Genomic DNA, 265,788 nt, shown 5'->3' with positions numbered 1-265,788 from the left:
TTAGGTCTCGAGAGATTTTCATTGGCAGTAGACGGGGGTCAGAATGGCCACTGTTTTGAAAAGCAGCAGCCAAAGTGCATGAGCATGCTTAACTGTAGGTGGTGTTTGCAAGAAAAGGTATTTAGGACACTTAAAAGAAGGTCCAACCAAGAAATCTAACCTCAGTTAAAAATGTAAAAAGATCTGTTTTAGCTCCCAAAAAGCAGATCAGGGATCTCTTTTTTTGGGCTTTTTTGTGCCTTTAATGGAGAGACAGTGGATAGAGTCGGGAATCAGGGAGAGAGAGAGAGTGGGGAATGACATGCGGGAAAGGAACCACAGGCTGGATTCGAACCTGGGCCGCCCGCTTGGAGGACTACAGCCTCCATACATGGAGGCACACCAAACCACTGCGCCACCAGCGCCCCGATCAGGGATCTCTTAAGCTTCAACCCCAATCCTTAAAAAGCTCAGACGCTTTAAAACGTAGATTGTCTTGTCATGGCATCTACAGCTCAGGGGATGAAACAGTTTTTGAAGAGATAGGAGCTGTTGAGAATTACGTCTTAATGGCTGCTGCACGGTTGCGTTCACCAACGGAGTGTCCTCAACTACACATGAAGACCACCTCTTCAAGCGAACTCGGGCAACAGTACCCGAGTACTGTAAATTTGTGTTCACACTGATCAAATGAACTGGACTTTGGGGTCAAGTGTACTCGGATCCGGACCTGGGTCCCTATTGTGAAACCAGAACGACCACTGAACACAGCTGGTTTTATGGGCCCGTACTGGGATTAGTGATCTAGTGATGCGTTCCTGACTGGTGTTGGATCTTGGAGCTTGGGCACTAAGTGCTGCAGACGAGATGTTGTTATTGGTTGGATCATGACATGAATGTTTCTATAATTTTAAAAAGTCATGGCATAATGAGTGCTAGGGGGAGGTTTCCTAACTACAAGTTCATTGGTTTCTTTCGTAGTAAGAGACCACATTGGGAGACAGGAGGATTTTGTTGGAAGATTTATTATTATAGAAATGTTTCAGAGACAGTTTTGGTGAGTTATGGTATGTTCACTGACCCTTATCCTCTTCTGTGCTTGTATTCCCTCCTCATTATAAAACTACATCGTGCTTCATAATCACAAACATGGCATGTTTACAACTTTTGCATGTGAGTGAACCCGTGAATTGAGCACAGGATGGTCCCTGCAAACCGTAAATGAAAAGCTGATTGTAAAATATGAAGATCAGATCTCCTGATGATTAACTCATAACAATCATTCATTACTGAACCGATACTGATATACACTCGACCACCTGTCAATGCAAACGGTGCCTTAAAAAGAATCTACCTCTACAGCACTGGAAATGGAACAAGTCACTTTAAGTTAATCCTATAAGTGTTTGGCTCATCATATAACAAACAACCAACTAACCTTCATAAACAGCCCCTTGTTTTTCCAACAATCACAACCTAACTGCGTTCCATCAGCGCCCTGCCCCATTGGCTCTGTTTTTCTGGAGCTTGCAGCTGTACTCACATCACAGGAGAACTACAAGATCCCGCGGGAGTAAGAGAAAAAAAAAACGGGCAAACAACATGTTGCTTTGTGTTTCTGAGGATGATTTGTTGTTCATTCGGTGCCTTTATTGACATAATGTTGATACAATTATGGAAATACGATCATGAGTACGTATATTGTGTTTTATTTTGAAATTGACCGGAGACTTTTTCATCGAACATTTGGTATGGCTCCACTGGTTCTGACGACGGATAGCGTCCCTACGCTTACTTTTCATTTCCTATGGAGAGTCGGAGAGGCAGTCCCGCAATGCATTATGGGATTGTCTCGGCGAGTTCCGAGAGGGGCTCGCCAGACAAGAATAGGCCAGAGCTCTATTCTATGCAAAAGGGTAAAGCAACCGCCGGACTAGCCGCACGTTTATCCAATCAGGTGCATTCATTTAAACTACTTCACCTATTGCGTAACCTACAGCAAAAAGGAGGGAAAACAATAAAATAATATGCCAACCGCCATAAAACATCATGTATTCGCTCATCAAGTGGCGAGTTGAGTGCTACAGTGCGATCCCTAGATTCCTCGCCTTAAGCAGTGGAGCTGTACCTATAGATTCAGAACGACAGCATTGTGCCCGGTACTGATGAGCGCATACAGAGTATGTGGAAATTGGGAGTCAGCATGTGCATCCATGTGCTTAGAATGTGGAGCCCCAGAGGAGGAGCTGAGAGAACCCAATTTTATAGGCAAACGATACGTTAAGGATATACGAAAACGCACGCCTTCTGATTTAGTGTCCAGCCAGCATCCGTCTGAGGTATCAATCAAGGACAGACAAACTTTCTAGTTTATGGTCGGGCTCACAGGAGGCTGTTCACCTCAGGCTTAAAAATAGATTGAATGAAATTAGATAACTCTGAGTAATCTCTTTTTTCCCATCTTTTACACTCCCCATGATTCTTCAGCACACATTAAAGGTGCTCTATTTAGAAGCACTCACATAGATATTTCTGAAGTCTGCACATTTCTCATCAGACACTGGCCCCAGGTTATTCAAGAATCTACCTCTACAGCACTAAAAATCTAAGAAGTCACTTTAAGCTTTCCTATATTACAATTTATAAAATGATTCACACTCTCTGTCGGTGTATATGATCCTGTCCCTTTAATATTTTAAAGGGATACTTCACCCGTTGAAACATGAATCTGTATTGACATTGGGTCATACAGTGGCTTGCAAAAGTATTCATACCCCTTGAACTTTTCCACATTTTGTTACGTTACAACAACAAACATAAATGTATTTCATTGGGATTTTATGTGATAGAGCAACACAAAGTGGCGCATAATTGTGAAGTGGAAGGAAAATGATACGTGATTTTCAATTTGTTTTCAAAATAAAAAACTGAAAAGTGTGGCGTGCAAAAGTATTCAGCCCCCCTATACTCTGATACCTCTAAATAAAATCCAGTGCAACCAATTGTATTCAGAAGTCAAGTAATAAGTAAAGTTGATGCCTTCTTGACCGAGAAAAGGCAGAAAGTGTATCTTTGGCTCATGTGGATGAAAGACAACAACTCCCAGAATGCACAGCACCGCAGGCCACTCCCACTAAGGTGCTCTATTTACAGACATTTACTACATCACATACGGCAGTTTCCCCAACTGATTCCAAGATTTCTTCCAGAAGGAATTGGCATCTTGGAAATTCCTGGCAGAAAACAGACTTTATGTGTGTGTTCATAGGCAAACAGTTTGAGCACCGACACCGACAGGCAGGTCTTATAATGCGGCTCGCAGAGATAGCCACAGACATCCGATTTGAGCACAAGACCTTCAAAATCCCCCTCATCCATATCAGTTTGAAGTTGAAACATAGCATAGCATAGCTTCCTAGCAAGATGGCGGACGTTGGGTTTCGATTCTGAGATTGAGGTCCCACCCACTGATCTGTAATAGATATGTAGTTTCAGTGGCCGCCCCTATGGGCAGGTTGAAAACATGAGGAACTAGCGTTGTAGTTTCACCTCTAACCAAAGCAGCCTCCGATGACGTTTCTTGCGTCAAGTATTTTCAAAAAAGAAATACAGAGCTTTCCCATCTCAGAGGAAAATGAGGGCGGGATGCACGACCATTCAAAAATTTACATATTTAAAGGTACAGACACAGAAACAGCCTGTTCTGAGCAGGGCTGAAATAGAGGGGTTTATAGACATGATCAAATACAGGATCAGAGTGGATTTAGAACAAGAAACTTCACAGACATGTTTTGAGGAGCTCTGATACTTATTTACACTGAAGAAGAGGAGAAGCATATGTGACCTTTACAAACAGGGCAATGCGACTCATCTCATGATGTGTTATTCTATCATTAAGCAAGTTAAAGTGTTTAATCTGCTCCAAACTGTCGCTTTGAGGTGGAATTGAGGGCCAGCAGTTAAAGACAGGGGTCAAAATGTGATCGTGTTCAAATAGGACCATGATGCTTTAGCACAGTCCTCCTCCTGTCGAGCTTGGAAAAAGAGTGCCTGACAGAGAAGGTAAAACCCTGCAACGTTTTCACCTCTGTATGTTGATCCAATCACAAAGGTGAGGAAATAGGTGTGATTGTCAAATCTAGAATGTAGTGCAAATTCTGTGATACAGCGCTTTAACAAGCCCAGCGTGACAGAAATGGTTGTTACAGTTATAACTTTCTCTCATATAACATCACCAGATCAAGATCACAGTATTAAACATCAGATCTCCTCCAGACAATGAGTGACATGACTGTCTCTAAACAAGTCCATTGTCCCAATGGAAGTTCAAGCCAGGACATCAACAAATCTCTGTAGAGCCCCTGAATTAGCCTCAGCTGTTCACACTGCTCTGATTGTTCAATCATTGTTTGAGGTTCAAATTAGTTCAATATTTAAAGGTCCAACCAGTAAGATGTGTATGTATGTGAATGAAATGATAAAGGTATCTTACTATATGATCATTAAGGAAACATGCTATGTTGAAGTGCTGGCTTCTCTGACAACAATGCAGCAGCCAGTATGTCCTCCTTCTAACTTTAGATTCTGCTCCTAAATGATCTGGATTTGTTTGGACCAGATAAGGTAGGCGCTTTTAAGACACCCCACACACGGCCGTTTTGGACGCCCCTCGGTTTGCCAGATATGAGACCAATTATCAGGTCAAAGCGGGCAAGAGAAGTTGTTCAGATAGAAGTGATTGTACCCGACCTAAAAAGCCTCTGCATGGAATTTCACGTTGACTCAGTTATGATGAACATTCATAACAAACAACTCCATCAGAAAAGAAGAACAGGAAACAGATCATTGGTTCAGGGACAGATATGGAAAACTAAAAGACAACATTTAAACTCTTGCTTGTTGATTTTATGGTTATGACAAGCATGATACTTGGCTACACTCTGGACCCCAGCCAGCAGCGTAATCTCCCAGCGGCCCATGAACTACTCACTCTGGACTGTGCACATGCCTTCCTTTAAGAAAACTGAACACGACTGCAGCATTTGAAAAAACTGGGAATGTGAGGAATGCACGTTTTTGGGTGGACGGACTGCACATTGTTGTGTTGAAAGTTGAAGGTTTTCACGATATTTCAAATGAAAGCCTGTGCATCTATCAACATGTGGGCGGAAACGTTTTTGTTGCCAAGAAAGGAACTATTATGACAAAGAAAAAAATGATAGAGACTGAAAACTGAAGGTTCTACCTCTGTTACGTTTTGATGTTTTTTATAACTCCATCTCTTGTGAGAGCTACATGGACTTTCTCCTTTAAGCACAGAACTGTGGAACTGTTTTTGTGCATAAGAATCTTTATGAATGGAAACACAACATATGGTTTGCAGCCTCAGGTCTTATTTCTGTAGAACTGTGTCTTTATCTCCTCGTGTCTGTACGTTCAAAGCCTGTTGTTCATAATTAGCATAGGTCACCTCCCACTAATGCCCATAAAAGGGCATAAGTGGGAGTGTAGTTCTCCTGTGATGTGTGTACAGCTCATTCACCTTCCAGAAATGGACCCAGTGGGGCAGGGCGCCGTCCTACTGTGGCGCTGACGGAACACAGTGCAAATGGAAGTGTTGTAGTACTCGAAATGCAAGACCCGTCTGGAGACCACTATTTGAAGGTCTTAGTCTCGTCTCTACAACACTACAATTCACTTAGCAGATGCTTTTATCCAAAGCGACATACATCAGAGAGTAAGTACAACACTAATCCATTCATACACCGCCACTGAAGCAGCGGGAGCAATGGTCTTGGAGCACTCTGGTGTCGGGTATGTCTTGGTCTCGGTTTAGCGCACAGATATGTATAAATCAGCAGTTCGAGAAAAGCGTAGCATATTCAAAAAACGTTGCACTTTCAAAAGCTGATGCAAACATCCAAAGTAAATGCAACGCGCTGCAAAAGAAACAAGCGTGCTGCAGCTGGATTAACACCTCCTGGCCACCGTACACATGTAATGAAGTGCTAATCTTTATTGTGTTTTTGTGCCATCGTTACTGCGCTGTGGTGTAACTTAAATGTGCTCCTGCTTTGTGACCTCGTCAGCGTGTGCAGCATCGTCACAGTAACCGATCTGAGCCTTGAGTCGAGCATGTTTTTTTTATCCTGTTGGGTAACTGAGCTCATTGTTTGTATATTTACATCCATTCTAATGTCGCTGATGACGTCCAAGTTTAGCGGCTTACACGTGCTCTCTTCAAGGCGTTGTGAATTGACATTGTATAATTGAAGCATGCCAGCTCAGGTTGCCTGGACACAGGATGTTTGGTACGCAGTGGGCTGTCATCTTCTCATTTCTTTGTGATTGATTTGAATGTATTAAAAGAAAGACTGCTCCAGATGTCAGTGTTGTTTCTGATGACCCCTCAGGAGAATAAAAACAGATGAGACAGACCACCCTGCAATGAAAAACCTTTACTCAGTGTGTTGTTGTTGTTGTTGTTCTGTAATGCTGTCATTTTGTTTATGTACTGATCAGCTGTATTAAAGGTTGTATTTATGATTAACATCTTCTGAGGCTCTCAATCATTTTTTGGGATTTTAGACACTTTTATGACGACTTAAACTCATGCCCTCTCGTCTCATGCCCTCTCGTCTCATGCCCTCTCGTCTCATGACCTCTCCTCTCATGCCCTCTCCTCTCATGCCCTCTCGTCTCATGCCCTCTCCTCTCATGCCCTCTCGTCTCATGCCCTCTCCTCTCATGCCCTCTCGTCTCATGCCCTCTCCTCTCATGCCCTCTCCTCTCATGACCTCTCTTCTCATGCCCTCTCCTCTCATGCCCTCTCGTCTCATGACCTCTCTTCTCATGCCCTCTCCTCTCATGCCCTCTCCTCTCATGCCCTCTCGTCTCATGACCTCTCCTCTCATGCCCTCTCCTCTCATGACCTCTCATCTCATGCCCTCTCACCTCATGCCCTCTCATGTCGTGCCCTCTCGTCTCGTGCCCTCTTGTCTCATGACCTCTCGTCTCATGCCCTCTCACCTCATGCCCTCTCACCTCATGCCCTTTCCTCTCACTCCCTCTCTTGTCAAGCCCTCTTGTTTCCTCTCATGTCATGTCCTCTCGCCTCATGCCCTCTTATCTCATGCCCTCTGGTGTCATGCCGTCTCGTCTCATGGCCTCACACACTGTAAAAACAAAAAGTCATGATAACATAAAATTCTAAATTAGTTTTACTTCAAGTCCATGTAAATGTGTTAACTCAATATTATAGTTTTCCAACTTTGGAAATTGATTCATATTAACTTAAAAATGGCGAACTCGATTGAGAGGAGTATTTCTCTTACCTCGGTGCAGCAGGGGGGTTTCAGGGATGTGGATGGAGATGGAGGGAAACTAACAACATACAAGAGGAAGGGGGAGGGGCTGCTATGGGTGAACCATAACTAGTCACCTCCAATTATTTCTGGGGAGTTGTAAATGCTTAATATGGATGAAAATAAATTGTGAAAAATGATGGTTCATCGGAGTTAGGGTCAAAGAGATGACCTATTGTTCATGAATTATTGTTGATTGATATGTTTATGATAATGAATGAGATGAATAACATCCTTCTGGGTCTGTGATTGTGGTGACACTGAGTTTTTTTATTAAAATACATACTCCCCTGTGTGTGTGAGTGCAGGTGGGCATGGTTATCTTTACAGGCAGCCCAGGTGCAGACAATCTACCCCTCATCATCATCAAGCAATATATTTACTCCATGCCTGTTTGCCTGATCGTACACCTGCCTGCTCGTTCACCGGTCTGCTGGTGCACTCATCGTCTCTCCAAGAGGATTTGGACCCTCCTTCCCCTTGCCCCCCCTTGCACTATTAGGTTTTAAATACTATCGAAAAACTGTTTAATTGTGCTTCTGTGTTTGGAGTATTGCTTTTGGGTCCTTACTTTTGTGCCGAGTCGTAACATGACTTCAACACAGTCTTAGAGCCATCAATAAACAGATCAAATATCTCAAGTAATAAACGCATCTGGCAGTCCACTGAAACAATAAAACCAGTTCATGAGTGATTTTGGTCTTGGCGATAGTTGGCGTCTGCAGCACCTGACCACAAAAGAATATTCATTTTTTTCACCAGTCCATCACTCATATTCATGCATTGCCTTCTTTATCACCAGCAAGTTAATCATTACAAACATTGCAGACAACATGATCCACTCCATCAACATTAGTGACCATGCTCCAGGCTTTTTCACCCAGTTTACAGAAACCCATCACTATATGGCACAGAAAAAGCTTTCCATAGAGTAAACAGGTCTTTTCTAAGAAACACACTACACAGATCTGTCTTTGGGGAATCATTGATTAACTGGGTCAGTACACTCAGAACTCTGCACTCTGCATGACCCTCAGTCCTCACTTCAAGAAACAATTAAAATTATTGAATCATTCTCCACTATCTCTGATCACTCTGTTAACTGGAACAAATCCCTCCATTGAATAGTAACAGCTTGGATGTGGCATCCAACACAATCCCTTTATGCACAAGACACATCTAATATTTAGGTATTAAGGGGTCACTCAGGCTTTCAGCTGATCAGTCTTATTTTCAGTCCACTACTGAAAACAATAAATTATGATCTCTACAGCTGGAAGAACCTCCCACTACCCATCCTAGGCAGAACAGTAGCCATTAAAATGACAATTCTTCCAAAAATTGACCACCTATCCACAATGATTCCGACACATACATGTGTATGTGTCTTTCTCTCTCTCTCTCTCTCTCTCTCTTTCTCTCTCTCTCTCTCTCTCTCTCTTTCTCTGCCATAAAAAGCCATAAAAAGAGCAGAAAGGAAAGCAGTAAAACAGGAAAAAACAAAAGCAAGAATTGATGATTGTATTGCAGATTTTGACCACAAAGGTGTCCAGATGGTACATAAAAAGACTAATGCAATCAAATCAACTTTGTTGCTAGTCTTTCACATATCCAAGACTGTAATCACAATTCAACTAACAACCTAGCATTCAAAAGGCTACAATCCTAAAAATAATTGAATGTTTGGGGGTTAGTTGTGCAACCGTCCTAATTCAATATAACTTATCGCATCCCCACAGTGGCGCTTATGACATTAGCGCTAAATGCCACTTGGTCACATGAACTCAACTTTTTACAGTTTCTTTCTGTTTGTTTTTAACAGTCCATTTGCTTTATAATGTTAAACATTACACCATGAGTACTGTAATGTTAGAAGTAGTTATGAATATCTCGTATCTCATCATGAGTTCACCTGTAACATCACAAAAGTTGATATTTGATCTACTATATATTTCAGCCCTTGTTTTCTTGCTGTGAATTTTCAGATATTTGTTTGAATCTTATGCACTTGTATGTCCTAAAATGGGTTTTTCATGAAAGACACACCTTCTCAAAGACTGAAAGTGAAAGTCTACCACTAAGATTCCTAAGCACTCACACACTTACCAGGACAGTGCGCCTTTAAAGTGCATGAGGACTCTGAAGAGGCCTTTTCAATGCCAAATTACGCACTTCTCTTGACTTCTCATATGTAGAGACTTTTCTGTGAGAGTTACCCAGAAGACATGAACAGGCCTTGTGTCTTGCTTGTGAAGCGGTTTTGGGGTCTGTTGGGGTCCTAACACATTGCACATTCTGATCCACTGGCCAGGGGCCCCAAGCAGCACCCCTGGTTATAGAGCTGCAGCTCCTGGACCGGCCTAAAATAATCCACCAAATCCTGTCATGCTCTGGGGATTTCATGAACACACTCTTCTTCTTCACCGCTCGTCAGGGCTTTCTATTGAATAGTGGACAGATAGCCTCCATTGTGCATCCAAAAGTTCCTGACTATCGTTTCCGTCAACTAGAAATTTATGCCAACTATTTGCACATATACACGCTCATCCCCACTCTGCACTCCCTGACCCGAGGCCAGCACAGCCTCTCTTGACAGCTTGAATGTATTATGCTGATTTATGTATCTGGAGAGCTTGAGGCAAACCTCCTTCTTTGGTGGACGATATAGATTAATGCAATTCTTTCCTATGTGCTTAATTATCTGTAATGAGACAGTTGTTTGCATAACTGTCTCATTACAGAGACCTGCAGAGTCATTAGGATGTTCGGTAACGCTAAGAAACAGAAACACTAATTAGGCTGCGTAACATGAACTTCTGGGAAGAATGCACAGCAGGCCTTCTGCTGGGAAAACACTCTCAGCTGTCCGAATACTGATCATAAATAAATCCAAAGAGGGGAAACACACCGTCAAGTCGTAACGATGAAATGTTTTAATGGGGAGGAATTTTTTTTTTTTTCCTGCTGCATAAAGGAGAGCCATTCATCCCCGCTGGCTGCTTTTCATTCCATTTCTCTTCTCACAGCCAGACCACCGATGGATATTTCTATCTGTAAATGCAGACTTTAAAAACATTAGAATAAGGACGATTGTGCTACTTTTTGATCCAGTAGATGTCGCCCCTTGAGCTCCAGCATTAAACCAAAACAAACTGCTGTTTGACCACACCTCCTCCATACTGAAGCCTACACTCTCCTCCAGAGACACACCTCAGACACCCCTCCACTCAGTTATGAATTACAACACACCATAAGTAAGAAGCATTAAGCGCAAGCGGTGAGCTGCAATCACCTGTGTCCTGCATTGTTGTGTTAGCATGCTAATGTTAGCGCTCTTTAGTTAGCTCCTAGCTTCACATTTCATGTAAACTGACACAGAATGAGCGTGATCTAAAAACTCTTACTAACATCCAAATAATCAGTGAGTATGTTCTTCTTCTTCTCTCTAGTTCTTGACTAAAACAGCTTTTATACACAAGGGGAGGAGCCGGCCGTCCCGTCCATGTAAACACGGCTCTGACAGCAACACAGCCAGCAGGACTCGAGCTTCTCACTCATTGTAGACAGTCATGACTCAGAGACACATTTACACAGGATAGACTGGATTTATGAGATATTTATGTGGAACATGTTGCATATTCTTCCTTTAACTTTATAAAAAGTGAGGCCGTTATGCAGTAGATTTGCGTCACATGCTTTACATTTCTGACTCCACTGTAAAATTCAAATTAAAATAATTTTTGATGTCAGTAGTGATATCGTAAGATGATGGGCTGATGGTCTGTCCGTGTTGAACATGTTTTCCAATCATGCCTCAGTGGTTTCAGTTCAGTGATCTGCAGAAGTCTTTTTTTGGCTGCTGCTACCACAGCTTGTTGTGAAGGAAGCAGAAGCCTGAAGTCTTGTTTATATTATTAATTCCAGTTGTTCTTGAACATGGAGGTGGTTTGGAAAACATTTCCAGTGTCCAAGCTGAAGAGGCCTTTTTTTAAAACCACTAAAAGATGGTGCTGGTTTCACTAAAAGAACTTTAACTGGTAACAATAATTTCCATTACAGATTGTGTTCAGTGAACAGGTTGTCACTTTGAGTCTTGGGTGACGTGCACACAACCGGAGTGGATAAACTGGAGAACCAGGAAATTCCCAGTGGGTCAGGCTGGACCGTGACAGTGAATAGATTGTACAGGCTGCCCCTGCTAGAGATGAGTGAGTATACTTATTATTCCAGTAGCGTTTCACAAACTTCTGCCCTCCATCAGCCAAACAATAGACTCGGCCTGGAGGTCAGTGTCTGAGTGGAAACAAAAGCTTAAAGGTCACATATTTATGTATGAATCCACTTCACCATGTTTTTCTAACACCAATATGTGTCCCTAGTCTGTCTACAAACCCCCCAATGATGAGAAAAGTCCATCCTCTCTGTCTTTTACCTCAGGGGTGCAAACTCATCAGGGATGAAAAAGGTGACATGGATTTTTGAATATCAGCTTTAAAATGTGAATTTACGAAGATTTCAGCATCCAGACCGACTAAAGAAGCAGTGCAAACAATAAGAAAAACACAATTGCTTGTTGATATCTATGTTCTGTTCTAACTTTTTGATAAAGCTTCAGTGAAACATGAAAAACCTGTGCTCCCAACCTTCAGTCCCTTTTTATAAATGAATTTGCAGGACAGGGCTTACCATGTTCTACTAAGGGCTGATATGAAGGGCAGTCACTATGCAAGTAGCTCTCAGGGCAAGAGTCTGAGAGAGCTTGAGGCAAACCTCCTCCTTTAGTGGACGATATAGATTAATGCAATTCTCCCTATGTGCTTAATTATCTGTAATGAGACAGTTGTTTGAATAACTGTCTCATTACAGAGACCTGCAGAGTCATTAGGATGTTCGGTAACGCTAAGAAACAGAAACACTAATTAGGCTGCGTAACATGAACTTCTGAGGAAGAATGCACAGCAGGCCTTCTGCTGGGAAAACACTTTCAGCTGTCTGAATACATATATTGCGCAATCCGGCACGAGGAGGGTCTGTGGAGGGTCTGACCGTGCTCGCCAGCTGCAATAAGCATGAATAAGGTTTTAGATCTGCGACAGCTCGTGTCGCAGATTTAGGCTTTCATGACATCATAAAGGGCAGTAACCCCTCCCCCAGGTGGGTGACACTCCCACAGCTAGGTGTTTGTTCTGCCCTCTGAGTCTGCCTTCTCACCGTAAACCGTATAGGACATGGAGCGAGAAAGACCGTGTACACCCAAGCCCTTCCAGAGAGGGGGCGTGGTCAGACACAGCTCATTTACATATTTAAAGGTACAGACACAGAAACAGCATGTTCTGAGCAGGGCTGAAATAGAGGGGTTTATAGACATGATCAAATACAGGATCAGAGTGGATTTAGAACAAGAAACTTCACACACGTTTTGAGGAGCTCTGAAACTTATTTAAACTGAAGAAGAGGAGGAGGATATGTGACCTTTAAACATCTAGATGCGATGGCCGGTAAAAAAAAAAGGCTGAAAATGTGTGTGCATGACAATTTGTAATGATTAGCCAATCACAGACACTGGGACTATACGTTTGGAAGCATCCCCAGTGTGTGTGTGTGTGTGTGTGTGTGTGCGCGTGTCTGTTACATCATAATTAAAACACGTTTGATCGCCCAGAACAACAGAAAGAGTGAGAGGCTCTGAATAGTGAAGAACACATTTATTGTGAATGTTTTTGCTTGATGACAGCCGCACTGTGAAGTGATCGTGGTCATGTTCAGACAGGAAACAGATTTATTAGTGGTCTGTATCTCAACAATAAAAACAGGAAACAAGTATTGTTCTGTGGATAATGGATTTGTCCTTAACGGAGACACGAGAAAAGACACAATTCAGTTTAGGATTCAAACTCAGAACTAATCCAACATTACGTTGTGATAATAAAGATTTCGTACAGTGAAGAAAAAATTTAATTATAACTCCAAGTTTCTTCCCTTTTCTACAAAGGAGAATTAAAGACACATTAAGGGGAACAAATCTGAGATCTCGTGATTAAAGTTGTGAATTCACGAGAATAAAGTCGTACATTTCCAAGAATAAAGTTGTACATTTCCAAGAATAAAGTTGTACATTTAGGAGAATAAAGTTGTAAATTTACAATAATAAAATCGTACATTTATGAGAATAAAGTTGTGAATATAAAGTAATAAACATACAACCTAATTTTACGGGGTTAAATCTTAAATTGAAGGTCGTACATTTACGAGGATAGTCTTAACTTTTGTAAATTTGAAAAGATTTACTAAATTTAAAAGTGTAAATTTCAGATTTTATTTTCATAAATTATCAACTTTAATCTCATAAATTTATGACTTTACACTCGTATGTGTAAAGTACGACTTTACTGTAAATTAACGACTTTGATCGCTAAATTTTAAATTGTTTTTTTCTAACGTGGCCTTAATTTTCCATTGTTCTTTTCTAAGAACGTGTGGGCGTCTCACAGCTGGATGTTGAGTTGATGGTTTTGAGTCCACAAGCTTTGAGTCAGTTAATTAATCTTCTTTCAGTTCCAAAACAGGACGTCAAAGATCGTCAGTTATATTGTTTTCTTTTCTAAATTGAATTAAGTAAAATAAATAAATAAATCAAACCAACAAGGCAAAAGAACACAGATTCTATCTCCTCCTGTGCCCCCTAAACCCCCCCTCCCCTCAGGAGTTCCACTAATCCTCGCCCCTCTTACTTTCAGACCGGCGTGCTTTAATTAAGTTTCCCCTTTAAGGAAGTCCTGACTCTTTTGTTTCAGGTTTCCCCACAGGATACGCTGCTTTCAATGGATGGCAGATAAGCTGTCGACATGTTTTTAATCACACTAAAATGTTTTGGCAGCAGAAAAATCAGATTCCAAATAAAACGAGACATAAAGGTGTGACAGTAACAATAATCTACTTTGACAAATTCAGGTTCGGTAAGAGACCGAGCTCCATCAAACATTTTATTAGAAAACGAAGAACATTAAAGCCAACATCAGGCAGGAGTGTTTTGATGCAGAATCCTCTGATGGACCTGAAAACAGCACGAAGACCTCGTATCAGACGTCGACTCAGACACGTTTAACTCGCTTTTTGGAAAACAGCGTGCTGTTTTGAATTTGGTATCAAACCGTTTACTGAAACAGCTCTCTGGATCACTTTGTACATACTTAGTTTATTTCTAAGTGGAGTGTTTTACCTTCCTTGTTGAATCAAATGTTTTTACAGTCACTATTATAGGGGTAGATGGTTGTTATGGTTACAGGCTTCAATTTCTTGATTTCAGGATTTTGTGAAATGTCGATGGAGGATTTGAACGAGGTAAATTTACTTCCGGGATCAGAGCTGCCAAAAAATTAAATTGGGCGGTCGCTGTTGAGCTTTATTGAGATTGTAAACGTGGATATTTCAGCGTTTAGGTTCTTTGTGTTTGGTGACTTCTCTGATTTCCATGAAGCGTTCTCTCATGATTTTCTTACTTTTCATCTGACCCTGAACTCAAATATTAATAAGGCAAAAAGGTCTCCGCTGGGAGAACACATTGGAGTTGGAAGGTGCCAAAAATAAGGGTGTAAACCCCCCCCCCCCCCCCCCCGGGTTGTAACAGTCATACTTCTCAGAAGGTGCGGCTCAAACACACAAGTTGAACTATAATTTAAGAAGGTACACAGGAATATCTGGTAAAAGATGTGTATGTGAACCCCACACACAGAATCAGTCACATAGACCACGTCAGTATCACAGATCTAGACTCAGGTCGGGATGTGTGGGGGACTTTGTTTTGGTGACCCCGGGACACAAAGTCAGTCATTTGAAGCTCTCGTTCTACCCCATTCCACCACCGAGGAGTCTGGATTCAGAGCTGCCCTCCGTTCTGGATCCGACAGGCCACAGCTGTGATCAGAGCCGCTCCCTTCCCGCTCCCGTCCTCCGACTTGTGGAAAGTCACCTGACACTGCGGGGCCAGTTCTTGTAGAGTCTCCTGCATGATGCTGGAGAAGCTGAACAGACAAGAGAAGCAGGAGATTAAAACATGTCAGTGTTGATCTTTTCAGATTTGATCCACAAAGTCATGATGTCAGGATGGATGTGAGGTTCATCAAATGTTCCCAACGTTTCAGGCTTCTTGTCAGTGTGTGGAAAACCGATGATACCCAAGTGTCAGCTGTGTTCTGATGCTTGCTAACGGGCCATCAAATGTTTGTATTTTTTAAAGATTTATTTTTGGCCTTTTTGTGCCTTTAAGAGATAGGACAGTGGATAGAGTCAGACATCAGGGGGAGAGAGAGAGTAGGGAATGACATGCGGGAAAGTAGCCACAGGTTGGACTCGAACCTGGGACGCCCGCTTGGAAGACCACAGCCTCCATACATGGGGCGCACGTACTAAACACTGCGCCACCAACACCCCCATCAAATGCGTTTTTAAGCTTAAAATGAGAGTGCAGATTCACATTGTGCAACACAGAGAGGAGCACAACAAGCATGGCAGGTGAAGACACACAGGAGGGGCTCCACATGCACACACACACATTACACATTGTCGGCACGTTCCCCCATCACGCCTTGGTCTCGACCTCCGATGGAGGATCAGGGGCGGAACGCCATGAATATATATTGCACATTGGAGGCATAACTGGTGTTAATATTCAGCATGTGACCATGTGTTATCAATATTATGTTATGTAACCGCCATTTGTCATTGTCTTAAGTGATTAATGACCTGCAACCTGAAACACAGCAGTATGGTACGTAGGGCTGCGGTGATCCAGGGTGGCTCGATCACTCGTTATCCGGTATTTATCAACCAATTAGGAGTCTGAAGTGACTCTCGTTCTTTGGGTTTAAGTTAATCGGCCTTTCAGCGAGACGTTTTCATATCACCAATAGGTCATGTACCAGTGTGAGAATCACTAATAAAAGTATGTTGAATGTACAATATGACATTTTATTGTTGTCTTTCATGGTGGCTGCCACAACATGTTTATCATTACCATGGAAACACCGGATGTTACGTCAAAGGCCGCTGAATGAGGAAGTGTGAGCTGCTGCTGAAAGCTGCCGTGCTGTTCCTGTATGTGCTGCTGTGATAAAAATCATCATGTAGATTATAGATTAGCTCGTCTGTAAACATATTCTCTTCCTCAGGTCGGTTTCACCCGGTTGTCATGACTACGGTCAATGCAGAGTTTGGCTGTGTCCGAAATCACTCCCTATCCACTATATAGTGGACATGCCATTTTGTAGTGCTGTCCAAATTCTGAGTGAGCATGGTCATACCCTATATAGTCCACTCAATGTATCCCACAATGCATTTTAAAAAGTAGTGTATGAGCGATGGTCACTATGCGAGCAATATATACCATCATGCATTGCGGTTCAAAAGATTTTTACGAGCGGAGAGAGGAGCGACCAACATGAACACAGAAAGTCATTAAAGTTCATATTCAGAGCGTTTTACTGAAATCTATGATCGGTTTTAATAAAGAGTAAAAGATCATCAACTTTATTGATGTTAGTTTGTCCCAATGATGATGACAGACGAGAAACCAGAGTCTGTGAGCATAAATAATTTAGGTCTGAAAATATGTCTCATTCTGTAAAATTCAATATTTTATAAGTATTTATTATTTGTAAATGCTTCATGAAAACACATTCAGTATAATATGAGTTATCACGGAAATTCATGTTGTTATTTACCATTATTATTGATCCTCGGCCGTTGCTAAGCTGCACGTTCCAGTTGCACGATGACGTCACTGTCAGCGGCTGCCGAGTGAGCGAGTAGTGTCCGAAATGTTTTTTCATTTTGCTGAGTGAGTGCACTATATAGTCCACTGCACTAAACTCACTATATAGTGAATAGGGAGTAGGGAATGAGTGAGTGATTTCGGACACAGCCTTTGTTTTTAATCAAGGATTGTGGGGGGGGTGGGGGGGGAATCACTCCCATGATTCCCCTCCAGCCTGGACAACGTCATGTTTTGTTAATATTTTGATTGAGAGCCCCCTGGTGGTGGAGTTTACAAACTGTGCCTTTAAAGAATGTAGGAATCTCGATAACGTCTCCGTACTCTTGATATGGATTTGATCCCTCGTATGGTCCTGAAACGGACTCATCCATGACGATGATGAGAAACTGAAAAAACAAACTAACAAAAACATGATGTGTCCTTACTGAGGGTGGGTTTTGTAGAGGGTGCCATCTACTCCCACGGTGACAGAGAGCTGATTCAGGTTGCGGTTTTCCCTTATCTTGTCGACCACGGCAGCCAAACCGGCACCACAGAGCTGAGCTGCGCGGTGGGCGACCACGCTGCACACCTCCTTCACCAGCACGCTGTCGTCACACGTGGAGCTGGTGAGGCCCAGGTGCTGCAGGATGGAGCGCACCTGTCGCATCGCCAGGCGGTCCCTTTGAGATCAGAGAGGAGGAGAAAATTTACAGCAACAAGCGCTCACCACAGGCTGTGAACGGGTGAACTGCTGCATTACACAGAGTATGATGAGAGTGAATTATCTACATAGCTCCTCAGTCATTGGACGTTTCCTTCCTGTTCTCTCTTCAGGGTTACTTCACACCATTTCTCCTGAGCTGTGTGTCGACACCTCTCAGGTGTCACTGATTGATTTGATGGAGGCAATCAACAGAGAGTTGGCCGTCTCTCCTCCATACAGGACTGTGTGATAGTTTGAATCCTGTTGTCTGTTTATCTGTTGTTGAGTTTCATGTTTTTTTTAATGCATCTAAGGACGACTGGCAAACTATAAATAATAAGGTCGGGGGGTCCTGCATCTCCGATGTGTTCTTGGGCATGACACTAAATCTCAAGTTGCTCCCGCTCCTGGCCTGAATGTGTAAGCAGCCTCTACTCCTGTTGTAGTACTCAAAGTCAGGAAACACCTTTTTGAAGGTCTTCTAAAGCATTTTTACTTGGTCTTGTCTCGGTCTCAGCCTGGGCGGACTCCGGATTTTAAATTGAGACCAGTCAAGACCACCACTGACAGGCCACACCATTACTGTGACTAGAAGGAAAACGCCTCTTTCTACATGAACAAATAACTTCAAGTCATTCAGAATTAGTTTTTTCCCCCCCGGTTACGGCCGCAACCTTCCCAGTGCGTGATCATGTCTCAGTCTCGCCCTGCCTTGGTCTTGACTCGGTCTTGATCCCTGACTGTAAATGGTAAATGGACTTGAGCTTGTATATTTATTTACTAGTCTTCTGACTCTTCAAAGCTCTTTTACACTACAGGTCACACCTACACATTCACACAGTGATGGTAGAGGCTGCTGAGTAAAGAGTCCATCAGTATTAACTCATCCATTCATACACACTTGATGGTAGAGGCTGCTGTGTAAAGAGTCCATCAGTATTAACTCATCCATTCATACGCATTCACACACTGATGGTAGAGGCTGCTGTGTAAAGAGTCCATCAGTATTAACTCATCCATTCATACACATTCACACACTGATGGTAGAGGCTGCTGAGTAAAGAGTCCATCAGTATTAACTCATCCATTCATACACATTCACACACTGATGGTAGAGGCTGCTGAGTAAAGAGTCCATCAGTATTAACTCATCCATTCATACACATTCAGACACTGATGGTAGAGGCTGCTGAGTAAAGAGTCCATCAGTATTAACTCATCCATTCATACACATTCACACACTGCCGATGAAGCAGTGGGAGCAGCTTGGTGTCTTGCCCATGGACACATCGGACATGTGGCTGCAGGAGCTGGGGATCGAACCCAGACCTTCCGGTTGAGAGGCGACTGAATCTACCACTGATCCACAGCCGCCCCTTGTCTTGGTCTTGATCTCTAAATGTCTCGGTCTTCTCTCGGTCTCGGGGCTCTCTGGTATCGGGTATGTCCTGGTCTCAGTTACTGAGGTCTTGACTACAACACAAGCCTCTACCATCAGTGTGTGAATGTGTCTTAAACAGTTAAGCCAAACCTTATCAGACGAGTGACATTAAAGACTAACAGCTGTGAAAAGAAACAAACGCTAAGACTCTTTATTGAGTTATTAAAATACATACAACTCAAACATTTAGTTCTCGATGATGAGATGGGTCTGGATGTGCGGACACTTTGGTGTAAATTCAACTATAAAGATGTGAAATATTGTGTTATGTGTGTGCACACGTCTGCACACTTGTGGTAGGGAGGCCGAGATATTTACTTGTGTTGTGTATTTCCTAGTGGGGCGCCTGGATCCACAGACAGCGCCCCACAACCATCAGTTACGAGAGCTAACTTGTGCTTCCCTCTGTAATGTCCGTTAGGTGTGTGGCTGTTTTGAGCGACTGAAGCTGTGTGGTGAGGTTCCCTGAAACTAAAAGAAGTGCGTCACTCACCTCTCGATCTGAGACAGGAACTTTGTCTCAAAGATTCCCCGCGTCTCGAGCCGCTTGGACAGTTTGCCTCTGAACAGCAAGCCCTTGGCGGTGTAATCTATGAGCACGTTCCTCACGATCTCGCCCAGGTACATGCCGCTGATCATCTTCTCATACCTGAAAAAAACACACAAAACAAACTGACCACACAGAAACTCAGCAGTAACATTTACAATACTGACACAGATAAAAACAATGAAGTGTCCTTCTTTAACATCACTGAGACTACAGGGAGACACTGAGGAGGACTCTCTACGGGGAGCCTGAATGGATATCGATCACCATCAACTCGTTAAAGCTGACCGCCCGGGTACCAATAAATAAAACTCAGCTGCAGGAGGTCAGGTAACGTCTGTGTAGCACGCTCAGAGGAATCGAACAGCCGACTGTGTTTTGATTGAAAGCCCCATGTGGCTGATAGTCGAAGCCGTGCAGCCTCGTTGCTGTGGGGACGATGGCAGTAAGTCCACCAGTGAAACAGCAGACTCCTCTTCAATATGAGCCGGACGGCGTCGGCGAGTTTCTCTCCCCTCTCTGTGTTTACACTTGGAGCATGTGTCCACTGTCTTGTTCTGCACACACTGTCAATGTTCTCTACCGTAATACCTCGACTCATTGTTTTGATGTATGATAATAAACTCTCATTTTTTTTATGTTGCTTTAAAGAAGCTCTTATGATGTCAATGCCACTCAAACTGAAACTCGAGGTACCTGAAGAGATAAACTGACTCAAGAGGTCAGACATACAGAGACAGACAACCAGCCACACTCGCAATCTGACACTTGTTTGACCCCTAAAGTCCAGTTTGTTTGACTAGTGAGTGCTCCGTACACTTCCTCAGCCCTGGCACGCTTGGAAGAGGTGTGTTTCAGTAAGTTACAGTTCATGATGAGCACACAGGTAAACAACATGGACAGCCTTCATTATGGAGAATTCCCAGTGTTCTGTGTGTATCTGACTAACATGACTCAAAATAAGCCTCAAAGTCAGTAAACTATCTGTCATGTTCTCTGTGCTGTTCTCCAAAGTGCGGACGCAGACTCAATCGTTCGTCCCTTTTTTTATTTTTGAGTCTGCCTGTCTTGTAAACTAAGAACGCTTCATGATCACATAAAGCCATTCATGTGATGTATAAAAACATTATGAACAAGAGGTAACCGTGCTCCAGGCCCGGTTAGTCCTGGAGCAGTGTGAGTGCAGACCAGAGGGGTAATGGGGAGGGGGGGGGCAATTGTGCTTAAGCACGGTACAGGAAACTAGGCCTAGTGTGATTGCTTTTTTTCTCAGAGTTACACTGAATTTAATAAATTCTTCCTTTTCTGTGATTCTGTTGCCATGACTACAGATTATGATATGACGAGAGGTTTTAACCTCATCAGCTCTCAAACACATCTCTCTGAATAGGCGGCCTTCGATATGAACGCTCCTTTAACCTTTGACCCTTCATTATAAATGATGTGAAGGGTGAGGCTCCTATTTACCTTCACCTTGGTGACCTTTAGCCTCTCCCGGTTTGTACTGAATGTTTGTGTGATGCTTTTAAAAGTGATTTTTTTTTTTTTAGACGACCAGATTTCACACGTCACAGAACAACTATGCCACACCTCTGTTTCCCGGGGTTGTTAGAGCTCTCGTCGACGATGCGGTCAAACTCGGTGCAAAAGTCATCAAGCTCGCCTTTTTCACCGAACGCTCCCCACTCCATGTTGACGCACATTCGACCGTCATCACCCTCCACCACTTCGACGTTCCTCATTTCCTCCATGTAGCAGGCGTTGGTCCCCGTGCCTTGGATCAACACGGGTGGGGAAGGTGTTACAAAGACATGCATGGGCAAAGACTGGCTCGCAGAGGAGCGTAAGATGAAGGGCGAGCAGACTTACCTACGATGAGTCCCACCTCACACTGGGGGTCCTCATAGCTGCAGGTCATCATCGTCCCCACCGTGTCGTTTACCACCGCCACAAAGTTCAGGTCAAACTCCTGGAAGCAGCGACAACAAACTTATATTTCCAATTAAAACCTTTACATATGAGGCAATTCTTGGTCTGCTCCCACACTTTCTAAAGCTGTTTTCACATCTGCACTCCTGAAAATATAATAATTCACACAATTCACACATGGCTGCTCACAGCTGGAGACTATTGTCACAGAGTGTGTGTGACTGTGTGTGTGTGTGTGTGTGTGTGTGTGTGTGTGTGCTAATACTGAATACAAATTAACCCAAAAGGGTTAATTTTATCTAGAAAAAAAATGAAATTAACATCTTCAATTGTGTATGTGTGAAGGTATCATCAAACCTAGATGGTCTACTTGATCTCTGGATTGACCCCCTTCACGCTGTTTGTATTATTTCACGTTGATTAATTGATGTTTAAATGAAGCATCTTTTTCTTCTTAACCCTCATGCATCACTATGGATATTTTTGTCCATTTGGTCAAATTTTACCTCTTCATTTGGCCATCATTTTGTCTGTGTTAGTGCATATGGCACCATTTTTAAAAATAGATCAATAGAACACTGGGAAACAAATCTACTACCCTCTTAAGTCACAAAGGACAAAAATGTCCACTTCCAAAAAACTGCTATAAAAATAAAACAGATTGATATTTTTTTCTACTTTTTTTTGCATAAATCTCTTAAACAACTTCAGCCCTGCTCGAAAATATCAAATATTGAATAATTATCAGGAATTTAACCCTTTAAATGCCAGAATCATGTAATCAAACTGGCATTTAAAGGGTTAAATTCCTAAAATTATTGAATGTTTGGTAGTTTTGAGCAGGGCTGAAGTTGTTTAAGAGATAAATGCAGAAAAAAGTAGAAAAAAATATCAATCTGTTTTATTTTTTTATCAGTTTTTTGTCATGGACATTTTTGTCCTTAGTGACTTAAGAGGGTAGTAAATCAAACTGATGCCTGAGGGTTAAAGTCAACAGAAGCTTCTTCATGAAATCCTCAGCGTGTGTTTTGTAGTCTTTGTGTATGTCCTATTTATTTATTAATATTAAAACCCTAAAAAAATCTATCTTCAAACAGCTGTTAGAAGACTTACAACACCTGACAACACAATCACTCACAGGCAGTGATTCTGACTTGTACTGACCTGTCGGCGGCGGACGGCGTCTTTCAGTAATACAATGACATCCTGGCCCTCACAGCCGCTGGCCTTGAAGCCCTTTGTCCACTTGAGGAGAATGCCCTGGGAGAGAATGGACATCGGTGATTATGTGATTCAGCGTGAGTACCAAACATACCAGCGTTTGACAGAGGTGAAGGTTGGAGCAGAAGCTTCCCGTGAAGAGTAATCACTTTATTTTCTATCTAAATGTTGTTCATCATATCATTGTGGAAGAGAACACTTTGCCACAGTTATACACAAAGAGTCGTTGTGCTCTTCTGGTGAACATGAGTCAGTGATTGTTCGCTTTGCAGACGTGATCAACAACACATTTCACAAATGTACATGTCCACTCCACTTTCAGTCCGAGTAAAGAAACACAAAGTAGGTATTTTAATGTTGTAATCTAACAGAAGACTGAGTTATTAACCAACAGGGTAAATTTTGAGGGAAAACATTTAGTAAAGAAACCCCTCAAAAAAAGTTTGGAAATGTTATTTTGCCCCTTTAAATAATATTATTTTTGACACATTTTTTTTGGTGGCTACCCACACGTTTAGCTGTGTTGCTCATTCCATAAATGCATGATGCTTAAAAGTTATACCTCGTTGTAAAGGGGACTAATCAGGCTTTCCAACAATATATAACAGAACACCAATAAATATTATTAAACGGGCAAAATGAGGAGTACAGAAACAGAAACAGCCTGTTCTGAGCAGGGCTGAAATAGAGGGGTTTATAGACATGATCAAATACAGGATCAGAGTGGATTTAGAACAAGAAACTTCACACACATGTTTTGAGGAGCTCTGAGACTTATTTAAACTGGATGAAGATGAGGATATGTGACCTTTAATATCATCCACACCGGGTAGATTAAATGTGATATCTTATGTTTGAAAGCTGATCTTGACCTCTGAGTGATAATGAAACAAACGTTACCTGATCCAGTTTGCTTTGATGACAAGGGAAGGAGAATGTAAATCCCAGAGGGAGGGATGCCCCTTTCATGCCCATGTACTCCAAAAAGTCTGCGATGCAGCTCACAATGTGGTCGAAAAGCTGAGTGAGGGAAAAAGCACAAAATGCACATCAGGATTAAAAACAACGTAATGTCTCTTAATGAGTCATGTTATTAGAAAAGGTATGCTAAGTAACATATGTGAGGTACTTCAGTGAGAGATTGAATATATGTCACGATATGAAGACAGTAATGTGAATATTCTACAGACAAACACTTTGCACATGTCAAGTTAAAACAGTTTATATTTTTGTAAACTGTGAGCAGTGCATTGTGGGTTGAATTTGGTTGTCTGTAAACGATGTCATATAGGGTTTGCAGAGCGTGACTAACGTTAGCATTGCTAACAGCACCAGCCTTCAGTCATCCTTACAGGCTAACATGCTGATGTGTGGTTACACATCGCTCCGCTCGATATGCCAGTCTAACCCGACGCAGCCGGCAAATGACTTTATCTCCATTTTTTAAATCAAAACTGCACCGCGCTAAAGGATGCCATTCTTCCACTCTCTTTATTTTTTGTTTCAGGTCATGCTGCAGAATTTGAGCCATTTTTTTAAATTCAACTTTGAACAAATGTAGAATATAAAACCTTATGTTCAAACACATTCGAACCCCCTTCCCCTCCCCCACGCTGAAGACACAAAACATTTTACTTAACTTTAGCGTTGCAATAATGAGCCTCAAACCAAACAGCCTGTCGACAATCTAAGAGGACGGATTTATTTTTTTATATTCTTCCCCAGAGACATGAGACTATTAACTTGTTTGGGATCAAGTGCAGCTCTGTATTTATTCACAATACCACCTGCTGAAGAGAACGACCGTTCAGAGCGTACAGAGGTTCGTGGTACACTCAGATATTTGGAGCCAGCTTGGAGAGTTGCCGGTTTGTAGCGATCCCGTGTCTCTCCACCAAAACAATGAGCTGCTGTCTGCAGAAAGACGAGTCTCCCTCGTGTAAGCGTGCACTTCCTGAATCGCGGGCCCGTTGCTTTTTGCCTCAACATTACAGTCGTCATTTACTGAGGTCAAGAGTTCATGCAATGGTCAAGTTACACTGAGGGCGCCCTCTGCTGAATCAAACTGTAAACTACTTTGGACAGCCTGGTGCGCCGATTGACTCAGTCGGGTATGGCTGCATCCTGTCGCTCTCTCGTCTCATGTGCTCTGGAGCCCCCGCTCTTCCAGAAATTTACAACGGCAAGAAGCAGTTTATGAACTTGCGCATTACTTAATATTTACATTCTATGATTAATTCAAACATTACCACCGCGCTAATGGATGGAGCCACGCGCCCAAGGTTTACAAGATGCCCAAATGAATGTATGAATGAAAAGACGTTCAAATGAGTCACGCAGAGGGGAGAGTTAGAGCACCGTTTTTTTTCAACAGCTGAACCGACGCTGCTGATTGAGCTGTGTGTTTATATATAACTCAAAAAGCACATATACATGTAGAATGGAGAAATTGCTTATTTTGTACTTAGTCTTGAATGTATAAGCACCTAGTATGTTTGCAATATATCACGTACACTACAGATATTTTTATTTCCAGAGCTTTATGTTGAAAATTAGAAGCTCAGGAGGATCGGCTGCAGGCATCCAGACGAGAGCACACAGACGAGAGAGCACCAGGATGCAGCCATATAGTCTTGGAGTGACTGTATATTTTTAATTTGAAAGTTTCATTACAGTTTGAATGTGAACTTTCTCACCAAGGCTCGAATGAATGTTAGAACTTCAAATAAAAAATGACGACCCTCGAACCAGATGGCAGCAGCCACAACATTTGACAAGCTTTGAATCCTACCGAGTCCACCGTGCATCATATGTGGAAGACACCTTAATTTCAGATTTGGTAAATTCTTGTGGTGTTCTTGAACCCTGATAGATATTTCACCTCTTCCCCGGTGCTCTGCATGGTCTCCTGGGGGATGCTGTAGATCTTTTGCTGCATGTCCACAGTGTGTTTTTTTCCACTTTTCAAATGCACCAGCAACACCCGAAAGCTGGATCCACCAAGATCCAACGCCAAGAAGTCGCCGTGCTCTAAGGGGGGGCAAAAAAAACAACAACTAGAATCCTGAACACATTCAAGAAACACGTACAGAATATATAACACATATTTCATCAACGAGCAAGTGGAAGGTGTGAGTCTCCTGAGGCTACCTGTTCCATCGGGTGTGGATCTCACATAGGTGGGAAGCATCTTAAGACTAGTCTGGTCACGCGTTTGCTTCGACAGACCTCGCACCATCTCTGCACTCAGTCGCTTCTTCACCTCCAGGAGCTGCTCGTGGCTCAAACGCAGGGTGTCAAGTATGCTCTGACGCTCGCCGTTTTGAGCAGCAAGACGATAGGCCACCGCCGTAACCATGGCGGCACCTTTCCCACTGCCGCACTGAGATGTCAAGAAACGCACGTCACAGTCCGGCACGAGTCGCCGCACCATCTTGTGGAGCCTCCGGGAAAACCTGAAATAGAAGGATGGTGCATTGAGTCATAGCGGGGTGGTTTGTTTTGTGTTAAAATAATTTAAAGTATGATCAATGTCTGATTGCGGACCTCCCGTGGCTGCTCGTCGTCTCACGACTGGACTCCATCAGTGACAATTTCTGCAGCCATGGGTCTAAAAAGACTTTTAAAAATGTGGCCTTCAACACTCAGCTGAGAGCACAATCTGACATAAGTGACGCTGCAGTGGTTGTCTCAGCTGTGTATTGAGCTCTCACACACATTTACACCGTTGAGTTTGTGAGTCACACAAAGACATGACAAAGAGGTCAGGAGCACTTACTCTGCATGGTTTTTGTAAACGGAGCCATCCACTCCAATTGTGGCGCGCAGCTTCTCTGCCGCTTTGTTATCGCGGATCTGCCGCAGCACTGCCACGAGAGACGCCGCACACAAGTGTGCAGCCCGTGTGGATACTATCTGACACACCCTCTGTGTGGCGATGCAGTCCTCGACCGACGGGTCCAGGCCCAGGCCTCGAAGCACCTCTTCGGCACTCAAAAGACCCTCTTCATCCCTGCAGAGAGAGTGGAAAGTGATCCTTCAGTAACAGTGACTTTCAGGTGAATAATGAGCATGTTGCTGTTTTGGCTAATAATGACTGGTTTACATATAGAATTGAAGTTTCTACTGTTAAGTGTCTATTCAATAAAGAAGAAACAATAACCCTTTCTGATCACTTAAATGTCACATATTATTAAAAATCCACTTCACCATGTTTCTCTAACACTAATATGTGTCTGTAGTCCGTCTACAAACCCCCCAATGATGAGAAAAGTCCATCCTCTCCGCCTTTTGCCTGCTCCACTTTTCAGAAAATGTGTGCTCAAACAGACCATTTGGAGGTTTTCCCTTCATGACATCACAAAGAGCAGTAGCCCCTCCCCCAGGTGGGTGACACTCCCACAGCTAGGTGTTTGTTCTTCACTCTGAGTCTGCCTTCTCATTGTAAACAATAGGACATGGAGCGAGAAAGACCGAGTACACCCAAGCCCTTCCGGAGAGGGGGCGTGGTCAGACAAAGCTCATTTACATATTTAAAGGTACAGACACAGAAACCGCCTGTTCTGAGTAGGGCTGAAATAGAGGGGTTTATAGAGATGATCAAATACAGGATCAGAGTGGATTTAGAACAAGACACTTCACACACATGTTTTGAGGAGCTCTGAGACTTATTTACACTGGTTGAAGAGGAGGAGGATATGTGACCTTTAAGTCTCACCCTCTCAGGGATGTTAATGGAGAAAGAAAACATGCATTAAAACACATTATCTGCACAATCATCTGAAAATGAATGTATTCGAGCTGGTTCAGCAGATTAGTGTGTAAACAGTGCAACATGACTCTCAGTACAAGCAGGAACAGCAAGAATCCACTGATGAACCAGATAAGACAGTTTTAGGTGCAATGCCGTCTTTGCGTAGCAGACAGAGCGATGTTAGGGAGCATGCTCTGAGCGTTCGTGCGGTAATGTGGTCTCAATGATCCTAGGCACACGATGACAGGTCAAAGTGAAATCTTGTTATACTGTATGGAGGTCTTTAAAGCCTTACATAGATCTGTTTGAAGAGGACACTCTCTGTCTTCAGCCCACAATACCACCACTGTCACTTAAACTGAGGGCTCGTCCACACAGGCAGGTATTTTTTTAAACTTTCTCTGTGAGTGCACCACTCACTAGGTTCTAGAACACATCTTCATCAAACACGACAACACACTGTTACAGCTGCTCTCACTTTCTCGACTCTCCACTTGACATCATAGTGGGAGAGTTACTGTATGGTACTGTTACTGTATGTGTTAGCATGTAAAAAATCCAGTTAGCATCGTTAGCACTAGCGCTAGTTTGGCTACATCCGCAATCGCACTAGAGATGTACTGAGAGTCATGTTGCATTGTTTACACACTAACCTGCTGAACCAGCTCATGTAAACAAAAGTGACAGCGTTATAAAATGACGTCAAACGGAGGAGAAACCGGTCTACATGATTTTGCAGATTATTGTACTGTTTTACTAATCCAGATATTGTGCAAGTGGTCTTACTGTGCGCATTGTTGATGTACGTGCGTGTTGAAAATGCCTCAATAAATAATACACAAAAAACGGAGGAGAAACTGGCACACAGCATGACGTTACAAGAACAAAACTCTGTTTTCTCCGTCTACACAGAAACACCTTATACTGAGTTTCTGAAAATATTCATCCTGGAAGGAGATTTCAAAACGCACAGAGATATGTTATCAAAAATACCCGTCTACATGTGGACGGTGCCTGAGTTCCCCAAACACACTCTTATACACACGTACTTGTCGGTGTCGATGGTGTAAATGTAGCTGGTTTTGAAGCGCCCGGTTGTGAGGAGCTGTGCTGTCGTCTTTCCTTGAAACAGCAGCTTCTCTTTGGTCATCCTCACCAGGATGATACGAACCATTTCCCCCATGTACATGCCGCTGATCATCTTCTCAAACCTGCTTGCAGAGATGAAAGAAAAAAGACGGATCAAATCCTTCATCACAGACACATACATCCACTCCTGACATTTCATCAGAATCAATCCACACAGGAGAACTCAAAGGGCACAGAGCCGTTCTTTTCCTTTAATGATCATTTCTCTGATGACGCATAGACCCGACACTCACAGAGAGTGAGTCCAAACTCCGCACTGGAAAATGTTATCAATACATGTTTCCCTTTGGATTGATCCTGAACACATGTGGTCATCTTTACTGTTTGAATATCAATAACAGCATTACAGTTCTTCACAGTGATTCAATCTCACTGTGCACGGCCTGTTGTCGCATGAACACTCCTGAAAATATCAGGAAGTCTGCCCCTGAAATCCTCCTGACCTGGTTGTCCACACATGCACCTCACAGTGGGAGACTCACTATCCCTGTCAGACACGAGGGGGGGGGGGGGTCCCCTATACGACACTATAATGAGAATATTTGTTTTTCAATGCTACATGTAGTTGAAGAGAATGTCAATGTGAACTAAAGTGGAGTGGAGAAGAACATACTGGAGAACAGGAAACATGCAGCAGCAGGTTCATTAGAGCACAGAGATGATAGAGGTGGTGTGCAGACAGTCTATGGTCGTGCAGCGATCACAGGTGAATAAACGTCACCACCACCTCCCACTGGCTCCAGGTGAATTCTCCTGATTATATCCTGCTGCGTTCTCACATCAGCTCTCTCTGACTTTCTGCAGAATAAATACGAGGAGGCTGGAGGAGAAACTCTGGGATAAAGTGTGAGTGAAAAATGTGTCTGTTTGTGTTCACACATGCAGCTCCTACAAAAAAATATCAGGAGTTTGTGCGGGACGGCTGGCTCCTCCCCTTGTGTATAAAAGCTGTTTTAGTCAAGAACTAGAGAGAAGAAGAAGAACATACTCACTGATTATTTGGATGTTAGTAAGTGTTTTTAGATCAAGGTCATTCTGTGTCAGTTTACATGAGATGTGAAGCTACGAGCTAACTTAAGAGCGCTAGCATTAGCATGCTAACACAACAATGCAGGACACAGGCAGCAGCAGCTCGAGCGAAGGACAATTATGTCCGCTGCTTGAACTTAATTATGGTGAGTTCTAATTTCTAACTCCTTCATGTGAACGCGAGTGGAGAGGGGTTGGAAGTGTGTCTCTGGAGGAGAGCGGAGGCTTCAGTATGGAGGAGGTGTGGCCAAACAGAAGTTTGTATTGGTTTCATGCTGCGTGCTTAAGGGCGACATCTCCCTTTAAATACCAGATACGTTGTAATTAATCTGGGAGATTTTGTGCTTTCTAAAGAGAAAGCTTGCACGTAGAGTGTATGAAGGCATGGTGGAAGTAAGTCTTAATGACGGTTTAGTTAGATACTGTACATCATAAACTAGAAGAGAGCTGCAGGGAGGAGAAGAGAGGTGAGAAAGCACACGATGACAGGAGAGAGAGAGAGAGATAGAGAGAGAGCGAGTCAAGTAAGTGACATAATGACTGTGAAAAATGTCTTGACTGAACATTAAGTACTTCAATTGTGAGTGGATGGATTTTTAAATAGAATCTGGACTCAGAATGCTTCGTCCTCATCTTTTGTAGAACGAAACGGATGTTCAAGTCGTGTTTCGTAAAGGTGCGCTCTTGAATTCCGACATGAAACAAACTTAACATTCACAGGATACAGGAGCCGGATATTATCTAAATGTTTACAGGAGTGCAGAGTACAGATCGATACGGGCCTGTAAAAAGCTTTGACTGAAGGACGCTATATGACAGATGATCTCAGTCACTTACAGCTGCTTTCCAGGGTTCAAAGAGCCAGCGTCTATTTCACGGTCAATATCAGTGCGCAGGTCCTCCAAGGCGCCGTCATCTCCAAACGCCCCCCACTCCGTGTTTACACACATCCGCCCCTCGTCACCGTCCAGCAGCTCAAGATTTCTCATCTGCTCCATGTAACAGGCGTTGGTCCCGGTTCCTTTGGGGAAGAATTTAAAGCACAATAATTAATGAATACTCAGCCAGATTTACACACAATTTCCTCATAGTTCATGCACGCCACGTTTCATTCGACGCCGCACAAACTCTAGTCAATGCTCCTGTTTCCACAGCGCCACTACGCTCTGCTCAGTTTAAAAAATGTGTAAGTCTGTTTTCGATACAGAGTACGCTGCAAGCACTCGTGAAGCTGGACAGAGAAGATCGAGCTGGACAGGAAGTCAGACAGACCGCATGGTCAATTTCAAAATAAAAGACTCACCACCTTCATCAACACTGACGTCAAAAACAGGCACCAAATGAACAAACAAATCGTCCTCAGAAAGACAAAGCAACATGTTATTTGCACGTTTTTCTCTTAATTCATGTGTGATCTTGTAGTTCTCATGTGATTTTGTAGTTCTCCTGTTATTTGAGTACAGCTGATCATGGCTGTGTACTTTGGAAACATACCCAGTGGGGCAGGGCCTGCGCCTTTGAACGGAGCATAACCATGGTGCTGACAGAACGTGGCCGACCGTACTATGTGGAAATTGTGAGTTTCTGTAGCATCAATTGGTGATATTTTAAGATGTCAAGCTGTCACCCTCTCTGTTGATGGCATCTCATGGGACAGGATGACTCACCAACAAACCTCCTTTAGTTTAAGCACCAATATATGAGTGGTGGTTCAAGAGAGGAAACAGGTAATAAAACAATAATAACTTAACCCTCTTCAGAGAGAAAAGGAGCACACTGTGCTTCCTAGGGAGTCTTTGAGTGTAAGTAGCAGACTACAGTCTATCAGTCTATCAGTCTCCAATAAGCTCTAACCCACTGCTCTTAGAGGCTTAGAGCTGTTATGAAGGTCAGATGTGACCTGTGAATCTGGTTTGTATGGTAGTGATGTAGTTAAGACCACACTAACCCAGACCAAGACATACCTGAGACAAGAGTGCTCTTGACAAGACCAAGACCTTTAGGGATCGAGACCGAGTCAAGACCAAGATCTTTAGGGATCGAGACCGAATCAAGACCAAGACCAAGACCTTTAGGGATCAAGAACGAGTCAAGACCAAGACCTTTAGGGATCGAGACCTAGTCAAGACCAAGACCAAAACCTTTAGGGATCGAGACCTAGTCAAGACCAAGACTTTTAGGGATCGAGACCGAGTCAAGACCAAGACTAAGACCCTTAGGGATCGAGACCAAGTCAAGACCAAGACCTTTAGGGATTGAGACCGAGTCAAGACCAAGACTAAGACCTTTGAGGATCGAGACCGAGTCAAGACCAAGAGTAAAACCTTTAGGGATCGAGACCTAGTCAAGACCAAGACCAAGACCTTTAGGGATCGAGACCGAGTCAAGACCAAGACTAAGACCCTTAGGGATCGAGACCAAGTCAAGACCAAGACCTTTAGGGATTGAGACCAAGTCAAGACCAAGACTAAGACCTTTGAGGATCAAGACCGATTCAAGACCAAGACCAACACCTCTTAGGGATCAAGACCGAGTCAAGACCAAGAGTAAGACCTTTAGGGATCGAGACCGAATCAAGACCAAGACTAAGACCTTTAGGGATCGAGACCGAATCAAGACCAAGACTAAGACCTTTAGGGATCGAGACCAAGTCAAGACCAAGACCAAGACCAAGACCTTTAGGGATCGAGACCGAGTCAAGACCAAGACCTTTAGGGATTGAGACAGAGTCAAGACCAAGGCTAAGACCTTTTAAGAATCGAGACCGAGTCAAGACCAAGACCAAGACCTTTAGGGATCGAGACCGAGTCAAGACCAAGACCAACACCTTTAGGGATCGAGACCTAATCAAGACCAAGACCCAGACCTTTAGGGATCAAGACCGAGTCAAGACCAAGACCAACACCTTTAGGGTTCAAGATAGAGTCAAGACCAAGACTAAGTAACTGTAACACCGGGAAGGTTGCTGCCGTAACCGGGGGATAAAAATCAAACTACAAATGAATTGAAGTTATTTGTTCTTTTAGAAAGAGGCGTAAAAATAGCCGATCAATGGTGGTCTTGACCGGTCTTGACAGCACACAAATCCCTAAAGGACTGACGTTGAGATGCACTGGGTCTTCCTTAGAGTCAAAACTTCTTCTTTTTACTCTGACGAAGGCGGGTCCTTGGTTCCTGTCCGAGAGAAGGAGTCCACTGAGTTATGTTGAACTCAGGCTTCCATTTGTTGAGTGGATGAAGCGAAAGAGTTTCCTTTAATCTTGCTGGTTTTGGAAAAGACTGGGATCGTTACGGAGTCTCGATAAGGGTTTAAATTCTGGACAGATGTCTTCCATATCTAAAATATGAGATAAAAACTATAGACCAACACCCTATTGCTTTGTTTGACATTGCTGGTGGGGATGACCAACACCTGACATCTGCGTAGCACCGTGTGGTTGCCTTTGTTCTGCTCTTGGCTAGACGTTTAATCTTGCTTAAGTGGTAGGATGCTGCCTCGTCTACTCTTGGCCAATGGCTTCGGGATGTAAAGCCCTGTTTCCAACTGGAGATACTGTCAGTGGCTCTGAGAAAAGTTTTTTTTAAGACCTGGGAACCCTTGTTGTCCTACTTCCATGATACCCAAAGCTTGAAGTGTCTTTTGATTCGGCCCCTGACAAATCCTAGTCTTTGTGCCTCCGTAATTATCCAGAAACGTCTGTGAGATGATGGGTGGGGGGCGGGGTGGATGGTAGGGAAGGGCTATTGTACTACATGAGCTATTACTGCCACAGGATTCTGTTTATTTGTATTGCTCTGTGCCTTACTGTTTCCTGCCTGCCCAACGTCTCTTTTTATTTTCTTATTTTTTTATTGTTTGTTAAAGAAATATCTTTACAAAAATTAGCGACCTCCATCCCTCGCTGTCACTGCTGCCCTGTGCCTTCTTTTAGTTCCTGGGTAGGATCCATAAAAAAGCACTAAAAGCAGAACACATGACAGCTCCTTGATGAACAGCCTGGCTGCAGGAAAGGTCCCACAGGAGGTGTCCTTGGTGTTGACAGATGGGAGAGAGCAACAGAATCCAGTGTGTAGAACTGCGAATGTGCAGGGACTTCAGATAGCTTTGAACTAAAGGAGGTAAATCTGTGATTTTGGTCGATGAGATACTGAAAAAGGTTAAACAGTATGTCTGACTGCTAGTGCTTCAAGTTCTTCTTTTGGTTGAGTTAAAATAAACCGTTATTCTTGATTTGCCATTTTTGCTAGTCAAAACAAGGAGAGTAGTCCTCCTTCTTCTTTGGGAAGGAAGTGGTAAAGTCGTAAGGCCCGCCTATTGATTGATGTGATTGGTTGCCAGTGGCAAGAGTGACATTGACAAGCTGTGCGACTCTGTGCGACTCGGGCTGAAAAGCTGAGAGTATTTTTACTGTTACTGTATCTAAGAAACGCTAGAAAAACTGTGGCAAACATGTTCCCTCAGTCTTGGCAGACGAGGCTTACTGTGCTGGACTGCCTCTGAGTAGGTAGTGATTTCCAAAGAGTGAAGACCGGACTCACCCACAATGAGTCCAATTTCACAGAGAGGATCATCGAAGCCACAGGTCATCATGGTTCCCACCGTGTCATTGATCACAGCTAAAATGTCAATATTTAAGTCCTGCAAAGAGATAATAATGTATATATTAACACCATCACAGATATTAAAAAGGAGGATCGGGGACACACATTTGACGCCTGTTTTACAGCTATCATACATTGTTTCACCTGCACCTTAAAGGTCACATATTCTCCTCCTCTTCATCCAGTTTAAATAAGTCTCAGAGCTCCTCAAAACATGTCTGAAGTTTCTTGTTCTAAATCCACTCTGATCCTGTATTTGATCATGTCTATAAACCCCTCTATTTCAGCCCTGCAGGCTGTTTCTGTGTCTGTACCTTTAAATATGTAAATGAGCTGTGTCTGCCCACGCCCCCCTCTCTGGAAGGGCTTGGGTGTCTCTGTCTTTCTCGCTCCATGTCCTATTGTTTACAGTGAGAAGGCAGACTCAGAGGGCAGAACAAACACCTAGCTGTGGGAGTGTCACCCACCTGGGGGAGGGGTTACTGCCCTTTGTGATATCATGAAGGGAAAATCTCCAAACGGCCTGTTTGAGCACACATTTTCTGAAAAGTGGAGCAGGCACAAGACGGCGAGGATGGACTTTTCTCATCATTGGGGGGTTTGTAGACAGACTAGAGACACATTAGTGTTAGAGAAACATGGTGAAGTGGATTTTAGATAATATGGGATCTTTAAAGTTTTTCCATGTCTCTACTACAAACATGTACGCATGCTAAAACGAGGGAGATACACAATCTAGACTAACTTTGACCTTTACATTTGTCTCAACTAGGGGTGCCGAAATGCAAGGTTTTCTCTAATCGATTACTCTTCCCATTGTTAAAGCGAGTACTAGTAATCGTTTTGTAGTTCTTTTTTTTTCTGTGATTCTTTTCCCCCACGGGAGGCCCCGCCCCTAACTATGACGTGATGCCGACTGTTTCTATTGATTAATTTGAATCTTCGGGATTTTAATAATTGTTAGTAATAGGCCTTTGTATTAACGTTCAAATATGAAATATCGTACTTCAACAGACAGCAAATCTCAAATGAAAATTCACACAGGCGTATCTTATGACCGTTTTAACACTTATAATTAGAGCAGTGTGGCGAGCGGACGCGCAGACATAAATGCGCACTCATCGTATGTTGAAGCTGTTTTGACAGCAACATTGTGTTAACAAAGACTACAGTCTGCAGTGTAGAGCACACTTTACTCTGGTAAATCACAATAGAACAGGTGAACTGTTTCATCTTTCTCCTCTGTGCGTAATGACACACTCGCTCAATCTCACTCGTCCGTCCGCTATGAGCTCTGTCTCCCTATAAGGTTGTTCCATTTTGTAGTTATTAAAAGAATAATCATCTAAAATTCCAAAATATAGGAAAACATCTAGTTATGCTGCTCTGTCCTGGATGATCAAATGTTGTTTGCCGGAGTAAAGCGGTAATCGCGAAGTGAAAGTCCTTCTTTTTCTGTGGACTAAAAAGACAATTTGAACTGAACTTTCGTAGCTCATATTGCATATTTCATTTGTTTGGGACTTTTTGTTCATTGTGAATTCATGAAGGGGTAAATTAAAGGGATATTTTTGTTAGGGTAGCAGCGTACTGATCAACAACGGACGCGTTTCAGCACAGAGCCTTTATCAGCGATTTGTTTGTCATCTATTTTCTTTTTGCGCTCGTGCACCTGAAGTTTTATTTCTGTTTGAGTGTGCTCCTTTTTTTCTGTTTTGAATTAGGCCTATCCTAGAAGCCACAATGCAACAAGAAACATTTACAAAAATGTGGACTACAAAACGATTATCGATTAAATATTTTATGTAACCGATTATTATTTAATGAACGAGTACTCGTTTGCACCCCTAGTCTCAACACAAGCTGCAAAGCTTGCACTGGGTGAGGCTGAATCTCTTGTTTAATAGCGAGTTATTAGTTGAGGATTGTTGTTGTTGAGGATTTGAGCTCTATAATCCTGTTCAGACTGAATCCTTCTGAGTCACTTCTGTCCACCAACAGTGGCCAGCAAAATGCAAATAGGATGTCAGCCTCATCCATTGCTGTGTGAGCAGAGACAAAGGTGTTTGGATGCAAATGCATTTCCAAGAATGCAGCCTGTAGGCAGAGGGGGCCAATGTGATCCACAGAGAGTTACCCGATGTGGGCTGTAAACATTCAGCACTCGTCACAGTTCTCTGGATGCATGTTTGCTTTGGTAGGGGACTTTTGGAGAGGCGACGCAAATATATTTATGGGGCCATCACTTTCGAGGACTTTAGCCTCTTTACATTGGTCTCAGGACTCCATAAGTCCATTGGTGCTGCTCCGTGCTGCGCTCTGTAAACACAGCCTGTGGGTGTTTACAGACGAGGGAGAACGGAGCTGACACGCCATGCGTAGGAATCTAGTGGAAGTTCTGGGGAAATGTTTTATTCTAAGTTTGCTTTCTAATACACAACATTTTAGCTAACCTTTAATATATTCTATAAGGAGCTTTTAGGAAGAAGAAGATATACTTTATTAATCCCGCGAGAGGAAATTAAATTTTACACTCTGTTGTTGAACATGCAACACACAGAGGCTGAGATACACACACATGCACAAACAGGATCCTGTGGACATGCACTAATGGAGCGATATGAGTGAGGGGGATGCTCACAGCGAGCGGCCCTGAGCTGATTGGGTGGGTGCCTTGCTCAAGGACACCTCGGCAGTGCTCATGAAGTGAACTGGCACCTCTCCAGCTACCAGACCCATTTCCAGACTTGGTCCGCAGGGAGAGTTGAACCAGCGACTCTCTGGTTCCCAACCCTCGCGCCTACAGACTGAGCTACTGCTACTAGTCCGAGTCAGTACGATTCATTTTACTTTGTTGATTTTGAATTCAATCATAATTGTAATGCGGCGTCATATTCATTATGAAGCGTACGCAGGTTAAAGTTGTAAGTGATTTTTAAAAACCTTTGTAAATATTCTGCTGTGCTTTTACTTCATAACTTAAAGATATATCCACTGTGTTTATAAGCTTAGAAACCCCAAACATACATAACGTACCCCCACACTGTACGTTGGACACTTACCCCTCGTTTTTTGATGGATCTCCTCAGAAGGCCGACCACATCTTTTCCCTCGACTCCGCCCGCCTTGAAAGCTTTGGTCCAAGACAGCAAAACGCTCTACAGGAAGCACGATAGAAACACAACAGACATTATTGACCTAAGAGACTTCCCAAATGTACACTCCTGAAAATATCTAGATCATTTCAGACCAACTAACAGATCCTTCACCCTCCTGACAAACAAAGCTGCATGTGTAAACCATGCGTGACTTTAACCGAAGCTTCTCCTGCCAGCCCTCCGGGTATTCCTTCTGCAGCGAGTCGGCGTGAGCTGATCTGAGAACGCAGCAGGGTATAATCAGGAGAATTCACCTCGAAGCGGTCCAGCAGGTTTTTGAGAAGCAGAAATAGGTTAAAGAGTATGGAGCTTATCAGAGGATGAAACAGCAAGCTGACAGATCTCTCTGATGAATGTTCAGAGGTCGTTGGGACAAGTGGTCCTTTTTACACAATATATTTGTTGTACACAGATGTATGGAATCTGTCTCATATCTACAATCTTTAGAATTTCAGGTTCCTGGAGCAAGGCAGGCCCAAAGCCCCTTGTGTTCTTTAATGCATGTAGCAAATGAATAAGTATATCTTTGGGAGCCATCGTGTTGCAAGTCTTTGTGCATCATATCTAGTGCCAGGTATCCAGGCAGAGTCAACGAGGGACGGTTTAATACGTTCTTGAGAATTGCAGTATTCACAGGTTTTGCACACAGCTATCTTCAATTCAAAAACTGTCTCTCTGAATCGGCTCTGTTTGTGTGTACCTTTAAATCCACACTCCGAGTTAATATCCAATCTCTGAGATACAGTTGGGGGAAGCTGACAACACTGGTGTCAGATTACAGATGTGAGGAGAGGCAGCAGTATGAAGAAGCACTGCCATCTTTCAAATCAGTGCTGATGTGGAAGTTTCAGCGTTGAGCATAAAGATAAGGAAGAGAAACATGTCGCCTATTCAAATGTAAATCCTTGTCCATGCGCTGACGAAACTGTCAGTACTGTAATGTCTTCCTATCCGTCTTCATGGCACTAATTGGACACTAAAACATCAGGTAATGTGTAGAAATGGTATGTACTGAATTGTGGGTGTAGTGGTCAATCCTTAGAGTCAGCAAACCGTGTGACAGTTCTTACAGCTGCAAAGCACTTAAAAGGGACATGAAGTGGTGAGAAGACCTGGAAAGCACTAAATAGGTTCAAGTACAGTTAAGGCCACTGACAGATCAGTGGTTGCCGTCGCTGGCTGACAGATTGCATTTCAACAGTCTCCCAGGTCCTCGCCATAAGGCTCTAATTGCTAATTGGTGCACCCAGTGCAGGAGAATGAGATACTCATCAATTTTCACAGTGCCTTAAAGGGTTTCTAAGCCCCGGAGTTTCTGCTACCGTGACATTTCAATAAAAGGCCTTTGGAACATCAATGTATCACCATGGACGGGAGAGGGCGGGTTAAAGACACACCCACTCAGTCAGCTGCAACATCAAACAGCCTATGCGACACACACAAACGTGCACACATCAGCTGATTACGTTTAAGTTTTTTTTTATTTTTTTTATTTAACCTTTATTTAACCAGGAAAAAGTCTCATTGAGATTAAAAATCTCTTTTACAACAGCGTCCTGGACAAGACAGGCAGCAGCACAATTACAGGGTTTGCAGATGTGGTTTGCAGTGGCCGACTTATCTCCTCCAGAGTCTCCTGTACGCAACGACCACGGCTGTGAGGTGCATGTGTGAACAGCCAGATCAGGAGGATTTCAGGAGCAGTCCTGCTGCAATGATCTAGATAGTTTCAGGAATGCAGATGTGAAAATGGCTTAAGAAAGGTGAAGGCACCAGTTGTATTGTTTGCCTGTTACTCTTTTTTTCATCGTTTGGACGAGGCTATAAAAAAATAACCTTTCCATTATCTCTCCCCCCCACACACACTGTTTTGCCAATATGGATTTATAAGATAATGACATAACTGACTTCTGGTTAAAAAGTTTACTCACCTCATCCAACTTGGTCTGCTGACAGGGGAAAGAGAAGGTGAAGCCCAGAGGAAGCTTTTTGTCCTTTATGCCCAGTTTCTCCATGAAATCAGCCAGACAATCAGCGATGTGATCGAATAACTCCAGGAGAGACACAAGGGCGATTTATATAATACATCATATGTATGTGCATGCTGGGCGTCCTCTCCTTCTAAGGTCACAAAGTCCCTCAGCGGAGAGTGGCCACATTTTAAAGGTTCTGACACACCAAGCAGACATCACAGAAGTAGAGACGACAAAGGCCAACTGTGGCATCGCCTCACAACGCCTTTTTTCTTGGCCAAAAAGTCACACTTAAACACACCGCAAAGACAGCTGAAGGCCAATCACGTACGTTCTGCTCATGCGAGAGGAAATAACTCTCCATGCCAGCAGGGGGTGGTAGTCCGTTGTTATGATACGAGAAGACCATTGTCACCACTCATATTATAGGTAGTCTACTAATGGAGAATAATGTCTGATAAAAAGTGTAAGTCGTTTTCTCCCTCTAGTCACTTCTGTTTTTCTTCTCGTGATTCGCTTAGCTGAACAGCCAATCAGAATGATTTCTCTCACCAACCGGCAATTCAACTTGTTGGATCGGCTGAAAAAAGGCAGACCAACGGCTGACGATCTCCTTGGTGTGTCAGGGCCTTAAGACGGGGAAACGCCTCTTACCTCAGACCCATTGCCTCTCATGAGGTTTTCAGGAATAGCATAAATCTGATTTTCCATCTCCACTTCTTGCTTGTCGTTTGCACTGACTTTGACCAGCAGCACTCGGAAGTTAGATCCGCCGAGGTCAAGGGCCAGAAATTCACCTTGTTCTTAGAAGAAACAAAAAACACACACACACAACATACAATTTGACATATTAGTCATTCAGAAGAACTCAAAGTGAAACCAGAGTCAAACAATCAAATGATTCACATACAGGAAGTTAAGCTAGCAGTCTGTTGTTGATCTATATGTGCAACATACAAATACATTTGATAAATCTGTGAATTATTTTCTCAATTAATTGATTTAATGGAAAGGTGCAAAATGGGGTACTGCAGTCCAAATTCTAAACATTGTAGAGAACTGTCTCCCCCCGCCCCTCCTCCTCCCTATAGTCGATGCTCACACAGGTCACCATGTGGTGGACACTGAAGCTTCAGTGTTTAGTCAGCTCTGCATGGGTCTGTAAACCTTTCTGCGTTCTAAATCCAGAGCATTCAGGAGCAGAATCTAAAGTTAGAAGGAGGACATACTGGCTGCTGCATTGTTGTCAGAGAAGCCAGCACTTCACCATAGCATGTTTCATTAATGTTTGATCATATAGTAAGATACCTTTATCGTTTCACTCACTACACATCTCACTGATTGGACCTTTAAGAAATGCTTAGAATTTGTAAGTGTCCAGTGAAAAGTCATCAAATGTCCTCCATCTTTCTCTTTGCTTTAAGGGATTATTTTTGCTGCGCTCATTACCGGCCCTATTTGGTTTGAATGTGTTTGTTTTCCTGATTGTTGTACCCTAAACGTACAGAAAGTTACCTGTTCCGTCAGGAGTTGAGAGCACAAATGTGGGCAGCATCTTCACAGCGGCTGCAGGGTTGGTGTCTCTGCACAGGCCTTTGTCCATCTCCCGTCGAAATCTCACAGACACATCCATGATTGTCTGATCCGACAGCTGAAGATGGGGCAGGTATCTGTCAACCTAAATTATTTGAAGAGAGGAGAAACAATAGCTATTGGGCCGAGGAAGGTTCAGCTGTATATTTACATAAAACATGGCCTGCAGACCGTCATTCTTTTGAAGGGTTTTTGATTTCTAGTGTTTATTGTCCCACCTAGATTGCACACCGTCTGTGAAGAGTAGTATGTTAATGGAAACAAACATGTGAAAGGTGTTGTGCGACCTGAAATGCACACAAAACAACAACTTTTTTTGTTTGCTTGAAAGCAGCTTTGTTTGTATTGCTGGCTGAAGATATTCTTAGTTTGAACAAAGCTGAATGTCGGGCTGCACTGAAGTCTGTTGTGTTAAAAGGCTGAGCATAAGAAAATAACCCAAATCTCCCAAACGAAGATCTTATTATCAACATAATGAAGCTCCACTGTCACACGAAGGTTAACATTTCACACTGAAATAAATAGAGCCACTGTATTGGTGTCCTAGTGTGTGAAACAGTGTTACAGGATCTGAAGCAAAAGAGTCCTAATGTTGAAACAAACTGCATAAACTTCACATATACACACACAAACAGTTGTCACATACATGACTGATTTTTACACAGTCTTTGTTTCGTTTCTGCTAGCCTCTTTTACAACGTAAACTGGCCTACCATTTGTCCTCCATTCAATTAAAAAAACGTTAATGTCTCCAGGGGGCAATTCAAAGGCACATATAGCAACAAGAGAGTGCAGAGAAGAATACATTTAAATACTTTATACCTTAAACACAGATGAGGAGGAGAAACAAGAGGCACATCAGTCATATCGTAAACAGGCTGTATTTAAGGGTCCAATGATTTCCTTGTGCTCAGCCTATATTTTTAGGTTGAATTGTGGGGCTAATAGCGGAGCCTGGGTCTGTTGAAGTTGACAATGCTGTTTGGGCTGTGATGGCATTGTGGTAGGGTAGGCAACATATAGAAGTTCAATCAATCATTATTTGTAAAGCACCAATTCATAACAATTGTTCCTGGGCTTCTTACCCACTGACACAGTGAATGAGTGGGTGTGGTAGGCGGTGAGAGCCGGCATGGAGGGGGTTGTCTCTTGGACTCTGGAGCTCACTGTCCAGCCTTACAGAGTTGTCATGGGACTAATCAGATGAAACACTGGTGAAGGGAGGTTCCCACTTGACTACCCCGGTGATGTCCTGGTTCCAGCTGCCCTTTGGCCAACACGGTTAAGTTGTGGGGGGCCAAGAGGGGCCATATGGTAGGGTAGGTAGTATCTGTGTTGTCACTACAGTCAACACAGCCAACAGGTCTGTTGAAGGTTTTAATGTTGTTATGGTTGCCATGGCAACTTAGGGCCATAGGGTAGATAATGTAACTTATCAGTATTACATAGAGGCATGACTGGGATGAGGGATGTATTCACTGAGCACTTATCCTTTCATTCGGGCACTTGTACCTCATGTTTATCTCAAATACACAACCACTCACCACAGCACCTAAGTGGCAAATTTTCTCCGTCCCCAGCTGTTGTGTTTTCTCTATATGCAACGCTATCAGACCTGAACGGGCTTTCATAACTACCCTAATTACAGTAAATACGATATTTCCAAGAAGCACATGGCGGCAGCATGTGTTACAGGTGTCACCTTTAATCCAACAGTGTGGGAAGGGTTTCAATGCAACACATTGCACACATTGTCTTTGACTCTTTACACTAAATAACAAAAGGTTGAGGACCAGAGGCACACACTCAACTGTACGACAATCTGTACCGATGGATGGTAACATGCTGTGAGTGGATCCAAGCCGGAAATCTCTCAGTAAAGATGCTGAGGAGCCTCTGCAGGTCAAGACAAAGAAACACAGAGGGCTGACCCAATATTCACATACTCCTTGCGCACCAGGTTTGTCTGCAATACGCCGCCGTTTGCTCCCCCTCTAGTCAATGATTGTTTCCATAGCAAGCGCCATGGTTTATCTCTGGACTGTGCCAGCAGCGCCACTACGCTCTGCTTCATTTCAAATATACGCTATTTTCGACGGAGCTCACTGCAAGCGAGCATCAAGCTGAACAGAATAGAACGACCCAGGCAGGAAGTCAGAAAACGAAATGCAGAGAGCGTCTGGGCAACTTCAAACGGAGCAAAACCGCCATGCTAACAAACTGCGGCGGGGAACGGAGGATGTGGAAATTAGGAGTTAGCAATGCCCAATCAATGACTGAAATGTTTTGTATAAAACAGGAAGTAGGCAAAGGAGTAGAGTGAGTGAAGGAAACAAAATACAGGCTTGGCGATAACCAAAGGAACATGGGCAAAAGACTTCATGTACATTTTTTGTAGAGAAAAGCCAGCATTTCTTTATCACCCATGTAAGGGGCACAGCTATCTGTAGCACAGGTATGCTGAAAAAACATTAAGATGGACGGCCTTATGTTTTGAAAGACAGAATTCTGATAACATCATGTATGGGCGAGAATGTCGAGGGAGAAAACGAAAATCCATAATTCCTACAACCCCCGATAAAAAAGAAAGACAGAGAGGAACGAAAAGCTCCTGCAGATACAAACAGAGAGACACACATGTTTAAGAGCTCCTTTCAACAATTATTCAAAACACAACCAACAGGAAAGTGTAGAACCACAGAGCATGATACGATCCCTCAGTGCAAATCAGAGGATTTACATAATGAGATGCACAAAAATCCCAACTAAAAACGAAGCAAAGAGAGAATGTAGCCATGGCATTGTGACACTGAGAGCATTTCAATCACCAATGTATATATTATTAATGCACCACTATCTCCTCCTTATAAAACAAACTAACAAGCTCTGTTTCTGCAGGAAAAGCTACTGCCTTAAGACAGAGAGGAAAATAGATGCAGGACGTCTGGATTAAAACGCCATGTCTCACTGCTCGTGTCGCGTGCTGTTAGGACAGAATCGTCGTCGTTGAGACAAATGAGAAAATTGACAAAAATCTCCTTTAAGTCCTTATGAGCTCATTGGTGGCATAAGCTTGAAAGGAGACACAAATAATGTATTTTTGGGCCTGCAGGACATGAGAAAAATATGCAATGTGCGATACTAAATGGGGATGCAAAAATAGGAGTTGCGATTAAAATACAAAAATAAAGAGTGCATTTTAGCATCACCGTTTCTGTCTGTCTGCTGTTCTTTATGTTTTATAGAACACAGTCCATGTTTGTAACATGGCCCTACTAAATCCAAAATAATTCCAAAAAACTGTGTTTTTCTCCACTAAATTGGCACTTATTAGTCTGAGAGTAGCTGATAGCTGCTTTAGGGCGCACTCACACTAGGCAATCCGTACCACTCTTCACCCCTAAAGTCCAGTTTGTTTGACTAGTGCGAGTGCTGCATACCCTGCTCCTTGGCCCTGGCACGCTTGGAGGAGATGCCAGGGCCGTTTTTCAACACAGACGTTGCCGCTTGCTTTTTTTTTTAAAAGGGACATATTATAGAAAATCCACTTTTACAGTGTTTTTGAACATATATTTGGGTAGTGTCTAGTGGAGTGTCTACTGACCCCAAAAATGTAAAATAAACCATTCCAGTCTTTTGTTTGTGGTCTGCATAAGTCTTACAAAACAAAAAAGTCTTACAACACAAAAATGCTCTGTTTCTAATGTTCTCTCCTTGTGATGTCACAGTGGGATTCTGGTTAAAAAAAATCCCCTCCCCTCCCCTGGTATCTCCACCCATGGACTCCACCCCCAGGCTAGAACAAATCTTTTGAGCAGGTCTGCCATTTTTATTCTCTCTCCAGAGGATTGATGTCTATGGGGAAAACTCAGGGGGGTCATTACATTTAAAGAAACACACACACCAAAACAGAGCGTTCTGAGAGAGCTGGTTTATACAGGGTCACAAACCTCGTCTGGTGCTTGATTCATGTTATATTTTGACCAAACCACAGATGTTTCATTTAGACCACAGGAGACTGTTTGAAAAGGGGGAGGAGGGGGATAAGATGTCCTCTTTAAGAAAGCTCATATCTAGATAATTGCCAGGCCCTAAATCTTGTCCTACTTGTTACTTTGCTCTGAGCAGTACTCCTCCTCCTCCTCCTCCTCCTCCTCCTCAAAACAGGCTTTACACATGCAGACACTGAATGAGACGCTGGCCCATTCATGATCATACCTAAGAGCACAAACCACACAGGTTACATTATTAATGACAGTAAACCATAGACTGTAAACATGACAGTAAACAGAGACATAATGACGTCACGGCGCTGTAACATGCTAGGTAGGAGTGGTGCTACGTGCCTGACCCCTATTTCCCCTTTCTTATAAGTTCATTGAGAAACACACACAAATGTCCCGTCTGAAAACGTCCCCATACAAGTTTGAGGCATCACTTTTTAAACTCTGATACTCACTTTAAGCGCCTCCTCGTCGTGCTGCTCCGCGCAGTAGTTAGCCATTAAACTCGACGCTAACATCTTAAAGTTAGTGATGACGTCCTGTTCGTACTAACTCAACGTTTCACTACAGTAACAACTTATCACAATAATGAAACCACCACAATTCAAACACCGCGACGTTTGAGCTCCTAAACACTTAAGAAAGTAAACTAAGAAGTTAAAAACAAAGTCGCACCACCAAGTCACTTCCAGCTTCCGGGAGTTGGTTGTTCTGTGACGTCAATCTGAACTGACAGCGCTGATTGGCTTCAGAGAAGGCGCGGTAACATGATAGAGGCCATGCATGTCATACAAAATAAAAAGGACGAAGCCTTCACCTGGAGGAGTTTTTATTTAATGATCATCTTAAACACAACAGACTCTATTGTAACTGGTTTCATGATCACATTAATTTATTTTATCGTACATGTGAAGGTTCATACTACAGAGTAGCTGCTCTGTGGTTACCATGGACATCAACAGGAGAATAGAATGTTTTGGTTGCCTAGCAACAGTCTAGTTTCAGTTAAGCTGAGAAACTAGTTGAGTTGGTGGAGTTAAAAACTAACCTGTCATTGATATTTACTTTATAGCCTATCACTATTTTCTGCTTGTTGTATTAAAGTAATTCAAGTAAATAAAGTAGTATTGTAAATTTCCCCATTGTGGGATAAATAAAGGATTATCTTATCTTATATGACACTGGAGGTGGAGATGTTGCTCTGGATATCAGATCTGCTGTCATTATCTTCAGACCCAATCACAGCAGTTCTGATATTCAGGATACAATCTCCTAGGGTGGCTGCCTTTCTGGTTGGAGAGGTGTGCCATGTCAGAGGGCAGAGCTCTGCATAATCAAGGGCACAAGGCAGACAGCAGACATGAGGAGAGGAGCTGAGATGAAGCCTGCAGTATAGCAGCTGAATACATTATAGGCTGCTGAATGTCAACTACTCCCTATGTGGTCTTAACATTCACCCCGCGACGCCCTCCCCTGGCTTGCTGCTTCCCTAGACGTCATCGTTTTTGACCCCACTTGACTATCCCCAACTTGGCCATAGTTGATCACCAGAATGCAGTGGTGTGATTTTGTTGTGTTGGCACAGGAGGAATATCTTTTTTTGAAGAGAATATAGGCCTACATATGTTCAGAAATGAAAAGAGCAATCAGAGAAAAAGCAGACTTTTTATTTTTCTACACATGCATGCCACGATACCTGACCTTGAGAAATGAGAAATGAATGGAAGAAGTGGCTCTATGTGACCTTTATGAGCCCACCACAACATTGGAGAGTTATTGTTGTTATGACACTTCTCATTACTGAAGTTATAGTTGTGCTCTCTGCTGCTCAAACAAAATAAATAATTCTGAAGGTGTGTGTGTGTGCTAAGTATGTCTCCCTTTCCCAAGATCTGCCTCTGTCTCGTTATTGTTTTTAATCATTATATTAATGTGTAAATCACATCCTTAGCATCGTCCTGCAGATGTTAAAGGATCTCAGCCTCCTCAGGAAGTAGAGCCCTTCTTGAAGACAGCCTCCTTGTTCTTAGACCAGTCCAGTTTATAAGTACACTCCCAGGTACTTATATTCCTCCACACTGTCCACATCAGCCTCCTGGATCCACTACCAGTTCCTTGGTCATTCAGCCTCCTCACCCTTGCTGCTACACAGAGGCACTGCCTGTCAACCATAGACTGTAAAAGTGTCAACAGGCAAGGCATGCAACTGCTCGAGGCCCCAGGCCACTAGGGGGCCCCCAAGGCCAGATAAAGTTTAGAGCATGTTTGCAATGACAGTAGGATACCTCCCTAAGGGGGCCTCATCTGACAGCACTTACTCATGTAATAGTAAATAGTAAATAATGCTCATTTAGGCCTAAAATATGAGGGAGAGACATTTAAATTACATAGCTTCCACTAAAAATAATGTGTTGGTGTCAGATTATTTTTAACATAATGGGGACGAACGCTGTTTTGGGGCCCCGGGCGTGTTATTGCCAACTCCAGAATCGCCACTGCTGATACAGTCAACTACAGCGGAGTTGTCAGAAAACTTCTGAAGATGGCAGGACTCGGTGTTGTAGTTGAACTCCGTGGTGTAGAGGGTGAAGAGGAAGGGAGACAGGACCGTCCCCTGTGGGACCCCAGTGTTGCTGACCACTCTGTCTGACTCACAGTGTTGTAAGTGCAAATACTGAAGTCTGCCAGTCAAGTAGTCCACAATCCAGTTGAAAGTGCTGGAAACATGAGCCTCACAGTGCTGTCCAGTGTGTCCAGGGCCCTTTCCGAATAGCCACAGTTCAGTATGCAGTACGTACTATTCAGTATGGAGTTTCAGTGTACTGAACTTTCATGGTCATTCAGTATGCATTTTTTGGGTCCGCGCAGTATACTGAACATTTCAGTATACTGAACATTTCACTATGGATACTAACTTCTAACTACCGATACTAACTACCGATGGGTTAGGGTATGGATCGGATGCGTGCTTTCAGGAAATGAATTGTATTTTACCACCCACAATGCTGTGCGAAATTAAACGTAAATCGGCAGGTCACGTGCGCCTCCAAATCAAAACAAACGAGCGTGGATTCATTTAATCAATTTTTAATCTAGAGTTAAAGTCCCGTCTGAAATCGCTACTTTAAATTAACAACAGAAAATATAACAAATGTCTGCATTATTATAAACCTTTCCCCCTCTATTTGAATAATGATTTAACTATTTAAATGCGTCTTTATTGGTTTATTTTATATTCTGTATATTACTGTCTTTCATTTGTACTTTTCTTTATGTACTGTATGTGATTTAGTTATTCAATCTGTCTTTTACTTGATTTACATTGTGATATTGTTTTGTTTACCTGACTGTATATGTGCATTACTCTTCTTGAATAAAGCTAATCAAAAAAAAAACGGGTGGATGCGGCCGGTCCGGGAAACGTAAATTAACGTCACTTCCATACTGAATGAATCAGAAGAAGTAGGAACAAATATCTGCCTACTGTGCGTGCATACTGAATAGTAGGTACTAACAGTACTGCCTACTGAAAGATTGAGTATGTACTTGGCAATTCGGATACGGCCCAGGTGTGAGTAGCCTCAGCTCAGCAGAAAGGTGCTGGCATCCTTGACTCCAAGTCGAGGCTGGTAGGTGAACTGGAGAGGATCCAAGAGGGGCATGACCATTGGTCGGAGCTGATCCAGGACGAGTCCCTCAAAGGTTTTCATGATGTTCAACGTCATTAGGGTGCCACCGGTCTGTAGTCCTTGGGGCGCGGCGTCTTCGGCATAGGAACAAAGGCAGGACGTCCACAGCACAGGGACCCTCAGAAAACTCAAGCTGAAGACATGGTGAAGTACTCCACAGAGCTGGGGGGAAAGGCTTAGGGCTGACGCCGTCAGGGCCCATCAGAGTCTCATCTTAACATGGTCAGCTATGAAGGGGCATGGTGGAGATGACAGGAGGGGTGGGAGTGGAGTTGTTCGCTAAGAGAGGGCACTCAGCCTTGGAGCCAGAGGAGGTGGGGTAAGAAGGACCCTCACCTGACCATCGTTGGCACTTTATTTTTCCCTCTCAGATCATATTGGACACAATATCTTCTGATTCATTTGTCAGGAAGTGGTTCATGTAGGTTCAGGCTCAAGAGGGCCAAGGCCTGCGTCATCGATGCTTCATGTCCTTATTAGAAGATACACGCTGTTCTCCTGTTTTTCAAAGTTTTGCAAAGCACTTTGTCCAGCGGAGATAAAAAACTTTACTGTAAAGCAGAGACCCACTGAGCAGATCAATCATAAATATAAGGAAGCTTAGAAAAGACCGGCATATATTTCAGAATGTGTTTGTTTATTAAACAGCAAAGGTCTAACACATAAAGAGAAAACAAATATACCATTTGATGGGATGTACAGCAGGATGCTGTTTGGTGTGTGAGTAAAGGGGGGATGGGACGTGGACAGGTGGCGGGGTGGCTGAATTGATGATCCAGAGTCTGGTGAGCTTAAAGGCCCTGACACACCAAGCAGACGGCATAAATAAACTGTTGTTATGATACAAGAAGACCATTTTCACACCACTGTCGGTCACCACTCGTATTAGAGGTAGTCTACTAATAGAGAATAATGTCTGATAAAAAGTTGAAAATGGAGCTGGTGTTGTCAGTCCTTGGTCTTTTAGTGGAAAAAGAAAAGAAGAGGAGGAGGAGACAATAAGGAGAAACCACACTAATGGGTGAAAGCATGGATACTACAGAGACATGCTCAAGGGGCTTTCCTGAACCTGACAGGAGAGCTGGAGTAATTGCGTTCCAGTTGCAATTTGGAAAGGGACATGGAAAACATGGACGCCTCCAGGAATACCTTTGCTCACTGACAGCCTTGGTGTCAGGGCCTGAAGGGGGCATGTTGGTGATCCTGAGCAGGAAGAGAAACAGAATAGTACACTGTCTGGACATGAGGAAATAATCTTTATTAAAGGATTTATATGCAATTTTTTGATCCAGCTGATGTCACCCTTGAGCACCAGTATGAAACCAAAACAACTCGCGCTGCATTGTTGTGTTAGCGTGCTAAAGCCCAATTCACACATACTCCGTGCGCACCGCGGTCCGTCAGCGCCGTGCACTACGTTGTACTTAGCTGTCACTCTAGTGAATCATTGTGTTCACACAGTCTCCAGAGCGTGCCACCGACGGCACTGCGCTCTGCTCCGTTTCAAATACGCAGCGAGTCTGTTTTCGCCGGAGTACGCTGCAGGCACACTTAAAGCTGGACAGAATATGACAATTTCAAAATGAAACACAATATACGGACTCACGATCGTATTTTTCATCATTTTATCAACATTACATCAAAACAGGAACCAAATTAACAACAATGCATCCTCAGAAAGATAAAGCAACATGTTGTTTGCATGTTTTTCTCTTTATTCCCTCTTGTAGTTCTCCTCTGATGTGTCATGGGTGTGCTCCACTGCGCTGACGTCCCAGAAACGGATCCAGTGTGAATGGGCGCGAGAGTCCGACGGAGCAAAACCGTGGCGCTGACGGACCGCGGCGCGCACAGAGTATGTGTGAATTGCAGGTAATGCTATCGATCTTTATTATGCTCGTATCTTCACACTGCGTGTAAATTTACCTGAAATGAGCGTGATCTAGAAACACAGTTAAGCAGTGAGTACAGTATGTTATTCTTCTTTTCTCTAGTCCCTCAATTAAACAACTTTTATACACGAGGGGAGGAGTCAGCCGGCCATCCTGGCGATGTAAACAAAGTGAAGATAGGACTCTGAAAACTCTGAAAACATCACAGACAGTGGGACTCGGGTGTTACACCCATTGTAGACAGTCATGACTCACAGAGTTATTTTCAGAGGATATACTTGATTTCTATTATATTTAAAGGTGAAAAATCACATATTCTGCCTTTAAAGCACAAGAAATACAAGCTGGCCTTAACGCTGTACCGCAGAAGTAGACCGAATGACCTTAATAATGATAATGATGAATAATAATAATAGCTTGGATTCATAAAGAGCCTTTCAAGAAACTCAAGGACACTTAACAATAGCACAAAACGGGGGGCCGTAATAGGAGACAACAAGAGAGAAAATAGCACAAAACAAACAAATGAAGGAAAAAGAAGTGGGTGTTGGGGGGGAGTGTTAACTGAGGCCGAATGCTTTGAGGGGTAGGTGGTGTTTGAGGAGATTTTTGAAGATGTCCAGAGATGCAGCAGTGCAGAGAACTGGGGGTATACATGCACTGCAGGCTGAAGACTTGACGAGCAGTAACTGGGAACCAGTGGAGGGAGATGAACAGCGGAGTGACATGTTCTCTTTTAGGAAGGTTGAAGACGAGTCGTGCTGCTGCGTTCTGGATCGTCTGCTGGGGTTTGATAGTGCATTTAGGAAGAGCTGCCAGTAAGGTGTTAAAATAGTCCATGTGATATCATAAGAACCTGTACCAGGAGCAGTGTATCATGCTCTGACAGATCACTGAAAACAAACCGTCAACCATCAGAGAGAAGATAAAATATGATCCAAAAATAACCTTAAATGTCAACTGTAATGCTGTTATCTGCTCTGAGCACATTCAGTGTTATCAAGCTCTGAAGTCCTCGTTCCACAGAGTCTTATCTCCCTGACGGACACAGACTCACCTGCTGGTCTCGCCTAAGCAAAATGGATTCTGAAAAAGGGGTGATGGTTCAAGGATGAAATCTGAAAGAAATGGGTGAAGCGGAGAAGCAGCGATAGCAGTGATAGCAGAAAAGAAGAGTGATTGCATAAGACTGTCATGCTAGTTTCTAATCTGAACATCATCATGACAAACAGAACCTCCATCCCTCTAACAAATTATGGATGAGCAAATCAAAAGAATCAGGTAAAGTAAGTAAAGAAGAAACCTTAAAAACAGAAACATGACGTGTGGTTTCTGTTTAAAGACGTGCAGAGCCAAAAATCATAAATGTTAAGAGTTGAATAATTCACACATGATTACAGTCAGGGTTACACTTCTTCTGGTTTGTCTTTTGGAGTAGTATGCTCTCTTGGGTGATTTCAGGTTGTCATCATCGGATTTAAACTACATACTGGAGTTTCTCCGATCACACCAACTGCTGCTGCGGTGCAAAGATGACCTGCCCTCTTGAATCATTCAAAGTGATGGAATCAGCCTGAAGAAGAACGTGTTTACAAGTTAAAGGAGATCTCTTCTGCTCATCCATATCTAAATAAAAACACATCATTTTAAGATGTTGGACAAGATGCTGGTGTAACCCTCAGACGTGGTTTCCTGGTTACGAGAACTTTGTGAGACTTGCACCAAACCAGACGTCAGGTTCTACCGACATATTTTTGCCAATTTCCACATTTGTACACACTGTGGTCCATCAGCGCCGCTCCATTCAATGCTCCTGTTTCCTCCTCTCACTCTCCTCTTCTCTCTCTCCTTTTTTCTCCTCCTTCTCCTCCTCTCAATCCTACTTTCACTCTCCCTTCTCTCTCCCTTTTCCTCCTCTTCCTCTTTCCTCCTGTCTCTCCTCCTTCACATCCTTTCTCCTGTTTCCTCCTCTCACTCTCCTCTTCTCTCTCTCCTTTTTTCTCCTCCTTCTCCTCCTCTCAATCCTCCTTTCACTCTCCTTTCTCTCTCCCTTTTCCTCCTTTCCTTTCTCCTCCTGTCTCTCCTCCTTCACATCCTCTCTCTCATTGTTTCATTCTTGTCATCCTCCTTTCCTTTCTCCTCCTGTCTCTCTCCTCCTTCACCTCCTTTCTCCCTTTTCCTCCTCTCCACTCTCCTCCTCCTTTCACTCTCCCCTTCCTCTCTCCTGTAATAGATTCATGTCAGTTTGTTCCACATACTTGATTTCTGACAAGTGACAACATGTTCGCCTTTCACCTTTTTCCTTCCATTTCATTCTAAAATCACACATCTGCCAAGAGCCACAAAAAATGTTTATAAAAAATCATGTGTACCAAATGCAATAACATTATTAAATTCATAATTGAACCATGCTGACTGTGGTGTTGTCGAGGACTACAGGCGCTCTCCTGGTTTCCTGCTGTGCTTGAATATTGTCTTGTTTGTCATCATGTTTCTTCTGTCTAGTTCTTGAAGCCAAAGACAGTGTTCCACTTTGTGGACAAGTAAAGTTCTATCCTATTCTATCTGTTTTATTGTTTCTTTTATTTTAAAATGGTTAAAACAGCTTCCACTACCAGGCCATTCTTTCCAGGACTGATGGCTAATAAGGCAGAGATTGATGAGATGACTCCGGATAGGCTGATGGTGTGTGTGTGTGTGTGTGTGTGTGTGTGTGTGTGTGTGTGTGTGTGTGTGTGTGTGACACCTGAACGCACCTCGGGGTCAGGCTCCTAATGAGACACACTCGGCACAGGTGTGTGTGTGTGTGTGTGTGTGTGTGTGTGTGTGTGTGTGTGTGTGTGTGTGTGTGTGTTCGCTCCGCGGTCCTCTTTTTGTGTACATGACGACATGCCCTGTGTAGGCTTCAGATAAACATGTAACTTATATGTGTGTAAGGCTTCACTCGTTAAAGAAATGAAGGTACCGGAGGAGGAACTCATGAGCGACATTTTGAAGCGGCTGACAGGTGAGTCTGCTCTACCTGTGTACAGCAACATCGAGAAGTTCAAACGAGGGAAGGACGGCTGCTACTTTGTCGCCGAAGACTTTCATGAAACCGTGAAAAAGCGAGAATTGGTCAACGCCAAGGAGAGACTAAGAGTGAGTGTGTGTTGGAAACGACTTTTTTTTTATCCACTAATGGTTCAGTTCTGTTTAATGCTTTGCTAACATCTGTTGTAGGCTTATTGGTCCCTTTTAGTGCATGTCATAACTGTAGCTGTGAATGCCAGTGGACTACAGAGACTAAAAACATGTTTGTAAGGAAGGGTTGTCCATCAGTCCTGTTAGAAATAAAGGATTTTTATTTTTAATTTAACCAGGAAACTCGGTGAGATTAGAAAATATATATTTTTCAAGAGGGTCCTGGTCCAGACAGTTAGCATTAGAAATTTTTAAGATTTATTTGTGTGCTTTCTGGACCGTTAATGTAGATAAGGATTAGAGAGAGAGTGGGAAAGGTCGGATTCGAACCTGGGTAGGACCACAACCTCCATACAGGAGAAGAGCAAACCAACCAATAGGCCACCGATGCCCCAGGGCAGCAGCACAATTTCTGAAGTTTCAGAGAAACAACGAGCAGCAAATACAAATACAATAAAATACATGATTAGACATGAAAATACAAAAATAATAAATCTAAACTGAAAATATTTTGTCAAGATCATCCACAAACACATCTGGGAGAACATCTACAGCCAGATGTGTCTGCCTCCAAGTCATTTAACATCCTCCAATGAGAGTGCAGATGAGCCGGCCCTAAACCCCTTAGTGCCCCCCAGGCAAGATCTTAGCTGGAGCCCTTCATATTGCAAAGAAGCAACAACCTCCGGGGTTGAAAAATGAAGCCGGTGTGGAAGTGTAAAATCCTGCAGTTCATCGAGTGTCCACTAGAGAGGCTGGCTCCAGGAACACAGGAAGTCACAGACACACACCAGGGGAAAAAAGCCTGTTTTTAAATAAACATGTTTACAGCCTGGTTCAAAAAAACAAATAGGCCTGATTAGTTATTTTCATCACTGGCATACACTGTACAGTTAAACGGCTTCATTTTTGATTTTATAAACGATAAGTGTTATCCAAAGTTAGTCGCGTAGCTGACCTGATTGACAGGTGGGCGGGGTGTAACGGTTTGTCAGGAGGTTTAAAACCCGCTCCAGCTCTCAGCCTGTTGTTAGGTTGACTGAAAGTTAGGGTGCGTTCCAATTGTCATTTTTGCTTAGGAAGGTTCCTAACTGAGTGAAATGACCTGGAAGCATTTAAGTGGCGGCCATGATAAGAGCCGTTCGAATTCTCTAAAAGCTAAGGAAAGGTGGGTCAATGCTTCCTTTATAACCTCCTTTAGCATAGGATACACTGGACCATCCTTTACCAAAAGAGATGAGATATGCTGCCCCACAATTCCTTGCAGCCGCAACATTTAAAGGTCCCATATTCTGCTTTTTCTGGTTTTATATGCTCTTTAGTGTGTTTTCCAAGTGTCCTGTGCATGTTTAGGTACATCTATTTGCAAAAATTCAAAGTCTGCAGAAACGCGGCTTCTCCTACCTCCTCCTGTTAGCTGTAGCATTAGCCACATGTAACGCTCGGTTCTAGCCCCCCTCGATACAAATTGTCAGTCTGACGTCATTGTCAGTGAGATCACTGATCTAAGCCCATTGGCTCGTTGTGGCAAGCCCTGCAGCTCATGTTGAAAATCCGAGAAGCGTGCTGAGAAACTGACCAATAACGACAGAGTGGATCGGCAGACCAATCAGAGCAGACTTGGCCCACGTGGGGTCTAACAGTGTGGGCTCAACAGAGTGTAGCTGACGGACTCAGAGCGTAGAGGGAGCAAGGAGGAGCAGTACATGAAAACAGACACTTCTTTTCAGGCTTTAGCTATTGTGAACATACAAAAGTAGTTACATAGATTAAATATACGAACCCCAAAAAGGGCAGAATATGGGATCTTTAAAGGTCCCATATCATGCTTTTTCTGGTTTAATATACTCTTTAGTGTGTTTTCCATGTATCCTGTGCATGTTTAGGTACATCTATGTGCAAAAATTCAAAGTCCGCAGAAACGCGACTTCTCCTACGTCCTCCTGTTAGCTGTAGCATTAGCCACATGTAACGCTCGGTTCTAGCCCCCCTCGATAAAAATGTGTCAGTCCGACGTCATTGTCAGTGTGAGATCACTGATCTAAGCCCATTGGCTCGTTGTGGTAAGCCCAGCAGCTCATGTTGCACGCTCGTTAACTTCTGTAGCACGCCCACGATATGCTGTAGCCTGCGGTAGCACAGTAGTGCTAAGGTGCTAATGTTTATGCTCCCCTCGGACGGAGCCTGTGGCTGCATTCCCAATATGGTAAAAGAGGCGGGACATTTCCGAGAACCGTGCTGAGCGACTGACCAATTACGGCAGAGCCGTCAGGCTGACCAATCAGATCAGACTTGGCCCACGTGGGGACTCTGAACGTGGGCACTTCAGAGCCTTAGGGAGAGAGTCAGAAGCGAGCCGGTGCATGGAGCGGCAGGACATGAAAACAGACACTTTTTTAGAACTTTAGTTATTGTGAACATACTTTAGTAGGTACATGGATTAAATATATGAACCCCAAAAAGGGCATAATATGACCTCTTTAAAGCGAGTCACGCATGAACGATGAACGTAAAATGTTACATCGTAAAAATGTTGATTTCTGATTGGACAGGAAGCTGATGGTTTCACTTTTGTTACTTGTAGCCTGGTGGTCTATATTTCTTTTATTTCAATCCCAACCTTGTGGTAATTAAGGTTATTTTATTTCACCGGCAAGAAGGCACAGGGGAAAGTTTTTTAGATGATCTTTTAGTAGTCCATTTTCTGAACATTGTAGTTTCAACACGGCAGACCCACGTCATTAACCTCCGCCGGCCCGTCGCATTTAATGACGTCTCCTAGTGGAAAATGTGGTTGGATTGTCAGAGCAACGAGATCGCCTTTCCCTAAGTCAGATTAGATTTTGATTTAGATTTGCTGCTTCTTTCATGCCCTGATGTTTTATATATACATGCATCTTCTCAGTGCTTAAAATCTTTGGATATTGTAAATCATGGTGTGCTGATGTTCATAACAAATCTTAGCACCCTGACTCATCGCTGTACTCTGTATGATCCAGTCAGCTGGCCTGCACTGTCTATGCATAGACAAACGTATTGGCATGTCCTTTATGTTTATGAATCTACTTGTGTGACTGTTTTCATGTTAAAAGGCGCTGGAAGCTTCAGTCTTCAGCTCTGCAACCCAGTCACAAAATGTATCGCTGTTATCTTGTTCCCAAAGTGTGTCTTGAAATGGGGAAGATGAGTTTGAGGAACGCTGTTCCTGCAGGATGATCTGTGTCTGAGCTGCTCTCTTGAAACCTTCTGAAAAGTAGTTTGAAGGTGTTGGAGGAAGATGCTTCAGGTTGTAGATGCTTTGAATAATGACTTCTCTGCTCTGAGACTCAGGACATGTTGATCTGGTTTTATGTCTGTCACTAGTTTATTGTGCTGCTTCCTGTCTCAGTACTCTCTTTAAATTATATTCTTTGACCTTTCTTACACACTGAAAACTCTCCTTACCAAAATAGCGCTCTCACTATGGTGACAGGAAGAGGCGCCTGAATGGACAACTTCGTAAAACAAAATGGTCGTTGCAGAGGAATTGGCGAGATCTTATTAGCATGTCATTTTTGACTTTGCAAACTCATGACGGCCGTAACTCGTTCATGTGGACGAAGATGTTTTTGAGAACTGAGCGTGTGTGGACAAGAGGAGGAGAAAAAAACTCAGTTTAAAAGAATACGAGGCGCTGGTGGCGCGTGCACCATAGGCTGTAGTCCTCCAATCGGGTGGCCCAGGTTCGAATCCAGCCTGTGGCTCCTTTCCTGCATGTCATTCCCCTCTCTCCCCCTCTCTCTCTCTCTCCCTGATTTCTAGCTCTATCCACTGTCCTGTCTCTCAATTAAAGGCACAAAAAGCCGGAAAATAAATCTTAAAAAAAAAAGTCCGCCTACGTGTGGACCAGGCTTCTATCTCGATGTTTAAAAAAAAAATATATATATATATATATATATATATGTGTATATATATCACTTGCTTGGCTTGAATCATGTTTATGTAACTTCTGAATGTCTCATGATGCATTCTTTTTTTTCTGTGCAGATCAGGAACTTGAACACGATGTTCTCCCGCTTGAAGCGCATGGTCCCGCTGATGCGCCCAGACCGCAAGCCGAGTAAAGTGGACACACTCAAAGCAGCCACTGAATACATCCGATTGCTTGTTGCAGTTCTGCAGGACACTGACAGAGTAAGTGCCACGTTCACCACCACTCCTGTTAAAGAAAATATAAAAATATCCAGTCTCCCAAGATGAGCACGGCCACTTACCTGTACCCTGCACTCTGAAATGTTGATTCTTGTCATTTTCTTTTTTCTTAGGATGAAAGCAGTGGGACTGATTTCTTAAAGAATGCAATCAGTTATGGCCAGAGTGAAGGCTTGGGAGGTGACCTTTGGAGAGTCGATGATGTGAGTGTTTTCCACCATGAAGCTATGACTAACCTTCCTATCGGAGGTCGTAGCGCTTTGACTCCTAACCATGCACCCGCCTATTTGATCAAGAGACATTAATAATAATAATAACTTTATTTATATAGCACCTTTTAAAAACACAGGTTTAAAAAGTGTTTTGACAAACAGCAAAAACAAGAACAAACTAAACCAAACACAGAAGAACATAAACAACAGCAAGAACATAACAAATGCAAAATACCAAAAATAATTAAATACAATTCAACAGAAAAGAACCCATAGTGCACGATACCCAACAGACATATATAACCCGACCATCACAAGAACCATCATAAGAACCATCATAAGAACCATCATAAGAACCATCACAAGAACCATCACAAGAACCATCATAAGAACCATCACAAGAACCATCATAAGAACCATCATAAGAACCCAGGAAACACAAGAACCCAACAACACGAGCTGAGACCAAGAGGACCAAAGATGTAAAAAGATGTAAGAAACTAAAAGAGCTAAAAGCAAATCAAAAGATAACAGCAATAATAAGGTAAGAGCAGTAAAAGAAATAGAAACAAGTGGTTAAAGGATCAAGAAACTAAAACAATTATATTAATAATAATAAAAAGTAAATATAAAACATAAATAGACAACGTAAGTAAGATAAGAAATTAACAAGTTAAAACACGAGGAGTTAAGATAAGAGCATAAATAAAGAGCATAAATAACAGGACAGTAAGAAGTAAAAGAAGATAAAAATAGTAAAACCAGTAAGAAAAGACATTAAGAAGACGACATCACATAAAAGCAAGTCTGTAAAAGTATGTTTTAAGAAGGCATTTAAAAGAATTGAGTGAATCTGCGAGGCTTATCTCCTCAGGGAGGTCGTTCCAAAGTCGAGGGGCCCTGACTGAAAAGGCCTGGTCACCTTTAGTTTTAAGTCTTGACTTTGGAACGACCAGGAGGCCCCCACCTGAGGATCTAAGACTGCGGGCTCATATGGTGTCAGTAGCTCTGTTATATAGCTTGGAGCCAGCCCCGTCCGTGCTTTAAAAGTAATGAGTAAAATCTTAAAATCGATTCTAAAACTTACAGGAAGCTAAAACTGGAGTGATGTGATGAAGAACTGAACATTTAGTTTAATGGTGTTTATTTCTGTTTAGGCTGAACATTGTAACAATGACCATCTGTTTGGAGCTTTTGAAGCTAAGAACCAAAAACTAAAGCCACATTTAACCTTTACTTACTGTTCGGGTCCGCCTTGACCCGTTTTGACATTTGACGGCAGTAAAAACATCCTAAATGTCATTTTGTTTCAACCTGGAAGTTCTTTAAATTTTCCTGGATTTTCATATTTTTCTAGAGGGGCTACAAACTTCTCTGGTGCCAACAAGCGATCATGGGTGACCAAGTTTAACCGTTAAGTCAGCTTGCAGCGCGCTCACATTAAATAATCACATTAATAATTCTTTGCTCTGTGAATTTCAGCCTCCCCTTGGAAACAATATGACATCTAGTGCTTTTATTTTGAAGGTGGACAAACTGAAGTGTTGTGCTTTGTATTGACGAGCTGCTGACTCAAACCGAAACACTCAAAAGCTTGTTGATATGAATTCAATTTACGTTCCTATATTTGAGTATAAACAGCAGCTCTTAAAGGAGCAGTATGTAACTCTGACCCCTAGTGTTTAAAATAGGTACTGCAGTTCAAATTCTAAATTGAACTGCTGTGCCCCGCCCCCCCCCCCCCTCCTCTCTAGAGTGGATGCTCACACAGGTCACCATGTGGTGGACACTGAAGCTTCAGTGTTTATCCAGCTCTGCATGGGTCTGTAAACCTTGTTTCTGCTCGTGGAGCTTATAGTTTTATACATGCAGAGGCTTTTTAGGTCGGGTACAATCACTTCTATCTGAACCACTTCTCTTGACCGCTTCCATCACTGCAACACCTGTTGGTTTGATCTGATAACTGCTCTCATATCTGACAAACAGAGGGGCGTCCAAAACGGCCGTGTGGGGGTGCCTTAAAACCACCTACCTTCTCTGGTCCAAACAAATCCAGAGCATTCAGGAGCAGAATCTAAAGTTAGAAGGAGGACATACTGGCTGCTGCATTGTTGTCAGAGAAGCCAGCACTTCAACATAGCATGTTTCCTTAATGTCTGATCAGACAGTAAGATACCTTTATCATTTCACTCTCTACACATCTTACTGACTGGACCTTTAAATAAAGCTGTCATGGATTCTCTTTCTTCATGACTGAATCAGGTGTGTATTCTGATATCAGGCTCTGTTTTTTAATTCTATGCTTTTTTTCCTGACAGTTGCTGGACATGTCGGAGGAGCACATGGAAGACGGATTCACTTTGGCCCCGGAACCGGTAACGGAGGACGGCGACATGAGCAGACTGGTGCTGCAACACTGCGTGATGCCTTCATACCAGTTCATCATCCAAGTAGCTCCCGATCAAAGCTCGGTAACTCATTGCACTCATGTTGTGTTGAATTTCATGTTCTCTGATCCTGATCCTTGGAGCTGGAGTGTAGTGGAGCGATAATTGAGATGTCAGACGTGCAGCGGGGAAAAACCTGAATCCTGACTCAGACAGAGATGAAGCTAATTCTCACTCTGATAAGTTTGACATAGCGGCGGTTACACCATGATTACTGCCTGCTTCTATCACGTCAACCACTTGTTGCAAATTTACATTTCAATAAAGAGATGTTAGAATTTCAATCATAACATCCGAGGCTCCTTCCAGGCATCTCTCCTAGTTAAAGTCTGACGTCAATTCATTAAGTGCGGGCAGAAACGTGTTTTATACAGAACGCCTCGGGGGGGGGGGGGGGATCTCTTTTCTTCTCCTCTCCTCTCCTCTCTTCTCTTTTCTTCTCCCCTCCTCTCTTCTCTTTTCTTCTCCTCTCCTCTCCCCTCTTCTTCTCTCTTTTCTTCTCCTCTCCTCTCCCCTCTTCTTCTCTCTTTTCTTCTCCTCTCCTCTCCTCTCCTCTCTTCTCTTTTCTTCTCATCTCTCCTCTCCTCTCTTCTTCTCCTCTCCCCTCCCCTCCCCTCTTCTCCTCTCCTCTCCTCTCCTCTCCTCTCCTCTCCTCTCTTTTCTTTTCTTCTCCTCTCCTCTCCTCTCCTCTCTTTTCTTTTCTTTTCTTCTCCTCTCCTCTCCTCTCCCCTCCTCTCTTCTCTTCTCTTCTCTTTTCTTCTCCTCTCCTCTCCTCTCTTCTCTTTTCTTTTCTTCTCTTTTCTTTTCTTCTCATCTCCTCTCCTCTCCTCTTTTCTTCTCCTCTCCTCTCTTCTCTTTTCCTCTCCTCTCCTCTCCTCTCCTCTCCTCTCCTCTCTTTTCTTTTCTTCTCCCCTCCTCTCATCTCCTCTCCTCTCCTCTTTTCTTCTCCTCTCCTCTCTTCTCTTTTCCTCTCCTCTCCCCTCATCTCCTCTCCTCTTCTCTCCTTTTCTCTTCTCCTCTCGGCTCCTCTCTGAGCGAGGCCCTTCAACGGAGGCAATCAGGAGAATCCGGTGTACATCTCTGAAATGAACTGCCAGGAATATAATCACATCTGCAATCAGCGTTAAATGTTTGATTGTGGCTTTAAAAATCGCCCTCACACAAGAGACCCTTTTCCTCTGATTGTCTAATTCACGGTGACGAGGATGAGAGCGATACGAGACCTTATAGTTCCAACACGTGTGTCGTCATGTCTTTTCACTCTTATCTGTACGACCAGCTGTTGACATTTTAATTTCTCCTCAAGCAGTAGTTCAAGGTTCAAACGACCCCGATAAGAAAATAAAATGTACTTTAATAATCCTGCCAGGGGAAATTAAATTGGACACTCTGTTGTTGAACATGCTACACACACACACACACACACACACACACACACACACACACACACAGAAACTCCTGTGGACAAACTGATGGAGAGATGTCAGAGTGAGGGGGGGGGCTGCACACAGAGAGCACTCCTGAGCTGGTGGGGGTTCGATGCCTTGCTCAAGGGCACCTCAACAGTGCTCAGGAAGTGAACTGGCACCTCCCCAGCTGCCAGACCAACTTCCAGATTTGGTCCACACCAGGACTTGAACTGGTTCTAGACTCAAGTCCCTACAGACTGATCCACTGTCATGAACATAAGCACATGCGATGTAAAATAAAACTTGTGTCCTTTCTTTTGTACCGTCAGAAAAAGAAACATAACCTGTCCTCCTCTCCGCAGATGTCTCAACCTTTCTGATCGGGGGACGAGCAGAATGCTTGGATCGATATTGAAGATCTGACAGGTAGTGGCATCCTGTTTCCTAACTTAAAAAACTGTACAGCCTGTCCTGCCTTTCTGCTGAAGCACATGAAGGACACTACACCCCCCGCCTTCCTCTGTTGTCCTCCTCTTCACCCATAAAACCCACCACAGTTCAAGATTCAGGACTCCATGTAATTGTCTTTTTTCTCATGTCTGCAGATTTCAAAAGAAAAAAGACAAAATGTTGTTGAACCTGGTGACTTCCTTTTCAACTTTTACCTTTGATGTTTCACTCAGGAGTGTGACAGAAAGAAACACATGTAGCACAAAGACTCATGTGGATTTAAAGTGAGTGCAGCACATGCCCCTCTGATACGGAGTGTGACAGAGGAGGGGGAGGGGGGCAGTTTGTTAATGATCCTGACAGCCTGTGGAAGGAAACTGTTGGGCATGCTGCTCGATGTAGCAGAAATGCTCCGGTACTTTCTGCCTGACGAGAGGCGGTCAAACAGTTTGTGAGACGGGTGGTTGGAGCCCCAGGCCTTAAGAGCACAGCGCTGATTGTGAGGCTCAGTTACACTTTTCACCCCTTACCCCCACCACTTAGCCCTACCCCTCGTTTTGGAGTGCCACTTTACCCCTTTGAACAGACTAGTGGTGAAATCTTTCCCCTATAAGACAACCCTTTAAGAGCCTGATCCGTCATTAATGTTCATCGGCTGAAATGACATAAAAGGAAAGAATATTGTCTTCATGCCTTTTCTGAAGAAACGGGGCACAGTTCATTGGAACATCATCAAACTAAGTTAATGTTAATGTTGTCGTCATTTTCAGATCTCATTTGTCATTTTTGCCGGTGATGCGCAGTGCATTCTGGGAGATGACTCTGTTTTAGAGGGCAAAGTAGCCCAAACACTTCAACCCTACCCCTACATGTGAACGTGCTAAGTGGTGGGGGTAAGGGGTGAAATGGGACTGAGCCTTAAGTTTCCTGCAGGAATGGGAGAGGGGCGCCAGTAAAAAAAAAAAAAAAAAAAAATCAATTAAAGAAAAACCTTATTTGTAATTCAAACAATTATTATAATTATTATTAATTTTTTCAACTCAAAAAAACTTCCGCTGGCTGTCTTCACTATCCTGTTAAACTGCTGTTGTTCAAACAAAGAAAATATCAACACAATGATGTCATCGTAGCTGTAGTTTAGTGTCTTATTATATATTAGTGAGTAGTGAGGAAGGAGGATTTGAAGTCATGGTGGTTGAAGCTGACTGAAGTTTGTGGGTCTGTTGAGTATACAAATGCTGCCCCCGTGTGGTCAGAAAGGATATAGTTATTTATTTTATTTTTAAATGGGGACAGTGCACATTAAGGAACATAAATATGGTAACTATGTCACACTTCCATCTGTAGTCCCCTGGAAAGGTTGATGGTTCACATGTAAACACATTTACATAACGACAAGTAATGACCAAACAACAACATGAACTGTACTTTAGTTGACAGAGACACATTTAAAGTGGATAGAGTGACCTTCAGAGTGTGGCTGCTCGTCTCTCAGCTACATGTCACTTAACCCCCGACCTTCCAGTCAAGATATGACCGACTCCACCACTGAGCCACAGCCGCCCATGAGCCACAGTATGTCGTGATAAAACTTCTAGAGGCTTTTTACAATCACAGACCAGCACTGGGAAATATTGTTAAACTTTGCCGAAACATTGTCAGCGTTGACTTGAATGATCTTGGCCACTCAGAAGACAAAGAACATCTTGGAAGACCCTCAGCCCCCTCTGCATGCAGAGTTTAGTTTAGAGTTCAGGTCAGGGAGGACTTTGCAGGTGATTATGAGGAGTTTAGAGTGGATACGCTGGAAGATAGGGAGCCAGCTGAGGTTATGAAAGACGGGGGTGATGAGGTCACGGGTGTAGACGGGAGTGTGTGGCAAGGCAAGCAGCAGAATTCTGGATATATTGTCGTTTCTTGAGTTTTTTGAACGATGAAGCGTAGATGAGACTGTTGCAGCAGTCCAGTGTGGAAGTGATGATATTGTGTCCCTTTCATCACCACACTGACTCCAAACGTAAAGACACACTGACACAGATGTTTCCACTACATCAGACTCCTTCATGCTTTATTTTCAACAGCACAGGAGCTGATATGATACACGTTGTTACAGCGCCCTCTGCTGGTTCATCACTGTATGTGGAGTCGTGCGTGCGTGTGTGCGTGCGTGCGTGCGTGTAGTTAACACACTCGCAGCAGAGTCGTTCAGTGTTGGTGAAGTGGTTAATAACTCGATGAATCGTGTTCTTTCTATTAAAGCTGTTTATGTTTCACTTTTAGGGGCCTGTTGCTTTGAAGAAACGGATTTATCCATGAAGAAAATGAAGAAAAATGCAATTTTATTTAATTTTATTTTCACTTTTCACCTTTATAATTTATAAGCCGATATGCATGTGCTTTTATTTTCATTTACATAAAACTGTAACCTTGACAGCCCTGAAATAAATCCTTCAAATCTGCTTTAGTTTGTTTTCTTGGATTTTCTAACTCACTATTTCATCATTTCACTGTTCAAAAGATGCTCAGACAACTTCTTTTTTTTTTTTTTAGCTTTCCTTATTTAATACTGTGAATTAATTCATATATTTGACTGTTGTTGATGAATATTTCAGAGTGGCAGAGAACACCGAACAAAGGAGCACAGATACAGAGCTCCAGTTCAATCCTTTATTTTCTATAGTTCCAACTGGTTTATCTGACAACAAAGGGAAAAAAGGGTTTAATGTCAAGGGATTCATGGTGGTGCAGTGGTTAGCTCTGTATCCTCACAGCGAGGACGTTCCTGGTTTGAATCCCAGTCTGACAGAAGCCTCAGTGTGTAGTCACAATTCAGAAGTGGCACCATTGAAACATATGCAAATTAAACAAAACACAGTAAATAAAACATGAACTAAATAAATGCTTAAACAAAGGAAACTTAAATTTTTCAGAACACAGTCAAAACTATTTTCCACACACAGAGCCAGATAGAGGACTGGCTTCTCTGACAACAATGCAGCAGCCAGTATGTCCTCCTTCTAACTTCAGATTCTGCTCCTGAATGCTCTGGATTTGTTTGGACCAGAGAAGGTAGGTGGTTTTAAGACACACCCTACACGGCCGTTTTGAACGGCCCTCTGTTTGTCAGATATGAGAGCAGTTATCAGGTCAACAGGTGTTGCAGCGATGGAAGCGGTCAAGAGAAGTGGTTCAGATAGAAGTGATTGTACCCGACCTAAAAAGCCTCTGCATGTTTCTAATAAGCTCCACGAGCAGAAACGTGCTCAAACTAGGATCAATATTGGAGATGCTTTTGAAAAATGGAGAGAGGTTAGAACACAGAAAGGTTTACAGACCCATGCAGAGCTGGATAAACACTGAAGCTTCAGAGTCCACCACATGGTGACCTGTGAGAGCATCGACTCTAGAGGAGGGGGGGCAGACAGCAAAATTTAGAATTTAGACTGCAGTACCTATTTTAAACACTAGGTGTCAGAGTTACATATTTTTCCTTTAACTGTTTGTTTTCAAATGTTTAGTCAGGTCTTAATCATGTTCAATCAAATCAAGGCGTCAAAACTAGAAGCAACAATCATGCTGAATGGACCTCTGACAGCATCTCATTCTACAACTTGATTATAATAATAATGTTGCATTAACATTTAATCAGCAGGGTATCTGAGCCTGTCTGTGAGCTGTGACTCGACACAGACGGTGCAAACTGTGAGCCTGAATCCTCAGGTAGACGTTCTGAGGTGGATCTTTGAACAGAATCCATTTCTATCCATTTTGACACAGGTTCAGGAAAGCCCCTTGAGCATGCTGCTGTAGTATCCATGTCAGCGACTTCAGAGCCGATTACTTAGCAATAGCAATTGTTCACTTTTATTGACAGACCTTCAAACACAGACAGAGCAAACTGTGAGCCCAAATCCTCAGGAAGTGGGTATTTGGATCAGGTAAAACCAGCAGGTGTCCGTCGGTAAGATTAGACTCTGTGACACTGACAGACACTCAGAGCGGATAACATCATTCCAGTCAAAATTAGTTTATTCTTATATTTAGAATTTTCATTTCTTATTTGTGCTTAATGTCAGATTTCTGTATTTCTTTGACATATCTTCATATTTATTCATCTCTGTGATTGTCAAAGGTTGGATTATTTTCTTCTTTTATTGTATCTATTCCTCTTTGTCATGATGCTTTTAATGTCTTTGTGTGAAGCACATTGTAGGTGAGATGTGCTGCAGCCTACACATTTGCCTTACATTTTATTGTTAACATGCTGTTCACCATTCGACCAGCAAGGTGGCGCCTGCTTGATGCGTTGCAGTTAACAGTCCGACTTGAACTGGGCCTAGAAAAAAAAACATTTAAGGACAAACCGGAATCCACACAAGCTGCGCGTGTTCCTCACAAACTCAAAAACCCCACGTGCTACCTAAGATTGAATCCTATATTGCCACGAGCGGGGGCCTTTTTGGGGAGGGGGGGGTGTGTGTGTGTCAGACCGTGGACAGGCAGGCGTGGCAGTGGGCTGGTCCAGGGCGCACAGAGGGGATGAAACACATCAGGATCCATTGACTTGGTATCAGCTGAGGCCCTGAAACATCCGACAAAGGAAACGTGGTGTTGGGGAGCACAGCTTTGATTTTTTTTACCACAGCTGCTGATTCTGAGGGCGCTTCGTGGGCAGTGGGTGTGCCGCACCCACGCAGAGGACACCGTCCTGAGGATGCACTGAGGTGAGGAGCCTACAATGCATCCTGATATTTGTGTCTCAGAGTGGAACAAGCGGTCTTGGAGAAATTGCTGGGCGTAGCATGATGTCTGTGTCTGATGTTTACAGTCATGTCGTTGTTCATACGGGGCATCACGGCTTTCTGCGCAAAGGATTTAGTCTGTGATTCTATTAAAAATATTAAACTCGTTTTAGTTGTTCGTTGCACAGCAGCCTCTCAAAATCGCTTTATTGTGCCTCTGAGGTCCCGTATGAGCAGACTGTGTTGTGTGTTCAGAGCCTGGTGTGTGCTAAAGCCATGATGGGTCTAATCTCGCTTAATAACAATCCAGTGATGGCTTTTCGTTTATTTAACAGGAGCTCATTCTAGCTGGTGCAGCCTACCGATGTGTTATGGTTTTTTGTTTTTTTTTACAAAGAGGAAAGTCGCGCAGTGATATGTCGTCGCTGCTGTCCTCTGCATGTTGCTGGGTGGCCATTAGCGGATCCTCGCGCTGCTGGTGCTGAGGCTGTGTTGCTAGGCAGCCATGCAGAGCCGCGAGCCGCCAGAGGATGCTAACAAAAGAAACAACAACAACCTTAAAAAACTGCATTGTGCTTTCACATTGAAATGTGGCGCTGCAGAATACACAAGCTGCACATACATGACTGTGATCAATAATCAAGCTTGTGTCTCTCCCTCCTCCCCCCATGTGGCACAGGGTGTTTAGGGAGTCGAGGAAGATTTGATTCCCCCACAGCAGCACAATGGCAGGCAGAGAGCCAATCATGGAGTCCCTCTGAGTCTCAGCTGTTGGGTTAGGATAGACGATGATGTGAAAGTCAAGGCCCGGGAAATAGGCCCGCAGGGACCCGTTACTATAGTTGTAGTGCTGCCTGAAGACACACTCTCCTCTTCAGTTCACCTAACAAATGAACCTTTTATATTTGCACATTAACACTCAACTCCCTCTGCTTGACTTAAGGGAGGGGAGGATTGTTATGAAACTAACATTAACCCCAAAGAGGAGCAGATTCTGTAAGATTCCAACAGACTGGGAAAACAACATAATGATTCATTTTGAGTAAACTATTCCTTATTAAGAGTGTTGTAGTCAAAACCACACTAACCGGGACCAGAGTGCTCCGAGACCGAGTCAAGACCAAGAGCATAAATATCACAGAAAAATCATCATCTTGTGTGCAGTGGGCGTGTCACTCACATTATGAATGACTAGAAGTTATTTATTCTTTTTAGAAAGAGGGCGTTTTCCTTCTAGTCACAGTAATGACGTGGAATAATAGCCTCTCAGTGGTGGTCTTGACCGGTCTAGATTTAAAGGGGACATATTCTCCCCCTCCTCCACCTTTTCCAACAGTCCCCTGTGGTCTAAATGAAACATCTGTGCTGTGCTTTGGTCAAAATATAACATGAATCAAGCACCAGAAGAGGTTTGTGACCCTGTATAAACCAGCTCTCTCAGAACGCTCCGTTTTGGTGTGTGTGTCTCTTTAAATGTAATGACCCCCGCCCCTGAGTTTTCCCAGTAGACATCACTCCTCTGTAGTGAGAATAAAAATGGCGGACCTGCTCAAAAGTTTTGTTCTAGTCTGGGGGTGGAGTCCATGGGTGGAGATATCAGGAGAGGGGAGGGGCTTTTTTATTTTATTTTTACCAGAATTCCACTGTGACATCACAAGGAGAGCACATTTGAAACAGAGCATTTTTCTCTGTGTTGTAAGACTTATGCAGACCACAAACAAAGGACTGGATGGGTTTATTTCACATGTTGTGGATCAGTAGACACTCAGGTTACACAAACATATGTTCAATAACACTGAAGAAGAGGATTTTTCATGATATGTCCCCTTTAAAATCCGGAGAAAAAGAGGATGGCTGCTTCTCATAATAGTTTTGTAGAAAGACTAGAGACACATATCATCGTTAGAAAAACATGGTCAAGTGGATTTAGCAGATATGTGACCTTTTAAGATTTAAATGAAGCTCAGTTCTCCGGGGTGCAGCTGGTGTGGTGAGTGAAATATAACTTTGCACAGTCAACAAAATGTATTCTAGCTCTACATCATTTATGCATTAATGCATTTCCTCCTGTGCATGCAGCATTTCTGCAAAGCACTCAGCTCAATCCGTGTTAAGAGGAAACGTGTTCACTTCTACTGTACAGCGTCTGAAACAGCTTGACCTCCCTCGTGTGATATCTACATGTCATCACGGCTTCCTCTTCTGTGGGTGAACCTAAGGCTGGACTACTGATTACTTTGAAAGCCTTTCTCCCAGCTACATGACAGACATTTAAGTACCTTATGAGCCGACTCGTACGTTGAGATCCCAGAGGCAGAGGTCTTCTGATATAGAAACCAAAGCGGGGCAGAGCATTCGCTGTAAAAACTCCAAAACCGTGGAACAACCTTACCCGAGGAGATCAAGTCAGCTGAGTCAGTCATCTCTGTTACATCACTTCTTAAGACACACTTTTACCCACGAGCATTTCCTGGTTTTAGTTCAATTTTACATTTAAAATTAATTTACAATAATTTTATAAATGTTTTTGATTTCTTAATCTTTGCCTTGTTTATTATTCCATGACCTGCCTGTGTTTACATTGGCTTTATTATTGCTGTCCTCTGAAAGTCCTTTGTAGGTTAATTTTGGAAAGTGCTCTATAAATAAAGGTCGTTATTATTATTAAAAAGATGATGTTATCATCGTAGATCAGGATCCATCGCTGATGAATGAGCTGCTATTTGACGATAACGGCTCCAAGATAAGGTGGACATATTTTCAAACCTCCATATCGGGACACTTTAATTTGACCACTAACCCACATATATGGATCCACAGATCAGTGTCCTGCACTGATCACACGATGTGGTAGGTAAAGGTTTCCTCCTGAGCAGCTCCTTTAAGTTGGTTGTCAGCGATGTTTTCTTCCTGAAGTTGATCGTATCAGAGCAACCTCCGGCCTCCACCAATTGGTTTGTCCTTATTTTAATCTGGTGCTGTATGTCAGCGTTTCCATTGCAGGTCAATGAAATTGGAAACTTGCAATGTGTGCAAAACGCAGGATATTCATTGGCTGGTTCTTTTGGAAGGAAGCTGTAGCTCTCCTGGAGCTCTTTGGAGAACGCTGACTTCTTTTTCAGTATGACAGCTCACCTACGTGTCATTACACAGCAGGTCCTGTTAGCATGATAAGCTAGGCTACCTGTCGTTACTCAGCAGGTCCTGTTAGCATGATAAGATAGGCTACCTGTTGTTACGTAGCAGGTCCTGTTAGCATGATAAGCTAGGCTACCTGTTGTTATGTAGCAGGTCCTGTTAGCATGATAAGCTAGGCTACCTGTCATTACGTAGATGGTCCTGTTAGCATGATAAGCTAGCCTACCTGTCGTTACTCAGCAGGTCTTGTTAGCATGACAAGCTAGCCTACCTGTGGTTATGCAGCAGGTCCTGTTAGCATGATAAACCCTGAGATTGATTGACACTTGAACAGACCAATCAGTGTTGAACTTTGACCTGGGGTGCATCAGTGATGTTTTTCTATCGGTAAAAACAGCAACGGCCTTATACAGACAAATCAGTGTTGTTAGCATGCTGTATGGACAGGGACTGTTCAAAACCGGATCATACTAGTGTTTAATAGATATTTTTGGGGACTCGGGACCAAGAGGCAAAATCTGGTCTTGAAAAATGAAGCCAATGTGGGAGTGCAAAATCCTGTAGTTTGTGTACACATACACACTCATTCAAAAAGCTGTTTTTACAGTGAAGTATCTTCAAATGTACTCTTAAACCAAAAGAAGGCCGAGCGTTTGATGCTTGAGCTCCTCGGCTTTAAAACGACCTGAGGATCTCAGACGAACTCCATCAGTCGTCGTCTTTAAATCTCTTTTGAGGACTTATTTTAACATTAGCCAACTTGTTTGAGTAGTTTCTGTTTAATTCTCTCTGTCTTCTTGTTTTATAGCTACATTCTTGTTTTTAGTCTCAGGGTTTAATGTTCTGTAAAGTACTTTGTAACCTTTGTTTAGATAAGTGCTTTTTAAATAAACTTTATTATTAGTATAATTTTAAATGTTCACTGTTGTCCCGTGTTGGAAACCTGCGTGTAGAGAGACTTGATCGTCCTGGAGCTGTCTCATCATCTGAATGTGATCCACTAACGGGCCGTAATGACATCAAGCTCATGAAAGGGAAGACGAGGGAAATCAATCAGGAGCTACTCAGGTCATTACTCAAACCCATCTGCCTCTCAGCTGGATGTGAGTGCTCAGACCTGCAGAGACCACCGAGAGAGAGGGGGGGGGGGGGGGGGGAGTTGTTTACAGAAGAGGGAAAACGTGAGGGACTGATGTGCATCAAACAAATTCATGCTCACAAGGGACGTAACGATTCACTCAATTCACTATACGATTCTCTCACGATTTATTTTACAAAATGAGACTGAAGACAGATGAAGACACCTTCTCGTTGTGGTGTGGATTAAATGCTGCATCATGTTGGTTGTGCTATTTGTGTAGTTCTCTGTCCACACCTCCGATTTAATAGACGTTGGTGCGTCCTCAATTTCTAAATCTTGCTCTACAGCTTCCATGATAACGACGGCTAAAAGATAGCGCCCTCTGCTAATTAAAAAACAGTATTGTGATTAATTTTTCAGAGTACTGATGTGAACCTTGACATCTCTCTTTTTTTATCCAAAGATCTCGGTGCAAAGCTGAGCATCAGATCGGTCAATCCTTGTGTTCTTCTGAAGGATCCAACTCCAGAAAAATATTTGTTGAACGGCTTTAGCGTTACTGAATTTCTGATTGAGCACTTCTGGTTCAAACCCAGCTCCAATAGACGAGGAGAGTTTTAGTAAAATGATGATGCAGCATGCTCTGCCTTTATCACAGTGTGATGGAGGATTGAGTGGAAGCCCCCATCTATACCCCCACAGAGAGAGAGAGAGAGAGAGAGATAGAGAGAGAGAGGGGGAGAGAGACAGAGAAGTAGAGGGAGAGAGAGCGAGCGAGAGAGAGGGCGAGACAGAGACAGAGAGATAGAGGGAGAGAGAGAGACAGAGAGATAGAGGGAGAGAGAGCGAGCGAGGGAGAGAGGGAGGGTGAGAGAGAAAGAGGGGGAGAGAGAGAGAGCCAGAGAGATCGAGGGAGAGAGGGAGGGTGAGAGAGAGGGGGAGAGAGAGAGAGACAGAGAGAGAGAGGAGAGATAGAGGGAGAGAGCGAGAGAGGGAGAGAGAGAGAGACAGAGAGATAGAGGGAGAGAGAGCGAGCGAGGGAGAGAGGAAGAGAGAGAGAGAGAGAGAGAGAGAGTGAGAGAGAGAGAGAAATAAAATCAAACACCTGAAGCTGAGGGAAACATCTTTGTGTGTTTTCTGTATTGTATAGTAGTCCGTATAGTGTTGAATGTGTTTAAATATGTGATGAGATGTGAGACCCGGGGGCTTCTGACCTCTGGATATGGTGCACTTTATCCAGAAGGTCCATTAAAGGTTTAGTCATCTGTCAGCTCGTCTCATTCCAGAGGATGTGATGGCACTTTATTTTCTGCTGCTGGAGTGATCCTCTTAAATGTTTGAGGCTGAAATCAGTCAAGGGAGACAGTAACACCAGACAGGAAACACTGGGGAAAGAACTACAAAATAAAACAGGAAACACTGGGGAAAGAACTACAAAATAAAACAGGAGACACTGGGGAAAGAACTACAAAATAAGTCAGGAAACACAGGGGAAAGAACTACAGACTAAAACAGGAAAAACTGGGGAAAGAACGACAAACTAAAACAGGAGACACTGGGGAAAGAACTACAAAATAAGTCAGGAAACACTGGGGAAAGAACTACAGACTAAAACAGGAAACACTGGGGAAAGAACTACAAACTAAAACAGGAAACACTGGGGAAAGAACTACAAAATGAAACTTAAATGGTGTATTCTAATCAGTATAGAAACCATCTTATAAGTCGCCGTTATCAAACAAAAACCATCGTCATTACCATCATCATTATCATCATAAAGAGTTGGGTCTTTAGCTTTTTCATAAAGATGCAGACTCCCCACAGAGAGGCTCCTGTCAGACTCCCCGTCTGACAGGAGTTCAGACCAGAAACTGCGCTAACAACTGCATCACCATGCAGCCCTGAAGGAATACCAGATAAATAACAATCCAAAAATAAACAATATAGTTAACATCAGAGGTTGTGGAAAAATGTATACAGTATAGTATCGTGATATTTTGCATGCCGATATTAAACCGTCTAATGGCCGCCAAGTATCAGTATCAGTATAAGTATAAGTAGCAAACAGCTTTTTTAATTTGTAATTGCTGAAGGGGATGCATGGTTCATTTTGAACAAGTTGCATTGTTTCCTGCAGTTGTCCAGTCATCCGTACATGTTTGTGTTCAGTTCAGTTCATTAAGAGTGAGATACCATCAGATCAGATTGTGAGGAGCATGCAGCCTTTACAGGGTTTTACTTTCATCACAGTGTTGGTCCGTCTGTGGGCTTGACTCTCACTGTGTAGAAATAAAAAGACTGAAGTGAGATGAATAGACTGAGACTGAACAGGTCTTGGTTTTGTTTAATTTTGTGGACATAATATGCAGCTTAAAAAGTTTCAAATCGCATTGATATTGAATTGTGACTCAAGTATCGTGGGGCCTCAGGTGACTCCCAACCCCTCTTAAAATGATCTCTTAGATATTAATTTATCAAACTTTATAGAGAAATATTGAACGATGTTACCTCATGTTGCATATTTTTTATGTTCATTTTTAAGTTTTTATTAAAAATTATTATTATTCAAAGTAACATGAACACTGGTTTACAGCTGGGGCCCGTTCTGCTGCACAAAAGATCACATCAGACGACAGAGGAACGTCAACACAGACACTCAGGAGGGAGAAAGGGGCGGGGCATAAAAATTAACAGATACAAGTGAAATCAGTGATTAAAGTTTGTCCATCCCTCGGCCTCAGGTGGTGTTTACCTACCTGCTCTAAACCTATAACTGAGTTTGTTGTCCTGATGTGAAGTGAGCCATGTTGGAGTCATTGAGACGATGTAGAACAGGAGAGAGGGTGTGGTGTGTGTGGGACCTTATCTGCCCCCTGCAGCAGTGTGTGTGTGTGTGTGTGTGTGTGTGTGTGTGTGTGTGTGTGTGTGTGTGTGTGTGTGTGTGTATGCATGTGGAGTTGAGGAGGTTGGTTCGGGGTGGGGCCATCTCTTTTCAGAAACATCTTTTACGGTAACTCTTGACTCTTTCTCCAATTACCGAGCTGTATCCCGAGCTGACTTCCTGTCTGTGGTTGTGACGCCGCCGGCTGCACGGGAGCTCTTACTGCTAATGCTCCATTTGCTTTAACTCTGCATTTCCACCAGCCGCTGCCCTGAGGGATACGGCCTCCTTAATGTGAGGGTAGGTTATTTCATCTTAATGCTGCCGTTTGAATAGAAACAGAACTCCCGGCTCAATGTGTAGTCCGACATGATGTTTATTTTTGTACCTGCAGGAGGAGACTCGGCTTTCATGTTAATGCACGATACAAAAGGATTTGTTGGAGTTGATTTCTACACGACTGAGCTTATTGATTAAACTGACAGCTGGTATTTGATCCATCGTCTGTGCTGGTTAGCTCCATAGATGCTGACAACCTCTGGGCCACTTTGCAGAACTCTTGTGAGCACAGGCTCAGAAAGAACCATAAATATTCTGCTTCCTGCACTTCTGTTCATTGGGATAAGCCTCGTCTTTATTTAATCCTCGCAGGATTCATTCTGTTATTTCTGTCCATCTTACCCGACCCATTACTGAGACACTTTACATTTAACCTCCTTTGCATGCTCACTTGATGCCGTACCTGGTTAAGATTTTCGTTTCAAAATAAGTCTGGGATGAAAAAAAGGGATCACCATGGCAAAAGAGAGATCAGTGATTTGTTAGTGGCTTGTTGTGTTCTGTGAAAGCATGGTCGGTTGATTTGTTGGACAACATCAGGCATCTAGACTCTGGAGTCTGTCATTTCTCAACCGATGGACTCTTTACTCAGCAGTCTCTACCATCAGTGTGTGAATGTGTATGAATGGATGAGTTAATACTGATGGACTCTTTACTCAGCAGCCTCTACCATCAGTGTGTGAATGTGTATGAATGGATGAGTTAATACTGATGGACTCTTTACTCAGCAGCCTCTACCATCAGCGTGTGAATGTGTAGATGTGACCTGCAGTGTTAGTGTTAGTCTTCTGACTTTCATTAGTCAGAAGACCACAAGGTCAGAAGAAAGAGTGAGTCCAGTTAACAATCGTTTCATGTGTTTTGGGCCTGTGTGCGGTTTATTATGCTCTGTGAAGGTACTAGTCCTCAGGCCAAAACGTGTCATGGTACAGAACCACACTTAAAAGTTTAAGATGTTTTTTTTTTTTAATCCTCCCTCATAGCTGTTTCCTCCCTGACTCCAGTTGTTGTGCTAAGCTAAGCTAACCAACTGCTGGTTGTGGCTTCATAATTTACACACACTTTAAAATAAGAGGACAATAATTATATTGATGGTTTAGGTCATGGCTGGATGGATGGATGAAGTAATGGATGGATAGATTATTGATGGATGGATGCATGGATGGATGATGGATGGATGAAGTAATGGATGGATGGATTATTAATGGATGGATGCATGGATAGATGATGGATGGATGGATGATGGATGGATGGATGATGGATGAAGTAATGGATGGATGGATGGATGGATGATGGATGGATGGATGAAGTAATGGATGGATGGATGGATGGATGAAGTAATGGATGGATGGATGGATGGATGATGGATAGATGAAGTAATGAATGGATGGATGATGGATGGATGGATGGATGATGGATGGATGATGGATGATGGGTGGATGGATGGATGGATGGATGGATGATGGATGGATGATGGGTGGATGGATGGGTGGATGGATGGATGATGGATGGATGATGGATGGATGATGGATGGATGGGTGGATGGACCGCTTGTTAGAAACAGTGATTTAGATGGAAGAGGGTCACAAACAATCCATGCTGGATCAGCAAAATGACGGAGCAGAGAGGAAAACAAACTGAGAGTTTGTCAGCAGCAGGATGATTGGTTGAAAGTGGTCGTGGTGAAATGTGGTTGGTTTAATACTTGAGAGTAAATGCCCTGAATCAGCTGATCCCCATGTGGGAAGAGACAGAGGAAGAGAGATCAGTAGAGATGGAGCGATATGAATGAGCATGAGTCACTTTGATTTGATTGTGATGGCAGAATAAAGTGCTCTCTCAGCAGCATTGCTAACATGCCTACTTCTTTCTTCACAGCTTTCCCCCGCTGCTTCTTGGTTGTAAGTCCCCAAAAGAGTAGAAGATGAGCAAGTCTCCCACCCCGAAAAGCACCCCGGTGCAGCGCAGCCCCAGCGATGGGTTCCCCGAGAGCCTCCCGTCTCCTCAGCACTCCACGCCCGGCTCCGGACCCCAGCACAAGAAACGCATCTCCAGCCTCCTGCAGAGTCCGGTGAGATGTCTGCTAGTCTCTGTGTGAATGATTTATCGTCTCCCGCTCCTTCCCTCTAGACGTGGTAACCTCCTCACATTATCCTTCCTTCCCTATCCTTTATCCGTTCTCAAATGACAGCATGACTGTGTGTTTCTCTGCATATGGGAGAGGGCTCCAGTGAGGATACATTATGCTGAGGAAGTAGTGTGTGAAGTGGACAAGGTGACCATGAAGTGAAAGGAGAGTAGAGAGTGTCTGACTCTTGTGAGCGTGTGTAGTGTATGTGTTTGTGTTGATACTATAAAACGTATACTGTGTTTGTGTGTGTTTTTTTTGCACAGTCATTCAGGGAGGAGCTGGATGTGCTGATCCAGGAGCAGATGAAGAAGGGCGGCAGCTCGTCCAACCTCTGGGCGCTGAGACAGCTGGCTGATTTCATGGCCTCGCATGGCTCTCCGGCCGCCCTGCCCGTCTCCCCATCCAGTACGTACACACGTCCGTCCCTGCGCCTCATCGCTTCTATACATCAATCAATCAATCAATCAATCAATCAATCAATCAATCAATCAATCAATCAATCAATCAATCAATCAATCAATCAATCAATCAAACTTTATTTGTTCAGCACTTTTCATACAACAAATGCATCACAAAGTGCTTTACATCAACATTTAATCAAACAGCAACAACATGACTCCCCCACCCCTATCCCACAATCCAAAAACTAAGGTCTAAATAACTAAATAAGAAACGTAATGAGGAAACGCTATCATTTATTCTAAATGAGGAAACACAGGAGGTTCAAAATGTAATAAAACTATAAAATGAGATTTAGTTAAAAGCTCTACTAAAAAGGTAGGTCTTGAGTTTGCTTTTAAAAATGTTTACATTGTGTTCTACATACATGCAGTAATTGGGATCATAAAGGAGGTTGAACCATTGTGTGTGTGTGTGTGCGTTACTGCAAAGCATCCCTTCACCTCTGTAATCCACTTTGCATGTCTGAACTCACCTGGAGAAAGGCGACCTCATCTGTTGTATGGATGGTTGGCCTAGATAATCCACTATGGCGCAGCACTGCAAAAACGACTTCTTAGCAAGTGTAGTTATCTAATTTTTAGTATAAATATCTTAATTGGGGGCGCCGGGAAGCCTAGTGGTTGGTACGGAGGCTGTTGTCCTCCAGGCAGGCGGCCCGGGTCTTAAATCTGATCTGTGGCTCCTTTCCCGCAGGTCACCCCCCACTCTCTCTCTCCCACTTTCTGACTCTATCCCTTGTCCTGTCTTTCTAATAAAGGCGTAAAAAAGCCCCAAAATGAACCTTTAAAAGCATATTTCTTTGCTTTAAATGAGCCACCTTTACCTGGCAAGTCGAGATAAACGATAAAATATTTTGAGATTTTACAAGCCAACAAAAAGGCCTGAAATGTTGTATTAAGTAAATATGTGTCAATGTGCATGAAAAATTATTAGAAGTAAAACTTTGCTTGTCCTATTAGCAGATTCTTCACTCATTCAAAGCAATCTAGGCCTTTATTTCCCCCCTCGTTATAACTTAAAAAAAGGATTTGATTGGATTTGTCAAGTGTGGCTTGTAATTCGTACAATGAGAAGCTTTGACGAGAAAGACGACACATGTATTAACTAAGATTTCGATTGTTTGCAGTAATAGGGTTCGACTGATATGGGATTTTTGGGGGCGGATATCAATATTGATATTCTGGGGAGAGAAAAAGCCGAAACCGATATACCGGCCGATATCTTCCATAGATCTATGTTCGATCTGTAGAGATAAATAGATATAGATATACACGTATATTGTGTTGATCTCTCAGATGCAGTTATTAAACACTTGGACAAGATGGTCACTCAACTGGAAAGTAACTGAACTGATCATTTACAGTATGTGCATCACCACTCGACACTCTGGAGAGTGATCATGTTTGTTGTAATCTATACAGCGCCCTCTGCTGGTGACAGAGAACTGCTCGTGTTATACAATGAAACTCAAATGAAATGCTTTTTGACTGGTGAATAAATCTCTATTACGCCGCATATCAGAGATAAAATTAGCCGATACTGATAGTCACTTGATATGCAAATATCGGCCGGTATTATCGGCTTAACGATTAATCGGTCGAGCTCTAGTGTCTAACCATCTTCTTCACTGTGATCTAAAGAGATGCAATACGTTTACCTACAGTATGTCCATGTATCCATAGCAATCTTTCTGCCCATTTAAGGAGAGGGGCTGGTTTGTAGAGATATGATACAATGGTGTAGAGGAAAAGTTGATCATAAATCAGTTCACACACCGTCCTCCTCGCTGCACTCACTCTGAGCTTGTCTTCTTGTTTCTCTTGCTAACACAGACATGATGATGGTGACGCCCATCAACGACCTGCACGGCTGGGAGCCTGGCAGCATGGTGAAGGGAGAGAGGCTGATGCGCTGCAAGCTGGCCAGCACCCACCGCCTGTTCGACCTCTTCGGCTGGGTGCAGATCAGCCACACATGCCTGACTGTTAGTTTCACTTTCAAATTAAACTCCTCCATAAATCCTTTTTTGATTCTTACTTTCTGAGGCAGGACACATCCTGACTGAACAGACCACATCAGTGCATTGGCTGATGGTCATCAGAGCGATTCATAAAATCAGCGTCAGTCATCAAATGATGATCTTAACCGATGTCCTTCCTCCTCCCTGACAGCTGCGTGTTAGCAAAGAGCAGGAACACTTCCTGGTGCTTCCAGACGGGCTGGCCTACAGCGAGGTGTCCGGATCCAGTCTGGTGAGTAAATAAATCAAAGGAGAGAGAGAACTGGGCCGCATGTGACACAGTTCAAATGTGATAATATAAGATTAGGTATCTTAGTTTTCAATTGGTGTTCAATCCAGGTTGGAAAGCTGCTTTAAATTCCCCATAATCAAATCAACAAAAATGTTCCCCATTAACACCTATCATTCCTAACATACATTGGATGGGATCTGGCAGGCAGCCATAATGGATGGATGTGCAATAGTAGTGAGCGAATGCAACAAAGTACACCGCAAGTAAAAAAAAGCTGAAGAGAGCCAAATTATCTACATGAACATAAAACACGCTGCAAAGTCAAGAACACCCAAACACAGAAAACAATTGCAAAAGAAGAAAAAAAAAAAAGGCTGCAGATTTCCCTCAGCGTTTCTTCAGGCCTTGAGCACTTCCATCGAGATGGCTGAATTTTGGCATTTTGGTATTGTTGTTTTCTTGTATACATTTTTTTTTTGATTTCACACCCTTTATGTATTTGCAGAACATTTGATGTTATAGTAATGTAGTCAATGCAGCCATTTGCAGGTCACTTCCCACTCACACACACAGATCATGAATGTTTCTGTGCGGCTGTGGTTCAGTTGTTAGCGTCGTCGTCTCTCAACAGGAAGGTGGGCTTTGAGGTGGGAGGGTTCGATCCCCGGCTCCTGCAGCAACATGTCCAATGTGTCCCTGGGCGGTATAAATGTGTATGAATGGGGTTAGTTACTTCTGATGGTCTCACTACTTGTAAGCAGTCTGTGAATGGATAAGTAGAGCTTTGAGTAGTCAGGAGACTAGAAAAGAAATATACAAGCTCAAGTCCATTTACCATTTAACCATTTGTGCTCACAGGAAAACACAGAGCAGGCACTCAGACATTGGAATCTCTCAAAACACAGCAGCATTTTTTTTTCTTTTACTGTGTTTAGGAGTTGTTGTCCTGACCTTGTTTGTTTGTTTTTTTGTGCCTCATTTGTTATGTATATGTCACCAGTTTGTCACTCTGTTGCACCCAATAACAAATTAATAAATAAAAAACACAGCAGACCACCTTCACCTGTAGACAGATGTAGCTTTATTAAAGGCCACCCACACCTGTGATAAGTTAGTCATGTTGAAAACTGCATGTAAAAGCTGCAGACGAGGCTAAGATTTCAAACTAAACAGAAGTCGACAATGTTTCCAAAAAGTTCACTCTTGGCTCTCTCTTAAAAACCAGGAGCTTTGTGAACACTCGGGGGTTAAAAGTGGCATAAGAACAGTTTAAAAAGTCCTGTTTGGTTTCCAGGTGAAGGTGAACATCCTGGGGGAAGTGGTGGAGAAAGGCAGCACCAACCTCGGCGTGGACACGGAGAAGTTCAGCCTACACTCAGCCATCTACTCGGCCCGGCCCGATGTCCGCTGTCTGCTTCACCTCCACACACCGGCCACAGCTGCGGTGAGTCGGCGCGGGGCCACGAGGCCGGCGGAGAGAGGTTGGCGTTAGCCAGTGAAATCCAGTTACATTTGGAAGAACGAGGGATTCAATCCACACTTTGTAACCCCTTATCATACAAGAAATCTAAAATATGGAAGATAAACAATAACGTAATTACTGACTGGTAACTGTCTCCAGGTGTCTGCGATGAAGTGCGGCCTCCTGCCTCTCTCCCATGAGGCTCTGCTGGTTGGTGATGTAGCTTACTACGACTACAACGGAGTCATGGAGGAGGAGGAGGACAGAGTGGAGCTGCAGAAGAGCCTTGGGCCGACCTGTAAGGTGAGCACACTGCAGAGGGAACAAAAGACTTCACAAACCTAAAGCTCCGATATCATCACCCCGAGTCAGCAGTTAGTAGCTCCTGTGCCTCCCTTGAGGGTGGAGAGTGGATATAGGTAAAGGCATGAGGGGACGAGATCTTGCTCTAAGTTAATTATTGGAGCTCCTGCTGCTAAATGGCTGAACTTTGGGGGGCGGGTCTTATTGTGCCCTCTCCTTTATAAAGATGAAAGTTTATAAAGATGTTTTTGTGTCCATGTTAATGTTGGTTTCATGATGTGTAGGTTCTGGTGCTGAGGAATCACGGCATTGTGGCTCTGGGGGAGTCTGTTGAAGAGGCCTTCTACACCATCTATCACATCCAGGCTGCCTGCCAGATCCAGGTACAACACACACACACACACACACACTAAAACACATACAGTCTCTAGGGACCAACAGCTGAGGTACTGGAGACAAAGTGCTACCCCTGCATGTGACTGTAGGAGAGTGCGAGTGGGACATAGTGTAGATACACCTGGGCAGTCGCCCTTCTCTTGCAGCCCTGTCACTGTAACACAGCCAGCAGCTCTGCACTGCAGTACATCACCATACAGACGAGTGGCATGCCAAGAGACACTGCAGTAATCCTTCAGGACCAACTCAGGCCCGTGGGGAAGGTCATCGATCCTTTACACCACAGTCTGTTAGGTCAAGGTTCACTTGGCTGGTTATAACCTCAAAGCAGCTTTATTTAAAGGTCCAATCAGTGAGATGTGTAGAGAGTGAAATGATAAAGGTATCTTACTATCTGATCAGACATTAAGGAAACATGCTATGTTGAAGTGCTGACTTCTCTGACAACAATGCAGCAGCCAGTATGTCCTCCTTCTAACTTTAGATTCTGCTCCTGAATGCTCTGGATTTGTTTGGACCAGAGAAGGTAGGCGCTTTTAAGACACACCCACACGGCCGTTTTGGACGCCCCTCAGTTTTCCAGATATGAGAGCAGTTATCAGGTCAACAGGTGTTGCAGCGATGGAAGCGGTCAAGAGAAGTGGTTCAGATAGAAGTGATTGTACCCGACCTAAAAAGCCTCTGCATGTTTCTAATAAGCTCCACGAGCAGAAACGTGCTCAAACTAGGATCAATATTGGAGATGCTTTTGAAAAATGGAGAGAGGTTAGACAACAGAAAGGTTTACAGACCCATGCAGAGCTGGATAAACACTGAAGCTTCAGTGTCCACCACATGACAATCTGCATGAGCATCAACACTAGAGAGGAGGGGGGGAGACAGCTCTCTACAATGTTTAGAATTTAGACTGCAGTACCTATTTTAACCACTAGGTGTCAGAGTTACATACGGCTCCTTTAACTTGAATCAAGTGAAGCTGAGGTTCTAAATCTGGTTTATCTTGTCTGCAGACGACGGCTTTGTGCAGTGCCGGCGGTGAGAATAACCTGATCCTGTTGGACCGGACCATCCATAAACCCAACATAGCCGGCACCGTGGGCTGGGCCGGCTCCACCTTTGGACCGCTGCACAAGAGCCGCATTGGGGAGCATGAGTTCGAAGCCCTCATGAGAACTCTGGATAACTTGGTACGTCTTAGTGTTACTAAACACAGATATGAATACAGTGATAATTGAGTTTAATTCACTTGACACAGATTAGTGTAAACACAGTTACAGTATGTCATGGTTGCTCATAAGCTTTCTTGAGTCCTTTAAGGGCGCACTCACACTAGGCCTAGTCTCCTGTCTCATGCTTTATTGAGTCATTTTAGTTAGACTGGACTTTGGGGGTCAAGCTTGCTAAGGCATGGTGCGGATTGCCTAGTGTGAGTTTTTCCTAAAATGACTATGGATGCACTGATGTACCGGTTGAACATCCTTACGGTCCAATATTGACCCTGCTGACAAACGTCGGCCCATCAGCTAATAATGTGTCACGCACCGTTGCCATTAGCTGATGTGTATTTGTTGTCTCACATCAATTTAATGCTGGCAAGCTAATACTAGGTAAATGGAAAAGATATTTGACACTGCAGGTCACACATTCACACACTGATGGTAGAGGCTGCTGTGTAAAGAGTCCATCAGTATTAACTCATCCATTCATACACATTCACACACTGATGGTAGAGGCTGCTGAGTAAAGAGTCCATCAGTATTAACTCATCCATTCATACACATTCACACACTGATGGTAGAGGCTGCTGAGTAAAGAGTCCATCAGTATTAACTCATCCATTCATACACATTCACACACTGATGGTAGAGGCTGCTGAGTAAAGAGTCCATCAGTATTACCTCATCCATTCATACACATTCACACACTGATGGTAGAGGCTGAGCCACAGCTGCCCCATCTAACTGCTGATACATAGAAGAGGTTTTTTTTTATTGGGCAGAAGAGGTCACGTTGGACCATATTGTGGTCTTGGTGCTGTCTCGACTTGGTCTCAGTCCCTAAATGTCTCGGTCTTGCCCTGCCTTGGTCTTGGTCTTGTCTGGGTCTCGGAGCCCTCTGGTCTCTGTTATCCTGGTCTCGGTTAGTGTGGTCTTGACTACAACACTACTACTAGGGGTATAAACGGTGATGTCTCAGCCTCACCCTGACTTCATAAAACACGATTTAATGAATGTGTCAGTGAGATAATGAGATTTTCTTAAATTCTAAGTGCGTCAGTCTAAAATGTTTTTAACTCCCCCTTGATGTGTGTGGGAGATTTGCTGATTCTCACAAACTGCAGGAGGTGTGTGAGCTGCTCCTCTTCATCCAACCCGCTCACTGTGGAAGCTGCGTCTGTTACCACTCCTCCTCCACTTTATTAAAGAAACTCACCTACCACCCATAATGTCAATATCTCACTGAGTAGATCAACTTTCTATGAAGATATATGGAGGGTATAAAATGGTGTAATGATGCATTAACCTGGTTTCATGTTTAATTCAATTGCAAATGAGAGAGAACATGAACTCTCCTTTAACTGCGGAGGACTATCTACGGTGAGCCTAAAGGGACAAATTACCAAGAGATGAATCGTGATTAACTAGTTATTATTGACAGCCCTAGTTTAAACTCCTTTAAAACACAGCAGTTGATAAAAACAGGTCTTGTTATATTTTTCAGGGTGGTTATTGAAGACGGAGCGAGGTGATGTGTGAATCCTAAAATGTCTTTCTCCTCGTGTATTTCAGGGCTATCGTACAGGCTACGCCTACCGTTTCCCTGTGCTGCTCGAGCGGTCGCGGACGAGGAGGGAGGTCGAAGTGCCCGCAACCGCCACGGCTTTTCACCAGTTTGATGACGACGGGGTCCACCCAGCTCTGAGGCAGCACCCGTTTGCTCAACGCCAGCAGCAGGAGAGGACCCGATGGCTCAACACCCCGAACACCTACCAAAAAGTCAACCAGGAGCAGGCCAGCCCGGGACACCGCACCACTGTGAGCCTCCGGGTGCCTTCACTTTAGATTTACCTAACAGATTGAGTCAAGGAGAAAGAAGGTTACAGAGCAGTCCTGACGTCCATTGTTCCCTCTGATGTAGCAGATAATGTGACATGGAAGTTGTGACCTAGATGATTCTTGCTACAAGAGGTAGCAGAAGGTAGTCTACCGATTAATAAATCATACATCCAGTGTCTCCTGTGTAAATGTGTCTCTGAGTCATGACTGTCTACAATGAGGGAGAAGCTCGAGTCCCACTGGCTGTGTTGTTGTCAGAGCCGTGTTTACATGGACGGGACGGCCGGCTCCTCCCCTTGTGTATAAAAGCTGTTTTAGTCAAGAACTAGAGAGAAGAAGAAGAACATACTCACTGATTATTTGGATGTTAGTAAGAGTTTTTAGATCACGATCATTCTGTGTCAGTTTACATGTAATGTGAAGCTACAAGCTAACTAAAGAGTGCTAACATGAGCATGCTAACACAACAATGCAGGACACAGGTGAGCCAAGGGCAATTTTGTGCAGTTGTGCTTGACTCATTCGTGTGAACGGGAGTGGAGAAGGGTTTGAGGTGTGTCTCTGTAGGAGAGCGGAGGCTTCAGTGTGGAGGAGGTGTGGTCAAACAGCAGTTTGTTTTGGTTTCATGCTGGTGCTCAAGGGTGACATCTACTGGATCAAAAAGTTGCTCAGTCCTTTAAAGGATATTTAAAGAAGCTGGAGAGCAGAGGGCTAAAAACTAGCAGGAGAGATTAATGAGCTATGAGGAGGAAAAAGGCTTAACTCATCCAAATGTGTGGAGCTATTTTAAGAATTATGACCTGTGCGTGGAGGAGACTTGGTGACAGAGTAATTAACTCGCCGTCTCTCTGATGTTTTACACAGAAATCTGTTTCATTTAATGTAGAATCCACCAGAGCTTTTTGATTTGTGCAGAGGTTGATGTACAGAGTGTTTGTTTTGTGCTCTTTGGAGAAAGGATGAAGCAGAGCTGCAGCGATGAGTCCTCATGGAGACAAAAACAACATGAGCCTGGTTGCCTTACATCAGTGGGAGGAGCTTAACTCGCCCCCTCAGTCCCTCCCACCCTCCTCTCTCTCCTCTTCTCTGCATTGCAGGGGAAAGCCCACTGCTCTATTTTATGACTGCTGCAGTGCAGAGTCTGCCCTCTGGTGGACAAATGACATGTCAAGGCTGCATGAAGAAAAAGACAACGAATAGTTTTTTAATCGAGCAAGTAACTTCAATTCTGCAAAACCCAGACATAATCCTCCGTACTCATGGCCTTGATAAACATTTAAAAAGGTAGTTTCTAATATTAAAAATGGATATTGACATGTTGTTTTGTCCTTTGTTTTCTCGTGTTAGTGGTTGAAAGCAGAAGAGGTGACCCAGGCCGGCAGTACATCCATCAAGATCGAGACCCCAAACCAGTTTGTGCCTCTTTTCACCAACCCTCAAGAGGTCATCGAGGCACGGAACAAGGTGTGGCCTCTGCTTCTGTACCCCACAGTCCCTTTCTGTGCCGTGTGTGTGTACTTTAACATGCATCAGAGATGTTACCAAATACTTTGTTCCTCTTCATAGATCCGACAGCAAAATCGTCAGGACATGAAGACAGCCGGACCACAGTCCCAAGTCCTCGCTAGCGTAATAACAGTGGACAGTCCTCCGGTAAACTGCAGCCTCACTCTCCTTTATTTCCCTCCTCTCCATCCCTTCTCTTTGGCTGAAGAGTCAATGCCGTGATTTTGTGTCTCTTCTTGTCGTACAGTCTCCAGTCAGCCCGCCGAAACTTCCTCCGGAGCCTGAACCTCCAAACCCCTTCAACCAGCTGACAGACCATGAGCTGGAGGAGTATCGCAAGGAGGTGCAGAGGAAGCAGGATGGAGGGACCGACGGTATGACCTTCAGATACACTCAGCTGACTTTATTAACTCCATGAGTTGTATTTGTTCACAGCAGATTTCTGTTTATTCTTGAACAGGAGTTATCCTCAAAGCAGAATTAGAGTAAAGTTGCATTCAGATGAATCATTTGGTTACCAAATATGTCATTCACAGAGTGACCATACGTCCCGAGCTCCGTATCTCGAGTCCCCACAAATATCTATAAAGCACTAATACGTCCCGGTTGTAATCAGTCCCTGTCCCGGTTTAACCAACCACAACACATCATGCTAACAACACTGAACTGTCTGTATGTCAATCAATGTCGTTGGTAAGGCTGCTGCTATCTAAACCAATAGAGAAACATCACTAAAAAAGCTCAACACTGATTGGTCTGATCATGTGTTAATCAATCCCATGGTTGTGGCCGTTGCTTAGCTAGCCTAGCTTATCATGCTAACAGGACCTGCTGTGTATCGACAGGTAGCCGAGCTGCCATGCTAAACGGGAAGTCAGCGTTCTCCAAAGAGCTCCAGGAGAGTTCCGTGTCTACCTAGCTTCTTTTTTTTTTTTTTTTAATTAAGTGGCAGCGTCAATTGTTTTAAGTGAGTAGAGAGCTGTCGCTGCAGTTAACAGCCACCTGGAGAAAAAGCGCAGTGCCCAACGTCTTTTATTCCAAGTGCTCCACCATTTTTTGAGCAACTGTACCGAGCGCTCAAGTTGAAAATCTTTCAACTTTTCAGAAAGGCACTGATGACGTCACCAGTGCTCTTTTCTAAATGTATGATATTCCCCTAAAATAAAAAACATGCAGTAAAAAGTAACGGAGCAGTGTCGGTCATACAGCGGTCGTTGTCAACAGACTGTTGTCATAGAGACAAGAGGGACGCGCAGTGCTTTTCTTCTGAGCGCAGAAACGCTTCATGCAAACACTCCCGAGCGCACAGCCAGCGCTTTTCTTGACGGTCATGCAGCAGATCCTGTGAATGACTGCTGGAGCTGAGGCGGGTTTTAAACCTCCTGACAAACCGTTACACGGCGCCCGCCTGTCAATCAGGTCAGCTACAAGCCTTATTTTGAAGCTAAGCAATAACCGAAACATCAAGATTGATTGTGTTGTTAGCATGGTGTGTTGTTTTGGTTGGTTAAAACTGGGACATTTCATAGCTATTTGTGGGGACTCAGAACACGGAGCAGGACAGTCCCGGTCACCCTGGCCATGCAGACTTATTGTCATCTGCACTTTTTGGCAGATAGCCATAAATGACCTGAGGTTAAGGAGGAACTTCAAAGCTTAAAAGACTTGTTTGAGATGTTGCTCACTAAAACATCTGTTTTTTCATAATCCATTCATGTCTTGACTGTCGTTTTTCAATGTTGTTATATAAGGCTCTCTGCAAACTTTTGGACATATAGTGTATCACTTGATGACTCACTTTCACTGATAATGCCTACTTTCTTCTGACCTTCCTGAAGGAAGCTGTGTGAAGCATTTAAATCCCGATGATTGCCGCCTTTTCAAAATAAACTTACTCCACGTTAATTTTTATTACATGGTCAAAAAGAGATTAAGATGCAAAAACAGACTTCAAAATCAGAGCTGTCAGCATTAACTAGTTAATCACAATTAATCTCAGGTTATTTTGTCCCTTCAGGCTCACCGTAGATATTCCTCCTCAGTGTCTCTCTGTAGTCTCAGTGATGTAAAAGAAGGACCCTGCTGCATCTTTGAATGTCTCATTTCACTTTAATAAACTCTCAGACAGCTCAGCTGACGAGTCCAAAGTAATATCCACCTTATGACATCACACATTGACCTTATGACATCACACATTGACCTTATGACATCACACATTGACCTTATGACATCACACATTGACCTTTGTTACCGTTCCTTTAAGCTGTTTGACCTCAGTTTGGGATCCCTAACCACTTCCAGTTTCTGTGCTTAACTTCATGTCCTAACCTTCCATCTACAGGAAGGGCCTTACTTTATTTCAAAATAAAAGCACACAGCAAGTAAAGTACTCACTGCTTGAGACAGTACAAAAATTATATTCAAATTCTGATCTGTGACTGTAAGTAAACAACAAAGAGAGCAGTCTAGTCCTGTTTTTTTTGTAAATTAAGATAAGATTTGTTTTGATTTGGGCGATGTAAGAATAATAAATAATAATAATAATAAATGTGATTGGATTGATTAAAAACATACTGATGGTCATTCTGAGGCTCTAAATGCGACACACAGCCTCCTTCTGGAAAAAAAAAATGTCACCCACGACTGTCTGTTCACTTCTTTGTGTGTCACTAACCTAACTTCTTGCACAGCCGAGCCCTCACTGTGTCTGTGTGTCTGTGTTTGTACAAGTAGGGGAGGAGGTGGCTAGTGACAAGGAGTCTCCCCCTGCTACCTCCCCCACAAAGGGCCCTCCCCTCTCAGGTGAGGCTTTGCAGAGCGGCGCTGACTGTCTGCCCTGCTCGCCTCGCACGCAGCGCTCATACCAGCATGTGTTACACCTCCTCTTGTGTTACACCTCCTCATGTGTTACACCTCCTCATGTGTTACACCTCCTCTTGTGTTACACCTCCTCATGTGTTACACCTCCTCTTGTGTTACACCTCCTCATGTGTTATACCTCCTCTTGTGTTACACCTCCTCATGTGTTACACCTCCTCATGTGTTATACCTCCTCTTGTGTTACACCTCCTCATGTGTTATACCTCCTCTTGTGTTACACCTCCTCATGTGTTACACCTCCTCTTGTGTTACACCTCCTCATGTGTTACACCTCCTCATGTGTTACACCTCCTCCTCATGTGTTACACCTCCTCATGTGTTACACCTCCTCTTGTGTTATACCTCCTCATGTGTTACACCTCCTCATGTGTTACACCTCCTCATGTGTTACACCTCCTCTTGTGTTATACCTCCTCATGTGTTACACCTCCTCATGTGTTACACCTCCTCTTGTATTACACCTCCTCATGTGTTATACCTCCTCATGTGTTATACCTCCTCTTCTTACACCTCCTCATGTGTTACACCTCCTCCTCATGTGTTACACCTCCTCTTGTATTACACCTCTTCATGTGTTACACCTCCTCTTGTGTTACACCTCCTCATGTGTTACACCTCCTCATGTGTTACACCTCCTCTTGTATTACACCTCCTCATGTGTTATACCTCCTCATGTGTTACACCTCCTCCTCATGTGTTACACCTCATCTTGTGTTATACCTCCTCTTGTATTACACCTCTTCATGTGTTACACCTCCTCATGTGTTACACCTCCTCTTGTATTACACCTCTTCATGTGTTATACCTCCTCATGTGTTACACCTCCTCCTCATGTGTTACACCTCCTCTTGTATTACACCTCCTCATGTGTTATACCTCCTCATGTGTTACACCTCCTCCTCATGTGTTACACCTCATCTTGTGTTATACCTCCTCTTGTATTACACCTCTTCATGTGTTACACCTCCTCATGTGTTACACCTCCTCTTGTATTACACCTCTTCATGTGTTACACCTCCTCACGTGTTACACCTCCTCTTGTATTACACCTCCTCATGTTGTTTTTATAAAATGGAACACACTTGATGAAGGTTCAGAGGGACCGAAACATTGGGATATTATTTTTTAATACACTGGTAGTGAGTAGTGTGCAAGATTTTTTTCTTTTCAAGTTTTATAAAACCTAAAAACGTTTCTGAAAAATGAAAATTTGTCACAAGCTTTGTAAAAGTTTGTCCCACTTGGTATATTGGGTGTTCACTTCAAGTTATTATGTAGCTAGTTCCAGGATTTTACTCCTTTTACAGAAAAAGTTGTTTGAGCAAAAGTTTTTTTTGCAAAATTAAACTTTCCAAGCTGCCCTGCTGGATCTGCTGCAGCACTGAAGTCTTAGGAGCGAGTTTAAACATTTTCTAATCCATTAGCCCGAGAGCCGATGGTTTCTCCCTCCATTAATACACCATAAGTAGATCATTTGTGAGTCTCTCTGCATAAGAGATGAGAGGTGGTATTTTAACCACGAGGCCCAAACGATCCTCCCAGCTGCTTTCAGGTTTTGTCTGCATGTGTGATGTTGATATCTGTGTCATAAAGCATCATTTGACTGACGCAGATTCAGCTAATGGCACTAACAACCTCTAATGTTCAAGAAGCTTTGCTAGCAAGACACATGACCCCGAATAGAGCAAGAAGATAAATGCATGCACAGATTTCATGATGAGCCAGAATGTCTTTACGAGCCTTTTGTCTCAGTCACTGTTTTTCAACCCTCTGAAGTGAAATCCATCTGTCATTATTCACGCTGTTTCTGTTCTCAGTTTCTGTATCTGTTCTGTTTCTGTTCTCTGTTTCTGTTCTCTGTTCTCTGTTTCTGTTTTCTGTTCTCTGTTCTCTGTATCTGTTCTCTGTATCTGTTCTCTGTATCTGTTCTCTGTTTCTGTTCTCTGTTTCTGTTCTCTGTATCTGTATCTGTTCTCTGTTTCTGTTCTCTGTATCTGTTCTCTGTTTCTGTTTCTGTTCTCTGTTTCTGTTCTCTGTATCTGTTCTCTGTATCTGTTCTCTGTATCTGTTCTCTGTTTCTGTTCTCTGTTTCTGTTCTCTGTATCTGTATCTGTTCTCTGTTTCTGTTCTCTGTATCTGTTCTCTGTTTCTGTTCTGTGTATCTGTATCTGTGCTCTGTATTTGTTCTCTGTATCTGTTTCTGTTCTCTGTATCTGTTCTCTGTTTCTGTTCTCTGTTCTCTGTTTCTGTTCTCTGCATCTGTTCTCTGTTTCTGTTCTCTGTATCTGTTCTCTGTATCTGTTCTCTGTATCTGTTCTCTGTTTCTGTTCTCTGTTTCTGTTCTCTGCATCTGTTCTCTGTTTCTGTTCTCTGTTTCTGTTCTCTGTATTTGTTCTCTGTTTCTGTTCTCTGTATCTGTTCTCTGTATCTGTTCTCTGTTTCTGTTCTCTGTATCTGTTCTCTGTTTTTGTTCTCTGTTTCTGTTCTCTGTATCTGTTCTGACACTCCTTCATATAGGGCACACTTCAAGTGTTTTTGTCTTGTCTCAATAGTGAGTACAAAGAAACAGTTTGGCAACCCGCTTATCATAAAGCATCATGTTCATCTGCTCTGACATTCCTTGCATGTAGTGTCGCAGCTCCAGCTGATGTTTTTTTTTCCACTAAATATCTGTTCTTCTTTTTTTCCTGCTTTAGCAGAAGAGGCAAAACCCGACTCTCCAGCCATACAGAACGGAGGCGAGGAGGAGAAGCAGACGACGGAAGAGCTGGAGAAAGGGATGAAGGCCCTCTCGACCAACGACACGTCCTCCACGCCGGCAGCTCCGCCCGCTAAACTGCAAGGCGGCACGCCTGAGGGCTCTCCCTCCAAGTCCCCGTCCAAGAAGAAGAAGAAGTTCAAGCCTCCGTCGTTCCTGAAAAAGAGCAAAAAGCAGAAGGAGAAAGCGGAGACCTGAGGGGGCGCGGTCGACACAGACCTCGGTGAAATAAACCTCCTGTGAAACATTTGTTAGTGTGTGACGGATGAGTTCACCACATCAGATGCATTCAAACACCGTCGTTCACACGCACGCGGCGTTCTAAAAACATTTGACTGTAACATCAGTGGTTACATCTCTGCAGGTTACAAACACTAATCATCTCTTTCACAGATTCTTTCACTGAGGTCTGATGCTTCGTTTCGACACTCCACGTCTCGTCACACAAACAAAACACGGTGTCCCTGAACTACTCACGTCTTATTTTCACCTGCTGTGCTATCAAACTACCATTACCTAACTTCAACGTGTAGACGGTCACACACGTTGCTTTTCTCTTAACACTCGGGTTACACTCGTTTCATACCGTTTTATTTTTTATCCACAAGTCACAGTCAGAACATCTCGTTAAATGATGCACCCTTCTACCATGTATAGGCACTTAACCACATGTATATTTACATTTTAGTACATTGCATTTGTTGATCATCATAGACATCCTTCCTCTGTAGTCACGACTTGGTTCTAGGTGTTGCAGGTGTTGCCTACTATGTGCGAGCACAGTTTGTGTAGAGATAAACTCATAGCTCCTCTGAATGCTGGTTCGGTGTTAAACTATCAGCCTATTGAAATTACTACAGCAGGGATGAACAATGAAAAAATGAGAGCAGGGGAATATACTGGCTAGCCATAAAAACAAAACAATTCGCTCTGAAAGCCACTAAAAAAAAACGAAGATGCATAACAAATCTCTTGCTTGCCGATGCAGTTTCTCCCCGTAAACGAAGGTATGACGGTACTAAACATTCCACTTTTTTCTCGTTTTCTTTGAAATGTACGTGTGTATGCAAAATACCTCTTAACAGTTGTAATATTTATTTTCTGTTTTAAGTAGCTGTTAGCAAAAAAAAATGCTGATGTGCGATGTTTTGCTCATGGTTTTGAATTTATTTATTTGACATTAGGATGTATTATGTGAGTGTTTCAAGGTTCCCATGTATCAGTCATTAAAGATCAACTTTGATTTAAAACCAGCTCGATGTTCAGTTTTGTTTTTTTTGCTTTGTCCTCCTCTATAATTTGATCAAATGTTAAAGATGCATTGTGGAGAAAAGGGGCGGCTGTGAAAAGTTTCTGTGGCTCAGTTGGTAGAGTCAGCCCTCTCAACAGGAAGGTCGAGGTTAAGATCTTCAGCCCATGATGCAGCCACCACATGTCTGATGTGTCCTTGGGCAAGACAGTTAACCCCAAGTTGCTCCTGCTGCTTCATCTGCGGCGTATGAATGGATGAGTTAATACTGATGGACTCTTTACTCAGCAGCCTCTACCATCAGTGTGTGAATGTGTATGAATGGATGAGTTAATACTGATGGACTCTTTACACAGCAGCCTCTACCATCAGTGTGTGAATGTGTATGAATGAATGAGTTAATACTGATGGACTCTTTACACAGCAGCCTCTACCATCAGTGTGTGAATGTGTAGGTGTGACCTGCGGTGTAAAAGAGCTTTGAAGAGTCAGAAGAACAGAAAATAAATATACAAGCTCAAGTATATTTACCATTTAGCTCATGAATGGAACGTCACTGACTGCCTTTTTCTCCTTCTATCTATTCATCCACATCGGTAGGGATGCATTTCTCGGCATAAAACACAAAAACGTTCTCCTCCAGGTCGGTAGGGGGCGCGCCCAAGAAAACAGCTCACCGGAAGTACACATAAAGAGACAACAGCCTGCTTCAAAGCGGCGCACATTTATATTTACCTTCACCCACATCCACAACAGTGTGTTAACATTTTTCAACTCTAATTAGTTTCTATAACTCACTACATCTCGAGGAAGGCGACGGTTGAACCATTTAGAAGATGGGCCGGAGCAAAAGTCGGAGTCCTCCAAGACGAGGTAAAAAAAAAGACGAAGAAGAAACTCAACGCTGGTTAGCTTCATGCTAGCGACGTAAACATCTTGATACTGTTCGAGGGGATCCTCTTAGCTAATCTTTAGCTAAGTGGATATAAACTTACTTTACATTATATTTATACAGAAATATTGAGATTATTAAGTGCATCACATCCCAGAAAGCTCGGTTACATTTGTGTAAATACAAAGTGTATGCTAAGTGTATTTCTAGTAGATGACCTGAAACCTGTTTTCAGGTGTTTGGTTTGGTTCTTTAATTCAGTCAGTAAATCTTTATTTGTATAGTGCCAATTTAAAACACATTTTATCTCGAGTCGAGACAACTTACAAAAAGAGCAGATAAAAAGACCTTACTCATTGAATATTATGTTTAAAGACCCAACATGAATCCATCATGAGCCGTAAGCAACATTGAGCAAAGTTACAGTAAAAACTTCCTTTAAGAGGCAGACATGTTGTGTAAATCGTGGAAACCAGACTCATGATGATCAGACATCTGATGAAACTGCACCAGGTTTGAACAAATGTGAAGGAGGGATATGAGGCACGAGAGCTCAGGAGCTCCCATGAAAAGATGTGATTAATAAGATTTATGGTGACACAGAGGGAGAGAGGAGTTTAAGTTCCCCTGGTTGTCTAATGCATTGCTCATAGGCACCTCAGCAGTGCTCAGCTCACCTCTCCAGCTACCAGACCAATTTCCAGATTTGGTCCACACCTGGAATTGAACCGGCCACCCTCTAGTCCCCAAACCAAGTGCCTACAGACTGAACTTTTGGAAACAGCAATAAATGAGTGCTGAACCGGTCTCCTTGCTGGAAAGGGGGCTAAAGTCTCGTCAGTCGTTCGGAACCGGTTTGGCGACAAGTTAACACTTGCACTTTGACCCCAGTAGGGAAATCCAGATGGTTTTTGTTAAAACATTTTATTGATTAAATGAAATGTTTTCAATGATTTTGGTTATTTGGGTTTTTTGTAAGAAGTGAAAAAATCGATTCAAATCGTAAAGGTAGTTTGGTTTGAAAAAAATCTTAGATTTTATTTTTAGGCCTTATCATCCTATGGCTTACATGCAGATACTCTATACCAGTGGTTCTTAACTGGTGGGTCGTGAATGTGTGCCTGGACAAAAACGTGTGCAAAAAAGTCTTGGAAGTGTTTTTTTAAAGAAGTATTTTTTTTGCTTCTGTCACATGTCTTGTACCGACTGAGGTCGAAACTGCACAATTTTTCAGTAAATAAATCTCATAGGTAGAAAAATATCAGTCAGGATTTTTCAATGAGTAGTTGGGTCCTGAGTCTAAATGAGTTGAAAACCACATGTTAGGATTCGATCTGGTTTAATCTTATGATAAGGTGGAAGGGTAACAATATAAGAAAGTCACATGTCGTCTATGGAGAGTAAAACAGTGAACAGTGTGTGTTTGTCAGTTTGCCCAACATCTAATTATCTTACTGATGGTTCTCTTTCCTGCAGAGAGAAGGCGTTCCCGCTCAGCTTCACGGGACCGTGAGCGAAGGCGGAGGGAGAGGGAACGCTCTCGTTCTCGTGATCGGGACCGAGAACGTCGGAGAAGTCGCTCTCGCTCTCCTCACAGGAGGCGTTCAAGGTGAGGATGCACTCAATAACAAACAATGGTATGTGTGTATGTTTTTTTCTCAGCAGGAATTGTGTCGTGTGTGACTATTGATTCCAAACATCAGACACACCTGAGTGAAGAGCTGCGTGCTTCACTTCACACACATTCATCTGCAACCTAAAAAGATTTTTTAAAACAATTGTTATCACTCTCAGATGCGTTATTGACTCGTAACCTGTACTGAAGCCATCTTTGTGCTCCCTCAGCAGGTCTCCTCCTAGACGTCACCGCTCCTCCTCCCTCTCTCCGTCAAGACAAAAAGACCGAGACGAGCGCAAAGACGGGAAGGAAAAGGCGTCGAAACCCATTCAGATCTCAGGTATTAGACATATGTTATGACCCCCTATGTCTTATATAAATAAGGAAGAAATGCATCTTTTTAAAAAAAAAATCAAAATTCAACACCTCTTTCTGTTCTACAGCTGAAGACATGCAAGGCAAGACAGAGGAGGAGATAGAGATGATGAAACTGATGGGCTTTTCTACGTTTGACAGCACCAAGGTGAGGGTGTCATATGTTGTACCGCCACAGGGGGGTGCAGTTTATTCCAAACTGGGATTCTACAGTACATCTTTACTGAAGGTTGTCATGATACTGTTGTTTACATTGATGTTGGTGGGCCTGCTGTCTAAACTCTGATTTTTAACAAAGGTGAATATCTATGACATCAGAGCGTTATAGAGTCTCAGTGCACGTTGCCTCATCACATTGTGCTCACTAAAATGTGTTCCTGCCCTCTCCATGTTTTATTGATGGCCTGATGAAGGTCTTTCTTTGTCACAGTATTCATCGCCCTGAAACAACAATCTGAATTTGAAAGTTCAAGTGAGGGAGAACCTTAGTTGTAGGTAGGTGCAGTTTGATCTTTGAAGTCAGGGGTGCACAAAAGATGAAATCTAGAGGATGACATGTAGGCAAAGTGTCATGTCCCAGCTCATAGTCCATTGAGTGACCAAATGGAAACCTGGAAACTGAATCAACCCAAAAATCCCAACATGAACCAAATACAGATGACGGCTATAAGCGTGTCTGCACCACTCGTTAAAAAACCAGCCCGACACATCTCTACCCTGTTACTAAAAGCCGTGTTAAGGAAACACTCAAGGCAACGGAAAACAAAATAATTTGTCAAACGCTTTCAAAACGTTCAGCACCAAGGACAGCGCATGTCACTTCAGACGTATCGATTAAAGCTGTTCTCACATCTACGCACCGCAGTAAACATCAAGTAAACCATACAACATAATTACACTGATTTAATCTTAGATGAATCATTGCCATTGATTTTAGCCCCCATGTGACCCTGCTCAGTCCGCTTTATTTAGTTGTAGTTTGTATGTGTACTGCTACGTTGGGTTTATCCTGACGCCCCTTTTTTCTCTTTTTCTCTTTTTCTCTCTGTGGCTCGCGTACACATGGACGGGGAGGGGGCTCTACGAGGCACTGGTTGTTTCTTAACAGATAATCCTTTAGTTTTTAGTTCTCTTTTTCTCCCTCAGCAGAGCTCGTTAGTTTTACAAAGTGGAGATAACGGTGCTTTAATAATATCCACAGCTATGATTGAAATGTTGACCTTTGACTTGTGTCCACACCGGTGAAAAACTTTATTCAGCTCACCCTGAGACTTTTATTGACAAGCCTCTGCCTGTTGTGATTTGACTCATCAGCTCGCCAATACAAAACACCACACTTCAGTTTGTCCACCTTCAAAATAAAAGCACTAGATGTCATGTTAAGTATTTAACAGATGCAGTGTGGACAGCGAGCATTAGATGCTGCAACATGATATCTAAGACTTGTTAGTAGACGGTGTAACATATGAGACTTCTCTGGATGGGTTTGTAGATTTGTTTTTGGGCTGAAAAAATGAAGGAACCACCAGACAAAGCCTCGTATTAAACAGACAAATCCAGTTGAGCAGCTCTGCGTGAATCATCATCCTTCACAAAAGAAGTCAAAAAGTGACTTTTATAAGACAAGCTCCATGGCTAATATCATGTTTAATTTACATCATAAACTCTACAGTTCAGTCCTTCCAGCGTCTTTAAGTGTGTCGTGGTTTTCATTTGAGTCTGAGCAGCTTTAAGAGTTTCACTGTGAAGCAGCCGAAATGAGATGAGATTCAACTCCATCAGAACTCCATCAGCTCATTTTTTCTTAGTCCTTTTTATTAAAACAAACACCAGAGCGTTACGATGTGCAGTGTTTCCTCTACCATTATGTTAGGGGGGCGGCCCTGCCCCCCTTGAAGGTCAAGTAAAAAAAAATATTTATTTTTGGTCTTCTCGTGTCTTTATTGTAGAGATAGGATAGTGGATAGAGTCGGAAATCAGGGAAAGAAGTCATTTAAGGATACCTTTCCGATAGAAAAGGACAGCTGTCATTAAAAGTAACACATGAACATCAAGATTCCTTCAAGTGTTTGTGTCGGCGTGTCCCCCCCCAAAGCTGTAAACCTAGGGGAAACACTGATGTGTACATTTGGTGATTGACAATTTAGTCTTTAGATAGATAGACATTGAATACACCTTTGAGTGGTTTCACACTGGAGACCCGGGGATGGATCAGTGTACACTTGACCCCAAAGTCTGGTTCTTACCAGACTTATCGTACAAACATACCGTACTTGGGTACAGTGCCTGAGTCCTCTTGAAGAAGAGGTCAGGGGCAAGATTCATGTGTTCACTCGAGTACCGCTCACAGGAGATGTGAACGCAACCGTACTCAAACCAGGAAGTGGACTGACGTAATTCTAAATGTCTCCTGTCGCCTCAAAAACGTCATATCAGCGCAGCACTGACCTGCACAGTAGATGTGGATGTAGGAAGAGGGTCAGTGTTGGTGTCTCAGAAATAAAAAAAATAAAAACCATCCAGTTAGCAAAGTCAATCTGTGAGTGGTTGCCATGGTTTCTTTTTTTCTTTTTTTTGCTTCTTGGCAAACTAACTATGTGCATACTTCCACCTGCTGTGTCCGATGTGTGCGCATGTATACTCGGCTACATAACGATGTTATTAATATGAACGCAGACCAGCAGGGGAGGGGGACACGGTACAAGGCAGGACGAGACCCTCCTCTACAGTTCTATCTCTGACGTTTGCATTGACTTTAAATGTTTTGAAAAAGTTTTGTCTTTCAATGTTTTTTTTTTTTTCTAACAATGTGTTGAACAAACGTTGTCTTCAAACAGGGGAAGAAAAGCGCCGCAGCGGCCAATGCACACGCCATCAACGTGAGCATGAAGAGGAAATACAGGTACGTAAACAAGACGACTGTGCAGCATCTGAAACTCTGCTGACATGACCACCACACACACACACACACACAGAGTCACCTGAGATACACTGAAGAGATCTTTATGAAGTAACTCTTTGAACTTCCTGTGTTGATCGGGGGGGGGGGTGAGCCCTTTAAGAGTCAACCTGTCTTATTGTAGCCAATCACCTCTGCAGGTGTTTCTATGCAGACATCCCGGTTCTCCCATTGGTGCTCGGTGATGTAATCTGCAAGTGTTGCGACGGTAACAGTGACGCAATGTGTTTTTTTTTCCCCCACCTTATATATTTATTATTATTTCAGGCAGTACATGAACAGGAAAGGAGGATTCAACAGGCCGCTGGACTTCATCGCTTAGAAGACTCACCAGCTCACAGTGACCCCCCCCCCCCCCCCCCCGAGAAGATCATTTCTCCCCTCGAAGTCGTGAATAATCAACTGTTGTTTACTGCTCTTTTTTTTTTTTTCTTTCTGTGTTGTGTTATGTTGTGCATCAGACCTGTAAATAACTTTGAAGGTAAACATACATGTAAATAACTGCTTTCTGTTTGCCACAGCTGGATATTATTGATAGGAGAGCTGTAGTGTCTGGATCTGGTTATTTGAAATAAACCCTTTTTAAAAGTGTGTGTGGTTGTAGTCCTTTTTATATGAGAAATATTTATAAATATTTTGGCATCATTTTGCCTCTTACAAATGCAGGTTACAGTGTTACTGTAGATGTCCTGATACATGACTGAACATCTGTAAATGCATGAATGTGATATTAGTGTTGGAGAGCCGGGGCAACAGGCTTCAATCTGAGGATTTAGATGGTTTTTGTATCATTGTTAAAATAGCTGGAATAGCTTCATGTAATCTAATACACATAGTTCCAGATAAATGAATGGGTAAGGCTGATTCCTCATCCGGGGTAAAAGACTGAGAAGCATCTTTATGAGGATGAACTTGTGTCGGGTTGTTTTTAATGGGTGTCCCTGGTTTTTACATCATCAGTTTGTTGCAGGCATTTTAATGCTATCATGTCACACGGGAAGACTCGTGTTGCGCATGTGCGAAGATATGACAAGCGGTGAACCAATAGCAAACGAGCATGTGAATCTGGCCAATCGCTGAATGGGAAATAAGAAAACACCACAGAAGCCAATCATTGCAATACACCGCGAAACAAACAGCATGGCAGAGGGGGCGTGTCTTCAGTCGGCGGGCGTTGTCTCTTAAGCTCGTGCGCATTGTGACCAATAGCGAACAAGTTAGTCATAAAGCAACCAATGACGTTGCTCGAGTGTGTATCCATTGTGGCTCTCGAGTGTAGCTCATCCAATGGGAATTAGAACCAAAATGGCTGAAGCAGGCAGCCAGTTGCAGTCAAAGGTGGGTGCCCCCCCCTCTCGGCGAGCGACGGCTTTAACGTCCAATAGAAGCGCGATACGCTATTTCCAGTAGCCAATCATATCACAGCATACTGAAGCTTTTGAGGTACAGTAGTTGTGCTGTCGTCCTGATCAACAAGCCACTATTTTGGAAGCAGTTTGATAAACACTAGCTGGTTCTCCGTCGATGTCAATCGCTTATCTGCGATCTCAACGAGACGTGACAACTGAAACTATCCGGCATCGTCGTCCTGACTCAGTGTGAGGAAGAAAACGACGGTTTAACTTTTAAACAGACAGCTCGTTTTTCTCCGTGATATCAGAGCTCGTCGTCCGTGACAACCGAGCACAGAAACGGAGCTGACAGCGGGGTTCAATTCTGTTTTTTTTGTGTGATATTTTTAAAACGGCTAAGAACTTTTGACACTTTCTTGTCGCTAACGAAAGCCAAACAGAACAACAGCCGGCGTGTTTTTATTTTTTGTTACATGTCAGTCCACTATACTGTTTCTATTTGACAGCTAGCTGTTTTTTTTTGTCGACTGAATTTTGAACCATTAGCGTTAAGCCAATCAAGAAGGCAGAGCTGTGTTGCCATAGAAACAATCTTAAAGGAACGAGAGCGCTCTGATGTTGTGACGTTTGTTACAACCGTTAACTTTTAAAAAAACAGAACCCGTTTGTTACGCTGCAGGAGTTAACGGTTACACGTTACTGAAAATATTCAACTGAGTCACAGGAGCTGAAGCAGCCGGCTGTGTACATCCACGGGATCCCTCATCATCGGATTTTTTTTTATTATCATAACAATATCTGTGTTTTATTGTTAAAAATGGCGGCGATTGGACTGGTGCAGATGTTGATCGAAGCAGCCGAGTACCTCGATCGCAGGGAGCGAGGTAAAGTGTCATCAGATTGCTCTGTGTTGTTTTCCTGTGACATAACAAGAATGCAAATCACCCACGTTAATGCACACGTCTTTAAACCCCACAGCAGCTGTTTGGTGTCTTAAATGAAAGAATCGGGTCATGCATCAGATATAGAAATGATGAAGGATTGTGCACAACAAACCACCTACACACGCAGTATGTGCTCATCAGTCTGCAGGCATGTTTTGGGGATCAACTGCAAAAGTGAAAATAATACCCATGTTGTTTTTTTTTGTTTTTTTTGATGCATGCATATGTGGCAGCTGCAGTCAGATGTGCAGGGAGACATTGTTTTCATGATGGCCCCTCCTTTCCCTCTGTTGTGGTTTGCTGCTGGGGTTTATTTCAGTTCAAGATGACATCATGGTCCAGGCTGAGGGAGAAAACACCAGAGAAAAAAAGCTACTGCAGGGAATCCATTCATTGCATTCCTGCGCTGAAGCAAAAGAGCATTGCTGCTGAGTTTAAAATATTAAAAACGATTCCCTGTTGGTTGGGCTTCCTTTCCACTGTGGCTGTGTGTGTGTGTGTCATTTGCCTGATATCACAAACATGTGACCACTATGTTGTTTGTTTGTTTGCTTGCAGAAGCTGAACACGGCTATGCCTCCATGCCACCCTTCATCAGCAGCCGAGAGACGGAGAGCTTGAAAAGAAAGAGCAAAAGCAAGAAAAACACAAGTAGCAGGTAAAGGCCATTTGGCTCCTTGTGGGCAAAAAAATGTTTCCAGCGTCATTATTCAGCTTGGCAACAACAAAGCGCCCCATATCCCTACTGAGTGCAGAAGGATTAATCTGTTATTCCCTCCATTTCTTCTCCTCATAGTCTCATTTTCCCTTTGGGATAAAGAAATCATATTTTGCATTGTTTTTTTTTTTGCGCAGTTTTTTTGTGGCTTTGAAAATCTATTTCCTACCTGTGATATAACATTCAGCTCCTCTCCCACTACAATGAAAGGGTTATAATAATAACATGATACAGGCACAAAAAATTACATTGATTTCTAACACCAGTGCACAAACATTTGAAGCGTGTCATGGCAGTGTGTGTGTTGGTGCCTACATGACTCCTCTCCTTAAAGCCGTGTTTTCACTTCCTCTCGCCTTCTTTGAAGTGTGTGTATGACTGACAGCAGCAAACATCAGTCTTTGTTCCATAGTGAATGGCCACTCAGTGAAGGCAAAGTGGGTCAGTCAAGGTGACTGCAGAAGCCATGTCAGTGAGGGGAGGGAGGGAGGGGGGGCATGTCCTGATAACTCCAGACACGTCGTCAGAAACAAATAGTGTACATGCAGAGCCTGTGACCAGCAGTCCTTGAATCGGTCACATGAGGACACATACGTGTTACATCCACACCGATCGATGTGTGCTCATCAGGTATCAGGATTTTAGATCTCGATATGAAGAAGTGAGTTAATGCAGTCCCAGCCGGACTTCATGGCGTTTGTTATTAGCAGCACACGAGAAGCTCGGATAGAAATGCCAGGAAAAAAAAAAGATCCAATTAGTGTAAAAACAGAAAATTCATGTTTGGCAGACAAGATGAAAATATGGAGAGATTGTAATAAAGGCCGAAGAAAATAGATTTCTTTTGGGGTGACATTAGGGGGGCCTGTTTCTTCAGCAGATTCAACATTTAAAATGTGTTGCCCCTCACCACCGAGTGCCTCTTTTTCATCAGGGAGATAAACAAGTCAAAGTCAAAGATAAATCCCCCGCACAACACGTCGCGAGGCAATCGATTAAAGCGTACAATCCAAACAACTTGTTCGGTGGGACGCAGCGGCAGCAGTGAAATATTTTTGATGTAGCATAGCAACAGGAGCACTTTAGAGAAATAGTCAGGTCATATAAGGGGAGCTGTTAACCCTTTCAGTGTAGACTTGTGCATGTGGACTAGTCTAGCTCTGTCAATCACACACACACACACACTCCCACTGGGCAGAAGGCATTCCTCTGCCAGCTTCATGTGTTGAAATAAGCACATGCAGCACATGAGAGGTGAAGCATATAAATAGGTATCCACAGGCCTCTTACCTTCTGTAACCCAATGTACATCCAGCTCCACCATCTGTGATCTCTGAGATGGCTGCACTAAGTCATTAAATATGCTGTAAAGATGGCCGCCGGATATCTGATGATCGCTCCGTTTGCAAACTTTAATCCATTTTTATGAAGGTGTCTGAATCTGAAAGTGTGTGTTAGATAGATACTTTATTGATCCCGAGGGAAATTCAAAGCATCCAGTAGCAGGTTACAAAGACATGACATGAAACATTTGTTACAAATGAACCACAAAACCGACCCCCCCCATACATATATATTAACCTGAAAAAGAGATTTAAAGAGTACCCCTAGATGAATCCATTTTTTTAGCAATGTTTAAAAAGAAGGAGGATATATGTGTCTTTAACTCCACCCTCTGATGAAGAGGACATGTTGGTTCAGCCACAGAGAACGGTCGTCCACATCTCTGCAGGTGCACCATGTACGCCTTTTCCAACACGCAAACTGGTACGACAAGTCCCACCAGTTTAGCCACCAGGTCGTTTGACGGTGGTCCTGAAGTGTCTCCAAATGTTCAGAACTCAATGTATGGAGCAGACGAGGTGAAGCATGTATACAGGGCTTATAAATAGGGTCATGTATGGACTTGTTCCCCCTCGTAACCCAATATGTTTAAGATGCTTTATTATCAGCTGATCGTAGGTTAACTGCTCCTGACATGTGAGGCGTCCATACCTTCATATCAATCAAAGAAGTGAGTGGACTGCTGCTAATGCTACTCTCATTTCTGGTTGATCTCTTCATGATTTTCTCATTTAATTGTTGCGTTTAAAAAAAACGTTATTATTAGCGTCATGATTAGTGACGCAGCAAGTTGCACGATTCACACATCGATGAGTCCACCCAGTGAATGAAAGAAAGAGAAAGGTTAAACATTTCTTTCTTCTAAATGACCAAACGATAAGTACTGTGGCGGCTAAGATTGAAGAACGCTGCACAGAGACGTGGGGCTCTACCTGTGACCTCATTCATATCAGAATACAACTCAAAGTCCGGACTAACGATTGTTGATTTTATTCAACAAAAGAGTGAAAAATAATTCTTAACAAACGTCCAAGAGATGATGCTAATTAGTTAGTAAATATGCAAACCCGCTCGCTCTCTTTTTGTCTGCCTCCAGCCGCTTAACTGAACAGGTGAGATAAGGTCAAACCACGCCAACTGCAAATTTCTGGAAAATTTCATCAAACCACCAATGAATTGACTAATTAGATGATCGTTTAAAAAAAATCTGCTCTTTGAAAGGAGCTGAACTCCATCATGTGGGTAAAGAAATGTCAGCTGATCCTTAGGTGGAGGTCGTTTGTGCAGCGTCCTGAACAGGGGGGCAGGATGTGCAGCGTGTAGAGCTCAGAAGACGCCTCGACATGCTTAAGGAAGCTCTTTATTTTTAGGCACGCGTGGTGAAGACAGTGTGTGGGAGCAGCTCAGTGTGTGTGTGTGTGTGGAGTAGACCACTAGCTGCTGCAGACTCCTCCTTGTTTGCTGTCATTAAAACCTTTAAGCTTAGCGGCCTTCACGGCGACCGTTTGCTGTTGTTTAACTTGGAGGTTATGTCGGGCTGCAGCTGTGAGCACTTTATCAGCCGCTACTCATCACTACTGAAGGGCAGCACAAGCACTCCTGATATGAAGAAAGGTTTCTGCTCTGACCCTCAACACGCAGACCAGCTCTGTTGTCACTGGTGGAAAAGTGATTCTTTAATTGATCTGAAATGTAGGCCAGGCAGCCATGTTTGTTTGAAGTCAAGTCACACCAGCCCTCCCAGTTTCTCTTGTTTTCCCCGTGGTGTGGACTTATGAGTAGTGGGGGAAGGGAGTCACCCTGTCTATACAGTTGCAAGAAAAAGTATGTGAACCCTTTGGAATTTCTTGGTTTTCTGCATAAATTGGTCATAAAATATGTTCTGATCTTCACCGAAGTCACAACAATAGAATAACACAGTCTGCTTAAACTAAAACCACACAAACAATTGTATGTTTTCATGTTTTTGTTGAACACAACATGTAAACATTCACAGTGCAGCGTGGAAAAAGTACGTGAACCCTTGGATTTAATAACTTGTTGACCCTCCTTTGGCAGCAATAACCTCAACCAAACATTTCCTGTAGTTGCAGATCAGACCTGCACAACGGTCAGGAGGAATTTTGGACCATTCCTCTTTACAAAACTTTTTCAGTTCAGCAATATTCTTGGGAAGTCTGGTGTGAATCGCTTGTCCTGTTGCATCACCCATCTTCTGTTGAGCTTCAGTTGGTGGACAGATGGCCTTAAGTTTTCCTGCAAAATGTCTTGATAAACTTGGGAATTCATTTTTCCGTCGATGATAGCAATCTGTCCAGGCCCTGATGCAGTAAAGCAGCCCCAAACCATGATGCCCCCTCCACCATACTTCACAGTTGGGATGAGGTTTTGATGTTGGTGTGCTGTGCCTTTTTTTCTCCACACATAGTGTTGTGTGTTCCTTCCAAACAACTCAACTTTGGTTTCATCTGTCCACAGGATGTTTTGCCAGTAGTGCTGTGGAACATCCAGGTGCTCTTTTGCAAACTTCAAACATGCAGCAATGTGTTTTTTAGACAGCAGTGGCTTTCTCCGTGGTGTCCTCCCATGAACTCCATTCTTGTTTAGTGTTTTATGTATCGTAGATTCATCAACAGAGATGTTAGCATGTGCCAGAGATTTGTGTAAGTCTTTAGCTGACACTCTAGGATTCTTCTTCACCTCATTGAGCATTCTGCACTGTGCTCTTGCAGTCATCTTTACAGGACGGCCACTTCTAGGGAGAGTAGCAACAGTGCTGAACTTTCTCCATTTATAGACCATTTGTCTTACCGTGGACTGATGAACATCAAGAGATTCTTTTGTAACCCTTTCCAGCTTTATGCAAGTCAACAATTCTTAATCGTAGGTCTTCTTAGAGCTCTTTTGTGCGAGGCATGGTTCACATCAGGCAATGCTTCTTGAGAATAGCAAACTCAGAACTGTAGTGTGTTTTTTATAGGGCAGGGCAGCTTTAACCAACACCTCCAATCTGGTCTCATTGATTGGACTCCAGGTTGGCTGACTCCTGACTCCAATTAGCTCTGTGAGAAGTCATTAGCCGAGGGGTTCACATACTTTTTCCACCCTGCACTGTGAATGTTTACATGTTGTGTTCAACAAAAACATGAAAACATATAATTATTTGTGTGGTTTTAGTTTAAGCAGACTGTGTTTGTCTATTGTTGAGACTTACATGAAGATCAGAACACATTTTATGACCAATTTAATCAGAAAACTAAGAAATTCCAAAGGGTTCACATACTTTTTCTTGCAACTGTATGTGTAGTATATGTGTGCATGTGTGTCAGTAGTAGTGACTCCTCCCTCCCCCTCATCGCTCTCTCTCGTGTTTTCCCTCTCTCTCCTCACCTCCTCCTCCTCCTCTGTGTTTTTCCTGCTCACTCTCGGCAGGCAGAGGAGAGCACCAGCTCCTCCATTACATAGATGGAGTGTCCTCCCCCACCCGGCACACATACACACACACACACACACACACACACACACACACACACACACACACAGTGCACTGTAGAAATCATGGAGTGTTCTTGCCTTCCTGGTAGAGCAGGCCGTTGGAGTCTCTGTGAGCTCCCAGCAGCTCTTAGTTTCTCATCCTGTGTGTGCATGATGTGATGCTCTAAAGTCAAACAGGTGAATCTGTAAGAGACCAAAATTTAATCTAAAAGTTGTTTTTTCATGTCTTCTTGGCTTTTAACCCCTTCATCACTATGAGAAGAGAGGGAACAGATCCAATCTAATGTCTGTATCGGGTCTGATATCGATGTAATTTACATATCGGACTGACGGTGCCGATCCACTTCACACATCAAGAAAGATGAATTGGAACTTCTCGTGTCTGTTAAAATCATTTAAGATTTTTTTTTGGCTTTTTCTGCCTTTAATGTAGAGATAGGACAGTGGATTGTCGGAAATCAGGGAGAGAGAGTGGGGAATGACCTGCAGGCCACAGGCCGGACTCGAACCTGGGCCGCCCGCTTGGAAGACTACAGCCTCCATACATGGGGCGCATGCACTAAACACTGCGCCACCAGTGCCCCTAAAATCAGTTAAGATTTGAAAATGGTCTGGTGTGTAGCCAGCTGGAGATCCTCACCACTTGTTTGTTGATACCATGAAGACGTCCAGCTACTCAAAGCTTTGATGTTAAGGCAAAAAGGGTCAGTATGGCGTCAGACTCTGCTGCTTTGTTTGCCATTTTCTCTTTTTACGTAATTTCCTGCCGCCCTCCGGTCCAACAGGAAAGTCTCCCACTGTGAGGTGCACACTGTATGTGGAGGTGCATAAAGATATCCGGGGCTGGCTGCCCAGGAGTGTTAAAAGGCTTTAGTGCGGTGATGAAGGGATATGTAATCAGTGATGGATTCTAAATCAACATGAACAGAATCAGATGGATCTGTACATTAACCTGCACGTGTCATCATGACAACATAGACAGTATCTGACTGAATGCTAGCTGTACCTTGTGGTGTCCTGGCTGCATGAGTTTGGGGGGGGGGGCGGAGGGTTGTGGTGCAGGGGGGGCAGGGGGATTAGGGGTGTCTGAAATCCAGCCTGAATAACTGTGGATCATTCCCCTGCTAGCACTGTTATGTCACCATGCGGCTGTCTGCCTGGCACGGGAATGCACACCGGCTGGAGGTGACATAGACCTAAGAGGACCCAGAGCTCTAATCTGATCCCCCCTCACCTCACACTCGACATGCGTTACTGTTCACTAAGTTACGACTGAGGATAGTGAGAGACAGAATATGTAAGCTTGATGTATAAAAACATAAAACATGGAGAAGAATCGAGTGAGGAGTGGGAGTGGGAGTGAGAGAGAGTGAGAGAGAGAGAGAGAGAGAGAGAGAGTCCTCTGAGGATTCATTGCAGGGTGACCGTGTCAGGCCTAGCGGCACTGAAGGTGCACAGGGCTATTTTGGGACCTTGGTGGGGGTGTGGGGGTCAGGAGGTCATGTGGAGGTAGATAACAGTTCAGGAGTGGTGCAGGGATGTCCTTCATAGCCTACTCTCCCCCGATCACCGTCCATTTTGGTCTTTTTTTCAAGCAGGCACACAAGCACTCTCCGTCTAAAAGCAACCCCCTCTATCCCTCTCTGTTGTCTTCTCTCTCTCTCTGTGTCTTTTACTCTGCAGTGCAGGAGCCGCGCTGCCCACCAGCACACCTCCATCTCTCACTTTACCTTCAGTGCTGTCTTTACCCCACCCCCGCCTCTCACTGCTCCCGTACATGAAGGAGAATCAGACAACATTAAGGGGCACAGTCCCTTCCTCTCCTGCTCCTGGGCGTCTGTTAGTGGTTACCGTTGCTATGTTTACCCCTCCTCGTCCTGTGTCCCAATAAGGCTCCTCAAAACGCCCCTAGTCTCCTCCGTAGAACGTGGCCTCAGGCATCACAATACCCAACCTGTTCTTCTATTTTCCTCCAATCTCATTAAGTCAGCCGTTGTGGCTGCTCATAAACTCCCACACAGCCTTCTCTCTCTCTCTCTCTCTCTTGCTCGTCCCTGCAGTAAAGGCCTTGGTTTGCACAGAGAGGGAAACCTTACCGTGTGTAATCAGCTGCTCTCTTTATTAAGTGTCGTTTCTCATTGGTGTTTTTTTTGTTTTTTTATCTCTCTGCAGGTCTACGCACAATGAAATGGAAAAGAACAGGTATGTTGAAATGTCTGTGTGGTAGTGTGTATTCACGTGTGTGTATTTGTGATGTCACACACATAAAATGAAGTCTCAGATGAATGAGACTTCCTGATTTGATGAAGTCAAACAACTGACATCATCAAATCAGAAAGTCAAAGGACTACTGTATGTCATGGTGAGGATATTAGCACGCTGAGCTCAACGGGCTGCTGATCCAAAGTGCAGCCTTTACAGAGCTGCTACTGACACTATTTGGATAGATTTTAAGATGTACGCACACACACCTGCACCTTTGGCTTGTCTGGTCCGCCTCGCCTCTTTTGACAATTTACTGGGGCTGCTGCACAGGGAGCACCAGAGCTTGTTGGGGGGGGGGGGTTGGGGGGGTTGGGGGGGGGGGGGGTTCAGTGTCTTGGTCAAGGGCACCTCAGCAGTACCTGACACCTCCCCAGCCACCAGATCAACTGTAGCCACGCATCTGATGTTTCCTTGGGCAAGACACTTAACCCTAAACCTAGCAGCCTCTACCATCAGTGTGTGAATGTGTAGGTGTGACCTGCAGGCGTAAAAGAGCTTTGAGGAGTCAGAAGACTAGAAAAGAAATAAACAAACTCAAGTCTATTTGTTATTTACCAGCTTCCATCCTTTGGTCCACACCGGGACTTGAACTGTCGACACTGAGCTTCTGCTGCCTCCCCAATATTCATCAGCAGAATGTTGAAGACGCTCAGATAACATAACCCATGTTTTAAAACGCACATCGTCACCATCATCCTGAACTAAGAGTGCAGGAGAGCATCAGCAGCTGCATTAAAATATTCAAACAACGGCATAAGAAGCGCCGGTCTTAGGAGACGTCTCCACCAGAATCAGGAGGAAGAGATAAATCAGCTCAAAACAAAAACCATGTTTTTGGTTTCTCAGGCAGAGATGTCTATGGCTTGAACATAGACATGCTCTTGTCAACTGTCAGTGCTTCCACCCTGCCTGTGCTAGCTGATCCACAGCAGCAGCAGCTCGGTGGACGTTCCTGAATAATGTATCACAGCGTGCTCCTGCCTGGGATTTAGTCCTGTGCATGTTGTGGACTGCAGAGACACCTCAAGCCCTGCAGTCGGTCAGAATTACGACCACAGCCTGTCCTATTACACTTGAGAACATACATAGCCTTTGGCCAGTTTTCTCCCTCCACCAGGCGTTTGATGAGAGAGAGCAATCATAGGCACATAGTAAATTACTCTGTCTGCATGCAACCAGATCCCCCTTCCTCCTGTAAGATTGGCTCGGTTGAAATCTCCATACATACAAATTCCAATTTTGCACAAACCCCTTCTTCCCCCTCCCCCCTCCCCTCTGCTGCTGCACACAGAAACCAAAGTGTGTGCGTGTGCATCTTTGCATCCAGGAAACACGACTCCAGTAGCCTGTCACACCTTTTTTTTTTTACATGTAAAGTTCCTCCAAACTGGTCACCCGAAGTTACTGCAGGGGGGGTCAGAGGGCGAGGGTGAAGACAGTGGGGGGGATTTACTGCTGGTCAGTCAAAGTGCACCACCATGACCTCGTTTTTTTTTAGTTTGCAGTCGGTGTAGCTTTTGACAGGCGGCTAGAAGAGGAGCGATTAGGTTGCATCTGTTGTTATGCAACCAGCTCCACTCGGATGTTCACCTTATTTTGGCTGTAACATACAAACACTGGAATAAGGGCAGAGAAATGTAGGTTTCTCGCCTGCCGCTGATCACACACACGTTTGAAGCTCCACATACATTTTCTCCCCCTATTGACACAGTGCTCTCCAGCCACACTGAACCAGAATAACCTGTAGCACTGTGTGTTTCCAGCCACGCCCCCGCAGCCACTTCCTCGCCCTCAGACGCCATGTGACCCCGAGCTATTTCATGAGTCTGCTGCTTGTCAGTGTTGTTTGACAAACATTAGCTAGCACTGCTGATCCCTTATTATGTCAGAGCAACACGGGCACGTCCATGTTATGTAATAACAGTGAGCATGCCCTTTGGACCGAGTCAGCTGAGAAACAGCCACTCGTTCTCCACCGCTGATTACTGCTCTGAATGGGCGTGCGGGGGAGTCTTTTTTCAGTGTGTGTGTGTGTGTGTGTTTGGAAAAGGCCATGAGGTGAGAATATATTTATTCTCCCACAGTCCAATCAGTCTCCTCCTCCTGTCCGTGTGTCTGATTTGAATAAAGTCTTTGAGGCAGTGACACTCACATCAGGATCACCTGCAGCAGACACATAAATGAGCAGCTCATCCAGCGTGTCCTCAGCTGCCCCCAAAAAAAAAACACTTCAACACTCCCTCTCAGGACGAGTGTGACGTACACACGCCTACTCGCTGAGGCACACACACAGGCACACAGACACGTACACACTCCTGCAGCCGGAGGTGTGTGTGTGTGTGTGTTGTATAACAGCAGGGTCAAGTGGTCACAAACACCCCCCAGGACCTCGGCACACTGCCCGCGCTGCCAGCTTAGAGGGTCTCTGAGTTATGAGCAGGGGGTGGGGGGGGAATATTTGATCACAGCAGAATATTTGATCACACTGAAGTCACATCACGCCCCCCAGACGGACAAAGCCACATGTGCATAAGAAGAACGATCGTAGAGCTCATGCACACTTATGTCTGATATTCATTTCCATGTGCATTCATCCAGAAGCACTGCTGGTTTCTTATAACGGCTGAAGAACCTGAACCTGTCTGTAGCTTTAAGACACAAGTCTTTAAAAATCTGCTTGAATATCAAAGGCTTAATATGTGATTTTTCATAGAAATCAAGTATCTCCTCTGAAAATAACTCTGTGAGTCATGACTGTCTACAATGGGTGTAACACCCGAGTCCCACTGTCTGTGATGTTTTCAGAGTCCTATCTTCAGTTTGTTTACATCGCCTGGACGGCCGGCTGACTCCTCCCCTCACATATAAAAGTTGTTTAATTGAGGGACTAGAGAAAAGAAGAATAACATACTGTACTCACTGCTTAACTGTGTTTCTAGATCACGCTCATTTCAGGTAAATTTACATGCAGTGTGAAGATACGAGCATAATAAAGATTGCTAGCATTAGCATGCTAACACAACAATGCAGCGCAAGTTGTTTTGGTTTCATGCTGGTGCTCAAGGGCGACATCTGCTGGATCAAAAAATCACATATAAAGCCTTTAACCACATGTAACATTTGAATGCAGGGCGATACTCTAATGCAAAGGGTTCATTTGATTGGTCGAGACAGAAAGGGGTCATTTTTGGTGCATTTAGGTGTTGTCGGATACATCGGAAAAACAAGTTTCCGAGTTGTAAAATGCACATGAACGCCTGCTCAAGTTGGACCAACAACTCGGAAACTCGGAAAATAATCAGGTACCTGACTTCCTGACTTGACGTCACAATCGTCATCACGTGGGGGGCAAAATATGTTTAGTTAATGGTATACTTTTTATTAATTCACGTATTGCACATCAGCTTTTTGCTCAACAGTCACATTCCACTGATCTTCTTCCTAGCATCAACACTGTTTTTCTGCTGTTGGTACGACATTCAGACTTGGTGCCGAGCAGCACCTGAATGCAGCATACGATGCTGTTCATTTGTGTGTGGGCGTTCACATACCTGAGGCCACCCCTCCATACGTCAGGCTTCTTGAGAAAATGTCTGATGTTTGGACGTCGTCTCCACATAGAAACAACCACCACATAACTCTCTCATTTATTAAAAAAATCCCATAAACAAGCACACACACATTTTGTTTTCACACGCGCACACATGACAGATGGCACTTCAGTGAACACACCTGCTTAGCTTAAATGAAGGTCTGTGAGCTCGAGATGGCGTATCATGGTCCTGATCAGCAGGAAGTTCTGAAGCTCAAACGTAGTTCAACAGATTCTCTTTAGAAAACTGCATCCAGAAAGCTGCAGGTAGAAAAGTTGGGAGGAGGAGTTTAATGTCAAACGTCTACTCATAAATCCATGATTCACCTTCCATGTTTTTTTGTTTTTTTTAGTGTATCTGATGTGAAAGAAGTGATTTGAGTTTAACGTTTAGTTCTCTGTGATTCTTCTCCTCCACAGACGGGCAAATCTACGGCTGTGTTTAGAGCGCTTGAAATCCCTCGTTCCCTTAGGACCCGATGCTAACAGGCACACCACGCTCAGCCTGCTGATGAAGGCCAAAGATCATATCAAGGTGTGTGTATACGTGTGTGTGTGATTTGAACTCACCTTATCTGTGTGAAGAGGTCAAGTTGGTGGTGGATGAGTATGTCAGCATTTGTGTTTGAAGATTAAATATCTGAGATAAGCTACTGGTGGAGAACACACACACACACACACACACACACTCTCCTGACGTGTTGTCTCTGTATCTCTGCTCCGCTGTAGAGGTTAGAGGAGGGCGATAGGAGAGCTCAGCACACCTTGGAGCAGCTACAGCGGGAGCACAGACACCTGAGGAGGCGTCTGGAGCAGCTGGGCGTGGAGAGGACCCGCATGGACAGCACCGGCTCCACCCAGTCCGACAAGTCCGACTCTGATCAAGGTTAGTCACACCTCACACGGACACGCACCAATAATACACACACAATGCTTTAACCATTAACTTGTCCATGAAGAAGTCGCAGCAGGATGACAAAGTGCACAAATGAATCACACAGATGTGTAAAATGGTTTGTTGTTCCCTGTGCTCAAACAGAGGACCTGGACGTGGACGTGGAGGGGACGGACTACCTGCTGGGTGACCTGGAGTGGAGCACCAGCAGTGTGAGCGACTCAGGGGACGAGCGGGGCAGCCTGCGCAGCAGCTGTAGTGATGAAGGCTACTCCAGCGCCAGCCTGCAGCGCCTGCAGGACACTCAGGGGACAGACAAGCAGCTGGGCTGCAGCCTATAGACAGCACCGGTCACCAAGCCAAACAACAACCTCCTCCCCTCAGCCAGACCTCACCCACGTTGTCTCCCTGTTTCCTGAACCCCCCCCCTTTCTCCCTTCCCACCAGGACCGATCGAGTCCAGCCAGGGTCCTGCAGACTTACTGTCCTCGTTTTGACTTCCGTTCAGACTGCAGCTCCTCCAGTGAGACGGCCGCCACATCCAGCACATCATCAGCGGTCTCTCTTTAGGGTGTCACCACCATTCAATCAAAGGAGGATTTTAAAGACAGCCCCCCCCCTTCCCCCCCGCCGCCCGTCCCCTCCCTCCGTCCCTCCATCAGTCCTTCAGAAACACAACTTTCAGCCTTTCAGAGAATGTTACCACACAATCCCTCTGCCTCTTTTTCTATGCCTCAAGAGCCATGGGAAGCACTTATGAGATTTCACCCTTACTGAAAACACACACACACACACACACACACACACACACATACACACACACACACACACCTGCATCGCTCCTAGTTGTCCTAGTGAGAAAGAGTCGTCCCAAAGGTGTGACACTGAGGTGATGCGGGGCCTTTTTTTCTGCCCTGCTCACCATGTGCATGATCTTTTGCACTTAAAATAGATTTTTAGTTTTTTTTTAATAATTGCTGTATCTTAATAACTAAAGCCACTCCCCCCTCCCTACAGCTGTGAAGATGAAGCGTCATCTGCAGAGTTTGATGTCACACTGTCGGGGCCGACAGCAATATATATCCTTTTAGTATTGAGGCTTTTGGTGGGCAGACGTGTAACTAGCCCGTCATTTACCGTCAACACTCGGCATCCAGAGAAAACAAAAAAGAAGAGAGAAAAAAGTGCAGCATGAGATTGTGTATGGGTTCGGGGGAATATGTGGGAGGGTAAAGTGGGTGGGTTTGATGTTTTCTGCCTCTCTCTGATGACGGTGGCGTTTTTAACTGCATCCTTTTCTCATAGCGTGTGTATGACTGGTTACAACAGGGGTCACTAGCCGGGTTTGGAAACGAGAAACACCAGCCGCCCAAGCCGAACGCCGGTATATTTAGGCAGGTGCTGGTACATTTTTGGTACACTACTTCTTCACTGCCCCATTCAGCAGGTATTAATAGAAAAGAAAAAGGACAGCAGAGCCGAGAGAGGCTGGAGCACATTCCATTATGTAGAGAGGACGGCCAGGTGAGAGCCAGACGAGAGCATTATTTTCTGACTGGATGTTCCTGCCAATTATTTATGAAGGGAGAGTTGAGTCTGAGGCGAGCCGCGTCAGCCTAAAAAAAAAAAAAGAACCAGAAGGCTGTGACTGTTCATTGGGAACAAGCGAGATGTTTTCCCCCTGAAGAGCGGTTTAAAAGTGCGAGCCACAGATCGGCCTCCTTTGCCTTGCCTACATAGCTATTTATTGTTTGTGCAGAGATGTACGCCGTGTAATGTAAATAGTTAAAGAAAAGATCTCTATGTCTATCAACAAATGTATTTATTAGATCGACTTGGATATATAGATGAATATAGTATATGGATATATTTATTAGACAAAAGCTTTTTGTTCTTGTGAGGTTTCTTCAGAGTTTTCCCGCGTGTAGTTTGTCCGCACAGCCTCGTCCATCTATCGAGTATTTAGAAACGTCTTTTTGTGCCTCGAGGTTTTTTGGTGTCTGTTTTTGGATGTCGGCGCGGCGCTCCGAGAAAACGAAACACTTTCTATGTGATTGACCTTCAATTTTTGTTTTTTTGGGGTTGTTTCAAAAGCCGCTCGGCTTCTATAACTGGGAATAAAAGGACAAAAAAAAATCTGAATAATTTATGAAAATGTGAATTAAAAAGTATAAAAGTGAGCGGAGGTGGCGGTGGGTGCTGTGAGGTGGGGCGCTGCCTCTGGTGTCTATCTCTGTGCTGAGGATTCTAAAACAAGATGGCTGAGATTTTTTAAGCGCCTTCGGTTCTGATACGTAACGTCCGGGTGGAGGACTGCAGCTCCTTTTTGAATGTACAGTAGACGTGGTGCAGCGTAGAGCCACAGGACGCTCCCCCGCTCCACCTCCTGCTCTAAAGCATGAGAAGAAACCAGAAAAATAGTTAAAGGATTGTTTAGTCTTTGAGTGTGGAATGCTGCTTATATTTTTTGTGTCGAACTGAAAATGTTTTTTAAGCAGAGAGGGGGTACTGTTTGGCTGCATAACGAGAGGGGGTGGGGGGCTTCAGGGGAAATGTATTTAAAGTGAGGTGTGAGAGGGCAGGTGTGTTCACTGAAGCGCCATCTGTCAGTGCGTGTGTGTGTGTGTGTGTGTGTGTTTACCTCGTCACTGTCTTCAGAGAGACTTTTTTGGGGGAGGGGGTGGTTGAAAATAAATTGTATGGCTATGTTTCTGTTTTATGAGTTTAATAGTCAATGCAAAAAAAAAAGACTTAACCTAAGCATTAACGTCTGTCCTCGGGAGTCTCCACTTTTCTCCTTTTTCCACCCACGGTCCTTTGTCTGTCTTCCACCAGTACAGTGTGTGTGTGTGTGTGTGTGTGTGTGTGTGTGTGTGTGTGTGTGTGTGTGTGTGTGTGTGTGTGTGTGTGTGTGTGTGTGTGTGTGTGTGTGTGTGTGTGTGTGTGTGTGTGTGTGTGTGTGTGTGTGTGTGTGTGTGTGTGTGTGTGACTCCCTCCTCCAGATGCTACGTTGGCATCTGTGGTGGGGGGCGGTGCATGTGTCAATGATGCAACCATTGCTCCTCATCTCCATCCCCCCCCCCCCTCCAAAGACCCTGGTGCTCTCAGCATCTGCCTTAAGAAGCAGGTGTGGAAACTCTCAAAGAACAAGACTTCTTCAGTCAGACCAGTTGTTTAAGCTACCGGTTTCAGCATCAGGGGGGAAAAGTCCTCTTCATGTGTATATTTTGAGTTTTTATGCACAATGTCTCCCTGCGTCCAAAGCGGCTAACGACGCCTTAAAAAAAACAGACGCACATGTACAACCTATATGAGAAGGAAAAAGATACATGAGAGTGTGTATGATCTGTTTCAACGAGGGGCAATTCCTTTTTTTTTTTTTCATGTGGCGGTCTCAGGCGTGGTGCTCTTCATGCATTTCACAGTTTTAACACACAAACACTCTGTGCACCACAGCTCCATGAACATCCTCGTCGCCTGCCTTTTTTCTCCGCAGGAAGGTCAAAACGTCTGTTTAATAAAGGAGGGCGTTTTTGTGCACTTACTTTTTAAAGAATTGGAGAATTTGGACACTGTCCTCTTGAAAAAATGTTGGCAACAAACCCTTTGAATATGAATTGTGGAGCAGCAATTTGTATTAAGCGTTGATATGAAAAGAATAAAAGATTTGAAACCCTTGTTTACCTTACCTATCACCTCTTCTGTGTCTTTATTTACGGACAAAAGCATGAACCGTTCTTAAATCCATGCAACAAATGATTGCTTCAACCCCACCCACCAGCTCCTCGCACAATGAGTAATCTTCATGTCGAGGTGGAATCGACAGTAATGAGGAGGGCAGATGAAAGAAAGAACAGTGCGGCGCGGGGGGGGGGGGGGGGGGCTTCAGAGCCCTGTTTGTGCTTCAGAGTAATCTGCTGGCTGAAATCCCAGGTTTGTGGGATAATAGCTATCTGACTGCTGCTCAATATCCAACACAAACAAAGCATGGAGAAGATGAAGAGAGAGAGAGAGAGGGGGGAGGATGAGCTTCTTGAAAAGCATCCCACATCCTTTCTGAGGTTGTTGAGGGGGAGGGGTGCCAAATGAAGGATTTTTCTTTCCACCATGGGGAGCCCTGAAACGCCCGGTGGGCTCCAATAGCATTTCAATACGACGTATGATCTCAGATTCATATCTCACACAATGATTGACCTTTTTAGGTGCCATTTTTCACCTTTTTCAACTGCACACAGCGAGCGCTCCTGAGCTGGTGGTGGGAGTCGATGCCTCAGAAGGCCTCGGGAAGTGAACTGGCACCTCTCCAGCTACTAGACCAATTTCCAGATTGCATGTAGAAGATATCAATACTCCTTCTGTTTACTACCAGGTTACAAAAGCTGTGGATTTCTAATCAGTTTTTATCTCTATTTCATTTTGACTTTTTGTTTTCAGTTTAAAGGCAGGGTTGGTAATTTTACCAAAACTAGCATGATTTTGAAAGTAGCATTCCCTCAGTGCTCCGTCTGCACCTCACCCAGAGAACAGGATAAAATTGTCCTTTGCTTGAGCTGCAATCACCTGTGTCCTGCATTGTTGTGTTAGCATGCTAATGTTAGCGCTCCTTAGTTAGCTCGTAGCTTCACATTTCATGTAAACTGACACAGAATGAGCGTGATCAAATAATCAGTGAGTATGTTCTTCTTCTTCTCTCTAGTTCTTGACTAAAACAGCTTTTATACACAAGGGGAGGAGCCGACCGTCCCGTCCATGTAAACACGGCTCTAACAACAACACAGCCAGCGGGACTCAGATTTATTTATGTGGAACATGTTGCATGTTCTTCCTTTAAGTTTTAAGTTTTAATTTCAATCTTTTTCATAACCAGCTAAAAACTGCTCACAGAAGCGTTACCTGTTTATCTATTTGCCTAAAGTGCAGGTATAAATAATCCCTTTCACAACCTGCTGCCACTAAAAGACACACCTTAAATTTAATCTGCACATGAAACACGAGATGCCCACCGCAAAACCAAAGCACAACACGCTCTAGCTGAGCGTATTGACATAACCTACCTGTCTGTGTGTGTGTGTGTGTGTGTGTGTGTGTGTGTGTGTGTGTGTGTGTGTGTGTGTGTGTGTGTGTGTGTGTGTGTGTGTGTGTAGAAATGTTATTGACAGAGTTGTGTAAGATAGCGTGTGTGTTTGTTTGTCAGTAAATGTGTGTCACGGGCCTACTGACCCACCTCCCCTAGTCTTGCTTTTCAAGACTGCCCTGACCAATCATACACATCCCCATAGAAACACACACACACACACAAACACACACGCATGCATGCAAATTAAGCCGAGCAGAAACCTAAAGCAGGGAACACACCCTCTCTATGACACGCAAACACACACTGCAGTGACACACTGGAACAACAATGGCGTGTGCCATGGAAACACACAACAACACTGAGCCTTTGGGAACAACTGAGTGTGTACAAGGCAATGCAATCACTTACAGGCCTCACGTAATGGAGGGAGATCACACAGGCCCTGCCCTCTCTCCTACCACACTCATGACAGATGCATGAAGGTAGTTGGACAGCAGTAGAAGCTGGATTACATTAAGATCTATTTGCAGTCATGTTATGCTACTTTTTTTAATGACATATTTTTATGACAACACAATCCAAACAAAACTGAAAACCCACAACCCAACCCATGGATATACCTCCCCACAACCCCCACCAACAGCAGTACACACAAACCCTCTCACAACCAGAGAGAAGGAACACAAATTACCTATAATTAATCTAAACCCTGAGCCAAGGACACAATAGCACATATCAGTTTAAATTGTCCATATGTTATTGCTACATCCAAGCTGTCCACAATGGAAACTTCCATAAATAAGCAAATGAAAGAGATCAATCCATATATACATGTAGGTACAAATGCTGTCAAGATGAGTCCAAAGGACCTCAAGATTCTCCACATTTACACTTTGAATTATTAGTTTGTAGTTTCTCCATGTGGATCACTGAAACCAGTCCATAGCAGCAGGCCGTCCCAACCAACGATCCAGAGGAACCTACCAGAGCTCAGGAGCTCCCAGGAAAGAGATAGAGAGAGATAGGAGCTCAAGGTGCCAGTTCCCCCGGCAGTCTCAGTCTATAGCGACAGAACTCGGAGGTGGTCAAAACACCAGGGGAAAAAAAGGGCCATTATCATTGTGTACATCTCTCTGGATAGCACATGACTTTTTTCCATATATGTAAATCACGATAGGACAGATTTTGCATCCTCCTTAGAACCTGGGAACTACAGTGAAAGTGATAATGTTATACATCTTTAGTTTAGTCTGTCTGTTGTTGTAAAGATAAAAATGAATAAATGACATCAAATCCAACGAGTGTCTAAAGCTTCCTTAAACATGAACCTGCATGTAAAGATTACAGTCATTTTTAGAAAATACACACAGAAAAGATCAGTGGGGATTCTAGAGTTTGTTGGGGCCTGAGGCAAAAATCACTTTGGGGGCCCTCCAATTGATTTTTGGGGTCTCCTTCGGGAGGTTTCCTACCGTCATTGCAACATTTGCACATTTTTGGCCGTTGGGGCCACCTACTGGTCTGGGGCCCCAAAGCAGTTGCTTGCCTTGCCTGTTGATGAGCTGCGCCTCTGGAAAAAGATGGTGTAGTGTTAGCATCTTTTAGCTCATTGTTTTGGTTGTATAGCCTGCAAATGTACCGTTTCTCGTTCCTTTGATTTAATATCTGACAGATGTTTTTCTTATGAACAGACTGACTTCATACACTCGCTAACAGAATGAGCGACTAGCTGGTGTTCATCGAGGACTATTGGTTAGTTTAAAGGCCCTGACACACAAAGGAGATCGTCAGCCGTCAGTCCTAGTAGTTTTGGCCGATTCTTGATGTTGAACCGGTGGTCGGTGAGAGGACTCTCTCTGATTGGCTGTTGGGAGGTTTCATTTCTCTCCAGCTCTCCTCTCAGGTTCAGGAAAGCCCCTTAAGCATGTCTCTGTAATATTCATGCTTTCACCCATAAAGTCACTCTGACACCTTGAAACCTTTCTGTTGTCTAACCTCTCTCCATTTTTCAAAAGCATCTCCAATATTGATCCTAGTTTGAGCACGTTTCTGCTCGTGGAGCTTATGAGAAACATGCAGAGGCTTTTTAGGTCGGGTACAATCACTTCTATCTGAACCACTTCTCTTGACCGCTTCCATCACTGCAACACCTGTTGACCTGATAACTGCTCTCATATCAGGAAAACAGAGGGGCGTCCAAAACGGCCGTGTAGGGGGTGTCTTAAAACCTCCTACCTTCTCTGGTCCAAACAAATCCAGAGCATTCAGGAGCAGAATCTAAAGTAAGAAGGAGGACATACTGGCTGCTGCATTGAGAATACATTGACACTGATTTAAGACATTGAATGAATGCTAATGAAGCTAAATGTTTGCAGGATGTAGAGGTTGGGTTTATAGCTTGTTCTGCTGCCCCCTAGTGGCAGAGAAACAGGAAACAGTGACTTCCTCAGACTCAGTATCAGGTTAATTGCCTGTGAGATTCAGGGATATGTCTAGAGGGAACAAATGATTGATTCTGTTTGTTGTAACCAAAATGATAGACAAAGACACTGAGCTGACTTGAATCTATAGTCGACTTCTGTGTTTGCATATTGATGGTTATCAGTTCCCTGCATGTTTAGGGTCTGATTTTAGAGGGATACATTTTCATGCTCGGCAGAAAATGTTTGTGAACCCCTGCCTTAGCTAATGTAAAGACTGAAACGTTTTCTCACCTGAGGAGCTGCTTGTCAACAGACGAGGCAGGAAACTGCTTTGGGACCCCAGGCCAATAAGGGGACCCCAAACCAGAGCAGTGGCTTGTTTGCAATGACAGTAGCAGGCTTCCCTAAAGGGGCCCCATCTGACAGCACTCACTATCGATGAACCACTAGGTGTCACATGGCATTATATAAGATTTTGAAGTCACAAAAGGAAAATAAAACGCAAAGAAGAGGAGCTCCCAAGACCTTCAGCGAAGTGATTTGGCACTACTACCACCCGACGCCCAGCCACCACCATTGGACTGTGTCGTCCCTTAACCACCGCCTTAAGGCGAGGAAGGTCAAATGGGTCAAAACCTTTCAAATAATTCTGTAACCTGTAACAGACTTAATATTTTATAAGTCAAAATTAAAGGAGGAGGAGTGTCGATATGGAAACAGATTTAGTAGTATTTGACATATATCATGTTACATATGCACATGACCATGAAAGCGTTTATCTGACCTTCACTGGATCTCATCTAATGATTAGAAATCCAGCAGCAAGTGGATCCAGTTTGTCTCCGTATCTGATTGAAATGTCTGAGTGACAACAGCCTCACACGATTGTCCTCCATCACAGCTGACAGCTCGCATCAACAGAGATTTGAGAGAGTGTGTTTGCTCTGTTTGTGTGTGTACGCTAACAGATGGAGCAGATCGTCCACATGCTGGATTGAAGGGTCCCAGGGGGGCTGGAGTGAAGAGTGCAACATCAGACGACATCAGTGCATCCAAGATAGAACAAAAAGCGAGCGAAGCTGAGTGGCCTGTTCGTGACACGTAGTAAAGCTCTTCACAGAGAGCCTCGCTCAGTGCTGTGAGTAACACCTGGCATATCAAAGCACAAAAGGGAAACGAGCCTCAGAGGAGCAGAGAGGCTGCGTGAGAGGCTTCTGCAGCACGGCCCTCCATGAAGATGTGGGAATTTCTGAGGTACTGTGTGCAGAAAAGAACGCCATTCAAGATGTGTCTTTATAACAGTGCTGACAGATCATGTGGTAAAATAACTCTGCAAAACATTTGTGACCAATCAGTGAGATGTGTAGTGAGTGAAATGATAAAGTGATCTTACTATATGATCAGACATTAAGGAAACATGCTATGTTGAAGTGCTGGCTTCTCTGACAACAATGCAGCAGCCAGTATGTCCTCCTTCTAACTTAAGATTCTGCTCCTGAATGCTCTGGATTTGTTTGGACCAGAGAAGGTAGGAGGTTTTAAGGCACCCCCATATGGCTGTTTTGGACGCCCCTCTGTTTGTCAGATATGAGAGCAGTTATCAGAGAAGTGGTTGAGATAGAAGTGATTGTACCCGACCTAAAAAGCCTCTGCATGTTTCTAATAAGCTCCACGAGCAGAAACGTGCTCAAACTAGGATCAATATTGGAGATGCTTTTGAAAAATGGAGAGAGGTTAGAACACAGAAAGGTTTACAGACCCATGCAGAGCTGGATAAACACTGAAGTCCACCACATGGTGACCTGTGTGAGCATCGACTTTGTTTAGAATTTAGACTGCAATACCCATTTTAAACACTAGGGGTCAGAGTTACATACTGCTCCTTTAATATAGTCTACATGGTACCTACCTCAAGGTTTATGAGTCTATCGAATGAAACCACAGTGAGAGTGTGTGGCTTTGAGTGGTTTAAACAGCAGGAGAGTTGTTAGAGTAGCTGCTGAAAGGTCACTCACTGTGTTTCAATCCCAGGAGAGCGTAAATAAACTGTATTCTGTCTCTGTAGTTTGTTTCACAGCGTGCAGAGTAACACACTTTGCACGTCTTCAGCTTTCTGCATGTCTTCAACTTCCTGCCAACAGATGCTATTCATAGCACTCCACTGTGTGGAGGATATTGTTCCTGCAGAGAGTTGGAAAGAATCCACTCTTATTAAGCTTAGGTTAGCAACCTATTAGCTTAGCATAAAGACTAGATAGTGGGGATACAAAGAGTAGTTCAGTGCGCTTTACACCATCAATCATGACATTAAATCTGCTCCTTTTAGCCTCAAATATTTAAGTAAAAAAAAACTCAACGCTGTTGCCCCATCCATCTTAATACACTATGAGCTTCTTTCTACATTAATTTGTCCATTCTTGAGTCCTCTCACCTCGACTGACCCCAGCAATCTCAGACTCCTAGCCCGCTAAAAACTGTTCACAGCAGCTTCATCTGAGGTTTGTTTGTTTTTGTTGTTTAGATGTATGCTAACCCGTTGACTGAAACACCAGAATCAGAAGTAAAGACATTTTAATCCATCTCACCTCGTGTTCTCTCCTCTCTCTCTCCGCTTCAATTCTTCAAGAGCGCCTTAAAGACAAATCTTTGATCCCCTTCTTCTCATTAATAAAGTCGCTTCCTCCTTTCTTTTTCTTTTTCTAACTCTTATTCTCATTTGTTCCTGTTTATGTTTGCAGGCAGCATCTGAGTTTAAGCTCCTTCTGTATTCTCTCTGCTGACATGAGCTCTGACATGTAGTTCACACTGACCTCAGCTTTAGTGATAATTGAATCCTGTTCTTTAAAAGGTTCTTTAACTTTTCACAATGAGTAACCACCACAGAAAATATTCAGCTCACCACGTACCACCATTATGACCAGCATTGAAATACAGTCACAGCGTAGGGCTATTTACCTACATATACAGGTAACACAGGTGGCCATTTTATTGTTGATATGCACATTATTTAATATTGACCACACACTGTGCACTGCGGCCTGGACTCATCCTCTGTGCCGCTCCAAGAATCCAGACTAGATGTGACTCGAGCAGTCCCCACATGTGCCAAGTCTGGTCGGCCTGTCGGCTCTGTCGTGATTGGTCAGTCGCTCAGCACGGTTCACAGAAATGTCACGCCCCTTTTACCATATTGGAATTGCAGCTACTTTGGCTCCGAGGGGAGCAAAAACACTGGTATGCAAACGGCAATGGCAACTTCAACTTCACCAATCTGACAGAGAGGAGGAACAAACACAACAAGCTTTGCCACGAAGGTATGAGCACGACGTTTCAGTGTTGTAGGTATTTATTTTGCAGCCTTTTCAGATGTAATATGTGTGTAATATATGCTAATCGGTAGCTAACACAATAGCTTCATTGCGTTGTTTATGTATATACTAAGTGTGGAAACTGCAGCTAAATGCTTACCGAAGCAAACACCGTGTGCTGCAGAATACCATGATAACTTACAACAAGAACATAGCAACAGTAACACACACCTTATGTTTGTATCAAGTCTTTTTATCAGAAAAACTCTCACTGTTATTGTGTTTAAAAATATGTTAGCCTCTTCCAATTTCACTGACCTGAGATACCAGAATATTTCCCTAATCCAAAAATATATATCTTACTCGTGGCTTCACAAAGTTTGGCTTGATTACAGTATAATTATTGGCTACAAATGTATTCTGTGCAATACATTTTTATTGTATTAACATTAGTACTGTACGTTGTTTATTGCAGCGACTCACCTTGTTCTGCATTGTAAATCACCTCCTTGATGTGATTAAAAATTCAATGAGCAATTGAGTATCAATGACATCATAGACTTACTTACTTTTCTACAAAAGCCCAGGTGATAATCACGTGTTTGTTGGATCAATATCTCATGCAATAATGTTTCCTCCTCTGTCATTATTTTTCTTCTTATTGAACATTATTTCATTTTAATCAGTATCTTCTTTCATCAGGAGAATAAATCCGTTGCCTGTGATAATATGAGATGGAACCTTGGTACACTCGTTAGGATACTGGAGCTTGTTGTCTGTGTAATCTGCTGTGATGAACTCTGAAAAAAGAGACAGAAAAATAGCAAATTTAGCATGGCAATCTAACATGATTCAGTCTTCTTGTTCATAGCTAAATATTTAGACCACACATCTTTCAAAACAAAGTGCCTGCTGCACACATCTTATATAGCCTATATATAAATATATGGGTTAACCCGTTCTTTTGCAGTCAGTGCTTTGATTAAACAACACCACCTGAACACTGGCCGAGCTGTTTAGATCAATTATCAATACTTTAGCAATGGTCTTACTACATCGATAAAAAATCACCATGTAATAAAACAGTTTTACTCAGAGGTGGATAAGAGAGTAGAAAGAGGATAACAACAGCTGTGTTAGCCGGGAAGTTAGCAGAGTCTTATAAAGCTCAGATACTGTAACAAAGCGGATTTTACATTCATTAGACCGTCTCCAACCACGGTCATAAACCCGGACTTTAGCACTGTTCAAGCTTCTTACAACAATAAACAAATGCAAAGTAACAAAACTGTTTTATGCAGAAGTGGAGACACAGCAGAGTAGAGAGAGGCTAACCACCACAATGTCAGCCGTTTGCAGAGTCCAATAATGCTCTGAAAAAAGCTGATCTGGACCCCCAAAGGCTGCGGCATATCGTGGGCGTGCTACAGAAGTTAATGGGCATACAACATGAGCTGCTGGGCTTGCCACAACGAGCCAATGGGCTTAGATCAGTGATCTCACACTGACAATGACGTCACACTGGCAAAAAAATTCTCGAGGGGGGCTAGAACCGAGCATTACATGTGGCTAATGCTACAGCTAACAGGAGGACGTAGGAGAAGCTGCGTTTCCGTGCAAATAGATGTGCCTAAACATGCACAGGACACATGGAAAACACACTAAAGAGCATATAAAACCAGATATGGGACCTTTAAAATCTAAAACATTACATTAATGATACTCACTGTGTGTTTACCTTTTATAAACTTTGACTACACCTAGTTAAGATCCAATAACAACGCTAAATGTCAAGAACATTTCTCATCATGTCAGACTTTTTACTTCAACAAGCTTTTTGGATAACTGACAGATATCCCCACAGTGACATTAAGAATGACAAAGAGGTTTAGCTTCATATGACATACACATATAAACATGTATATACCTATAAAGAAGTAATTATACATATATGTAGCCTTCATCTGCATAAACATACACACGCACATAAAGTGACATAAACATACCTATTTACCAGACAAATACAACAAAAGGTCAAATGAGAACAGTCCTAAGTGAGGTGTCAGTAACTGCTATCCTTCTCCTTTTGAAAACAGGCAGTCTCAGTTGTAGCTGGGCCGTCATTTGTTCCATTGTGTACCGTATTTTCCGCACTATGAGGCGCACTTAAAAGCCTTTAATTTTCTCAAAAAACGACAGTGCGCCTTATAATCCGGAGCGCCTTATATATGGATCAATTGGTTAATTGGTTGATCCATACTGGTTGTACACGGCGCTCAGCGACACTGACTCGGATAATGACGAGAGGGAGCCGGGCATGTTGGATGCCGTACTCGCCCAACTGTTCAATTCGGACACTGAAGAAGAAGAATTCGAGGGATTCGTGGACGGGGAATGAACTGAAAAAGTGAGCTTTACGTGTTATACGTAACTGAACAATGTTGAGTTATGCACTAACGCAGGGGTGCCCAACCTTTTTTGAACCAAGATCTACTTTTAAAGTTACCAGTCTGCCGAGATCTACCAGTCCACATAGTGAGCCATAGCCTTTACCAACAGCCTACAAACGCATTTAATACTCACACAACAAACAGAAAATAATAAATGAGAGTTCTGTAAAAAAATAATGCAGACTACAGACTACAGCAGGCTGCTGTGAGATGATTTTGCTTTTGTTAAATTAGCTGCAGACACGGTGAGAGTGAACGGAGTAAAGTCCAACCGACCGTTTGACCGGGTCACGTATGTTCCCGCCTCGGTCCGTACGGATCACGGATCAACTGTGTGCTGTAGCACTAAAAGTAAAAAGTAAAAAGGTTCGCGTGGTGGCTGGTGCTCCAGTGCAAGTGTGTGTGTGTGTGTGTGTGTGTGTGTGTGTGTGTGTGTGCGTGTGCGTGTGCGTTTGCACTGTTTGTTGGTGTGTCTCGTCCCCCGCGATGCTCACAGTCATGACAGCAGAGAGGAGCAGAGAAAAGTAGCTGCAGCTTCATCAAATGCGCTTAATACTCGTAGCATAGTTTCTATATATGACTTTTTGGTAAAACATTTACCCCCCCGGTTTTACCTGCACGTCATTGCGCATGCCTGCACTCTCTCTTGCGCGCGCTCTCTCTCTCGCTCGCTCCCTCGCTCGCTCTCTCGTGCACGCAGCAATTTCATGAATAAATGAAAAATTAAATACACACAGGTCGGAAGTATACTTGGGCTCCCAACACAGGTATCGTGTGTGGGAAACAGTGCAATGAGATGAAATTGAAATCACTTTTCTATTTTACAATTGTATTTTATATTGACAAAACATCTCGCGATCGACTGAGAATCAGTCAGCGATCTACCTGTCGATCGCGATCGACTGTTTGGGCACCCCTGCACTAACGTTTGAATTAGCGGTATCAGACTGTTTCTTTTACGTGTTTACAACTGAACAAGGCTGGGAGATATTGTGAATATGCACATTAACGTTTGAACAACGTTGAGTTATTGTGAATGCACTACGTATAAAACTACGTTTTGAGAGTTAAGAGAAACGTCAAAGAAATAATTTATTATTTGGGGAAATCGTCTTATGTACTTTTGTTTTTGTAGTTTTATACGTATTTATATTTATATATTCACAATATCTCCCAGCCTTGTTCAGTTGTAAACACGTTCTATTCTATGCGCCTTATAATCCGGTGCGCCCTATATATGAAAACAGTTCTAAAATAGGCCATTCATTGAAGGTGCGCCTTATAATCCGGTGCGCCTTATAGTGCGGAAAATACGGTACATAATGTTTGATTTTTTGTAACCATTGGTCAAGCAAGGAGGGGGGGGGGTGTCATCCAGTTTATAGTTAATAGTTTATAGTTTATAGTTTATAAGGGCCACATGTTGTATTCAAAATCTAATTAAGTTATGTCCTCCATTATAAATTAGGTTGAAAGGTTATGTGTGAATCTTTGGTACTTTAGTAAGATGAGAAGAGAACAAGGATGATTAAAAGTTAGTGCCGGTTAACAAAAAAGATATGAGTTATAGGAACATGTAGTGTGTTCTTAATAAGGTTCTTCTACAAAACAAACACGTTAAGTAATGACACACACAACTTCCTGAGAGCCTTCTTCTCAGAACTGATATCATAGGTGACGTGAAGATTAAGAAATGCATTTCCTGATATAGAGACTTAGCTGGTATTTGGTGTCGTTATCGTCTCTTCTTATTATTATTTATTTTGTATTGTCTTCAGTGTTTCATGATTTATTTTGTATTGTCCTCAGTATTTCTTGTATTTTCTCCCTGCCTCTGTGTGTTTCCCTCCAGCCTTGATTGCCCTGATTGTCCTCACCTGTGTCTTGTTGGTCTCACCTGTGTTTGATTACCCCTGTCTGTTTAGTCTCTGTTCCTTCCCTCTTGTTGTCAGTTTATTGTAGTTTTGTCGGTCTATGTCAGAGTTTCCCCGTGTTAGTGATTGCATGGCAGTCTTACTGGTGATTCCTCGTGGCTCCCTGTTTTGGATCTTTGTGGATTTTTTGTTGAACATTTTGAAAGTGAGTTTTTGTTGGCTTTTTCCTTTTTGTTGCATCTGGGTCCTCCTCTTAGTTTTTTCCCGTTCATGACAGAATGAACTGGCCACACAAAGTGGACCCAGCAGAGGATTTAAATAAAATGGAATGCTTTTCAAAAGTACATTATTTTCAAAACATTTTTCGATGGCCAGGAGCACTGCTAGGATAAAGGAGTCTTTTTGACTGATATGGATGAAAGACACCAACTCCCAGAATGCCCAGCACCGCAGGCCACTCCCAGTGATCTAGGGTGCTCTATTAACAGACAATTACTACAACACATAAGGCCGTGTCCTCAACTGATTCCAAGATTTCTTCTAGAAAGAATTGGCATCTTGTAAATTCCTGGCAGCAAACAGACTTATTACTTATGTCTTATTACAAATACAATTGAAAAGAAAAGGAAGTGCAAACAGTCCTGAGAATAAATATTAAACTTATAATATATTTATATTTGTTTGGTGGGGCTGGTTACTCTGTTATTTCTTAAAATCACAAGTATGTGTTTGAGTAACAAAAAGACTAAAGACAAATAAACTCTGAGCTTATTAACGACGGAGGATTAGGGCCACAATTTTTTTTATTTTTAAATTTACTAGATTAAAGTTGTAAATTAACGGGTTCGAGACCAGCCTGTGCGAAAATTGTGAAAGTAGAACTCTTAAAGTCTTTTCATCTTCAGACACAACTTCCTCCAAGTCAGTGTGGTTCTTTCTTCAGTTTCTTGCAGTATCTTTTCAGGGTGCTGATATTTTATGACAATGTAAAGATGATGATGTGCCAAAAGCATGTGTAGTTTCATATCTGCATAAGTAAAGCTCCAACACAACTATTAGTGTCTGTTATCGGTCTGCCTTGTTAAAGTGTCTCGTGTGCAGAGACAGTTTGTGTTCTGTTCATCATTTTACAGATAAACAAGTTCTTACAAGTTGAAGTGAAACTTCTCTTGACCCTAACCCTAACCGACTACACAAGGAAGTATCCTATTTCCTTATTAGTGAAACCTTTAGGACAAGATGCTCCATGTTTGTCATTTGAGAACAGGAAGCTGCTGATCTTCTGATATAGACTAAATAAAGACTTTATTCTTTTATTCTTTAAAGACTTTAAGGGTTCTCCTTTCATCAGTTTCACGCAGGCTGGTCTCGAACTCGTAAATTTACGACTTTAATCTTGTAAATTTACTTTATTTTTTTTAAATTGGCCCTAATCCTCCGTCGTATATTAACAGATTCAAATGATTTTTTTCTCTTAATATAATCACACATTGTTTCCTTTCCTCCAAACCATCATAACCCACTGAGATGTATTTCTAGAAATGTTTTAATTTTCCAGGAAATGACAACAGCTGAGGTGTGAAGAAGAGTTTTGTGGTTATCTTTGAAACTCTCCCTGCGAGTTAGAGTTAAATGATCTAATAACATCGATGAATCAGATGCAGAATCAGGGCAGCGGAGGATTATTCAAGACCCATTTATTTACTTTAATTAGCAGATTGTGATATTTGAAATGTCTGAAAAAACACTGTTGAGAGACGCTATGTTTGATTGGCTATGGTTGTTGCTTAACTGAAGGTAACACTGTGTTTACCTGAAATTCTAAATATAAACATTATAACATTTCATCAGCTGAGAAAATCTGAAATAATGAACAAAAAATGTTTGACTTTGACTCAGTGTGACTGAACTTGTATTTGACTTGAGTAAATCAAAGATCTGGTGCTTTCCTACAGTTTGATTCATATCTGTTTAGATGATCTTGACTCAAGTAAATTCTCTATGATGAAAGCCCCATGTTTAACGTATTCAGCAGTCCTGACCAATGAATCATCCTCTTAGATGTCCAAATCAAAAGGGATCATTTAAAACATAAAAAAAAAAAAATAGTTTGACTAAACTTTTTAACAATCATCAGTTTTTACACTTGCAGAAAAAACACATGGTTAATGACTCCCTGTTTAATTTTTTTATTAGTGCTGGTCATTGCTTCATTTATGTCACAGTGCAACCCATTTCTTAAAAACTCCCTATGTCTTGATCTCTTTAGCTCTAGGTTTCAATCTGAAGAATGACAGAAAACTACAATAACGTCACCCACTGGAATGGCAGCGATGAATACTTCGACTATGACTATCACAGAAAATTATATTTCATAATGCATGTGGTAACATGGGTCATCATTAGTATCGGCCTTCCTCTGACGCTCATGGTCATCTATGCTCTTTGCTTTCTGGTATGTACATTACATGACTTTATTCATTTACTGTCTGTGCCATGTGTTTGTGGAACAGTCTCAGGATCAGAATCAGATCAACAATCAATTTTTGAGAGGTAGACAGTTCTTACTGTGTTAAAGCAGTGTGCATATATTGATGTCACATGAGGAGGGTGATAAGAACTGAAAGTCCAGGAGGTGTTCACTGAGCCAGGTTTCAGTGAAACACAGGGCAGTGGATCTGCTAAAGTCTGTATTTGTGCTGTCAGGAGCAGCAGCTCGTCCATCTTGTGTGCTACATAAGTAGACGTTTGCCAGGTAAATGGACTAGAGTGCAGAGCACAGTCTGAAGTCTCTGCTGCCTCACAGTTTAATTGCTTCATCAGCGGCGTCTTCAGCAAATCCCATAGAGATCTGCTGCCCCTCTATATGGATCAGGCTCAGGGGAAAGGATTCAGTTGAATTACTGTCTCTTACTGCAACAGCTGGGCAGGAGAAGGATGAGAACATGTTTACAACTGATTGTCTTCTTCATATGTTTTTCTGCAGGTAAGAAAGGATCATGTGGCTCCAATCTACGTCATCAACCTTCTCATTACTGACGTCATTCAGTTCTGCTGCCTGCTCATTCAGGAGATAAAACAGAATGATGACATCGTACGTTATATTTACCGCAGTAGCCTAGTGACCAGTATTTGCTTCATGGTGTGTGTCTCACTGGAAAGGTAACTATACGTCCTGTAGCTACGTCTGTTTCTGACTTTAATATTTCTGACTTATTCTGCACCTCCTCAAAGACAACGTGTCCATCTTTTATTGCAGATATTTGGTCATCGCCCACCCACTGTGGTACCGCTTCAAACGAACCATCAAGATCTCTGTCATGCTGCTGTTCCTGCCCTGGATCATTTACCTTCTTCTCAAGTACATGAACATATTAGACCGAACTGTGTTTGGCTTATCTGTTATGTTTATTAAGCTGAGTCCTCTTGCAGACTTAATTTTGTACGTTTTCTTGAGAAAAGAGTCCATTGGCAAGCTGTGTACCACTGTGAACTGGTGCAGAGTTGCCAACGCTGACACCAACATATAGACAGTATGAATGTGGACAACATTTTTAAAATTGAGCTCCATGGAGGAAGAGACGATGAGGAGAAAACAGACCAACATGTTCTGTCAGTTTAGAACAAATGTATTTCTTACAAAACTGTATTTCTTTAGCTATGTTGTTCTTCTTGACAGTTAAATACATTTTCTACTCTTCTTAACTTTCTAATCTTCTGATCAATAAAAGCTTTATTTGTGCAGTTCAAGTGGTTGGCATGTCAGCTTTTAGGATGTGAGAGAAGGTCCTATTTATTGTAAATGTGACTAAATGAAATATTATATCACAGTCTCGCTCATTACATTTTAATAATACTATGACATTCAATAAATAAAAATCTGTTTCAAGACAAAAACAGGAAGTTATTGACTTATTAATGGGCCCATATTCTGCCCTTTTTGGGGTTCATATATTTAATCTATGTACCTACTAAAGTATGTTCACAATAACTAAAGATCTAAAAAAGTGTCTGTTTTCATGAACTTCCGCTCCATGCACCGGCTCGCTTCTGACTCTCTCTCTAAGGCTCTGAAGTGCCCACGTGCTTTGCACTGAAAGCCTTTTTGTGTGTTTTTGACCTTTTTTACACACACACAGAGTAGATTGATTTCAGAGGCTCTGTTTCCATTAATCATCACACTTGTTCCTCCATTTGCAAAACGCCACAAACCCTGACAACCCTGCTTTCTGTCTCTGCTGCTGTAACAGCGCCGCCTGCCTGTTTAATGGCTGCACCGCAGTGTGTCCTCTGAAACAGACCAGCTGCACGAACTGGATGCAAAAGGCATTGAAGGGGCTACTGAGGGATACAAACAAAGTTCTAATTTGTCATTTCAATCATGATATATAAGTTGAGTATCAGTGCAAACTGAAGCTGTGACCTGAGAGTCAGCTCAGGGTGCAGTTTCATATAACTTGTGTTTACGTTGTCTGACTGAATACAGATTGAACATTAACTGTAAACGGGGGATGTGATGTTTTCAGAAGAATAAGATGAAAACATTTGGAGTGTGTCCTGTTACTGGTTTGTCTGGGACGCTGACACTGAGCCAGAGACATAACAGTCGAGTCATTTCTTTTCCTGCTGAGTCACTGGCTTCCTCCCTCTTTAAAAAAAGAGGAACTTTTTGCACCACAGATGGTCAAAATGGTCAGTTTGGTCAGGATAAAATAAGCTCCCTCAAACACACACACTCACGCATAACATAACATAACATAACATATCATAACATGCACACTATCTGTAGAGGTGTGCATTCAGTGATGACTTTTTTGTTGTGAAAAACTCAACAGTGTTTAGTCTGTGAAGTTTGACCACCTCACCTTGTAGCAGAAACAGAAGGTGGGAGGAGTTAACCTTCAGTATGCGGTGTGTTTGTGTATTGTTTTTTTGTGATGCCCTGCAGCTTAACATCCTGGAGACTGACTAAACGAGTGACCTCTGGGGCTGACAGGAACATGAGAGTCTCAGGCTGGACTTGAATGCATGGTTTTATGTCCGAGTCAAACTTTATATTGTCCTGTTAGTATCCGATCCAAATGTGTTCATAAAGCACATTTAAACCAAACATAATAAAGACACAATAAACACAGAGCGATGTGAAAACAACAGGACATGAAAAAGTAAAAGTGTTCAGACAAATATGAAGGAATAAAAAAAGAATAAGAGCAGTCTCTCAACCAGAGCTTAAAGCCATGTTTTAAAAACAGGCAGTGTGTGGGACAGACCAACATGTGGAGAGCTTTGGCGCTGCTACTCAAAAGCCTCGGTCGCCCCTGAGCTTCATCCTCGACCTCGGGACAAATCATAAGCCACCTCAGGTGACACCCCAAAAATCCTAAACTGTGATTGGCTGTTTGCCCTGTCAGAGGCTGAAACAACTATTCTGAGTTATAGGTGCAGTATAGGAAAGTTATGCACACTGTCAAGACCGAAACATCACCAATGAATGTCTTTTTGTACGTAAGACAGTGTGCAGAATTTGCATGCATTTTGGAAAACCAGTGAAAGATAATGGATGTACAAGCGTCCTCTTTTTGTGTCATTAAAGATTTAAGATAACAGGATATTTATGTTTCCATTATCTTGTGTTATAAAGTAGATACTATGATAGTTGAAGTTAGAAAGAGTAAATCACTCATTTTTATTTGTGCGCTTGTGTTTGTGCACACATCCCACTTCAGGCCACGCCCTGCAGGCGTCAGAGCCCCAGTTGGTCCACCCCAGTCAAAAAAAAAAAAGTCTGGACACACCCCTGAGTGCACCCTCCGATCAGTCACACAGTTCAATCCAAACCTCCATGAAACTGATTATTCTCACCTCGAGGGAAGAGAAAAGTCCTGCAAGGCACAGGCGGGAAAAGATGTTATCTGGGTGAAGCTAATGAGTTGATCATTTATTTTAAATGCATGAAGGAGATACAACAGCAAAGTAACAGCTGAGGTCTGCAGGACGTGTGAGGGACCGCTGATGCTGAAGCGCCCCCTAGTGGCCGTCCATCTATCTATCTATGCAAACACTGTCAAAGTCGTGTGTGACTTCAGGCCTTAAGGCTGAATAATGAGGTGACTGCTGTTACCATCAGGACTATGTTGTTTTGGGAGAAGCAGCATTAAAAGCCATTACTTGAATCCTGTTGTGAAACTAGCATCAGAACGGGTGTGAGGTGATGACTTGGCAGTGGGTGTGTTGTCTTGGGCTATTTTCCACACACGCGGTGTAAATAGGAGCACCGAGGCGCCTTGTTGTGTGTGCTGCTGTAGGGAGAGGTGGTGGGGGCTGCAGTCCTGTGGGTGGGTGGCAGCTCTCTCCTTCGCAGGGGCGTTGTCCCTCTCCTGCACGCCTCCAGTCGGGATCAGCACCAAGGCCAGCGACAGCAGCTCTGCGCAGCACACACACACACACACACACAAAGGCCACACACACACACACACACACACACACACACACACACACACACACACACACACACACACACACACACACAGGTCTTTATGTGACCTACAGAGACTGAATACTGAATGCTCACAGCTCACCAAGGACCACAGTTATTGTTTTCATCTCAGAGGTTTACATGTAATATAAAAGATACACTTTAATCCTCTGTTGTTTACCCGGGCTTTACACACATTTTAAGTTACTTGTTTCCCGTGCTGCTGCTGCTGCAGTGTGTTTCCGTTTAGGACATAACTTCACATTGTTTAATTTCGTCTAAATTTAAGTTGTGATCTAATAGGATGCCGTCCAACAGGACAGAGGATCATATCTCTAACTTACTACTATCCATCACTCGCGATTTCCACTTCTCGGGGCTTGCAGATGAGACTGATGATGATGTGAATCGGACATCTTTAATCAGCCTCATCCTGTATTCCGATATTGCAGAGGTCGGGGGGATGAGTGTGGCTGGATGCAGAGACTGCAGCACCACAACAACACTCCCGGCGCACAGCTCTATACATCGATCCCTGTTCTGGCTTTCTGCTGGGACAGCAAAGAAAAAACTGCAATGACAGTGGACAGTATGGACTGGGGGGGTAACATGAGACAGTCCTGAGGGAGAACATGTGCAGGGGGAAATGAGATTACACGTGTGATTTTATTATCAAGTGTCTTTGGTTGCATATGAAAGGAGGACGTGAGGGTGTAACTTAATGAAAAGTTCAATATATGCTGGTTAAAAAGCGCGTTACACAACGTGTTCATTCAGGGCTGCTGTGTGTGTTGATGCCTGAGCTACAAGGCTGGAGCGAGGAGCTGCATGAGTGATTTCGTGTCTCCCCAGAGGGCGGAGGCTTTCTGCAAAAGCTTGCAGGTTTCCCCTCTTCTTCTGCTGTCCTTGCGTCAAATGATGCGCGCCCTCCTTCACTATAAAAGCACCTGTCCTGGCCAGACTTCACTCGCATCTCACTTTCTCTCTCTCTCTCACACACACCCTCACCCTCACACTCTCTCTCTCTCTCGCTCTCTCTCTCTCTCTCTCTCTCTCTCCCGTACAGAGCACCAGGACCGGATACCAAAGTGAAGGAAACATGAGTTACTCCAGCGACATTTACAGCAGCAGCTCCTACAGGAAGATCTTCGGAGATGCCCCCCGGTCCGGCCGCGTCGGTATGGGCAGCAGCAGCAGCCCGTCCCGCCTGCACCCCGCAGGATACCGCAGCAGTCACCGCACCTACGGTTCACCCTCCGTGATGTCCTCCGCCACCTACCGCAGGTCCGGGGCGCCCGGCCGCGTCTTCTCCTCCATGCAGGACTCGATGGACCTGACCCAGTCCACCGCGGTCACCAACGAGCTCAAGATCATCCGCACCAACGAGAAGGAGCAGCTGCAAGGCCTCAACGACCGCTTCGTGTCCTTCATCGAGAAGGTGCACAACCTGGAGCAGCAGAACAAAGTCCTGGAGGCGGAGGTCACGATGCTGCGCCAGCGCAACAACGAGCCCTCGCGCCTGCACGAGCTCTACGAGCAGGAGATCCGCGAGCTGCGGGCCCGCGTGGAGGAGCTGACCCACGAGAAGAGCCAGATGCACGTGGACTGCGTGCAGATGAACGACACGCTGGAGGGCGTGAGGGAGAAGCTGGAGGAGGAGAGCAGGCTGCGGGAGGAGGCGGAGAACACTCTGAAGGGATACCGGAAGGACGTGGACGACGCCACCCTGGCGCGCCTCGAGCTGGAGAAGAAAGTTGAGGCGCTGCTGGACGAGATCGCCTTCCTCAGGAAAGTTCACGAAGAGGAGCTGCAGGAGATGCAGGCGTCTTTGCAGGCCACTCAGGTACTCCTCTCACCGTGTCGTGGTGACCTGCTCAGATTTATTATTAATCACTACTTATCCTTACGTCCTTCAGTGTTTTTGTCACGTCCATACATCATAAGTAGCTCTTTTTTCTGACTTAACTAAACTTTGACCCCGTGATGCCATTCACAGCCCCCCCATTGGTTAAGAAAGTCTACGCAGTTAAAAACAGTTTAGTGTAGCTGCCGGTAATAACTGGTATTCCATAAATCAAATAACCTTTAGTCACCTCAGGGTGAATCATTTTATTTGGCTACACTAAGTGTTTTTCCTGTGAGCACGACATACTCTGTCCTCCTCAACTGAGAAACTGCGCAGTTGGATAATTAATGACACTGCAGTTCCGTTTCAGCACCGAACGCTGTCCCTCTCCCTCCTCCTCCTCCGCAAATTCATTTTTAGGGGTCTCAAGTGTCCCGCGAAGCTCCGTCACGCCCCCCCCCCCCTCCCCCCATGCGAACTTTGAAAGTCGTTCATACTGTTTTCTTTCAAAGAGCATCATTACATTGTTTTTCTCTGCGGTGAAATAATGAGAGTTTCATGTAAATAATCAAACAAGGTCATTACAGACTTTGGCAGACCCCGCTGTTAGAAAGCCAAAGTTTTATTGAGGGGGGAAGGGGGGGTACTGTTGGTGTTTTCATCCAAGGAGGTAAGGAGAGGAGGCATGGGGGGAGGAGGAGGAGGAGGGGGGGGGGGGGGGGGGGGGGGGGGGGGTTGCGCAGAAATATCGCATAATCCAGGGGTGTGGTCTTCCCAAGGGGAGCATGCAACATCAACCCTGTGAGGTGCACCACCTATTGTTTTTTTTGTTGTTGTTGATGATGAGACTCTTTTAGTTGGACATGTTTAAAGTTTAAAATGATCAATAACATCGATCCGTGTACAAATATATTTCTCTAAGAGAAGACAACAGCAATTTTTTTTACGGCAACTTTGGTGCAGAAATCAATTTATTGATGGTGGTGTGGGGCTAAGCCATGCAGAGAGGGCTGATGGTTGCCGGGTAGATCTCTCCAGGGTTTCCTCCTCCTCCTCTCTGGAGGGAATAGGATTGCAATGTAAGCTATTGACAAGCACAGCTTTCACCATGCAGCAGAGAAGCCTGAGTCAGCAGTCGATTCATCAGTCCTGCAGCAGTCCACCTCACCAGGACTGCAACTCAGCTCACCATATACATATATGTATGTGTCACCACCAGCAGAAAGAAACTGTGCTGCACGTGTATTAAAAAATGGATTTTAACAACTAAGACAATTTCAAAGAGTTCAATTATAGGATTGCATAATACATTATTGTTAAGGAGATTCCAACAACATTGCTGATTTCTGTCATCCAATTGCAGAGTGTTGGAGAAGCTACTGTTAAAAGAAAAGTCATAAATACAGTCAGCTGCTCAACAGAGATGCACGAAGATATTCAGGCTCTTTGAATTCTGCACTCAAAGTTCTCTCTTATAAATCAAGGGTCATCATATTGCATGCTGCAAAGTAATGAGTATTCTTTTAAGTGCTGGCTTCTCTGACAACAATGCAGCAGCCAGTATGTCCTCCTTCTAACTTTAGATTCTGCTCCTGAATGCTCTGGATTTGTTTGGACCAGAGAAGGTAGACAGTTTTAAGACACACCCCACACGGCCGTTTAGGACACCCCTCTGTTTGTCAGATATGAGAGCAGTTATCAGGTCAACAGGTGTTGCAGTGATGGAAGCGGTCAAGAGAAGTGATTCAGATAGAAGTGATTGTACCCGACCTAAAAAGCCTCTGCATGTTTCTAATAAGCTCCACGAGCAGAAACGTGCTCAAACTAGGATCAATATTGGAGATGATTTTGAAAAATGGAGAGAGGTTAGAACACAGAAAGGTTTACAGACCCATGCAGAGCTGGATAAACACTGAAGCTTCAGAGTCCACCACATGGTGACCTGTGAGAGCATCGACTCTAGAGAGGAGAGGGAGAGACAGCTCTCTACAATGTTTAGAATTTGGACTGCAGTACCCGTTTTGACCACTAGAGGTCAGAGTTACATACTTTAAGTTTTAAACTGCATTTTTTTGCAGAGTTAACTAATTTGTCTAAAACAAAAAAAAGTATTTTATTTAATAACACTCTTCTGTCGCCCCCCTCTGCTACATCCAGGTGTCTGTGGAGATGGACACAGTAAGTAAACCGGACCTGACTGCAGCCCTGAAGGACATCCGGGCTCAGTATGAGAACCTGTCCGCCAGGAACCAGGCCCAGGCCGAGGACTGGTACCGCTCCAAGTTTGCCAGCGTGACTGAGGCGGCCGCCCGCAACCAGGACGCCGTCAAGCACTCCAAGGAGGAGCTGAGCGAGTACCGCAGGCAGGTGCAGTCCCGCACCCTGGAGATCGAGTCCCTCAGGGGCCACAACGAGGCTCTGGAGAGGCAGATCGCCGAGATGGAGGATCGCCATAACAATGAAATGGGAGAGATGCAGGTGTGTGAATGTTGTTTTATGATTTAATCAAGTTCTATTTATTAAATCAGTCTCAGTGCCTCTGACCACAGGGTTTTCATGTATTCACAGGATACCATCCAGCAGCTGGAGGGCGCTCTCCGCAGCACCAAAGGAGAAATGTCCCGTCACCTCCGTGAATACCAGGACCTGTTGAATGTCAAAATGGCGCTGGACATCGAGATTGCTGCCTACAGGTGGGCCACATAAAAAAACAATGCAGCAAATACTAGATTAGGAGACTGGTCCATGTGCCCTGTTTAGGGTCTTTAAAAGTTTAATGTCCAGAATCATAATGGTCACAGGGAATAATCGTCACCACCCCCTCCCACTGGCTCCAGGTGAATTCTCCTGATTGTATCCTGCTGTGTTCTCACATCAGATCACTCTGACTTTCTGCAGAATAAATACGAGGAGGCTGGAAGAAAATAGTTTTTTTTAGGAGTTTTCTGCATGTGTGAAAGCCCTACAGTATCTATATGTGCTTTGTCTCTTCATGTTTCTCTGACTGAAAGTGAGCGCTCCACCTGCAGCGCTGCATGTTCAGCTTTCACCCACACGACACCTCATCAGTAGAATAAAACAGAAATTAGATTCAAACTTTTACTTAAATAGAATTGATGAAAATATTATTTTAACTGTGAATTAAATTAATTTGCCAGAATCATCATGGGAAATGTTGCAACTTTAAAGGAAGAATGTGTGACTTTTTTGATCCAGTAGATTTCGCCCTTGAACACCAGCATTAATCATAAAAAAATGCTGTTTGGCAACACCTCCTCCATACTGAAGCCTCGCCCTCCTCCAGCCCCTCCCTTTGTGTTCACACAAAGGAGTTTAGTGCAAGCGGTGGACAAAATTGTCCTTGTCTCGAGCTGCATTGTTGTGTTAGCATGCTAATGTTAGCTTGTAGCTTCACATTTCATGTAAACTGACACAGAATGAGCATGATCTAAAAACTCTTACTAACATCCAAATAATCAGTGAGTATGTTCTTCTTCTTCTCTCTAGTTCTTGACTAAAACAGCTTTTATACACAAGGGGAGGAGCCGGCCGTCCCGTCCATGTAAACACGGCTCTAACAACAACACAGCCAGTGGGACTCGAGCTTCTCCCTCATTGTAGACAGTCATGACTCAGAGACACATTTACACAGGAGACACTGGATTTATGAGATATTTATGTGGAACATGTCTCACAGTCTTCCTTTAAGATTTTATTTGCTAGATGAGAACTTCATGTCAAACTTTTGTTCTCGTCTTATCTTTAAAAGTCTTGTTAACACTTCAGTAGATTATAAATTAAACATTTACCCACAGTCTGTTTTAGTCGAAGGATTTTTAGAAAGGTCGTCTGGTTTTTAAGATGCACAGAACTTATTACCTGGTTGTGATCAGGGACCTCATGAACACAATAAAGTCATGAATTAAAGGTAAAGGCAGCTGGTAATAACAGTCCAATCACTCTTTATTGGTAACTGATCATTTCTTACAACTATATGAAACCTGCAGATAATATTACTCAGCATCTCTGATCATGTGACCTCAGACGCTCTGGAGACATTCGATCCCCCAGGAGAGATACGCTGAGATAATTATAGAAACAGAACCCGACTGGAGGTGACATCATCTTGTTGCCTCTGTCTGTCTCCCTCTCTGTCTGTGCAGGAAGCTGCTGGAAGGTGAGGAGTGCCGCCTCAGCTCTGTGAGCGGAGCCATGGTCCAGTCCGGCTACCCCGGCTTCTCCTACATGTCGTCCCGCAGCTACTCCCTGGGAGCCTACAGGAAGTCCGAGGCCAAGCCGGAGGAGGAGGAGCAGGAGGAAGAGGAGGGCGAGGAAGAGGAGGAAGAGGAGGGAGAGGAGAATGAGGAGGAGGGAGACGAGGGAGAAGAGAATGGGGAGGAGGGAGACGACCAGGAGGAAGGAGACGACCAGGACGAGGGAGACGAGCAGGACCAGGAGGAAGAGAAGGTGAAGGAGGAGAAAGAGAAGGACGAGAAAAAGAAGGAGAAGGAGACCCCTGCCGGCAAGACCAGCAAGAGCTAAACAGCTTGTGTCATCTTCATCAGCATTATCAGTAACACATCCCTCATCCCATCAATCACCTCTGTGGATCTGATCACATCCTCTCTGTCACACACACACACACACACACACACACACACACACACACACACACTCCAGACACATCTTGTGTTTTTCTGTCTCTGTTGGCTCTGTTACTCAGACGTGATTAGGTCAAACTTTAGCAGAAGGAGCAGAAAAAAGATGGGAAAGAAGGAAGGACGTAAATCCTCCTCTTCTTCCTCTGCAGAGCTCGTTGAAAGTTAGCATCAATGTCACAACTCCGTTTTTTTCCCTTCCATCTGATCATCCAGTGAATGTGCCATCAACGATGACGACGTTAACATTCAGAGCAATCAAAATGTTGAAAAGTAAACTATATTATCAGCACACAAACTCAAAAGAGAAACGCACAGATCTCGGAGCATGAGTAACAGCCGGTCCAACTTTTACGGTGCTATTTGTTAATTTTACATATAAAAGTTGGGGGAGTATCGCAGGTCAAAGGTCGTATCGCAGACTGAACCTCCACCAGCTCGTTTCTGAAAAATACAAATTCTGCTTCTATTTGAGCTGTAAGCTGAATGCTTTCCACACCGCCTGCCAAATCTTTGACTCCTCCTCCTCTCTGTCACTCTCCCCACTCATCTCATCTCCGCCACGACAAAATGAAATGTACCACCTTCCATTAAAGGTCCCCGCACTGTCACCGCACGGCAATAACAGCTACTCGGAGCTCTGAATCACTGTGTGTAGAAAACGTGCACGGAGGGTGCCGCCACTTTTCCGTGCATCTTTTGTGAATGAAAAATGTAGAGTTTTAAATTGCCGCTATATATCCTTTTATTTGTTTTTGGGGAATATGAAATATCCCCCCTCCCCCCGCCCGGCCCCCTCCCCTTTGATTGATTCATTTGTCGATGAAATTCTGCTACTTCCTTAGAACCGACCTCCTCCTCCTCGTTTTTGTTTAATTTCGCTAAATAAAGGAGACAAGATGGCGGCGAGCGAGTGGCTGTCGGTGTCAGGCAGCTGATGGTGACACTGACGGCCCTCAGCTCAAACTGTAAGTGGCAGGTGGGGCCAACAGGGGTCATGGCTGTAGTGTACAGAGTCGCATATAAGGGCTATTTTTACCCCCCCCCCCCCCCCCTTCTCTCACTCCGGCCTGATTGGTTGTCATGTCACTGCTGTGTTTCATTTCTCGCTCGCCCCCCTGAGCGTTTTCCTCTCGAGACGACGAATGAATCAACCAACGGGCATGAATGCATGGCCTGACTCTCGGAGCTTGAATCTCTGCTGGATGGGATAGATGTTTTTGCTTGTTGTGTGTTCAATTTAAAAAAAATTTAAAAAAAGGAAAAAGAAAAAACTTGCCTTAACCATGACTGAAAGTTCAAATAAAAAACATGTCTTCACCTGCATCTCACTTGTTTCTGGGGGAGTCTGAGGAGCGCTGACACTTTTCAGACCTCTTCTGTGCAACTGTGACTGAATGTAGTGATTATTTCCTCTCAAAGCCAAATAAAGACATTTATTAACCAAACCGTCATGTCTGAGTCATTAATGTCAGGAGACAGGAAGTGCAAAGCAAAATAACAAAGTGTGAAATACTTTTACAAAGCTTCAGAATAATTTACATTTTGGTAAACATTTTTACATTTTATATAATACTTAATCATTTATTAATCCCGCGAGGGGAAATTTGTTTTTTACACTATGTTTAATGAACATGCTACACAAACATAGTCTGAAACACACAGACATGTGCACAAACAGGATCCTATGGACATGCACTAATGGAGAGGTCTCAGAGTGAAGGGGCTGCCCACAGTGAGCACTCCACTCCACCTTTCCAGCTTTTTGTAAAGTGTCTTGAGATTACATTTACTAAACTGTAATCTAAAGATTGATTGATGGTCGATTCCCCCATGTACACTTACTGAAGAGGCTGCTATGTAAAGTGACCATCAGTATTAATCCATCTATACGATGGGCTCAGTCATAAATATTCACACACTGCTGGCTTTACCACAAGGAACCATCAGGGGTTAAGTGTCCTGCCCGTTGTTACGGCCTCCTTTACGTACATGAAGTTTAACAAATGACTCAGCTTGATATCAACCTTTTAAAACCTGAGCTTTAGTTCAATACTCTCACCCACCCTGCAGATTCTAACCACCAACCTCTGGGTTTAGAGACGACCAACAGAAGCCCTGAACATGATCATTTCTTATTTACCATCCGACTGAGAGTTTCCAATGACTCAGACTTCTTACAGTGACGACATTTATGACTTTTCATAAACCTTTAAAAGACTGTAACGTCATAGAGAACTGATTTCAAAACTGTTCACTATGTGCACTTTAACTTCTGCATCCATTGTCCACTCTTCATATGATGAATTAACCGCTCTCACTATTTTCACCCTGACTGATACCAACGTGCACCCGGTCTCAGACTACACTTGGACTGACTGATGTTGTGGTCTCCTGTCAGTTAAATCATGAATGATAAGCACTAATGCAAGAAGACTTCAAACTGTCCGATCTATGTTCACCATACAAGAACACATGTATTCAGGGTTGTTACTTTCTAGAGGGGGTGTGTGGGGGGGGGTCTTGAAAATCAATCTGGCAGGAGTCATGAAGACCGCAAAGGTCAGGGCTGAGGGACCTGAAGGGGATGAAGAGGTGGAGGCCGAGTCATCACCGGGGATGAAGTCTGCTGTGGGAGATAGAACCGGTGTTTGAAAGGAGCAGAATCCATCAACGTCTCAGCTGAAAAAAAAAAGAAGCTTTTGTACATCTTGTGATTTGCAGGGAACATTTAGAAGTGCTGCACAACTCTTCATCTGATTGGTTGAATAATATCAGAAATGTGGGTTGTAATGTTTCATGGAGAAGTTGGTGGTGGGTTGATCTAAATGTTGACTCTTTATAATGGAGATAGAAAAGGGTAAATAAAGGATTTACATTCCTCTACATGTGCGCCTTCCTAACACTGCAGAAGTCAGTGGCCATGTTCAGACACCCCAGTCAGAAAAGTCTGGCTAACCCACTGCAAGAGATAAAGGAGTGGGAATGCGTGGAAAGTCAAACTTTCTTGCAATACCGTGGAAGGTCGGGGGTTCGATCCCCCAGCTCCTGCACATGTGCAATGTGTCCTTGGGCAAGTCTTGCCCAAGGACAAGACAGTTGCTCCCACTGCTTCATCAGCGGCGTTTGTGGACAACAGGAACATGAAGAGTACAAAGAAGAAAACCTTCCTGCTTATAATCCCATATTTTCTTTTGTAAAGCGTCTCCAGATAACACTTGTTATGAATTGGCGCTATACAAATAATGATTAATTGATTGTGACCTGCGGTGTAAAAGAGCTTTGAGTAGTCAGAAGACTAGAAAAGAAATATACAAGCTCAAGTCTATACTGTCCATTCACCTGCAAAAGACCCGTCTTCCTTAATTTTTTAACCTTTGTGTTGAGGCTTGTTTCAGGTCAGAGGAATGAGTGAAGGAGTCAGAAAAAATTTGGTAAATGGACTTGATCTTGAATATTTCTTTTCTCATCTTCTGACTCCTCCAAGCTCTTTTAAACCACAGGTCACATCTACACATTCACACACTGATGGTAGAGGCTGCTGAGTAAAGAGTCCATCAGTATTAACTCATCCATTCATACACATTCACACACTGATGGTAGAGGCTGCTGAGTAAAGAGTCCATCAGTATTAACTCATCCATTCATACTCATTCAGACGCTGCCGCCGGAGCAGCAGGAGCAACTTGGGGTTAAGTGTCTTGCCTAGGGTCACATCGGACATGTGGCTGCAGGAGCTGGGGATCGAACCCTCGACCTTCTTCTTCTCTCTAGTCCTTGACTAAAACAGCTTTTATACACAAGGGGAGGAGCCGGCCGTCCCGTCCATGTAAACACGGCCCTGACAACAACACAGCCAGTGGGACTCGAGCTTCTCACTCATTGTAGACAGCCATGACTCAGAGACACATTTACACAGGATAGACTTGATTTATGATTTATTTATGTGGAACATGTTAGACAATCTTCCTTTAATGTGATTTTTTGATTGACTGTTGGGACAAAATGACCCTAAAGACAACCTTTGTATCCTGCTGGTGAGCAGTGTGTTTCACTTTAAATAATGTTGGGGTCGTTGTAGGAACAGTACTCACATTTCAAGTTTAATAAACATCATTAAGTTTTCATTCTGCTGCTGTTGAAGATGGCGACGGGTCATTTTTCACCCTATAAGTCAACACAAGATCAAAGGGTTAATGTCTGGCTCGAAGACTCTTTGTCAACATCCGTCACAGCAGGAGGTGTTTATTTATTCACTTTAACCCAGAGTCACAGGAACTGTTCACTCCAGTCACATGCACGGCCGTCTCTCTCCCTCCAGGCTGCAGTCGATACCTCATCGTTACTGGGTGGGGCTGAATAATGTCTTCTGGGTGTTGAGCCTCATCTCAGCCTGCACCCAGAGGTGAAGGATGGGGCTGGCCAAGATGGATGGCGGCTGCCAACGCTTGCCCACCAGCACAGCTGTCACCAGCAAGAACTTCATCACGGCCGGAGACTGTTTGTGTGTGTGTGTATCCTGTTTCCTCTCCTAAGTGAGTTAAACGCAGAGACTCAGACGTGGACTCTTCTGTGGTTTGTGTGTGTGTGTACCTGTGTGTGTGTGTGTGTGTGTGTGTGTGTGTACCTGTGTGTGTGTGTGTGTGTGTGTGTGTGTACCTGTGTGTGTGTGTGTGTGTGTGTGTGTGTGTGTGTGTGTGTGTGTGTACCTGTGTGTGTGTGTGTGTGTACCTGTGTGTGTGTGTGTACCTGTGTGTGTGTGTGTGTGTGTGTGTGTGTGTACCTGTGTGTGTGTGTCTGTATGTGTGTGTATGTGTGTGTGTGTGTGTGTGTGTGTGTGTGTACCTGTGTGTGTGTGTGTGTGTGTGTGTGTGTGTGTGTGTGTGTGTGTGTGTACCTGTGTGTGTGTGTGTGTGTGTGTGTGTGTGTGTGTGTGTGTGTGTGTGTGTGTGTGTGTGTGTGTGTGTGTGTGTGTGTGTGTGTGTGTGTGTGTGTGAGTATTGGCCTGATAATGAGCGCAGTGGCTAAACATAATCAGCACTAAAAGACGATCAATAAAACTGTTAGAAAGATGCCAGGACAAATGTTTCTCGACAAGAGTATCAGGTGGAAAAGGAGCAGAGGTGAGTTTCAGGAAGCAACCTGATACAACAAAATCTGCTACTGCTGCTCTGGACATGCTTAGGACAGTCAATAGGAAGTCCGATCCACCAATCCCTGCAGAGTCTGCAGAAAGTGTTACTTTACATCTCCTGCAGGGTTCAGCTCCTCGCAGCCTTACTCTGATGTGTAATTTACTCATTAATGCCACAATCTTTCATCTGATTGCATCATTTTGCCTTGATTGTAAATCAATACAGTTAATGCTTCTTGGTAGTATATAGTGTGAGTCTCCCTCTCTCTGTGTGATGGATGCTCTCTCCTTTAGCCGTGACACCACCAGAGTTATGACTCGACATTGGACCCCCTTTTGATAGAGAGTCAGATGTGGGGAGCGTGTCAGAGGGCGGATTTATAGAAAATTCAAAAGTCTGATCAATCCCACAGCTCTGAAGGATCGTGGCCCGCTGCTGGCCGGACAGCCGGGTCGTCCTTGATTTGGCCGTGCTGCTGCTGCTGCTGTGTGCGTGCATGCTTTTGTGTGTGTGTGTGTGTGTGTGTGCGTGCCGAGCTCTGCTGTCAGCTCATTCTGTTGTTGTGGAGGTGCATACATAATTGAGCCGCTCGCCTCCTCCTCCTCCTCCTCCTCCTCCTCCTCCTCCTCCTCCAGGGCCCTCCTGAGACCCTTTAAGATAAAAGCAATAAATACTCAACCTCAGCATTTAACCACCTCTGTTCCTGTTACTGGGAGTCCACTGGCATGTAATCCTGTTTCCTCTCCTAAGTGAGTTAAACGCAGAGACTCAGACGTGGACTCTTCTGTGGTTTAGTTTTTCGGGGACTTTGGAGGTAAAATTAGTTTGTGCATATATGGAGATGACTTGTGTTGTAGTAGAAGTTAGGATTTGTCTTCAGAGAATAATGTGACACACAAAGCTGCTTTAAGATGTAAGCCCTGTGTTAGTCTCCAGCTCATGTTCAGTTCAAGAACCTTGCTTTTCATTCATTGTGTCTCTCTGTCATGACTTCCTCTCTCTCTCTCTCTCTCCTCATGTCTCTCTCTCTCTCTCTCCTCATGTCTCTGTCTCCCTCTCTCTCTCTCTCTCTCTCTCTCTCTCTCTGTAACTCCATGTCTATATATAGACTTCTGCATTGCAGATGTCCCAGAGCCCTGCAGTTCTCGGGGAGCAGCTGAGAAGTCCCAGCCAAAATTTAGTCTCCCCGACACACACAGACACACACACACACACACACACACACACACACACACACACACACAGGGCTGTGGGACGCAGACTGACTGTGCAGCACAGGACGGGACACTTCCAGCATGACAGCGCCTCCTCACTGTGTCAGTGAGTGTACATGTACAGCAGGCTGCGCAGAGCACGGCTCAGCAACGTCCGAGCATCACACTGCAGCAAGGATGAAGTGCCCCCCCCCCCCAGAACAGAGTCAGAGCACTGCAGTCGGAGTCTGTATGTGGGTGGGTGTGAAGGTTTTCTTCTTGTCACGCTGATTATTCTGAACCAGTTTTGATTTTTCTAAATTCTTGTCTTACATTCTGCTTTTCAAAGAGTTGCTGAGTCATGGCTGTTTTTTGTTTTTTTTAAAGGAGTTTCAGTTTCATAACTTAAAGGACGGATATTGAAGAAGAAGAAAAACTGGCTTCATGATCATTCAGTTTATTCTTTTAATAAGTCAAAAGGAAAGAGTTGTATTCAGTCATCCAGGTGTCAGTCAGGGACAAATAAAGGATTTGAAACAGAACAAACGGCACATTAACATCAAAGGTTGTAAATAACAATAACAGCTAAAACACAAATTGAACAAATAAACAATGAATTAAAAGTTATTACTGTCAATTTATATTATCAATTAAGATAAGATAATCCTTTATTTATCCCACAACGGGGAAATTTAGTGTTACAGCAGTTACAGCCCTAACCCCAAAGAGCAAAGATTGCAAACAAAAAGTGAACACAGTACACAATTTAAATTTAAAAAAAAGAAAAAGAAAAATTTAGAATTTACAAAAAATATGTAGATACCACAATATAGATTAAAAAAAATAGATCAGCTGAGCGCTGCAGTTTTGACAAAAATGTGTGACAAATGTGACAATTGAGAAATAATCAGTGCAGAGCATTCCTTTTTTAAACGTGTCACATATATACTGCACTTATAAGCCAATACACTTACAATAATAAAAACATTATAGAGTGAGTGAGCTAAGGTGACAGATGTATAACCGTCTTGTTAGTCGTTAACGTCTTTATTTAAACATAATAAACATCACCTGCACAAGGTCGCATCATCTCTTCTCAGTGGTGCTGCAATGACCTGATGAGTCATGAATCTGTGTGCACCAACTGTGTCCTCTGTGTGTGTGTGTGTGTGCGTGTGTGTGTGTGTGTGTGTGTGTGTGTGTGTGTGTGTGTGATGTGAGCAATCAGAGAGCGAGAGAGAGCGAGAGGGGGGCATTGGGGGGGGGGCTTTATAATCGTTATGGTAATACCAAATGTTATCCAATAACAAGCCTCAGGTGTTGTAGATTGTTGTCAGGGTGGTGCAGATGAAACAAGAGTTAGAATTAACTTCTATGTTGAATTTCTGCTAAATTGATGTGGCTGTCATATTTATGTTACTTTGTTGCCACCTGCTGGTTAAATAGCGTAACTGCATAGCGTAGCTGGCCTTCGTACAGCAGGTACCTCTGCAAAGGAAATCTCTCCAGAGCTGAGGATGTGAGTCCTTTGCAGAGCTACAGTACTGATGACTGTGTGCTGTTGATTTGAACTCCAGCTCCAGAATAAAAAAAGAACCAGAGTGAGAGCAACTCCTGAGCTGTTGTGGCGTCCGTCCTGCACCAGAGGTACAGACACACACGCTCTGGAGTCCAGCAGGTAAACAAAACCGGTGACACAGACTCTCTTTTATTCACTGCTCGTTGTAGTTCTCAAGTTCGGTCTGCAGCACTCGTCTCTGATTGTGCAGGAAGTGAACACGACATCGTCGGATCTTATTGAACTGTTGTATTCAGGCTGCAATGCTCGCCCACCTTTCACTGCTGCTGCAACAGCGGTAGGCCATTAAGTATTTATAACTGTTGGCTGCTTTCAGGCCACAGAGCTGACACACACACACACACAATTACAGTGAGCTTTTACTGCCACTTGGTGTTAAAGGGGAAAATTACAGGTTGTGTTACAAGAGGGAGCAACACAGTCGACAGCAGCTCTGATCTTAGGGTCTGATCTTAAAGTTTATTTTCCAGCTTTTTGTGCCTTAATTCTAGAGACAGGACGGTGGACAGAGTCAGAAATCAGGAAGAGAGAGAGTGGGGTTTGACATGCTGGGAAGAAACCACAGGTTGCCCTCCTGGAGGACAACAGCCTCAGTACATGGGGCGCAAGATAAAGACTGTTCTGTTCAAATCTAAATGAAACTTAAAGATGATTCCCACCCTTTAAAGGTCACATATTATTCTCCATGTTTCTCTAACTCTAATATGTGTCTCTAATCCATCTACAAACCCCCCAATGATGAGAAAAGTCCATCCTCTCTGTCTTTTGCCTGCTCCACTTTTCAGAAAATGTGTGCTCAAACAGGCCGTTTGGAGATTTTCCCTTCATGACATCACAAAGGGCAGTAGCCCCTCCCCCAGGTTGGTGACACTCCCACAGCTAGGTGTTTGTTCTGCCCTCTGAGTCTGCCTTCTCACTGTAAACAATAGGACATGGAGCGAGAAAGACCGAGACACCCAATCCCTTCCAGAGAGGGGGGCGTGTTCAGACACAGCTCATTTACATATTTAAAGGTACAGACACAGAAACAGCCTGTTCTGAGCAGGGCTGAAATAGAGGGGTTTATAGACATGATCAAATACAGGATCAGAGTGGATTTAGAACAAGAAACTTCACACACATGTTTTGAGGAGCTCTGACACTTATTTAAACTGAAGAAGAGGAGGAGCATATGTGACCTTTAAATGTTTAGATGTAGGTATAAAGAACCATCCTGTGAAACTAAATAAGAGATACAAAAACAGCTTTGTCCCAGTGGTCAATCAGAGAGATGAACAAGGCATAATACAGCAGCCATGCTTTCAGAGCATTTTTAGATTAATTATAGATTAATTATTGATCTCTGCACTTTTTATCTTGTCTTTCTTTTATCTTGTTTTTACTCATCATGTTTTACTGATTGGTGCTATATTCTTATTTTTTATCTTGTTTTTACTGATGGGTTACTTTTTGTTTTTTCTGAGGGGCTCCTCTCTTAAGTTTTGAGCACTGTTGTCACTTTGTCATGTTTTGTCCTGCAGTGCTGTCGACGGGTGTGAAACAGGCCCGGATCAAGATCAAAATGACTTAGGGTGCATCTGAGATTAAAGGGGGTGCAGCAGCTACAGTGACCAGCAACAGCAAAGAAAAATAGCGTAGGTGTTTACAGTATGTGACCATCATGTGAACAGACAGGTCACATGCACCCAGTGGTGATTCAAGAGTCTGTTGGGGCCCCTCCAACCAGTGTTCATCCTCTTCATCTTTCTTTGTTGATTTTCTTTACTTTTTGTCCATTTAATGGAAGGTGCAGAAATTTAAAATGAGGGTGCTATGCATGATTTTGCAACCTCGTAGAAGGAAACCTGGTGTAAAAGGAGGCCGACTCACTCACTCAGTGTAAACCACATCGACCTACAAGTACAAATAAAGTTACCTTAGATGAACAAGGTTATGTTTTATTTTGAAACCTTCTGTCGTGTATTTAGCAGCAAATAAAGACTCATTAATATAACACTAATATAACTTTAAGATCGATTGAGTATTTAATGTTGTATTTAAAAAAGATAAAGTTAAAATTAAAAGGTCTGACTCAAGGTAGCGTCAAACAAATCAGCGTTTACACAGTATAGTCTACACCTCCCATGACGTCAGAGGACTTTGATGACGGGGTCAGGTTAGCTAAAATACACAAATATACACGGACACTACACCTTCAAAATAAAAGCTCAAATTTTCATTTATGCAAACGAACGTGATAAACTACTGTATTCAAGACATCTTTTAAACAGATGAACAACATAAAGTAGTATAGACCCAAAGTATTTTAGAAGCTCAGTTTTCTTAAATATTTTCTATATATATAATCTCAGGACGGAGAGCCCCTGAAATCTTCCTGAGTTGCTGTTTGTGATCAACGAGCAGCTCAGACTGAATTATTCTCATGTGTGAAACACCATACGGGAAGTTCTTAAGACTTTGCATCCTTTAAAACACAATATTTCACAGTCTGATGACATTTAAAAGTGTTGTTCATACCTGTTTTATCTGCAAGAGGCAGGAATTATTACAAATGAAGATTTAAGATTTTACTTTATTGATTCTTTATTGAAATTTCATTTTTTACACTCTGTAGTCATGCAACACACACATAGGCTGAAGTATATATATATATATATTTACACACACATGCAAGCATGCACACAAACAGGATCCTATGGACATGCAGACTAAGGGAGAGATGTCAGAGTGATGGAGCGGCCCACAGCATGGTGGGGAGGGGGTTTGGTGCCTTGCTCAAGGGCACCTCGGCAGTGCTTGGTGATCTCTCCAGCTACCAGACCAACTTTCATGCTTGATCCGCACCGGGACTTGAACTGGCGACCCTCTGGTGCCCAACCCAAGTCCCTACAGACTGAGCTACTGGTGCCCCGATATGAAAGGTTCCTATGTTCAGTACATTTTTGAGCTTGACACTTTTTCCCCCTCACAAACGCATCTAGATAATTTCAGAGGGACTGCCCCTGACAGGCTGGATTCAAGTGCCCCGGAAGTCACATACACACCAATTCAAAAAAGCCAGTTTTTACAGCAGAAATTAACATGTTTACAAATTGCCTTTGCACCAGGCAACCGTACAGTGTTATGTGTCAGTGTTTATATCAGAGGCTGTTTATCCTCTGCTGGACCGGAAGTATACCCGGTTTATATTTACTTGTGAAATAGGAGGAACATCGTCAGACTTTTAAAAAATGTAAATACCGCTGACTTTATTTTGAAAACCGGAAACGACCGTCACCTCTGAAGCCGTCTGACTTGACATACACGGCGATCTTCGAGGGAAAAGTGTTGCTGTAAAAAAAAAAAAACACGACTATAAGCTGAGCAGGAGCTCTGTCAGACCCCCCCCCCCAAAGAAAAACAAACCGAGTGAGAGAACCGGAACCGCAGCAGGACCGTCTTCTTCTTCTTCTCGGACAGGAGCAGCAAACATGGCGGAGCTGAGGCACCGAGGAGCCAGAGACACCGAGGACAAGGTAACGTCAGTCAGGACCGTCTGATGCTAACGCCTGCTAGCCGAGGAGGTTTTGTAATATTTTATCACTATGATGTTGTTCGTATTGGTGAAGTGAATGTTACGTCATACTGACAGAATAACCCCCCCGATGGAGGAAAGGTCAGCTTGAACTGAGGTGTTTACTTTCCCTTGTTTACATAAAGACTCGCTGTCTTATCATCCCTGCTGTCTGTGCAACATTAGCTTAGCTTGTCTGACAACATCTGTAATAACACCTGCAACAGGACAAGACTTCTCTTTGAATAGATGTTAAACAAATGACAGGAAATGTGTAAGCGCATCATTATCCGTTATTTCAATATGGACGGTAAAGTTGTGACCACGCCCCCCGGAAGTGCGCCGAGCGAACGGTGAAGCCAATTTGACATGGTAGCCAAACCTGGTATTGCAGCGTCACAAAAATACTGCTTACCATAAGGTTACATTGGGAATGAGATTTCTAAAAATCAGCAGATAATTTTTTTTTTATGTATATCAACTTCCTGCTACGAACGCTTAAAGATGGAGTCTGTAGCTGCTTTAAAAAAAAAAAACGGTGAATATGACAGTAGTGATATAGCAGTAAATAAAATATAATGACAGTGAAGAGAAACACCAAGTGGATAAAGCTCGTTCTAAAACGAGGGTGAACCTTGGTCGTATCCGAATTGCCAAGCACCTACTCAATCTGTCAGTAGGCAGGAGGCAGTACCTACTATCCGTGCCGTATACTGTTTAGTACCTACTATTCAGTATGCACGCACAGTAGGCAGATATTTGTGCCTACTTCTTCTGATTCATTCAGTAAAGAAGTGACGTCATTTACGTTTCCTGAACCGGCTGCATCCACCTGTTTTTTTTTTTTTTTTTTTTTGTTTATCTTTATTCAAGAAGAGTAATGCACACATACAGTCAGGTAAACAAAACAATATCACAATGTAAATCAAGTAAAAGACGGATTAAATAACTAAATAACATACAGTACATAAAGAAAAGTACAAATGAAAGACAGTAATATACAGAATATAAAATAAACCAATAAAGACGCATTTAAATAGTTAAATCATTATTTAAATAGAGGGGGAAAGGTTTATAATAATGCAGACATTTGTTTTATTTTCTGTTGTTAATTTAAAGTAGTGATTTCAGTCGGGACTTTAAATTAAGATTAAAAATTGATTAAATAATCCACGCTCGTTTGTTTTGATTTCGGACGTGAAGTGACGATTTACATTTAATTTCGCACAGCATTGTGCGTGGTAAAACAATTCATTTCCTGAAAGCACGCATCCGATCCATACTGCATGAAACCCGGAAGTTAGTATCCATACTGAAATGTTCAGTATACTGAGGTGGACCCAAAAAATACATACTGAATGACCACGAGGGTTCAGTACACTGAAACTCCATACTGAATAGTACGTACTGCATACTGAACTGTGACAATTCAGAAAGGACCCTTGTGTTGTCTTGTACCTGTGGACGTGGAGTTGGTCTACTTCCTGTTGGACAGGAAGGTGACAAACACCGGCGGTTAGCTTGTGCTAGCATGCGTTAGCTTGCAGTGTAGGTACAAGCAGTAAACATACACACTACGTCCTGCAGGGGGCGATGAGCCCAGAAGGAGGGGCCCAGTTTGAATGTTGTGTTTACAAACTGCAGCGACACCTGAATGATGTGAAATGCAATTGAAGCTGAATTCAGAGTTATTTTGTAGACATAATGAACTCAGATCAGAGATTTGGGACGTGACTCAAAGCGTGCATGCTCTGTGGCATTGGTTCCCAACCTGGGGTCCGGGCCCCCCGTCCAGGAGCACCTTAGATCTCAGGTACACAGCAACAGTACGGCAGCTTTCAGTTGCAGCTCACGCTTCCTTATGAAGCAGTCTTTGACGTTCGTTGACATCCCGTGTTTGTGACTTGTCGTGGTTGAGATGGCGTCCTCCAGGACAAGACACGTCCCATTACGACCATAAAATGAAGGATTCCTCTGGCTGTGATAGCTGATGGAAATATTTCAGGTCATGTAAGAACTCAAGAAAAAAAATATATAGCAAAGGTCTAGTCAATTTTTAATTAATTCAGATATTTTATTGTGAAAATTTTAAATGTTTTGCATCATCAGGTTGTGTCCAGTTAAAGACCAGTTCAAGCTCACTGTCTCAGACTGGTTTTAACATGTGGTGGTCTTCAGTTGTTTGACTCAGACCAGGTGCTGCGAAACATTCACAGCCGATGAACTGAACCCGCGCTCTATTTTTAACTCGAGCATCCTGAATGACGGATATTGTCTCCATGGAAACCAGTAGGCGGAGAATGGCTCTGTGTGTGTGTGTGTGTGTGTGTGTGTGTTTTCTTTTGCATGCTCCTGCATTCATGTGCTGGGTTTCTTTCACTACTGACAGATGTTTTCTTTTTGATAGTGTGTCGGACAGTATCAGAAATAGTCTTAATTCATTTTTTAAAAATCCTGCAGAATTACTCGTCTTGCGTTCATGTTGCTGCGTCAGTCCAGAGAGACGGGGTGACCATATGGGGACATGACCCCTGTGTTGATATAACACTCTTCAGGAATCACTGACTTTAAAGAGGACATATTATGAACATGATGAACAAATGAAGATTAAAATAACGGTCTTGCTTTCGAGGCAGAAAGGAATGAGAGTAGATTAGTAACATGGAAAGTGTCCCACTGCAATGATGTTGAATTGTCTCACTGTGAAAAACCACAGCGTGAGACGGAGCGGGCGTCAGACGACAACTCAGGGCCTAATTTGGTCAGCAGCAGCGCGGAGGTCAGCGGGGGGGGGAGTGAGAGGATGATGAACTGAAAAAACCCTCTGTCTGTCATCAACAGACGAGCTGTAACTGTCTGATTGTTGTTGCCATGGAGATGCAGAGATAAGTGTTTTTATATCAGGCCTCTGTCATTAAACAGATGCTACTGAGGAATCAACAGTATGGAGGAGATTTTGGCGCTCCACACACATTAGCCGCCCACTCGCAGGCCGGCTGCTTTTTCTGTGTGTTCACTGAGATCACATCTACTCAATTACATCTGTATCAATTAATTAAAGAAAATACATGGTTAGTAACGAGTTAGAAGAAAGGTCTGTTTTTACACCTGCACAGGACGGATCCTGAAAGTCTCCTGACCAGGCTGTTCACACATGCACCTCACTGCGGGAGACGGGAGGGTTGTTGGGGGCTCGCGTTTTGAGAGGCGATTAGATTCTAAAGGTGGACAGCCTGCGTGACTCGCTGGAGAAGTTAGTCCTTAAAAACGGAGACTGCTGGAAGGCTGAGCTCGCTCCAAAAACCAAAGAAATCCCAGATAATCTGGACAAGAGTTTAACCTGAACCCAGGCTGTCCACTTGGAGGACCACAGCAATCGTACATGGGGCATGCACATGCGGGTACCGATGCCCCCCGCTGCTCAACAGGTGTCCCACACTGACATGATTCTCCTTCTGCAGAGAGTTTCTGAAATAAGGTGGAAATTCTTCAGGACATGTTGTGAGCGTTTACTGTGCAGCGGTAAAAATATACACTGTGCTCCATGTAACCTAGATACCACATCATGTGATGTAGAAAAGACTGTCCCTCCGGCGGGCGCCATTTGAATAGTGTTTCTGTTTACTTCTGTCAACTTTGTTTATTTCTGTTGCTGCACAGGAAACAGATAAACATGTTCTTATTTAGTAAATGTTCCTCTGTTTGTTTGTTTGTTTGTTTGTTTGTTTGTTGTAGGGCTCTGACAGCGAGCTGAAGGTGGAGAAAGATGGCGTGTCAGACAGTGAAACCAAAGTGGACTCAGGGGTCCCAGATGTCCAAGTCCCTGCTGATGACACGCCCGAGGTTCTCAACAAGGCCCTGTCTGGACTCTCCTCCAGGTACCAGCACTGATGAGGAAGAAATGTTAGAGACATACAAACTGCAGACTGCGGTTTCTGATTGTCCACCTGGTCTGACCTGCTGATACGGATTAAGCACCTTTAATTTAAAGAAGCGATAGCAAAAAACTTTTCTTTTAACATTTCTATTCTTTTTATGATCATTATAAAACGCCAAACAGTTTATTACAAATTAAAAAATCTTAAAAACCGGAGGGCCGGTAGCCTAGTTGTTAGTACGCGCCGCATGCCCCATGTCCAGAGGCTCAAGTCCTCTAAGAAGACCTCCCAGGTTCGAGTTCAATCTGTGGATCCTTTCCCTCATGTTGTTCCCCTCTGTCTCTCTCTCTCTCTCTCTCTCTCTCTCTCTCTCTCTCTCTCTCTCTCTCTCTCTCTCTCTCTCTCTCTCTCTCTCTCTCTCTGATTTCAGTCCATTAGATGGTTTTGTTATCAATCTGTGTTTTATTAAATAAACTTAAATAGGCTATAGAACTGAAATGTGTGTGTGTTTTATTTTCCTCAGATGGAAGAATTGGTGGGTCCGAGGCATCCTGACCCTCGCCATGATCTCCTTCTTCTTCCTCATCATCTACCTGGGCCCCATCGTGCTGATGATGATTGTGAGTACCGACCACACAGATGATGATTCACACGTCCACTTCTGAATATTTCTAGAAGATTTCAGGACAGCCTGCTTCTGAAATATTCCCAAATGTTGTTGTATCAAAGCATTTTAGCATGTTTAGTGCCTCAAGCCTTGTGTCTGTAAAGCCGTATTCACATCTTCACTCCCCTCGATAAGGTCACCAGCCCCTCCCACTTGTTTGAGGTGAATTCTCCTGATTATATCCTGCTGCGTTCTCACGTCAGCTCACTCTGACTTTCTGCAGAATAAATATTCGGCTGTTTGCGTTCACACAGCAGCTCCTGGGCTCCTCTCCTCTCCTCTCCTCTCCTCTCCTCTCTTGTCTCTCCTCTCCTCTCCTCTCCTCTTTTGTTTCTCCTCTCCTCTCCTCCGTTTCCGTTTCCAGTGAATGTGAGTGTGAGTGACGGTGGTGGTGTTGCGAGTGTCGCGCAGATTGAATTGTTTGCTATCCTTTCTACTGTTTTCAAAGTGCACGATCAGGTCAGATTGTTTTCATATTTATATTGAGTGTTGTTGGCTGTGTAAGACAGATCGTTGGAGGGGTTGGAGGGAGGAATGGCGTCTGCTGAGATGCCACCTCCGACTCCCCGACAGGGAGTTCGGATAGTCCCTCCGAACGGTACTGTCACCGTGGAGGAGGTTTTGTTAGCTGCAGGTGAACAGGTAGGTCATGATAAACTTTTGTATGCATCCCGAATGAACAAGGTTGTGGTTGTTTTTCTGAAGAGTGAGCCTCTTGTGTATCAGCTGATTGAGAGTGGTGTGTTCATTAGGGATTTGTTTGTACAAGTTTCCCCGTTGTCAGTTCCCTCTACGCGGATCACCGTATCCGGTGTTCCGCCGTTTATTTCTAACGACTTGTTAGAGAACGAGCTCCGCAGATTTGGGAAGTTTGCAAGTGCTTTCAAAACTGTGAGTCTAGGGTGTAAAGATCCCAAACTGAAACATGTTCAATCTTTGCGGCGTCAGGTGTTCATGTTTTTGGAGTCGCCCACACAGACTCTGGAGGTTTCCTTTCGAGTTAAACACGGTGATGCTTCTTATATGGTGTATGCGAGCTCGGGACAACTGAAGTGTTTTGAGTGTGGTGATGTGGGACACAAACGTTTTGCGTGTCCGCACAGACAGCAGGAGGTGGCTAGTGCGGCGCATGCGGCGGAGGCCGCGTCCGCGCCTGGTGCTGAGGCCGTGGCTGAGGTAGAAGTGGTTTCGACCAGCTCTCAGGCTACAGAAAAATCACAGACTGTAGATAATCATAAAACTGAAGATTCCACAAGTTCTGCAGTTGTAGATGTTTCATTGAAGGAAGGTAAGACAGTGTGTTGTAGCCAGGCATCATGTGAAGGAGAGGACATGGATGAAGATTATGAGTCAGACAATGCATCCATTGCTGATTTGCCAAATTGTGGCTCTGATATTTATTCTTTAGAGTCAATCAATCAATTTATGGATGAAACGTACAAAAAACCAGTAAAAATAAGTGACTACTTTGGCACTCTAACTACCATGGCACCAACTTTAGTGCAGGAGTAGCCATTTTGTTTAGAGCATCTGCAAATGTAAAGATCGTCTCTTGTGCTGAAATTGTAAAGGGAAGGCTTTTAATTGTAAGAGCAGAAATAGAGGACACTGTTTTCTGCTTCACTAATATTTATGCTCCAAATAATGGAGCTGAAAGGGTAGCTTTCTATACCCGCCTCCAAAAGGAGTTACTGATCTATAATCAGGATCAGATCATTCTTGGTGGTGATTTTAACTGCACACTTGATTTCACCGTGGATAGAATAGGAGAGGAGCCACATCCACATTCATCCCAGACTTTAAAAACTGTCATCTCTCACCTGGATTTGTTGGACACATATAGAGTGAAACATCCACAATCCAGACAGTATACATGGGTCAGGGTTAACAGTAACAGGGTGTGTGCAGCTTGACTGGACAGGGTTTACATCTCCAGAACTCTCAACCCCAGATTAATTCATTGTAATATTCTGCCTGTCGGCTTCACTGATCACCATTTTGTTAGTGTGGAGCTGATTATTTCACCAGGTGAAAGGGCTAAGTCCTTCTGGCATTTTAATAACAAGCTTCTACTGGACAATGTTTTCTGTAAAAACTTTGGGTGTTTTTGGGATCAGTGGCAATTAAGAAAAGTTGAGTTTGATTCTTTGAAGCTTTGGTGGGAGGTTGGTAAAGCTCAGATTTGTGTTTTTTGTCAGCAGTACACGTCACACTCTTCTGCTAGATTAAAAACAGTCGTTAAAAATCTTGAGGACAACATTAAGAACCTTGAGGAGGGGTTAAATGGGAGTGTGGATCCCACCGCTGGTACCCTGCTGAAGGAGAAACGTATGGAGTTGAGCTCTTTCCTGCAGGAGAGGGTGAAGGGAGCTCTTGTGCGGTGTCGTTTCCTTCATCTCAAAGACATGGATGCCCCAACGTCTTTCTTTTTCAATCTTGAGAGATCTGTGGCTCAAAAAAAGCTGCTGACTTGTCTTAAACTGCCAGGAGGTCGAATAACAGCTGATCCAAAGGAAATGAGCAGTCACGCCATGCAGTTCTATGAGGATCTGTTTGGAGCAGAGAGTTGCAGCCAGGAGTGTCGCAGGGAGCTCCTGGAGGGTCTCCCTCAGCTCAGTGTGGAGGAGAGGTCTCTTCTGGAAGGGGAGCTGTCTCTGGAGGAGCTCACTGCTGCTGTCACTCAGATGGCAACAGGAAGAGCACCTGGAATAGATGGGTTGTCCACAGACTTTTTGAAGAGGTTCTGGAATATTCTTGGGTCTGACCTGCATAGTGTTTTAATGGAGTGTTGCAGGACCGGGTCTCTTCCTGGTTCTTGTAAGAGAGCAGTTCTTTCCTTGCTCCCCAAGAAAGGTGACCTGGCATTGTTAAAAAACTGGAGGCCGGTTGCTTTGCTCTGTGTGGACTATCTTCTCCAGAGCTTTATCGAACAGACTAAAGGACGTTCTGGGAAGTGTGGTCCATAAAGACCAGAGTTACTGTGTTCCAGACCGGACAATCATGGATAATGTTTTTCTTATCAGAGATGTCACTGATGTGTGTAAAATCTATAATCTAAATGTTGGCATTATGTCTCTGGATCAAGAGAAGGCGTTTGACAGGGTGGATCACTCGTATTTGTTTTCTGCACTGAGGTCTTTTGGTTTTGGTGATGGTTTTGTGTCATTAGTTGGGTTGTTGTATCAGGATGCACAGTGTTTGGTGAAGATGGGGGCGGGGTTGAGTCGGCCAATCCCTGTACGGCGAGGGATCAGACAAGGTTGTCCCATCTCCGGCCAGCTGTATAGCTTGGCTATTGAGCCCTTGCTGTGCAGGTTGAGGGGCCGGCTCAGCGGGCTTTCTTTGCCCGCGTCCTGTAGCATCGAATGTCCCCCTACAGTTTCTGCCTATGCTGATGGTGTAAACATCTTCATCTCCAATCAGGGGGACGTTCGGTGTCTGCAGGACACCCTGTCCCTGTATGAAAGGGCAACAGCTGCATGGGTGAACTGGGAAAAAAGTGGTGCCTTATTGGTGGGAGAGTGGAGGGACCAGGCAGTGCCCAGTCTGCCTGGTGGACTTGAGTGGGGGAGGGAGGGGTTGAAGGTGTTGGGGGTTTATTTAGGTACCGAGGACTTTAAAATTAAAAACTGGGAGGGAGTTAAGGAGAAAGTGTGCACTCGGTTGTCTAAATGGAAATGGTTGCTACCCCAGTTGTCGTATAGGGGAAGAGTTCTGGTGGTCAATAACTTGGTTGCCTCGACTCTCTGGCATAGACTTGTGGCTTTGACACCTCCAAGAGGGCTGGTGGAGGACATTCAAAGGGCCATCCTGGACTTTTTCTGGTCAGGCAAACACTGGGTCCAGGCGGCAGTCCTCTACCTGCCAGTGGCTGAAGGGGGACATGGACTTATAGACATTCAGTCAAAAATTGCCTCATTCAGACTCCAGACTGCACAGAGACTCCTTTTCACTTGTGGTCCCAGCTGGATGGACATCGCTCGACTGCTGCTGAGGAGAGCTGGACGGCTGGGGTACACTAAGCAGCTCTTTCTGTTAAAGCTTGAGGAGGTGGATCTCACTGGTTTAACATCCTTTTATATGTCTGTAATGCAGGCATGGAAAATGTACACATTCAAAAGGAAAAAAACGGAGAGTCCGGGAATATGGATCTTTGAGGAACCATTATTTTTTAATGATTTCATAAGGACTCCAACTTTGCAGTCAGCCAGTTTCAGAGAGGCAGGCTGCACAAAACTGGGTCACCTGGTAAGACTGACCCTGGACGCCCTCAAAGAAAGGACCAATATCACCTCCAGCCGGGTGGTTGAAAGAGTGGTGGAGGAAGTCTTTGCTGCACTCCTCTCCTCTCCTCTCCTCTCGTCTCCTCTCCTCTCCTCTCCTCTCCTCTCCTCTCCTCTCCTCTCTTCTCTTCTCCTCTTCTCTTCTCTTCTCTTCTCTTCTTTTCTCTTCTCTTCTCTTCTCTCCCTCTTCCTCTCCTCTCCTCTGAAAGACGACAACTCTGGGATTCACAGGCTCTCTAATAACATGCAGGATTTCTGCTCATGTCATTAGGGAATCCCCTGAAAATAGGTCTGTCACCCATTTTGTGTCACTGGGATGTAGGACACACACACACACACACACACACACACACACACACACACACACACACACGTTCAGTTCGTTGGGGGGGAGGGGGTCCTGTTCCTGGTGACGCTGTGTTCCTCTGTGCAGGTCCTCTGTGTTCAGATCAAGTGCTTCCAGGAAATCATCACCATCGGTTACAGCGTGTACCACTCGTACCACCTGCCCTGGTTCAGGACACTGAGCTGGTGAGTCTGCACACACACACACACACGCACACGCACACACACACATTTCCACGTTGTTTACAGGTGTAATTAAACATCTTTTTTAAAGTGTCGTCTCATGTTTTACTTTGTTTCAGACTTCCTCAGGTTTGTTTTTCCGACCTATTTTAACCTCCAGTAGTTTGTAGATTATTTTCCCCCGATCAGCTTGATTGGCAAACGCCCCGTGATTGGTCGATTGATGTTTGATGTTAGCGACAGTAGTGTTCAGTTTAGTGTGATAGAAACTAGTCCTGACATTCACTAAGCCTTGATCCGGAACAATCAGATGTTAACAAACGTACAGTTTTGTCTTTCTTAAAACACTTTTGAGGCAGAAAAATAATCATCTCAAGCCTCATCCACACGAGGGCGGTGATTTAGCTTTTTCATGGCGTTTTCATGGCGTCACCAAACTACCGCTGGTGCTAATGATGCTAACTGGACTTTGTACACACTCACATATACACACAGTTACTCTCCCACTATGTTGACGAGCAGAGATGCCTGATTGGATGACGGAGGTCCAAGCTGCTTCAAACAACACTCCCACCACTCAGACCCCGCCCCCAACGCCTGGGGTTTTAAACGAGACCGGGTCAGACTTCGGGTTGGTGGGTTAACTTTGTAAAGAGGAAGGAGAACATTTTTGCATGTCATCGTTGTTGACTTGGCGTTCTCATGACCGCCGTAGCAGAGCGTTTTAGCGTTTTCATGTAAACAAAGATGTTATTTGAGAACTGAGCGTGTGTGGACGGGGTTCATTTTTTTAAAAACAGAGGAGGAAAATCCCCCGTGTGGACTAGGCCTCAGCCTTCCCCGTATTTTCTCCGATCATAGAGAACGAGTGTCTGATTGGCTGTTGTCTTGGGGGGCGCGTGTTCATTTTAACCCCTCTCTAAATCTCTCTCAGGTACTTCCTGCTGTGCGTGAACTACTTCTTCTACGGTGAGACGGTCACAGATTACTTCTTCACTCTGGTGCAGAGGGAGGAGCCGCTGCGCATCCTCAGCAAATACCATCGCTTCATCTCCTTCGCCCTCTACCTCACAGGTACCGACATGAAACCTCCTAATGTCCTCACGGGGAAACGACTTCCTGCAGGGAAGGGCTGCGTGGTCGACCGTTAAAAAAATCACGATCAGGATTCATACAAACATTTCAAAATGGCGGTGATTGATTTGCTCGTTGCAGTTAGATAGATGGGTTCTTTATTAATCCTTTGCAGGAAATGACATCGTCACAGCAGCAAGAAGATACCACACAGAAAAACTAACAAATAACAAAACAACAAAATAGACAAAAACTAAATAAACTAACAAACACCATTTAGAGCAGGGAGCGGCAACTTAGGTCACAGCAAGGGCCATATTCATTTAATTCTCACCGCTTGAGGGCCAAACTGTACTATAGAAAAAACGATTACAGTCTCAAATTTAACTCAATTGTATTAATTATTCTGGACATATTTCTGGTTTTCATGATTTCATGGTCATGTTTTCTTCATGTTTATTAATTAATGGATATGTAAAAATTGACCTGAGGGCCACGTTGAGGGTTGGCGGGGCCACATGAGGCCCCCGAGCCGCCTGTTGCCCACCCCTGATTTAGACACATAAACACTAAGATCAGTTTTTATTTTTAAACTAGACTAAAACTACAAACTTCAGGGTTATAAATAAAATATATACTACAAATGTAATTAACCTTTAGTTTGCAAAAGTATCCAGTGTGCAGAATCGAATAAGAGTATTCATAAATATAAATAAATATGAGTGTGTATTTATTATTCTCCATGAAACAGTCTGATGGCAGTTAAGAGGACTTCCTGTAACAGCCTGTGACTGAACGGTCTCTGTTGAGTCACATCGAAGGTGTGTAGTGGGTGTGTAGTGGGTGTGTAGGGTTTCTCAGAATGGACTTAAGTTTTGAAAGTCTCTGTGACCTGCTGAAGGGTTTCTATTTCAGACCCAATGATGGAGCTTTCCTTTATCACAGGAAAGAAAAAAAGAAGGGGTGACACTCAGGAAAAATGAGAGTGACGCAACTGCTAAAGTCTGTCTCTACTTCGGTGCTGATTTCACTTTATTCAGTGTGTGTGCTTCCTCTGAGCTCCTCAGCAGCAGATACACAAGGAGCATCAATTAACCACAGAGCAGATTGAGCGGGACAGGAAGTCAGACACAGAAAAAAACAAAAAAAACATCCGGTTTATTTTCAGAATAAAACGCTCCGTTTAGACAGTTTAGAACAACGACCTATGTGTGTTAGTTGAAGTGTTTATAAGAGTTTGATCCTCTTAACTCCAGCTGTCGGGCGGTGCTGCTCCGTGCTGCGCTCTGAGAATGCAGCCTGTGGGCTCATGACGGACGAACAAATCAAAAATCAATCAACAGAGATCATTGGTGGTATCTTTGTGTGTCTGATTGTGATTATTTCCTCTTGTTTTGAATAACGTCGCTGACTGTCATTTCATTCTCTGACCTGCAGGCGCTTTGCATTGTGGGAAACAGAACGAGAGGGAGACTGGTCTGATGTAGATTTTTCACCCATCAGTAAAACATTTAGTATTTTTTGGGCATGCTGCAGATCTCACATTCGTCCACACACTGCAGACCAGATCAATATGTTCTCCTAGTGTAGGAGGTGGTTTCTAAAACAGCACTGTGTCATGTTTTGGATGCAGGACCATCTGAGGGTCTGAAGCTGCACAGTGTCTACAGAAATATCTGCAGGTTCTCTGAGCCTTCCTTTGGTCTTAGACACTGTAGACCCAGACGGGGGTGTGCATTTTCTTCATGTTAGATTCACTCTGCTGCATCAACAGTTTTTAAGCGCTAAGACGAGAGACGTCGGATGTTTGTTACCACAGACTCTCGCCCAGCTGCACCTGGGCAAAGGTTTTCAAAATGACCCCTTTCTGCTCTAAAACGACATTAATCACATTACGGTGCAACAGGGAAACCTAGTAACGGAGGAGGGATTACGTCAGCAGCAGATTCATCAAATCAAATGAAGACACTGATGCAAACAGAGGAGGGATGATGTTTGCTGTGGGAAGCTTCTGCTGCTGAGACAAGATGGCAGCCGGCTGGTCTCAGGAGGAGGAGACAGAAATTAACCAATCAAAAAAGGTTATAATCTTCATGTGTGCAGTGTGTGTGGTGAGATTCTTCAGAGGAGTCTCCGTTTCCTGTGCCGTGCAGGTTTCTCAGTTTGTAGTTTCCAGTCTCTGCAGCTGCTGACTGCTGTCAAAAACAGGATGTGGAGAGGAGGGAAGCACCCTGACTGTTTCTGCTTCTTGACTTGTCAGATCTCAAGTGGTCTAAGATAATGGTCTGGTACCGTGAAGAGAAGGGAAACAACTCAGATGTGCAGAGTTTTGACACATGATTCTGTCCATGTTACCTGCTTTAAACTGCTTTAAAGAGTAAATATGTAACATCTTTTGAAGAGCAGCTGTGTCAGCAGTCAGTGAAAGCTCTTTCTGTCTGCCCTGCCACATCCTCTCTTCACCTCAGTTTCTCACACACACGTCTCCAGCAGGCCCTGCCCACTCGCTGCACATTAACTTTTGTCTGAAGTATAAACTATTGTAACTAGTATTAAACTAGTAACTAGTGTAAACTATATTCGCCTGGAGTTTTGACTAAAAGGTGACCGAGATACCGGCTTAATGAACCTCCCTCCTCTGAGTGTTTCTCATGTTGTTGTCCATGTCGTTGCAGGTTTCTGCATGTTCGTGCTGAGTTTGGTGAAGAAGCACTACCGTCTACAGTTCTACATGGTAAGTGCCCCCCACCCCCCCCGCCCCCCCTGCTGGCCCCCCGCCTCAAGGCTGCTGCTGGGTTTTTGATGCGGAGAGCTGAAGTATAGGAGAGTGTGTCTGGAGAAGTGGGCCAGAGAGTGCTCTAAGGGTGCACTCACACCAGGCAAAGTTTCCCCGTACCAAACTAAATAACAATTGCCCCGCACGTCCCCTTTTTTATTTTATTATTTTTGAGCTCGTCGGTCTTGTAAACTAAGCACGCTTCATGATGATGTAAAGCCATTGTTGTGGAAATATTTCAGTGAGAATATGAAGACCAAGATCCAATCATCTTTGTGAGGTTTTAGAAGTTGCAGGAAGGAGAAAGTGTGTAACATGATGAGCACTCTGCAGAGATACTCAAACGAGAGAGAGACTGAAGACTCCTTTTAAACATGTCAAGGAGGAAACAACAATATAGACAAGCTCTGTTGTAGGAGATAAGCAGTTTAACACAATAAACCTAAACAGAAGAAGCCATCCTTGTAGAGATCAAAGGTCATGCAGAAACCTCTAGACTAACAAGATGTTTATTGGCCAATTTAACCTAAAACAGCATTTTTTGAAATGTCAGACAGTTCACCACAGAATTATTTTAACGCATAAACTAAATCATTTTTTGTTCCATTACACCATACATGTTTTGTATTAGGAGATTATTAAGAGCTAACCATGCTGAGACCCGGCTATCTTCTTACCAAATCTCCAGTCTGTCAACAAGTACTGTTAAACACGGTGTATAAGACGCACTTTTAATACCCTTTTTTTTTTTCATCTTAAAAGTTGGCTGTTCTTAAACACCCGTGCAAACAATAAACCAGAATAAAATGCAGACACACGCCGTCATCACCGTGGGTCAAGCAGCCACCATCACACACTGAATGCAGCCTGACACCATTAAAAAAAACATCCCCATTCATTGTGTATTGAAAGCTGATACTCACTGTGCTTGTCATACTTTCACCTGCTGTGACCGTTAATTTATAAAGGCAGATAATGCACTTGATTCGCAGGTCACATTTGTCAAAAAGAAGCTCGTTCATATCTGTCAGCATCGAGCTTGAGCTTTCAAAAAAGAATAAGTGTCAGTTTTATTCCTTAGAAAGAAAACACCAATTCCAATAGGTTATTTGCTGCTTGTTTTATTTGTGAGAATTTTCAGTCAAAACATTTTTTTTTGCTTTAATCCCTGTAATCATGCATTAACCTCTTCTGATTGAAAGAGTCCTGTATTAAAGATAAAGAGTGACCAGCGGAGTCAGAGAGCTGACTAGCTAGGAGTCTGTGCTTCACAACTTTCCCTGCAGGCTGAGAGCTCAACTAGCGTACTGTAGCTGGTAGGAGTTCAAACTCCACAAAGAGAAAAAACAGACGGAACTAAAAGAGCGACATAGAAAATTATGCTGAACACAATAGAAATCATCACACAGGAAGACAGTTTAAACCTTTTTTTCTCTCTCTGAGTAACCTTCCAAACAGACTGCTTCTTATATTCCAGATTTGAAGGTACTTCTGCGGAGATCCGCCTCATGACCTGTTTTGTCTCCACAGTTTGGGTGGACCCACGTGACCCTGCTGATCGTGGTGACTCAGTCTCACCTCATCATCCACAACCTGTTTGAGGGCATGATCTGGTTTGTAAATCTCCTTTTTATACATTCTCCTCCCTGATGTAAAGTTATCTGTCTCGTGGTGCTGTAACCGTCTTCTCTTTTGTGATCAGGTTCATCGTGCCCATTTCCTGCGTCATCTGTAACGACATCATGGCCTACATGTTTGGCTTCTTCTTCGGCCGCACCCCTCTCATTAAGGTCGGTCTGATCCGCTTTTCTTCCTAATCAAATCTCACAAATTACCACCCGATATTTGACCAGTCTTCCCGTTTCTTGTTTGGTTGTAAATGCTGCGGCCCGTCTGCACTGTGTTGACTAAAGTGTGGACGCAAGAAATCCCAAGCCCTCCCCCGCCTCCATAATTGAGTTTGAAACCCCTGATTCTAAATAATAAATCCAATATCCGCCCACTCATGTGTCCAGTCATAGTCCGGCCTCCCGATGAGGCCTCATAATGAATTGTATGTTTGTATATTAACCTGCTGTCCACACCTTAACCGTCTCCTCTGCAGCTGTCACCCAAAAAGACATGGGAGGGATTCATTGGGGGGCTCTTTGCCACCATCGTGTTTGGCATCATGGTAAGATTGGACTTATATAAATATGTTTCTACAGTTTCAAACCACATAAAAGTATTGACATTCTCGCTGAGACATCAAAGACCTCCTGTTTGAGAGAGAACCGACTCAACCACTGACCCCACAGCCGCCCACCAAATCAAGCTTAACACATATCCTTCAGCTGCATCGGCTCTCATGCTGAAATAATTGGCATTACCTGCTCACTAGTTCACAACATCAGAATCAGAATTGAGGTTTATTGCCAAGTACATTTACACATAAAGGAATTTGACTTGGTGTATTGGTGCTAAACAATTAACAAGGAAATAAAGCAGAACTAGCAACAACTTAAATAAAACAGGATAAGAAGATATTACAATATATAAAATAGAATTTAAAAAAATGTAAAAAATAAAAAACACAAAATGTACAAAAGGTGAAATGTAGGAGCTGTGCAGTGGACTATGAGGAAAAAAACATGCAAGAGCAACGACTTCATGCTAACAAATAACAAAGCATTAGCTGCTGAAAGAGATATTTTTGGGGGGTTAGAGGTCCCTCCAGGACGCTGCTACAACAAAGTTTAGGATAACGAGGAGTTTGCTCCTAAAGCTTAGATATGTTTGGGAGTAATTACAAACACAAAATCAATATTACTGTATTTGTGTGTATTAGTCATTTTTGAGTGATTATTGCATGGCCTTGCGGAACAGTCTTTACATTTCACTGCACATCTGTATGAGCATGTGACAAATACAAATCTTGAATCTTGAATATTGTTATTGAATATTTGGTAGCATTGTTGTAGATTTGTCCCTGCCCGGCCTGCAGGTTTTCCTTTAGCTTCTTAACCTGAAGCCGTCTCTCCTCACAGCTCTCCTACGTCATGGCCGGCTGGCGTTACTTTGTGTGTCCCGTGGAGTTCAACAACGACTCCAACAGTTTCCAGGTGGACTGCGAGCCGTCGGAGCTTTTCCAGCTGCAGGACTACGCTCTGCCCAGTGTCTTGGAGTCCCTCACAGGATGGGTAAGAAGACTCAGCTTCCCTCCCTCCTGCTCCGTCATGTTCACTGCTGTCCCTGAAACACTGACCCCCCCCCCCCCACTTCCTGTCTTCACAGACCACGGTGCGCCTCTATCCGTTCCAGATCCACAGCATCGCTCTGTCCAGCTTCGCCTCCATCGTGGGACCTTTCGGCGGCTTCTTTGCCAGCGGCTTCAAGAGAGCCTTCAAGATCAAGGTAGGAATGAAGGACAGTGAGACTAAGTGATAGCGTCAGTACTGTGATGTGCTTTGATGGCGTTCTGTTCAGAAGAGGCGTCTGACCACGTTGTCTTCTTTTGTCCCTTCAGGATTTCGCCAACACTATCCCGGGTCATGGTGGCATCATGGACAGATTCGACTGCCAGTACCTCATGGCCACGTTTGTGAATGTCTACATCGCCAGCTTCATCAGGTAAACAACGAGACCATGTTCAATGGATGGTGAGGGGGATTAGAGGGTCAGCTTGGTCTGCAGAGCCATAAGTCAGCTGGCTCTCTTTTAACCCGGTCACCATGGCAACGTGCTCTAAACTCATCCCCTGGTAGGTATCAGGTTACAGCTTCATATAGGTTGTACCGTGCTGTCGTTGTCGTCTCCTGGACTGTTCTCGTCAGGCTTCATAGTTCCTCAACTTGTGATGTCATGTTTGTAATGCCACCGAATGACGCCGTGCAGTTTAAGTAAACCTGTTCTGATGCACTCAAGACAACTGCCTCCTGAAATCCTCCTGATCTCCGTCTTCCCCCCAATCACCACATAACTCTGTGCACGCTGCGGTCTGTCATCTTCCATCACTGCAACACCTGTTGGTTTGACCTGATAACTGCTCTCATATCAGGAAAACCGAGGGGCGTCCAAAACGGGCGTGTGTGTGTGTGGGGGGGGGGCCTTAAAAAGTGTCAGACAACAGAGTCCACTACCCGGCGCTATAATGAGAATATGTCTTCATATCGATGTTTAGTCCAAAAGAACAGAGAACTGGCAAAAGGTCAAATCCTCGATCGTCTTGGATTTTAAAGATGTGTGTTTGATCGTTCTCTCTCCTCCTCTCAGGGGCCCAAACCCCAGCAAGGTGATCCAGCAGCTCCTGGCCCTTCGGGTGGATCAGCAGCTCCACATCTTTAACTCCCTGAAGACCCACCTGACAGAGAGGGGGCTCCTGCCGGCTCTGGAGGAGGCTGCCGCCTAAGACCATACCCCCACACACAAGCTCACCGCAAGACCAGAGAGGAGGGCGGCACCTGAGGGGGGGGAGGGGGGCCCTGTGCAGCTTTGGAGATTTTTTTTGCGAGACTCACAGCGCTTCGAGTGAGCTACAACTCATCTGAGAAAAACGGGGGGGGGGGGGGCACTTTAAAAAAACCACAACCTTGGGTCATTCCATTTGCTGCGGGTCTGAGAGTGGAGCGTGAACGATGTTTCTGACACCAGTGTGAATTACTGTTACTCATCATAGCCAATCAGCTACCTGTACACGGCATCACCTCTCTATACTTCTTATCGTGTGTTGATATTTGTCTTTTTGTTTCTGTTCAGTTTGAATGCACTGCTCTCAGCCCTGTGCCTCACTGTATTTTTACCCCAGGTGACCCCCCCCCCCCCCCCCGGACTCCTCGCTAAAATTAAGTTTTAGTTTTCTTCGTTGTGATGGATTCTATTTATACATAGATGGTTTTTATATTTGGTATGTTCTATTATATCTTAAAACTGTGTCTGCTTGTATCAGACTGAATTCACCCTTTGCCATCAGCCACATTTCAGTGTCTTTTTTTGTTTTTCTTCATCATTTCAAGTCGCCCGTTTTATGACATCGTTTGTTTATCGAGCAGACAGCGACGTCCTCAGATGAGCAGCGTAGTGACCCCCGTAGAATCTCATGAGTACAGAATCCAGCTGGGCACTTTGAAGCGTGCTGAGTGCTCAGCGGAAAGTTTTGTTGTGTTTGACGATGGACGCAAGCAACTATTTATCTCTCCCCCTCACCTGGTCGCTTCAGTTTCAATAGCAAGAGCAGAAAGATGAGATCACAGTAACAGAGGTTTTTTGTCACACATGTTCAGTGAGGTGGATGGGACAGTAAGAAGGAGGGACGAGTGATGGGGTCTACACGGTGCATTTTAACCTACAACATGACAATCTGATGTAGATACGGTGTTAGTTTATACTATCAGTCAGAGTTTAAGATGGTTTCCAGCTGGATTCTGATGCCACCCGCCAATGATTATTGTCTTTAAAGGTCACATATCCGCCTCCTCTTCAGTTTAAATAAGTCTCAGAGCTCCTCAAAACATGTGTGTGAAGTTTCTTGTTCTAAATCCACTCTGATCCTGTATTTGATCCTGTATTTGATCATGTCTATAAACCCCCCTGCTCAGAACAGGCTGTTTCTGTGTCTGTATCTTTAAATATGTAAATGAGCTGTGTCTGACCACGCCCCCTCTCTGGAAGGGCTTGGTTGTCTTGGGCTTTTTCGCTCCATGTCCTATTGTTTACAGTGAGAAGGCAGACTCAGAGGGCAGAACAAACACCTAGCTGTGGGAGTGTCACCCACCTGGGGGAGGGGCTACTGCCCTTTGTGATGTCATGAAGGGAAAATCTCCAAACGGCCTGTTTGAGCAAACATTTTCTGAAAAGTGGAGCAGGCAGAAGACGGAGAGGATGGACTTTTCTCATCATTGTGGGGTTTGTAGACAGAATAGGGACACATATTAGAGTTAGAGGAACAGGGTGGATTTTAGATAATTTGTGACCTTTAAAGATCAAGATTTTTTTGTGTGCAGTCATGTTGTTGGAAGTTATGATGCCGTCTGTTAAAGGAGCACTCGGCTGCCGAAGTTACCTTTTAGAAGAGGTACTTCTCTTCTGGACCATGTTGTTAAAAATGAAGACCCTGAGGGAGTCTAAGAGTGAGCGTGGCAAAATCAAAAACAAATGTTTCACATAAAAGGATCTCATGCAAAATATGGTCTTGTTGCATCATAGGAAATGTTGGTTTACTGACTAAGACCAGTGCACAGATGGGCACTGGTCTTATCTGTATCTGTTACTTGCAACTCATCCCATTTTATAAAAGTGCAAAACATTTCTGGAGTTGCCGACACAATCTGAGTTTTTATTTTATTGTAAAAATATATATGATTTGATCCTCAAGTGACTCTGAGTTGTTTAACTTCTGTTTGAACGAGTCAAAACCTCTTGGGAGATTCCGAATGTAAAAATATATTAGACTTGCAGTTTAATTTTTCAGAACTATTAAAGGAGCAGTATGTAACTCTGACACTTAGTGGTTAAAATGGGTACTGCAGTCTAAATTCTAAACATTGTAGAGAGACTGTCTCCCCCCCTCCTCCTCTCTAGAGTCGATGCTCACACAGGTCACCATGTGGTGGACACTGAAGCTTCAGTGTTTATCCAGCTCTGCATGGGTCTGTAAACCTTTCTGTGTTCTAACCTCTCTCCATTTTTCAAAAGCATCTCCAATATTGATCCTAGTTTGAGCACGTTTCTGCTCGTGGAGCTTATTAGAAACATGCAGAGGCTTTTTAGGTTGGGTACAATCACTTCTATCTGAACCACTTCTCTTGACCACTTCCATCGCTGCAACACCTGTTGACCTGATAACTGCTCTCATATCTGGAAAACAGAGGGGCGTCCAAAACGGCCGTGTGGGCGTGTCTTAAAAGCGCCTACCTTCTCTGGTCCAAACAAATCCAGAGCATTCAGGAGCAGAATCTAAAGTTAGAAGGAGGACATACTGGCTGCTGCATTGTTGTCAGAGAAGCCAGCACTTCAACATAGCATGTTTCCTTAATGTCTGATCATATAGGAAGATACCTTTATCACATCATTCTCTTACACATCTCACTGATTGGTCCTTTAAAGGGGTGTGGCCGAGTGAACCTGTAAATAGTCATTGATCTCAAGTTTCTGAGTTGCTTTGAAAATTGTTGCCGGAGAGGAATTGAGGCTTTGCTGCAAATGTCGTTGACACTGAAACGCGAGAGACAACAACCAATCACCTCAAGCTGCTCATCATGTTTTTGCGCTGTCGTCAGTTTGTTTTTGTCCAATCAGAGAGAGGAATAGATTTGTTCTCGTCAGTGAAAACCAAAACGACCCTTACGGAGGTGGTACAGGTGTTAGTTTGACGAGTGTGTTCAAAGGGACAAAAGAGCAATATGAGGGACGTGAAGGGTCCGTGTCTCTGTGTCATTCCCTGTGTTCAGACTCTTCATATTGTTTGTGTATTTACAATCAAATGACTCTAACTTTGCTTCATTATGGGAATCAATCTGAGTCCACTACATCATTATTATTCTTTCAGACGGGATCAACTCATGTACAATCCAACATATTTATTTTAAGATGTCACTGTCACTGCGTCCATTTTTCATTACCATCAGTTTGACCACATGTTTGAGTTGACTTGTGTGACATTTCACCCGGTCTCATCTTTCTTAAAGTATTTATTTTATGTACTGTAAGCAGGAGCGTGTCCAGAGAGGTGGACTGGGGCGGCATAGCCCTTTGAAATCTTATCGGCCACCCATGGTGCCAAATACAAAACCCTTAAGTATGATTGGCTATTTGCCCTGTCAGGAGGTGGGACTTATGTTAAAATCCACCAATCAGGCTGTAACGCAACAGGCGGCTCATAGTTCTCAGTGTGCAGATTTAAATTGTGACTTTGGGCATCCATGTTGTTGAAAGTCGATGAAGAATATGTTTGTTTGTGTTACTTAAAAGTCGATGTGATCAGTGCAGACAGAAGGGGATAAATAAATCTGAATGATCTTCATTCATGTGTGCACACAAACTGCAGAGGGCAGTGCCCCAGTTGCCCCCCCCCCCCCCCCCTCCAGTCCCAAAGTGTCTGAACACGCCCCTGACTCTAAGAAACCTTTTCGGAGTTATTCTATGACACATTGTAAAAGATGTTCAGAGACATGTCGAGTGTTCTTTAGTATTTTTGTTTAGAGGAATATTTAAAGGTATTATAGGAGAGAGTATCGAGGAAGCAGAGGAGCATTTCCTCTTCTTCAACCTCTCGCTGTGACTTTAGTGCTGTCGGGTGTTTTTCTAGGCTCCTCCCCCCAGTAGCTGTGTGTGTGTGTGTGTGTGTGTGTGTGTGTGTGTGTGTGTGTGTGTGTGTGTGTGTGTGTGTGTGTGTGTGTGTGTGTGTGTGTGTGTGTGTGTGTGTGTGTGTGTGTGTGTGTGTGTGTGTGTGTGTGTGTGTGTGTGTGTGTGTGTGTGTGTGTGTGTGTGTGTGTGTGTGTGTGTGTGTGTGTGTGTGTGTGTGTGTGTGTGTGTGTGTGTGTGTGTGTGAACCTACACTCGTATCACTGTGTTGCATTGTCTCCCCTCTGAGTAGACGACAGAGTCAAAGCGAGGAGTTCCTCTTAGGTCGCAGCTCTGTACTGCCATTTCTCTGCCTGGTGTTTTACGTACAGGCCACTAGAGGGCGCTGTTTGAGTGTGTAACACGACGCTGCACTGAGCAGGAAGGTTAGAGCCTTTTGTTTCTGCTGTTTGATACATTCCAGTACCTCTGAAGGTTTAGCTCACAGGGAGGCATGAGGGACAAACGACCACTTTAAAAAACCCTGATTGTCTTTTTTTTTGGTTTCATGGCACGCCGAGGCAGAGACACACCTTGTGCCATTTTCAAATCAAAAACAGTGCCACTTTACTGCCCAGCCAGGTCCTTCTTTAAGGAATGTATGGGAGACATGTCTGTCCCCCACATATTATAGCCTCTCCTCCCCTCCCCTTTCTATTATTTTGTGCTTATTCCGAAGCTGTTTCATTTCACTATATTCTTCTTCTTCTTCAACTGTGCAATGCTTTGTGTTGAGTTGTACACTTGTCCAGGGAAACGTTGTATATTCTTTAACGGTGAAATGTGCTTTGCCTTGGTTCAGAGAAAAATTAAAGATATGGAAAAAGATATCATGTGGTTGTCTGTGTGTGTGACCTGGTGTCTTCCCTTTTTGTCTTCTTCCCCATTTTGAAATAGATATCTTGTTGATTTATCCCCCCCCCCTTCCCCCCTCCTCTCTACAGGCTGAATGATGTGACTTTTACTTCTTTATACGGGGGGTAGATTTCAATCTCTTCATACAAAGGTCAGCAGATACACCTCAAGACTTTAACCTGGAAGTACGTCACTGGGGATTCTGCAGACTTGTGGCACCTCTTGAGCTGTGAAGTGAAACGCAACCCTCAAGGTGAAAACCATTTCCTTTCTGAACACTCATGGTGTTTCTCTCTCTATCTGACGCCCCCTAAACATTAGTCATTTGTACACTAAGCCCTGGAGCCTCTGAGTGAATCGGCCTAGGAGCCATTTACAGAGAACTCTTATCAGAACAAGTAAGAACATGGAAGTGAAGGTAACATGAGGGGACGCGCTCAGAAGGGCTGAAAAAAAGAAGAAGACAGATTAACACACAGGAAGTAGGAAGTGTGATCTGCGATTATCTCTCCACTTTGTGTGTGTGTTTGAGTGTGTATCAATGTGTGCAGTGTGTACGTACGCTAGTGTGTGTGTGTGTGTGTGTGTGTGTGTTCTGTGGGGTTGTAGGTGTGAAATGAAACGTTGACCTGTGTTATGAGTGAAGGACAATGTCTCTGAAACTACCTCGCAACTGGGACTTCAGCACCTTCAAGGCTGAGACAGCTCGCATAGGTAAGTGTGTGTGTGTGTGTGTGTGTGTGTGTGTGTGTGGGCCGTGCTGCGTTTACTGTCTGCACTGTGAATGACAGACGCTCCTCTCTTTTACAAGTCCAATCTGTTGTCAAAAGATGTGTAACTGAACGACTACAAATCCTTATTTCACAGGAAACTAAAGACTTTCAAAAATTTATTTTTCCACTTTTCTGCAAGAGTTTTGTTTGTTTGCATCTGTTGTAGTCAGAATAACTGCAGTCTTTTCTTTTTTTTTAAAGCATAAACAGGCGTAAAATTAGAGAGGCAAATCAGTTATTTATAGGTGGCTCGTTCTGCACTTCACTTCCTCAGTGTCGGTGTGAGAGCATGTCGGTGGCTTGCTCGCTACGTGGTCATGCTCACCAGAGTTGTTTTCAAGACAAATCTCAGTCCTCTCTAATCCAAAAAGGTTGACGTTGAAGATTTCAAACTGTTTCAATTCATTTAAAAGGAGCTGACAAGATATCAAGCAGCTCTTTTAAAATGCTACCTGCAGAGGTCTAGACTTCCCAGCTCATCGCTGTTGGCATGAGGCTGAAATCATCGCAGAAACATGCCTTGTTCCCTCTCGGGCTAAAGATCGCACAGCAGTTACAACATTCAGATAAAATGTGTTTGAACTCAAGTAGAGACTGGATTCATTCTTCACTTTACAGTCCTGCTATTGTTCACAGCATGCATCATTTTACAGTCAGTGATGTGGGGGGGTTTGGTTCAGCACCATGGAGGGAAGTCTTCTGTTCTCACTCGTGTTATCTGCTTCATGTTGACTGAATGTTAGCCACCCTTTTTCCTTTTGCTTTTAACATGATTGCCTGGACGGAGCTGACCCCTCCTGATTGTTCTACTTAGTAATAAGTTGTGGGCCGTGTCAGGTTTTATGCGGAGGAACTGGAGCTGTGCAGGCTCTGAGCAGGAAACTGATGCAAGAGTCTGCACAGCTCTGATGTGCCCACATATGTACATGTGTGTGTGTGTGCAAAGAAATGTGTGTGTGCACCGAAGACTGCATGGCATCTTGATGCAGCCTCAGTGAAAAGGTTGATTGAAGTTTGAACTGAGGGTCGCATTTTTACTATAAGTCTTATAAGTATTTTTTTGATCCTCTGTGCAGGATCAGGTTTTAAAGTTCTCATTTTGAAACCAGGCAGCGGCGTCCAGTGTTGAAAAATGAAGCCAAAGCAGAAGTTAAAAAAATAAACTGCATTTTGTCGAATGTCGATAAATCCGCTATACACAGCAAAGTCCTCAGCAGAACCTCAATTCAGGAAATTCCTTTGCCTTATTTAGCTGCCAAAATGAAAGACTGCAGAAGTACGGGCAGCTTTTTGTTGTGGTTGTTTTTAAGATTTATTGATGGGCTCTTTGTGTCTTTATTTTAGAGACAGGACGGAGGGGACAGTTAGAAATCAAGAGAGAGAGAGAGAGAGGGAGAGAGAGCGGGTCAGAAGCCAAGCAGCAACCTCCGGTCTCGAAAAATGAAGCCAATGCGGAAGTGCAAAATCCTGCAGTTCCTCGAGCGTCCACTAGAGGCTGGCTGCAGAAACACAGGAAGTCACATACACACAACAGGCAAAAAAACATTTTTTACAGCTGTTTTTGTCATCACTGGCACACACTGAATTTTTTAAAAGGCTCCATTTTGATTTTGAAAACGATACGTGTTATCCACAGTTAGTCGTGTAGCTCACGACTAGCTCAGCTCCAGATCTCAGCCTGTCGTTAGGTTGACTGAAAGTTAGACTGAGACAGTATTTCCAACATGAAGGCTGCTGCTGATGAGCCTCCAGCGCCCCCTGCAGGAACAGATGGTTAACGTCACTCAGGCTTCAAACATTAATATTTACACTCTGTGGGAATGACGTGCGAGAAAGGAGCCACATGTCAGATTTGAACCTGGTTGGCCTGCTTAGAGGAGTGAACACAATCTTTGATGTCAGGGTGAGGAGAAGTCCGGTCTTTAGTTCCCTCTCAGGGACAGCGGAGCGCCTAACACTGGTTGTAACTACAAATCTCCTCCTCTCTGAGTTTTCTTGGACTCGTCTCCTCGAGCATCACATTGATTAAAAAATCTGTCTTTGGTTTCAAACATCAAAAAATAAAACTAGTTCAAGGACCAGAAAGGCAACAGAGACCGGTTTCTTCTCCGTAGCGTGCTGCAAAACGAAGCCTGTCTTACCCGGCAGGTAGGTGGTTCAATGAGTGTTGGTGGTTCAAATGTGCGTGACGTCCGGTGAAAACTATGAAGAGTTATAATTAGGGGCGTGGCTTGTTTAACTGACAGGTTTGACGCGTTGTCACTGTTTGCCCGGAGGCTAAAAGTCACCCTCAGCTCTTTCTCTTGCCTGGTGCCAGGATGATCAAAAGTTAGGACGAGAAAACATTTCCTATAAGAGCAGCATTACTGAAAATTAGTTACAGTTACAGTTACTTATTACTTCTATCAAAAAGTTACTGAGTCACTAACAAAGTTCAGTTTTTTGCTTCAAGCCTCGTATTAAAGGCTTTGTGAATTTTCACACTTAAATGTGATAGAAATCAAGTATATCCTCTGAAAATAACTCTGTGAGTCATGACTGTCTACAATGGGTGTAACACCCGAGTCCCACTGTCTGTGATGTTTTCAGAGTCCTATCTTCAGTTTGTTTACATCGCCTGGACGGCCGGCTGACTCCTCCCCTCACATATAAAAGTTGTTTAATTGAGGGACTAGAGAAAAGAAGAATAACATACTGTACTCACTGCTTAACTGTGTTTCTAGATCACACTCATTTCAGGTAAATTTACATGCAGTGTAAAGATATGAGCATAATAAAGATAGCTAGCATTAGCATGCTAACACAACAATTTCCCAATCTCCCAGGATGCTACTGAGCTGACGTTAGCTTAACCTCGTCCCCCGAATGATGTCAATACACCTTCATCTGGTGTTGTTGTCTGCGGTTTCAGTTAAAGTAAGGAGTAACAAGTTTCTGTCAATGTCAGTAAGTGTAACGGCGTTATTTAATTTGGAAAGCAAATAATTTAAAAGTAGCTTCTGCACCCTCGTCCGTCAACACCCACCCGCACAATTTTACAGATTCACTCAGGGAATATCTGTGGTATCAAACCGAATAAAACCATTTGAAACACATCAACAAACACATACGGTAAGTCTTCTGAACGGTAAAATATGTATTTTATTCTGAAAATAAACTGGATGTTTTAATGTTGTGTTCGGTCTCTGACTTCCTGTCCCGCTTGATCTTTTCTGTGCTAAATTGATGCACCTGTATTGATGCAGTGTATCTACCACGGGGGGGGGCGCCGCGCTGCCGGAGCTGAGACACAGCGCAGGCAGAGGAAGCACACACATTGAATAAAGTGAAAACCTCCGCTGCCTTAACGGACACACATCTGGTGGATTTTAGGCTTTAGTCCCAACACTGTTATGACCATGGACATTGTTGGGTTCTTCACTACCCAATGAGTGATGTCAAGCAGACTATACGTCCATGTTTTATACGGGAGCGTGCCTATGTTCCCACATTTCTAAGATTTCTTTCAAAATTAGGCCCTATATTCCCACATTTCCTTTTTTCAAAAAATTGTATCAGTAAGGGGTTAGGGTAATTTACCTAACCCTACCCTGTGGGAACATAAGGCTGACCCCTTTTATACAATCTGCCGCTGAAACTCAAATACGCTGTGTAAAACTTCCCCAGTAGGCGATGGCCCATGATTGACATGAAAGTTCCTCTCTTGACGTTCGGTCCTTTTGATGGTCGGTGCTGAACACTCCTACGAGGTGCTGAGGGACTGGGAGCTGTGTTTCAGGCAGCTGTGTGTTTGTGGTTCTGAGGGTGTGGTGTGACATCGGCCTCTGTGTGTGGGCGCAGGGTTCCTGAACAGCACTTTAACTTTCCACTCATCAAGGGGGAGGCTGATCCGATTAGAATGAGACCAAAAGGACTTTCAAACCTCTAGGTGGAGACCTTCAAAGTGTCACTTGCCCTCCAGTGATGATGTGGCAGCTTCCTGTTTACCGCAGAGCGGCCCTTCCTCTTCTCTTCTCCTCTGTCATCTTTCTTAACAAGACACGGTGAATTTAAGAACAACTGAGCGAACGGGTCAAAATCTAATCAATCTCATCTCTGCAGTCCTACCACCCTGCATGTAACTCAGACTATCTCCACCTTCCCGAGGCCATGTAGACCTGCTTCCTCTGTTTCTTTAGCTCGCTCTTAGACCCCTCTCATGTCGGCCTCACACTCAAAGACGTGACAATTAGGTAATGGGTGACGTTCTTCAGAAATATCTCAAATAAAGAGAATGTGTGACCTTTTCAGCTTTTTGTGCGCCGGTCACTCTCTTGCAGAACACACTATTTATGAGAAACAATCACAGCTGCTTTCACACACCTTTCACAGGAAGTGGGTCAGCTTTAGACCGGCAGTTTCCTTTCTTTTTATAACAATATGTTTATTGAGTTTTAAAAAAAATTCCAAGACACACAATTACAATTAAATAAATTCTAAGAAAAAATAAAATAAAAGATATACACTTGCACATATATACACAGTTATAAAATAAGGGGGAAAAAATTGAAATATAATAATACAACAACATTATTACTGTCCGTATTAAATAAAAATAACCAGATGGAGTACATTGCCATAGATGATTTGTTAATCACAAATATTCTGCCCTAGAACAGTTTCTGCAAAAATGACCACAATTACAGACATTATCAACTCTTTACCAGCCTAGCTAAAAATATGTGACAGATCTTTATCCCGAAGAAAATTAATAAATAGGCCCCAGATATCGTCAAATAATTCTCGTTTGTCTTTAAGTGTATATGTTATCTTTTCCAGAGCCAAGCACAGAGACATTTGGTGGTTTCCTTTCTGTCTTAAACATGGAGCAGAAAATAGGCTACAGTGAGCAGCTCCTCCACCTTGATAGGCTGATGAACAGTCATCAGAAAGAGGAAGTGCTGCGCTGCAGTTGATTGCAGCGCTGATGTTTTGCTAACCTTCACAGCTCTGCCTGTGACACAGCAAACTTTGCTGGTGTTAATGACACTTTTACCAACCGCTGTCTCTGTGTGTGGTGTTTCTGAAAGCACGATCCAAGAGTGTGATTCCTGGAGAGGGAGGCCCCGGCCCGGGATCGCCAAGCTCCTCCAGGTCCATGGAGAGACCTCTGAAGGCGGGCTGGCTCAAGAAACAGCAGAGGTCTCTGAGGAAGAACTGGCAGCAGCGTTACTTTGTGCTGAGAGGAAGCACACTGACCTACCACAAAGATGACAAGGAGACCACAGTCCAGGTCAGACACCAAAGCTTTATTTTAAATGCACCTTGTCGTTTACAGGGAGTGAAAAAAATCAGCTCAATTCATACCTTTCTTATTTGCATTTCTGTGTGACAAAAGTCAAGTCACATCCTCGTTAACAAACATTATTCAGCCGGTTGCATTCAATATTTTTAAGTACATTTACCGTTATCGTTTACAATCAACACCACAAACACTCGAGCTCAGTGGCTAGCTGCACGCTTCCTGTAAACAGAACAACAGATGCCTGAAGACCTCCTACACACTGAAGGTCTCTCCTTTAAATATCTTGTCTGTTTTCTAATAAAGACTTGAACAGTTTGATGAGTAAGTGTCAGTTTAAGGGTGAGGCGACTGTAAGATGTTTAGGGTGTGCGCAGGTGTTCCACTTTCCATTAAAAGTTTAAATAACTGAGGGTTAGTGTTACACTTGAAGAGAGGAAGAAACCTTGAATGAGTTAAGACCCTCTATGCGGGGGTCGGGGTCAGATTTGCAGACCTATACCGACGTGCTAAACGTCAATATGAAACAAACTTAAACCGTGTTTTCTATTTCTGGTGTTACACTAAATGAGAAAAGGTCACTTCATGGTGCTAAGTTGTTGTTTCTTCACTCCCTCTGTGCTCAGCCCCGTTTCACTTCTTGGTTCTTTCATGTGGTCGTGACACAGAAACAGACGGGGTCATTCATAAATGTAATGACAAAGAGAAATAAGGGGCAGAGAGTGGGAGATGGAGGAAGAGCGCTGTGCACATTGTGAACCAGGAAATTGACTATAGTGTACACGCTGTAATGTAAACCCTGCACTCACAGGAGAGGGGTCAGAGCTAACACCTGATGCTAACACCTGATGCTAGGACCGCACAGGGCAACAACAGTTCAACACAATCGACTTTTGGTTATGATATTTAACTAACATGCATTTTCTTGGTTCTCAGGGGGTCATCCAGCTGCGCTTCAGTAAAGTTAACGAAGTCCCTCTGACCTCCGATGACCCTGGGAAGTACCTCTTTGAGATCATACCACGTAAGCATGTGATCGACCCTCTTAACGGGTAACGACTGATTCAGAGTCAGATTCTTCATTGACCCACCAGAGGGAAGTTTGTTTTTGCAGCAGGAGCACACAGGAGACAACACAAACAGGGACGACATAGACGGTCAAGAGACAACACAACATGAAACATCTCAGTAGAATCAGTCAAGAGCTTATTTTACTATGTTATGGAGAGTGTAATGTGGAGGTGTGTGAATGTGCAATCAAAGTGCTAAAAGAGCAACCTGAGAGCTGGTGGATATTTTAGATACTAATTGCACTGGGGATAGATGAGACCTGGAGTCTGGGAGGGTTCCTCACAGGCGCTCAGAAACGACGACCCGAGGGGGAAAGCTCAATCTCACTCTGACTTGGGGGATTTGAGCAGACCACCATAGCCTTAGCTTTCCTCGGGACCTGCTTGTTAGAAAAGGATCAGAAGCCAAGCGGCAACCGCCTGTGTTGACAAATGAAGCCAATCCAAGTGTAAAATCCTGCAGGTCCTTGAGTGTCCACTAGAGGCTGGCTGCAGAAGCACAGGAAGTCACATACACACCCATTCTAAAAAGGCTATTTTTACAGCAGAGATTAACATGTTTACAGCCTGGTTCAAAAAAACAAATAGGTGTGATTAACTCATGTCTCGATGGACACACACTGTACGGGGGGGTGAATGTTTTGATGACTCATCAGTTTTGATTTGATGAAGGATAAGAGTTATTCACAATAAGATGTGTAGCTGACCTGATTGACAGGTGGGCGCGGTGTAACGGTTTGTCAGGAGGTTTAAAACCCGCCTCAGCTCCAGCTCTCAGCCTGTCGTTAGGTTGACTGAAAGTTAGACTGAGACAGCATTTCCAACATGGAGACTGCTGCCGACGAGCCTCCTGCACCCCCTGCAGGAACAGATGTGAGATGTCACTCAGGCTTCAAACATTAATATTTACGGTCTATGTCAGAAGCTAAATCTGTTCTTATTGGTCAAGTTCTGGCTGTGTGAGGTTGAGATGTAGGCCGACATGAGTGATGTGTGTAAGGTCATCTCAGGTCATCATTGTTACCTCCTTTATGGGCGGTGTTTGTAAATGATGCGTCTACTTTTGAATTTGTTCCTCTCTGTGATCTACATGGATGACACAGCACTTACCTTGAAGTCAGACAACGACTGATATCACGCTCTCTTCACTCTACTCTGGAAATTCTTACACAGATGTGACATTTTCTCAGAGGCCCTGCCTGCCCACTTGCTATTGCTTGGAATAAAAATGAGGAAGGTGTAATACTACCCAATAATTCTCATCATTTTACAGGTCCAACTGGAGACAGGGAGCGATGTCCCTACGTGTTCATGGCGAACTCCCAGAGTGACATGGAGGAGTGGGTCCGCACCCTGCGCAGGGTTATAGGAGTTCCCACAAGTGGAGGTTCAGTTCAACCTTATATTTTAATATGAAACTTTTGATGAGACTCTTTTAAACATTGAAGGAAAAATTAGCATTTGTGGAAATACATCTATTTAGTTTCTTAAAGGGTCAGATAATGTTTTATAGTCACACATATTGGGGTAGCTGGTTGTCATGATCACAGGGTCACAGGGTCCAGACGGAGAGGATGGACTTTTCTCATCATTGGGGGGTTTGTAGACAGACTAGAGACACATGTTAGAGTTAGAGAAACATGGTGAAGTTGATTTTACAGAATCTGTGTGACCTTTAATGAGAGTCAGAATGAGAGCCTGCAGTAAGAGAGCTAGGTTTGACCCATAGATTAGAAACTGCCTGGTTTAACAAGATCACCTGGCTGCATCCAAAGGTTAAAATGAGATGAAACATGTTGATCAGGGTTCATCTTGTTAGCTGGTCCAAGACGTTACGATTTACCCGCCTGTCTCGCTGCAGTGTTTGGAAAGGCGCTCATGGACACAGTGACATACGAGCAGCGCTTCGGGCCTCACATGGTGCCGATCCTGGTGCAGAAGTGTGTGGAGTTCATCAAAGAGCACGGGCTGGATGAAGAAGGCATCTTCCGCCTCCCGGGTCAGGACAACGCTGTCAAACAGTTCAGAGACGCCTTTGATGCAGGAGAGAGACCCTCCTTCCCCAGGTATTACCTCACACTCATACTCACCTGTGTGTTTAGACAGAAACCACCGAACCGAAGTCATATGGCATAATGAATGTGGCATAAAATGTATATGCACTTCTTCTTGTTTGGTTCTTGAAATCTATTGAAACATTGAGAATCGTGAGTATTTAGTGGTTTATTTGTTGCATCGGCTGAGTAAATCTTTGTAACTCTTAAGAATAAGAAGGCCACTGCTAAGAAAACTGACCTCAATCAATCAACAGCATCATCCGTTTTACTGAGAAACCAAGGAGAGATGAGAGAGATGCAGAATGTCTGATAGAGCTGAAGATGAAACCACATCCTGTTCCTGTTCAGGCAGGCACACAGGAGGAAGCCTGCGTTACTCAACAGCAGCTCCTCTGACTGAGCACTGTTGATTCAAACGCATTTCACCCAACATGTTAGTGAGTTCAGTGAGCAGAGGAGCTGTCAGAAAAGGTTACTGAAAGAAGCTTGAAATGTCATTTTAAACCATTTTCCGCTCAAACTTCATTTTTTAACGACAGAACTGAATCAGGAAAAGATGTGGTTAGTAACTGAGATAGCGACATGCAGTCAAATGATTCACAGAGAGGAGAGAGAGAAGGTTGACAGAGAGGGGGGGAGGGTAGATAAGAGCTCATGTTGCCAGTTCCCCCGGTAGTCTAAGCCTATAGCAGCATAATTAGGAGCTGGTCCATACCTGCTCCAGCGCTAACTATAAGCTTAATCAAAAAGGAAAGGTTTAAGTCTATTCTTAAAACTACAGAGTGTGTCTGCCTCCCGGACCCTGACTGTTAGATGATTCCAGAGGAGAGGAGTCTGATAACTGAAGGCTCTACCTCCCATAGTACATTATGAAGAGTTCATTGCAAAAGCAGATAACCTTTAAAAAAATATCATAAAACCTTTTTTAAATATTTTTTATTTCAGGTAATATCACTCAGACTGAAGTTGTGTGGCTTTGACAGAGTTCCCGATAGACTGTATTGGGTTTTTGCACCAGAACAGACTTTGGATCACATACTAGCTCTATTTAAAGTGCTAATCAAAACTCTCAGGGCACTGTTTTTCAGAATTGCTTTTATCTGTTTTTGCAAATGAACTCTTCATTAAGAGAATGTAGGTATCACGTGCAGGCCTTGTAACTGAAGGCTCTACCTCCCATAGTACATTTAGAGACTGTAGGTACCACGAGCAGGCCTGATAACTGAAGGCTCTACCTCCCATAGTACATTTAGAGACTGTAGGTACCACGAGCAGGCCTGATAACTGAAGGCTCTACCTCCCATAGTACATTTAGAGACTGTAGGTACCACGAGCAGACCTGATAACTGAAGGCTCTACCTCCCATAGTACATTTAGAGACTGTAGGTACCACGAGCAGGCCTGATAACTGAAGGCTCTACCTCCCATAGTACATTTAGAGACCGTAGGTACCACGAGCAGGCCTGATAACTGAAGGCTCTACCTCCCATAGTACATTTAGAGACCGTAGGTACCACGAGCAGGCCTGATAACTGAAGGCTCTACCCAGTAGCGGAGCGAGTGTGGGGGCAGAAGGTGCGGCCGCCCCGGGCCCACTGTTGTCTCAAGGGGCCCACTTTGAGCCAAATTTAACATGCATTTTTGTTATTTAGTTGAATTTTCTAATAAAGTTAGTTTGACTAGGTCTGAGTTTCTCTTTTCTTTTGCCGCAATCAAGACACACAATGTATTTTGTAGAGCAGAGAGGGGCTCCCCTCCACTGCCAAGGGGGTTCTCAACTTCGGCAGCAAACAGCACCAGCAGGGTGCTGTGGCCTGTTTGTAATGTCATTGATTCCACCTCTTAGCACCCCCTTTGCTGGGCCCCCGCTGCTGTCTAGAGTTTTAAAAACCTAGTCGTCTGTCTGCTTTATTTATGTTTACCTCGCAGTTTTCGTAACATTAAAAGTGTAAAAAAACTAAATAAAAAATGTTTTCTCATTGACAACTCAACCCTCAACAACTCGACCTGGCAAGTCTCCTCCCATTGCTAGCTCCACTAACGTAAACGCTACTAGCCAAGCAAATAAACATGTTAGGAGGAGCACCCAGCTAGCTGCAGGAAAGCAACAGTGCTGATGAAAACTTCATTGGGAAGTTGTTTCATCATGATTAGAGATTACACTTAGATGCTGGTCTTTTGTTTGTGGGTCCATGTGTTGTAGACCGCCGTGTCTGCTTGGTTATCATACTGTATGAACGGCAGGCCATTGCTGTCACACTGTTCACAAAGTTTGTTGTCGTGCGTGGGTTGATAATGTGTGGTTTTATTGTATTGTCTGTGTGGCTGTGTGGCTGGATGAGCGTCCAACTTCACTGAATGTCAAACTGTAGTTGCCTTCAATCTTTGGTTTCCTGTCCAGCTAATGAAGTCTGCTTTACTTGTTTAATCGGTGGAATATGCGCACAGACATATCAGCACTTGTTCTGCTTAAACATCAGCAGGTCACTCACTGATAAGTCCCTGTCACTGTAATAGCACCCTTTGTAATCTGCAGCGACATTTCTCTTCGTCCCGCCCCGTCTTGTATCTCCATACAGCCGATATTATACCATAAATGCTATACTATATTACTATATCGGCTACAGCATATGCTATATAGCCTATAGACAGTTTAAGGGCCCATTATTGGTCCCCGCCCCCTCTGCAATGAGCCATAGGCTCCGCGCCTGGCTCTACCTCCCATAGTACATTTAGAGACTGTAGGTACCACGAGCACGCCTGATAACTGAAGGCTCTACCTCCCATAGTACATTTAGAGACTGTAGGTACCACGAGCAGGCCTGATAACTGAAGGCTCTACCTCCCATAGTACATTTAGAGACCGTAGGTACCACAAGCAGGCCTGATAACTGAAGGCTCTACCTCCCATAGTACATTTAGAGACCGTAGGTACCACAAGCAGGCCTGATAACTGAAGCTCTCTGAAAGGCAGAGGGGGATTAAGGTACCGATGTTCATGGTTTGATGTGTTGTCACCTGCAGTGATACGGATGTCCACACTGTGGCGTCACTTCTCAAACTCTACCTGCGCGAGCTTCCTCAGCCGGTGGTGCCCTGGACTCAGTACCAAGACTTCCTGGACTGCACCATGCTGCTGGATTCCACCAACACTGAGGTACACAGAACACAATGATATGACTGAACTGTAGAACCCTCAGGGGGGCCGCCAAAGATCTCAGGCTTGACTGAGAGCTTGTGTGCGAGGCTCCGTCTGCTTTGAGGTAGTCAAAGTTAGATTTTCAGATATTAATAATGATAACACACTTACTGGATACATTTATTCAGAAGTTGGTAGATAAAATTGTCCAGAAAATACATGTTTGCTCTCTTTAAAACATTTCAGCCACAACCAATCGATCAAACTCGGAATCCATCGGCTATCATCGTCTATCATGGTCTGATGGAGGATGTCTGCCTCTGGGACTAGATAACAATGTCTCTGTAACTCTAGCCAGTGGTTAGTGTTAAATGACTTCCAAGCGGGGCGCCAGATAGCCTAGTGGCTAAACCGTGTGCCCCATTTACAGAGGCAAAGGTCCTCATCACAGCAGCCGTGAGTTTGAATCCGACCTCGGCTTTTGCTGCATGTCAACAACCACTCTCTCCTCCCAACATTTCCTGTCTCTCTTTAGGTGCCAAAAAAAGTCTTCCAGGCATGACTTCCTCACTTCAGCCCTATGAGAACTAAACTTTCTTTTGATTGTCTTGAAATTAAGGAAAGTAAGTTTTCCAAAAATATCATCCTCATAATTCGGATTTGTAAAAAGGACCAGCTTTGTCTGGTCCGTCCTCAAGAGGAGGGGAAAAAAAAAAAAATTCTAAATCTTTGTTCGTTGGATAGAGGTTGGTTTGGATCATTTATGATGCGTTTCAGGTAGACAGGAAGTCTGAACACTGATTGGCTTTGGCAGTGTCAAGAAGATTTGTGGCTCAAGTTAAAAAGTTTGAGCTCTTTAGATTGTCAGCTGCACTCTTATGCAGAAATGTGTTAACAGAGATGAATAAATCAACAACAGAATACTGCCGATGGGAGCTGGTATCTCATGAGCACCGGTAACCCGCCGCTTGTTTTTTGCTGTCCACACCGAATGTTATTTCTGCACACACCAAAGCGTGCTGATATGTGATTGGTCCATACAGCTTGGACTACAAATGGGCTACAAACTGAAACAAGAACACTTCCTGTGCTGAAAATCCAGACCCTCAAAGTTCAGATTCTACACTTTTATGTAGAATCTGTAAATAATGAAGACAATCAAAATGTCTATGTTTCACTTTTTTCTTGTTTTTATCTACAGCTTGTAGATGTTGTAAAGATTATGAACTCCTGCTGGAGAGTAATTGAACATACTTTGGGGATGTGACATTTTTAGTAGTGTGTGTCTATTGATCTCTTGCTTTTGTGTCCTCTCAGGGCTGGGATAAGCTGGAGAAACAAATCTCTCTCCTACCCAAAATGAACTACAACCTCCTCAGTTATGTCTGCAGGTGAGTTGTGGCTGGAGCATGAATCATTACATCTGGAAGCTTCTTTTTTATGGACACAGAATTAAGCAAGACACTTTACAATCTACCAGATCTCATCATAGTCATTCTGGTTCAAAACATCAGACAAATGCTTTTCTATAAGAGGGAAATAAGAGGGTAATATTGTGATAATAATAAGGTGATAAATCTGTTAGAACCAAGTGGCAACCTATGGTGTTGAAAAATCCCTCGTGCAAAATCCTGCAGTGCCTCAAGTGTCCACTTGGCCAAGGACACATCGGACATGTTGCTACAGGAGCTGGGGATGGAACCCCTAACCTACTGGTTGAGAGACTGTTGACTTTAACACTGAGCCACAGCCGTCCCCTTCCTACGTTACCACCAAGCAGCAACCTCCAGTGTTGATAAATGAATCCGATGCGGAAGTGTAAAATCCTGCAGTTCCTCGAGTGTCCACTAGAGGCTGGCTGCAGAAGCACAGGAAGTCACATACACACCCATTCTAAAAACCCTATTTTCACAGCAGAAATGAACATGTTTACAGCCTGGTTCAAAAAAACAAATAGGTCTGATTAGCTCATGACTTGATCGGCACACATTGTAAATGAAGGATAAGAGTTATTCACAATAAGGTGTGTAGCTGACCTGATTGACAGACAGGCGCGGTGTAACCGTTTGTCAGGAGGTTTAAAACCCGCCTCAGCTCCAGCTCTCAGCCTGTTGTTAGGTTGACTGAAAGTTAGACTGAGACAGCATTTCCAACATGGAAATGCATCGCAATCCTCTAAGCTTTAACACATGTATTACCTTTCTTATTACCCCACTGTTACCATCTTATTGCTGTGTTGGAATATGCAGTGCTTCCAGTTTCTGTTCCACACTGTCCGTCTTTTAACTGGTCCTGGTCCTTTTCTGCAGGTTTTTGTTTGAGGTGCAGCAACACTCCAATGTGAATAAGATGAATGTGGAGAACCTGGCCACAGTGATGGGGATCAACCTGCTGAAGCCTCAGATCGAAGACCCCATCACAGTGATGAAGGGTAAGGGTGTTTAGGGTTAGTCCTGAACCATTATGCAGACACACCTGTCTTCTTCAAAATGTGTGTGTGATGGGGCGCTGGTGGCGCAGTGGTTAGTGCGCGCGTCCCATGCATGGAGGCTGTCGTCTCGAGCGGGCGGCCCAGGTTCGCTTCTCACCTGTGGCCTCTTTCCCGCATGTCATTCCCCACTCTCTCTCCCTGATTTCCGACTCTATCCACTGTCCTATCTAAAATGTGTATGTGACGATATTCCGCTTAAAAGGAGTCGGTCATAAAACCCCTTTCTCTGCCCTGAGTTTCTAAAAAGACTGTATCACTCAGTGTCTTGAAACCACCAGTAATCCAAACAAGGTGTGTTTATAGTCATTTGATTAGGCAATGACGTGGGGCAATGCTCCAAAACATGACCACAACTTCTCTTTTCTCAGGCAATGTTCAGTGAAATGAAAGAGCTTGAACAAAAAAGCCCTTCACAAGAAATGTAGGCATGTCTCTTTTAGAAAGGCCTGTAACTCAGGACGCAGATGGCCCAGCGATTATGTTGCAACCCATGTACGGAGGTAATGCTCCTCCAAAATGGTAAAGGTACTTGAGCGTGTATATTTATTTTCTAGTGTTCTGTGCTTTCACACCTCAGGGCACACCTACACATTCACACACTGATGGTAGAGACTGCTGAGTAAAAAGTCATTACACATTCACACACTGATGGTAGAGGCTGCCTTGTAGAAAAACATCTGATATGAGGTCCTGATAAAGTAGCAGATACTATGTGTGACTTCCTCAATCCAATAAACTTGACTTATTTCCATTAATGCTAGAACGCCTGACACTCAGAGAGGTTTCCCAACTGGATATAAATAAATAAAATAACATTAAAGCGTCATAAATGAGTCTCCATTCGACTGCAGAATGTGAATCTAGGATTGTCTTCAATAAAAACCTGAAGATGGACGTGTTGATCTTTATCTTTAACATCTTTGTTTGTTGTCCTTCGCAGCGACTCCCCAGATCCAGAAGCTGATGACAGTGATGATCAGACAGCATGAGATGCTGTTTCCTCTCTCTAAAGACGTGCTTCCCTCCCCTCCCTCAAACAAGGCTGAGAGCCAAAAGAACACTCCTCGCAGCTTTGTGGGCTGGGAGTCTGCAGAGGTACGAGCAGCTGACCACGCATGGAACTCCTGTCATGTTTTCAATGACCTGTGTGACCTGCTGCTCTGCAGGAAAAGTTAAAAAACAGAGCACATAACAAATGATCTTATTACTAGAAAGAGGACGCAGCATATTCAATGTGAAACTTGGCTGAAGGACAAACACAGTAAATTGAATCCACTGTTGAATCCACAGTCCAAATCTAACAGTCAGGAAGTTGTCACATTCTTAAAGGTCACATATCCTCCTCCTCTTCAACCAGTTTAAATAAGTCTCAGAGCTCCTCAAATGTGTGTGAAGTGTCTTGTTCTAAATCCACTCTGATCCTGTATTTGATCATCTCTATAAACCCCTCTATTTCAGCCCTGCTCAGACTGTTTCTGTGTCTGTACCTTTAAATATGTAAATGAGCTGTGTCTGACCACGCCCCCTCTCTGGAAGGGCTTGGGTCTCTCGGGCTTTCTCTTGTACTTTTCTCTTCATGTCCTATTGTTTACTGTGAGAAGGCAGACTCAGAGGGCAGAACAAACACATAGCTGTGGGAGTGTCACCCACCTGGGGGAGGGGCTACTGCCCTTTGTGATGTCATGAAGGGAAAATCTCCAAACAGCCTGTTTGAGCACACATTTTCTGAAAAGTGGAGCAGGGGGGATGGACTTTTCTCATCATTAAGGGGTTTGTTGACAGACTAGAGACACATGTTAGTGTTAAAAAAACGTTTTGCATAATGTGTGACCTTCAAAGACAGATGTGTTGAAAATGAAATACATAATTTCCTCAGTGATTGACAACATCTTTTAAAGAGTTAAGCCTGGGAACACTCTTGTGAGTGGTGTCTAATGAATGAGGCTCAGCATAAAGACTGCAAACAGAAGAACAGGTTGCTTGGCTCTATATATGCAACATAATCTGCCCACCTTTAAATCTAAAGCTGCTTTTCAACACTCAATTTTTCTCTTCTTAGCGTCATCTGTCAGCGTCCTCTTCCTCTTAGCCTCAGCCGTTGTATCAAACAGAACAGAGACGGGCTAACTGGCTGCTTTTTTATAACTGAAGGCTGCTGTGTGAACTAGCGGCGTATAGACATACACTCTTCTTTCTTGTGAGATGACCTCAGCCTGCTGCCAAAGTTACATACTGCAGTAATAGTTGATCAGGCCATGCTGTGGAGAGAGGTGCTATTCTCCCTCTTGAAAGTTATTGTGATATTAATGACTTTATAAATAATTAACCTCCAGTTATGTTTGTCTCAGATGGGTGATGCATCTCTCTCCGAGTCTCCAGAAGAAGAAGAAGACATTGACAGTCCGGGACCACACAGAGGAAATTGCCGCGCCCAAAACTCAATTCAGGAGCCCCTCTCACCCTCCTCAGATAACTGGCCTTCAAGTCCCCGCAAACGCACTCAGACCCTCCCCACCTTCAACTGTCCGCTCACCGGGATGGCAGCCAAAGCCGGTGCCCTCAACAGGTGGAGTCGTATCCAGGAGAGCATAGAGGAGAAAAGTGTGACATTATCCGAGGACATTTTTAAGATCCTTGACCTCCGCAGCTCCGGTTCATTGTTTGGGAGTTCTCAGTTTTGCAACAAGGAAGGCGAGGAAAGACTAACAGTCAGAAGAGGAAGTGACAACACAGGCTCTTCTAAACCTGACAGTGACTCCTGGCCCGCCCCTGAGCTGTCGCACCAGAAGAGCTTAGGGAACCTGACAGAGAGCGGTCCAGTGCAGCAGTTTAACAACAGCGGCTCTGAGGAGAAGAAAGGCAGCCAGCAGCTGGCAGACAGGTGAGGTTACTGCAGCCCAATCTATCTGTCCGGTCGTCAATCCAGCCATCTTTCTAGATTTTCATCCATCCATCCATCCGTCCATTCGTTCATCTATCCATCTGTCTCTCTATCCAATCATCCATCCATCTTTCTTTCTTTTTTCCATCCATCTTTTTATCAATCTGTCCGTCCATTCGTCCATCCATCTATCATCTGTCTTTTTATCCATCTTTCTTTCTATCTGTCCAACTTTATTTCCATCCATCCATCTTTCATTCTTCCCATTTATCCATCAAGATCTATCTATCTATCTATCTATCTATCTATCTATCTGTCTGTATACATACTACATTTGTTGCGTTTAAATCAGTAAAATACCAACAACATGTTTTAACATTTTTGTCAGTTAAAGTAGACCTGATGATTTCTGAAGGAGATTTGGGCCGACTAAAGCAAAAACATTTGGACAAGAACCAGAGAAATGACATTTAACACCAGGAAGCACAACGATTTATATTAAAAACAGATGAAGCAATCCCACTCTGCTGGCAGAACATTCACTGTTGGACTGGGTGTTACATAAAAAGTCTCGACATCTGGACTGGATTCATCTGCTTTTGCAATAACGAAACACTATGTGGCTTTGATTCCAGAAGTTCTTACCGTTGATCTGAACCCTCTGTGTGTGTGTCTTGTCACTGTCTCTCACAGTCTGCATCATGAGAACAAGGAGCTGAAGGCCACAATAGCAGAGCTCCAGTCTGCTCTGGAGGCAGATCGCCGCCATGTGGCCGCTCTGGAGATCTGCCTGAGAAATGCTGAGCGCAGCCGGGACGAGGCCCAGAGACGCAACGAGGAACTACAAAGAGACATTCAGCAGTTCCTCACCAAAGAGCCCAAACCCCCCACCTAACAGTCAGGCTCGCAGTCACTAGATGTACAGATTTATGACTTCAATAAAGTCAACAGAGCTTTTTTCCCATTAGCTGATTATGGGAATTAGTAATCACTGGATTGTTTCCATTTTAGTTCCGTTTGGTCCTCAAGGTAAACAATAACCGGCTTATTTTCTGTGGCTGGAAGACAATGCTAAGAAGAGATCTAAATAGGCTTCTTTATCAGCATGCTAACTAAAGACTTGAAACAGTTTGTTCCTCCCTCCAGAAGGATTCATGTCCCTTTATATTAGCTGCCTCGATGTAGCCATCACACAGGACCTGCAGGAATAAGGAACTCCATGTTTGACGGATAACTTACAAATGTAAACATTTTCACAGGCATTTCTCCACTTGTCTTTACCAAAGTCAGTTCTGTTTCGATTGCTGCCGCTGATCAAGGGGTCAGTGAATAAAGTGTGTTTGATATGTGTAGAACATGGTCCATTATTTGGATATTAAAGTTGAGTGATGAATGAATAAACTGCATAATTGTAAGTGTTTTTGTGGAATCAAATAGAAAAAGTGACACCACATATTCACTTTAAATGGTAAAGTTATTTTCTAGTCTTCTGACTGCTCAAAGCTTTTACTCTGCAGGTCTACACATTCACACACTGATGGTAGAGGCTGCTGAGTAAAGAGTCCATCAGTATTAACTCATCCATTCATACACATTCACACACTGATGGTAGAGGCTGCTGAGTAAAGAGTCCATCAGTGTTAACTCATCCATTCATACACATTCACACACTGATGGTAGAGGCCGCTGAGTAAAGAGTCCATCAGTGTTAACTCATCCATTCATACACATTCACACACTGATGGTAGAGGCTGCTGAGTAAAGAGTCCATCAGTATTAAAGGGGACATATTATGAAAAATCCACTTTTACAGTGTTTCTGAACATATATTTGTGTAACCCATCCAGTCCTTTGTTTGTGGTCTGCATAAGTCTTACAACACAGAGAAAAATGCTCTGTTTCAAATTTGTGATGTTACAGTGGGATTCTGGTAAAAAATCCCTTCCCCTCCCCTGGTATCTCCACCCATGGACTCCACCCCCAGCCTAGAACAAAACTTTTGATCAGGTTAGCCATTTTTATTCTCACTACAGAGGATTGATGTCTACTGGGAAAACTCAGGGGGGGGGGGGGGTCATTATATTTAAAGAGACACACACCAAAAAGGAGTGTTCTGAGAGAGGTGGTTCATACAGGGTCACAAACCTCCTCTGGTGCTTGATTCATGTTATATTTTGACCAAAGCACAGCACAGATGTTTCATTTAGACCACAGGGGACTGTTTGAAAAGGTGGAGAAGGGGGATAATATGTCCTCTTTAAGTCATCCATTCATACATATTCACACGCCGCTGATGAACCAGTGGGAGTAATTCATTCCTCACACATCGGACATCAGAGCAGGAGCTGGGGATCGACACCCCAAACCTTTCCTGTTGAGAAACGACCGACTCTACCAACTGAACAACAGCCGCCCCTTTAGCCTACATGCACCCATAATACAGATCAGCAATGTCACCTGAAAGCAGCCGTAACATTTCAGATACAAGTGAAGTGTTGAGAGACTTAAAACAAGAGGGCATGATTGAAAAGACATTACACACAACAATCAATATAATAATTACAATAACACATTCGAAGCTTGAGCCAAAGGCAACTGGACTGGTTCAAGATCTTCAACCAGTCCAGTTTCCTTTGGCTCCAGCTTAGAATTTACCATGACCTGGATGACTGAGCGCCGACACAGATACAATAACAAATGTTCTGTTAATAACAGTTTGGCTTACTGTTAACATCTGAATGTGGAAATCCCCCAAATGACCAAGCTACCATGCCGTATTAACCACCATAATGTAACCTCCTTTGGTTTGTCATCTGCCTCTAGGCTTGAGTTCAGCATGTGGTCACTGAGTGGATCATTTCCGGACAAGAGAGAGGTTCTGGTGATGGATTGGCAAACTCCAAAGTATTGAAACAGCCTGTGCACATCATTTATCTTTCATATTGAGGCTAAAGAAAAGCAGGGAGTGCTAAGTTTTAAGGTTTATTTTGGGGCTTTTTATGTCTTCATTTTAGAGACAGGACAGTAGATAGAGTCATAAATCGTTGAGAGAGAGAGAGTTGGGATTGACATGCGGGAAAAGGAGCCACAGGTCGGATTCCCGCTTGGAGGACTATCAATCAACCTTTATTTGTATAGCGCCAATTCACAACAAGTGTTATCTTGAGACGCTTAAAAAAAAAACGTACTCATTGTTATGTTACAAAAGAAAAATGGGATAGGTGGAGATAGGATAAGGTGCAGGAAGGATTTCTCCTTTGTATTCCTCACGTTCCTGTTGTCCACACTTCCTCGCTGCTGAGGTGAAGGTCGGAGCAGGCCGTGCATGAATGAGGATGGCAGTGGTTGTGTGGACGACACAGTCTGATGGTGGAGGCTGGGCGTCAGGTGGTCGTAGCCTCTGTACATGGGACACATGCACTAACCACTTTAGACTACAGGCACCCCCTGTTTCAATTTCAGAGAGTAAAAAGGGAAAGGCACAACTACAGACAGCTGAACGATGTCTGGGGAACAAACACCACTAACCCTGAATCCTGTGTGAACTGGCTGCTACAAATTAACCAATATGTGACAAACACTGAAGAAACGAAAATGAAGAAACACTGAAGCTGAAAATGATCAGCTGGAGAACGGATTCCTTGGAAAGTCTATGAGCACAATACACCAGAAGTCTGAATCATGGTTTTTGATGTGTTTTAATACAAAAAATATGCAGATCTTTAAGACTCAGTACTAGTCCACACCTGAACGTCCACACTTGCTAAGTTCTCAAAGACATCTTTGTTAAAAAAAAACAAAAAAACCCACACTGTTACGGCTGTCATGAGCATGCCAAGTCAGTGACATGCAAACATTTTCTCCCCCTTCTTCTGCAACAACCATTTTCATTTACAAAGTTATCCCACCAACCCGAAGTCTAACCCGGTCTTTTCCAAAACCCCAGACGTTGGGGGCGGGGTCTGTGTGGTCAGAGTGTCATACAAAGCAGCAATGGCCTCCGTCGTCCAATCAGACGTCTCTGCTTGTCCACACAGTGGGAGAGTAACTGTATCTGTATGTGTGAGCATGTAAAAAGTCTGGTTAGCAAAGTTAGCACCAGCACTAGTTTTGTTACATCTGCCATCGCACTAATCTCATAAATTAAAGGGACAGCGCCACACGATGACGCCAAGCGGAGGAGAAACCGGCGCACAGCGTGATGTTACAAGAACTAAACTCTGTTCTCCTCGTCTACACAGAAACACCTGAAACAGAGTTTCTGAACGTCTTCACCCTGGAAGGAGTTTTACTAACGGAGAGTTTTCAGCGACTGAAACACTGTTTGTGTACAAAAGGTTTAAAGCAAAAGTAGAAACTCCGGCCTTGATTGGAGATTTCTTACATCATTGAGTCCTTAATACAGACCATGTGTGCGTGTGTGTCTTTGTGTGTGTGTGTGTGTGTGTGTGTGTGTTTGCAAAAGGACACTATCAAGCCTTCCTACATCCACCAGGAAGATGTGATAGTCTGTTCCAGCAGCGGTTTAACACAGTGACAGATAACAGAGATGTCTGTCGACCGTCAGCCTGGCAGATGAGTGGCAAAGGCAGGAAAAGCTCATTCCTTCCCATCTCTGTGACGCACCGCAATCAGGAGTGTATCTGCAGGTCACACAAAGAAGCTCAGGAATGAAGGACGCTTGTGTAGTGGAGCGAGGGGTTCAGGTGACAAATGGAACAGTTTGTCAGATCTGTCGGGGAGCCGGTGTGAGTCACGGCTCAAAGTCTGCTTCAGCGTGTACAAACACACTACAGACGTGTTTCCATGGCCGTCAAATGTGACCTGGTGAATTCTCGGGTACCACTATACTAGTAATATGTTCTGATTTGGCCAAAATGCAGTATGCAGTATGTGAACAAATGTGAGATCCATTGTCTGCCATGAACACAAAATGTTGTACTGAAATATTTACAGTATGCATCAGACCGGTCTCCCTCACGTTTTGTTTCCCACAATGCAAAGCGCCAGGTCAGAGAATGAAATGACGGACAGCAGCGTCCATCGTAACAGAGGAAATAATCACAATCAGACCAAACCACACACAGATACCACCAGTTATCTTTGTTGATTCTTTAAATGGTGAAAATCTGAATGAATCTATCGTCAGCTTTTCTCAGACTGTAAGTGGATGCTACACTGCAGCAGCGTTTGACGTCAGCTGGACTGTTGTTTACTTCCTCATTCCAATCTTTACTCCATAATTAACATCGACCGGCAGTCATTCTACATTCGACAATCGTATGCAGTATGTACAACATACTACATTTGATAGTAGTATGTGGTAGGTGGTTTTGAACACAACCATGTTGGAGCTGCAGAAATCAAAAATGACTGACAACCTCCAGAGTCTAACACTGTAATAACAGTTTGTTTGCCTTTATATCAAATCTATGTGTAACAGGACATATTCACAGAATCAACAAATGAGAGGAAAATAACTGGCTATGCAGAGAAGAGTATGAAGCAGCTTCATCTCGTGCTCCACGTCACAAACTGGTCACATGATATTAAAGTCATCCCCCTGCTCGCTCAGTTGTTGTGAATTTTCCTGACAATTTTCTTCTGCTTTCACACACATGTGCTCACCCTGACTTCACACAGACATCTTACTTAGGGAGCTGGCAGGAGAAGTCAATGCAGATGCAGCTCTGACAAAAAAAAAAGGTTAGGAGACATTCTCAGGAGATTTCTGCACGTGCCTCTTATATTCTTGTTTTGAACCGTTTGGCTGATGATTCTTTTTAAATGTCCTGTGATCAGATAACCCATTTCAGTCACTGCCCAGAAGTGGAACATAACACAGAGCGTTTCAGCAGGCACAACAGGGTGGTGATGCACATGACTAATTATTTTGCACTACTCAACTCAACAGCAACTTAACTTGTTCTGGAGAGCCAGCTCAGAATCTTATATCATCGACCATTAAGGCCTCACAGCTCATTGCATTTCAATTTCAGTTAGACAAGTGATGTCTCACAGAAATATCCTGTTTCCCTCAACAACATCAACAGACACTCTGTGTATTATGTCGAAAAAAGAAAACGGTCAATGGAGCCTAGACAGCAGCTTGCAGAACTCCACCATTTACAAGGCGAATAAACAAATGAAGAATATCAACCCTGCAGCACCCACCCAAACAAAATAGCACTTCCACAAGGAAGAGGCTACAGGACAGTGTTTACAAAATGCTCATTAAGGAAGTTGTGAGATAACACGCTCATGTGCATCACAAAGTTGAAGGCAGGCACACAAACGCACACACACACACACACACACACACACACACACACACACACACACACACACACACACACACACACACACACACACACACACACACACACACACACACCAGCAAAGAGACCATAAGCACTAAGCAATGCAGAGCACACCATATCATAGATAAGGGACTGAAAGAAGAGAGCAGAGCACAGAGGGAGACCCACAGAGATGACTCGGATGGACAAAGACAAGCCTCGGCCACCCTGTCACCGGAACTGCAGCCGTATCTCACAGGACATCAAAAGGTGTGCATGAGGACAAATGCTGTGAGATCTGGAAGAGAGCAACAGGATTACAGGCTCCAGAAGAGCGCTCACATCTGACCGGTGAAGGGTCAACGACACTATTGTCTCCTTAAAGGAACTTTCTTACCCTGCAGACAAACTTACAACTTGTTATTGACCTTTGGATTTAGAGATCACAATCATTTTGTCTGCTGTGCTAGTTCGACCACATAATCTCCGAGGGACACAAAATAGAAAAGCTGCAGATCGTTTTTTTTTTCTCATGGCGAGCATTTGTGTCTCTCAACTGGGAACCATCTGCAGCTCCAAGACTTTGCTCCTGCTGTTCTCCACACTGCTGCTCCACGGGCCTATCTGCGGACAAAGCAACCCGATTTCCAACACCCACCAGAGGCATCGCCCGGCTCCGGGGCTCGGAGACGGGCATGGGGGAGTCATGGATCCGTCGCTGCTGGAGCAGGACAGCAGCACGGACATGCAGAGCCTGCTGGAGAGCCTGAAGGATCAGTTTCTGAGGACGTTCAACCTGTCCGGTGTAGGTCCCCCTCCCATGCCACCTGGAAGCACCCGAGAGGATCCACCGGAGTACATGATGGAGCTCTATAACCGTTTTGCTAACGACCGCACTGCAATGCCCACTGCCAACATCATCCGCAGCTTCAAGAACGAAGGTAGCAACTTTTCTTCCACAAATAATCTTGTGCATTGACACTGACAAGACTTTCTTTTTCTTGTAGTTGCTGCATTGTTTTTGGTACAGTTTCTATGTCGTTACTCATTTAAATTAAATTTGTACTTTCCCCCTAAGAGTAGGGTTAGGGTTTTGGTCCGCATGGCAAAATAATGTCAGACGTGAAACTTAGAAAAATAGTCTTTGAGTATAAAAGTACAACTTTGTAGACTGCAGCTTCAAGCATTTAACTTGTTTTAATATCAAAGTTTTAGCCATGTTCCCTCAACTTCTCATTGTAAATTTATACAATGCAGATTAAACTCCAGGTCCTGTCGCTTTGTGGTATGTGTCATCCTCCGCTCTCTCTCCTGTCTCTCTTTAGCTGTCATATCTTTTAAAGGCCAAAAGGCCCCCAATGAATCTTTAAAAACCGAGATTATATCACACTCTGGAAATGTGCAGCTTGAAACAAAGGTCAGATAATAGTTAAGGTTAAAAGGGCGGATAGAAGTCTTAATAGGGGTACGATGGGATTAATTTAATTCAATTGAAAACCTCATTAAAAGTAGGTGAACTTTGACCCTGTTTTTCTCACTTCCTTAGATTCATCTGCGAGCACTGTGGGTGTTGGAGGCGTCCGCTGTCACCCGCTCCTCTTCAACGTGTCAGTCCCCCATCATGAACGCATCACAGCGGCTGAGCTGCGCCTCTACACCCTTGTCCAGACCGACCGCCATCTCTACGCGGGGGTCGACCGCAAGGTGACTATTTTTGAACTGGCGTCCCACGACAGAGACGACAACGTCACTGATGAGAACCCTGTGAGGGGGGACGCCTTCAGAGGGGGCGGGGACAGGATCGAGTCAGTGGAGCTGGCTTCACGGCAGGTCTTTGGCACGGATAACGGCTGGGAGGCTTTCGACATCACTGCTGCCGTTCAGCGCTGGCGCAAATCTGACCGTGGAACCACGCACCGGTTGGAAGTGCAAATTGCTAGCATGGCCGTGGATGACAAGGAAGGTCTGACGGAAGGCAACGCAGAAAAGAATCCGCCTGAAGGAGACATGAAGATCGACACCAGCCCGGGTGAAAAGCACAAACCTCTTCTGATCGTTTTCTCCGACGACCAAAGCAGCGATCACCGCGACGACAAACGAGAGCTGAACGAGATGATCGACCACGAGACCTCTAACATGGTTCTGGAGAATGACTTGGGGATTGGCCTGAACGAGCTGTGGGAGGAGCTGGGGCGGGACAACGGTGAAGACGAAGAAGCCGAGCCCGACGAAGAAGACCTCATCCAAATGCGCTCCAATCTCATCTACGACACGGCATCCCGCATTCGTCGGAACGCAAAGGGGAACCACTGCAAGAAGCAATCTCTGTACGTGGAGTTCAAGGACATTGGGTGGGACAGTTGGATCTTGGCGCCCACCGGTTATGACGCCTTCGAGTGCAGTGGCGTCTGTTCCTTCCCGCTCACTAAGCACGTCACGCCCACCAAGCACGCCATTGTCCAGACGCTGGTTAATATCAACAGTCCTCAGAAGGCAGCGCGGGCATGTTGCGTTCCCACCAAGCTGGACCCCATTTCCATGCTGTACCTGGACGACACAGGGGTGGTCACCTACAAGTACAAGTTTGAAGGCATGGTGGTGGCGGAGTGTGGCTGCAGATAGTCGATGCTTTCAGGAAGTGCAACTCTTTAAGTCTTACGTTAAGAGGAAAGAAAACTGAACTTACAAGTATTCCTATGTCGTTAAAACCTGAAAACAGTTTTGGCTTATTTCCTCTTTCCAGGTATTTGTAAGAGTTCCTCGGTCAGATTGGAAGTACACATGAACCGCACATGAAAGTATGTGCCACTAAATGAGATTCATGATTCAACCGCAGAAGAGGAACAAGTACTGCTTCTCTCGAGGCCACAAATATCAGCCACCATCATTCTGGCAGTGAAGAGACTAGCGACGCCGAGGTATGTCCTCATACCTTCAAGGATAATAAAGCACAAGAGTTCCCAAAGGACCTAACCACTACTCACATCCTACAGCACGTGCAGCCTGGTGGGAACCAGCGGGCGAGTTATCCCCCTCCCACTCTCTCCCCCCCCCCCCCCCCCCCCCCCCGACATCTGTCTTCCTCCCACTTATCTCTGGCCTCCTCCACTTGATGCAAACATTAATCAGCACTTCATGCGTCCTGGTGCAGTGACATGACCTCTCCGAGGCGACCTGACAAGACACAAATTCTCCTGCAGCCTCCTGATACGTAGGCGCTGTTTTCGGGGGTCCTGGTGGCAGGGTTATCTATCCAAACTCTGTTTCCCACTTCACATGCCTCTTTTCCACTCCCCCTCCCCCCGGGCTACAGTGATAGCGAGGTGTGGGGGGTTGAGAAACATGTATGCCACCACCCAGGCTCAGCGAACTGGATGCTCTTCTTGGGGTGATGCAATGAGTAAGTTGGACAGGACAAGGGGTGCAGTAGTCCTCCAGGTAACATGAACACTGAAATAACACCCTAACCCTAACATATCTACAACTCCTCATCCATCCCTTCATGCTAAAGATTGCCTTTTTGGACAGTTCATATCTGAAGAGCGTTAAGTGGGACCCCCTTTGTTGATACACAGGGAAATACAGATACAGTTACTTTTGTTAAAAGTCTAGTGATACCTCTGCTGCTTGTGTCGAATAAAAGACTATTTATTGTTCTAATTTATTATTTTTTACAACAGATTACTATGTATGTAAATGTGCAAGTTACTCAGAGTGGAGCCGGTTTTGAGCAAATGTGTTTTGTTGGGAAGAGAAAGGGTCATTTTCAAATCAATACAAACAATTAATTAATCTTAAAGAGGACATATTATTTCTCTTCTCCACCTTTTCAAATAGTCCCCTGTGTTCTAAATGTAACATCTGTGCTGTGCTTTGGTCAAAATATAACATGAATCAAGCACCAGAGGACCCTGTATAAACCAGCTCTCTCAGAACGTTCCGTTTTGGTGTGTGTGTCTCTTTAAATGCAATGACCCCCTCTGCGTTTTCCCCGTAGACTTCACTCCTTCACTATCCTTCACTGTGCAAAAGTTTAGATCTGGGTGAAGATACCAAGGGAGGGGATTACAAGAGCAGGGGTCAAGAATCTCAGCGATTTTTTTTCCCCAGAATCCCTCTGTGACATCACTAGAAGAGCACACTTGAAACAGAGCATTTTTCTCTGTTTTGTAAGACGCAGACCACAAACAAAGGACTGGATGGGTTTATTTCACATTTTGTGGATCAGTAGACACTCAGGTTACACAAATATATGTTCAAAAACACTGTAGAAGTGGATTCTTCAGAATATGTCCCCTTTAAATTGAAAAATCCACATGGTTGCATCCAAAAACCCCTCCTTGTTGTTTAAGAAAGTGAACGCCATGTGTCAGTTAAACTCTCATTTTGTGTCAAGATGAACATTGAGAGCTTTACTCCATGTGTTGTATTTTCTCAATTAATAATAATTATCACCCAATGCATCTTTGTCTGCCAACTTTCCATTCGATGACTGGAGGAAGAAGCTTCCTGACAAGACATCGTTGGTGTTCAGATACTTTAGTCGGACAGTATCAGCTCACAGGTCATAGGTCATTCATGACAACACAAACAAAGACCCATGGGAAACTGAGAGGAAGGCCTACTAATGAACAAAATGAACAAAATGGATGGCCTGCTGCGCATACTGACAGCTAGCAGATGCAGACAGCTGTGATTGAAAACCTGTTCATTAAGAGAAAATGTGAACAAAAGATTTAGACTCCATTATCTCTGCCTGTTCTCACAGATTTACCATGAATGTTGTGGATACTGTTGTTGTTGTTCTTTTTCCTGTACCAACGCACACTAAAGGTGTAAATAAATGATTCAGATCGGATTCATGCTTTGAAATGTTTTACTTCTACCACAACGTCTTTGTTGATAAGACCGTCACCACCCTTTTTATGAATAAACTTAATAAAGATGCGGTTCATCCAGAGTCCTTTGATACATAAGACTTTCAGATAAAAGTATTCATCAAAATGTTCAACTTTTTTGAAGCCGAAATTTTTTCCTGAAAATGTTGAACTTTTTTTTTTTTTTAAAAAGGCCTGGACCATAGTACGCTCCACCCCAAAGTCCAGTTCATTTGATCAGTGTGAATACAACTCCTGTACTCGGGTACTGTGCCCTAGTCCACTTGAAGAGGTGGTATTGGACACGATCCAAGTGTACTCGACAGTGGCAATTCTAGAGTCTTGTTGGGGCCACAGGTATAAAATAATTGGGGGCCCTACAACCTGCATTTATCACCATAATGTCTGTAATTGTCCAGAAGCATACCTCCCTTCCCCCTACAGTATTTTACCGTTATTTTTTTCTCTCCTATAGATGGATAATTCCTGTTTGTTTTTCATGGTTGACTTCCATTGACAGATTTTGGTTTTCAAACCAGCGATGCATGCAACGCTTTGCAAGGCAACAAGAGTGAATGCTTTTAAATGGGGCCCCCTTAGGGAGGTTTTCTACTGTAATTTTTGGGCCGCTGCTGTGGTTTAAAGTTTGTGAGCCCTCAGGGAGCCCCCTACTGGTCTGGGCCCCAAGCAGTTGATTTGCTGATTTGCTGATTTGGTTACAGTTATAACAGTCGGTAACAAATAATTGAAAATATACGCCCACTACGCTCTGCAAATGAAAGGTGTCTGATCCAACCTTCACAACAGGGTCCTAAGACACTGACTAGACTCTTCTTCTCTGTCATCCCCCAGTGGTGGAATGAACTTCCAAACTCCATTTGATCTGTAGAGTCCCTCTGCACCTTTAAGAAAAAGCTAAAGACCCAGCTCTTTCATGAATACCTACTAACTAAATGATGATGGTCTCCATATTATTGATGATGATGATGGTAATGACGATGGTTTTTGTTTGATAACGATGACTTATAAGATGGTTTCTATACTGATTAGAGCTCTCAAGAACTGCCATCAGTGTTGTGCTTTGCCTCTGGTCACTTCCTGTCAGCACCTGTGTGTCCAATCGGACTCAAAGCTGATCGTTTGCTCTTACTGACATTGTTCCCTTTTTTCTAGATCCTTGCTTGTGTTGTACATACTCTCTGATGTATGTCGCTTTGGATAAAAGCGTCTGCTAAGTGAATTGTATTAGAATTGCATTGAAGCAGTATGTTGTCACAACAGGTCAGGAGGCCTGTAGGATGGTAACGTTGTCTGTTCACACGTCCTCAAAAAACAAGCCTCGCTGGCTGACCTCTGGTGTGAGATGAGAACAGAGGTCGTCTATAAATGGTTACAAGAGCAGGGGTCAAGAATCTCAGCAGCCTGTTACAGGGAGAAGAGCGGCTCACTAATTGAATATTTACAGAACAGTGGAGGAAATGAGAATCTGGTCTTTGTCAAACGAGCGGAAACTATCAGAGAATATGATGAAAAGGGAAGTGTTCATTAGCGCTGAAGAGGAGCGGGTGGAGGACGCTCTGTGACACTTTGTCTCTTTCAGTGATTTCAGGATTCCTGTTGTTTTTTTTAGGAAGTTTGGAAGAGAAGTCAAGCCTACGTGATTCCTTTAGGCGTACACCTCACAACAAGTAAACAATCCAAACAGTTCAAAATGTACAGAGATATCCAGACGACGTCCTGCATCGCACTCGTGCCCTGCCTCCTTGACGTCAGCCGCCACCAGACCTGGATGTGTGTCACGCTGCGAACGTGTGTTTCAGTGTGTCATCCTCAACAGCGTGACTCGCTCCTGAAGCTGTAATAGCGGCTGATTGTTTCCGTTTTGGGTCACGTGCTTATCGGTACATCTCGTCGAGAAAAAAACAACAACCACCCAGAACTCATCTCTCACTCTTTGTCAACCCCCCCCCCCCCCCCCCCCCCCCCCCATGAAACATTTGAGTCGCCAAACTCTTATTATTTTATGACCATAAACAGAAACTTAGAAAAGTAGTTTCTTTTTGACTCAGAGGTTGCGAAATATCAAAAAAGGAGCCAATAATGAAAAGCAGATGTCTGGAGTAGTTCACACGCTTTTGCAAGCCAAGTAACATTACCCTCTGAGGGATTTCTCGGCAGAATTAGTCAGTGAAAGTCCAGGCGATTACTGTTAAACTGTCACACCTGACATAGAGAGACAACATATTTATATCTTAGGGTCTGAAGGTCTAAAGCAGTGGTTCCCAAAGTGGGGGTCGCGAGACACTGGGAGGGGGGTCGTGAGTTGCCTTCCAAAAACAAATGCAAACTGGAAATTACTTGAAATGACATATTTTACCTTTTATTTTGAAATTACATACAAAAATGTTGTTCAATTAGTTGAAGGCTGCTATATTGTTTTTATTGTTGTTCTAATGTCGATGTTTGGATTGGCCCATTAGTGCGTACTGCTGTGTGCACCGTTATGCTTTAACCACTTTCAGGGACAGAAGGGGTCCCGGGGTCTCTTGCATCGTTATTTTGGGGGATGAAAAGTTTGGGAACCCCTGCTCTAAAGGACACAGCACTGTTCTGTATAAACCTGCTGTCGCTCATTTCGCCATGGTGAAGTGTTGGAGGTCGGAGCAATTCTTGCTCTTTGTTCTTCTACCCGCATGTGAAAAGCAGAGAGAGCAACAAATCCTGTTTGGAACACCCCCCCGCAGCCTCTCGAGAACAGAGGGACATAACGGAAGTCGGGTTAACTCGATTAAAACCGCGTTGATGACAAATACCTCGTCAGTGAATAGTGATTAAAATGATAAGTGCAAACAACTGAAGGTCTTCTCATCCCTTCACATGTGGTTTTCATTGTCGGCTGCAGATCCCTGTGGACCCTCTCTGTGGAGAACATGGGGCTGGCCCGGGGGAGGCGGATCACTAATCACAGCAGCAGCAGGAGGAGGAGGAGCTGAGTGTTTGTACGACCATTAGTGAAGAAATAGTGATTCATAAAAAAAAGGACTTAACAATCACAGGTAAACGACCAAATAAGGCATTGATTTACACAGCTCTTTAAGAAAACACACGTCAAGAATACGTGGTACAAAAACTTTAACCCAACTTCAAACATTTACAAATAAACACAGTTTATCTTCTCATTGTGTTTCATGAAACAAACAGTTTTGAAATGTATTTGCTTCCCTGAACAGATGTGAGGCTCGATACCACTCTCATGTTTGCACTGTCTCAGCGGCCACTTTAACTTAGCTTAGCATAAAGACCGGCAACAGGGAGGGAGCTGGATCCACCTCAGAGGACCTGGCGCAGCTGACCGATTGAAAAGATTAAACAGTTTCTCGTTTGTTTAACTTGAGTAGGTAACTTTATTCACCTCCAGGAGCGTCTGCTGAAGGAGGCGTTTCAGTCTTTGTGCTAAGCTAATCCGCCTGGCTGCAGGGGGGTAAAAGGAGAAAAAAAAAACGCTATAATATTGAAGTACTCCAGAAGTACTTTTAACTACGCGTACACATCACATCAGCTTTGCGTATCCTGCAGTGATTTTAGAGCGTTGGTTGTGCACGTCCGCAGAAAAAAATAATGCTACATGTCCGCGAGATGCAATATGCATATAACCACTAGGAGCAGTGTAGAGTTCTCATGGCATTGAGACCTGATTAGAAAAACATCGGCGAAAACAGAGAACAGATACAACTATGGAGGAAAGTTTAGAAGAAAAGGTAACAGATGAAGTCTGCAACTATCAGAGGTGTAAAGAGTACTAATATATAAGTACTGTTACTTTGATAAAATTTTACTTAAGTACAAGTAAAAGTACCAGTTTAAAAATGTACTCAAAGTAAAAGTAAAAAGTAACTTGTTTAAAATGTACTTTAAGTAAAAGTTACTTAGTTACTTTTTTTAACAACACATCTCTCGTGTGTTGTGAAAAAAGGACGAGAGGATATTAATCTCAAAGTTTTTTTTAATAAAAGGCCAATCTTTACAAAGAGCTATCTTTTCAGATAAACATTTTCTTTTCTACCCCATTAACAAAAACAAAATATACATAATGATGAATAAATAATCAAGGATTATATGTTCAAGTAATCAGCTGTTTTATGAAGGGAAATGTTTAAAGGCTTTATATGTGATTTTTTTTGATCCAGCAGATGTCACCCTTGAGCACCAGCATGAAACCAAAACAACTTGCGCTGCATTGTTGTGTTAGCATGCTAATGTTAGCGATCTTTATTATGCTCGTATCTTCACACTGCATGTAAATTTACCTGAAATGAGCGTGATCTAGAAACACAGTTAAGCAGTGAGTACAGTATGTTATTCTTCTTTTCTCTAGTCCCTCAATTAAACAACTTTTATACATGAGGAGAGGAGTCAGCCGGCCGTCCCGGCGATGTAAACAAACTGAAGATAGGACTCGGAAAACTCGGATAGCATCACAGACAGTGGGACTCGGGTGTTACACCCATTGTAGACAGTCATGACTCACAGTTATTTTCAGAGGATATACTTTTCAGAGGATGTACTATTACATTTAAGTGTGAAAAATCGCATATTAAGCCTTTAAACTATTTAAGAAAATACTATAAGGATCTTTGTCTCAATCATAAAAAGTGTAAAGAGTATTTTAGTGTTTTTAGTTTTATTATTCTGAGGCTGGTTAGTCTCAAAGACAGCCTCAAAGGCTGATTAACCTGAGATGAAAGACAATCCATGTATTGTTTTAAAATGAGCCTTTATGAGCTTAAATATTAGATGTTTAGTCACTGTTTGATTACCTATTAGCTACTGAAGCTTCTAACTGAGTCTGTTTGGTTTGAAGTATTTATTTTCACACATCTGAGATATTTTCACACATCTTCTTTGCCCAAGAGTAAGAACCACAGCCAACTTATTTAAATCATCTTGGACTTTAGAAAATGAGACTTCAGTTTATAAACACCTTCAGCAGGTAGACCCACTGTAGTGGAGGAGCTTATCCACTCTGCACTAACTGAAGTGGCACTCTCTGTCTCTCTCTCCTCTCTCCCTCTCTCTCTCTCCCTCTCTCTCTGTCTCTCTCTCTGTCTCTCTCTCTCTGTCTCTCTCTCTCCCTCTCTCTCTCTCTGTCTCTCTCTCTCTGTCTCTCTCTGTCTCTCTCTCTCTCTCTCTGTCTCTCTCTCTGTCTGTCTCTCTCTCTCTCTGCCTCTCTCTCTCTCTCTCTCTCCCTCTCTCACTCTCTCTGTCTCTCTCTCTCCCTCTCTCTCTCTGTCTCTCTCTCTCTCTCTCTCTCTTTCTCTCTCTGTCTCTCTCTCTCCCTCTCGTCCCTCCAGTGAGGGAAAATCATTCATAGCAGGCCTATTTTTTTTACTCAGTAACGGATGTGATTTAAAATGTAGCGAATTACAATACTTAACAGAAAACCTACTTAAGTTGCCTAAGTTACAGGTAATTACAGTAACGTAAATGTAAATGTAATTCCTTACTTTACACCTCTGGCAACTATGTCATGTTTGTTTACATTGCACCATGCAGACACACAATTAGACTATACATTTAGCAACAATGTGTTTGATTGTTACAAAATGCATGTATAACTTGTCTTGAAATGTGTATCTGGTCTAATATCATGATTATTAAGGGCTAACGTTATAGCTTCTGTCCTCCTAATGTGGCTGTTGAAGCACGGGCCGAACTGCTGCGTTGCTGCTAGGAAGGGGCAGGGGGTCAGCTGTGGGGCTTGTGGCTGTTTGTGGACCCAAAAGAGTCTAATGTGGGGAGCTCTGCTGCCCTCTCCTCCTGTTTCTTTCTCTCCTGTTGTTTTTGACCTCCACTTGTATGATGGAAAAGCATTTTGAATTGCTCTGTCCGCTCGGAGATGTGCACCAGATCAATCCAGTCGAGAGGTGGTGGGAGGACTAAACCATTCTGCGCATTCAGAAGGGGGGGAAAGGGGCCTTTGAGACAGACTCCACATTTTTTCCAGAAAGGAATTCTGAATGTTTGTTTATTTATTCAGACAATTTTAGTGATCTTATTGTGGTTATAACTTAGAGAAAAAAGCCAAATAAGAAGTACATTTTTATTTCAGGCCCATGAAGGGCCCCCCTCACTACTGGGCCCTGGGTTGTCAGTCCCACTTTTCCCCCCACTACGACGCCCCTGACTGTACTTATAACTTATATCACACAACTTACAGGTCTCTAGGACGCACACACACCTCTACTGGTACTTGAGTTTTATAATTGGGCTCTCCTTCCTTCTGCTGCGCGTTCCAGCTCTGAATATCCAGCGCGCCCGCTCGCTCAGACTTTCAGGTGCGTGCAGCAATTATCCATCGCGGGTTTGACTGCCTTTTGTACAACATGACAACATATTACCCAGCAATCATCACTGCATATTAGGATATGATGAAAAATAACTAAGACAGTTGGGAAATTATTAATTTAATCGAATCGTTTTAATATATATAGTTTGTTTCTAGTGTATGTAGAATAAGCATGTAATTGTGTTATAGATTTTGACTGACTGTAACGCACAAAAAACAAACCATCCGTTTAGTTGAAGGGTATCTCAACATTTAAGGGGCCCGGCAGTCCTTCCTCTCCACAGGCCCCCACGAGCCATGGGCCCTGGTGCAACCGCACTGTCTATACTAACGTCTCGAGCACCATGCAAAATCCAGAATCTCTACTCTGGTGTTTTATGTTGTCTGATTTATGTGGTGCACCCTCTAGAGGAATCCTCCAGTAACACAGTGTTATACAAAGGGAAGGATGTGAACATTTACTTTCATGACGCAGCCCGTTGTCTACGCGTTAAGTGTGGTTGAAAAGCAAGTACATTTGAGATTGTTTTTTTCTCCTGCACAACGAGCATCAAAGGGACGATGCTTGCCCTCCTGCTTTGACTGGACACGCAACCAGGATGTAGGTACAGTGCACGATCCGTAGGAGACAAAAATACGGGGGAAAAAGTACAGTTGGAAAAGCCTGCTGCAAACGCTCTCTACTGGCTCCACGCTAGGTGGACACAGGGGGTCCAAAAGTATCTTCATCTAATGCTAGCTAATTTCAGCTCTATGCAGAAACCCCCCTTTAACTTCACGTTTCCTTTCTCCTCTTATGCTCAACATCCATCAAAATCACATTTTCTACCTTACACCTACGTACAAGACACACGTTTAGATTCATCCAAAGACACACCCATCAGTTTCACATTAGCTCAGGAATTTGGGATCTCTTTGTGTGTCTCTTTGTGTGCATCGTTGTGCTCTTCTCATCTCGTACTGCATTCACTTTCTGGAGAACAGCTGGAGATTATGAGTGTTCAAAAGGATTCACATGGTCACAAAAAATGTCATTGGAAAAGGAGATCATCCAGTAACAAGACGCATACAGTTTGTAGGTACAGTTATACATTTTTCAGTCATTTGATTGGGCTGCATGGTACTGCAGTGGTTAGCTCTGTCCCCTCACAGTGAGGAGGTTCCTGGTTTGAATCCCCGTCTGACAGGAGTCTCTCTGTGAGGAGTCTGCATGTTCTCCTCGTGCATGTGTGGGTTCTCTCCGGGTACTCCGGCTTCCTCCAACAGTCCAAAGACATGCTTGTCAATGTCAGCCCTGTGATTGGCTAATGAACAGTCCAGGGTGTAACCCCGCCTCTTGCCCAAAGACAGCTGGGGTCGGCTCCAGCCCACCGCGACCCCAAATAGGAAAAGCGGTATGCATAATGGATGGATGGATTGATTTAAAATATGACAAATCTGACAATCTCTTGATCCCTTAAAGTTCAGCAAGACAGTATTTGATTTGTTTTAAACTTTGTGCACTTTGTGCGATCACAGATCTCAATCCAATCAATGTGCCTTAGTCACGTTCAGACAAATTCCCCACGGTGCTTATCACTCTTGACCCAAACTCATCTTATGACAGGTGTGTGCCAAAGAGGTGGTCCCAGTGGGTGAAGTAGGGGGCGTAGTTGCCACTGTTGACACTGTGGTGGGCTTGGTGGTGGGGCGCTCCTCCCAGACAGGGCAGCAGTCTGCGCAGAGACCAGGGCATGTCGTAGCCACAGTGGTCCTCCACTGCCAGCCAGGTGTTGATGAGGTGGAAGAAGACTTCGCTCAGAGGGTGGCAGCCCAGTACCCAGGCGCTACTCAGAGCCAGCAGCAGCAGAGACAGGAGCTCGGCCGAGCTGCTGTCCTGAGCTGCCAGAGCGAAAGGTATGTGGTGGTGGTGGTGTGGCTGGTGGATGTTTCTGTACAGCCAGGGGACCCTGAGGAGAAACACACAACAAGCGGCCTCAGTTACTATGATGGGAAATCAATTTCTCGTTTCTTTAAATCACAGTAAATATAAATGGACTTGCATCGTTCTTTTCTAGTCTTCTGACTCCTCAAAGCTCTTTTACACTGCAGGTCACATCTACACATTTACACACTGATGGTAGAGGTTGCTGTGTAAAGAGTCCATCAGTATTAACTCATCCATTCATACACCACCGATGAAGCAGCGGGAACAACTGGGGGTTTAGTGTCTTGCCCAAGGACACATTGGACATGTGGCTGCAGGAGCTGGGGATCAAACCCTCGACCTTCCGGTTGAGATACGAACAACTGTGTCTATTGGAGTTTAAAAAGTGAATTTTACAATTTCTGCAAGCACTAACGCTACTTCATTGCTCTTGCTGCTACTAACAATAAAATCAACTTTAATAAAAGCCGTCAGGACTCCTAGGCTCACTGAGCTCAGGAAAATCACTATACCTGAACTTCATGATGTCAAGAAATGTTTTCACACATGCTCTCCTGAAAGTTTCTAGAAGAATTCAGGGCAGCCGTACACTGAACATTTGTATGAGTTATTCTTCACACATTTCCTTAGCAGCGTGAAGTTTTCCCTTCAGCCGGGGCACAGGACTGGACGTACTGGACAGCAGGAAATGAAGCAGCTTCATGATATGTACAAAATTGTACCAGTCACACACTGCTGGCGTCGTCACCCCTAACCACTCACTTGTGGTGAGTACTTGTAGAGTGTATTTCCTGCTGCATTCACACATGTATCACTGACATTCACTGGAAATGTTACTAAAGGGCTGAAAAATGTGAAAGGGAAAGTCAGGGGGAATGGCCTTTCGTTTGAACTTCACACATGAAGCTCACACTGAAAATGTTTCTGAAAGTCCTCAGGCGTTTTGTCTGCATGTGTGAAAACATCAATAAGGGAAGTCATAAGGATTACCTCAGACTGGACACTGAATCACTTTTTCAGAACAGATAAGTCACTGTCACAAAGAGGCACAGCTTTCTAAAGAAAGATGTGAATTAGTTGCATGATGGGATATTTAGGTTTTTGAGATTTAATCCCTAAGGATTTACAGGAGCAATATGTAACTCTGACCCCTAGTGGGGGTCCTAAAATGGGTACTGCAGTCTAAATTCTAAACATTGTAGAGAGACTGTCTCCCCCCTCTCCTCTCTAGAGTGGATGCTCACACAGGTCACCATGTGGTGGACTCTGAAGCTTCAGTGTTTATCCAGCTCTGCATCGGTCTGTAAACCTTTCTGTGTTCTAACCTCTCTCCATTTTTCAAAAGCATCTCCAATATTGATCCTAGTTTGAGCACGTTTCTGCTCGTGGAGCTTATTAGAAACATGCAGAGGCTTTTTAGGTCGGGTACAATCACTTCTATCTGAAACAGTTCTCTCGCCCACTTCCATCACTGCAACACCTGTTGACCTGATAACTGCTCTCATATCAGGAAAACTGAGGGGCGTCCAAAACGGCCGTGTGGGTGTGTCTTAAAAGCGCCTACCTTCTCTGGTCCAAACAAATCCAGAGCATTCAGGAGCAGAATCTGAAGTTAGAAGAAGGATGTGTTTGGCTGCTTGTCAATTTCCCGTCAATGTCCCCAGAGTAACTTAAACCCACACACACATATTTTAAGAAAAGAAAAATATCCCTTTACTTGACCCCTTTATGAATCCAGAATAAAGTAAAAGTCCCAAAACTTCAATCAAAACTTTGCACACATGTGGACCACACAGCTGTTCACATCGACTCATCTGTTCAGCATGAGCTGCTCACGCTGATGGTTTTCCACAAGGAGTGAGAGAGTGTAGCATATCAATGGTTGATGAAATACATCATTATTTTTTCCATTAAAAGCACAGTAAGTAAACTCCACCACCAGGGGGGCGCTCAATCAAAACAATAACAAAAACATGATGTTGAGATTGGTGGGGAATCATGGGAGTGATTCTCTCTGCTACCCTCATTACACAGAATGAGCGTGATCAAATAATCAGTGAGTATGTTCTTCTTCTTCTCTCTAGTTCTTGACTAAAACAGCTTTTATACACAAGGGGAGGAGCCGGCCGTCCCGTCCATGTAAACACGGCTCTAACAACAACACAGCCAGTGGGACTCGAGCTTCTCACTCATTGTAGACAGCCATGACTCAGAGAGATTTACACAGGATAGACTGGATTTATGATTTATTTATGTGGAACATGTCACACATTCTGCCTTTAAAGAACATGAAAGGTCTGATATCAACGTTTGATCTCAGTTTAAAAGTTTGTGTACCAACATTTTAGAATAATCTGAGAGAGCCCAAGACCAAAACATTATTGTCAGAGATTCAAACTAAGGGGTGGGGGGGGGGGGACGTAAATCATACTTAAAGAATGGAAAGGCTCTGATTTGAACATTTACCAGGCACAGCTTTCTGAAGAAGAGTGAATTGGTTGCATTATGGGATATTTAGGTTTTTGACATTGAATCACTAAAGGAGCAGTATGTAACTCTGAAAAAAAGCTACAAAAAAATGAGCAATTGGGAAATTTGCATGATTTAACTGAGGACTACTCAGACTTTCAGACTGAACGAGAAATAATACACATTCTGCCTTTGATTAAAGAATGTTTCACAATGCACCAATCGTCCATTTTTTCCCCAGAATGACCCCTTGACACCACTCTAATTTCTCTAATTATTTTTTATGGTCTGTTAAATCTGAGTAGTAACACTGATAGTGTGGTGAAGTGTAGAGCCGTATTCTGTTCTTACATGCAGGTGAGGTGAGCAGACAATTAAATTAGCATCATCAGTATGTGCTAATAATGGCTCTTTATAAAGTCTTATCTGATAATATTAAACTATTTGATCAGAAGCTAGAGTCTCTTTAAAGTTTCTATTTTCTGCAGCGTGAGAAAGTCTCCACAACTTGAGAACTAAAACTCAACAATAAGCCAATCAGTGGACGGGATGGTTCAGATCATAACCTGTGCATGCTGCTCACCTGTGCATGGAGAGGTGCCAGATGAAGAAGAGCGTGTCAAAAAGCAGACAGCACGCAAAGACCTCCACGAAGAGCTGCCAGCAGGACGGAGCCAGCTCCGGCACCGTGGGGCTCCTCAGGGTCTGGAACACGGCGGTGGCGGGGAGGACGGTGCCCAGGTATCTGGACAGCACCCTCCAAAAGCAGTCACCCCACTGACGGAGGGACGGCGGCGGACCGGAGCCGGCGGCGATCCTCCACGACCGGACCCGCAGACTGACGCTGCCCAGCGCGTCCAGCGCCAGGAAAGGTGCGCAGAGGAGGACGTGGATGAGAAAGGCGCAGGACGCAGGCAGGTACGGAGAGAGCAGGATCTCCTCCTGAGCTGCTCTCACACACTCCCATGTCTCCTGCAGGAGAGGCTCTCCTCCATGCGCCGCGGAGGGTTCATTCATCACACTTTCTTCTGCAGCGACCTCTTACATCACAAACTCCTCCAAACATGCAGTAGTTTGATGTCCACTTATTTAATTTTTAGCTTTACCTGCATAAAAAACAACGAGTTTAGGATCTTTTCTGGATAATCTCGCTTCCATTAGTTGTAGGAAAATGTGGTTTAGGTGTTTTTCCTCGGCTGCTGCCCCACTTCTTCCAGGAGTGGAGTCGGACTGCAGAGACTTTCCCCCTTCACTTCTTCTTTTTAGGGGAGGAGGGGCCGTCATGTTCACAAAACGTACAATGCCTATTAAAGTCTCTTATTTCTTCTATGTTGGAGGGCTTCGTTACACAGTAGGTGAAGCAATAATCATCCATGGCGCACTTGAACCACCTACAAAAGGTGGCGTCTGGGAATTCAGGGGATTCCTGTGAGGGTGCTGTCACGTCACAGGACCAGGATCTTTTTTCAATCATCGCTGATAAAATTACACAGCTCGCCTCGGTGCATATGCTTACTCAGATTAAGATCAGGTTTATCTCATTCTGGGTATTTTCCAAGAAGAAAGACAACCTAAGGCAAGACAGAACAGGATCAGGGGTCGTATTTATAACCGTTGCGTACGCACAAAACGCTGTCTGAAACTGGCATACGCCTTTTCTCACGCAAAGTCTGTGATCTATAAAAACAAACCTGACGGTAAAATGTGCGCACCGGTAAGCAAACTCTGACCCAGGCGTACGTTCGTTTTGGAGGCATGGGAAATTGGCGACACAGACGGTGAAGTGGTGAATTGAAGCCTGCAGAACATATTGATGTCTCTTCCACATTTTATTTCACTAAATATCAAAATTTACTGACAGATCCACATCATCATAATCATTCAAACTGATTGTTTTTTTAGGCTATAATTGCACATGTAGTGAGCCGTTTCCAATAAGTCACTTTATTATGACAATATAAACAAATAAAAACAAAAAAATATAAGTCCACCTCATACATATTGCATCAGCGCTGTCTCGCCTTCATTATCCCGGACGGACCTCAGAGGACTGGACTTGTACACTAATGTAATCACTGATGTAGAGTTCAACATTAGACTAACACAAAGACCATAGAGCCTCCAGTTTTCATTAATATCTTTCAATATCGTGCATTTATCATCAAGTTTGGTTTTTAGTTTTAAGAAAGATGCCTGCGTCAAGACGCACAGAGACACGGCGATGGCTTCACTGATTTCGCCTCCACCAGACTCAGCACATCTTCATCAGCTGCATGTATTTATTCTGTAAATAATTCACGTGTGGACATTAAGTCAGGTCATCTCAGACAGGATCATTAAGCATATATATCCTCATAATTAGTCACAGAGCAGACAGAGTTTACCACGAAAAAAAGGGCCAACAATCAAACGTTTTTGTTCATTGATCAAACTTTTGATTACTAATATGATAGAGTGAGGGAGCCTGCTGACTGACGTGAGCACTCTGACAATATGTAGAAGTCAGTGTGGGTCCTGTAAACATGTAAACATTGTAGATATACTTTTGTGTAATGATGAACGCTGGATGTTTTGGCACATAGGACAGGGTAAATGCAGCAGCGACGTGCTGTCATTCTCTGATTTTTGTAAAGTTTGTGATCCTCCTGCTGCAAAAAACTACCGATATGTCTATTATATCCTTCACTTCATTAACAAAACTCCCAGTCAGAAAGTTTTGTTTCTTTGCCTAAACCTTAGCTCTGCCCCCTCGTTTGTATGCATTTTCATTCACAAGCTGCTTTGCATTGACCGTTCATGGTAGATTGTGGGTGTGTAGAGGGCGGAACATGGGACTAATCTACGTGCGCTCATTTCCAGGTGGATCGTGATTTATAAAGGGAACATTGCGTGCAGGTGTGCGTACGAATGGTTTTATAACTCTGAATCATTTTGTGCGTACGCCATTTCCGGGTTTTTGGCCCACATACACTTTTAGTATGGATTCTACGCACTCTTTTATAAATGAGACCCCTGGTCTGTTGTGATGAATGGTCATTAAAATCGTACTGAAGCACGTTTCAATATAATAAACCCTCTATCCATAGAGTCAGATATTTCAAGTAATTACACAATCACGCAGTTTGTTTCAGAGTCATCACCTTCTGTGTGTAACTTTTCTACAGCTCAGATTTCTCTTCTTATCCTTTATTCAGAGAATGAATACTGATTGGTTGGTCCCTTTATGTAAGCGCACTGTGTGTCTCATCACATAAACAACAGTAGACCTTTATTTACATTGTAAACAGGTCCTTATACATTATTACAGTCACTTCCCAGAGGATCCTATAAGTGACATGGGGCAGATGTGGTGAATAGATGAACAGCTGGGTCTTATTGTCTGTACTCACACTTTGTGAGCTGGGGGCCAACTTGAACATCCTGAGCGCAGGCCAAAAGGGCGACGTGACTTATTGTGCAACAGTTCAAACCAAGTCATTAACTGAGGGGCTTTTTGTGCCTTCATTTGGAGAGGACAGTGGATAGAGTCAGAAACCAGGGAGAAAGAGAGAGAGAGACTGAGAACTGAGACAAAATACACTTAATGTTTCATAGAAATACACTGTAAAAATATTTCATGTTATTGTTAATGTCTTTTATTCATATTTGTTATATTTGTTTACTGTATATATTGTAATCATTTGTTGTTCAAAATGTTTTCTGTACTGCTTTGGCAACATGGATTGTTGATCTGTCATGTTAATAAAGCTCATTTGAATTGAATTGAGAGAAAGAGACAGAGAGAGAGAGAGAGAGATTCCCAAATGTTTCAGCTCGTGATCCCTAAAATAAGTGAGTCTGTATCTGTGTTGTTCCCCGTCACATCTGTTTTGCACTCTTTTATTATGGATGTCAAACATTTGGGGCGCTGGTGGAGCAGTGGTTAGTGCGTGCGCCCCATGGTGGTCCTGTAGTCCTTCAAGCAGGCGGCCCAGGTTCAAATCCAGCCTGTGGCTCCTTTACCGCATGCCATTCCCCACTCTCTCTCTCTCTCTCTACCTGATTTCAGACTCCATCCACTGTCCTATCTCTACATTTAAGGCACAAAAAGCTCCAAAAAAAATGGATATCAATCTTTCTGGCTGCAAACAAATGGACCCACGGTGTGACGACCCTGTTGGTTGGCTGTTCCTGGGTGATCGTGGATTGACATCACCTGGGCCCGGTGTTTTCCAATCCATAAAATCAGAACCTCCACATTGTGGGGGAGTCAGTGAGAAATGCTGCATTCAGGTGCTCCTCGGAGGGTCCAGTTTCCGACTTGGGAAGTCATTCTTCCGACTTCAGTGTGTTCACGTTTTCAGGGCACAAAGTTGTAATATCGTCACAACAACAACAAACAGAAGATGTGTGGATGTCTCTGTTAAAAGTTATATTTGAGCAAAAAGTTGACGCGCAATACATGAATTAATAAGAAGTATCTTAACATTAACAAAACATATTTTGCCCCCCATGTTGACGACGATTCAGACGTCAAGTCGGCAACCTGATTCTTTTCCGACTTTACGAATTGTTGTTCAGACTCGAGCAGGCGTTCATGTGTATTTTACAACTCAGAAACTCATTTTTACGATGTGTCCGGCACCACAACAACACCTGGGCTCAGTGTTCCCAATCCATAAGAGCAGAACTTCCTCATTGTGGGAGATGGGGAGAGGCTGCTCCTCTTTCTTTCTGTTGGATTTTAAACACAACACCTTCCTCATCATACTTTCACTCATGCATACACCCTTAGACAACTGATCTCATCTCACCATGTTGTTCAATTGGATGATTATGTGGTTCTAAATAAATGTAGGAGGTTTTTGTGAGTAACTCCTCGTCTCCTCCCGTCATTTGTCACTGTCTCTTAGTCGGCCTGAACCTGAACCATCATACTGTGACATTTTCTATTTGCACTCTGGGTGTTTTCTAGTGACCTTTGTGTGACTTTGTTAATTTAAAACAGATGACTGTTTTTTTGTTTGACTTTGTGTCAAACAGTTTCTCAGAGGGTGCAGTTAGCATCTTCACATAAGTGGATTACATTTTTATTCTCTTTCATGCTCAGTGGTAGATTCAGTAGTCTCTTAACCGGTGGGTCGGGAGTTTGATCCCCAGCTCCTGCAGCCACGTCCGATGTGTCCTTGAGCAGACTTATCCAGACCTTTTTAACTGGGATGGCTCACCTGGGGCCCTGACTTATGCAGGGGTGGTCTGACTTTAGTGGACGGACGGACAGACAGACAGACAGACAGACAGACACAGACGCATGCACGCACAAAATAATTGAATTATTTTGACATGTTCTTGTAAGAAACACAATTTTACAACGTATAAAGGGGGGGGGGGGCCCATGCCGCCCATTTGGACACACCCCTGCTCAGGCAAGACACTTAAACCCAAGTTGCTAGCTACCCCTACTTCATCGACGACGTATGAATGGATTATTTACTTTTTTTATTTTATTTACTTCTGATGGGCTCTTTACTCAGCAGCCTCTACCATCAGTGTGTGAATGTGTATGAATGGATGAGTTAATACTGATGGACTCTTTACTCAGCAGCCTCTACCATCAGTGTGAGAATGTGTATGAATGGATGAGTTAATACTGATGGACTCTTTACTCAGCAGCCTCTACCATCAGTGTGTGAATGTGTATGAATGGATGAGTTAATACTGATGGACTCTTTACTCAGCAGCCTCTACCATCAGTGTGTGAATGTGTAGGTGCAACCTGCGGAGTAAAAGAGCTTTGAGGAGTCAGAAGACTAGAAAAGAAATAAACAAGCTCAAGACCATTTAACCTCAGGCTGCACATCAATGTTTCATCCTTTAGATTTATCTGTAAAAAAAACAATAAATATATATTCAAAATGATAATTTTCACTCGTGTTTAAACAAAGCGATCAGGTTTGTATTGATAAAGAACACATTACAGACGAGACCGGACTTTCTCAAAGAATAACCATCAGTTCTTTATTGTCAAATGACAACAACACCCTGACTGCACATTCACGATTCAAATCAGTGCAAAGAAAACAAAACATTAGACTTGAGAGTTCAAGTTTGAATTAACCAGCTGGAAGTCCGATTGAGGGCTACACGATAGCGACAGGCATCATATAATCAATGTTTGAACAGGAAGTGATGAAGGGAGGAGTAAGAGTGTCGTGTTACGCTGAATGTGGCTTCAGGTTGTAGAAAAAATGTTCTCACTGTGGCACCATGTTTACTCCACCAGTTCAGAACACCATGCCAAAGAATCAGTGCCTAAACATGCCTGCATACCTCATCAAAGGACAGAATGAATTATCCTTAAAAGATCTGTTCAGTGGGGTGCAACACCTTATCCCCTGCTAGGCTCCTTCATAAAACAGTTACAAAAGAGCGCTTCAGTCATCTGAGAGGTCGTTAAAGGTCACATATTTAAAATCCTCTTCTCCATGTTTCTCTAACTCTAACATGTGTCTCTAGTCTGTCTACAAACCCCCCAATGATGAGAAAAGTCCATCCTCTCTGTCTTCTGCCTGCTCCACTTTTCAGAAAATGTGTGCTCAAACAGACCATTTGGAGGTTTTCCCTTCATGACATCACAAAGGGCAGTAACCCCTCCCCCAGGTGGGTGACACTCCCACAGCTAGGTGTTTGTTCTGCCCTCTGAGTCCGCCTTCTCACTGTAAACAATAGGACATGGAGCGGGAAAGCCAGAGTACACCCAAGCCCTTCCAGAGAGGGGGCGTGGTCAGACAAAGCTCATTTACATATTTAAAGGTACAGACACAGAAACAGCCTGTTCTGAGCAGGGCTGAAATAGAGGGGTTTATAGACATGATCAAATACAGGATCAGAGTGGATTTAGAACAAGAGACTTCACACACATGTTTTGAGGAGCTCGGAGACTTATTTAAACTGGTTGAAGAGGAGGAGAATATGTGACCTTTAAATTAAGTTTGGTTTCTGGTCTAAATGAATAACTGACTCCTAAAGACAATTTTAATGTTACACTGCTGTCTGTAGCTCCATCATCCTGAATATTGCGGTACAAATACGTTCAGTTTCTCGTGTTGCCAAGAGCCTTAAGGCAATCATCTCCTGCACAGACTCTTACGGCACACCCATGACATGATTACACCTCATTATTACAAATTGCAGAAAATGTTCTGTCTCCCCTGTAATAATAATCCATCATAATCCATTTAACAAGCTAACGTTGAACAAAACTGCTGACGCAAATCAGATTCTATCTGTTGCTAAATGTACAGCGTGAAACACAGAGTGCTACATACACAAACCGCTAAAATGTGGTACATCGTCGTACATTATCGAGACCTCAATGTATATCAAACATGTCACGATGCTGACACTTTAACAGACACATAAATAAACCAATGGAGAGCTGATATTAAAACTGACCACACAGCACGTTCATCAGGCCTTTGTTTTGTCAGCACTGACATTTCCTGTCCGTGTTTTTCAAGAAGTTCAGAGTCAGAGATCATGGCCTGAGAGCCACACATATTTAGTCCTCCTTCTGCAGGCGACTGTCAACATTTCATAACTCTCTCTCTCTGTTAAATATGTCAAGTCATCTTCAGACGTAGCAGAGCTGCCAGGGATTGGAATGTATAACATGTCATTGGAAACGGCAAACTTTTAAGTTTTAACAGACACATGACCGTTTGCTTAACGCCTCCTCTGAACAAAGACTGTCCTCAAATGATTTGCATTGGCCTGGAGAAAATGATATTTAAAGAGAGTCAGCAGCTTGTTCCTTCAAAATAAAAGACAGACTTCTCCTAAAGTGAAGCTGCTCCATGGTCCCTTCTGGGCCTCCGTACATGTGTGGTGGTGACTGTGTCTGCAGAGACTCGGTCCTCTGACTGGATTTTACTGTTCTGCTTTGTTCTGGTTGACACGGGATGTTTCTGGGCGGAGCTGGTGTGTTTCCTCCAGCCAATGACAGCGCAGCAGGTGAGTTTAGGAGTGGATACAATTCAGTGAATATGACGGACGTGGACGTAGCAGCAAAGAAGAGAAAATATAATCAGAGTGAGGAGAAACACCAAGTGGATAAAGCTTGTTCTAAAACGAGGGTGAACCTTGTGTTGTCTTTTACCTGCGAACGTGGAGTTGATCTACTTCCTGTTGGACAGGCAGGTGATGAACACCGGTGGTTAGCTTGTGCTAGCGTGTGTTAGCTTGCAGAGTAGCTACAAGCAGTAAACGTACACACAAGTCCTGCAGGGGGCGTTAGCTTCTGGGGGAGATGAGTCCAGGAGGAGGGGCTTAGTTTGAATATTTTGTTTACAATCTGTGATGAATGTTTCTACAGACTCCATCTTTAACATTGAAACACTTTGAATGGAATGGATTCAACTTTGTATTTTGACGTAAGCTGCAATTTCTAGCATTTAGCTACAGTGCTAAGCTAGCTTTGCCTCCACTACCAACGGTTAGCATGTTACTATCAAGACATCGACTGCGTGCTCATTATCCCCTCAGCGAAGACAGGATGTCGAGGGTAGAAGACTTTTTAAGCAAAAACAATTTAGACCGAGTAAAACTGTGGCTAGTGACCAGAATCAGCTAACAAACTTTACAGATGCTAACTAGCAAAGAGACGCTTTTAAAGGTTTTTATTTCGGGGCTCTTTTTGGTCCTTTATGTAGAAACAGGACAGCGGACACTGTCAGAAGTCAGAGAGAGAGAGTGGGGAACGACATGGTGGGAAAGGAGCCACAGGATTGAACCCGGGCTGCCCGCTTGGAGGACTACAGCCTCTGTACATGGGGCACGCGCACTAACCACTAAACTACCTGTGGCCCCAGAAGCCGGTTTTTGTACCCCGCTGAAATCAAGGACCTGTAGTTTGGGATCAATGTTAGGGGTCAGGGGTCAGTCAGGGGTCAGCGAACAGCCAGGTCACGTAAACAAGGACATTTTAAACTTTTATCAACAGGTTCAAAATATCACTGGACGCTCAAAGAGAACTCATGTACTCAGATGGAGAACACGATACAAACACGCAAGTGGTCATGGATTTATGATGTTTGATTCTAAATGAAGTGGGATCTCTGGAATGACAAACCACATGAGCTCAGCAGAAAGATGGCAGAGTCCTTGAAATGATTGTTTGAAAATTTTGTCCTTCCATTAAATTTACAATTAAAAAAAGAGGAGAGGGTAGAAGTGTAGGAGGCCTCATGAGAAGCTCAAGTCCTTTGCTCTCAGGTTGAAGAGTTTCAGCTCGATTGTGAGACTTTTGGAAAAAAAAAAAAAAAAAGAAGAGGGCCCAGGTCTGCAGAGCTTCTCTGGGCCAGAGGGAGAACCAGCTCCTTCCCTCTAACAGAGAGTCCTCCGCCCCCCCCCCCCCCCCCGTAGTGGTCTCGTCGGTCCACTATTCTGCTAATCAAGATCCAACATCTGCTCACCGACAATGTCCATGGCTGCGGAGGCCTTGATCGAGTTCGCTGCCGAGTCCACGAACATGCTGGGAATGTCGTTCCCAAAGTATATTTTGCTGTTTGACGCGATGGCCTTGTACTTCATCAGCTGCATGTACTCCGGGGTTAATTTGAGCTGCAAGAGAGGCAACAGGATTCACGTTCAGAACGAGCAGCCTGGAACTCCTGGAGGAGTTGGGATAAATGTTTGTGCCGTTTGGTTTCCTTACCTTGTTGGCCTCAGCGGCTTTCTGCGACATGTAAAACTCTGCGTCTGCCTTGGCTCTCTGCCGCGCCAGGTAAGCTCTGTCTGTGAATCAGAGACAAACATCATTCAGAGTCAACAGCAGGAGGTCGGTTAGTAAAGCCTTGTTTCCACCAAGCAGTTTGGTTCAGTTTGGAGCGGTAAACCCCTGAACTTGTTTGTGTTTCCACAGCCAGCTGTACCCTATTTGTTAAAGTGACATGAGCCCATGGAGATAGCCTCGTCAGCTGTGTAATAGTGTGACATCATAGCTGCCCAGCACAGTGTAGCCCTCTATATATGTAGTAGAAATGTGAAATACATTTTGAAGTTGGTGCCTTCTTGGCCGAGAAAAGGCAGAAAGTGGCCCTTTCCGAATTGTCACAGTTCAGTATGCAGTGGGGGTAAACTCGCCCACTCACTCCTTTCGCCCGTTATCAGCCGCAACATGATACAATGTTTGCCCCGCACACACAAATACACACACACACTTGAGTCCCCACAGTTCGCCGAGTCGGGTGACGAGGCTTTTATAGGTTTGGTGATGTAGTAATTCACTCCTACGTCATACTGTACGCTACACAGCCGTTAAGAGTTTTTCAAACTGAAGGGCAGACACTATGCACATTTCTAACACAATATTTCAAATTTCAATACTTTGTAATCAAATGTGGAGATTGGGACTTGGATTGATCCATAACACTACTTAATACTCAAATACAGAGGTTTATAGTTGAAAAAAGTGGTTTTAGGGTTTAGTTACTCTTTAACAACAGAAAATATAACAAATGTCTGCATTATTATAAAACCTTTCCCCCTCTATTTAAATAATGATTTCACTATTTACTAGTAGAGCATTTTTGTGTCTTTATTGGTTTATTTTACTTTACTGTATCTTACTGTCTTTCATTTGTACTTTTCTTTATGTAGCCTACTGTATGTGATTTAGTTATTTAATCTGTCTTTTACTTGATTTACATTGTGATATTGTTTTGTTTACCTGTCTGTATATGCGCGTTACTCTTCTTGAATAAAGCTAAACAAAAAAAAAACGGGTGAATGCGGCCGGTTCAGGAAACGTAAATGACGTCACTTCCTTACTGAATGAATCAGAAGAAGTAGGAACAAATATCTGCCTACTGTGCGTGCATACTGAATAGTAGGTACTAAACAGTATACAGCAAAGATAGTAGGTACTGCCTCCTGGCAGCAAACAGACTCTATGTCTGTGTCCATAGGCAAACAGTGAGAGCACCGACACTACCAGTCCACCCCAGCTCGAGCTGGCCCCGGCTTCTCGTCATCACCGCCGCTGGCAGGCAGGTCTTATGCCTCGGTTGCAGCAGCGCTGCTATATTGTGGCTCGTAGACATCTGATTCGAGCACAAGACCTTCAAAATCCCCTTCATCCATATCAGCTCTTTTTGCCATTATCAGCTTTCTCCATAGAGCCTGTTAGCATAGCTTCCAGGTAATATGGTGGACGTTAGGTTTCTATTCTGGGAGTGAGTTCCCACCCACTGATCTGTGATTGGTCTGTAGCTTCAGTGGTCGAAAACATAAGGAACTAGCGATGTAGTTTCACACCGCTATCCAGAGCAACCAAAGCCCCGTTTCCACCCCCACAGGACGGTATGGATCCCTTATTTTGGTACCATTTCAAACTTTGGACGGTGGAACTGCCAACAAATGGGTACCGTACCGAACCGGACTGAACCGGACTGCTTGGTGGAAACAGGGCTTTATTGGCATTTCCCTTGTCAAAACTTGGGAAAGGTACCAAAGTAACCGGTTCGTACAATCCTACTTTTTTGCTTTCCTTCTGTTGGGGTGCCAAGTGCACCGATCCGACCCTAAAGGGTGGAGTCAGACTCACTGCAGACCTCACCTTCTTTAAATATCCTGTGGGTTTTGGAGAGAGTAATCTCAAGGCTGTTTCTGTTTTTTTGCGACTATTGTCAGCGCATAGTTCCGCCCCTTGGTCGACCTGGAGATGCAAACATTCCTAGGAATCATTGATCTTTGTTTACCGTGTCACGTTCTTCTTCTTCTTTGATGAATTTATTGGCGCTGTGATTTAGTGATATGTAAGGGCACGGTTGGCAAGTAAGATCAGGGTTTACTGTACTGAACTAAACCGGGCCGCTTGGTGGAAATGGGGGCTTTAGATAAACTGAATCTGCTTCACTGCTAGGAAAGGAACAAGCTGCTGTAAATAAAGACTTCTTTTAAACAGCTGGTTCCTGGACACAATGAGCAAACAAGGACTCAAAACAAACACTGTGTTTGGAAATAATTTTGTGTGATTACACAGCATGGCTGCTGAAAACCACTCAGGGATCTACTCGAGATCAAAATGTGAAAACTTTACGACTGTTTATAGAACATGTAGAACTTTACTTTCCCTTAAAGGAGTAGTATGTAACTCTGACACCTAGTGGTTAAAATAGGTACTGCAATTTAAATTCTAAACATTGTAGAGAGCTGTCTCCCCCCCTCCTCCTCTCTGGAGTCACCATGTGGTGGACACTGAAGCTTCAGAGTTTATCCAGCTCTGCATGGGTCTGTAAACCTTTCTGTGTTCTAACCTCTCTCCATTTTTCAAAAGCATCTCCAATATTGATCCTAGTTTGAGCACGTTTCTGCTCGTGGAGCTTATTAGAAACATGCAGAGGCTTTTTAGGTCGGGTACAATCACTTCTATCTGAACCACTTCTCTTGACCCGCTTCCATCACTGCAACACCTGTTGACCTGATAACTGCTCTCATATCTGGAAAACTAAGGGGCGTCCAAAACGGCCGTGTGGGGGGGTGCCTTAAAACCACCTACCTTCTCTGGTCCAAACAAATCCAGAGCATTCAGGACCAGAATCTAAAGTCAGAAGGAGGACATACTGGCTGCTGCATTGTTGTCAGAGAAGCCAGCACTTCAACATAGCATGTTTCCTTAAAGAGTAACTAAACCATAAAACCACTTTTTTCAACTATAAACCTCTGTATTTGAGTATTAAGTAGTGTTATGGATCAATCCAAGTCCCAATCTCCACATTTGAGTACAAAGTATTGAAATTTGAAATATTGTGTTAGAAATGTGCATAGTGTCTGCCCTTCAGTTTGAAAAACTCTTAACGGCTGTGTAGCGTACAGTATGACGTAGGAGTGAATTACTGTATTGGTCCGAATATAAGACGGCCTTTTTCCCCATCGAAATAGGTCCGAAAAAGACGGGTCGTCTTATATTCGGGGTCTAGTATTCAGAGCGCAGCTCTAATTGTTCGCCTGTCCCTTTAAATGTCAACACACATGACGCGCTCTGGGAGGAGCAGGGGAGTGATGACAGTGAGAGCGAACACAGCCGGGCGGAGGACGTGTGTGAGGAATAGGAGACATCGGAGGAGAAGTTTAGTTAAGTTTAGTTTTAGTTTAGTTTAGTTTAGTTAAAGATGTGGCCCGTATTTTCTCTCTTATTTAAAAATGTTGATACTATTGTTTGATTTTAATGTTGAATCATACTGTACATAGTTCGCCCTTGTGAAACACTTTGTTTTGAAAAGTGCCGTAGGCCTATACCGATAAATACAGTATGTTAATTATTATTATAATTATTAATACAACAGGTGTTTAATTCAATGTGTTTTTAATATTGTTATTTTCAAATAAAATGAAGTTCTTTATAAAAACAAGATCTGGTCTGCAAATCTTTTTTTTCTAAGTATGAGTGTTGAAAAACGGGGGTCGTCTTATAATCAGGGTCGTCTTATATTCGGACCAATACGGTACTACGTCACCAAACCTATAAAAGCCTCGTCACCCGACTCGGCGAACTGTGGGGACTCAAGTGTGTGTGTGTATTTGTGTGTGCAGGGCAAACATTGTATCATGTTGCGGCTGATAACGGGCGAAAGGAGTGAGTGGGCGAGTTTACCCCCCTGCCCCCCTCCTTCTCAAAGTTGATACATTGACGTTCTAAATGCATTTTTTGAAATTCCAGGGTAGAGCAGTACAGCTGAAAATATGGGGTTTAGTTACCCTTTAATGTTTGATCATATAGTAAGCTCACTTTATCATTTCACTCACTACACATCTTTAAGAAGGATTTGCTATGCAGCACTTCTACTTGTTGGAAAGTAACTCTCACTTAATGAGTTCGTCCGCTACAGGTTACAAACCTTCGATTTCAGAGATCGTCTTCTCCGTTTCCTTCTCCATGACTTTCTGTCCAAACTTGATCTCGGCCACTTGTGCCATTTTCTCTGCCTCTATAAAAAAACACAACACAAAGGATATGTTTGTGAACAACACACTGAAAACAAAAGGTTGTTGTTTGTGTCATTATTTCTCACCTATTACTGCTTTGATCCTCTCCGTCTCCGCCTCCTTCTCCACAACCTTCTGCGTCTGTTGAGAGATAAGCAGCTTGGTCTTCTCGCTCTCCCTGCAGACAGAAACACACACTTCTTCATGAAGACAACAATCAGGGTCTCACTGCTGATCTTATTGGCTGATCTCTCTGAATTGAAACAATTAAAATAAATTATATTTCTGTTCAAACTCTGCAGTCTATCTTGAAGCTCTGGACCATCTGTCAATCATCACATTTAAAGTCTCAGTCCTGTTTTTGTTTTTTTAATCACTGCAGTGCGGTTAGTTAGATCAAAGCTCAGGCTGCTTCACAGGCTGTAAAATACGTGAACCACTTACTAAAAACCAAAGCAAAAGGCTCGTTAAAACAACATCCACATCCATCACAGTAAATAACTTTTAACCTTTTCACTTTTAACCTTTAAGCTGCAGCTCAGAAAGATCCAATGATGTTTGCCAGGACTTCAATTCATGGTTATTCAAATTTCATCCACTGTTGACGATGTTTCTGGGATTTCTGTCTGATTGCATTTCCCGTAAATTATGTAACTGCCCCCCTCCCACCCCTCCCAGATCTCAGCCCTGTAGTTGGTGAGTAAATGTGACCACAGGAACGAAGACAGACGGACGAAAAGAGGGACAAAAATACTTCAGAAAAGAGCGATTCTCGACCATGCAACAAAGGCAAAAAGAAGACCCCCCTCCCCCCGCAAATTAAATACAAATCTTTGTTCTCTAAACCCTGAGTAAACGACCCTGACCACATGACTTTGCCAGCTCTAATTTTGGGCCCAGCTGGATTCAAACTCTGCTGGACTTGCTTTGTCTTGACTGGAACCGTTCTACTGCGTCTTTGTGCCTGATTAAAACATCAACATCCAGTGCTTTCCCTGAAAGTCTAAGTCCCAAGCTTCCCCTCCTCACATCGGTTGCTGTGATCGACCACAATGTGTTGATTCACAGACTGACATGACCCAGCACAGTCTTCCTTTTCTTACAGGACTTGGCAGCGGGGGAGCTGGATGAACATCGCAACAAACCATTTGGGCGGGAGAAGAAATACACATCACAGACTTTAGGGGTCAGGGAACATTCCTTGTAGAGCTCCGAGAAGAAAAAAAAAAAGAAGAGGACTCACATGAGCTCGTAGTTTCTGCGGATACTCTCTGGGATGTTGGGTTTTGTGACACGGACGGCCTGCAGATCAGCGACACACACAAAGACAGAGACAAGCGAGTGTGAGAAACAGGCAGACAGAGACTTTTCACCACCACAGGAGCTTCATGAAGGAAAAGACCCTCGACCTTGAACTGCAACATTTTCTCTTTCTCTGCAAAAGAACTGTTATTGTTATTTCAGGCGTCTCCAGAGATTTACAGGAAACACAGGGCCAGAGTATTAAAGCCCAGCAGAGCGTTTAACAATCAGGAATGAAGTGTGTGTGGCTGCAGAGTAGGAGGCTGCAGCAGGTCCAGTGGGGTGGAACAGTAACTCAGGCTCCTTTTATAGTTGGACATAATCCTGTCAAAACAGTTTATTGTGTGGTAACGATGAGTGCTGGAGGAGAGCAGCTTCATCCAGGATATTAAAGTCGATCTGTAAAATGAGCTCTGCATGCACTGATTCATAATGTGGACTTTACTATTTCAAACTCAAATACCCCGACGAGGAATGCAGTCACATTAAACATGATACAAATTTTTTATTTGTATTTCTAAGTCTGAAAAGGAGCTTCCAGTGACGCAAATGACGTTTTTTGCATCACTGGAAGCTGTTGTGGTTAGCAGGGTGAAACTACAACACTAGTTCCTCATATTTTCGACCACTGAAGCTACAGACCAATCACAGATCAGTGGGTGGGAACTCACTCCCAGAATCGAAATTTAACGTCCGCCATATTGCTTGGAAGCTATGCTAACAGGCTCTATGGAGAAAGCTAATAATAAAAAATATAAATATAGTGGTGAGACGGCTGCGGCGACACAAGACCAGCCTGTTGGCAGCAACAGTCTCACCGCTATATTGCCGCTGCCAGCTCAGCAGCAGAGACATAAGGCCTGCCTGTCGGCGGTGGTGAGGACAAGGAGCCGGGGCCGGCTGGAGCTGGGGCGGACTGGTAGTGTCGGTGCTCTCACTGTTTGTCTGTGGAACCAGACATAGAGTCTGTTTTCTCTCTCAATCAGTTGAGGAAATGGTCTTATGTGTTGAAGTAAATATGTCTGTAAATATTTTTATTAATATATTTCTACTGCTATATTGTATATTTTGGAGAAACTGTAATGATCGAATTTCCCTCTGGGATTAATAAAGTATTTCTGATTCTGAACTAGAGGACCTTAGTGGGAGTGGCCTGTGGTGCTGTGCATTCTGGGATATGGTGTCTTTCATCCACATGAGCCAAAAAGACACTTTCTGCCTTTTCTCGGCCAAGAAGGCACCAACTTCAAAATGTATTTCACATTTCTACTACATATATGATTCAATGTCAGTACAGATTCATGTTTCAACGGGGGAAGTATCTCTTTAAGCTCCCATTGTCTGCCTCTACGCTTTTGCAACTAGTCCTGTTCAGACCGCCGCTTCAAGCCATTTGTGTATCGTTGTATTACACTAGCAGCTCTTCAGAGGGCGCTGTGTGGATTACAACAAGCATCATCACTCTCCAGAGTGTCGAGCAGTGATGCGCCTACATGTGCAGCTCTTTTTGTGATTCATTCAGAGTAAAGGGAGCAGCAAACTGAAACACCTTTTTCCCCAGTTCAACAGCAAAAAGGTGCAACAGGGTTTTTTTTTTTTTTTTTGTTAAACTCAAAACTCTGCCAGCTGTGATTTTGTCCAAACTTCCACAGAGAAAGAGAGTCTGGATCTGTGCTGCTGGACATAGTCTGGATCTGTGCTGCTGGACATAGTCTGGATCTGTGCTGCTGGACATAGTCTGGATCTGTGCTGCTGGACATAGTCTGGATCTGGGCTGCTGGTGCAGCCTTTACGTCTTACTGTACCTGTATGATGAGTCCAGGAGCCATGGCAGTTAGATCCTCTTGTAGTGTCAACTTCAGGTTTTCATCGATTTGGTCTGTGGGGGGTCAGGGACAAGAAACAGTTTAATGTTCTAGTAGTTCTTCTTTTGTAATGATGGACTCTGGTTTGGTAACTTTAACAAGAAAACAAAGCATGTTTACACTAAGTCCATGTAATGAAACCAGCTGTAAACTGGAATGTGTTTGATCGCTGAGCTGCAGGATGACTCCATGCTGTGTCTGCAGACGTACTCATACAGGATGCTGCAGAAAGTGTTTAAAAGTGAGTCATTACATCCAGACTCACCAAACAGGCCGATGTAAACCTCCTGCAGTGAGTGAACGCTGCAGAACTGGTTGAGCTCATGGTGAACTTTGTTAAAAATCAGAGCTTTGTCATAGTCTGCCGTGAAGTTCCTCACAATGTCAAACACTGCAGAGAAAGGGAAACACAGATCACAAAAATTTGGACCACAAAGTAAAGCCTCATGTGTGAGTCAGCGCTGCTCCAATCTTCAGATGTGGAGGAGGACGCACGGCGAAGTCAGAACAAACAAAATGTGTTGAACTGTGCTGAGTTTACCTGCTGATGGGACGAGGTAGTTCACCACTTCTATGCGGTCAAAGTAAATCATCACTCCTCCACTGAAAGACAGACAAACACATAAACAACGACTCCTAACTAAAAACAAACACAAGATACAGGGACTGACTATTCAGTCTGAGTGGTGCCGGTGTTCAATATGAGCTGTTAAAGCGTTTGTGAATTACCATGGCAACCATGTTGTTTAGGTGTGTGTGTGTGTGTGTGTGTGTGTGTGTGTGTGTGTGTGTGTGTGTGTGTGTGTGTGTGTGTGTGTGTGTGTGTGTGTGTGTGTGTGTGTGTGTGATCACATCTGAAACCACTTCAGTAAATCAGTAAAAGCAGACCTACCTTGTGCCGCACGGTACATTCTTTACCTCGTCCGTCTGAATCGTCGTCTGCAAAGAGGAAAACAAATACTCGTGTTTAATGTCTTATTCTGAATGTCGGGGATGTCGACATGCCCCTGACATCATTATGAAAACATTAAGAAGCACATGGTGAAACGACACGGACTGAATCAAACAACGCAAAATGAAATTAGATCAGTGGGTATGTTTACACTCGGGGAACCTGAACCTGATTTCTGCTATGCTAAAGTGCTCATGATGGATTAAGCTGCGTCTTTGTAATATAACAATAAGTATCTTTTAACCTGCTCTTTTGTAAAGTGTCTCGACATAACACTTGTTATGAGCTGACGCTGTACAAATAAAGATTGATTACAGCTGTTCATAGAGTCAGAGGAGGTGCTGGATAATGTCACCTACTGTCAAAAGACAACACCGAGAGTTGGTTCAACATGTTACACGTGTTATTTGTTATTTTAAAAACACTAATAAGGAGTTTTCTTCTCTGTGATAGAGGACTGTGCATCTTCACTGGTCTCACGATTCAATTACAACGATTCCACTAGACATCACCATACATCAATATGCATCGCCCTGCATCACCACACAAGATGCCCACTGAATGAGCACGAGGGTCCAGTCTACTGAAAAGTCTGCACTCAGGGTCCGAAATTAACTTTTTGACTCACCGTCCAAGGTGGCAGGTAGATCAAAAAATTCACCGGTCAAAATAACAAATTGTGTTTTTGTGTCCCATACACATCTGTTACAGCACATTTAATTGAGAAGGCATTATGTTCTGTTTAATCAATAACAGATTTAAGGCACAGATTCGATCATGTCATCAGATGAGGAAATGGAGAAATTGTAAAAAAAATATATTTGCTGGCCTTTATTTTTTTTCTAAATGTATTATTTGTAGGCAGTAGTAGACCCTGTCTGCACTCCATACTGAACTGTGGCTCTTCACAAAGGGCCAGTGTCTCAGTCTGCACGCTGTCGGCTTTAGGTATTGACATCTGACACATATGTAAGAAATAGCTTCATTCTGCTGGTTCCTTTGTTTGATACGTTATGAAACATAAGTGACGTGATGTAAGACGCTCTCAGACACTGTCACTAGACGCCTGCTGTGAGGCTTTAAGGCTGTTGAAAGACTCACCTGAACAGACTTGTAAGTGGTGATGAAAGGAAGCATGAGATGGAAACCAGGACTGCTGGTGGTGGTCAGGAGGGCCCCTCCCCTGCAGGACACACAGTGGAAGTGTTAGAGGACAATGGTCAATGATGAATGGACTTGAGATTGTTTATTTCTTTTCTAGTCTTCTGACTACTCAAAGCTCTTTTACACCGCAGGTCACAGCTACACATTCACACACTGATGGTAGAGGCTGCTGAGTAAAGAGTCCATCAGTATTAACTCATCCATTCATACACATTCACACACTGATGGTAGAGGCTGCTGTGTAAAGAGTCCATCAGTATTAACTCATCCATTCATACACATTCTCACACTGATGGTAGAGGCTGCTGAGTAAAGAGTCCATCAGTATTAACTCATCCATTCATACACATTCACACACTGACAAAGAAGCAGCGGGAGCAACTTGGGGTTAAGTGTCTTGCCGTAGGACACATCGGACATGTTGTGGCAGGAGCTGGGGATCGAACCCTCAACCTTCCAGTTGAGAGATGACGACTCTACCAACTGAGCCACAGCCGCCCGTGAAAACATATAATTTGGGGAGAATATGGCGTTAAATTGTCATGAAATTGAAATAAGTCTTGAGGAGACCTTTGTTCGCAGAACTCCGGTGCTTTAACCATATTTTTTAACTTCTGATGGCATGAACAGATATTCCTATCAGTCCAAAATACTCCCATATTGTTTCAATGAGTAGAGAGCGTTTTACAGCAGCAGAAAGCGGCCACCTGGAGAAAAAGTACAGCGCCCAGCGTCTTTTTTCTGAGCGCTCCTTCTTGTTTGTGTGGCCGCTCCGAGCACTCAAGTTAAAACTCTAAACTTTTCTGAAAGGCACTGCTGACGTTACCAGTGCTCTTTTCCAAATGTAGGCCGTTTTCTGACTGCAGGAACTTTTTCATAGTTCTAAGAACTTTTGGAACCCCTCCCTCTTTTTTCTTGATTCTGCACCGCAGGAACAATGAACTGTTTTAGTTCCTAGAAACGCCGTTCAGAGGAACCTCATTAGTTCTTCCTGCTTCAGAGTAGGTTCCATGGCGGTGCGAATGAAGACAGCAAAAAGTCCACATGACATGTAGTTCTCAGGGAACTCCCTTGTGGATTGTTCCTCTTCAAAAAGTCTCCGTAACTGTTCGGTCCAAAAACCCATTTTGATATTCCCCATATTTTTGCCGCCTACAGATCATGTCCTGTACCCATATACTCCTCGCTCCGTGTCTGATTGAGAAATAAACGATCTCAAATATAAAACATGCAGTAAAAAGTAACAGAGCAGTGTAGGTCGTACAGCAGCCGTTGTCAACAGACTGTTGTCATGGAGACAGGACGGACATGCAGCGCTTTTCTCCTCAACACACAAACGCTTCATGCTCCCAAGTGCAGAGTTCCTGAGCGCACAGCCAGCGCTTTACTGCCCGGAAAAAAACGCTAGGTGTAAACATGGCTTAAGGGTTGAGAAGATGTTCTCGCATGATAATCTTTGTATTTATATTTGAGGATGCTTCAGCGTGATCCATTAGAAACCCACAGCTTTAGTCTAAGTTTGTATTTAGAGCTCAGCTGTGGCGCTTACTGCACGTTCTCTGCAGATGATAGCCCTTTAAAAACTACGCACCTGAGATGTTACAGGGGCACAGAACCACTGCTCGTTATAGTTGCCATCTTACCGCCCAGGTATTTATGCCGTTTAACGGTTAAGTTGCTTAAGGCAAACACCTTTGACGTAGATGCTCCCTTCTTTATAGCCTCTTCTACTTATGCAACAAAGCAGTTTAATAATAATAATAATAATAATAATAATAATAATACCTCATGCACACCAGTGTGAGCTGCTCTCTTACCTGTAGTACACTCCGGTGTGTCCCTCATCGATCTTATGCACTGAGGCTAAGAGCGCTGCTCCTCCTAGAGCAGCGATTATTGAGAATATGGCACCCCACTGGGCCATCCTGGCAGAGAGACAGAGACGTCAGCATGTGTAAATGAACAGACACAAACAGGATTTCTCCTTCTTCTTTTTTAACCAATATCCTACTTAATTACATTCAAACACTGCCAGCAGCTCAGAGTGCAAAGAAACTCTGTCTCTCCATGAAGTCAGCATGACAAGCAGCTTGTGCACTAACGCGTCCTAGCAGGCTTCTCCCTCACCGCTTTATCTCCTCTCAGCTCAGGCTTAACCAGGCAGCAGCTGAGACTCGGTGACCTTGTCGCTCTTAAAGAGGATTTGGGCTTCAGTAGAAATGATTGTGACCTTTCTTACAACACAATATCTTCACAATCTTACTGTTTTGACCAAAACAGAATCTTGATTATCTTATATGTGTAATGTTTGAGGCTACTGAGGATAAAAAAAACAAAACAATGTGGTGACAGACTCAACACTGAAATGCTCATTGGGTTACTATGTTTAATAAGTCGCTGTGATTCTACAACTTTCATTCTCCTGTTAAACCTGAAGATCAACCATCTCTGTTATTTTAAATTGGCTTCAGCTCTTAGATACTCGTCTGCAGCTTTCTGAGTTGATGCTGGTCACGTGCTTCTTGGAAAGCGATTCTCTCTTTTCATGTAAATAAATAAACAGGTTACAAACAAATCTTTTCCATGTTAGATAATGAGTTATAAAAGAGGTAGGGCTGCCTGTTTATTACTAGATATATTTGATTAATCTAAGCTAAGCAACCCGAACATTCTATTGTAAAGTTGGTGTCCATGGTAACCACAGAGCAGTTACTCTGAACCTTCACATGTATGTTATAATAAATGAATGTGACCATGAAACCAGAGACATTAAAGTGTGTTGTTTGATTCTGAGGTTTGAGATGAAGAATAAAGAAAAACTCTGTCAGCTGTAAATGTTCATTTAAAGTATTCAGAAGTCCTGGCTGAGGCGGAGGGATTTATATCTTCCCTGAAAAGTCCCAGTGACGTCACTAAAGGTAAGCCTCTTGTCCAATCAGATTGCTTGGTCGGAACTAACTGTTGTATAATCGATCATAAAGCTATCCCGGTTCTATGAGACGACTTCCTTGCAGCAGTTTAAAGTTAGCCATTTGTTAAAATGCATAAAGTCTCATATATCACATACATGCCGAATGGAGCAGGAGATTGTAAAGTTTGTTTACAGATGAAACGTAGTAAAACTTTATCACGGATGTATCGTGAACTTTAGAGTTATCGTAAACTATCCGAACATTTAAGCTAGGTTCTGCAGAGCTAGCTGCGGTAGCATCGTTATAGTAACGGTGTTATTGTAGACACACAAACAGCAACTTGTCCGGTAGCAGACCGGTACAGGGACACTTTGATTAAGCTGGATATAACAACTTAGCCACACTTCCATGATAGCGCCAAGGCCCAGAACAAGGCCAAATGATGCTAACCTTTGCTAACGTAACAAGTTAACAAAACAAACTAAGCCAGTCTCAGATGAAGCAGGCCGGGGGAGCCCATACACTTTGTTTAACTGCATAATGAGACATGTCCCTTTGCTCGGCGGGTCTTACCTGTAATTTTGCCCGAAAGGACACCTACAACAGATTTTAAAAAGAAAAGCAGGCACTTTTAGACACCTGCCGCCATGGTCCCTTTCTTCTTCTTCTGTTTCTTTGGCGTGGTAGTGTTCGGCTTCTAGATAGTTGCATTAGCGCCCCACAGTGGGCAGTCAGTAATTTTACACCCAATTCCTACTCATAATTTGCTCCTTTTGAGTGAACAGCTGCAGGACTTGAAAAGTAAATGTGATTAAGTTGTTGTTTAAAGATCTAGTCAGTGAGATGTGTAGTGAGGTAAATGATAAAGGTATCTTACTATATGATCGTTAAGGAAACATGCTATGTTGAAGTGCTGGCTTCTCTGACAACAATGCAGCAGCCAGTATGTCCTCCTTCTAACTTTAGATTCTTGTCCTGAATGCTCTGGATTTGTTTGGACCAGAGAAGGTCGGTGGTTTTAAGACACCCCCCCACATGGCTGTTTTGGACGCCCCTCGGTTTGCCAGATATGAGAGCAGTTATCAGGTCAACAGGTGTTGCAGTGATGGAAGTGGTCAAGAGAAGTGGTTCAGATAGAAGTGATTGTACCTGACATGCCTCTGCATGTTTCTAATAAGCTTGATCAAGTGAAAAATTGAACCCAGAGGAGGAAGAAGATGTGCTCGCATAAGTTGAGTAACTGCTACTTTTGCTCGGCCTTGCATCTATGTCATGTTGGTTAACTACATCTCTTTTTCAAAAGTGAAACCCTGAACATTTCAACATTATAAGTTAATAATTTCAATTTTGTTTAAAGGAAGAATATGTGATTTTTTGATCCAGCAGATGTTCGTTTTGAGCACCAGCATGAAACCAAAACAACTCACGCTGCATTGTTGTGTTAGCATGCTAATGCTAGCCATCTTTATTATGCTCGTATCTTCACACTGCATGTAAATTTACCTGAAATGAGTGTGATCTAGAAACACAGTTAAGCAGTGTGTACAGTATGTTATTCTTCTTTTCTCTAGTCCCTCAATTAAACAACTTTTATACACAGCCGGCCGTCCCGGCGATGTAAACAGAGTGAAGATAGGACTCTGAAAACTCTGAAAACATCACAGACAGTGGGACTCGGGTGTTACACCCATTGTAGACAGTCATGACTCACAGAGTTATTTTCAGAGGATATACTTGATTTATATTACATTGAAGTGTGAAAAATTGCATATTCTTCCTTTAAAAAAAACGTATAGTTTGGTTTATGTTTAGTTTAACAATCATGCATGTCCTTGAAGAGAGAAGAAGAGAGAATCCAATGTGATCAGGATGATCCAAGAACAGCTGAAGCACCTGAATCCATCCTACGTCATGAAATAGGACATGTCGGGTTATTCCCCCAAAACCACAGATGAGCTCATTGGTGTAATTTCAGCACTAAACAAGAAGCTCCAGGAGACAGCCTGTAGTGACCCAAAGCAGCAAGAAACTCTTAAGAGCTGAAAGAGACGCCATGCTGGAAAAGATTAAGGTCATGCAGAAAGAAACCTTCAGCAAGGACATCAAGACCGCCAAGCAGACCATGGCCTTAAAGTACCAGCTGGAAGAAGTAACACTAAGCAGGCAACACCTGCAGGCAAACTGGAAGAACAGGAGGAGGCCAATCTGGGGCTGCAGAAGGAGTTAAGAGACTCCAAAAAGAAACGGCAGCACCATAAAAAAGTTTGTTGTCTGTCAACATAGAGAAAAATGCTCCATTTCAAATGTGCTCTCCTTGTGATGTCACAGTGGGATTCTGGTAAAAAAAAATCCCCTCCCCCCCCTGGTATCTCCACCCATGGACTCCACCACGAGCCTAGAGCAAAAGTTTTGCCCAGGTCAGCCATTTTTATTCTCTCTACAGAGGAGTGATGTCTACTGGGAAAACTCAGGGGGGTCATTACATTTAAAGAGACACACACACCAAAACGGAGGGTTCTGAGAAAGCTGGTTTATACAGGGTCACAAACCTCCTCTGGTGCTTGATTCATGTTATATTTTGACCAAAGCACAGCACAGATGTTTCATTTAGACCACAGGGGACTGTTTGAAAAGGTGGAGAAGGAGGATAATATGTCCTCTTTAAAAGCTCAGCTCAAAACAAATTTTTTACTCAATCGTCTTCAAATTTCAATGCACAGCTCTGGATATGTTGTGTTACACTGTACATAATGTCACCTGTTCTTTCATTTTCATTGTCGTTGTTCTTGTATGTTACTTTCTAATGCTTTGCTTTTATCTACATGTGATGTTCAGCACTTTCGATCAACTGTGTTTGGTGTAAAGTGCTCTTTAAATAAAGTTCTTCTTCCTCAGTCTGCTGTTTCTGCTCTGCACCTACATGACGTGTCTTTAACCATCATGCATGTCCTTGACACTGTCGGGTATTAGGTAACAACTTGTTGAATATATTCTGACCCTGACGAGGAAATAGTTTGACCCATTCTCTGTGTTTGAGCAGCAGATGGCACCAGAGACCAGCCCAGATGTTTCATTTTCACTTGAACAGAGGGGCCGCAGTCTCCTTCAGTAATGCCTCAGTGTGCATGGTTTTAAACATGCAGTGTATTTCACTCATCATCCTGCAGCATGTTTATTTTAATCTTTTTTAAGGAGGCCTCTTAATTAGCTATCAGCAAAAGTGACAAACAGGAAGTGGAGGATTCGGTAAGGATGAGGATTCAAAATATATATCATGACAAACTGGAAAGATGTTTTTATTTTTCTCCCATCAGCAAGAAGCCAGCGGAGGTGACCCATGGCTAAAGGTCTTGCCACTAAAAATGGCTGTGGCGCTTTATTTTTAGACCTCTTGAGAAATTCACAGAGGACCAGAGCTAACCCCAAGGTGCTGCAGTGGCATCTCTGTGCCGTGCATTTTAAACAGGCAGGGGCGAGGGGGGGGAGAGGGGGTGAGGGGGGAGAAAGGGAACAACAGAGCAAGGGAAAAGAAGTTTGTCAGAGTTCATTAAGTATCAAGGGAACATCGCTGGAACTGGCAGTGTAAGCCGCGCCGGGGCCCTAGTGCCATTAATCACGACTGACAAGAAACCAGGGGCCGAGGGAGGAGGTGGTGCAGAGGAGGGGGTGAGGGAAGGAGGGAGGGGAGGGCAGCTCTGCCAGAGACTCTGCTAGTGATTATAGAACGCGGTCCAAGCAGTGCAGGGCCAGGGGTGTTGAAGGTAAAATACACCACAGCTTTATAAAGTTCAGGTATACCTTCCCACGGATCACACTCACATAATCACTGAGAGAGTGACACAACATGAAGCTTGAGTGCAGAGGCAGAGGAATGTTTTGGTTTAAAAAGAAAAGTGCAGTGCAGTGGATCTTTGTGTATTTCACCCTCTCTCCCCTTTCATTTATATGTGCTGCTGAGCCTCTGGCTTTAATAGCATGCAGAGGGAAAGAGAGTGGAAGTGCGGCAGGCCTCATATATCTCTGTCGGCCTGCCTTATTTTCTCCTCCTCACCCCCCAGAAATGTGGAGCGAGCTCGCCACACTGCTGCCACCCTGGAAGAAGAAATAAATGGGCGAGAGAAAGCGAGGGGGGGGGGGGGGGGGGGGGGGGGGGAGAGACAAGAAAAGGGGAGAGCTCGTGACTGGTGAAGATGGAGGCCTCTGTTAAGTGCTGTGCTTGAAAGCCCGTCCGGCCTCATTAGCTGTCAGTTGTAACAATACTGAGCTGGCAGCGAAGACTGCTCCCAGTCTCGGTGCCATAAATCACAGGCTGACAGGACCCTGACAGGGCTGGGAACCAACACACATGCAAGACTTGCTTTGCTCTCTGTCTCTACTGCTGTTCCCCTTTCTTTCTTTTCTCTCCTACTTTTTTTTCCACTGCTCATTTTTTCTCTTTCTTTATCGTCCCTTCACGCTCTCATTTGTCTGCGTCTTTGTCAGAAACGCTGCCTTGCTTTCTTTCTCTCTCTCTCTCTTTCATCTGTCCCACTCTCTCTCTCTTTTTCACAGCACATTGCAGCATGTCAACAGACATGTCCAGGACACATGTGCTCACAGGAACACACACTTACCTTTTTGCAGATTGTTGTTTTTAAGACGGCCCCGCATGATCAGTGTGTCTGACAGGCAGGTCTGGAAAAGTCCTAGACGAATGAGCTGTCTGCACGAGTAGGAGTATACCAGGCTTCAGATGGAGTATATAGATACAAACACAATGGTCTACTTCATCTAGTAGGTCGGATCTTTACTGTCTCAGACTTCTTGGTTGCAGTCTAGGATATTTTGAAATGAAATGATCTGTGATGAAGTGTCAGTGAGTGGCTCCTTCTTATAACCTTATTGTGTACCTTTATGTTAAAGCTGGAACGCAGGAGCTCTCAGTGTTGTAAGACCACACTCAAGACCACAATAACAGAGACCAAGACATACGCGAGACCGAGACATTTAGGTGATCGGGACCAAGTCGAGACCAAGACCAAGGCAGGGCCAAACCACAAACATCACAGAAAAATCATCATCTTGTGTGCAGGGGGCGTGTCACTCACTTAAACCCAAAACACCTGGAAGGTTACCGCGGTAACCGGGGGATAAAAATCAAACTATTGAAGTTATTTGTTCTTTTAAAAAATAAGTTTTCCTTCTAATCACAGTGGGATCGAGACTGAGTCAAGACCAGAGTCCATCAGAAGGAACTCAACTCAGAAGGAACTCAACTCAGAAGGAACTCAACTCGACTCCGGGGCCGAGACCTTCAAAAAGGTGTCTCGAGACCATGGACGAGTTCTAGAACTAAAACACTAGCTCTCAATAAAGAGGAGTTTTTATGTGGTCATTAAACAGACTTATCAGAATTAATAGTGATGCCTCTTTATGATTTACAACAAGCCTTTAGCTACGGTTTTATTGACATGAAAGCACCTTCTTCACATTCATTATGAGAAAACATTCAGAAAAACTCTTCTACCCCTAACCCGACATCATCTCCCCCCTTCATCTCTCTACCATTAAAAGTCTCTTTAAACAGCAGGCAGTGAAAAATCTGGACCATCACAACGCCGACCTCCACTTCAGACATTTCTCTGGTGTCACATTATGTTGCTGCTGACAGTCCAAACATCCCCTGTGCAGCTCCACATGTAAATGTGTCAGCGTATTTGCATGTGCAGGATGTTATGGTCTGTTTGTATCCATGAGGCCGTGCAGGGAGCTGCTGCAGCCGTCTGCCGGCATCCATTATGGTGACGCGTGATGATGTGTGTGACACGGCTGGAGGAGGAAGGAAGTGGAAGAAAGCAGGACTGTGGGTCATTAATCACTGGTCGCTGACACGTGAACACACACACACACACACACACAAACACACACACACACACACACGTAGTCATGTCGCTGAGGTTGCAGCTGGAATATATCCACCTGAACATGCATACAGTTTACAGTGTGTGTGTGTGTGTACATATATACACACACAGAATAAGCTCACAGCTGGGCTACATGTCTCACATTCTAGTGTGGTAGTACTTGAAATCTGTCTTTGTCTCAAGACCACTTTTTGAAGGTCTTGGTCTTGTCTCGGTCAAGACCACCACTGATCGGCTATTTTTCCACGTCATCACTGTGATTAAAATGGAAATGCCTCTTTGTTAAAAGAACAAATAACTTCAATTCATTCATGATTTGATTTTTATCCCCTGGTGTTACGGTCTAAGCGTGAGTGACACGCCCCCTACACACAAGTCGGTCTTGATCCCTTAATGTCTTGGTCTTGTCTCGATCTAGGAGCACTCTGGTCTCGGGTACGTCTTGGTCTCAATGAGTGTGGTCTTGACTACAACACTATCAGATTCTGTTGGCCTCCCTCTCCAAGCTCCCACAGTCCTCCAGAGATTGATGTTGCACCTTAATCCATCAGGACTCATCTGGATCTGGGAGAGCAGGGGGTCAGCTTGGGTTTGATTTTCTACTCTGAAGAGGGCTTAGCGGGATCTCTGTTGGTGACAGTTATCAGCAGTTTAACATCAGTGACTATGGCAGCTCACTGAATGCTTTTTAAATGTGTTTTCAAATATTTAGTAGGCTACAGTACGGCATCCAATTTAACCAACAGGGATGTTCATGCATGGCAGGATTCTATGATTTGGCGCGGCTGTGGCTCAGTTGGTAGAGTCGGTTGTCTCCCAGCTGGAAGGTCAGGGGTTCAATCCCCAGCTCCTGCATCCACATAACCGCAAGACTCTTGCACTTTCTGCTGACTCTTGCACTTTCTGCTTATTTGCACTTCTGATGAGATGCCAAACCTCATTTCGTTACTCTATACTTGTGTATGTGTAATGACAATAAAGTTGAATCTCATCTCATCTCATCTCATGTTGATGTGTCCTTGGGCAAGACACTTAAGATAAAATAATCCTTAATTTATCCCACAATGGGGAACTTTACAGTGTTACAGCAGCAAAGAGCAAAGATTGCAAACAAAAAGTGAACACAGTACAATTTAAATAAAAAAGAAAAAATAATAATGTACAAAAAAATAGATACTAAAAAATAGATAAAAAAAAAAAAAAATAGATCAGCTCTTGACAAAAGTGTAGTCCGTAATATTCAGTGTAACACAGACATGCACACAGTGCACATAAAGTGTAACATGTTATTGCACAGTGGTTTGATAAACATAATATAACATTATTATTGCACAAAGTCAGAGTGAATTGTCCAGTTATGTGTGTGTGTGTGTGTGTGTGTGTGTGTGTGTGTGTGTGTGTGTGTGTGTGTGTGTGTGTGTGTGTGTGTGTGTGTGTGTGTGTGTGTTTTGTGATCTAATGGGAGCAGGCTTGGTTAAACAGTCTGACTGCAGCAGGAAGGAAGGACCTGCACTATCTCTCCTTCTGACACCGCGAGTGGCGAAGCCTGCCGCTGAAGTAGCTGCCCAGAGCTGTTACAGTTCCATGCAGGGGGTGGGAAACGTTCTCCATCAGCGATGATAGCTTTGCCGTCATCCTTCTGTCTCCCACCACCTCAACAGGGTCCAGGGGGCAGCCCAGGACAGAGCTGGCCTTCTTCACCAGTTTGTTTAGTCTGTTCTTGTCTGCAGCCGTAGTGCTGCTGCTCCAGCAGACCACTCTGTACAGGATGGCTGATGCCACCACAGAGTCATAAAAAGTCCTCAGGAGTGCTCCCTGCAGAGAGTGTGGAGTCTCCTCAGCAGGTGAAGTCTGCTCTGGCCTTTCTTGTAGAGAGCTTGTGTGTTATCAGTCCAGTCCAGCTTATTGTTCAGGTGAACACCCAGGTACTTATAAGAGTCCACTATGTCAATGTCCTTTCCCTGGACGTTCACCGGTGTGGGAGAAGTGGGTCTGCGCCTGCGGAAGTCCACCACCAGCTCTTTGGTTTTGATCTGGAGGCAGTTCCACTGGCACCAGTCCACAAAGTCCAGGTTGAGTTCTCTGTACTCCCCCTCGTCCCCATCAGTGATGAGGCTGACAATGGCAGAGTCATCAGAGAACTTCTGCAGGTGGCAGTTAGGTGTCAGTTAGAAGTCTGCAGTGTACAGGGTGAAAAGGAAGGGAGCCAAGACAGTCCACTGTGGGGCCCCTGTGCTGCAGATGACCCCAAGAGTGTGCAAATGTGTATGAATGGATGAGTTAATACTGATGGACTCTTTACACAGCAGCCTCTACCATCAGTGTGTGAATGTGTATGAATGGATGAGTTAATACTGGTGGACTCTTTACACAGCAGCCTCTACCATCAGTGTGTGAATGTGTATGAATGGATGAGTTAATACTGATGGTCTCTTTACTCAGCAGCCTCTACCATCAGTGTGTGAATGTGTAGGTGTGACCTGCGGTGTAAAAGAGCTTTGAGGAGTTAGAAGACTAGAAAAGAAATATACAAGCTCAAGTCTATTTATCAATCAACTTCACTGTCTTTCTACAGTAATGATCACGATAAGAAAGCACTTTTTTCTCTATTTTTTGGATCAACCAATCACAGCTTTTGAAAAAAAAAGTGTCATACCTAGCAATGGGGTTGACTCACTCAGATAACTAAAGCTAACTAAAGAGCGCTAACATTAGCCTGCTAACACAACAATTTAGCGGAGGCTTCAGAATAGCGGAGGTGTCTCCAAACAGCAATTTGTTTTGGTTTCATGCTGGTGCTCAAAAAGTTGCACATCCTTTAAAGATTTAAAATATTATTATTCAAAAATCTAATTCTGTGAAACTGACACTAAAGTCCAATGAATAAAAAAATCAAATCACTGCACTTATAAGGGTTTTTTACTACAGTTAGTCAGATATTGCGACTTATCGTTAAGTAATTGTCTCGTATGGAATATCGCAGAATCTGTCCCACCCCTGTTATGTTCACGTCTTTATGGACTGACAGAGTAACTGGAGCAGTGCATGGGCCCGGGTCTGCTCAGCCCAAACGTTGCAGCAGAGTATACGTACAGTGTGCTGTGTGTGCTGAGCTGTGGGGGTGTGGGAAAGTGATCACAGTGGATTCAGAGGAAGCGGAGGAAGAATGAGGAAATTGCAGACAGATAGGGCTAATGGTTGTGGTGAGGGAAGAGGTTGTAGGGCCAACAGCTGCTCTCCATCCATCTGGAGCGGCCTGGACTATCTGACTGGAGTGCTGCACACTGACGTATTCACAGACTGGAGAGGAGGGCTCTGGAACTTTCCATTGCGCATGGTTGGTCAGTATTAGCAATAAATCCAGTTCCCTTGAAGGCCAAGTTTATAAAGTGGATGCAATCCATGTCCATGCAATCTCTGCTACTCATTGTGTTTGAGTTATATGTTGAAAGTTTCAGCTTCTGTACTGTTGATTGTCTGTGCTTTTCTTTCTGGTGTATTTCACAAAGAAATTAAAAGTATCAATTCAAAGACTTTCCAATCGATCAACAACATTGTGCTTGTTTCCCCCTCATCCAGACAGTAAATTGAGGAAGCAAAGCTAAGTTTAGATTCTGGTCCTGAATGCTCTGGATTTGTTTGGCCCAGAGAAGGGAGGCGGTTTTAAGGCACCCCCACACGGCCGTTTTGGACGCCCCTCGGTTTGTCAGATATGAGAGCAGTTATCAGGTCAAACCAACAGGTGTTGCAGCGATGGAAGCGGGCAAGAGAAGTGGTTCAGATAGAAGTGATTGTACCCGACCTAAAAAGCCTCTGCATGTTTCTAATAAGCTCCACGAGCAGAAACGTGCTCAAACTAGGATCAATATTGGAGATGTTTTTAAAAAACTGGAGAGAGGTTAGAACACAGAAAGGTTTACAGACCCATGCAGAGCTGGATAAACACTGAAGCTTCAGAGTCCACCACATGGTGACCTGTGTGAGCATCGACTCTAGAGAGGGGTGGGGGGTTGGGGGGGGGACAGCTCTCTACAATGTTTAGAATTTAGACTGCAGTACCCATTTTAAACACTAGGGGTCAGAGTTACTTTGAATATATCAGGCTTGATCCATAAGTTAATGGGGCTACTTGCTAGGAGTTAGTAAGTGCACAGCATGGTAGGGTAAGGTTAGATTTTTTAGGCCTGATCTACACTTTAAGCTCAAGTCTTATTTTGTGTTTTTTTGTACATTGACGAAAGTTGCTTCTCTTGCAAAAACCTCTATGATTTTTACTGTAAAGGTCACATATCCTCCTCCTCTTCAGTTTAAATAAGTCTCAGAGCTCCTCAAAACATGTGTGTGACGTTTCTTGTTCTAAATCCACCCTGATCCTTTATTTGATCATGCCTATAAACCCCTCTATTTCAGCCCTGCTCAGAACAGGCTGTTTCTGTGTCTGTACCTGTAAATATGTAAATGAGCTGTGTCTGACCACGCCCCCTCTCTGAAAGGGCTTGGGTGTCCCGGTCTTTCTCGCTCCATGTTCTATTTTTTACAGTGAGAAGGCAGACTCAGAGGGCAGAACAAACACCTAGCTGTGGGAGTGTCACCCACCTGGGGGAGAGGTTACTGCCCTTTGTGATGTCATGAAGGGAATATTTCCAAACGGCCTGTTTGAGCACACATTTTCTGAAAAGTGGAGCAGGCAAAAGATGGAGAGGATAGACTTTTCTCATCATTGGTGGGTTTGTAGATAGACTAGGGACACATATTAGTTTAAGAGAAACTGTGTAACCTTTACACTTAATGCTAAGCTAAGCTAAAAGCGCTACTTTCTGTAAGCACACAGAAACAGCATAAAAGTGCATCAATGGATCCTGTACTCTTTCTGACAGTGAAAAAACAAATAAATATATTTCCTCACATGTCAAACTGCTCCGATTTAGACATCATGTTCATTTAAAAAACACGCCATGACTCCATGCTGTTTTTGTGGAACCCTAACTGATGATTGATTTTCCCTGTAAAGAGGTTCTGTTAGGATATTAAATCTACAACAGCGTCCAGATAAACATCAGCGCCGGTTGAGCAACAAGAGAAATATTGTTCATTCTGTTCCAATCTCATCCGTGAGGAGGGGTGTTGGTGAGTGACAAATGAAAGCCTAAGTACTTCTGGACAGCTGTTTGATTTATTCCGGATGAATCATCGATTCCCGCTGTTGATGTTCAATCAAGGAGCCATAAAATATAAAAAAGGCGACTCGGCTAACCTTCTCTGTGGTGTGTAGCTGGTTTGTCCGAGACTGAAAGCTGATGAGGAGAAACTTTCTCACTGCTCTCCTCTGTTGCCTGATCCCTGCACGACTCCGCTGGTCATGTGGCCCAACACGCCCTTACGCCGCCACACATACATGCTTGTGCACACAGAGTGAGACATGCACGCACACACGCGTACGATCGCGCACGAATGTTCCCACACACACCCCTGTAACCTCGCTCTGGTCTCACACTGCAGGCCTGCCATAAATCAATGGGCAGGATCGTGTCTGCCAGTTAGACTAAACAAGAGCATTTGTGAGGATTTGCTCTCGCTCATTAATCATCTTGACAGCTTGAAAAACACATTTCCCCTTTAATGACTGTATTTGGATAATCAGCTCTGTTTCCCTTCCCGCCCCTCTCCCTGGCTCGCCCTCAAATCCCCTCCCCGTTTTTTTTTTTTTTTACCCCTAACACCACGATATGCATGTGAGGGGAGGAGAAGGTGGAGGAGGGACTGTAGAGGTGAGGGCGTCTCAACGTCTTAAAGTAAAAATAATCACGCGCTGCCTGTGGAAAAACTTTTTTTTTTCACCCTCCCTCAACAAACCGCAGGGCGTCTGCTAATACAAGCCTGTGTGTGTGTGTGTGTGTGTGTGTGTGTGTGTGTGTGTGTGTGTGTGTGAGCGCACACTCTGACACGGACACAGAGCTGCTAAATGAAACACAGAGAGCTCATGGAAGGTGCACGACCACTGACGTGAACCATGACGGGCTTAATGTGGAAAGGTCATCAGGAATGTGTGAAAACGTGTGTCGGGGGAATAATAGTCGACTTGATGAGGAACTCAAGGAGTTTATTTAAGATCTGAAACAGGATTTAAGAGATTTAGAGCCAATAGGAGGAGGGAGGATTGACGTTTATTCACCTGTGATCGCTGCACGACCATAGACTGTCTGCACGCCACCTCTATCATCTCTGTGCTCTAATGAACCTGCTGCATTATGTTTCCTGTTCTCCAGTATGTTCTTCTCCACTCTTTAGTTCACATTGAGATTCTCTTCAACTACACGTAGCATTGATAGACAGACACATATTCTCACTATAGCGTCGTATAGAGGACTCTGTTGCTTTGTCCACTACTTCAGCGTCTTCTTTTTTGTCACATCACGTCTTACCTCAGGAGACCCCCCCTCCTGTCTGACAGGGATAGTCTCCCGCTGTGAAGAGCATATGTAAACAACCAGGTCAGGAGAATATCCGGAGTAGTCCTCCTTAAAATATCTAGATATTATCTGGAGTGCAAGGACACATCGGACATGTGGGTGCAGGAACTTGGGATCAAAAGCCCAACTCTACCACTGAGCCTTTAATGACTGTCCTGGTATCCATAACTTTCTTCTTGTTGCCTTTGTGCTTCATGTCCATGTCAACATTTCTGCTGTGTCTCCTTTTACGTGTTTTAGATCATTCAAATAACTCTGGGTGTTTATTATGTTCTGGGGGCTTTTACATTGAAATTTAAATAAGCAAATAATAAGAATAAACTAAATTCAAATGAAATGAACATACTGGATTGAGCTAATCGATGAACATATCCAGTTTACCCAGTTATTCCGAGCTTTACAGCGGGCTCGACGTGCCGAGAAACATCACAACATGTTTATTTAGTGAATGTATCATGTGTGCAGATGAGTCCTAGTGTATACAACAACTGTGTGCATGGGCTGGGCTCCTGCATGGTGTTGACATGCGGGATAATGTATCTGTTTGAACAGTTGTGACTCAGCTATGTCTGAATACCGCACAGCTGAGTGATGGTTACACACACACACACACACATGCACGCACACACTGAAGTCACACTCTCCTGGCCAGCACTCAGCTATGAAACATCTCAACTGTGCTCAGTGACTGAATCCTTGGCACCACATTTCATTTTTCTGTGTCTGTAAATCATATTTTTAAGATTGCATGAGATAAATACAAACTTTTAAGAACACATTTTCAAAACTGAAATGTACAGCTAATAGCAGGGTTTGTAATTTTCTAAAAACTAGCATGATTTTGAAAGTAGCATTCCCGCACTGCTCCGTCTGCACCCCCCCCCCCCCCTGTGCTCCCTCATAAGCCACACCCCCTCACTTACATGCACGAGCGCCGTTCCTCCAGAAGTGGACCTCAGCTCATCTCTTGCATTGCATACGTCGTCTCATGTCTCATTCAACGGTAAGTAAACTCACAGTATAAACTCCTAAAGTCATCAGTGACGCTCTTTGAGTGTGAGCTAGAGCACACAAGAGGTAGAGAACGAGCAGGGAGACAGGGAGGCTGTTGAAAGATCAGAAAGAGTTATCCAATTGTTGAATTTGTTTGTTCTTTTTCTTTTATCATTTAATTCATATGTCATATAGTCAGAACTACTTTTTTTGCTTTGAACATATGAACTCGTAGGTGTATGGCGTTTCTGGGAATCTGCCTGGTTCACGGTCTTCGAGCTAAAACCACATATGAACCTGGTATCACCTGTGGATGTATCACGTTTCTGTGAATCTGCATTGTTGAGGTTTTACAGAATCTTGAAAAAAAAATAGACTTTTTGGCTATAAAAACGCTGTGGAAAAGCTGATCGAGGCTCTTTTTTACTTTTCCTAAAGGACTCCACGTCACTCTGACTTTTAAATCCCCGTTTTGGGACTTACTCTCTGAGACCGAGATCTTTTAAAACCTTAAGTGTCTACACTCTCTTTAATTTGTATTTTCCATTTTTATATTTTTACTTTTACTGTTTTGTATTTGAATTTTGAATATCTTTTGAAGTTTTTTCAATACATTTTCTGAAACTTTTTGAAACCATTTTTCTGACTGAAATAATTCACACCACAACGACCTGAGTCTCTCTTAAGGATGCCGCGTGAACCTCGGGAGGTAAGCATGAGCAGTCACACCACGGCACACTTCTACTGACTTTTACTACACACCTCATACACACCTAGCATCCGAGTGAGGAGAGTTGCAGTTAATCCCTCTCTGTAGGTGCGAATCAAGGATAATACTTGAATCTAATTATTCTAGAAATGAATGTTAGGCAGATAATCCTAGGGCTATGTGGTTATATAGTCCTCTCTCCTCCAAAGGGTGTTAGCGGAGTAATTTTACATAGCTCCAGGTACTAGGAAAGAGTAGACTAGCAGCTGGTAGGGAGCGAGCTCTCACATAGTTCTAGGAAAGAGTAGACTAGTTCATTAATGGGTGGTGAGCTTCCGTTAGCTATAAGTTATTCACCTCGTTATGCATGTTCAGGACATGTTACAAGGCCTGTGATTGGTTCATCAGATTGGTACCTCATGGCAGACATTGGTCAAAGTTTTTACAGACTTACAACTGATACAGATGACAGATTTTCTTCGTTCCTTTTTCAGAGAACTTGAGTTATTAATTTCTGTCAGGACCTAAAGACAATTTCAACCAAAATCTGAAAAAGTGTATCTGAAGAAAATTACCAACCCTGACTTTAAGAGCAACTCATAAACAGAAACATGTCCAGGTTTGTGGCTGCTTTACTTCCGTCTATCTGTTCTCAGGAAGTAAAGTCTGCCTTAATGGGGCTGTAATAATGCTGTCAGAAAAGTGAAGCGGCTAATATTTAAGTGTGCATTAACTGTGTATCCTGGCCAGCAGAGCACTGAACACGATGAGTGCAATCATCATAATCGCAACCTCTGAGTCCTGATGCTCGTCCAAAGGAGTCATAAAAACAGACCAGGGCTTGTGATGCTCCGAGTGTGTACATTTTGACCACAGGCTGTCCCAGAGAGGAAGATGAAACCGAGGTGTCAATCAGAGCGTGAATCACGACCATCACAGCTGCCCTCCTGCCTCTGCCAAGGCACGTTCATCAGCCAACGCTCGTGATATCTTCCCCGGCGATCTCCCAGCACCACAGCAAAATGGAATCCAGCTGGACGCGCGGTCCAAGCAGCTATTAGCAGTGCCTGTTCTGTAACTGAAACGCTCATTTCACCACTGCTGGTTAGGGAGGGTTACGTTCATTAACAGGGCTCGCTCACACCACGGGAACTTCGGAGAGACCACAGCAGCTCCATGTCGAGGCCCACTGAGGTTTGTCAAGGTCAATCAAATGCTCCATTTTCCTTTGCAACCAAAAACAAAAACAAATGGCAGATTTATGAAATTATTCAGATTTCAGTTGCACGACGATGTTCTGTAATAACTTTAATTAAGTTTAGTCTCCCCTACAAAGCCCTTACACACACACACACACACACACACCTGAGGGCTCACCATAACACAAGACCCCTTTCACCCACTCAACCCACTCTTTTCTTTGATGCCATCAGGTCAGAGATCCGGGGACCCAGACCTGAAAGAGGACACGCTTTAAAAACGGCTTTGTTCACTCGCCTATCGAAGCTCTTCACACCTTCCTCGCTGACTGACTGCTTTAATTACTGTTATGGTTTTTATGTGTTACATGTTTTTAAATGTGTAGACCTGTGCAAGGCTGCCCAAAGGGGGGATAAAGGGAAACGCTTTCTGGGACCCAGTCACAAAATATTTTTTTTGGTACTGTTACCGAGCTAAGCGGGCCCGGTGACCTTCACTGTTAGGGAAGTTATGTCGTAATCGGTATAGCCACTCTGCTACAAAGGCTGATGGGAGCCAGGCAGAGGGAGCTAATGTTAGCCAGGAGGCTAGTGCTAACAGTAGGCTACTGATCGTATATGTTAATTGGAATCGTATCCTGGGACTTTTTGACTCACTTTATTTGTGGGCGGGGCTTAACCCGTGAACCAACTGTGCAAGGCTGTGACGACGAATATGAAGTAGCTCAAGTCTAAAGGAGAGTCTGACAATAAACACATTCAAGTGTATCATTATCAGCTGGCATTTCAGATGTGTTGTAGTGGTTGTTTGGGTTGTATGAAAACTGCCCACTACAGCTTTGATTCCATCCCTAACAGACAGTATTCACAAGTATGAGGTCAAGTTTACTTTGCTGATGCATAGCTAGCTTAGCTTATCATGCTAACAGCTGCTAACAGCCGCTGCGTAACGACAGGTAGGTAGCTAGCTATACTGAAAATGAACTCAGCGTTTCCCAAAGAGCTTCAGGAGAGTTACAGCTTCCTTCCAAAAGTTCCAGCCAATGAATTTGCTGTGTTTTGCACACCGCAAGTGTCTGTTTTCAGTCGCCCACAGTGGAAATTTCAAAATTTTAAGGCTATTAAATATAGATATTAAAATGAGCGAAAATAAACGGTGGGTTCCGGGCTGGAGGTTGCTCTGTTACGATCTACTTCAGTGAAGTTTAAAATTACGTTGCCAACGAATTTTAAAGGAGCTGCTCAGGAGTAAACCTTTACCGACCACATTGTGTGATCAGTGCAGGAGTCTGTGGATCAATAAATTTGGGTTTGTGGTCAAATTAAAGTGTTCCGATTTGGAGGTTTAAAAATATGGTCACCCTACGTTATGTTTGCAAATAAAATAAGAAAATGCTGAAACAAGTTTTCAAAGTACATAAAACTGTTCTTTAAGTTCTCATTATCTTCTAATTACAGTGATCAAGGGGAATTACTCGACTTGAAATTGCGGTATGACGTTGTTATGAGTAGAAAAACCTGGACGTCCTCAAAGCGGCTGTTCTAGTTTATACGGCGAGCGTTACAGCACGGCTGACTGCGGCTGTGAATGAGAGGGGGGAGCTGAAGCAGGCATGAAAAACAGTCAGTCACTCAGGGTTTGTGTGGAGAAAGAAAGCAGAAAGTGTGTGACAGCCCCCGATGAGCGATGTGTTCACGCCATCGTGGGCTGCTCCAACACTGCGGTCACTGTTGGACGCCCGAAGGCTCTGCATTGTGTCCTGATGTTAAACACAGGGGTGGTAGTCATGGAGCCGAGGTTAATGTTTTTGTTCTGGAGACACAGAGAGTGAGTGAGTGGGAGAGAGAGAGAGAGAAGGAGAGAGAGAGTGAGTGAGTGGGAGAGAGAGTCTGAGTAGCCTCCCCCTCTCTCTCTCTCTCTCTCTCTCTCTCTCTCTCTCCCCCCCCCTCTCTCTCTCTCCCTCTCTCTCTCCCTCTCTCTCTCTCTCTCTCCCTCTCTCCCCCCCCCCCTCTCTCTCTCTCTCTCTCTCTCTCTCTGTCCTAGCTGTCAGCGGGGACGGTGAGCCGGGGTAGAGCTGGCGTCTAATTGAAGAGCAGCTCCACACCCTGTCGTCATTAATCACCCGGCCTGTCAGCCGCCTGCTCAGAACCTCACAGTGACACTCTGCACCGTCTCAGCGCTGACGCACACGGGGGGAAATATTAGTCCCTCCATCACCGTCACTATTCCTACTGATATAAACGACTGCTTCTTTTACTTTAGAACGCCAGCGCTGTCACTGGACACTAATGGTGACTCTTAACCCTCACGTTCCCACAAGTCAGAATGAGATTCAGAATCACGACTGGAGGGGATGGAAGGGGATTCATTTGGAAGTATTTTTGCAGAGCCAAAGTTTAAAGTTTAAAGAAAGACAGCTAGTGACGCGAGGGGGGGGATCGTACTGCTGCTGCACAATGCATGCTGGTACATGTATGCACAGCTCGCTCCACATCCACACGCTGGGGCTGTCTCAGTGTAGCATGTACAGAATGTTTACGTAGGATAATATTCAAATGAATTGGATTGGGGAAGAAAGATGGGGAACATCCCCTTCCAAGACAAAACACAGCCTATAGGGTAAATGTTTAACTGGTGGAAACATTTTTTTTTGTTGTTTTTAACACTGTAAATATGGCCGGATAAATAAAATGTTAAATACAGAGCTTTTAAAATTGCGACCAAATAGATTTTCTTTTTATTACAGATAGAGGCCGAGCAAATGTGATGCTAAGCTAGGCTAAAGTGCTAAAATATAGATTTCAACACCAATAGGCTGATTGGCACTACGATGGGAAGTGTGGTCTTTTGCACTGCCCTGCACCTATAGGTGATTTATAACTACCTCCTTTTCTAAGTTACCGACTCTACCACTGACAGGGTTAAGTGTCTTGCCCAAGGACACATCGGACATGAGGCTGCAGGAGCTGGGGATCAACCCCCCGACCTTCAAGTTGAGAGACGACCGACTCTACCGCTGAACCACAGCTGCCCCAATCACATGCAGTGACGAAGTGTAAGAAGGTCAAACAGAATCACAAAAAGTTGCTGACCTAGTTTTTAATGTTGATAAGAAATTAAAGACAGAAAAGTTGTTCCTGCTGTTACTAACATGACACTCTAAGGTTGTGTATAAATAATTTTGAGATGCTCATTTTTGTACTTTGAAAAATCAAATAAGAGAGAGAGGATGGAGGATGGATGAAAAATATGAAACAATAATCTTTAAGCTGATGAAGATAAATAAATAAAACATGTTGAATAAAGATCAAACCGATAGCCTGGCGGTTATGCTGCTCCATGTACAGAGAGGCTGTAGTCTTCGTCCCAGCAGCCATGGTGGGTTTGAGTCCAACCTCAGCTCTTTGCCCCATGTCACCCCCTGCTCTCTCCTCCCTCTACTTCCTGTCAGCTGCTGTGTCTGATGAAGGCAAAAAGGCCCCAAAAATAACCAAAAATGCCCCAAAAATGTGTCGTTTCTTACAGAAGTGACTTAAAGTTGAAAAATGGTCATTTAATGAACAGGGAGTGTTTATGTGGCGCCGCTGGCCTGGTGGTTGGTTTGGGCGCCCCCATGTACGGAACCTATGGTCCTGGAATAGGGCGGCCTGGGTTCAAGCCCGGCCTGTATGTCTCTCCATGATTTCAGACTCTGCCCACTCTCCTGTCTCTCTCAAATAAATGCATGATAATAAAAGGAGCTACGAAAAAAAATATTTAGGGGATGCTGTTAGCTTGGTGGTTGTTGCGTGTGCGCCACATGTACGGAGGCTGTGGTCCTCTGGGCGGGCAGCCCAAATTCATGTCGTTCCCCATTCTCTCTCTCGCTCTTTCTCGCCCTGATTTCACTGTCCACTGTCTGCGCGCCCACTGGAAGTGGGTTGCCCGGATTCGGGTCTTTCTCCCTGATTTCTAACTCTGTCCGCTGTCCTGTCTCTCTCAGATAAATGCATAATGCTAATTTTTAAAAAGCTATAAAATAAATCTTTTAAAATGGGGAGTTTCAAACAGCTGATCAGAAATATTTGATATGATTATGTTCAAAACTGCGACAACATATAAAAACAGAACTCACAGACTGAGAGTTCAGACCTCATGTGTGTAGACAAAGGACACATAGTTACACACACACACGGGGGCGACACAAATGGAGTGTGTGGGTGTTGACTCAGCTGCGAGAGTGTGTGGGGGGAAGGAGATAGATGGAGGAGATTGATGAGTGCGGGGAAGGGGGAGAAACAGTGAGGCATTTGATGAACGAGTGTAAACTGGCAACAGTGGAATTAATTCAACCCCCCCCCCCCCCTGACAAGATTGAAAGTTCTCCCCTCAGCGTGACCTCCTCCAAGGGTGAATCATCCTCGCCTTCAAGCCAACGTAACCACTTCTTTATCTGCGGCATCCCCAGCTCCACATTTATACACATCAAAACATGAGCTCCTCTTACTCAGACTTTCACCTGCACTTCACCAACTCGCCTTTAGGGGGCAACACAATCCAGGGAATCTCTGGAACAAGTCACAAAGGAAACATGTTGCACCTTAAATATAAATGTGAAATGCTAAACCCTTGTACCCTATTTTCTCCTTTAAAAGGAGGCGATGCAAGAGTACGTTTGTTTAGCTCCAGTGTCTAAAGAAAAATAAATAAGTGGAGCGTCCCAGAGAGCGTCCCAGAGCAGTGATCAGGGCGCCGTGACCTTGCTGAAGTGGCAGGGGCTGGAAGTGGTTTGGGGAGGGTCATCCATTTTGTTAATGGTCCTGTCAAGTGACACCTGTGCTCGCCTTTCCCCCTGTCTGGAGTGCTAATGAACCGCGAGAGCAGAGGAGTCTGGGAGTCGGGGTCAATAGCCGCCTTGGAGACTACAGCCTCTTTGCTTTATGCCACCTACGCCCTGTCAGCTAAACAGAGTGGAGAGACATTAGCAGAGCCCGGACACTCTAATGGCAGCCGTGCGGCTTGAAGATAAACCGACTCCTTCTCTTTGAATTAGTATCTAACGGCGCTGAGTCCAGAACGCTGACTTCAGTTTAAACCGCAGCGAGAGAAAATAGCTCTGCACATCAGGACCTCCATGTTTGTGGTTCCTGTAAGAGAGCCAGCGTTCCTCAGGGAGGGGTGTCAGGACTTTGATGAATATTTCTCTATTAACCGCCTCCCATTGTCAGCTCTCTGGCCTTTTGTGTTTGCGGGGCCAATCCGTCATGGCTGTGAAAAGATCCTGGGTGGACACCTCCCTCAGGTCATTATTGAAGTCCCAGTGACCCAGTGGCCACTCCACACCGCCTGTCCACTCTGCTGAGGAGGCGGGTTTTTCAGGCCTCACAAACACGAATCAGCAATTAAAAAGCTGCACTCGCAACAACAAAAGCGATGTGAGTGATGGGGAGATGGAGGTCCTCAGAGACCAGCTAACGGGGCTAATGTGACCCGGCGTGCCCTCTCTGGGACCCGCCCTGTCAACTGATATGAGCCATGAAATATTACACACAGCCACATCCAGCGTGGCTCTAACGGCCCTAATGATGGATGGATCCAGTGTGATGGAGCTTCATTCAATCAATCCTCCCGAGCGTGTGACAAAAAGCTCCCAAAACATGTTATAAAAAAGAAAGGATAGACGAGTTAAAATGCAATCAAGTGTCATTTATTTAACAAAATAAGACTTTTTTCCTATTGGTTGGATAGCACAGCCATCAGTAATTATTTCATTTATGTCATTTTTTTTTCTTCTTCTTATCTTTGTACCATTTGCAGGGGCTTGAACCCCCCAAAAAAGCAAGCTTGGAAAAATATTACATCTTTGCATATTTACAAATAAAAATAACGGCATCGTTCAAAATCATTCTCGAAGGGACATGCAACTCTCCAGAGTCTGAACAAGACGAAGAAAAAAAAAAAATTCAAAAAAGTCCCCAGAATAAAAGTCTCACAGTCCGTCTTCTTCTTGGTGCAAGGTTTTTATTTTTAGAGCGTTTGATAGGCATACTGTTTCATATACTTTAAATCATTCTTTTCACTTTGAATAACTCTCAACAATTTATTTGGACAGGAAGATCCCCCCCCCCAGAGTCGAATACCAAGCGCTTGAGTGAAAAATAAATACAGACTTTCAGTTCTGGGAGACAGAGATAAAAGAAAAAACAAAAAAACAAAAGTCAAGTCGTAATAATCCCACACTTCCATCATTTTCAAGCTCTCTGTCTCCTCACCGTCTTTAAAGTCTGTTGGTTTCTGTGCTGAAAGATTATCCATCACAGGGTCTCTGCTGCTGCGGCGCCAGTCACAATCCTGAGGCTAACAGGTGGTACTCCTGGCAGGCGGGGGCCAAGCAGGCAAGATGCCCGGTAAACTAGTGATGACCCCAATTTAAAGAATCCATCTTCAGGACGGCTTCTGGAGAGTACGAGTCTGTGGTGTCAACACTTATTTCTAATATCACTGGTATCCGAGCGCGGAGGCCGAGCCCAGTCTCTGGCTATAGAGGGCGTAGGGGGAGTAGTAGGCGGAGGAGGAGGGGAGGGAGGGCATTGGTAGTCCGTGGGCTCCGGGCAGGTGGGACTTGCTGTACGGGTGGTAGCGAGCCAGGCTGAGGCCGGGAGAGCCTCGGAGGGAGAAGGAGCTCGGCAGGGCGCCCGGGCTGCCGGGCGGGGCCAGGTGGAGGTGACAGGACGCCGAGGATGAAACCGATGAAGGGTAGGCCGACAACAGCTTGCTGTCCACCATCCCGGACAGCGAGGTGTGGGTGCGCAGGTGGGCCAGCAGCTCCTCCGATGTGGCAAAACGTTTGTCGCAGGGACCGCCGACCGACACCCAGTTACAGGCGTGAGGCTGCGGCTCGTTGGGGAGCATGAACCCGTAGGTGTAGAGCGGGTGTGACAGGGAAGGGGTGCTGCTGGAGGACAAGGCGCTGGAGTGCAGGGAGTGGAGGTGGTGGGATGGGTAGACCAGGGGGAAACCGGACTTGAGGGAGTTGGGATCATGGACGCAGGTGGAGCAGTTACTCCCTCCTAAGTGGGGCGCGTTGTGGTAAGTCAGACAGTACGGGTCCCGACACAAACCCTGCATCAGGGACGGGGGGGAAGCTCCCGCGAGGGGGCTGGAGCTGGGGTGCTTCCCTGGAAGTCCTAACCCCAGACCAGACTTGGCGTGATCCAAGCTGTGAACAAACTGGGAGGGGTAGCCGGCATAGGCCCCCACGATGGAACCGTGGTAGCCCATGGTGGCAGGAGGCAAGGGGAAGACGGAATGTCCCGGTTTGAAAGGCGAGACGGGGGCGATGTGCCCAGAGCTCAGGCTCGACTGTGAGGACGCCTGCGGGTCGGCTTTGCTGTCGGGCCGGGGGCTGCTCGCTGAGCTGGCGTTGCTGGAGTTGGAGCTGGCCCGGATGTGGCTCGAGTTGGCTAACTGAGCACCATCCATACTTGATTTAGCCGCCGTGTCTGAGTCTTTTTTACCGCTACTGTCTGAGCCGGTCTGCTCTGAGTTCCCGGATTTGTTGTTGTCCGTGTGCAGGGTCTGGGCGTGTGGCAGGGGCTGCGTGGAGGGGGAATGGCTTTGTCTGTGCGGCTGACTCTGAGCGTGCAGGGGAGGAGAGCTGGAGCTGGGCGACCGGGAATGGGGAGGAAAGGACGGACATGAAGCAGCGGCGCTACTGCTGGAGCTTCCATTTGGCAACCTGAACCCTACTTTATCCAAAGGCCCCTTTGTTGAGGAAACGTCCTTACGACCTCCGTCGCCCGGAGACTTGGAGTAAGGCTTGAAGCTGGACTTGTCATCCTGGGAATGGTGCTGCTCTCCGGACTTGGAAGACCGGCTGGACGACTCCTTGTCTGCCAGACCGCCAGAGGAGAGAGAGGCCAGCTTGGAGGAGGAGGACGGGTCGGGTTTGCCAATTTGAGAGCATGTCTGAGCCAGCAGGGCCAAAGGACTCTTCTTGGCATCCAGCTGGGAGAGAAAAAAAAACAGCAAAAAGGTGAGCAAAGTGCATTTACGTAGATTTAATTTCAACATCCACAGACATATCCACTATGATTAAAGTATTTAAAAAATAAATAAGTAACAACCACTTCTTTTACTGCCAAACAAAACTCTTAGAATAGTTTTAATAACTTATTTTGTCCCCATCAGTCACGAGTGACGTTTCTTTATCCGACACAAAAAGAAAGTAAAGATGTGAAGTGAAAGAAAGAACATTCGGAAAGACCTTTTTAGGACATTTTAGAATAAATAAATATGTTTAATCTTGTTGTATAAAATAGTTCACTGAAATAATTACTTTCCGCATTTCCGGACTCGGACTCGGCGAACTTGCCATTACGTCGTTGTGCGTAAAATGGCGCAAATGCCGTTTTCCCCCTGAATAATTCGCAGCCACTTCAACAGCATGCTTATTGTCTGATTCATATTTGGTAGATAAACATCTTCAGAAGATACCAAACAAATGTTGGACAACATAACAGATATCTGAGAATGACTTACTTCGATGCTGACTGGCGCGGACGTGAGGGGTTGGAGATACTCCGGGTGCAGCAAGTGGCCGCTGTGCGCCGTCAACATCTTTAAGATCCGAATGGGAAGCCTTTTCTCCTGGCGTGAGGGATCCGCGGGAGCGGGACTAGATGTGGCTGTGGAAACGGAAGGTCTCGCCGCTCCGACGCGGTGCAGATCCCCGCTTTGGCTGTCGGCGCTGCGCTCTTGGGACTGGCTGCGTAAAAGCGGTTCAGTTCCAATAGGGGGATCTCTCATCTGGATCGGGGCTCGATGTGGGACGGCGGCATGTAACGAGCAGACGCTGGGTTGAAAATCATTCACCAGCACGGGTCATGATGATCGCTTCAGTAGTGTGGTAATCCAAAGATCATGTGCGCAATGCGCTCCAAGCGACCAATAAGACTGTTTTTAAAGACGGACAAAATGTCATCCTGTGTCGAGCTCTTCAGGATCAGCCGCTAATTAATCCTTAATATTCCTTTAAGAAGAGGAAAAGAGGGAAAAACGAACAACGCAGAAGTCACTTCTCTTCAAAACACGGAGCAAGTGGACGCTATTTCCCCGCAGAGGTTTTGTGCGTGACAGTCCTCCGCCGTGTGTATGTGTGTGTGTCTCTCTCGCTCTCTCTCTCTCTTTCTCTGCTGCAGCAACCTCACGGTGCCTTACTTCTCCCACATACTAACAACGTGAGGGAGGGACTTCAAAGCAACGAGCCGCTGTCCAATCACAAGTAACCGCATTCAGAGGGCAGGGGCGGGACGATGTAAAGGTGGGCGTGATTTAGTCTGCAGGCCTCACCCACATACCCGGGCTGTGATGTACGGGTTGGCAATGTGTGTCACTCACTGACCTTCAGGGAAAAAACTAACTGAACATAAAAAAAAGTAAAAACTGTGACACAGATTCCATGAAACACGATGACAAACAAACACTTTCTAGATATTAAACATGTCCTCCCATTTCTGCTCATTTGTTGGCATCACATTTTTACTGGTTTTGTTGATGACTACATTGAATTAAAGCAAAATCACTCAATTCAATTTTGCAGATAAAAGTAAATTGACATAATGGAACTTCATGTATTTCACTGTGATGGTGAACGCCGTCTTGTTTGAACGTTTGCAGACACACACTCCAGTAACACAGCGACACAAAAATACAACTTTCAGTGTAGTAGTAGAACAGAGAAGCACAAAGGAGGCGCCCAGTAACTTAATTTGATTTTTCCATGAAGAACAATAAGCGCTGCTTCAGTTTATGGGGAATTCCACCCTGGTTTGAAGCTAGGCTAAATTCAGTCTGTCTCAGATCACTGATTACTTAAAGGAAAGCAGAAGGAGCCTCTCTCCTGAGCTCTGATAGGTAAACTTTGGTTGACATTTCACTACACCCGTTGGCCTTATCAAGCTGCAGCGTCATCAGCCTGCTCCTTGATTATAATGCTCGCTACAGCTGAAGAGGAAGAAGGAGGATGAAGTCACTTCGGGATCACTCAACAGCTTCACTGTTTGACCTGTCATCATTAGGCTCAGCTGCCAGTCATCGCCCACACACACTGCCACTCACGCTTCAATGACCAGCAGAGATCCAAAAAATATGTGGCAACAAAACCCTTGCGTCGCTAAGCGAAGTGCGCTAAAAAAAAATCCCCTTTTGAATGTTTGTTTTAAAAGTGTCTGTCACCACCTCAGGGGGCCGAGACATAAACAGGTGACACGTAACAACTGCGTTCTCACTCAGAGATTTTAAAGGTAACGCCGAGAGGGCTTAAGAGGGGGATTTTTAAAAAACCTTTCTTTTACGGCGCAGACTGCCAGTTAAGTTGTGAGAGATTTCCAATTGTCCCTGTTGTTTATCACACAGTCATCCCACTTGTTAAAAAGGGTGAGTGGGGTTACTCGCTGCTCTGTGGGTGGAGTTGCATAAGGGAAGGAGGGCGTGTTTGAAAGGAGACCTAAGAGTAGGGTATAGGGGGGGGGGGGGGGGGGGGGGAGCCAGACAAAAGGCTAGCGAGAGAAAGAAACAAGGGGAGGGCTCAAACAACAGGGAGCAAGCTCCTTTCATAAGTCCCCCTTGATGTCGGCTGGTAACAGCTGTTTTGGCGTGTCGATGACTGATGGCTGTTTCCTGTTGTGGATATTTTTTGAAGGGGGGACAGCTTTCCCCGTTAAAAGAGGCTTCTCAGCATGTCCAGGTCCTGCCGGCCCTCTGGTCATTTCCATGCCCCCTTTTTCCACGGGCGGTATCAAAGCTGGAACAGCGACTGAACAAAAACCCCAGGACGGAGCTGAGGAGGAGCAGACCCCACATGCCCCTGTGATCCTCTGATTTATAGAGCTGCTGAGGCCTGTAATGGACGCCATAGCTCTGTGGCGGGGGCCTCATTCACCCCCCCCCCCCCCCGCCCCAGTTGAAAAGCTGTTTGCCTGACTCCAGAGTAAATATATAACGCTGACAGTAGGCAGCTGAATTCTTCAAAACCTGGCTCAAAACAAATCCTCATCTGCTCGTATGTGTTTAGAAGTGCTGAGGTGTTCTGAGGCGCTCTCTGGGATTAGCGTTTCTGTAGATGCTCTGTGTGATTGTTTAATGAGGGGCTGACATTGATGTGAGCTCATAAGGACTCTAGTTTCTCTTTTCTTTTTCAAGTTCTTGTACGTGCACATGGCTGTCCGACGGCTGGTGTCAGCCAGACTTTGACGAGGCTGTGGCTGCGCGCTGTACTGTACAAAGAAGAAGGAGACAGAAATGATAAAAGCGCCAAGAGAGGCAGAGGAGGGGAAACGAGTGTAAATAACTCCTATTTAATTATCTGTGACTGACTTATGGGGTGTGTGGAATGGGAATAGAGGCCTGAGGCTCTGCTCTGCTCTACCCCTGGTGTTTTCTCCAGCGGTAATAAAACCAAAAGGAGGGAGGGAGAAAATAAAAAAAGTGGATTAAGACAGTTTCATGGGGTGTAGCAGACATGGCATTTAGACCCAACACACTTAAAAAAAAAAGAGCCTCGCAGGCAACATTCCAGTCAGGACCAAAATGTTGAAACAAGGATTTCCGTGAGCTGAAAGGTCCACAAACAATATCCACGCAATGTACTGTAATGTATTCACACTTCCTCGTTTTTTTCTTTTCTGCGGTTGCCTCTCCGTCTGTGTTTGACACACGAGCTAATCCGACTCACACACAATGCAGCCAAGCGCACACACACACACACACACACACACACACACACACACACACACACACACACACACACACACACAGACAAACAGACAGGGCACACTGTGCGTGATACCATCTCAAAGGTGTGTTATTCAAATCCCTACAGTATCATCTATCTGTGTGTGTGTGTGTGTGTGTGTGTGTGTGTGTGTGCGTGTGTGTGTGTCAGGGCTGACAACCTTATCTCTCCAGTTTAGGAGGGAGAGATTGTCTCTCTTGTCAGCGCCTCACGTCTCGCAGGCTCGCGCTCTTATCCACACTGCCTACCTGTCGTCTATCTGTCTGCATTATAATCACACCGGGATAATAGGCTTCCCTCTGTGTTCGCTGATTGGCACTTTTATTTCCGAAATTCTACCGCCGTGCAGGGTGCCACCGTGTCGCCATACTCGCTGTACACCTGAAGTGCGTTCACAGACAAACCATGCAACCTCCAGTCCTCTGTCCACACTGGAAAAAAACAAAAGCCGCTATTGTCCTCCACAGGGAGAAGTTATGGAGAGGAGGAGGAGGAGGGAGAGACTGGGCCGGCTCCTCCAGACAGTGTCTGCCTCAAATCAGATCGTCCTACATTGTTGTGTGAAATTTAGATGACATCAAAAGATTTTTTTTTTCTTTCCGTTGATCTGACAACAGAGGACAATGAGGAGGAGGGGGGAAGGTCATTTTGATAGAAGCACAATCAAGGTACAAGCTGGACCCCGTGACAGGTCTGGTGAAAAGGAACAACAACAGGCCTCGCAGAGAAAATCTTCCCCGGCACATTCCTCACGCTTGTTAAAGTCAATGCTGTTTCCTCCTCCTCTCATGGTCAGAGTCACCGCCTCTGCATCTTCATCATCCAACCTTCTCTGAGGCGGACGCCGCTGGGAAGTCCTGTTTTTATTTCAACCAGCTCCATTTTGCCCCCAAACATTTATTATTTTTAAAAAGTTGCTCAATCCAGTTTTTTTTATCTCAGCCGCCTGTCAGATACTGATTCATTCTGGCGTTCAACAGACGCTATCGGAGGCTTCATTAGTTCCTGCCAAACACAACCACGATGGTGGTGAAGACGATGATGATGATGATGATGAAGGGCAGTACATGTCATCACAACCGGCAGCGAGGCCGAGTCATGTCAGCTGCCTCCAGCCTCCTGACGTGACAATAGACAGGCACAGCTCAATTAAAAGCCTATCAATGTTCAAGCCTGACACATCAAACAGACAGTTATTGAAGCGGGCCCGCCCTGCCATTAATCTCTCTGCATGTGCCTGCCAACCCCCAGGTCAACCACGGGAG

At 43.9% G+C, this 265,788-nt stretch overlaps 13 protein-coding genes and 1 long non-coding RNA gene across 23 annotated transcripts; 9 read left to right on the top strand and 5 right to left on the bottom strand.

Annotated features, from left to right (window-relative positions):
* Positions 1-13,033: 13,033 nt before the first annotated feature.
* hk2 (hexokinase 2) lies at positions 13,034-45,922 on the bottom strand. Its single transcript, XM_020636370.3, has 18 exons — positions 45,655-45,922; positions 41,118-41,280; positions 40,257-40,405; positions 39,561-39,680; positions 37,534-37,629; positions 34,409-34,508; positions 30,707-30,890; positions 28,741-28,902; positions 26,717-26,950; positions 26,089-26,393; positions 25,820-25,968; positions 23,839-23,958; positions 22,882-22,977; positions 21,658-21,757; positions 21,379-21,562; positions 19,735-19,890; positions 17,541-17,777; positions 13,034-15,364 (listed from the first exon to the last, which is right to left on the bottom strand). The coding sequence occupies exons 1-18, from the start codon at positions 45,715-45,717 to the stop codon at positions 15,220-15,222; spliced, it is 2,763 nt and encodes a 920-aa protein (XP_020492026.1). The 5' UTR covers positions 45,718-45,922; the 3' UTR covers positions 13,034-15,219.
* A 7,683-nt stretch (positions 45,923-53,605) lies between these two features.
* On the top strand, positions 53,606-65,131 carry figla (folliculogenesis specific bHLH transcription factor). The gene is made up of 6 exons (XM_020636422.3): positions 53,606-53,921; positions 57,990-58,136; positions 58,268-58,357; positions 60,685-60,837; positions 62,585-62,648; positions 64,953-65,131. Exons 1-5 carry the CDS (start codon positions 53,736-53,738, stop codon positions 62,600-62,602), a joined length of 594 nt encoding a protein of 197 aa, XP_020492078.2. The 5' UTR covers positions 53,606-53,735; the 3' UTR covers positions 62,603-62,648; positions 64,953-65,131.
* A 2,001-nt stretch (positions 65,132-67,132) lies between these two features.
* add2 (adducin 2 (beta)) lies at positions 67,133-93,312 on the top strand. 7 transcript variants are annotated; one of them, XM_020636384.3, is made up of 15 exons: positions 67,133-67,396; positions 76,732-76,924; positions 77,248-77,389; positions 79,279-79,430; positions 79,618-79,698; positions 80,993-81,142; positions 81,320-81,463; positions 81,748-81,846; positions 82,870-83,046; positions 84,649-84,894; positions 86,263-86,379; positions 86,482-86,568; positions 86,669-86,795; positions 89,152-89,223; positions 92,001-93,312. In XM_020636384.3, exons 2-15 carry the CDS (start codon positions 76,778-76,780, stop codon positions 92,255-92,257), a joined length of 1,998 nt encoding a protein of 665 aa, XP_020492040.1. In that variant the 5' UTR covers positions 67,133-67,396; positions 76,732-76,777; the 3' UTR covers positions 92,258-93,312. The 7 variants fall into 7 exon arrangements, with proteins under 7 accessions (XP_020492040.1, XP_020492041.1, XP_020492038.1 ...); XM_020636385.3 differs by having other exon boundaries at positions 67,134-67,396; positions 89,155-89,223; XM_020636382.3 differs by having other exon boundaries at positions 67,134-67,396; positions 91,998-93,312.
* A 668-nt stretch (positions 93,313-93,980) lies between these two features.
* On the top strand, positions 93,981-99,743 carry snrnp27 (small nuclear ribonucleoprotein 27 (U4/U6.U5)). Of its 2 annotated transcripts, none has more exons than XM_020636335.3 (6): positions 93,981-94,181; positions 95,677-95,809; positions 96,049-96,158; positions 96,262-96,341; positions 99,031-99,095; positions 99,420-99,743. In XM_020636335.3, the coding sequence occupies exons 1-6, from the start codon at positions 94,145-94,147 to the stop codon at positions 99,472-99,474; spliced, it is 480 nt and encodes a 159-aa protein (XP_020491991.1). In that variant the 5' UTR covers positions 93,981-94,144; the 3' UTR covers positions 99,475-99,743. The 2 variants fall into 2 exon arrangements, with proteins under 2 accessions (XP_020491991.1, XP_020491989.1); XM_020636333.3 differs by having other exon boundaries at positions 93,983-94,181; positions 96,046-96,158.
* Positions 99,744-100,598: 855 nt separating this feature from the next.
* On the top strand, positions 100,599-117,445 carry mxd1 (MAX dimerization protein 1). The gene is made up of 6 exons (XM_020636381.3): positions 100,599-101,388; positions 102,007-102,106; positions 109,178-109,207; positions 113,283-113,397; positions 113,592-113,748; positions 113,902-117,445. Exons 1-6 carry the CDS (start codon positions 101,322-101,324, stop codon positions 114,096-114,098), a joined length of 666 nt encoding a protein of 221 aa, XP_020492037.1. The 5' UTR covers positions 100,599-101,321; the 3' UTR covers positions 114,099-117,445.
* Positions 112,902-113,608, bottom strand: LOC136182385 (uncharacterized). Its single transcript, XR_010668636.1, has 2 exons — positions 113,433-113,608; positions 112,902-113,123 (listed from the first exon to the last, which is right to left on the bottom strand). It is a non-coding gene; the product is annotated as an uncharacterized lncRNA (long non-coding RNA).
* A 13,601-nt stretch (positions 117,446-131,046) lies between the features above and the next one.
* On the top strand, positions 131,047-132,649 carry LOC114919910 (G-protein coupled receptor 4-like). The gene is made up of 3 exons (XM_029276474.2): positions 131,047-131,344; positions 131,876-132,051; positions 132,149-132,649. The coding sequence occupies exons 1-3, from the start codon at positions 131,180-131,182 to the stop codon at positions 132,417-132,419; spliced, it is 612 nt and encodes a 203-aa protein (XP_029132307.2). The 5' UTR covers positions 131,047-131,179; the 3' UTR covers positions 132,420-132,649.
* A 3,662-nt stretch (positions 132,650-136,311) lies between these two features.
* Positions 136,312-143,316, top strand: neff1 (neuronal intermediate filament family member 1). Its single transcript, XM_020636396.3, has 4 exons — positions 136,312-137,207; positions 139,368-139,688; positions 139,779-139,903; positions 141,374-143,316. Exons 1-4 carry the CDS (start codon positions 136,464-136,466, stop codon positions 141,750-141,752), a joined length of 1,569 nt encoding a protein of 522 aa, XP_020492052.1. The 5' UTR covers positions 136,312-136,463; the 3' UTR covers positions 141,753-143,316.
* Positions 143,317-153,088: 9,772 nt separating this feature from the next.
* cds2 (CDP-diacylglycerol synthase (phosphatidate cytidylyltransferase) 2) lies at positions 153,089-175,678 on the top strand. Its single transcript, XM_020636423.3, has 13 exons — positions 153,089-153,290; positions 157,064-157,206; positions 157,730-157,826; positions 162,590-162,687; positions 163,619-163,758; positions 166,434-166,492; positions 168,065-168,147; positions 168,237-168,324; positions 168,639-168,707; positions 169,561-169,713; positions 169,808-169,927; positions 170,040-170,143; positions 170,786-175,678. The coding sequence occupies exons 1-13, from the start codon at positions 153,246-153,248 to the stop codon at positions 170,919-170,921; spliced, it is 1,335 nt and encodes a 444-aa protein (XP_020492079.1). The 5' UTR covers positions 153,089-153,245; the 3' UTR covers positions 170,922-175,678.
* A 333-nt stretch (positions 175,679-176,011) lies between these two features.
* Positions 176,012-194,812, top strand: arhgap25 (Rho GTPase activating protein 25). Of its 3 annotated transcripts, XM_065962663.1 has the most exons (12): positions 176,012-176,419; positions 181,548-181,750; positions 182,696-182,783; positions 184,103-184,216; positions 184,691-184,895; positions 187,911-188,043; positions 189,343-189,416; positions 190,335-190,456; positions 191,457-191,611; positions 192,865-193,397; positions 194,091-194,310; positions 194,727-194,812. In XM_065962663.1, the coding sequence occupies exons 1-11, from the start codon at positions 176,356-176,358 to the stop codon at positions 194,290-194,292; spliced, it is 1,893 nt and encodes a 630-aa protein (XP_065818735.1). In that variant the 5' UTR covers positions 176,012-176,355; the 3' UTR covers positions 194,293-194,310; positions 194,727-194,812. The 3 variants fall into 3 exon arrangements, with proteins under 3 accessions (XP_065818735.1, XP_020492050.1, XP_065818736.1); XM_020636394.3 differs by having other exon boundaries at positions 176,013-176,419; positions 194,091-194,812; XM_065962664.1 differs by having other exon boundaries at positions 176,015-176,419; positions 177,823-181,750; positions 194,091-194,812.
* Positions 194,813-199,786: 4,974 nt separating this feature from the next.
* bmp10 (bone morphogenetic protein 10) lies at positions 199,787-202,723 on the top strand. Its single transcript, XM_020636323.2, has 2 exons — positions 199,787-200,637; positions 201,243-202,723. Exons 1-2 carry the CDS (start codon positions 200,229-200,231, stop codon positions 202,316-202,318), a joined length of 1,485 nt encoding a protein of 494 aa, XP_020491979.1. The 5' UTR covers positions 199,787-200,228; the 3' UTR covers positions 202,319-202,723.
* Positions 202,724-207,690: 4,967 nt separating this feature from the next.
* Positions 207,691-216,856, bottom strand: ch25hl3 (cholesterol 25-hydroxylase like 3). Its single transcript, XM_020636375.3, has 2 exons — positions 215,899-216,856; positions 207,691-212,868 (listed from the first exon to the last, which is right to left on the bottom strand). The coding sequence occupies exons 1-2, from the start codon at positions 216,330-216,332 to the stop codon at positions 212,517-212,519; spliced, it is 786 nt and encodes a 261-aa protein (XP_020492031.1). The 5' UTR covers positions 216,333-216,856; the 3' UTR covers positions 207,691-212,516.
* A 4,430-nt stretch (positions 216,857-221,286) lies between these two features.
* On the bottom strand, positions 221,287-238,095 carry erlin2 (ER lipid raft associated 2). Its single transcript, XM_020636331.3, has 12 exons — positions 238,049-238,095; positions 236,381-236,488; positions 234,501-234,582; positions 233,340-233,386; positions 232,989-233,050; positions 232,713-232,838; positions 232,388-232,461; positions 230,524-230,582; positions 229,367-229,458; positions 229,193-229,282; positions 225,010-225,089; positions 221,287-224,915 (listed from the first exon to the last, which is right to left on the bottom strand). Exons 2-12 carry the CDS (start codon positions 236,485-236,487, stop codon positions 224,742-224,744), a joined length of 993 nt encoding a protein of 330 aa, XP_020491987.1. The 5' UTR covers position 236,488; positions 238,049-238,095; the 3' UTR covers positions 221,287-224,741.
* A 20,325-nt stretch (positions 238,096-258,420) lies between these two features.
* Positions 258,421-261,948, bottom strand: znf703 (zinc finger protein 703). Its single transcript, XM_020636340.3, has 2 exons — positions 261,271-261,948; positions 258,421-260,736 (listed from the first exon to the last, which is right to left on the bottom strand). Exons 1-2 carry the CDS (start codon positions 261,535-261,537, stop codon positions 259,228-259,230), a joined length of 1,776 nt encoding a protein of 591 aa, XP_020491996.1. The 5' UTR covers positions 261,538-261,948; the 3' UTR covers positions 258,421-259,227.
* Between the last annotated feature and the right edge of the window lie 3,840 nt (positions 261,949-265,788).

Source organism: Labrus bergylta, chromosome 2 (assembly GCF_963930695.1).
Source record: "Labrus bergylta chromosome 2, fLabBer1.1, whole genome shotgun sequence".
Classification (NCBI taxonomy): domain Eukaryota; kingdom Metazoa; phylum Chordata; class Actinopteri; order Labriformes; family Labridae; genus Labrus; species Labrus bergylta.
The sequence above is the reverse complement of the archived record's forward strand: the minus strand, read 5'-3'. Positions and strand labels throughout refer to the sequence as shown.

Coding starts and splice junctions, on each gene's coding strand:
- hk2 (XM_020636370.3), bottom strand. CDS start 45,717: ATGTTAGCGTCGAGTTTAATGGCTAACTACTGCGCGGAGCAGCACGAC. Junction 26,951..28,740: donor TACACCATCGACACCGACAA/GTACGTGTGTAT, acceptor CTCTCTCTGCAG/GGATGAAGAGGGTCTTTTGA. Junction 22,978..23,838: donor ATCAAAGCAAACTGGATCAG/GTAACGTTTGTT, acceptor ATTCTCTCCCAG/GGCATTCTCCTCAAGTGGAC.
- figla (XM_020636422.3), top strand. CDS start 53,736: ATGAAGGTACCGGAGGAGGAACTCATGAGCGACATTTTGAAGCGGCTG. Junction 53,922..57,989: donor ACGCCAAGGAGAGACTAAGA/GTGAGTGTGTGT, acceptor TTTTCTGTGCAG/ATCAGGAACTTGAACACGAT. Junction 58,358..60,684: donor ACCTTTGGAGAGTCGATGAT/GTGAGTGTTTTC, acceptor TTTTCCTGACAG/TTGCTGGACATGTCGGAGGA.
- add2 (XM_020636382.3), top strand. CDS start 76,778: ATGAGCAAGTCTCCCACCCCGAAAAGCACCCCGGTGCAGCGCAGCCCC. Junction 77,390..79,278: donor CCTGCCCGTCTCCCCATCCA/GTACGTACACAC, acceptor TTGCTAACACAG/ACATGATGATGGTGACGCCC. Junction 83,047..84,648: donor TGAGAACTCTGGATAACTTG/GTACGTCTTAGT, acceptor CGTGTATTTCAG/GGCTATCGTACAGGCTACGC.
- snrnp27 (XM_020636333.3), top strand. CDS start 94,145: ATGGGCCGGAGCAAAAGTCGGAGTCCTCCAAGACGAG. Junction 94,182..95,676: donor TCGGAGTCCTCCAAGACGAG/GTAAAAAAAAAG, acceptor TCTTTCCTGCAG/AGAGAAGGCGTTCCCGCTCA. Junction 96,342..99,030: donor CTACGTTTGACAGCACCAAG/GTGAGGGTGTCA, acceptor GTCTTCAAACAG/GGGAAGAAAAGCGCCGCAGC.
- mxd1 (XM_020636381.3), top strand. CDS start 101,322: ATGGCGGCGATTGGACTGGTGCAGATGTTGATCGAAGCAGCCGAGTAC. Junction 101,389..102,006: donor CCTCGATCGCAGGGAGCGAG/GTAAAGTGTCAT, acceptor GTTTGCTTGCAG/AAGCTGAACACGGCTATGCC. Junction 113,749..113,901: donor CAAGTCCGACTCTGATCAAG/GTTAGTCACACC, acceptor GTGCTCAAACAG/AGGACCTGGACGTGGACGTG.
- LOC114919910 (XM_029276474.2), top strand. CDS start 131,180: ATGACAGAAAACTACAATAACGTCACCCACTGGAATGGCAGCGATGAA. Junction 131,345..131,875: donor TCTATGCTCTTTGCTTTCTG/GTATGTACATTA, acceptor GTTTTTCTGCAG/GTAAGAAAGGATCATGTGGC. Junction 132,052..132,148: donor GTGTGTGTCTCACTGGAAAG/GTAACTATACGT, acceptor CTTTTATTGCAG/ATATTTGGTCATCGCCCACC.
- neff1 (XM_020636396.3), top strand. CDS start 136,464: ATGAGTTACTCCAGCGACATTTACAGCAGCAGCTCCTACAGGAAGATC. Junction 137,208..139,367: donor CGTCTTTGCAGGCCACTCAG/GTACTCCTCTCA, acceptor TGCTACATCCAG/GTGTCTGTGGAGATGGACAC. Junction 139,904..141,373: donor ATCGAGATTGCTGCCTACAG/GTGGGCCACATA, acceptor CTGTCTGTGCAG/GAAGCTGCTGGAAGGTGAGG.
- cds2 (XM_020636423.3), top strand. CDS start 153,246: ATGGCGGAGCTGAGGCACCGAGGAGCCAGAGACACCGAGGACAAG. Junction 162,688..163,618: donor TGGTTCAGGACACTGAGCTG/GTGAGTCTGCAC, acceptor AATCTCTCTCAG/GTACTTCCTGCTGTGCGTGA. Junction 168,325..168,638: donor GCCGCACCCCTCTCATTAAG/GTCGGTCTGATC, acceptor TCTCCTCTGCAG/CTGTCACCCAAAAAGACATG.
- arhgap25 (XM_065962663.1), top strand. CDS start 176,356: ATGTCTCTGAAACTACCTCGCAACTGGGACTTCAGCACCTTCAAGGCT. Junction 176,420..181,547: donor GGCTGAGACAGCTCGCATAG/GTAAGTGTGTGT, acceptor TGTTTCTGAAAG/CACGATCCAAGAGTGTGATT. Junction 189,417..190,334: donor CTCCTCAGTTATGTCTGCAG/GTGAGTTGTGGC, acceptor CCTTTTCTGCAG/GTTTTTGTTTGAGGTGCAGC.
- bmp10 (XM_020636323.2), top strand. CDS start 200,229: ATGGCGAGCATTTGTGTCTCTCAACTGGGAACCATCTGCAGCTCCAAG. Junction 200,638..201,242: donor CCGCAGCTTCAAGAACGAAG/GTAGCAACTTTT, acceptor TCACTTCCTTAG/ATTCATCTGCGAGCACTGTG.
- ch25hl3 (XM_020636375.3), bottom strand. CDS start 216,332: ATGAATGAACCCTCCGCGGCGCATGGAGGAGAGCCTCTCCTGCAGGAG. Junction 212,869..215,898: donor TGGCACCTCTCCATGCACAG/GTGAGCAGCATG, acceptor GTTTCTCCTCAG/GGTCCCCTGGCTGTACAGAA.
- erlin2 (XM_020636331.3), bottom strand. CDS start 236,487: ATGGCCCAGTGGGGTGCCATATTCTCAATAATCGCTGCTCTAGGAGGA. Junction 233,387..234,500: donor CCACTTACAAGTCTGTTCAG/GTGAGTCTTTCA, acceptor TCCTCTTTGCAG/ACGACGATTCAGACGGACGA. Junction 229,459..230,523: donor CGCAGAAACTACGAGCTCAT/GTGAGTCCTCTT, acceptor TTCTGTCTGCAG/GGAGAGCGAGAAGACCAAGC.
- znf703 (XM_020636340.3), bottom strand. CDS start 261,537: ATGAGAGATCCCCCTATTGGAACTGAACCGCTTTTACGCAGCCAGTCC. Junction 260,737..261,270: donor CCGCGCCAGTCAGCATCGAA/GTAAGTCATTCT, acceptor TTTCTCTCCCAG/CTGGATGCCAAGAAGAGTCC.